Genomic DNA, 288,358 nt, shown 5'->3' with positions numbered 1-288,358 from the left:
AAAAAAACACAAAAAATTGATATTCAGAATAAGATTTTGCTTCATTCTTTATTTTATTTTTTAATTAAAAATTTTTTTAAAGATTTTATTTTCAAGTAATCTCTACACCCAATGTGGGGCTCGAACTTCCAACTCACTTGGACATCAAGAGTCGCATGCTCTACCAGCTGAGCCAGCCAAGGGTCCCTCATTCTTTGTTTTAAATTTCAGTTTCTTGGCTTTGGTTTGATATTTGTTGTAACTTCGATGGACATAAGTTAATATGTAGACACCAGAAAGTGCATGGCTTGGTACCAGCAGAGGCTTCAGGACAATTACAAAGCAATGGGATTGGCACCTTGGGGGAAAGAGGGATTTAATACATAGCAGTTAAAGTGGACCAATGAAATGACTTGAACCAAGGAGCTGAAAACATGCAGAAAAGTTACATGAACGGACACGTATGACGGATTTAGTAGCAGAGGATACATATGCTACCGAAGCAAAGAGTGAGAGCCTCATAGCTGGAGGTGTTACTCCACTCAGGACAAGCAATTTCCCTAAAAGCAACCACAGGGAATAGACAAAAATCTCTCTCTCTGTCTCTGTCTGTCTGTCTGTCTGTCTCTCTCTCTCTCTCTCACACACACACACACACACACACAGATGATTTTTTGAAAATAAGAAAAATCAAGGTAAAGTTGGTAATTGTTGTTCTGCTAAAACTTTCTAAAAATCAGGTAATATTATTGATTTGGGGCAACAAGATGAATTCTAGAAAATTCTGTTTATTCACTGAATTTATTGATACAAATTCTACCTGCAAAAACAAGGCAAACAACAATAGACGGCAAACATTGATTCTATAAAAAAAACTTCCACTTTCAACCAAAATGGAGCGACAGGGAACAGATTTACCCTCTGCCTTAAACGATCTTTATAAAACTGGACAGAATGTATGGCAGCACAATTTTTAGACTAGAACAATAAGCAGCACAGGACAGTGATCCCAAAGAGAAAGCAGCCAAGTGACTGAGCCCTGCAATTGTCCTCCTTATTTTCTGGAAAAAGTCTTCAGAACATAGAGCAGAGAGGGGTAACCCAACAGACCCCAGAATCCTTCTGAGTTGAGGGGTCAGAGTTCAGGTGTTGAATTCACTGCCTGGAACACAGGAGGGGAGGAACCTCGGGGACAGTAGGCTCCCACAGAATCCCTAACTGAGGGTTTTAGCAATGTGAGAGAAGAAATCACCAAGGCCAGAAACAGAGCCCTCAGAGGGGGGCAGGAGGGACGATTTTAGAAGCTCACGCAGGGCTGAGAATAGTTTCTGTACCTTCAACCAAGGAGAAGAATCTGTATGCAGGTGGCGGTAAGTCCCGCAGGGAGAAGAAAAAGGGACGTCTCTGAGCTGCAGGCGAAAGATATCCCTAGATTAAAGGTTGCTCTGCATCCACTTAACAAAGCCTAAAAGCAAATCTCAAAATGATCAAACTGTTTTCAAGTAGCTTAATCACATCCCAGAACAAAGCCCCCATCTAGTTAGAGGAATTAAAAACTAATATCGAGCATCCAACAAAGTAAAAGTCACAATGTCTGGAATGTGATACAAAATGGACAGGTATGCAAAAAGCAACAATAAAAAAAAAGAGACAGGGCAAGGCCACACGTAGGGAGAAAACAAAATGACACAGGTCGTAGAATTCATAGGCAAGGCCTTTAAGTCAGTGATTTTAAAGCAAAGCCATTGACAGGTTTTGAGGAGGGGAATGTTTGAAAAAAAAAAAAACAAAACCTGTCTGCTGCCTGACAAGAGATGGAAAGGCAGGAAAAGTGGGTGCAGGGAAGCAATTAGGAAGTAACTTCTATAAATCTGAGCAAAAGCGGGTGTTAATTCCCAGTGAAGCGATGAGGAGAAGAAACCAAACGGTGGGTGTGTTTTGAAGGTAAAAATGGCAGAATTTCTGACTCACAGTGAGAGGTTAGGGACATAACAAAGTAAAGACCATTACTGATACATGTTTGCATTTTTGCAGAGTTAAGAATAGAATCTCCCTTTGCTGATATGGGGAAGTCTGTGGCAAGAGGGTTTGCTGGCTGTGGAGAAGCAGGGATGGTGTGGCAGGGAACATTCTGGCTTGGGCACCGTGGATTTGAGATGCCTGTTAAGTATCTAAACAGATGTGGACTAGGCAATCCGATATATGGATATTGAGTAGAGGCAAGAGGTCCCCACTAGAGGTACACATTTGTTAGTAATTACCATATAAACTGCAATTTAATATGCAAAATTCCCTAGACACAGTATCATTGCATTTCGAAAATGTACACCAAGGTCTATGATTCATGACTATGAGAAAACGTGAGCAATTTAGAGACAATTTCGGGGAACCATTAAAAATAATGACAGGATTGGAAATCAAACTAACAAAGTGAAGTTCAAAGAATGGGCTCTTAGCCGAGGGAATGAATGAAGAAAGTGTTCAAAGTGACTGAAAATGCGATAAAAAAAGTTCCTAAGGAATACAGGGAATTCAGTGATGAAACTTACAAGGAGGGATATTTATAAATTTAAAAAAGCAAACCTCTACTGAACAGAGACCTCCTTAGATATAGAAAGGACTAGTATTACATGAATTCAAACTTCATAGGCATCGGACTGAGAGATGTGGTTTAAGTAACAATCCTAAAAACCCACCTGTCAGTTCTAAAATTTCCACTGTTAAGGATTCTTTCCTTTGGGTAAAGAGACATTTCTTGCAATACTTTTTTAAATTGTAAATAATCTTAAGAGAATGAATTATTCAAGCAGCAACATTTTATCTTCATGAGATTGACAGAGATTAAGAAAGCAATTACTTTCCAGGCCATGAGGGAAATATCCCTTGAAAAGCTAAGTTATGTTTGAGGAGTAGGAGAAGAGTATGTTTGGAGTCATATTCCCGGAGCAAAGTGGCAATGGATCAAGAATTGGGGAAGATAATGGCCCTGAGAAAAGAAACATAAGAAGGGTCTATGAATCAATTGCTTTATAAATTTGCTTACCAGGAGAGAAATACAAACATCTCTGCACATCTGAGCCATATTAGAATATTTTTCTGAGGGTGCATATATATGTATATATATATATATATAAACATATATAAATTTGAGACTTTTTTTATAGAACGCTTAAGACCGTAAGTGCTCAAAACTATAAAAAAAAATTGGTTGCTTAATTTAGGGAAAAAAGAAACTGTTCCTTTCAAACAAAACATTTTTTTAAATTTTTTTTTAAAGATTTTTATTTATTTATTTGACAGAGAGAGAGATAGCGAGAGCAGGAACACAAGCAGGGGGTGTGGGAGAGGGAGAAGCAGGCTTCCTGCCGAGCAGGGAGCCCAATGTGGGACTCGATCCCAGGACCCTGGGATCATGACCTGAGCCGAAGGCAGACGCTTAACGACTGAGCCACCCAGGCGCCCCAAACAAAACATTTTTTAATGAATGGAAATTCAAATAGAAATATAAATTTGAAAGCTATCTTGAGTATTCAAATGGCAACATCATGGAAAACTTACAAATAATTAGAATTAGAGGTTGTTCAAGAGCCACATGGATCATTTATAGCCCAGACCAATTTCTCCAGTCCTATTTTTTCCTTACCATGGCAGCTAAAATGGCTTTAGTCTGCCCTGTTTGTAAGAATGGCATCAAGTATATTGGTATGTTATTTATTATCAAAACATTCTCTTCTGACTTTAATGCAGAAATAAATGTCCTCTGGATTTAGGGCATCTAGAAAATGTAACTTAAACAGAAAATGCTATTCATAGTTTCTGTTATTTTATCTTTGAATTAACTTTTGATCAGAGCACGACAAATGACCACAAATTTAGCGCCTTAAAACAACACACATTTATTATTTCAGTTTCTACATGGCATGGATGTGGGCACCGATTAACTGGGTCGTCTGCCCAGTGGTGCACGAGGCTGAAATCAAAGCTGGACTGCTTTGCCATATAGAAGCTTGGCTAGGGAGCAGTCAGCTTCCAAGTTTGTACAGACTGTGGGCAGGGATCACTTCCTTGTGACGCTAAAATCCATGGCGGCTTGCTTCTTCAGGGCCAGCAACAGAGTCTGTGCTGCTTTCAATCCTGCCTCTTTAAGAAGAGCTGAGTCCCTCCTGTGTTTTTACCTGATTACACCAGGCCCACCCAGGGAAATCTCCCTTTGGATTAACTCAAATCAACTGATTTGAGACCTTTATGATGTCTGCTTTGCCATATAAGGAGTGACCTCATCACAAGAGTGACAGCCCATCAATCACAGGTCCTATCCACCTGAAGATGGAGAGGATTATACAGGATGTGCATGCCAGGAAGTGAGGATTTTAGAGACCATCTTAGAATTCTGCCCACCATCATCTTCAGGCCTTTCAACAGCCATTGTGCCAACCATACATCCCTAAAGACTGCTAGTAGAAATTTGACTAAGTTGCTAATGACAATTAGCCTTTTGTATATTATTCAGAATAATGCTAGCATTATGAAAGGCTAAGAACACAGAGTCAAGAAAATATTTCCCAAAGAATTACACAAAATATGTTGGACATGGATGACAAAACATGCACGTGTAAGTTCATAATCTATTAACTTTTTAAAATTTAATAGTTCGTTTTTTTAAAAAAATACAACCAATGAAAATTGAGTGTTTTTTTAGCACATTCAACTTTTTCTCTGATTTCTCAGCTGTGTTTTCAGAAAGTAAATTTGACTTACTGCTTTTAACATATATTTGAAAATGTAATGTATCAGCTATAAAAATGTGATTTGTACCTTTAGTTCTAATTATTTTGGAACAACCTGCAGATTTTCATTATTAGTATGCTCATATAATAATGCTATAAAAACAAGACTGAACATTATTTTTAAACTAAGATATAATTATAGGATGCAATGAAGTCATGTTAAAGTACCAAGGACACATCACTGCAAATGTGGGAGCAAATAAAACTCTTTCTATGTTGTTGTGCCCAAGTTGTTCTATAATAAAATTATATTTTCCTGACTTTATTATAATTTGCAACAATTCATTTATCTAGCAAATACTGTTTATCTGAAGAGGAGTAATATACTGGCTTTTGTGATTTACCTAAGTGTTCTTTGTTGTGGTAACAAAATCCAGTTCTGTTTGATGAATGACTCCTTTCTACTCAGTGCACAAGTTATGAAGAAGAGGCAAAGCCTGCATTCTGGCCTCAGGGGTGGGCAGAAACTCAAGCCAGGCCAATAAATATACTTTTTCCCCCTGGCCACTATGATTGATTCATGGCTACATTTTTGACCCAAACAGGTTAGGCAGCAAATGACATGCATCTCCTGCACGTTTTTGGAACCACTGAGATAAAAAAGCACTTCTGTCTTACTATGTAATAGGTTGAATAGTGTCCTACAAAAAGATGCCTAAATTCTAAGTCCTGTACCTGTTCATGTGCTCCTACTTGAAGACAGAGTCTTTGCAGATGTGATTAAGGATCTTGAGATGACATCATCCTGAATTTAGAGTGGGCCCTAAATCCAATGGCTGGCCTCCTTAGAAGAGAAAGGAGGGGGGAATTTGAGATACACACACAGAGGAGGATATATGGAGATAGGTAGAGATGGATGTGATGCAGCTACAAGCCAAGAATCCCAAGGATTTCCAGTAGTCACTGGAAGTTAGAACAGAGGTTCAGAGCAGATTCTCCTCCAGAGCCTTCAAAAGGAACCAACTCAGCTTCACCTTGTTTTCAGACTCCCATCCTGCAGAACCATAAGATAATAAATTTCTATTGTTTTAAGGTTTTGAATGCGTGGTAATTTGTTGTGGCAGTTCAAGGAAACTAATACACACTGGCTTGTCAGCCTGGTTGAATGAGATGACCAGTGGTCCTCTGTGCTCATTTTGCTACCAGATGAAACATGCGTGAAAACACAACGAAGATGGAGGCAAGTGGGGCTCTAAGATGCAGACAGATTGTTAATATTTCAAGAGCAACGATGTTTCATAATGCCAAAGTCAATCTACTCTGGGCTATTTTGATTAAAGCGTGAAAAAGGCCCCTTTCTAACATATGTCAGCATAGTAAAGGCCTTCTATGAAAAACCCACAGCAAACATTAAATTTTAGTTTTCCCCCTAAGATCAGGAACAAGACAAGGATATCCACTCTTGTCAACTTTTATTCAACATAGTGCTGAAGCTCTCTACCCACAGCAATCAGACAACAAAAAGAAATAAAGGCATCCAAATTGGCAAGGAAGAAGTCAAACTTTCACTATTTGCAGAGGACATGATAGTATATATAGAAAACCCTAAAGAGTCCACCAAAAAACTATTAGAAACGATAAATGAATTCAGTAAAATCATAGGATATAAAATCAAGGTACAGAAATCTGTTGCATTTCTATACACTAATAATGAAGCAGCAGAAAGAGAAATTAAGGAAACAATCTTATTTACAGCTGCACCAAAAATAATAAAAAACCTAGCAATAAACTTGACCGAAGAGGTGAAATACCTGTACTCTGAAAACTATAAAACACTGATAAAAGTAATTGAAGATGACATAAAGAAATGGAAAGACATTCCATGCTCATGGGTTGGAAGAATAAATATTGTTAAAACATCTATATGACTCAAAGCAATCTACAGATTTAATGCAATCCCTATCAAAATACCAATAGTATTTTTCACAGAATTAGAACAACCACTCCTAAAAGTTGAATGGAACCACAAAAGACATTGATAGCCAGAGAATCTTGAGAAAGAAAAACAAAACTGGAGGTATCACAATTCTAGACTTCTAGTTTTATTACAAACCTGTAGTAATTGAGACAGTATGGTAGGAGCACAAAAATAGACACATGGATCAATAGAACAGAATAGAAAACCAAGAAATAAACCCACCCACAACTATATGGTCGATTAATCTTCGACAAAGGAAGAAAGAATATACAGTGAGAAAAAGTCTCTTCAACAAATGGTGTTGGAAAAACTGGACAGCTACATGCCAGAAAATGAACAGGGACCATTTTCTTACACCATACCCAAAAATAAACTCAAAATGGATTAAAGACCTATATGTGAGACCTGAAACCATAAAAATCCTAGAAAAGGGGGCGCCTGGGTGGCTCAGTCGTTGAGCGTCTGCCTTCGGCTCGGGTCATGATCCCGGGGTCCTGGGATCGAGCCCCGCATCGGGCTCCCCGCTCCACGGGGAGCCTGCCTCTCCCTCTCCCACTCCCCCTGCCTGTGTTCCCTCTCTCACTGTCGGATAAATAAAATCTTAAAAAAAAAAAAAAAAGTTTAAAAATCCTAGGAAAGAACAAAGGCAGTAATTTCTCTGACATCTACCATAGGAACATTTTTCTAGATATGTCTCCTGAGGCAAGGGAAATGAAAGCAAAAGTAAACTATTGGGACTACATTAAAGATAAAAATAAAAATAAATGCTTCTGCAGAGCAAAGGAATCAATCAACAAAACTAAAAGGCAACCTGCAGAATGGGAGAAGATATGTGCAAGTGACATATCCAATAAAGGGTTAGTATCCAAAATATATAAAAAAAACTGATACAAATTCAGCACCCAAAAAACAAATTCAATTGAAAAATGGGAAAAGACATAGACATTCTCCAAAGAAGACACACAGATGGCCAACAGACACAAGAAGAAATGCTCAACATCACTCATCACCAGGGAAACGTAAATCAAACCATGATGAGATACCACCTCACACTTGTCAGAATAGCTAAATCAAAAACACAAGAAACGACAAGTGTTGGCAAGGATGTGGAGAAAAAGGAACCCTCAAGCACTGATGGTGGGAATGCAAGCTGGTGCAGCCATTGTGGGAAACAGTATGAAAGTTCCTCAAAAAGTTAAAAATAAGACTATCCTATGATCCAGTAATCGTACTACTGGGTATTTACCCCCCCCCAAATACAAAAACATTAATTCAAAGGGTCATATGCACCCCTAATGTTTATTGAAGCATTATTTACAATGGCCAAATTACGGAAGCAGCCTGTGTCCATTGATTGATGAATGGATAAAGAAAGGGTGGTGTGTATGTGTGTGTACATAAATATATACATATACAAAATGGAACATTATTCAACCATAAGGAATGAAATCTCACCATGTGCAAAATCATGGATGGAACTAGAGAGTATAATGCTAAGTGAAGTAAGTCAGTCAGAGAAAGACAAATACCATATGATTTCATTTGTGGAATTTAAGAAATAACACAAAGGAACAAAGGAATAAAAAGAAAGAAAGACAGAGACAAACCAAGAAATAGACTCAACTGTAGAGAAGAAACTGATAGTTATCAGAGGAGAGGTGGGTGGGGACATGGGTGAAACATGTGATGGGGATTAAAGAGTACTTTTAGCATGATGAATGCTGAATGATGTATAGAATTATTGGATCACTATATTGTACACCTGAAACTAATATAACACTCTAAGTTAACTATTCTGGAATTAAAATAAAAAACTTAAAAAAAGTGCATTATCAACTCAGCATCCAGCTCAATGCCATATACATAATAGATGAATGAATCATTTAATAAATGAATGGCTGTTGGATTTGCTATGAATTTATATTAACTTAGTGTGCTAATTCTCCTAGACAACAATTTTTTGTTACCTTTAGTAAGCAAATAAATAAACAGACACAAAATAGTGGGGTTTTTTGGTGAGAATTCCAGCAATCATGCAAGGTCAATAATGGTTATTTTAAGTCCTTTATGTTTCAAAGGAAGCTATGTATTATCTACTTTGTTGGCAAGCATTTTAATCTGTTTTATAAAGCAAGAGTTTTTCCAGATTCTGTACTCCTTTGATAAGAGCCATCAGAAAAATAAAATTTAGCAAAATATCCAATAATTTACAAAGATTTTTCTTGAATAAAAATCGTAGACCCTGATATTTCAGATTATTCTGGCTTCTTCCAGATTATTATAGCTTCTTCTTTCCATTGCATAAATATCTAAACAACATCAGAATACAGTGGAAATATTTTTTTTTAATTTTTTTAAAAAGAGAGAGTGAGAGAGAGAGGGAGAGAGAGAATCCCAAGCAGGTTCCATGCTTAGGGTGGAGCCTGACTCAGGGCTCTATCCCACAACCCTGAGATCATGACCTGAGCTGAAATCAAGAGTCAGACACTTAACCAACTGAGCCATCCAGGTGCCCCTATAGTGGAAAGATTTCTTTAAAAAGTACTTTAATAAAAGTAGAGTTTTTTGAATCTTTAAATGAAATCACACCCTAGTTTTTTAGAATAATTATCACCTAATTTTTTTCTCAGTTCATTTACATACAAAACTTCAAAGAAAGGAATTCTATGCTAAATTGACATGACAAAGGGCTTCTCTTGCACCTGCACACAAACAGATTAAAACTACAGGGTTTTATAGCAGATGGTTTTCAGTTTAAAAAATATACCATTTCTACACAGTTCCTCCGCATTGTTTGGATGATATTTGTAAAACGCATCTTTTGTAATTAGTAATTTTGCTGCTTCCAATTGCTCATAAATATCCTTATAGTCACCTAAAATGATTGCCTTTGGTCTTTGAACTTCATTAAATATTAAGTTGGAGACGAAAGTTGATATGTTTGCTTAATAGTGTTTAAGGCATATTACAATTTGCTCTTGATCCATTTTTATAAATGGTTAGAAGTAGTCTTGCTAAATTATCCAGGTATTCAATATCAATAAACATCTGATATTTCACAGATCATTTTGAAAACACATAAATTATTTTTTCACTTAAAACTATTACTCTTCTTAAAATGAGAGACAAACAGAAGATTTAATTTAGCTACTTTTTGTTTGTTTGTTTTTGTTTGTTTAAAGAGGGAGGCGGGATGGGGGGCAGACAGAGAGGGAGAGAGAGAATTCTAAGCAAGCTCCATACCCAGTGCAGACTCCAGCATGGGGCTTGATCTCACAACCCCAGAGATCGTGACCTGAGCCAAAATCGAGTTAGACGTTTAACCTACTGAGCCACCAAGGCACCCTCAATTTAGCTACTTATAATTTGTATTTTCTGAATAGCCTCTTTTCTCTTGTTACCTGTATTCATGGTTTTCTCTTCCATGAATATTCAATACCTTGTATGCACTTTTAAAAGTTAAAAAGAGTCTGATTAGTTAAAAAGAGTCTGATTATTTGACTTCAGTGAAAATACTTACTGCTTCATAAATGAAGCATTAGGAATTTTTTTAAATATTTTATTTATTTATTTGACAGAGAGAGACACAGTGAGAGAGGGAACATAAGCAGAGGAGTGGGAGAGGGAGAAGCAGGCTTCCCACTGAGCAGGGAGCCTGATGCGGGGCTCGAACCCAGGACTCTGGGATCATGACCTGAGCTGAAGGCAGACGCTCAACAACTGAGCCACTCAAGTACCCCAGGAATTTATTTTTTAACAGACAGTATTATCTGGTATATTCTACTTGTGTGTGCATGCAGGAAAATTAATGCTGTTGCCTTATAGTTAATACATATTTTCATGTGAATTTTTCATGATACTGGTTAATGTGCAATTGTTGAAGTGATCTTCTCTAGATTCTACTCATTTGATAAGTATTACCCTATCACAATTACTATTTAGATGTTCTATGTAAAGTTATCACTTCTTCATTTCCCTAGTCTTTAAAAATATATATGTATATATTTTCCATTTGTGGTTAAATGAACACATCTACACAGGTGTTTCCAGATCAACTGACAAACCATTCTCAGATCTTTACTAGTTCTACCAAATGGCTGGCTCTTTCCTTTGTTTAAATATACACAGTCCTTCTAAAGTAAGCAGACCCGGGCTGTTCAGTGTTTTCATTCTTATTAACATTTTGGTGGAGCTTTCAATTTTAATATATGAATGGATTTAAATTCTATCTGCTATCATCTGAGAGCATATGTGAAAGCAATTTTTCGGTACATAGATTGTCTTACCTTTGAAATTACATTATTATAATGAAAAGCAGAAAGAGAGGAGGAGGTCCACTTTTGAGAAGGAGATCAGACAGTTGCTACAGGCCAACATCTCCACTATATTAACTTAACCAGGACAAATTATAAAGAGCATGTGTTGAAAAGCAATGGAGAGTTATCAAAACAATGAGGACTATATAGATTTAGAGTGGGGAAACTATTTTAAGATAAAGTTCTGCTGCTATTCTCCTCTAGGAAGCAGTGATTCCGAGCTCTAGTAAGGTGGAGGGCTAAGTTGGAGAGAAGGGAAATGAGCAAAATGTCCAGGTGTCTTGTGTACAAGGAGTTTCAAACCGGAGATTAAAAGACCTCCAATGTACTGATGTTTTTCTCCAAGAGACAGCCATTCACTGAGTTCTGAGACCTTACCCGAGTTTATAAAAGGTACAGTGAGATCTCTTTCAGGCTTTGGGTACTCAGGGGACAGAACCCGATCCGGAGTGCCAATGTCCTGCGCAAGACCTGTCTCACCGTGAAGTCAGGTGGACAAACACCAAAACTCCAACTCTACAAAGCCTAAAAGCTAAGCTGAAAACTGAATGGCAGAATTAAACTGCCTGCATTCTCCTGTGGCTAAAGAGTCAAAGAACTGCCAGGCTCTCAATCAGCCCCAGGGAGCACCATGCCTGTTGTTAGAATAAGTAAGTGGATGACCATTATTTAATTCATAAGCTAGATGACAAATGCAGAACAGTTGCTTTAAAAACAATGGGAAGGGTAAACAGAAAGTAAAGTTGAACTATCAGGCCCTGGAAATGTACCCTGCAGACTTCAGTCAAGTTAAAGAGAAATGGACCACAGCTAGTCATGGAGTTAAAGTGAAATGTTAGTTATTGGGCAGAATTTTGATTTAGGCAGGGATTTTTTACATCTCATTTCACAAATTTATGTGGTGGCCTAAGAAATACGTAAAATGTAGAACAATAATGTTTTTTTATGAAGAAGGTTAGTGTTCTCTTTGTGTTTGTCATGCAGCTAACAGAATTTACAGTTGCAAAAGGAATTCCGTGTCCGGGCTCACCTCCTAGCCCAGCTTCCTGATGTCATCGGGTACCTGTTGAGAAATCCCCCTGCTGCTGGACTCAAGATTGCCTTTGATGGCTCACATTCAATTTTACTTCAAGTACACACGTGTTTGAACATTTGGTAGCCAATTTGCAACCTCCCCTTGTTCCCCACTTTAGTAAATGTATACATGAAGGGTTAATTTGTTTTTAGATTTACTCAAATCCAAGAGAGACCTAAAGTTGTTTTGTCATTAACTCAGGCCTCTGAGACTCAACAAACCAAGCAGCTGAATTCAACAAACTCCGCCTAGAAAAATCTAGGTACAAAATATAAATTAAGTTTAAGTTTCTGCTTGAAACAAATAAGTCTTAACATCATCATATCACATATGGCACATCTTATACACAAACATTCATCTTTAGAATTTTCTGTTTGTTTGTTTTTTTAATTTATTTTGGCTCATAAGAACATGTCTTTATACTGCTATCCTGTTCAGAGAGTACTGTTTGACACACTGCATCTTTGGAAAGCTACTTAAAAAAACAATCAAAAAACCATACAAAAACTATATTTAGTTCCCAATTCATGTATATGTAATAAAACTATGACATTTCCACAAGTGGGCATATAGAGCACTATCTATAAGAATATAAGATTTGCAATAGTCTAATCATTTTGGATTATTATGAATAAGTCATAGTCATAATCATGGCAAATAATTAATGAACTATGTACCATTTTTGGGGGAAATCACACTTGCACACACACTTATATCTATATTTGACATATTTGAAATTTTTCAAGATGAAATATTTCTAGAATTGCCACTTTTACTCTCAAAAGTTTTATCTATGTGCATCTGAGCGATCAAAACAACATGAACTAAAGTTTACCAGATCTTTCCTAAATATTGTAACTGGTTTTTCTTTAACAGAAGAATGCTATAAAAGTTTTTTTTAAATGCTTGCAAGTATTTGTAACTAATATTAGTAATGTTAATGAAGAGGGGAAACTATTTTGAAAGGCTAATAGGCTACATAAAATTATATGTACTGTACATCAAGGGTGATGTTTAAAATACCCAGCCATGATAATTTTGTCAATATGTAATTAACTACAACTGTAAATTGAAGCATCTGATTTAATAATGTTAATGATATTTATAATCTCCCCCAAAGTGCCCTGTAAAGATTGCCAAGTACTTTATAAAATTAATGCTTTACTTCTCATTCCCTGCTGATTGGCAAGAATGTCATGCTGCATCCATAAGAGACAGCTGACAAAAATCATAGTGGTTGAATTTCCATGAGAAAAAAACAGGAAACAGGAAACAGGTCCTGCCTCTCGTTTAAAATTCTAGTCATTTAAATATAAAATATTAGAAATGCATCTGAGATCAGAGGTTTTCTAAGTTATACCACTGAATAGCAAACAATTTACCGTGAATCATTATGATTGTCTTAAATTTTGAAAGCTCAAACTTACGTCTTGGACACCCTCCTCCCATTACTGCCATCAGGAGGGACTGGAACAAGGCCAGAGCTTGGGGCTACTTGTGATTCTGGGCACAGTAGATGGAAGACTGCTGGACTTGGGCCACACTCCGCCTAGATAGTGAAGAACGGTGGAAACTTTTTATTTTTCTTTACATTAAGAGAAGGAGGTCAGGGCGAGGGGGCAGAGGGAAAGAGAGAGAGAGAGTCTCAAGCAGAGTGCAGAGACTGACAAGGGGCTCCATCTCAGGATCCTGAGATAATGACCTGAGCCAAAATCTCTAGAAGTCAGCCGCTTAACCGACGGAGCCACCTGGGTACCCCAGAACTGAGGAAACTTGTAGCCAGTATCTACCGAGCACAGAAAATTCATTTTGTTACCCAGTAAATGCTGCCCTTGTATTTTCAGTCAGAAACTAGACTCTTCACATAAACAAAACAAGAATTTTTCAAAAATTCTTGAAAAGTTGATGGTCCCGGGATAGATCTTTGCCTAGACTCTGGTCCTCTACAACTTGATTCTTATTTTCCTTTCAGAGAATTTCAGGCACCCAAGCCTTTTCCCTAAACTCCTGTGTCTATAAACACATCTCTACCAGTTGCTGCTATACAATGGTATGGTGTACAGTGTTAATCTATTCCATTCTCTACTATACTGAACTTGACTATATTATGGTGACATGATATCACCATCTGCTGGAGTCTTTGCTTACACATAAATTTCAGCTCCTCTCTCCTGTCTTTACACATTCATCTAACTTCAGAACCACGAAAAAATTTTGGTCTGACCTGATTTCATTAAAACTTTATTAGTTGGTTCATTTATATTATTTAGCCAGTTTAGGGTGGGTTTTCTTTTTTTTTCACTTTTTCTCCTCTTAAACACTACAATGAGTTACTAATCTCAGGCTGAATTAAGTTTCTGATGAGATGTCACAAGTTTCTTCACTCACAAACAAGAAAAAATTGGTCCCGACCTAAAGGAAAATAAATAATTTCTATTTATTGGTGTCAAATAATTATATAAGTGATTTCTTTGAAATGTTAATAAATCATGAGAAACAATGGATACTGTAAAAGTTTTCAGGAATAAAGAATACTTGATACCATTCATGAAGGGGAAATATATTTGTATGAATCAATAAATGTTAACATATTGTAAATAGGTTGGGGAGGCTTTATTTTAAACAGGGAATCGTAAACCTAATGCAGTTTCAGTGCCCTCGGTTTTGTGCGTTTTAGGGAAGCTTTTTAAAAAACTTCTTTCATGAAATGCAAATCTCCATATCAAAACATCTTAGGCAAAATATGGTGTATCATCTTCTAAGGTGAAGGTTAATTTAAATTACATTATAGTAGAACAGAAAAAGACCAGACAAGCACAGAGGGTCATGTTTGACACATTAAAAATAAGTAAATAAAGTCTAATCTGCATGTGTGTCAAGCATTGGAGCAGTAAAAATATTATTGCAATTGCGTCAGCTAGAAAGTAAGTCTTGGGGTAGATTGGTATGTTGGGAGTAGTGACAGGTAGTTAAATTCCAGGTATGGTTTAAAGGAAGTATGCCAAGATTTGCTGTTGTGTCAGATGAAGTGTTAGAGAATTGGAATAACTTCTAAAAATTTGGGTCAGAATTAACTAGAAGAATGGAGTTGGCTCAGTCTACGCCTACCTTATTACTACACCAACCACCTAAATAATGACGTATTAAATTATTAAAACTCCCAGACACACTGGTATTATAATTCTATATGAAAAGTCCGCTGTCTCCCCAGTACAGCAGGTTTCTGCACTTTCCTGCCAGGTCAGCAGGATTAGGCTGTTTTTATTTGTCACTAGCTCTCTCGGTCCTCCCAGCTCTATAGCAGCTTAGGTGCTGGGTCTGGACGCTTGCAGGAGCCTGGGACTGGAGTCCTGCTCTTTACAAGGGGAGGTGTAATTCTCTCTAAACCCTCTCTACAACGCCAGGCTTGGAGAGTCATGGCCATGACACAGGGTGCTCTGCGGAGAGAAAAAAAAACAACAAAAACAAATGGAGGGGGGGAAAAAAAGGTGTAAAAATTCTAGCTATGAGCCAAAGGTTTAATGAGGCAGTGTTCCCAGACTAGACTATTTTAGGGTAGTACAAAAATCACATCTGTAAGTATTTTTCCATTATCAAAAAGCTTGTTCCAAAACTTAACTATATAGTCTATGATATGAGCAAATCCACTTCTGTTTTCTTAAACTGGTTGAAAGTCTGCTGATCTTCTACTGTTACATAATATTTCATATCCCATATTTTGGATGAGCACAGGAATTGCTCTTTTAAAAGAAATTTCTCAGAATTCTGGTAGTATGCATAAAGAGCAAAATTAAGAAATTGGTACAAAATGGACTTTACTATGAACTTATACTCAACCATTCCTCAGTTCTTTAGGTTGGGAGGTTGATGGTGGGGAGGGGCCAATTAAATGTGATACCAGAAGGTAATTAATGTAAATCTTGGAGAAATATAGGAACACTTGATATGGTGGAGCATGGTGGAATGTAGTTTGCACAAATAAAGCTATGTTACTAGCAAATAGCTGTTACTAACTTGTTGTATGACTCTGGGTCAGTTACCGGACATAACAGAGCTTCTCTTTTCTTCTTGGTAAGATTTGGTGTCCAACATACATCTTGCTCATAGAATAGCTAGGTTGATTAAATAAAATATACAGTGAGGGACAAACTACTTAACTTACTTTGAAGTTATTCAATAAATACCATTTATTTCTCCAAATAATTTTCTCTCCAACTGTTGTCCTCCTCACCCTCTCTGTCTCCCCTGCGCATAACCACCCACCTTCAGCTCAAGATAAGCAATAGGAATAAAGTATCTAAGAGTGTGTTTGCTTTAGCATGGCACAGCTAAACTTTACAAGGTCCAAATGTTGATTTTTGGGCTTCATAAAATAAAGCTGATGTTCCATGAGTAAAGAGTCAGTAGCACTTTGGGGGAAAGTGTCCAGAAGGAATAAACAGGAAAAAATTGTTCTAAGGGTGATGTACACTGTACGTCATGAGTGATTTAAGAAATACAAAATGGCATATAAACTGTGAGGAATAAGGAACCCTAACATGATGCACACAGATGGTGGCAGGCAGCTTGAAATAGATACATGGTCAATGATCACTAGGTTCTCCCGTTCTTCAGATTGTGCATTTGTAAGCGTTCATAACAGATGCTCTACAAAGCACCCACTCAGATCCCTACCCAGCCTGATGACTTTTCTCTAAAAAAAAGTAAATTTATTACCAGAGTTTTGCTGTTTGCAATGCCTACTAACAGTAGAAATTCAGTGTCACAAACTGAATTTTGGTAGAAAATATTTTTTTTTTCTCCTCTGTGGACAGAATGAATATATACATGCTTTCCGCAGGTTTGACTCTGTCTCTGAAATAGAAGGAAAAAACCTTGTCAGAACTAATAATCCTCTAGTGGAAAGCCTCCTAATGAGAATGACATAGGGTTCTGCATGATGGAGCAGCCTTAGAAAGGAGAGAATAGTTCCACCCGTTTTTGCCAAGCTTTCTGTTATATAATTTCTTTCTTTCCTGTCCTTTACTGGGGTGCAACATTTTTGTTTGGTTAAATTTAACAGCAGAATGCTTTTCAGACACCATCATTGTGACTTTCTACAATTATGACTTCCTACAACCGTGGAAGATAATTATAAAATGAAGAGCGGGAAAGGGCCAATGGTACTCATTTCCTCTCATTTTTCATGTCTCTAAAATAAGGGAAAACAAATAACATTGCATTCTGTCTTTTACCAGAAAATGAGATAAGCAAAAGGCAGTCATTGCCTAGCCAAGATGATGTTGTGATTGCCATGGAACCCTCCTGACTTCTCTGATGAGAGACCCCACAGTATAAGGAGAAAATATTAAATTGAGCTAAGTAATATTAAAAGCAGAGCTATTCATAACTAACTAGGTGAAAATTCTGGAAGGAAATTAGGATAGCTTGTCCCCCCTAATATCCGAATCAATAGAAAAAAAAAAAAAGAAAAAATGTCAAGAAAAGATGGTCACATGCTTCAGAGTCTTACAGAGCACGCACCTGTTACTTTTCCCAATGTTTACTGATATCAGTGTAGGGAAAAAAGCCTGTGGCTGTTTGTCTGTTTTCCCCTCATAATTTCTGGCGTTGCTGCCTGAAAGGGAAACTGGGAATGAGCTACTGTGGATGGTCATAATCCTTGTCCTTTTGTGAATCGCCTTGGTGATTGAGCAATTCTGCTGGACTGCTACTAAATTGTTCTTCCTTCATCCTTACTTTTCCCAGACTTATGGATTTGCCCAGAGTGGGAATAACCGAATTAAAAGAGAATCGAGGGAGCCATCACTCATAACAGGATAACCTTGTCGCTTTGGGGACACAACAATCACTTATACTCTGTGTACTAGTTAGAGCTAACATCCTTCCTCCTTACTCTAAAAAAACCTGAAAAACAAAAAACAAAAAAAGTATCCCCCAAGTGCAGTGTTGCAAATGTAACAGAGCTTACAGTTGATCCCTCTACACAGGCTTGAACTGTGCTGGTCCACTTATACACAGATGTTTTCTGATAAATACAGTACAGTACTGTAAATGTATTTTCTCTTAAAAATAATTTTCTATAATTTTCTTAATAATATTTTATTTTCTCTAGCTTATCTTATTTTGAGAATGCAGCATATAATACATACAATATATAAAATATGTGTTACTTGACTATGTTATCAGTAAAGGCTTGTGGCAGAAATGTAAATTGTTACACCAATTTGGAAAACATTTTTTAGTTTCTTAGAAAAGACAAGACCATCTACCATACGATCTGGCAATTCCACTCCTAGGTCTATACTCAAGGGAAATAAAATATTTCCATACAAAGTTTTGCAAACAAATGTTCATAACAGTTTCATTTGTTATACTGCAAAAATGGAATGACTCTGAAATTCAAATGAATGGATGAAAAATGTATGGCATATTCATACAATGGAATGCTATTCAGATTTTGAAAAATGAACTATTGGTATAGGCCACAATATGGATAAATCTCAAAATAATTTTACTTTGTGAAAGACTCCAGGTAAAAAGAGTATATAGTCTATTTTTCCATTTATAGAAAATTCAAGAAAATACAAACTAATTTATAGTTATAAAGTGCATCATTGGTTTCCTGTGGGGAGATTTTGAATCTCAGGGAGAGATACAAAGTGGCATTAAGAAACTTTGGGCATTGATTACTAAATTCATTATCTTGATTGTCATGATGGTTTTCAGGTGCATACATATGTAAAATTTATCAGCTTGTTTACTTTAAAAAAGTATATAGTTTATTATATGTCAATTATTCATCAATAAAGCTGTTTAAAAGTGGTAGTTTGCACAATAGGGTGGTCTGACACAATTTGTTTCACCAGTTTTTACTCATATTTCATAGTACAGTTCACCCTTGAACAACATGGATTTGGACTGCATGTACCCGTTTATCTGTGGATTTTTTTTTAGTAAATACAGTACTGTAAATATATTTTCTCTTGAAAATGATTTTCTTGACATTTTTCTCTAGCTTACTTTCTTTTAAGAATAGAGTGTGTAATGCATGTAACACAAAATATGTGTTAATCTACTCTGGTATTGGTAAGGCTTCCGTCAATTGTAGGTTATTAGTGGTTAAGTTTCTGGGAGAGTCAAAAGTTGTACTCATATTTTTTTACTGCTTGGGGGTGGCACCCCTAAACTCCCATGTTGTTCAAGGATCAAATGTATGTATAAGAAGGTATTTGATAATTCATGACTAAGAGATAGTCTGGGTAATAGATAAAACTGCGGTTCCACTGACTTAGATCAAAATCAGATCCAATAATACATTATATAGTTGAATAACCAGTGTTTTTTCTTTTCCATTCCAGTGGTTAATAACAGATGTTCACTATCCTATTAAACACCACCTAAGTTAGAAAATACAAAATTAAAGTTTAGATTATCAATAATTAAAATAAATATTAAATTATCCAATTTAATATTGTTGATTAATACATATGTGTATTGTAGACAATCAACCCCCACCTTCCTATAAGGCCTTTGAACCCATTTTGAAATCATTCTTGCTTAACCTGCCTGGCTAATTCATGTGAATTTTTGCTTCCACTGACTCAGAAAAAATTTTGAAGGCATGTGAGATCTTTCTGGATTGGAAAGAGGAAAGTTCGGAATGGTGATGTGACAGGATTCAGTACAGAGCAGGAGTAGGTGAAATGGGCTTACAGAGCTGTATCAGTAACATATTTGTGGTAAAGGAAATTTGTCTCACGAAACAGACGGCCAGTTCTTGAACTTTGTGAAAGACAAAAAGGAAATCCATTTTGAACCAAAAACATGCCATGCCTGTGACATGGAGACATAATTATTGGGCAACCTTTGGTCTTTTCTCAGCTTTCACATTTTTTAAATTGACAATATCCCAAGGATCCAGGAAACGCAGCCTGAGGCGAAGATAAATCACTGATGCTTTATTTGAGGGATGAAAATTCAGGTCAATGAGAGTGAGGACAAAACAAAATGAGGCAGGGAATGATGGAATAAATGCAAGGTGATTTGTTACCATGGAGTCTACCGCTTCTCAAGATGTGAGCAGATCCACAGGCGTGTCTTTTTACCCCAAAGGATGTCTTCAGACAAGCTCCATCCATATACTGCCTCTCAGCAGAGCGAAAAGAAGGAGAAAGGGGACGGAATTTATCTGCCGCGCAACCCACCATCTTTAATTTTTCATGGGTCAAAGACGACCCCATGGAGTGTTAACCCCCCCGGACTTAGGTTGCGCTGTCTAACCTCTCCTGTATTTCACTTAAGCATGGAAATGGCATGAAAAGGCCAAACTTTCCGTGGTCCACCCACCTACCTCTGCAGAAAACAAATGGACGATGGCAGATGAGGGACTCTCTTGGAGCAGAAGAATAGCCTTGGTGTGTGGCAATGATTTGGCGAACGTTTTCTTTCGTCAGTCGGGAGGACTAATACCCAATAAATACTTCTTAAGTGGATGATTTGTTTTTAATCTTGAATGAAATGGGAGGGAAAGGTAGTTTAGTTTTGTTTTATTTTGCTTAGTTCTGAATTAATATGTTTTACTTTCTGTTATAAAAACAGAAATATATAGCTTATAGACATGTTTATAGTAGGTTTTATATATTTCTAACATATTTCAAAAATATGTTCTATAAGTTTTTTCATAAATTCATCAGGAATTATTTTTTTAAACAAAGTCTTTATCTTTTTAAAACATTTTGAGGTTTAAAGTATGATTGAGAGACTTCCCATATAGCCCTGCCCCCCCCAATACATGCATAGTCTCTCCCATTAACAACATCATTCACTAGATGGTACTTTTCTTTTAAAGATTTTTATTTATTTATTTGAGAGAGAGAGCACAAGTAGGCAGAGCGGCAGGCAGAAGGAGAGGGAGAAGCAGGCTCCTCACTGAGCAGAGAGCCTGACGCACGCTCAATCCCAAGACCCTGAGATCATGACCCGAGCCTAAGGCAGACGTTTAACCAACTGACCCACCCAGGTGCCCCTAAATGGTCCTTTTTTTTTCTTTTTTTTAATTACCAAAGATGAACTTACCTTGACACAACATAATCACCCAAAGTCCATATGTTACCTTAGGGTTCACTCTTGGTGTTGTATATTCTATAGATTTGGAAGAATGTATAAATGACATATAACCATCGTTCATCAGGAATTTGCCTAGGCCAATTAACTTCAAGTTTACCATCCTCGTGAATCTATCCCACATACTACCTCGAAATTAGTTTTGATTCTCTCCCCTCACCTCCACATATAACTAAGGGCACAAATGGACTTATTTTTAAAATAATAGTTTTAACTTACTTTTTACATAATTTTTTTTCTAATGGAAACAGACATTTCTTTAAAATCAGCTTTTTACTCTATTCCAATTAAAGAAAGATTAGAGCAGGTCAATTCTATTCATAGGTTTTGCAATCTAAAGTTTAGATTTAATTTCCATTTATAATACCCTCATATTTTGTATAAAATCAAATGATTAAATTTCTAGATTTCCTCATCTAATAAATGTGCCATATGTATACCCACCTCACTATGTTGTCCTGAAGACAATACAAAGAATGTAAAGCACTTAGCGTGGAATTTTATCTGTAACAGACATCGAATAAAAGTTGTTTCCCCAATTTGCATAATTTAGTATCAAACAACCACATCTTCCTTATTTTTTTTATTTTTTTTATTTTTAAAGATCTATGTATTTATTTTAGAGAGAAAAAGAGCATGTGTGAGCTGAGAAGGGGCAGAAGGAGAGGGAAAGGGAGAATCTCAAGCAGACTCCCCACTGAGTGCAGAGCCCCAAGCAGGGCTCCATCTCAGGACCCTGAGATCATATACCTGAGCTGAAACAAGAGTCGGTGGCCTAACCCACTGAGCCACCTACCTGTGCCCCACAACAACATCTTCTATTAAGACTATTTTCTTACAGATTATATGAATTAAATAACAGTGTTTGAGGTTATGGATGTGTTATTAGCGCTCCAAAATTGTGTCTTTTTATAAAAATCAAATTATAAAAAGCCTTCAAAATGATTGATAATCTACTGTCAAAACCCAAAGTCTTTAAATATTGGAAAGATACAGTAGCTTTCTCAGCTTTACAATGGATACATACTTCCGGGATTATTTTAGTCCAACCCCATAAATATATAGATTTATAAAATGAGGTTCAGAAAGGTTGGCTGTTATTTTGGATTCTGTACCCAATTCCAGTATAAACAGGGGTCCCCCTTACACACACACACACACCCATACACACACACTACCACCACCAAAAATGCTAGAAACACCAGCTGGGTGTCTTAAAATTCAAGTCAATTCTGACACTATCTACCCAGAGGTAGCATGCGATTCCACAGGTAAAGTGCTCAGTCCCTCAAGACCGCCCTCTCCTCCATCTAAGGCGCCAAAATCTACTGTTGACCCACTGGCTGTAAATCGGAAGTTTCCACAAACCCCTCCTTGGGTTTAATTAATTTTCCAGAGCAGATCACAAAAATCAGGAAACCTACTTACTCATTAGATTACCAGTCTATTACAAAGGGTATTAAAGGAAAGGAATGAATGGCCAGATGAAGCAATACATAGGGTAAGGTACTGAACAAAGGAGCTTCTGTCCTATGGAGTTTAGGACCCAGCACAGTGGCCTGTGGAAGGGTATGGGTCCCTAACACAGAAGCTATTTGGAAAACACAGCTTTTGGGTTTTTTATGGAGGTTTCATTAAATAAGTATGATGGTTTAACTCATTAGCCATTGGTGATTAATTGGATTTCTAATCCCCTTCGCATCCCCAGAAATCAGACGGCAGCCTTGAAAGTTCCAACCCTCTATTCTTGGTTGATTCCCCTGGCAACCAGCCCCTATCTTTATCCCAAAGTCACTTTATTGTCATATAACCAGTTATGATAGAAAGGGCATGTTGTGAATAACAAGACACCCATTTCATTGTTGTAGCTCTGAAGCAACTTCAGGAACTGAGCACAAGAGACTAAATATTATGACAAAAGAAACTCCCATTGCTCTTCTCGCTCAGGAAATTCTAAGGGTTTGGGAACTGTGAGCCAGGAACTATGGATGAAGACTATATACATATTTCTATAAATCACATATTGTAGTTGTATATTTAATTTAGTATGTTTATTGTGTAATTCTTCCAAGAGGTGGAAGGAATCCTAGACATATATAGCCTGAACTTTTCACTTTACAAAGCAAGATTATGAATTCCATGAAAGTTAATTTTTCATGGTCTTACACTAAAAAATAAAATCATGACTAGAAACTTACTGTCTTAATTCCCATCTTTACATCTTTCTACTATCTTCTTATTTTAATTGAATGTAGTGTAATTTTATGAAAAGTTTAGCAGATTAGAATAAAATGTGTATATTTTATAAATGAAGATAGAAGCCATTTTAGCAAGAAAAAACTATTTAGCCCTGTTGCTATTTTGCTTTTGGATCATTGGGTAACAGTATGTACACTGCTCATTTTTTTTTTTTTAACTTGTATCTGAGAGTGCTCAAATAGCTATTTCAGAAAACATCTATGGTGAGTCGCTATTCATTTTTATTATACTGTTAAATATTTTCTCACACTTGAAAATTATAATCACATTAGTGTTATTTATAACAATTTCACTGTAATGCTTAAACAGACATTTTTACTGTATATTCTGAGACTTGATCATGATTTTTACACTTTATTCTTAGCTATAGGCCTTTTTGTCCTAAAGAATCTTAAGGTTTGAAAGCTCAGGTAGATCTGTGCGTGAAGCCCTTTGAAATATGTCAAATAAATGACTTTTCAAACAATTTCAGGGAAAAAGGATAGTAACTCTCTTAAAGCAATTCTTTCCATTTCCAAAAAACTCTAACACTCTAAAGATTTCTCTTTGTATTATGGCAAAACAAACACTGTAAACATTTCTACCTAACTTCTACAATTTTGACCTCTAACCAACTATAATAATTTAATGACTGTCATATTTCTAGTCAATAAGTTCTTAAAAGGAGGTATAATATATGTCTTCTGCCAAATCAGATCTCAAATATAAACAGAATTATTTCTTTCAGTCATTCATTATGTAATATTTCCAGATTGTTCACTTTTTTTGGCTTATACTAAGTTTATGAATGTCTTACTTTAATGGCAAATGCAACCAAACACTTAATTTTTAAATTAATCCATTCTTTATCACTCAGTTAATATTTACTTTACTTCTACTATGTGCCTGTCAATGTAAGCAAAAAGACAAATTTCTGCACTAATGAAATATGTTCTGATTTGTTGATGTGAGTGCAGGTGGGTGATAAAAATGATTAATATAAGAACTTCATAATTTTTTAGAAGGTGATAAACTTAATGAAAAAAAATTATCCAGATTAGATGGATAGAAACTTGTATTGGAATGGAGAAAGAAACATTTGTGATTTTATGAAGGGTAGTCAGGTAATGCCCTGAGAGTCGTTCAGAAAAACTTAAAGATGGCTGGGGTGCCTGGGTGGCTCAGTTGTTAAGCGTCTGCCTTCGGCTCAGGTCATGGTCCTAGGGTCCTGGGATCGAGCCCTGCATTGGGCTCCTTCTTCGAGGGGGAAGCCCGCTTCTCCCTCTCCCGCTCCCGCTGCTTGTGTTCCCTCTCTCGCTGTGTCTCTCTCTGTCAAATAAATAAAATCTTAAAAAAAGAGAAAAGAAAAGAAAAACTTGAAGGTGGTAAAGCAGTGAACCATATGGAAACCTAGCAAAAATTTTCATAATTTTCAACAAGTCAAAAATAATTCAATTTGCATATGTTCTTTTTATACTCTTGTTGTGAATTTACTATTTTCTCAACCACAGTACTGGAATTTACGCTTATCCCCATTAACATAGTTTAGTAGATTGAGACCATAAATGTAATTTGTCTATATAACTTTAATTAGAACCCTGCCATCAAGGGGCACCTGGGTGGCTCAGTCCGTTGAGCACCTGATTCTTGATTTCCGCTTAGGTCATGATCTCGGGGTCCTGGATAGGGCTCCACGCTCAGCAGGGCAGGGAGAAGAGGAGGGGGAGAGTCTGTTTGAGGATTCTCTTTCCCTCTGCCCCTACCCTAACTCACGCACATGCTTTCTCTCTCTCTAAAATAAATAAAAATCTTCAAAAAATAAAAGAACCTGTTATCAAAAACGTTCATTATATAATAACTATATTTATCATAACTAATCAATACTATTGCTACTTTAAAGTTAAGGGTAAACTATAATACTTCAGAATGCTGAGAGAATTTTCTTTTGAACTTACAGTTTATGTTTAAGTAGATCTAATGGCTAACACTCTGTTTCAGCTGCCCAAGCAATTCCATATACCAGTTATATCTTTTTGTAACAAACATGTTTTGAGTTGCTCACAATAATACTATGAGTGTATTTTCTAAATGCTTGGATCAATTTCAGCATTTGCCCATACCTGACAGTCTGGGGATCATAGTTTGAAAAAAAAAGTCAGTTGTCATCATCTATTAGTTTTTACTGTCGTTTTTGTGGTCGGAATATATGTTAAGTATTTAAAAATAGTAAACGTCTTTGTCCATGAATTTTTTTGCACATTGACTTCAAGTTCAGATATGTAAATTGAGGTGTATAAGCTCTTCTGCTTTTAAAGCAATCAATTTATTTGCTCATTCTACTCTGGTACCATTTCCATTCTTCATGACTATGATATCATGATTTATAATAAAAGATGTATTTTGGTCTCCGTCCCAGTTCCTGGCTGAGATCCTAAAACCCTTGGAATTTTATAAGTGATAAGACCTACAAAAGTGTCTTTTGTTATGGCAATGAGGTCACTTTTGGATGGGGGCTGGTTGCCAAAGCCAACCACTTTCAGTCCCTCTCTTCTGACCTCTAGGGAGGGGAGAGGGGCTGGTTGAATCAATCAATCACCAGTGGCTAATAATTTAATAAATAATGCCTATGCAATGGCACCTCCATAAGCACCCAAAGGATGGGGTTCAGAGAGCTCTGGGTTGGTGAACACATGGAGATATGGAGGCTGGCATGCTCAGAGTTGATGAAGGCTTTGTGTCCTTCCCCCGTCCTGTGCCCCGTGCATCTCTTCTCTTGGCTGTTCCTGAGTGATAACCTTTTGTAATAAACCAGTAATCTAGTAAGTAAAACATTTCTCTGAGTTCTCAAGCCTCTTTAGAAAATTAAGCCCAAGAAGGGCTCATTAGAACCTCTGATCTATAGCTAATCAGTCAGAAGCACAGGTGACAAGCTGAACTTAAAATGGCATCTGAAGTGGGAGGGAGAGCACTCTGGTAGCACCTTAACCTGTGAGGTCTGGTGTTATCTCCAGCTGGACAGTGTCTGACTGGATTGAATTGCAGGACACTCAGCTGGTATGTCAGAATTGCTTTGGTGGTGTGGAAAAAACCCATACGTTGTAATTGGAATTATTAATGATTAATGAATTTCTTATTCACTCATGTTCTTGCTAGCTTAATCTATTCATTTATTGATTAATTCATTTTTGTTTATTGATTAATTCATACATTTGCCAATACTATATCACATATACATGTTTTCAGTGTCCTGCAAAGTGGTATGCTTTCTTTTTTTTTAAAGATTTTATTTATTTATTTGAGAGAGAGAGAGAATGAGAGAGAGAGCACGAGAGGGAAGAGGGTCAGAGGGAGAAGCAGACTCCCCGCCGAGCAGGGAGCCCGATGCGGGACTGGATCCAGGGACTCCAGGATCACGACCTGAGCCGAAGGCAGACGCTTAACCAACTGAGCCACCCAGGCGCCCAAAGTGGTACCCTTTCTTAATGTTTAATTCCCTTAGAGTGACTGGCTGCTTTGATTATTTTAAACCAATGTTTTGTTCTGTTTATATTAATTCAATCTTTCAAAACTTGATTAGAAGAGATAAAACAGACTGAGCGCTTTTCCTCTTTGATCTCCTTAAGCTTGACGTTATTCACCAACAAAAGCAGAGTTGTTTTAGGGGCGCCTGGGTGGCTCAGTTGGTTAAGTGTCGGCCTTCGGCTCAGGTCATGATCCCGGGGTCCTGGCATCGAGCCCCACATCCGGCTCCCTGCTCCGTGGAGAGCCCGTTTCTCCTTCCGCGTCTCCCACCACTGGTGTGTGCTCACTCTCCCTCTCTCCCTCGCTGTTTCTAATAAATAAAAAAATTTTTTTTTTCTCTTAAAGCAGAGTTGTTTTAGACCCTTCATCTTTGATAGTCTCTCTCATCGATCTGTGCTTGCAGTTGAAGTTCATCTGCCGATTAACCTGAACCATGGTATAAAGTATGGAGAGCCCTCAAGAGTTGTTCACTTCTTTCTAGATTTAGGTTTGACTTTTGTCTCTCCACAGCCTAATCAGCCCTGCTGCGCAAGTTCTGAGGGATGCTCAACAAGGGACTCACAACTATTCAAATACACTTGCAAAGCTAGTCTTTTAATCTTCGCACTTCCTATGTTTCCCACGTGCATTAAGCAGAATTTTAAGATGACCCCCGTGACTTTTACTTGAGGTGTAATGCCCATGATTATGAAACATGGCTAAAAGGATTCGAAGATGTAATTAAAGCTATCCATCATTTGACATTGAATTGATCAAAGAGGGATTGTTGGGTGGACTTAATCTAAATGCATATGTTCTTCAAAAGCAGAGAATTTTTTTCCCCCCAACTGGCCATAGTAAGGAAAGTCAGAGATATTCAAAGCATCAAAAAAAAAAAAAAAAAAAAAAAAAAAAAAAACCAGAGCAGCACAGCTGGCTTGAAGATGGAGAAAACATGTGAAGAACTAAAGTATGGCCTCTAGTAGGAGTTGTGAGCAATCTCAGCCTTATAATCACAAGGAGCTAGGTACTGCCAATAATAGTACATTTTTGTATTGCTATGTGGGTAGGGTCCCATTCATTACATTGTTTAAAAATAAGATTCTAAAAAGCCCGAGAAATAGTCCCCAAAAATTGGGTCTATGTTTCATGGTGAAAATATATTGTATTTTGTTAAGTATTCAAATTTCACATTCTTTAATTAATTATAATTTTGTGGTCTATAAGTGACTGAGGTAAAAACACAGAAAACTCCTTCAGTCCTTATTTCTATAAATGTTACCTTGAAATATGAATATTTTTCAACTAGCAAGCTGGATAAATACTAATATCAATCATGGCATATAAGAATTAATAAGAGTTAATACTCTATTTCATCATTCTCTTGACCTTAATATATTGGGTTGGTGTTAGTGGTTGGCATAATTTTTTTTAGGAAGTTTCTACAAAGCTTTAAATTCCTTACCACGAGAAGTCATTTAGGGGTGCCTGTGTGGCTTGGTGGGTTAAGAAGAGGTTTCTTGATTTCGGCTCAGGTCATGATCTCAGGGTCCGGGATTGAGCAGGTGGCTTCTGTCCTCAGCATGGAATCTGCTTGAGATTCTTTCCACTTCTTTCTCCTCCCCTTCTGCCTCTTTCCCTACTTATAGGCACACACATGAGTGTGCACATGCACACGCTCTCTCTCACTGAAATAAATAAATAAATAATCTTTAAAAGAAAATTATTTAAAACATTTATAATGGAAATCTTATGCCATGGTGTGGAATGCTTAGAATCATTTTGTAAATTCTATGTAATAAAGAATTCTATATAATATACAATGTAATATAAATATATGTAAAATATTATAAATTATTGATTTGTATAGATTTACCATAGTTCTAGCATAGTTTAAAGCTAGCATTGAAAATAATCAAGCTCATCTTTTTTTTTTAAGATTTTGTTTATTTATTTGTCAGAGACAGACAGAGACAGCACAAGCAGGGGAAGCTGCAGGCAGAGGTCAAAGCAGGCTCCCCGCTGAGCAAGGACCCAGTTGTAGGACTCGACCCCAGGACCCTGGGATCATGACCTGAGCCCAAGGCAGATGCTTAACTGACTGAGCCACCCAGACGTCCCTCAAGCCCATCTTTGAAACAAAAATTCTGTCACTCTTCTCCAGTTTAAGTGTGCCTACCCAATTGATACCAATTGTCTAAGATCTAGCCATAGACTCTCCCATGATAACAAAAAAATTCTCACTGACATATAATAGACTTGGGAAATGTAAATCCCTTTATCCCCTGAAGCTTGACTAAATAAGTAACCTGGATTTATTAGTTTTTAATAGTGCACCCAGTAAAGACTTTAAGAGATTTAAACTAGGAAGATTTAAAAATGAATGGGAGAAGGGCATTTTTAATGAGTCAGAGAAGAGATAGGAAGCGACACTATTTTTCCTTAATGATGATGAAATTTTCTTTTCTTACATTTCTTTGCTACATTTACTCAGGAAAAAATATCTCTAACTGGCCAAGATATGACACTGAACAGAAATTAGCTTCACAGTTATATACATCTTTATGGCCTTTACTGCCAAAAAGAAAAAAGAAAAAAAACCCTCCTCGATAGCATTCATTTAACTTTTTAATCATCCTTGAAAGCAAATGATATTAAACTACATGATTATAGAAATTTAACAAGAAGAATCCATATCCAAGGAAGCAAATGAGAGAGTAAACAGTTATAGTGAGGAAAAAATAATAAAACCATTAACTGCTTAAACAACCAGCTTTGTATATTTTGGGAGAAATTCTATATTATTATTGATCTTAGAGCAGTAACTTAAAAACATGCTCTTGCCTCTGTCACTAATAATGGTTCAAATATTATTTCCAAATTAAAGAGGAAGAAATACATCTGTTAATGCATCCTAAATAATGATCCTCCCAAAAGGAAAATCACGTGGAATAATTATCCTGAATACTTTCTACAAGTAAGAACATTTCTTTTTTCCTAATTGCAAAAAGTCAAACAGATGGTAGAGTTACACCTTCATGCCCAGATGGAAGGCTAAGCCATATCTGTGTTAAGGTAAACCATTATGATCCCTAGTGGAGGGTAGAGCCCAGGGAATGAGGGCTTTTCTTCTCAAGCTGTGCTAGTATTAGATCAAGCTAAGACTGAGAAGTTTTATTTTAATTACAAAGGTAAACCAAAAATAAATTAGATAAACCTGGCTGCAAAGATAGTGCTCTTTGCAACCACTAAGCTGTCTCTCTCCTGCATGAAACTAAATCATCACCAAAGTCATCAATGTAAACTGCAGCCACATTGGATGGCAAGTGTAACCAGACCTGACTCTGGTAACACTGGAGTTATTGTTAACATTTGAAAGTCCTTGTAGTTGTATGCCTACCTAAAGATTATTTCCTTTAAGTTACAGCTTCCTAGGATTGCAATGAGCATGCCCCACCAGACTTACTATAACCCAGCAGCTTCTATTGATGTGAAACACAGTGCTCCTGGCTCTGGTTTGGGGCTGTCTGTGACATTTCTCAAACTCCTTCAACTCTTCAACCAATGTTAACAGACCCTTTTAATCCCTTACAAAAAAGAAGTGAGAGAAACATTTTCAGAGTCATTGCTTCATAGGGGAGAAGATACATAATTATCTTTTTTTCTCAACATAAGTTAACATGCTATCAATTAGGAAAAAAGAAGCAAATTAATAAAGGAAAAATGACTGGTGTTTGATTTCCCAGCAAAATAAGGCTAAATAAATTGTAATCTCATATTTCAAAGGGAATGCCCTTTTAAAATCATTTATCTGCAAGAATATTTATGGAACACCATTAAATGAGATGGAAGTTGACGGTCTTTGAAACTATAAGGATACCTTTTCTGATTTCTCAAGTATCTTTTCAATACTGTTTCTATATTAAAGAATAAAAGTCTCAAGTCATTCAGGTGGTGAAACTACGTGTTTATCTTCTTGGCAACGAAGCAAAATGAAACTGTGTAAAATGAACACAAATTTAATAAAATCTTTGACTGATTCAAAAATTAAACATCAAGTGTAAGAACAAAAACGGTAAAAGTTTGAGCAATGCTTTTTATTTCTTAGAGCAGATGAAATAATTTATAATTTACCATAAGGCTACATTTAAGCTACATTTCAATATATCTAACTTAAAAGATATCACTACAACTTCTAAGTCCTTGAATTTACTTTTCATTATTCTCTGTATGTTTGAGGTTCAAAAATATATCTAAGACACATTGGCAGGGATAGAGTGGAATGAGAAGTTAGGGTAAAAGTGAAGAAGATTGTGGACTCTTTTTCAAAGTGACCAAACCATTTGAATATACTGAGAACCCAAAAGGTATCCACAGGGAACTGTGGGTGAACTGCAAAGTTTCATATAGTTCAAAGAAAGAGGACATGAAAGGCTCCTAGACAAAACAGAGTTGGATATACAAGTATTATAGTTTGAGTTATTTATATAAAGAAATTTGGGAGAGATATTCAAGGAACAGGAAATAGCACAAACAAGTTTAAAAGGTTATAAATAGAATAATGTACAGAAGAAACTAACTGGTTTTAGTTTTGAGAAAAATGATGATATCGAGCAGAGAGTCACAAGATAAAAAGGAAGATGTCAAGTGGTCAAATCATGGAAAGTTTCCCCATCCCACATTTAACCTTGCCTTCAATGTATCATTTATAAAAAAGACCCAAATGTCTCTGTATATCATGGCCAACCTAGTTATGGCATAAGAAGTGATTGTTTCAGTTCCTATGTATGAATGAATATTTATGTAATTTCTTCATCTAATTTTAAATACAACTAAAGACTGTCAATGAGCTGTTAAAGCACAATATTAAAATTAGATATTCAAAATGAAGCTTACTAAATCATGTAGGTTTACTGAGGGCTTTTTCATACAAAGATAACTCACTGCCATGCAATATCTAGCCATATCAAAAAACCACATCAAAACTATGTATGGGCACAAACACAAACATAGGAAGAATAACAATAATTCTCATAAACTTGGGAAAGATTTTCTCTTAGTGTTGCATAACTTTTCTCTTGGGTTTGCCATAGTTTTGAATCTTTGTGATTTTTTTTCCCTTGGATAATAATATACTGATAATTTCATTAAAATTAAGTTGATTCATTTAAATTTGCTTAACCCTATGCACTGATAAGTGTTTAAACTATTATTTTTAGAACATTTTTTCTAATTAATCTGATTTAAAATTCAAACAGAAATTAAAGCAGATACATTCAGAACTCAACAATATTGCTTATTCCACAATACTTAATTTTCACTTATTTCCACCAATAGACAATGAAACTGGATTGGACCTCTGGATGTTTGGCATCAAGTGGACTATTATCAAAAAGTTTGGAAACCATGAATCCTTGATGGGTGGTAGAAATAAATGCAAAAAGCCTTAATCGGGAGTAGAGCCTGATGCATTTTGTTGTGGATTTTTTTTTTAATTTTTAAAATTAACATATAAAGTATTATTTGTTTCAGGGGTACAGGTCTGTGATTCATCAGTCTTACACAATTCACAGCGCTCACCATAGCACATACCCTCCCCAATGTCCATCACCCAGCCACCCCATCCCTCACACCCCCCCACCACTCCAGCAACACTCAGTTTGCTTCCTGAGATTAAGAGTCTCTTATGGTTTGTCTCCCTCTCTGGTATCATCTTGTTTCATTCCCCACCCCCCGCCCCCCTTCCCCTATGATCTTCTATCTTGTTTCTCAAATCCCTCATAGAGCCTGATGCATTTTGATGTATTATCCTCAGGTTTCCGTGTTTATAAGCAGTCACAGGTAACAGTAGATGAACACATGCACTACAATATAAAGGATCAGATATTTTAAGATGTGAAAGGTTAAAAAAGGGAGGAATACTGATTACTTGGAAATCTATTTGCTTTTACAGGAACAGGATATTTTATTTATTTATTTTTTAGAGAAGGAAGAAGGGACAGAGGGAGGGAGAGAAAGAGAGAGGCAGAGAGAGAGGAGAAAAGCATTAATATGGGGAGAAGATAAAGACAGGTCTTGAACAAAGACACATCAGTAGCGTGGAAACCCCCCAGAAGGACTGTAATTGTTGAACATTTAAGGGAAAGGTGAGGGTAGCTATGGCTCTCACATTCACCTCAGGCTTAACACAAATATTCCAAAAGCATTTCTGGGTCACGTACATGTTTCTAATCTTTGGTTTCTCTTAGGATTTATTAGAGACAGTACTTCACATTTGACAAAATCGACTGTCATTATAATGCATATTGTAGGTGTTAATTATTGTTCAGTAAATTATCTCAGTTTCACATGTATGTGGACATTGATAAGCTTCTCATCTCATGGCAAACACTTCTTTGGTGTCCCCTATATACCTTGAAGAGTGTTAAGATACATTAAGTTATAAAAGATATATTTTTTTATTGTTTCAGGGATACTTTGCTTATAGCTTTGCTTAAAAAATCTGATTATTATTTAGGGCCATCCAGTCATCAGGAATCCTAGCGTGAGCTCTGTGACCTATCCCTCCCCATCCTCTTTGTCACAACCCGACTATCTAGATATGGCAAACAGGAAAGTTACTGCCTAGGTGTCATAATAAAAACTTAGGAATCAAGTAAATATTAATAATAGTAATGACCAATAAGCTAAAAACCATTAATCAAGGCATCCTAAAATACTATGCAAATAATACTGATGTCATGATAATGAAGATTTTGTTCTGCAAAGTGTGGCATTTGCTTGAAAAAAAAGTAATTTTAGATAAGACAAGCAAAATCTTTACTTAAAAGGTGAAATTAAATTGTGAGAAGTTGATATTATTGCTCCATTCCTAATAAGTAGCTATGGGCTCAAGGAGCTCTAATACTTGTAAAGTGCCCTTGATTACTTCGAGGAAAAAAAGAACAATGAAAAGATAACCCCCAGCATTTTTATGTATTTAAAAGCATAAAAATATTGACAATTAAATGATATGTAGTACATTCATACTACACATTTACATATAGTGTGCTCTGAGATTGACAACATTTTGTATACCAACTTGCATGCGGGCCAAAATATTATTTTCCTTATAGACACTTTAAGTAATATTTCACTGTCTATGCCCAGAGACAGATTATGTCGGTGATTTAAGTCCTCATTCCCACAGTGAAGGGCAACCATGCAAGTCTACATATTCATTTCATATTTTTATTAATAGGCTTTTTAAAAGCAGTTTTAGGCTTTTAGTTTTAGAAAAGTTGACCAGGAATAGTATAGACAGTTCTCATATTTATCTCTCTACCAGTTTTCTCTATCTTCCATTAGCATGATACATTTATTGCAATTGAGTAACCAATATTAAAGTGTTATTGACAAAAGTCCATAATTTACAGGAGAGTTCAGTCTTTGTGTTATAAAGTTCTATGGGTTCTGACAGATGCATAATGTCATGTTTCCACCACTACGATGTCATAAAAATAGTTTTACTGCCTTAAAAATTCCCAGTGCTCATCCCTCCCCACCTTCCCCTGAGCCTCCAGCAACCATTGACCTTTTACTAGCTTTTTAGTTTTGCCACACTGTTGGAGTCGTATAGTATGTAGTCTATTCGGACCTGCTTATTTCACTTTGTAATATGCATTTAAGGTGCCCCCGTGTTTTTCATGCCTTGAGAGCTAATTTTTTTTGATCACTGAAAATTATTCCATTGCATAGCTCTACCACAGTTTGTTTATCAGTTCACCTATTCACAAACACCATACATACTTTTAGTTCTTGGCAATTATGAATAAAGCTGCTATAAACATTCATGTTCAGGTTTATGTATGGATATAAGTTTTCATATCATTTGAGTAAAAAACTAGAAGTGTGATTGCTGGATTATTTCATAAGACTATGTTTAGCTTTATAAGAGATAATCGTTTGATTTTTAATAAAATTATTCTTGCAGATTATGAATTCCACAAATAAATGTAGAATAACATTATTTTGGTATGGTACCTACAAGCTATTCTTGGAAACCCCAGAACACTTAATACTTAGAACTTTTATTTTAGAAACCTCCAAAGTAAGCCGAAAAAGAAGGAAAAAAGTAAGGTATTTATTGACAGTATATTATTTTTAAGCACTGTGTAGAAGTGTGTGTGCGTGTGCGCATGTGTGTGTATGTGCACACATACATAATACAATATAGAATAAACCATATAGCCATTACACAGGTTGTGCACTGAATTTCAAAGCCTCATTTGACTATGTTCTTACCCATTGTAAGTAATATTCATGGGTAATCATAGCTAAAATCAGAAAGCAACTCAAATGTCCATAAAATAGAATATGGATTAAAAAACAAAAAAAATTAGAATATGAATCTTTATTTTTTTTTAAAGATTTTATTTATTTATTTGAGAGAGAGAGAATGAGAGATAGCACGAGAGGGAAGAGGGTCAGAGGGAGAAGCAGACTCCCTGCAGAGCAGGGAGCCCGATGTGGGACTCGATCCCGGGACTCCAGGATCATGACCTGAGTCGAAGGCAGTCGCTTAACCGACTGAGCCACCCAGGCGCCCAGAATATGAATCTTTAAATCACTTCATATTCTTACAATAGATAACTACTCAGATAAAAAGAATTGTCAGCATGAGCAAAAATATGGATTAATCTGCATGTATCAGGTTGAGTGAAACAAACAAGGCACAACTAGTATAAATTGTATGATTTCATTTATATACATTTATAAAACTTCCGGTAGAGTCAGAATAAAGACACTTTTGTGGGAGTAGGTATAGAACAAAAGGGGCATGAGGAAACATGGATTCTACATTTGTCTTGATCTAGCTGAAGTTACATTGGTGTACACACAAACACAAAAAATAATCAAGCCAAAAAAGGTTACTTCCCTCTATTTACTTAATTTACATTTATTATAGCTCAATGAGCAAATAAATATAAAAACATAATATTTTATTATAATACCTTCCAATAGGAGAGGAAGATAGTTACTCTTTAAACTACATAGATTAAATAGTAAATCAGGAGGATTTCTGGAACTACTAGAAAGCAGCTTTCTAAAAATATGGGTTGGATCCTATGAACTTCTAGAACTTAATGAACAAAGACCCAGTTGTAAATTACTATCTTATTGTTATCCCTTCTGTTATCCTTATATTTTATTATATAACTGGTTAAACACAACCTTGCTGTAGTGAATTAAAAGACAATTCCTTGTGCTACCCTGATAAGTAAACTGATGTATGCGTTCCACTCCTGGGTCAGTTTGGGATGCAACATTGAATTTAGTGAGATGCTCAAGGAAAAATATTGAAATAAATGGTTAAGGAATTAAATCTGATGTTTCTAGACTCATAAAATGTTGCTCCTTTTTCTATGTTGTTTTCCCTCGCTTTATAGAGGATATTGGCATAATTTTAAGAAGGGTGCTAGTGGGCTACCTATCTATTCATATTTTATTATTTTTTTCTTTAAATTTTTATTGTTATGTTAATCACCATACATTACATCATTAGTTTTTGATGTAGTGTTCCATGATTCATTGTTTGTGCATAACACCCAGTGCTCCATGCAGAACGTGCCCTCTTTAATACCCATCACCAGGCTAACCCATCCCCCCACCCCCTCCCCTCTAGAACCCTCAGTTTGTTTTTCATAGTTCATCATCTTTCATGGTTCGTCTCCCCCTCTGGTTTACCCCCCTTCTTTCTTCCCCTCCTGCTATCTTCTTCTTTTTCTTTTTTCTTAACATATATTGCATTATTTGTTTCAGAGGTATAGATCTGTGATTCAACAGTCTTGCACAATTCACAGCGCTCACCATAGCACATACCCTCCCCAATGTCTATCACCCAACCACCCCATCCCTCCCACCCCCGACCACTCCAGCAACCCTCAATTTGTTTTCTGAGATTAAGAATTCCTCATATCAGTGAGGTCATATGAGACATGTCTTTCTCTGATTGACTTATTTCACTCAGCCTAACACCCTCCAGTTCCATCCATGTCGTTGCAAATGTCAAGATCACATTCCTTTTGATGGCTGCATAATATTCCATTGTGTATATATACCCCACCATCTTTATCCATTCATCTGTCGATGGCCATCTTGGCTCTTTCCACAGTTTGGCTATTGTGGACATTGCTGCTATAAACATCGGGGTGCATGTACCCCTTCGGATCCCGACATTTGTATCTTTGTGGTAAATACCCAGTAGTGCAATTGCTGGATCGTATGGTAGCTCTATTTTCAACTTTTTGAGTAACCTCCATAATGTTTTCCAGAGTGGTTACACCAGCTTGCATTCCCACCAACAGTGTAGGAGGGTTCCCCTTTCTCCGCATCCCCGCCAACATCTGTCGTTTCCTGACTTGTTAATTTTAGCCATTCTGACTGGTGTGAAGTGGTATTTTAAATCTTGTAAAAATAGAGCTTTTTTGATCCAGACACGATGCCTCATTGAGCACAGTTATAAACCTTTCCTCACAAAGAGGAAGGAGACTCTATCCTGCTATTTCCTGAATCTCAATTTAGCAAAAGAAGGCTGTCCAAGTAAGTTCATTTCTTTTCCAGGATAAATGAAAGTCTAGCCAACACCATCAGCTGGGTGCTTTAGAACAGGAAAGGGAAAGAAATGGGAAACACTAGCGACAATCAGATGCCAGAGGGCGCATGGCTTCCCATCCAGACTGAGGCCCCAACCCCTCCAGTTCCCCTTAAGAGGCATCGCAGGGCGGGGAGCATCAGCAAAGGGCATCCCACTGCAAAAATTACTTGGCCAGGAAGGTGTCTTTCATCACCATGTTTGGAGTACTGAGTACTGAGAGTGCTCTCCTCCACCCAGGGATACTGTGTGGCTTAGCACAGTGGAAAAGGGGATTTTAATACAATTAGCCCTCAGGGGCAGAAGCCCCTTAGTTGCTGTAGGCCTGAGATTTGCCTCTCCAAGACAGAGATACAGGCAGTGGATGGCAATGCCAAGGAGAACCCCATCACAGCAAGAACCAGCCTGGGAAGCATGCTTCATCTCTATGGCCCAGAGCTTCTTCAGACACTTGGAGGCACCAGGTGGTCTGGCCTGGGGAAAATTTTCTTCCCTCTACAACATCACCAGGAGGGGACAGAGATTCCAGGCAACATGAGAAGAGTCAAACAGAAAAATCAAACCAAAATACCACCACAAATGCTGTTAAAATTAAATTGCCATTGGAACTATAGCACCAAAGAGTAGGTCAGGATCTGCGTGCCAAACCTAAACAGTGTGATTACCTGTTAAATAAAAGACAGGAATAACCAGTGATATTACAGCTTGAACAAGAAAAGACAATCAACTAATATCAACACTGAAATGAATCAGATGTTGGAATTATCTGAACAGGATTTTAAAGCAACTACCATGGAAATAATTTCTATTAACAATGAAAATACCAAATATTCAGCAAAGAAATAGAAGTGATAAGAAAAACTTAATGGAAATTGTAAAACTCTAAAACACAATAACAGGAATCAAGAACTCACTGGGATGGGCTCAATAGTAGAGTGGAGATAATAGAGGATGGAAGCAGTAAATTTGAAGATAAATCAATGTACTCTATCCAATCTGAGCAGAGAGAAAACAGAATGGAAAAAAAAAAAAGAAAGAAAATGGACAAAGCCTGAGAGACCTGTGAGAAGTAGCAAGATATCCAACATTTTTAAGATTCCCAGAAAGAATCCTAGTTCCCCTGAGAAACGACTAGAACAAGACACTGGCAGTAATTAAACTTTCCCCCAAAAGCTTCAGCATGGGTATTAAAAAGGCAAGAGGACAAAGAAGACTCTAAAGATTTTGTTGTGTTAGCAACAACAACAAAATATTTGTAGGCATTTTTTAAAGCCTTAAATATAATTTGTCCTTCTCTCTAATCAATGTGAATTTTCAAACAAATTTTCTTTCTTAAGACAATATACAGGTTTAAACTCTAAATTGTGAAAATCCAAATCCTAAATAAAATAACAGAGTCCCTATTGTGCAAAATTTCTACTTGCCATTAACATTTCTGACAAAGGAGACAAAGTTGGCAGGTAGCTCTCAAAACAAGGAAGTGTCTAATGAGAACATCCATCTCTTGTCATTCTAATGAGGCATCTTTTGCTGGAGAAATAACTGTCCTCAATAATTAACTGCTTAGGGACATTTTAGTGGTTGATAAATAGCTTTAAAACCCTGCAAGTACCTCTTAGTCATTATATATAGCTGTTTAAGGAAAATTCCTGATACTCAATGCTTGTTTATTTGCTCTCATATTTTGATTTCAGAAACTAAATGGGAAACAGAACTGATAAGCCATATCTCATTTGTGATTAAAATGCTTATGCTTATTATGGAAACCAAAATAATACAATGTTCAATTAGTTGCATATTGGCTATGAAATAGATATAAAAAATGTAAATAAACAATAGAAAGAAAAGATTAGGCTAATGCATGAGACACTCAAAATTATTAATAATCAAATAATAATGGGGGTGCCTGGGTGGCTCAGTCAGTTAAGCATCTGACTCTTGATTTTGGCTCAGATCATGATCTCAGGGCCATGAGCTTAAGCCCCGCATCAGGCTCTATGCTCAGTGGGGAGTCCGCTTGGGATTCTCTTTCTCTCTCCCTCTGCCTCTGCCCCTCCCCCCACTCTCACACACTCTCTCTCAAATAAATAAATAAATAAATAAATCTTTAAAAAATAATCAAATAATAATATTAATTATTAGGAGGAGTTATTAGCACTAAGTTGTTAGCACCAAGCATTTACATATATTAGCTTCTAATTCACTTAACTGTGAGGAAGGAAACACACTTTCTACATTCTAAACTTGTATTTATGTGTTTTCTTTGAAAATATTAAATTATCTTTTTATTTTTTAAAAGATTTTATTTATTTATGAGAGAGAGAGAATGAGCAGGGGGAAAGACAGAGGGAGAGGGAGAAACATGGGACTCAATCCCAGGACCCTGAGATGATGACCTAGGATGAAGGCAGCCACTTAACTGACTGAGCCGCCCAAGCACCCCAGAAATATTAATAATTTAAACATGTTATATAAAACATGCTGGATCGAAATTGTTCATCTATGTACAAATGTTAGGTAAACTAAAATGCTGAATGCACGTATCTGTTATAATGATATATAAACAATTAGGAAAAAATAAGTTATGCCCAGATTCTAAGTTCTATTTAAAAAAAAAAACCTTCAAAAATATACTTTATTTCTAGGCACTTAAAAGGTACTTAGTTTCAATATTACTGACAAATTTGGGAAAATGATGGGAAGTTATAAATAAACAATTGAACAGATAAATAAATCTCTGATTTAATAAACCCAAAAATAAATGTGTCAAAAACTTCACTTTGTTACATGAAACCATCAGGGAAGAAGCAAAGTCCTCCCGTATCACTAAAGGAGAGACTACATGGTTGCAGCTCTGTATTGTTGTTCGCATTTTTTTGCATCTTGGCAACTTTATCAGTTTGTCAGGAATTATGTGTAGTCATAACTGTTCCCTGCATCCTTAGACATTCAATTATTTAAGACTTTTTTTTTTTTACAGGACTCCAAATATTCAAGGTAATTTTAAGTAGGTCCAAATTAAAGAATTGGCACTGTAGCAGGGATATGCATGCATAAAATATTATAGCTAGAAGGCACCCTAAAGTTCCTTCAAACCATATCAGTTATAAAAAATTTACATGAGCAAACTAAGGTCTAAAAAAGGCAAATGACATATCCAAAGTCACAGGGATGGAAGACCAGACTCCCCCTACAGAGATTCTTGCTGGCAGGTTATCACAGACTTCACTGCTTGTGATGTATCAGGGTGAACAGTTAAATGCATGCCTTGGCTGAGGGTATTATATCAGGTGAAATAAGTCAGAGAAAGACAAATACTGGATGATTTTACTTCTATGTAGAATCTGAAACACAAAACAAACGAATAAACAAAGAAACAAACAAAAAGCAGAAACAGACCCGTAAATAGTGAGCAGAACTGATGGTTGTCAGAGGGGAGGTGGGTGATGGGCAACATGGGTGCAGGGGGAGAGGGAGAAACAGGCTTCCAGTTATGGAATGAGTCAGGAGGATAAAGGGTACAGCACAAGGAATGTAGTCATTGATATGATACTGGCATTGTATGGCGACAGGTGGTAGCTACACTTGCGGCGAGCATCATAGAATGTGCAGAGATGTTGAACCACTGGGTTATATCCCTAAAACTAATACAACATTATGTGTCAACTACACTTCAATTTCAAAAAAAAAAAAAGGAAAAACAAAACAAAAACTGCTTTCGAGCCTTGCCTGGGTTTGGATTCCACACCTGCCGTTTCCTAAGAGCACACGCATGAAAAGTGTGCTTAGTTTTCTGTGCTGTGGTGTCTTCATCTGCAAATTGGAGATGCTAAGGTCGCTACCTCATGGGTTGTTGTGTTGGCTTACCAAATGCATGTAAACCACTTATGACAAGTCCTGGGAAGTAACCAGTGCTCTGCTGTGGCTATTACCATCATGACTACCATTATTAGCTTGCATTTCTCCAACTCGGTGGGATCTATAATGAAACAATAATTAAGAGAAGGAATATACTCACTTAAGCATGAAAGTAAAATATACAATGAAAATAGGATGAAGTGTGTGTTGAAGGCAATGAAAATACCCTTTTGTAAATGATTTAATTTATATACAAAGTGGCATAATACTGCTTGAGAGAGAAAGTAATGTATTGTTTCATAACTATGTCTATGTTTCTATTACTTGTCTATTATCTATCTAACTACTTGTCTATTATCCACCCGCATTATTCACAGACTCCCTATTTTTACTTGTTAAAAGTTATTTGTAATCCCAAAATTAATACTTAGAGCACTTTCATGAATATTCCTGGAAATGCTCCAAGTGGCAAAAAAGTTTGATGTGCTCAGTGTGCATGAGCAGATGACGCTCTGCCTTCCGGTTGCAGCCATCATACGTGTAATACAGAGATGACCAGAGAATGGGCATGGCAGGGGCCCCGCAGTGTAATGCAAGAAATTTCAGCTCGGAGCCAGTTAGTTGGGGTTTGAATCTGAGCTCTGGCACCCATTTGGGGGGCTGGCCCTGGCAAGTCACTTAACACGTCTGAACCCTCTGTTTTCTTTTGAAAAAAAAATAGAAGTTCATGCCTTGAGTTTACGGTTACCATTTTTTCCCAATATATTCCAGGTTACAATAATGTAAACTTATGTGCTTAACAAGATTCTATTATTTTAAAAGATAGGCTCTTTTGGACTATACCAATACCACAAATCACTTTTACTTACACTGAACTTAAAACTAAGTAAATTTTTGAGTGTCATTTCTATGATGAAATTCTAATATCAACAGAAATTGTGATGATCTGGAATGTCAACTAAATAGTCTTTATAAGATCTTTTATTGACTAATTTAATACTGAGTGAATTAATGGAAATTTTGGTTACCTAGATTATTTGTAAGTAGATTATACTTAATAAAAATATATTGTGCAAAAACACCAGGTCACCAAATACTGGTTTTTATTCATACATTCTTTTCTATAGAATGTAGATTAGCATTTAGTAAAACAGAAATTAGGACGGCAAGTTCAATGCGATATATGAAATGCTCGTAATATGCTAATAAGATTAATTAATGTTTTAATGCTGACATTATAAATGATATAGTCACCTGCTATAAATTTGCAAATGTGTTTTTGTTTTTTAAAGATTTAATTATTTATTTTAGGGGGGATGGGGGCAGGGGAAGAGGGAAAGGAAATTTCAGGCAAACTCCGCTTGGAGTACAGAACCCAATGTGGAGCTCCATCTCAAGACCCTGAGATCACGACCTGAGCCAAAACCAAGAGTCAGATGCTTAACCGACTTCGCCAGCCAAGTGTCCCACAAGTGTGTTTTTAAACATGCATAAGGGCATATTAAATTTATTAAATCAAAGAATCTGAGAAATGGCAAAAAGGAAAGAATTACTACTTTGGATAAAAACTGTTCTAAGGCTATACAGTCTGCACTAATAAGAGGCAGTAAAATATGTCTTCTGTTTATTCTGCCCAATAGCAGAGGCTCTTTCCCAAGGGAGCCCATTAACAACCTGTGCTTTTTTTTTCTGTTACTTGAATCAATAAAAAAAGTGAAAGAAAACCAGAACAATAAGAGAACTGTCATTTCTGAATAAGCTAAATTTTCTAGTATTTATTATTGAGTGACCTAGTACAACTGTTTGAAAGTATATTTAGTTTGGGTAATAATATAGTCAAAGCTATGGTACTCATGTTTTTCAAAGCCTCGGTCCTTATTTTTAAAACTCTTATCAAGGTTCAAAGTCTTTGAAATTAGTACCTAAATTCAGAAAAATAAATCCTTTGAAGTGTTTTCTAGCCTCACACCATCTTTTGCATTTCCTGGACCACTGGCTAACACCAAAGCTCACTTTCTCACTCAAGAATCTATACATTAAATGTAACTTCTGGTAATGGATACTAGAAATAATTAGGCAAGTCCAGTAGTCCACACACTTTAAAGTCGTTCAACTTTCTTGGGAAAACATCTCCACTTATCAAGCCCATAATATAATACCCCTGGGGAGTGGTGGGGGGTGGGAGGGATGGGGTGGCTGGGTGATAGACACTGGGGAATGTATGTGCTATGGTGAGCGCTGTGAATTGTGTAAGACTGTTGAATCACAGACCTGTACCTCTGAGACAAATATTATGTTATATGTTAAAAAAAAAAAAGAAGATATCGGGAAGGAAAGAATGAAGGGGAGGAAATTGGAGGGGGAGATGAACCATGAGAGACTATGGACTCTGAGAAAGAAACTGAGGGTTCTAGAGGGGAGGGGAGGGGGATGGGTTAGCCTGGTGATGGGTATTAAAGAGGGCACGTACTGCATGGAGCACTGGGTGTCATACGCAAACAGTGAATCATGGAACACTACATCACGAACTAATGATGTAATGTATGGTGATTAACATAACATAATAAAAAAATTTTTAAAAATACTACTGGGAGTATATGCATAGAACTAGCGCTAGACACTCATGAATCTTTGGCTTCATTTTGTAAGTCAAAGATTCCCTGACAAAAAAAAACAACTTTGTATCTGACTTTTGCAATGGCGATCCCTACGACTATATAATAACTTTCCTAGATATGGTAAATTTGTGAGGAAACCTGCTAGTTTATAACCAAAAAATACTAGAAAAATAGCACTAAGAATAGGGGAACCCTTATTCACCAGTACTAATCCCTGTCACATATGGCTGACCAATGTGCAAACAGCAGTTGAAACAGAAACACTTGTCTTCATTTTTTGTTTTTGTTTGTTTTGTTTTTAAGTAAGCTCCACTCCCAACAAGGGGCTTGAACTCACAACCCTGAGATTAAGGGTTGAATACTCTACTGACTGAACCAGCCACACAGCCCCCTCTTCATTTTACATTTGAATTCATAAATAAACACAAAGGTTTCACACTAAGCCTTATGAACTCTAGAAAATAACAAACAGAATATTACTTCCAGGGTAAACCCACTGTCTAGAAGAAAATCTGAGAATGGATTCCAAATTTAGCAGGACAAAGAAAATAAATGCAACGAAAAAGGAAAGCCCAGATAAACTTGGTGTCTTTGTCTGCTTGGGCTTCCATCGCAAAATACCATAGACTGGTGGGCTTTAACAACAGAAATTTATTTTCTCATAGTTTTGGAGTCTGAGATCAGAGTGCCAATATGGTCACCTTCTGGTGACAGCTGTCTTCCTGGCTTGCCAACGGCCATTTCTTACTGTGTCTTCCCATGCGCTTTCCTGGTGACCTCTCTCTTTTCCTCCTGCTCTGATTGCACTTGTCCTATCATGATGGCCACACCTTTCTGACTCCATCTAAATAAACCTAATCATCTCCCAGTACTGTCCCATTGGAGGTTAGGATTTCAACATGAATTTTGAGAGGACCAACTTGGCATCTAGCAGGTGAGGACAGCAAAAGACCAGGTGGATATCAAAGAGAAGGTGGGCATTAAAAAAAAATCATTTCACAGATACTAAAAAAGAGAAAGTGAGTTCTAGAGCCATAATATTAGAAAAGCTATTGTGACCACCCACCAATTAGTTCAGTATAACCTAAAAGTGAACAAAACATTTGTATATAAGACCCAGTGCTCATCACTAAATTCGACTCCTGAAACTGATATTACACTGTATACTAACTAACTAGAATTTAAATAAAATGTAAAAAAAGTGAACAAAACAAATATAAGGGAAAACAATAATTATAAACAAGAACATAAATCAGGGTCAGAAAAATGGATAAATGATAGAAGAGAAGTAAAAAAAAAGAAGCAAAACAAACTATTTTAGAAACAAAGACTACACTACATTTTGGGGTGGAGGGCACCTGGGTGGCTCTGTTGGTTAAGCGACTGCCTTCGGCTCAGGTCATGATCCTGGAGCCTGGGATCGAGTCCCGCATCGGGCTCCCTGCTCAGTGGGGAGTCTGCTTCTCCCTCCAAACCTCCCCACTCTTGTGCTCTCTCTCTTTCATTCTCTCTCTCTCAAATAAATAAATAAAATCTTAAAAAAAATAAACTACATGGAAGGAGAGGAAATAAGCATCACATATGCTGACTTCAAATAAATAGAAGGTAAATGGGAGGTAATTTAAAAATTAGGGGGAAAATGACAATCAGTTAAAAATGCTCAAAAGGACATAACAGATGTAGAACCTGAACAATATATGTAAGGAAAAACAATATATGTAAGATAAAAGTTTCTAAAGAAGGAAACCAAAAGAATGGAAAAGAGCAAATTATATACATTTTAATTTAATAAAACATTCAGAAAAAAAGCAACTTGAAACTACTTGTTCAAAGAGTCACACAGCATAGATCGGGGAAAATGACCCAAACCAGACAATATAAATACATATCTTTTGTAAATATCCTGGAATTTAAGAAAAAAAATCATAATTCCTTGAGGCATTCAGATAGAATGATTAATTCACCACAAAAGAAATAAAAATTAGATTGTCATCAGACTTTCAACAACACTTAGTGTCAGGAGACTAAGTAATGAAGTAATAGTTAAAGGACACTCAAGGAGAGACAATATGTTACGTGTTTTAGAAATTATTTCCAGTTGTAAAGGCTACAGTTGAACGATTATGTTGACACAAAAACTCTAAGAATCTTGTTTGTATGATCCTGTCCAGAGGAAGCTACTAGAGATTGAACACCAAACAAGAATGAATAGAAAAACATTAACATCAGGGTTGTTTGTGAAAATTAAATGGAAGTGACTAGGGCATGAAGTGATGGTTTTTAAGGAGAAAATATTAGTACTTTATGGCTACATACGACAATATGGATATAGAACAACTTCCCAGAAACCATGGGGACCATAGGTGGAATATCCGAAAAGTCAAACATGTTTGCGGATTGTTAGTCACCAGATGTAAAAAGGTTGTATTTCAAATTACAAGTAGGAAAAGAGGGAAAGTAATATGAAAAAGAAGTTACTAACTAAGTTCCCTATTGCTCATCATAGGAAGCCAACAGAAAACAACTGAGAAGGATACAAACACACACACACACACACACAACACAACACACAGTCTAAGAAAGAGCAACATAACTTCAGTATTTTTCAAACTGCAACAGGAAAAAAAGAAAAGAAGTCATAATTCAAGAAGAAGACACTCATGGAAGTGATCAGAGGCTCCCCTGTGTGTTATGGGTTGAAATGTGCCCCCCACCAAATTCATATGTTGAAGCCCTATACCTCTTATACCTCAGAATGTGGCTGCATTAGAGATAGGACCTTTCAAGTGGCGATTAATTTAAAATGAGACCCATAGGGTGGACCCTAATCCAATCTGACTGGTGTCTAAGGAAGAAGAGGAGATTAGGAACACCGAGAGGCACAGGGTGCCCAGACACAGAGGGACAGATGGCCACGTGAAGGGGCAGCAAGAAGGTGACCATTTGCAAGCCCGTAGAGAGATGCCAGAGGAAATCAACCCTGCTGGAACTCTTGATTTTGCATTTCAAGTCTCCAGAACTGTGAGAAAATAAATTTTTGTTGCTTAAATGACCCAGTCTGTGGAATTTTATGTCAGCCCTAGCAAATGGACAGCGTATGCTTCAAACTTTCTCCCAAAATTTACTATAGCAATTTATGCAGATATGGCTTCTGCTATTCCATTTTGCCTCTAATGAATTCGTTTTTTCCTCAAACACAAGTTTTTACCTTTTTTTTAAATCAAAAAAGGTCATCCCTGATTTTTCTCAGGCTCCATTACTTAATTAGTAAGTGGCCACTAGATATGTTCCTATAAATATCAAATTTTCTCCTCCCTAAAAATTTCTATACCAGGACCATTTTATAGGTGAAAATCATGACATGTGAAGGAGACTTGTAAAAACTGAAATGATTTTTACAAACAATACAAAACAAAATGTTCCATTTATATATTCAATATTAAAGATACAATGGCACTAATCTATGCCTATTTATTTAAGAAATACTGGAGGATGGGGTTGTAAATTCATCTTTGTTTAGACAAGTTAGAAAATGATTGAAAATTGAGAAGATAATTACATTTTTCCAGTTGTGGGCCTATGCAATTCAATGAGACAGCAAATCTGGACCATTAGTGCCAAACTCTGTCACTGATGCAGGGAGGTAGAGCATAAATGGATAACCTAAGAATGAAGAAAAACCTTTGTATGATAGGAGAGGGTGGGAAAAAACTGTTTTCAAAACAATGCTAAGACCAAAGATGAAAACACTCCTGCACAAAATACCAAGCAAAATCCGAGACAGTTCGAATTAGTGACTATTAAGACAAGGGAAAGGTGGTGCCAAACATTAAAAAAAAGTGTTTACTTGTTCTACTTAGCTGAAATTGGAGGAATCATCACTGATCCAGAATTGCCAAGGGATTAATAATGATATTCCCTAATGGATAAATGCACAAAATCAGCAAAAGACAAACACAAAGGTAAGAATTCCCATTCCAGCCCTTGAATGTCTCTTCTCTGATGAGAATTTTGGTTTTCAGATATATTTGTAAATAGAATAAAACCTTAAATGTCCACCGCAAAATATGTAACCTTGAAGGGAATGTGGCTGATGTAATATTTATTCATGCCATCTGTTGTCTTTTTTTTATTAACACGGTTTGCAGTGTGACATGGTAACTCTCCTCCAGCCCATCTAATAGGTCGTCACAGAACTGCATGCAAAGAGAGGGATATTGTCTTAAAATATACGGACCATTCTTCTAAAAAAGTGTGATTCAAATGAAATTTACTCAATGTTTTCTACTAATATACCTTCATGGATCATAGAAGAATTCCAATCAAAGACAATATACTGAAGATATTCAATCTATGGTAAATAAATTGAATTTCAAGACAATTAATGCCTATGAATCTTTCTTAAAATGAATTAGTATAACACATCATGATTAACTTCAAATTTTATATATGCTGCTGAGAAAACAACCCTCTGGCATTAAACCCATTATAAAATCATTCCCAGATAGTTGTACTTACAATTAAAAAAATTCACAAATTATATCTGTATTATATATCAGTTAATTGATATAATTGAAAGTACATAGAATATTATTATGTTTTTCTTAGTTAAAAGCTATTAAATAGTAAATGTTTAATAATTTAGTATAATTAAATATTCAAAATATGTGCATACTTTAATTTTCCTTGATGCAATCAATATTTACTTTAAAATGTCAAAAAAAATGATTAGCACATACCAGGATAATGGAATATGTTTGCAAATCTTTATCAAATGCTTATTTACTGCAAGACTGAACAATGAATGTATCTATAAGTATTTGTATTACATAAGGTACTATAGTCTCCTTACTATTGATTACACTTTTATTAACCAAATTCATTCTAAACATCTTAACTGGAATCATCGTTCATTAATGTATGAACTTATTCAACAGATATTAGGATAACTACTATGTTTCAAGTAACATTTGAGACATTTGAAACACATTAGCAAACTAAAGAAACTAAAATTACCTATCTTGAAGCTTACATTCCAATAAGAAGACAGATAATTAAATCAATGTAATAAATAAGCTACTTAGTAGGTTACGGGAAAATAAGTGGGAGGTACTAAAGGGTTTTGATCAGTGAAGTGTCTTTCAACTTGACTCTGTGCCCCCTGGACTGGGAATATGAGAGAGGGACCAAAGCATGAATGGTGTGGATGATTAGATCACTATTGTGAATTTAGTGAGATATTTACATGTAAATTTCCTGGTTCAGATTTGATATCTGACATGTATTCTGATCAGTGCTTGGAAGCAAATCATCACCAAGCTTCTGTGGGCATTTCTCTGTAAAAGTTCCAGCTATTAACAGAATATTTTGAGGGTTTTGTGTTTTGTTTTGATTTCCTTTTATTTATTTTAGTTAATTAGCCATTACACTCACATGCTTAATCTTTCAGGTAATCAGTGATCTCAATTGACCCACTTTGTGATTTCATATACTGTCTTCCAAGGTGGCTAAGGAAACATGAGACTTCTTTCCATTAACCAAGAAAACATGTCTTATTTCTTCTATCTCTCATTACCCCAACTTTATCTTCAGAAACTGAATTTCAATCTTTTACCGGGGCTGCTAGCAACAGACAGAGGATATGATTTTTTGCTCACTTTCCATGTGCTCTACATTCCGTGTCAATCCAGATAGACACTTCTCAGGGGCAAATTCACTTTTTTCCAAATTCCTTGGGTAGGCCTTGGCTCCTTTCAGCATCTTACACCAAGAATGGGTAGGGACCATCCAGGCATCAATTTCTCATCATGTTTTTCCATCCTCTGTATTTTCTTATAAAAAAAATTAACAATTAAGGATCATGAGTTGAAAAGACACTCATGTACATGGTGCCAATTTTTGGTAACAAATAAATGTTCAATGATCGAATCAGACTCACACAAATTGGAAGTTGTATTCAGTCACAAATTTTATTAGTGATTTCAAGGATACAGGCAATTGGATGGCAAAGACTAAGTATTTTCCCTTAGAGTGATCTGAGACCATGAAATCTTTCTTCTCTCACGTTAAGATTAACCATATTGGGTTTATTTTGAGCAATGCCTGAGGATATATGGCAAAGAATGAGTAATTTTATAGAACATCCTTTTATATGTCATTAATTACAGAGGAAACTGAATATTCTTCAACAAGCTATGCCTGCAGAAATCTGCATGTATAACTAAGATCATGTGACTGATAAAGACTCTCCATTGCCATTCTGGTTGGAAATAACATTTATGTGCTTACCAAAGGCCTGGTTACAAGAATGTGATTGAGAGAATTTGCCTAGGTCATTCCTTCTTTCCCTAGTGAAGAGGATGGACAGATTACAGGTGTATCCCCAATGCTGTCCTCTGCAAAAGGAATAGAAACAGCTATTGAAAATCATATAACATGTCCAATAATATGTCTTCTGTTTATTGAATGAAGAGTTCTCTAAATCTTTTTATTATTTTGTAATTCCAGTTCAGTTATATTAGAAAGTGATATGATTTTGAAAGACTAACTTCCAATTGATGGAAGTCAAAATTTTTTTCTCTCTGTGTTTTAATATTCAGTAATAGTTCAGAGAAAAAAATATGCCTCTTGAAGGAAATTTTTTACATAGAAAATAATGTATTTCTATGTACACAATACCACATGGAGATACTCAAATCTACACAACTTCATGCTCTCTCTCTTTCATTCTCTCTTTCTCACACACACACAAACACATGTGCACATGCACACACACACACACACACACACACACACACAGTCTTACAAATTTACGTTTAATATTGTCTAAGCTTGACTCATACATTCATGCATTCATACACCATTCTTTTTACCTCAAATCTCTTTGCCAGTGTATGGGTTTGAACATTTATTCTTGTTATTTTTTTATGGCCGTGAAAGCAAGCAATCATAATTCAACTATATGCCACTTCTTCGACTCTGCTGGTTAATCAGCTGAGTCAGTACCCAGCTGGATTCTGTTGCATGCTTTGATTTCACAATGTCATTAATCTCATTCCCAACTGAGTCAAAACATTTCCAAAGTCAGTGAAATCCTGTGCATTTCCATTTCCTACTCAGAGATGTACATGTTTTCTTCACGACACCCAGAGTGAGAGCCTTTAACATAAACAGCTGATGTTTTTGTCACTTAGTTTAAAACTCTTTCTTTCTTATCTCTGAGTTTACTTATTCTGCAGCCTTGATCTTTGAGGAAAAATTTTACTTCTTGCCTTTCATCATTTCTTTAGGTTACATGTTCCTTAGATGTCCAAAAATATTAACTCTAATGATGTCAAAATAAAAAAAAGTTAAAACTTTTAGCAATTTGTATTAAAATATATAAAATATATTTTGAAGTGGATATAACTATATGCTTGGCTATATACAAGTGCACACATATATTCATACATCTAACACAAAAGACAAATACATGCACACACGCTTGCAATCATACAAACATACATATATGGAAATTTTGAAAATAAATTTATAAAAAACTAATGTTTTTTCTAGATGTGGCCTTTATAGAATTACTTTTCTTTATAACTTTTGGAATATTCTAAATGGTCCACAAGGTATTTATATCGCATTTATAATAGAAATGATACCTATGTAAAGTATGCTATTATTCATATATATTGATAACAATATGATTATGGAATCTTTTGATTTGATGTCTGAACACTGATAGTTGAATATGAATTGAAAATTTGCATTCTATATACACATTTACAATTTCTCTGATTATCACAGACATTTCTTTACAAGATAACTGATGTGTAACACTTAAAATGTATTTTGTATCATTTTATTCTAAGGTGGAGAAATAAATTTTAATGTTTACTGATAGATGACAAACTTTTTAATATGAAAAATAGTAACTATCTGTATTAACAATTAAAACATATTTGAAACAAATATAGTGATAATATATTTTATTAACCCTTTAGATGGAGCAAAGTATCACATTTATTGAATGAATAATGCAGAAAATAAATTTTACAGAATAATTTGTTATAAACAACAATCCTCCAAGGTAGATTAACCTCCAATGTATAGGGAATTTGAGGCTTAGAGAACTTAAGTAACATGAAGGAACTACAGAGCTTGGATTGAACCTAAGTTTGTGTATTTGCCTATTTATTTGTTTCAAATATCAAAATCCATTTTGTCTCAAATTACCAAGTTTGCCTTTCTACATATCTTGATATTGCCAGACAATACTTTTTAATTTCACTTTTCTATGTAAAGATACTATAAGAAAATATCATTATGCACATACATGAATTAGAACCAGAAAAAGAGTAACAACACTGTATAGAAGTTGACCAACTATGGCCATCAGGTCAAATTTACTCAAAACCAGAGTCTTTTTCTATATTGGATATTTAAGGACTAAGTTAATTCCTTCGTGTGTTGTCTATGGCTGCTTTCTCACCACAGTTGCAGGGTACTTGTGACATAGACCATCTGGCAAGCTAATGTTAAAAGATTTACTATTTGACCCTTTACGGTAAGAGTTTCCCAATACCTACGTGATTGGAAGTCATTTGTTTTGGAATTAGTCAACTCAAGTTTAGATCAAACATCTGACACTTAGCTTTACAACCACAAACAACCCTAATGAGGAAATTAGGCATGATTATAGCACCCTCTTCATTGGGATGCTGGGAGAACGGAATAAAAAATTTTTGAAGGCATGGTGCCATGACTGATAATAAGAAAATATTTATTTATTATTAATATTCACTGACATGTTCCAGGCAATTTCAATTCTATTTGGTTGAGATTATTATAAATACCTAGAGCATCAGAGTCTGTTTCTATAGAGAAAAACATATTTCTTTAATATTTTCATTATATACTTCAGCAGGGTACTAATCTCCTTTCCCCAGAAACCATTTTATATTCTTATATGGTCTAGTGAATCCAGAATCTTGCTTTATTGAATATAAGTAGCATAAAATAATCTACAAACACAATGTGACCATATGCCTTTTACTTTTTAAAATAATCTCTCCAGAGCCCTATTTCTTATATGTGGAGATTCAGTTACCACACTGTCAAAATTACGCTGCTGAAAATTGTTCAGAATCTCTAGGGAGCTGTTAAAATAGATCCATTTTGTGCCTACAACAGGGTTTACCTGGTCAGCCCTGATGATTTTTGGTACCTACCTATACCTTGAAGCCATTGCTAAATTCTCTCTGGGTAAAGAGGAGGAAATAACACACAAAACGAATGTAGTCTGGTGTGGTCCACTTGTGATAGTTGAATTTTTAATATGTAAATCATAACAAAGAGCAACTTCAAACTCATCTATTATTACCAACAGCTATGTAGTAAATAGTAGAGTTTAAGCCCTGACGTGCTTCTTATACACACCGGATATGTTATTTTCCTCTTGGCACACATACTCATTTAATTTCCTATATCATAGATTTAGCCATTAGTACTCCTCTCATTCTGTGAGCTTCCTCTCTGCAAATAAAATTCTTATTTAATTACTCTTTAACCTGATAATTGTGCAATTTCTCTACCAGATAGGGAAGTCAAGCTTTATGTCCCCAAAATGTAAATCTGTTGTTTTATAAAAATCCAGGGAAATGTAATTGTTTTCATCAAATTTTTGTTTACAGACATATAATTTAAGTTTTATTTGGTCTGAATATGCAATCTATTCAAAGATGTCAGTTTTGAAAATAATTTGAAGGCACATATTTCACATCCAAAATAATTTTAAAATGTGAAACTGACACCATTGTTTCACTTTCTTAGCAATTTACCAACTCCTGTTTGAGCAGTGATTTTTAAATCTTATTTATATTTATTTATTTATTTATTGGTAAAGAGGAGCTTAACTAGTTAAATATCATATTCACCAGACTATATGGTCTCTCTCTGTCTTTATATTGATTTTTCTCAACTCTCAGGCATGGTTTCTTCCTAGTTTTCACATTTTGGTTCTGTTTTTTATTAGTATTTTGAGAAATACAAATAATTTTGAAGAACATTGCATCACTCTCTATGGATTTTCTAATGCATTATTAGTTTCTATATTCCTGAAACTTCCCAAAGGACACAGTCTACTAACTTTTAAAAAATCATTTCTCCTAAAATCTCATCATCTGATACTGGCATAGAAATATGTATTTCTATTACTCTATGCAACTTTTTCTAAGCAGTGGTTTGGGGAATTCTTTAAGGTTTTCCTCCCGATTGCTTATGGATTGGTAACAAAGCAAAGAGAAAGGACTTGGAAAATTGTGATAATCTCTAAAACCAGTAATTGTCTAAATGTTTATTATAACACTGCCTTCTCTTAACATTCAAAATGTACGACAGTCTCTCATGTCTTGCTATTTTGGGGCAACACAAATATATTTGTAGACCAAAATAAGTATATTTTAGTTAAATTTAATGAAAAGAATACATGTACATATATGGATATCTCTGAAGTTCTATGAAAACAATAACAGAAAATAAAAGGGTAGAAATCCAATAAGAAATGGCACATGTACACACTTCCACATCAGTTAGTTATTCAGATTGTTTTGTCATATTTCACCCAGCCATAGAACTCATACTTTTTCATCACAAAATAAGATTGGAAGAAAATCAATGCTTAAACAATTAGGATGTAAATTCTGAACACTCAACACAAAAGCTTGAAAGGTTGTCTACTGAAAATGGAAGGGTTAACCCAAACCATGTTTCCTGGCTGGGGGAGACCACGAAACTTTCTTCAACACGGTTTCCAAAATCATAGTAGCCAGGTTATAACCACCAATGTAGGATATTGGAAAGTTTCCTTTGGGAAAATTGATGACTCAGAAGAAAGGACTAACTGATAATGACATACACAATACTCTAAGTATCTAGATCAATACCATATAGCAAACACTAAATGAAGATCATTAGATGTCAAACATGCATAAAGTGTATCATAAAGAGGATTTTGGTATTCTCTCTTATGCATTAAGTGGAAGCCACAGATCATCTACCATTGCCGGTGGCCATTGGTGAAAAATGCAAGCCAAAATAAATGGAGAAAGAAAAGAGGATTTACAAAAGACCAAGGCAATTAAGAAAACAAAGAACAATTTCTGAAAGAAAAATGAACAAGTTGCAATGTATATTCTTTAAAAAATAAGACAATGACTCCATGAAATAAAAGCAAGATATGTAAAAAAAACACTCAACAGGAAGTAGTATAAATGGAAAGCTGATAGCAAAAATATTAAAATTCATCAGAAGGTGTTATTTAAAGTGAAAAGTTGGAAACTAGAGAAAAAGTCAATATGGGAAATAAGAGGAAAAATAATTAGTCTAGACTATTCAATATCTTATTGTAGAATTTCCAGAATGCAAAAAGGGATTGAAGAAAATCATCACAAAAATAATACAAGAAAAAATTCTAGGCAAGAAGGACATGATTTTTAGATAAAAAGACAAACAAACATAGCAATGAGTGACTAAAAAAGCAAAAGAGGCAGGGAATTATGGGTGTTCATTGCAGGAAATACCCTGAAAAAAATACATGGAGAAAAAAATGTGTTTTTCAATGATGTCTCTTTCAGTGTTATCTACATTAGCGATTATAAAAATTGTGGAAATAGTCCTAACTGTAAAAAGATATAGCATTTTGATTTAAATATTGTGCTAAATTTTAAAATATTTTAATTCTATGTGTTAAGAATGGAAAACAAATGTAGAATTCTGAGGGAAGAAATGTAGATCTTCTCAACGTTCTCTCTTTCATGTATATATTTTAATCAAAATAACACATTGAGAAACCTAAGACATTAGTTTTACACTAACACTTATGACATAACTACATTTATTTTCTCACTTTGTAATGCCCAGGGTAAGTTATTGGCAGAAATTAAATTATAGTTTAAAATAATTTTTACTTTTACTAGAAATATATAAAAATTACCATGGGAAAATTAAAAAACAACAAATTTTTATTAAAAATAATAAATTAGAGAACAAATTTAAATAGCTGATTATTAAAGCATCAGTGTTAGTGAGAGTATAGCAAGATTAAAAGACCAAAAGAAATTTAAGAAAAAGTAGACCCAGTCTAACTTCTCAGAACAAATTGAGGGGCACCTGGGTGGCTCAGTCATTAAGCATCTGCCTTCGGCTCAGGTCATGGTCCCAGGGTCCTGGGATCAAGCCCCACATCGGGCTCCCTGCTCAGCAGGAAGCCTGCTTCTCCCTCTCCCACTCCCCCTGCTTGTGTTCCCTCTCTTGCTGTGTCTCTCTCTGTCAAATAAATAAAATCTTTAAAAAATTTAAAAAAAAACTAAAAAAAAAAAAATTGAAAAGTATGTTATGCTTTTCTTTTTACTTTGAATTTGTGTGTGTGTATCTTTTGTTTAAAGAAAATTCATTTCGTCATATGTTATTTGTAAGTGTGTGTGAGCTGTATACATGCTATTGTGAATAAATCCCTTTGAATATGTTTTCTTCATCCCATTTCACAAAGCATCTAATTACCTTATTGCAAAAGTATTCAGAGGGAAAAGAAATAGAAATGAAGTTGCTATATAAGCCTGGGTCCTAGACCTTTGATAACACTTCTTTTTGTATTCATTAATTTAAAAAAATGTTTGCTGATTATCTACTGAATGATAGGCATTTTTCTACTCATTGGGTACAGTGGTAAAACAGATTTAGAAGAATCTTTACTTTTACATTATTCTCAGGCATAACTCCAGATAAACTTCTCTCATAAATTGATTAATTTGTTTCTTCTCAACTGAAATGGAACATTACTTTTACTTTGATATTTGCTTGTGTAGGCAGAGCACAAGTAATTATTAAAGTCAGATGAATGTATTTGACATTTTATTATGTTTTCATTTTTATTGTCTCCTACACACAGTTAAAGATAATTGTGTATCATCTGTAGAATGCTTGAAACATAACAAGCCTTGCTTAAAATAAAAAAGAATCAAAAGCATGACAAATTCACAGCATAGTCATGAATATCAAAGCCTCTTTTTGCTATGGCAACTAAAGTGGAAATCTCCCCTGAATGGGCAGTAAGTGTCTGATTGTCATAACTTGTTATTAAGGTCTTGTAAGCAACATAAAAGATTATTAGAGATGTCAAAATCTATGTTTCAAAAATAATGTTTTTATCAGGAAGAATGGCGTGATGTCACAGTGTGTATTTCTTCCAGCATCACAGCTGAGAAAAAATATATATATAGAAGTAAATAGCTGAAATAATAAGCAGGTTGTGTTGTGGGTTAGCCAAGATGCATGGAGGAGGCCACTGTGATGCCAACATGGGTGGTATGGTCTGGAAAAATCTGCATTGACTTGAAGGCAACATCTTTTAGCCAGTGAGGCACTTACAGCTTTTTCAATATTGAATTTTGCTTAAATTCCTTAAATAAAGTAAGAATGAATCTTTTATTTCAATGGGCTTTTCTTCTGTGATATGTCCTCTTTGTATTTTTGCTTTCAATAACCTTCTAGGAAGTTCGTTTCTCAAAGAACTATCAAAGGAAGACTTCAGTCAAATGTGCTAGTGCTTGTGTAAAGGGATATAACACAGAAGTCCACTCATCAGCACACAGGATAATATAAAAACTTTGTGAGAAAAATATAAAATGTGATTATGTGCATACCAAAACCAATTTGCCAAGAAATGCAATTAAAAACATTTTTTATTTGATTGCTATCAGGAGACAATTCTCCACAAGTCTGTCATGTTTCCACATGTCTTAAAAACAGAGAAACTGACAACTACATCTTTTTCTCCAGAGGATCTTTTGATAATGTTTGTAGAGTAGTCAGCCAGGAAAGACAGAAATTGTGCCTTCTTCTAAAGCAGAGAGAGAGTCATTTTGCTTTCCAGGATAATAAAGATCTCCCATCCTGAAGAGGGTCTAGGTAAGTTGTAGCCCATTATAAATGATTGGAATTCCCCAAGCTTGGGGACCTTCAGCTGTAATACAAACCCATTTTGTACACATATCCCCCTGGGGAATCCGCAGTGCTCCATGGAACTTGAGGGGCAAAGAGGGCCAGCAAAAGCAACGTTCTGTGCTATAAAATGAAGTCCTTTGTTTCTGACCCAAGAATCTCGTGTTTTCTGCCAGCATCCATGAAACTGTGTCAGGTTAACTTCATAGTTCACAAGTAAGCCAAATATCTGAGACCTACCATAGTTATTTACAAGTGATATTTTAGGATTTGGCCCAACGATTCTCATGTGCATTGGAAAACAATTTAGAATGTCTTCCTAGAGAACAAATAAGAAATAATTAAGCCTTTATTAATTACAGCACTTTTCCCCCTCAGTTATAATAATTCTTTATAGCAAGGATTGACAACTTTTTTCTATAAAGGACAGATATTAAATATTTTAAGCATTATGGGCCATATGGTCTCTGTTGCAACTACTTAACTCTATCACTGTAGTGTATAAACAGCCATATATAATGTAGGAATGAATATAAAGGAACACATCTTCCAGGTCATTCATTTTGTTGGTGTATGATAGTATTTCTGTGGCACCAGTTGTAATGTTTCTTCTTTCATTTCTAAGTGTATTTGAATTTTCCCTCTTTCTCTTAGTTTATCTAAGATGTATCAATTTTGCTTATCTTTCCAAGCCCCTGTCATGCAGCCCACACTACTGATATTGATAAGTGCTATTTTATCTCTAACGCCCCTCTCCCCATTTGACCTGCCCATCACTTCCACTATTGACTTTCTAATACACAAATCACAGTGTTTAAATCTTGAACTACCTCCAGTGCAGTCACAAGATGCCATTTGCACTCAACCCTTGTCACACCATTCTCTGTTCCACAGCCAAACCATACACTTTTAAATCTTTTTGGAAACTAGTTCATGCTGTTCTTTTTAAGTGGAATATCATCCCAAATCCTCTTGCCTATTTCATGTCTTCCTATTCAATGTTTCCTCCATTCTGTGGCTTTGCACGTCATCTTACCGATTCTGATCAAATGAATTCTACCTTATTTGTAATTCTGTAGCATTTTAAATTCACCATGGCAACAGCTATGTTGTATCATACTCATACATTTCTTGTTTGTCTTCCCTAGTAGAAAGTAAGCCTTTATGGACCTTTCCTTCTCCTAATCCAAAGCACTGGGTGCAATGCCAGACACATAACAAGTATTGACTAAATGTTTGTTCGACTGAATGGAACTTTATACCACATGTCTGCCACTGCTAAAATACTTGATTCATTTACCGTGTTTTCCAGAGCTCCTTTTATCTGTTAAAGGTGCATTGTTTTTGTCCTCATCCTAACTCAAACATATTCACCATATTAAACTAGCTCCTAAAGCCTAAGGCCCATTCAAAAAAATTTCAAATGTTAGATACATTGAACAAATATGTATTTAGCAATGACTGTGTACTTAGCATTCTGCTAGGCCTTGCAAATAAAATCATAGTTTAGAGAGGTTCCTGAAGTATGTATTTTTCTGGAAGATACTACCTTGACATACAGAAGAAAATAGTTAAGATTTGCTACTCGTTGTGAAATCTTGGGAAATTTACTGTATTTGCATAACTCTTCTTGTTCTGTAAAGCCAAGTCAATAATAGCACTTATTTTCTTTGGTTTCAATGATGATTTGATGGATTAACATATGTTAAGTACATTAATTGAGCAAATGCTGAATGAATATTAGTTGTTATGACTGTTATTTTTGTATTGATGTTGGTGATAGTGAATAGTAAATAATTGAAAGAGAAAACAATGGCACTCACATTATAATAATATAATATAATAAGTAACAGTTTTCGGGGGGCAAATTTATGTTAACACATTTATAAGGGAAGTTCTAATTTAAAGTGTTTAGTTAAATGTCTTCGAGCTGCTTTTCTGGACATAACAAGTCACTTTGGGGCAATTTGGGTTTTGTCCCATTGTCCAGCTCCTCTTCTTAATATGTACGTAAGTAGGAATCAACATCAAGTGATTTTGAATTGAATTAACCAGATGAATTAATCAATATCAAATGGGAAGTTTTGTTTGTTTGTTTTTACTTTCCCAAAGAGACGACTGTGACTTGGACAAGACTCTGGCACTTCACTTTTATAAGCAAAGTTTACTGCTTAGAAAGTATAGCAAAAGTTCACATAATGTGTGGAAGCACATTGATAGGAAAAGAAGGAATGTTAATGTATTGCAAAACTTAGTTTTCTTAGAAAAAGCTTGTGTTTGAATTGAGGTCTCCAGGTCTTTAACCTAAGGAGAAGAAAACATGTTCTTTTATCTAATAAGAAAATAATAGTGGGAGATTTAGAGAACTGGAAAAATTTCTGGAGAAATAAGAAGTTTCAGATAATATGTAGTATAACTAAAATTTGTTTTGTAATGCAAAAATTTTAAAATATATCTGTTTCATAAAGTTTAGGTTGAGACTGAATCTATAAATCATTTTAACAAATATTTATTCTTAGGTGCAATCCAGTTCATTTAGTTCAATAAATATTTGTTAAACTTTACTATGTCCAAGATACTATAAGGGGCCCTGTGAATAAAGCCATGAATTACATTGGTCTGTCCTTACAAAGTTTTCACTGTGTAAGAGGGAGACAGACAATGCACCAGGTACACACAGATATGGTAATATATAGTTAGGCACCTAACAAAAAAAAAAGAAGTCATGTTAACCTTGCTGGAAGTGTTAGAATATAATCTGAGTTCTAAAGAATGACCAGAAGATGCAAATGACAGGAAAAGGTGCCAGAGTCAGGCATTCCTGGCTCCCTGGGGAACACAAGCAAAGTTGAGAATGAAGATTGAACTCTGTGTATTGTATTCAAGAAGTCTGGTAGTGTTGGAATACATATACAGCAGTCTTGTGATCACAAGTGGACAAGGACCAGCCCTTTGTGTGGCTTACATGCTCTGCTGTGGAATATGGCTTTTCACATAGAAATATGAGAGCAAGGAGCACAGTGTTGTCAGACTTAGAGTTCATCATGCACCCTGAGTAAAAGGTGGACTGAAAGGGTCTAAGACAAGGGGCTAGGAAGCCCACAGAGTCATTACTGAGGTATACTGCATGAGGGACCATGATGGCAAATTAGAATCAGGATAAAGAAGAAAGAACTGCCTTGAGAAATTCCTGAGAACTTTGCACAAGTTAATGATTGATGGAATGCAGGAGCTGACTGACAGGCAGGTTTCAAAGTTGATTGCCAAGTTTATAACTTGGGTAAATTGGAGAATGATGGTTCCAACATTAAAAGAGAAACTAGTCAATGGAAAATAGGTTTCACTATTTGAGATGAGTGTGTGGGTATCCATTTTCAAAGTAAAAATCGCAATCACAAAAATCACTCATTTTTAGGAATTCATGTCAGAGAAACTTTGAGGACTTTTTAGTGTCTTCACTATATCCTCAACATCCAGACTTTGACGTAAAAATTGCAATATTATCCCAAGGAAAATAATTTAATTCTTCTCATTAATAAACTGTATTGCAAAATGTAGTATTCAAGTATTATTTTCTATTTTTTTCTTTTTAAAAATATTTTATTTATTTATTTGAGAGAGAGAGACAGCACAACCAGGCGGGGCAGAGGTTGAGGGAGAGAGAATCTCAAGCAAACTCCCCGGGGCTCAGTCTCAGGACCCAGAGATCATGACCTGAGCCGAAACCAAGAGTCAGATGCTTAATCCACTAAGCCACCTAGGTGCCCCTCAATTATTATTTCCTATATTTAAATTCATCAACAGAAACTTTGGGAACTGTTGTTTTCAATCTTTAAGTACCCACATATTATTCTTGATTTTGTCTTTTGGCCACAAAGCCTAAAAGATTTTCTGTTTGGACCTTTACAGAAAAAAGTTGCTGACTGAGAAGTTCCTACTCATATTATGTGAAGGATTTCATTAATTGGTCTGAAAAAGCCAGGAAGCTCTAGAAAATTGTTTGAAATACTTTATTAGGAACATCACAAAATAAGGTAACTAAATGACCACTAAAACATATACAAATATTCTCACCCTAATTAGTAATCAGGAAAATGTAAATTAAAATTGCAAGTAATAATGCTGCACACATATCAAGTGTGACAAAAAAACCCTGAAAAACCTTGTCAAAATAAGTAATGGTCAGAGTTTGGAGGCAAATAATTCTTATGTTATTCACACACTCTTCTAGTAGAATTCAGGTGTGTACACAGAATTCAGAAACAGTTTTCCATTATGTAGTAGATTTGAAGAAGTGCTTTCCTATCGTAGTATTTCTGCTCTCACACAAATACCCTAGGGAAATTTAGAAGACACATAATAAATGTTCTTAGTAGCATTGTTTGAAATAGAATAACTGGAGACGATGAAATCAAATAAAATGGATCATTGTATTTTCATACCATGGAATAGTACCTCAGTGAAAATGAAAGATTAGTTACATGCCGCAACATAATGAACAGGACACATGAACATAAAATTATACACATAAACACACAAAATGTTGGGAGTAAAAGTCATGGCACCCCATTGTTTTTAAAGTTCAAAATCAGACAAAACTTAGATATACTACTTTAGGTTAAAAAGTATAAAGAAAAAGTAATGCTAAAGGGAAGAAAGCTAGTTACCCTGAGTTGGCACATGTGGGAATCTGGGTACACACTAGACTGGAGATTGCCCAGGTGATAACTTCAGGATTATTGAAGTTATCATTTATTGATTGATTGATATCATCATATTATTGATTGAACTGCTCATGTACGTTTATTTTCTTTTTTTTTAAAGATTTTATTTATTTATTCATGAGAGACAGAGAGAGAGAGAGAGAAGCAGGCTCCCAAGGAAGAGGGAGCCCGATGTGGGACTCGATCCCAGGACCCTGGGATCATGACCTGAGCTGAAGGCAGACGCTTAACCATCTGAGCCACGCAGGCACCATGTACGTTTATTTTCTATATCTACCCATTGAAAAATAACTTAGTCAACGCTTTCATTTATGCATTTGGGTTTTCATTTCATGTCTCATATAAAGGTTGCTGTTGAGAGTTTATATTCTCATTGAAAAAATCCCAATTAACTGTCACAGTGTTTTCCTTTTGGGCCTGTGAGTTTCCCTCCAAAGGAATCAGCCATATTTCTTCCTGGAGTGCTGGACGGATTATTTTAAAACCAGATGGCAATATTCTGAGAGCAAGAAACAGTAGAGGGCCAGAGAATCTCACCATTGAGTCTATGCATTTTTACTTAACACTCTTACTTTTAATAGATACCTTATCTGACCCTCAGCTGCTTTCTTAAATCCCAAGCCATTGGCTTCGTCTTATCCAAAAAGCAAATTTAACTTTGTTTTCTGCTAGGAAGAAAAGTATGTGTTATCGGCTGTGCAATGAAGGTGAAGTGATGTTGTTATTACCATTTTTGAACCTATTTATTTACTCATTCCTTCACATGTTCAATCTTACAGACCATAAAATAGAGAAGTCTGTTGTTAATTCCTGAAATACTTCAGGGATCTGAAGTGGAGAGATTTCTTTCCTAAAACTTCTCTATTGGCTTATATTTTTATCTTCCTCCCTCTATCAAATCAGATATCATACACCCATCTCCTTCTTGGCTTCAAAAATGTGTTTGCATTTACTTGACTTCTGTCTTTTCTTTCTTTTATTTTTAAAATTTTGGGAGTTCCTGCCTTTTGATTTTAATTTTTTCTGTCATTTTGTTGGGATTTACTGAAGAAAGAAAGACGAACATGCATTATTCACTTTGAATTGTTAAAATTCACTGCATTACTCATTTTTCAAAATCAGTCTATTTTAATAATGCTCATTTGTTGATATGCTGCATTGTCTCATTTGGATATGGTGGTGAACATTTTTCTTTTCTTTTTCTTTCCTTTTTTTTTTTTTTAGAGAGAGAGAGAGTATGCATGGTGTTGGGGGGAGAAAGGGTAGAGGAAGAGGAAGAGAGAGAATCTCGAGAAGACTCTATGCTCAACATGGAGCCCAACAAGGGGCTGGATCTCACAGCCCTAAGATCATAACCTGAGCCGAAATCAAGAGTTGGCCTCTTAACCGACTGAGCCACCCAGGTGTCCATGATTATTTTTCTTTAGACATCCTAATCCTTAGATACTTCAGATATTTGTCTGGATAGGTCCACTTTTTAATACATCACTTACTCTTGTTCTTTTTGTAACAAGTTCTATTGATCATACATTAATGATTTAAATGTTTGGTTCTCTTCTCTGAATGTGCTAAAATTAAATGACTGAGTGGGGATAGGCACATGAATATTTATGTCACTGAAACAGTTAATTGATGCCCTTTATTTTCTACGTTAATGCTGGAAATAAGACACTGCCATTAGGGCTTTTTTGCCTTTTATTTATGCCATACTGTTCTGCCTTAGGTAAAAGGATACTGATAATTAGAATACACATTAGATTTTTGTACTTTATTTTAAACTCCAATAAGTGATACAATCTTTTATTTAGCTAACATAAGTTTAAAGGGGCTGCGTCTGTTAGATTAAATTTTCTTAGTGATGGATATAAGCATTTCATTACTCCTCATAAATTTGGTCTTTTTTTGTACATTATTTCATATTTGGGGGGCTTAGTTCAGATCTAGATATTTCAAGAAGTATACTGGCTTTAATTCAAGAGACTGTATTCATTTGTAGATGAATAATAAGTAAGTGGGCCAGCTCCATTCTGTGCTATATTATCTTTTTAATTGCTAGCTATTACCACAAATTACCATCATCATTTTGATAAATACCTATAATTCCTTAAATTTTTCCAAGCTAAAGTGATTATTTGCATAAGGAACAAATTATTCAAAATAGCTTTAGTACAGGGCATTGATACAAAAATCCTCGCTCGTGGCGCCTGGGCGGCTCAGTCGTTAGACGTCTGCCTTCGGCTCAGGTCATGATCCCAAGGTCCTGGGATTGAGCCCCGCGTCGGGCTCCCTGCTCAGCGGGAGGCCTGCTTCTCCCTCTCCTGCTCCCCCTGCTTGTGTTCCTGCTCTTGCTGTCTCTCTCTCTCTGTCAAAAAAATAAATAAAATCTTTAAAAAAATAAACAAAAATCCTCACTAATGATGTGATAGCGAATGAGAGTACAACTACATAATTCAAGAATAGTAATGTAAAACAAGAGTTTTCAGGGAGATTATATAGATAAAGTCATAAATAAATAAACAGATAAATGCAACTCTGAAAACGAGCATGCAATGAATATTTTTCCCAAATGTATATAAATTGGGAAGCAGAAAATTATCCCTGTATAAAACAAACTGCATTAAAACAATGATCACTGTACTTGGAAACTTTATTAGGTAGACTATTTTATTTTTATTATTTTCTGCACGGTTATATGTAATGGCTGTTTTCTTTATATTTTCTGGCAAACAAGGTCACCTCATACTATAATCCTAGACATAATTGTCAAAAAACTAGGCTTTATTGCTTTGGTGGTTGGACTAAAAGTATGAGAAAGTATGAACCAGAGCTTTACACATAATAATGAGTCTGGCAACATTTATTAGGTTTTTTAAGATTTTATTTATTTATTTGACAGAGAGAGACACAGTGAGAGAGGGAACACAAGCAGGGGGAGTGGGAGAGGAAGAAGCAGGCTTCCCCCGGAGCAGGGAGCCCGATGCGGGTCTCCATCCCAGGATCCTGGGATCATGACCTGAGCCGAAGGCAGACGCTTAACGACTGAGCCACCCAGGCGTCCGGAGTCCGGCAACATTTAGATTTAACTGGCAATACAACATGCTGACAATACAAGAATATGGCTCACTTCTAAGTTATTTTTGTTGCCAGGGTGTTAAAAGATGACCAAAGTTTAGCTTATTGTCTCCAAAGTACTCTTTTTGTTTGTTTGTTTGTTTGTTTTCCTATTTAATATTTATTGTTTACATTTTCTCTTAATATTGCAATTTAATGGAAATTTCCAGAAATAAATTAAGCAATATGCTAAAAGTAATTGTAGGGTTTCTAAGCTAGTTACTTGATTTCACTTATGCTGAATTTTAAAACAAGTAAGAATCATCTGGAAGAGACACCAAAAAGGCCAGCAATAGTAAAGAACAGTCATAGCATTTGTAACAGAGGTGATGTCAGTGCAGTTAATGAGTATGACAATCAAGTCAATTTTTTTGCCTCTAGTTTTCATTCGATATGGACACACACGCTTGAGAGTGGAAATAGAAAAGTAGAACTTTCTAATAGACTTATTTCTGGAGGGTTTGGCATTTGCCCAAAAGCTCCTAATGTTTCAAAGTGCTAAAAACTGAAAGCTGTATTTTTTATCCATTTTCACGTAAAATTTAGCCTACTGGTCTCACTGAACATAGTAACAGTTACTCAAAGTGAACAATGTGGGTCGTTGGAATTGATACCACCTGAAAGGTGGTCTAAAGCTTTAAATGCTTAGGATATCATTGTTTTATCCCACGGTTGCTATTCTGTACATGCACTGAGAAAAAAAAAAAGGAGTCTACTTTCACATGTTTCATTATGGCTATCATAAACAAACATTTATAGAGAACCTAATATTTGCAAGGTACTGGAGACTTCATTATAACAGGAGGAAAATATGTCACAATTAATTACACATAATTTGATGAAAGTCATTATACTTAAGTAAATAAAATAAGGGGAACACAAAGCTAGCAACCAAATCTCACTGGGGAGATAAACACAGGACTGTCAGATAGTCTCACTAAAGGTAGCGCTTAACCTCGGTGTTTACAGATTGGAGTTTTTCAGTGAGAAACGGACTCAGAGCAAAGGAAAGAACACAGATAAGTGTACAGTTCCAACGACCCCTGGACTGCTTTCTACAATACCTGGCAAATGAATTCAGAGAAAAGTAATTGAGTTTATTTTTTTTAACTCAATAGACTAAGAATATTTAATAAGGAGAAGAAAGTATAAATGTCTCCAAATACTTGAAAGACATTAATATGAAAAGGAAATTAGATTTGGGGAGGTAGCAAAGTTCAGAACTGAATATGGGCGCAAAGGGGAATTTGTTAGTGGTCAGATTTCACTGAAATGGGAAAAGCCTGGCTGGGAGGGGTCCGAGCTGCATGACACTGGAAACACTCACGCTTAGGTATTGTAGGAAAGATGGACATGTAATTGCTACAATGAAATACACACTGTTACTATACAAAATCCTCCCTCATGTTCTTAGATTTGGGTAAGGCAGGTGAGAGAAAGCAACCACTCCTTTCAAACTTACATTCCCAAAAGCCCAGTGGGCAGTTACTGTGGTGGTTAGAAGGCCAAAATGGAATTACTCAAAAGTAGTGAGAATATTGTACATTTTCTTGGAACATTCTGAATTTCCTTGTGTTTTTTAGCAAATTTCCCCAGCCTCGTTTAATATTTCTTAGCTACTTTCTCTGCCTCCCAAAGCTGTCTTCTGACCATCATCATCTGGGATAATGATATCTTACAAATAAATGTATTATTTTCCCCTAAAACTGCTATATCTTTATTTGCCTTAGAAGATGTCAACTCATGGCCTTCAATGAATTTATCATGATTTAAGGAGTTTAAATAATGGCTTAATAGATTATTTAATGATAAAATTAAAATAATCAAAAAATCAAATAATGTCAGTTTTTCAAAACATACATAGAGGGAAATAAACAAGACCTAAGTATAGACACATTTTCAGTTTCAGTTTTTTTGCCACTCTGTATACATCTGAGTAACTAGATTCCAAATCAAGAAATGGAATGTTATCCTTGTCTTAGATACTCATCTTCAACTGTTTCCCAAGTGGAACCACAATCCCGACTCTTGTTTTCAGTGTATATTTATATATATATATATGGAATTATAAAGTATTTTCTCTTTTGTTTCTGCATTGTTTCCCTCAATATTTTTATAACAAAATTTTAACATGTTGTTTCAATTTATTTTCACTGCTCTAATAGTATTCCACTACAATATTATTTTTTTAATTTAGCCTAGGGTGAAAGGATATTAGAAGAGAATTTGTCATTTTACTTACTACAAATATTCATCTTATGAACAATTTCTTATATATCTTTGTTGAATATTTGTACACATTTCTGTTGTGTATCTTTCCAACTTTTCCCTGGCAAGCCAATCTATGTTTGGAGTTTGTTGCGATTTTATGTGTAAAAATAAAAACACATTCTTCAAACTGAGACACTGAGATAAAATAGCATTGAATCACCTTTCTTTCTGGATAAATTTAAATTTTAGAAAGATCAGGAAGTTCAATTGGGAACAAATAAATTGGCTTCCCCATGATGTAAATCCAATGTACAAATTAAAGATAATCTGAAAAACCTTAAAGATCCATTCCATAAATTTTCACTCTTTGCTTTTTTTTCTAAAAAGTGTTCATTATGAATGTTTGCAACACAATAATACAGGGAGCCCCTCTTTATGTAATTACTTTATTACAGAGGAGATTGGAGCTAAACTCTAAGATGAAGCAAAAAAATGAACAAGTAGGTTGTACTTTCATAATATTATCATCATCCACTTATTGAACAGATCAAATAAATTCTTTGAAAAGCTTTCCTTGTGTACAAATGTTGACTTGGGCCTAAAGGAATTACTTTTTTTTTTTAATTAAGTTCACAGTTGAGAATATCTGAATGTTGTAGAAAAGTGTGTCTATACTTCTTATGAATAATGTTTCAATATTTGGGGTTTTATTTTTGTTTTTGTTCCACTGTTCTTATAGTTGATGCAAAGGAGTGGTGTTAATAATTTGTAACACTTAGTCTGCCCTGTAATTGATTACTTTATTAGCCTCCTAGCAAAGATGATTAACTGATTTCCAAATAAAATTTTTTTTGTTTGTTTTTTGTTTTTAGAGAGAGATAGAGAGAGCACATGAGTGGAGGGGAGGGGCAGAGGAAGAGAGAGAATCTTAAGCACGCATCACACTCTGTAGAGCCCTAGGCGGGGCTTGATCTCACAACCCTGAGATCATGACCTGAACTGAAATCAAGGATCAGCCCCTTAACCAACTGAGCCACCCAGGAGCCCTAAAATTGTTTTTTAGATAATACTGGGCCCATAGAGAAAAACAGTTTTAGCTTTCAGCTGTTGTTTATTATTAAACTTTAACATATAGAGTGATTGAAAAATGTAGATTCTTAACTTGGAAATGGTAATTGTTGTTGGCTTTTAAAGTGTGTTTTATCCAAAAGCGTTTTGCAGAAACTAATACAATGATCGTGTGCAATTTCAAAGTCCCGGTGACTAGCAGGGGGCAAGTCTCCTCTTGTTTCAGTTCTCAGTGATAGAGTCTTTCCTTTTATCACGATGGCAAATTTAACTTGATTTGGGGACAAATGAGTAAAATAGACTTTCTTTGCATTTGGGCTAAGTCAGTCAAACAAACCTTACGGGGCATAGAGTTGAAGCACGTTATTGGCATTCCTACTAGGGATTGGAACAAAGCATCTTATGGAAATAATGTGTTAATTTGCCTCACTTTACTATTGTTTTCTGTACATATATTTCCATCAAGAACTTCTCATGTATCTGTAACTATGAGATGCATGAGGTTTATGAACATGAATCTAGAGCTCTTCTGCCTGGTACCAAATATTGAGTCTATCACTTAATGTCATCCTTGTGATTTTATACCTTTTACCTCTGTTTTGTTTTGTTTTTCATTACAAAAGTACAAAAAATAGAACAAAGTCATGGGTTCTCATGAGATGGAGAGAAAAGTTATACAGTGCTATAAAGGTATTTAAAATAATAATTATTACCGTGGTGGGCGGTGGTAGTGGTGACGGTTCTCCAAAGATTCAAATATCCCTGAGGCTTTCGCTCCAGACCACCCGAATAACAGCTTCATCTCCACAGCATTCTAGTATGATTTTGAGGCAATTCTTTAAGACTGGGCTGGCCTTCAAGTTCTGATGATTTCCCTGCACAATTCAGACTCCATTCTATTTCATCACAGTGGTTTCTCCTTGCCACAACTTTGGAATCTGCCTTTGTTTTTTCACTTGTGTACTCTCTGTCATTGTTCCTTCGTTTCTACATAATACCAGAATAGTTTAGTTCTCTAAATGCACAGTAGAGAGAATTTAGGAAAACCTAATATCTTACCGGAATGTTCTAGTCTATTAGAATATATCTCCTTCAGTAATCATTTACTTATTTTTATTCAGAGATGAAGTATCAAATGTTCTGAGATTAGAAAAGCACTTCTCCGTACGTATTTCTACATTTAAAACTGCCAGCACTCTGGGCGCCCGGGTGGCTCAGTCGGTTAAGGGTCTGCCTTCAGCTCAGGTCATGATTCCAGAGTCCACAGATTGAGCCCCACATCGGGCTCCCTGCTTAGTGTGGAGTCTGCTTCTCCCTCTCCCTCTGCCTCAGCCCCAGCTTGCACTCTTTCTCTCTCAAATAAATAAATAAAATCTTAAAAAAAGAAAAACTACCAGTACTCCTTTCCCTAAAAAATTAGTAGAAAAATAATTAAAATTTCATTTTGGATAACAGAAATTTAATATATGCAAGACATAAATAATTTACTCTCCACTCTGCTTGGTTTGTCCACATAGTCTTAACATGAAGCTTTGAGCAAGGTGATATTTTTTTATTGTCTATATTTGCCAAAAATTATGTTTTAGCACATTTTACCATCTGAAAGATAATTCTCGTCAGCATTAATATAAGCATTTTGAAATGCTGTCTAAATATTATATTTCAGCTCTGATTAATTCTTCAGCTTTTAAAAGTTCACATAAATATTCAAGTGTTACTAAATTGTATTTAAATATCAATGAAAGATAATAGAAATGATTCTGAGTTATCATAAGTTATATTGTGCAGTGAAAAAATAAAGCTATTATTTTGATGGTGACATATTAAAATGATTTCCATATATAAACTTTCAATAGAAAAATATATAGGGAATGAAATAATTTCAGAAACAGAATTTTGATTGTTAGGTTTAGAATATGCTCAATTTAAAACCAATAAAATAAACAACATATAATAGAATCAGAAAAAAGCAAACATACACTTTTAAGGCATTATTTGGGCCAGGGGGATGTATAGTATCATGATCAATTATTCTCCATCTAATTTTCAAAGATTTTCAAAGGAGAATATTGTGCTTTAGAAGTCAGCTCGAATGGGCAATTCTAGTTAAATAGGGCATTCTTTATAACCAATCATATAAACCACATAAATTTGATAAAATGTAAATCCTTGAAGAAAATAAGGAACTTAGTGCACACACACTAATACTATTTCATACACGCAAGCACAACAAATGAACTTAATGAACTTACTGGCTCATCAAACTTCCTTTTTTTTGAGATAACAAGATCAACAAACCATTCTGGGTCTATGAGCAACACATAGCACACAAAGTAACTAAAGTGGATTCTTTACCCTTATGTATCCAAAGTATGATGAATTGTTTATTTGCTCATATATGTTTTGTTAAGTTCAAAGAAAAAAATGTTATCATGTTACTCAGTAAGCTTAATTTGGGAAATTCACCATCATTTCCCATCATTCTATCCTTGGCAACTTATATAAATGCTTTACATATTTCTAGGATAGTGCATTAGGCATCCTCAAAATAAATGCATTGCCTAAATTCAAGCTGAGAAAAGCATCAAAATTAATTTACAATATGAAATTGCAAAGGGAGCAATTGTGGTTCCAGACTACAATTTAACTCCCCACTAGAATATATTGTTCATTATCACAAGACCACACTTTTCCAGAACTCCTATTACTATTGATGATCTCATACAATGAACGAGGCATTCTATTTAAAAATAATGATAATAAGCCTTTTTTTTTTTTTATTTTGAAATAACAACCTATTTCAACAAAGTTGTCTCCTGGAAAAGAAGTAAGTTGAAAATATAACAAATACACAAATTGTTTCTGAAAGAATAGGCCCAATGAATCAAAATACTGTTTTCTCTTTTTCTCTTCTTTTTCTATACCTTTACCAAAAGTAAGCTTGAAAAAAGAAATAGAAGCATTTTTCATGATTACCCTCCCACTCTTGATATTATCCTAGGTTACTGATGATAAGACCAGGTACTCTAACTCTGGCTCATTGCTTAGAAAGAGAAAGGAAAGGATCTTAAACCATTTTATTAGTGGAGAGAATGATGCAATTTCTTCTCTAGTATATTCTTTAATTTAAATTTCATTCCTTAAAAAGCCCGCAAATACCGTGTAGTGAAATATAGATAGTAATAAAAAGTACAAAATGAAGGAAAGCTACACTTTTGGAAGAATTCAAGCATTATGCTAATGTGCCAAGAGGTTTTATATAGACGGCCAAATGCTTATGTGCCAACAGAGAGAATTCACTTGCCAATCAACACGCGCAGGCCTGTGATTTTCCTTTTCACCTCAGTAAATCTTTTATGTCAGGCTATCGAATATTATTTTTAGGACCATACCAAATGTAATCATCTCTTTTTCTTTTTTTTTTTTTTAAGATTATTTATTTATTTATTTGACAGAGAGAGAGACACAGCGAGAGAGGGAACACAAGCAGGGGGAGTGGGAGAGGGAGAAGCAGGCTTCCTGCCGAGCAGGGAGCCCGATGCAGGGCTCGATCTCAGGACCCTGGGATCATGACCTGAGCCACAGGCAGACGCTTAACGACTGAGCCACCCAGGCGCCCCGTAATCAACTCTTTTTCTAATCAGAATGTTCTTTTAGCACACCTCAATACATACGCTCCAATAATTCATTGAAGAGGAAATAGCCCGCTTCAATGAACAAATTCTTTCCTTCTGCATATCTGATCATGCTGTTTTCTTGCTCTTTTTGTGCTCTCCTTCCCTTCTTTTCTTCCTTCCTCTCACTCTTCCTTCTCCTGTCTTCTCTTTGCTTCTTCATTTTTCTCAAACCTTCTAGAACATAATTTTCCCCTATGAATATTGAACAATGACATGAAAACAAGGCCCCTTATCATCTTGAGAGTAACCTGGATCTAGAATTCCTCCTTTCCACCTTAGGGTGTTCTGATCTAGTCTGTGGGACAGAAACATTTCCTTGTTTTATTTCTTTGGTTTGTGTAGCTGCAACAGGAGAGAAATCTGTTCTGACGCCAAAGGCAGCTTTTTGCTCTTAAGAGCAGTCCCTCACAGAAACAAGTTAAGGTTACTTCAGCATCATCCTTTAGTGACAAGCAAACATATTCCACAAACATCTGCTAAATACTAAGTCACGAATTTAGTGGTCAGAAAGCAAGGAATCATTTTTTCTTATGGGACATTATACCTTCTATAAAGGAAGAATTCAAAGGATTAGTAATAATTTCTGCTCTGCCCAAAAGAGTAATGGATGAGAAAAAATACAGAAAGTACATAATCTAATGTTTTTTCCCAAGGAGTAAAAAGCATTAAAAAGTACAAAGGAAGCAATATAGTTTATTGGCCCACAATCTAATTTATCCCCCAAATTCCTGAAGCTCTCAGAAAGTATATCAATTGCCATGGGCCAAATAGTTAGAAAATGACACAGTCAGAAGTGGAATTCAGATCTTTTGATTTCTGTTCCAAAATACATTCAGCAATACTATATTATGTCCTTTGTTATATCCATCATCAAAATATTCCCAGGGTCAAAGAAAAAATTACCCCAGACCAAATTAAACAGGCAAAGAAGACTCTCTTCTTCAAGGCTGTTACCATCGGCAGAAAGGCCAGAACTGAGTCTCAGCTCAATTCTGTGGAAATGAGAGGCAGTAAGTGTTTAAGAAATCAGGGTAAGGGGGCCATGGTAAGCTGTTTGTGTTAGCTAATTGGTTTTACAACCTGGAGCAGGTACTGGCAGAGGTCAGGCTCCTACCAGCCCACAGAGACTGGCAGTTGGGGGAATTCTTTCCCTTGGTGATTTACATTTCAAAGAGAAAGAGGCTTAAAAATTTTCATCTCAGAGGTGCACTGAGAGAATGTACAATTAGGAGTTTTCTATAGTAAGTAATCCAAGAAAAGGGAGATTGAAGGCCCAGAGTGAGGATGAAGCCTGGCTAATGCTTAGTCCAGCTAAGAGGACACTTCCCACCATCTTTGTCATTAGTCATAGTTGGGAATAACAATATGACTGTATTAAAAACATAACTCAAATTTATTCACCTATTTCACTCATCTGCATATTTCTGTATATCAAGTTCCCCTCAATACAGCCAACTTGCAAGTGTTTTTTGTTTGTTTTTTAAATAATTTCTAAATGTGTCTTAGTCCATTCAGACTGCTATAACAAAATGCCACAGGCTCAGTAGCTTATAAACAGAAATTTGTTTCTCCAATTCTGGAGGCTGGAAGTCCAAGATCAGGGTGTCAGCATGGCCAGTTTCTGTGAAGGCCTTCTTCTGGGTTGCAGACTACTAAATTCTCACTGGGTCCTCACAGGGTGGCAGGGATGAGGGAGATCTCTAGGGTCTCTCTTATACAAGCACTGATTCCATTCATGAAGGCTCCATGCTCACGACCTAAGTACCTCCCAAAGGCCCAGCTCTGAAAACCATCACATTGGGCATTAGAATCTCAGCATGTGAACTTGAGGTGGGTGGCGGGGGTGGGGGACAACACACACAAGCATTCAGACCATAGCACCGCCCTGTAAGTGCTCAGATGTTCCTAAGTATCCTTTCGGGTCTTTCCACTCCAAAATCATCCATCTCCCCACATGGTGCTGCCTGTCTGCTGAATTCCCGCTGTTGCCCTTCACAAGCGTGTCAGCTCCTTCTCCAAAGTGTCGTCTCCCAGTGGCACCCCCTCATTGTGAACCCTGAAGCTTGCAAGTAGCCTCCTGTCCCCATCAACCTTTAATTTGCTGGACTCACACCTTTTTGCCAACCCCATGTCACATGACATTGCCAATACCCATATGGCTCAGCCTCTCCTCTTAAAAGAAAATGTCCTGAAGCATCTATAGGATTGAGAAATAGAAAAGTAAATTTACCATCAACGAGTTTTCCAGGAAAAGTCCTAAAGGGGTGGGTTTCCAAAAACTGAAGCTTATTCAAGTCGTTTACATTTTGAAATTCACTGAGACTGATATTTACTCTGAATTTTACATCCTGCCTTGTGATTATGGAACGCCATCATCATGATGCAGCTATAGGGACTACCATCTGGTAGAGTAATTTTAGTCCCTTTAATAATTATAATTGCTACCACATATTGCTCATTTACTCTGGGTGAGGCCCTATATCAAGAGCTTTACATGCATGATGTTAATGACAGTGTTTATAAGAAAGAAATACTTACAGCATTTATGGGAAAGTGAGACTCAACTGAGTGGAAAGAAAACAGTGACGGGTTGGGAAGGAGCTCGATCGCTGCTGTGTGGTTGTGGTGTTTCTCTTCATGACACAGCACTCAGTTTCTTTTTTGTTGTTTTGCTATCTTCCTGAAGACTTTGGAATCTTGACTCTGTTACAGAAAAATTAGAACCATGGCATATGCATCAAAATGTACACTGTTGATTTTACATATCTGTAGAGATATATCATGGTTGTTCCTTGCTTTTTTGTACATTTAAAAATATTTTATTTTAAAATAGTTTTAGATTATAAAATCTCTGCAAAAACATTGCAGAGTTTCATATGCCCCTTGCAGATAGCCCTATTGTTAAACTTTTACATTACTATGGTACACTTTCTTTTTTTCCCTTTTTTTTTTTTTTTTTACAATTCATAAACCAATTTTGGTACATTTGTATTAACTGAAGTTCATACTTTATTCAGATTTCCCTAGTTTTTAACCTAATGCTCTTTTTCTGTTCCAAAATCCCATCTAAGACAATATATTATAATTAGTTATCATGTCTCCTTAGGATCCTCCTGGTTGTGACAATTGGTCTGTCTTTCCTTGTTTCAGTGACCTTGTCAGCTTTTAGTAGTGCTGGTGAATTATGTTTTAGAATGTCTCACTATTGAGATTTGTCTGATAGTTTTCTCAAGATTACACTGGAGTTTGTTTGTTTTTTTTTTTATTATGTTATGTTAATCACCATACATTACATCATTAGTTTTTGATGTAGTGTTCCATGATTCATTGTTTGTGCATAACACCCAGTGCTCCATGCAGTACGTGCCCTCTTTAATACCCATCACCAGGATAACCCATCCCCACACCCCCTCCCCTCTAGAACCCTCAGTTTGTTTCTCAGAGTCCATCGTCTCTCATGGAGTTTGGGTTTTTGATAGAAAGACCAGACAGAAAGTGCCATTCTCATCACATCAAACCAAGAAGATAAACTATCAACATGATTCATCACTGTTAATATTGACCTTGATCACCTGCCTGAGGTAGTGTTAGCCAGGTTTCTCTACTGGAAAGTTGACCTTCCCTACAGCCCCCTTTCCATACTATGCTTTTTGAAAGGAAGTCACAGTATGCATATATTTATTTATTTATTTCAGTCATTTATTTATTTATGACTGATTCTAGAATCTGTCAAGGCTCTATTATTTTGCAAGAGGTATTAGATATTCTCTAATGATATTAGAAACCAAAATGTAGGCTTGGAAATTTGGTTGCTATTAAAGTGCCATTGTTTCTGGCTCTCTTACCTGACAGAGCAAGAAAATATAGATGTGTATATACCATCCCAAGTATAAAATATAAACATATATTTCTATAAGAAAATATTCATAGCTTTATTAAGCAAAACATGAGCTCAAACTCAAATCCATTACCCATGTGGATTATTCTAGCCTCTTCCCCTTACATGTGTGTACTTCCTGCTCTAACAGTGAGAAACTTGGCTCCTACCATTTGCCATCCAATCCAATTCCATGTGCATGAATAACACTAGCAATTAGACTTTGTTAACCAGTATGGTCTTAGGAAACAACTTTACAAACTAGAGTATGGTGTTAAAGTACAGATTTTTGTTTGTTTTCCTTTAGTCTTACTGACTTAACTTATTTTAAAGTTACTTAGGTTAGCAGCTCCCCGTCCACCTTCCTTCAGTGAGATGGTTTCATATATTCATAACAGAGTCAGATTATCTTATCACATTTTGCACTCTATCTTGAGATTCTCCTGACATCTTAAATGATTTCTTTTATTTGTCAATATTATATTTCATACTTGGTGATAAAAAGTTCAAAGGGTTTTGACAAATGCATACTGTCATATACCCACAATTACAGTATCATACTGAATAGTTTCACTACCCTAAAAAAATCTCTTATGCTTTGCCTATTTATCCTTCCCTCCATCTCTGAAATTCTGATCTGTCTTACTGTCTCTGTAGATTTGCCTTTTCCAGAATGTCTTGTAATTGGAATCAGACAGTATTCAAGCTTTTCAGACTGGATTCTTCACTTACCAATGTGCACTTAAGATTCAAACTTAGCTTTTCATGGCTTGATAGCTCATTTATTTTTATCACTGAATAATATTCCATTGTATGGACGTACTATTGTTTGTTTCTCAATTCACATATTGAAGGGCAACTTGGTTACTTCCAGTGTCGTTGAAAAGACTGTATCCTTTCTTCATTGAATTGCTATTGCTCCTTTGTTAAAGATCAGTTGACCATACTGGTGTGGATCTATTTGTAGGCCTTCTGTGCTGTCCCATTGATCTATATGGTTATATTTTTGCCCACACTGTATGGCTTGGAATCTCAGAAATTGGGTAGCGTGGGCCTTCCAAATTTGTTCTTTTTTCAGTATTAGGCCGGCTATCCTCACTCTTTGCTTTTGCACATGAACACAGAATCAGTATCTACAAAATAGCTTGCTGTGATTTTGGGTGGATTGTACTAGATCTGTAAATCAAGATAGGAAGAGTTGATAATTTTATAATATTGTATCTTCCAATTCATAAACATAGACTCTCCCTTCCATTTATTTAGTTTATTTTCTATTTTTCAGATGCACATAGATCCTACATATTCTTCTAATATTTAACATCTATATATTTCATTTTTGGTGTTGCTGTAAATTGTATTTTTAATTTCAAATTTTTCATTGCTGGCATTGGAAAACAATGAATTTGAATGTTAACTTTGTGTCAGGAGTTGAACTGTGTTCCTCCAAAATACCCCCAGTACCTCAGAAAGTGACCTTATTTGGAAACAGGGTCTTTACAGAGTTAATTAGGTTAAAATAAGATTAGGTCTGCCTTAATCCTACATGACTGGTGTCCTTATAAAAAGGAGGAATTTGATTACACAGTCACAAACAGATAGAAGAAAATAATAACACACACAGAAGACAGCCATATGAGTGCCGTGTTGCCTCCACAAGCCAAGGAAGGCCAACGTCAGGAGCTAGAAGAGGCAAGGAATGATTCTTCCCCAGGCTGTCAGAAGGAGCATGGCTCTACTGGCACATCGATTTCAGACTTTTAGCCTCCAGACTTATGGGATAATAAATGTGTGTTGTTTCAAGCCATCCAATGTTTGATATTTTGCTATGGCAGCTAATACATCTTTCATCTGTTCCAGTTTTTTTTCCAGTTCTTTTTGATGTTGTACATAAACATCTGTGAACAAAGATAATTGTATTTATTCCTTCCAAAACTCTACACGTTTTCTTTTCTTGTCCACCTGCATTAAGACTTCCCATATGATATTCAATAATTGTAGAGACAGTCTTCTTATTTTATTCCTAAACTTAGGGGTGAGTGTTTGGTTTCTCAGTCTTAACCATGATTTCAACTGTAACTTTTTATATAGGTTTTTTTTTTCTCAAGATGAGGATGTTCCCCTCTATTCCTAGTTTGCTGAGAGTTTTTATTATAAATGGGTGTTGCATTTTACCAACTGCCTTTATTGTGACAATTTATGTGATCATATGATTTGTGTTATTTGATTTATTGATATGATGCATTAACTGAATTTTCAATGTCTAACCAGTTTTGCATACCTGGAATAAATTCCACTTGACCATGCTGTACAGTTTTTTTATACATCCTTGAAATTGATTTGCTAATATTTTGTTGAGGATTTTTGCAACTGTGTTTGTGAAAGATACCAGACTGTGGTCTTCCTATTTTGTAATATCTTTGTCTAGTGTGGTATTAGGGTGATGCTTGCTTCATTGAATAAGTTAGGAAGTATGATCTCAGCTTCTATTTTCTAGAAGAAATTGTGGAAACTCGGTATCATTCCTTCATGAAATATTTGGCACAATTCACTAGTAAATTCATCTAGGCTTGGAACTTTCCTTGTTGGAAGGCCCTTAATTTTTAAATAAATATAGGACTATTCAGTTTATGTATGTCTCCTTTTGTGAATTCTGGTCTTTTGTATCTTTGGATATTCCAGGATAATCTTTCCATCTCAAGATTGTTAATTTAACCACATCTACAAAGTATCTTTTTTCCACATAAGATAACATATTCACAGGTTTCAGGCATTGGATCTTAGACCTTGTAAGGCAGTCATTATTCTGCCTACCACAGTCTGCCTTCTCTCCTCCAAAAATTTATGTCAGTTTCCCATGCAAAATGTATTTATTCCACCCCAATATCCCCAAAGTCTCCACCCATTAAACTTGTCAACAAACATGTGAACTTAAAAAGAATATATATTTCCCTGGTGTTGGATGGAGTGATCTCTAAATGTCAATTATATTAAGTTGATTGATATTGTTGTTCAGGTCAACTATATCCTTACTGATTTTCTGCCTTTTTGATTTATAAATAGCTGACAGGGGGTATGGAAGTCTTGAACTAGAACATTGCATTTGTTTATTTCTCCTTTCAGTTCTATATTTCCCCCATTTATTTTTATATTCATTTTTTTATTATTTTGATATTTATATGAGTTTCACATACATTTAGGATTGTTATGTCTTCTTGGAAAACTGACACCTTTATTCATGTAGTGCTCCTCATTATCTAGGATAATCCTCCTAGTTCTGAAGTCTGCTTTGTCTGAAATTAGTATTGATATTCAATCTTTCATTTCATTAGTGTTAGCATGGCATACCTTTCTCCATTCCTTCACTTTGAACCTGTGTCTTTATATTTAAAATGTATTTTGTAGACAACAAAGATTGGATATCATCTTTTTCCCGCACTTCGACAATCTGTCTTTTATTTGGTATACTAGATTATCCACATTTAAAGTGGTTATTGATACGGTCAGATAAATATCATATCCGAAACTGCTTTCTATTTCTTGAATTTGTTTTTTGGGTTTTTTCCCCTTTTCTTGAATCCTCTGGTTTCTGTTGAGCATTATATGATTTCATTCTGTCTCTTCTCTTAAGGTATCAGTTATACGTTTTAAAAAAAAATTAGTGGTTGCCTTAAGCATTTACAACACACTTTTTAAACCAATCTAAATCTACCTTCAGGTAACAATCTACTGCTTTGCACGTAATGCAGGTCACTTATAACAAAGAATTTCCAATTCCTACCTCTTGTTTCTCGGGATATTGCTGTCATTCATTTCACTTATCCATATGCTACAATCACCCAATACATTGTTGCTATTATTATTTTGCTAGCTATTTGTCAAGAGTTCTGAGCGTCCAGGTATTATGGTGGTCAATTAAGACAATGAGCCAAACTGTAAGTGAATTTTTTATTCACTGACTGCAATAGTGTAAAGAAAAGGTTAAGGAGGAGAGGGACATGGCTCCAGAATGGCAACAAGGGAGGATCAGATGGATCAGCACAGAGACGAGGGGGACTTTCATGTTGCCAAGAGAGCTCCAAGCAGAAGGCTTCCGCAACTTATGGGCCTGGGGGTCAGGGAAGGTGGGGGGGGGGCGGATTAGGAGAGGAAAAGTAATGAGTACTGAGTCAGAATGGAGGAAAATGTCTTGAAGGCCCCAGACAAGAAAGTTTCAGCAGAGATGACTGGGAAAGGCTTCAGGTGAGAGCCCTCCCCATAAAGAGGCCTCTGCGTGGAGACACCTGGGCTAGAAATGCAGGTATGTGTCCGCGCCTGGACCCCCAGGGCAGGCTGATCCTCTGCCCCAGAGCCTGCAGTGCCCGGACGTGCATTGAGTACGTTGGCAAAGTCAGCTTCCCCCATAAAGTCAGGGAGAGCCTCGTAATTGCCCATGGTCAGACTTGAAACATCGCTTCTAAGATTATGGCACAGAGCTGGACTCTTCATAATCTTTGTAGATCAATTAAAAATAAGAAAAATAACATATTTTATTTTGTTTCTTTTTATTTCTTCTCTGGAGGACTCCCCTTCTGTACATAGATTGGAGTTTCTAACTTACATTTCTGTCTATAGGAACAAGCTCAATTTTTAGAACATATTTATTAAAGTATATCAAACAAACTGAAATGTGCACAAATCTTCAAGGTAAACCTCCGTGAAATATGAAGTGAACACAACCCAGTTCAGAAACAGAATATAACCAGGAGCCCCGACGTCTTCCACCTATATGCTTTGAAACATAAATATTTATCCAGACCACTCACTATACACGTACTAAGGAAATAAAACAACTATTTTTAAGGGAAATAAAGCAAGCAACATGGTGGCAATGAGACATGATATAGATATAAATACAGATATGGATGAAAGTATACATAAAACACATATCTAGAGATAACACGTATGTATAAATAAATATACATAAAACATATCTAGAGATAACACGTATGTATATATAAATATACATAAAACACATATCTAGAGATAGCACGTATGTATAAATAAATATGCATGTATGTCTATACACACACATTCCCCTGTAATGGGAAAGAGTTTCCTCATTGTTTCCACCACACTCCAAAATCTTAATAGATAAAAAGAAACGTTATTCTATGTGAGAAAATACACCTTCCTTGATGAGAAAATGCAGAATCCTCTACTTTCTGTGACTAAAGCAATCTGTGTTTTTCAGCATCTCAATCATTAAGTAAATTAAACATACCTTTTACTTAGTAGTATTAAGAATACATGTTCAAAACTAAGGATTTTGGCTAAACATATGGAAGAGGTTGTGTTAGGTGATGGGTACAGAGCAGGGATTAAAATAGATATAGAGTCTGGTCTCATGTAGTTGAAAATACCAAGATTAATTGACATACATAATGGCCAGAGGATGGAATTACAATTATGAGCCCATGACAAAATAAATAAATAACATTTTGAAAATAAATAAAATAAAATAAAATAAAACAACAAATCATTTAAAAAGTGGCAGATAGTTTAGAGGAAATTTATTGTGTTTTGAAAGTCACAGATGTTTCTCTTTGTTTTCTTACACAATACAAATACTAATAAATTCACTTCCTTTCTTAAACATTTTAACATATTGTCTCAATGACTATAACTTTATAGTTAATCTTGGTATTTGTCAGGGTAAGTCATTCTGCTTTGTTCCCATACAAAACTGTCTTTAATGTTCTTCTTGACCATTCGGTCTCTTATATGAGTTTCATAATAGGTTTGTCAATTTTCATACAAAGTCCTAGAGGAAATTTTTACTAGATATCGTTGAATTGACAGGTCAGTTTGGAGGGAATTCACAACTTTTTTTTTTTTATTGAGTTTTCCTATTTATACACGTGGTACATCTCTTCACTAATTTAGATATTTATGTTTTTCAGTGTATTAATTGAAGCGTTGGACAAGATTTTGCCTGTGTCTTATTCAAATATAGGATATATTTAGTCCTCAGTGCACTTGAGATGATGACTAAGTGCAATATTCTTGAGTTAGGAAGTACATAGATGGGGTAAAATTTACCACTCTCGGCAATTGAGAGTGCACAGAAAAAAAAAAAGAAAAAGGAAACTTCTGGTGTCCTTCCATTTCCCCTCTTTTCTACTTAAATATTATAAATGTTGTAAGCCATTAGAAACATAATTGTGGCTTCTTATTTTCTTAGTAACATAATCATCTTTTAAGAGTGACTGGTCTTTTTTATAGAACATATTTATTTATTTCACATCTTAGTACAACACTATATAAAACCCAGAAGAATATATACCATCATGGAAGAAGTTAATAAAATTAGTGCCATAAATCTTACATTGTGCTTTACAATATAAAAAAATCAGATTCATAATGCTGGATGTTCTAAATAGATACTCTAATGGCTTAAAGAGTAGTTTCAAAACTTGAGGTTCTAGAGTCAAAGATATATCTGGAGAATAGAGAAAGGTTTATAGACAGTATACCACCTACAAATCTATCCTAAAGAATAAGAAATCTAAGACCAGTAGGTATCTGGTTCAGGTTCCTAAAGACTGATTAGCTTCTGGAAGTCAAATTTATTTGTTTTATCCTTTCGTTCTTTAATAAAAAAAAGTATCATCAAACTTGTAAGCACTTGCATTTTAAAGTAAAACAAAACCAATGGAGGGCTTAATGATCTGACCTGACAAATCTCAGGGAATGGAATTCTATAATAGCCGTTGTTTTGTTTTTCAGCTCTTACCAATAAAAGGATATGAAATTTAAGCTCATGTGATCCTGTGCTCTATTCCTGGTTTCACGCCCCATTATTTATATTAATACCTCAATCAAATAATTCATCATAGTTTATTTACATATTTCCCCCATATGAAAAAAGAAAAATCATAACTCCTTCACATATTGTCATTCCTAAATAATATTGATACTTTTGTAAAGGTCTTAAATGTAAAGAATCCTAAGAATATCTTAGTTGTCTACTCACTTCTACAGTTCAGTATATGTTATTTAAATTATAAGAGATAATTTATGAGCGCAAAAAGATATCTATTTAAAAGATAAACTTTTCCTTAACTACAGGGAACCCACTATGATACCAGACAATGCTTTCCTTGGTGTTAGAACTCCAATTTTTAAAAGTACACAGACTTCTTCATATTTTACTCACATTCACATGTCAGATTTTGTGATCCTAATCCCTTTCCTGATTGGGCAACTGATATCGCTGGATCATTCAACCCTTAAACGGTTTTCTTTGGCAAGAATTGTTAAATATCATATTTAAGCTCTGTGGAAATTTAAATTTGAAAATAGTAAACATTTGGAGTAAAGATTTGGCTTAAAAAATAATCAGGTGTTGGAACACTACATCAAAAACTAACGACGTAATGTATAGTGATTAACATAACAATAAAAAAGAACACAGGAAAAAAAAAGATTTTATTTATTTGTCAGAGACAGAGCACAAGCAGGGGGAGCGGTGGAGGGAGAGGGAGAGACGTGGGGCTCGATCCCAGGACCCTGGGATCATGACCTGAGCCGAAGGCAGACGCTTAACCCACTGAGCCACCCAGGCGTCCCCCTATTGCATCTTATTCTAAGAGTTCTATTGTAGGTTCTCAGTAGAAGTCATGCATAAGATATATGTTTTGCAAATATTTTAAGAGCATGTAATGCTCTGTTTTAGCTATATCCCAAAATTTTTAATATTAAAGTTAAAATTAAAAAAAATAATTAGGTGTTTACAGTCCTTTGCTATGCTCTAGGAGCAAACCAGAAAGTACATTTACTGCTTTTATTACTATCATGCTGGCAATAGACTGAAAAAGGAATCAAATTTCTTAGTGAGACCAATCATACACATTTTTTATTATAGGTTTGCATAACTTAAGGCTTATGCTTTATGTTTGATTGTATTTGGTGCCTATTCTCTTGAAAACATATAATCATATAATAGAAATACACTCATAACATCAGAAGGAAAACACACATTTATCTCATCGAACTATTATGAGCCATCTGTTTCTGTTCAACTATAAAAAGAAAATAAACTTATTTGTCAAGAGTCACATGCTTAAGAGATTCAATATTGATATTTTATATTATTTTTGGAATTATGTTAAAAAGATAAACAGCACTGCCTGCCATTTGGTCTTCAAATGGTCTAATCTGCACTCATCCTTATTCTGAAAGTGATCTCCCATATCAGAGATACAGTGAGGAACTGAGGCACATATATCCCTGCATATTCCGCAAGATTGGCATCTCATTCATTCTAGATGTGCAATATATATTTAAAGAAACCAATTGTGTATATAATACAAGCAGGTTTGACCTACATTTTTCTTTTCCAAGGGTGAGCTTTGTAGTGACAGATACAACTGCAGTGAATTGACTAGAATGATATATAATGCATGACACTGTGACATCTCTTAAAATGACCAAGAATGATGTTTAACTGCAATCTTCCACGGTTTTGTAGACTGACAAGAAGAAAAAATTGCTGTTTAAGGAGACCTGTTGACTTTTATAGCTCAGAATTGATTTCAGTCACAGCAGTCTCTTCATCTTTATATCCTAAAAAGGGCTGGCTCTGCAGGACAAATAGAAACAGGAAATTTCGCAGCATCCCATCTCTGAGATAACACTGTGATGACAATAGGAGATCGTAAGTGAGCAAAGCTCATTCATTGTTACGTAAAATAGAGAATTCATGAAATTCTTGCATATACAATGTAATTTTATTGATATAACAATTTTTCACAGATCCTTTGTGCCCTAGTTGAGAAAATCCCCATGTTAACAATGAGTATTAGATCAGCAAATAAAGAGTCATTTAGTCATCCAAATATATCAAGAATGCTTTTATCTCTCAAAATATAAGTTACATGTTAAATCAGTAACTTAAAACAAAAAGTCTACATTTTAAATATCTTAGAATCAGGTGAAAAATGAACAGGTTGGTGATCACTATCATCAATATTTTTCTTGTCTCCCAAGTAATAAAAAGTGATATAGGGCCACCCACGCATGTCAGGAAGTTGGCTGAAACTCCTTGGAAGAAGAGCAATAGTTAAGATTGAGCAACCAGCAGCAAGGTGGCCAGTACGCTGCCAAGGGCTTCATCTGCCTCATCTGCCTCACAGCTTCCTTCCGCTGGGTACCAGTCATGGGCTAGGCATTGCGCCAGGCCCTTCACCTTTGTAGAGTATTTTTATACACATTTAAACATTACATCAAATCCACCGTGTGAAGAAGAGACAGATCCAGAGCTCCCACCCATGTTTGAGCAATCTGAAACTCTATTCTTTTCTAAAATATCACACTGCTTCTTTTAATTTTAATTATTTAAGCCTAACATGAACCATGTATCAGAAAGAGTGAAGATGGCTGTTTTGTTTTTATTTCAGCAATTTTTATAAGCCCCTCCTTCAAACCCCAAGTACACAAGGGCTTCTTAGAGAGTCCCTTTAGACACCAGAATAATTTCTGCTGCCATTTTTAATGTTCAAGTTGGCCGATTCTACTGTGGTTATTTCCACCCTCTTAGCTCACCCACATTCCCTGGTATAGAAACTTATGGTTAAAGTGACTGTAATAAGTCAAGACAGATAATAAACTCATCTTATGAATGAAAGATAAGCCTGACATCATTCTCTTAGATACTACCGTCAGACTAACATGCAAGTTGCCCAGATGAAGTCATGTTTTCCCTGACACGTTCATGTCACAGAAAGGGGATCACAGCAGCACTCAGTGGGAAGTCAGACAACACCCACGGCCTCTTGACTCTGGGCCACGGTGTCCTGTATGGAATGCATATTGTACAATTCTTTCCAATATTCATGTTTTGTTTCGATTCCCATTCAGCCTAAATCCTTCCTTTGGCCCCATTCCATCAAACTACCTTAAATATATACTAATATAATATAATATGTAATGTCTTCAAGTACAACACATAAAAAATGCAGAACTTGGCTTGATGAATTTTTGTAATGTGAACATACCTGTGTACCTAGACCCCAGGTGGATAAAATAGAATATTGCCAGTGCTAGAGAAGGTTCTTCCAGTCACTGCCTTCTTCCAAGATTACTCATGGTCCATACTTCTGACAACAAATTGAAGTTGTGCCGTTCATTCATTTTATAAAAAAGTAATCACACAGAGCTTTGCTTTTTGTGTCTGATTTCTTTCTTTCCACATTATGATTCTGAGTTTCATCTATATTGTTCCGTGAATCAGTACTTCATTCCTGCATAGGCTGTACCATATTTCTCTGTACTAAACTACTCTCATTTATTTCCCATTCTATTGTTAATGGGCATTCTTGCACATGTCACTGGTGAAAATCTATAAGCATTTTTTCCTGGGTAAGTGCTCAGGAGTGGCATTATTGGTCATAGGACATAGATTTGTTAAACATTAGTAGATACTGCTAAATAGTTTTCCAAAATCATTATACTCTACCAGCCATGTATGTAAGATCCAATTGTTTAAGATCCCTGTTGATACTTTGTACTTTATGTATTTTCTTGTTAGTTAAAGTCATGTTGTTATAATTTCTCTAATGAGTCATGAAACTGAGTAGCTTTATATTTATTTACTTATTGGCTATTTCTATACCTTCTTTTTTTATATACCTTATTTTGGGAGGTAACTTTTCAAGCTTTTTGCCATTTTTCTGAGTTGTCTACTGGATAAATGTAATGTAGAAGATTTTACATATTATGGATATGAATACTTTGTCAGATATATATATTAAAATTCCTTTACCTACTATGTCACCTCCCTTTTCATCCTTTTAATAAACATCTTTGGATGTCGTTTTACTGGGCTGGACACAAAGGAACCTAAGGCTTGAATGGTCTATTGCAATAACGTCATTTCTTGTCACACTTTTGCAGAATGAGAAGCTATCAATAGTGTATGTATCACAACCTTCATGGATTGTCAGGAAAAGCCGGTCACTGATAATGTGTCAGCAGATCGATTCATAGATTACATTTATGATAACACGATGGGTGCTGGTTGGTATTTCCTCCTTTCCATCAAAGCAGTAATTTTTGTCTGTGTCTGTGTTATTATATAGACATTAAAATGATAGACACAAAGGTATTTCACAACATGTTGATAAATAACTTACAGTTCTGTATATTGATTTCTAAACGTAATGACACAGTCATCTCTTCACATTTCATTATAACAACTTCCTAAGATATTTGTTTCCATGACTCCAGAATAAAAATAGTGTTTGCCTTAGACTTCCGATGAACGTATAAGAAAAAATTTAGTAGAGAGAAAATCCAACAAAGTGCTCACAAACTTATTTAATAAAAAATGAATGATACTTTTGCAATATTTAGTTTATCAACAAACAAAACAAACTAATAAAGACAGACCCATACATGGAAATTAGAGGAAGGGCAACTTTCATTCAATGTAAAGATGATAAAACAGCTTGAGAAAAGCTGTCCAAGATCGGATGGACAGTGATGGGGCAGCTGGGAGGCAAAGAGTGGATAACTATATAAGAATAAGCTGATCAATTCATTAGCCATGATGTCATACATATAGATCTGGTATTTAACAGTGTTTGTTCTAATATAAGTTTTAAGTTTCTTTTCTGCACTGAGATTGTGTGATTCAGTGACTATTAAAAAAAATCCCTCACTTTGGTAGGCGAACACTTTCAGAATAATTATGTGTCAAATAATTTTCTAAAAGGCAAATCTTGGGGGCCTGGGTGGCTCAGCTGGTGAAGCGTCAGATTTTTAATTTTGGCTCAGGTCATGATCTCAGGGTCCTACATCGGGCTCTGTGCTATGTGTGGAGCCTGCATAAGATTCTGTCTGGTCCCCAACGCCCCCTTCCCGCGACTGTGCACATGCATGCTTTCTCGTTCTCTTAAAAAATAATCAGTCAATAAAAGACAAATTTTATCTAGTCACTAATTTACATTTTATAGTGGTGTTACAGGGCACTGGTATAATTGGTGTTATATGGTCCTGGTAAAAACCATTAAATCAAGAAGTTTTAGTGAAGACAAAAGTGGGCAACAATAGACCTCATGAGATGTTGAAGACCCTTGTAAATTACCATTACTGTAAGTATTTAAAGCTATACCTCCAAAGCTAGTAATTTATTTTTTTTTTCTATTTATGTGTTCAAGTAGAGTTCCTATAGCATCATCTGGCTACCATTCAGAGAACACTGAGAATTCAGAGTATTCCATACTTGGGAATTTTCTTGAGTCCATGTCCACCTCTCCCAGAATTGTGCTTCTTTTTCCAACACTATTTTACTTGTCTAATTCATAAATAGTGTGACTTTAATTCTATTTATACTAAAAGATCCTAGAATTAAGTACTATATGAAAGTTGTTCTTTAAAAAGTACTAGTAAGAGTGCCTGGGTGGCTCAGTTGTTCAAGCCTCTGCCTTTGGCTCAGGTCATGATCCCGGGGACCTCGGATGGAGTCCCACATCAGGCTCTGGGCTCAGTGGGGAGTCTGCTTCTCCCTCAGCCTCTGCCCCTCCCTTGTGCTCATGCGCATGTGCACACACTCTCTCTCTCTCAAATAAATGAAAATCTTTAAAATAAATAAATAAAAAGTACTAGTAATAATAGTATATCTTGAAATTAGAAATGTAATAAGAAGTTGAATATTTATAAAATTTGAAAGAAAGTAGATCTATTTATAATAATCAAAGTTATATCCATTTCTTTCTTAAAAGATATTATATCTTACTTTGTACCTATAGTTTGTATTTATGCTCTAAGGATTCCATGCTTTAGTCACACACACACATGTGCACACACATACACACACAATTTTGGAAGTACTTTGGCATTTATTATAGCATGTGTAAGGCTAGGAAAATGAGTGTGAAAGACATTAATTAAGATATATTATTATTTTGGAAGGCATAATATAAATGTATTTTTCATAATTTTGCGACATAATTTATAAGTACAAACATGCATGTGTATATATTACATGTATCAGAAAGCAATTGTCCACTGATTTCCTGCCGAATTTTACAGCATTGCTATGACACATGGCATTGCAGAGACAATTCTGCTACCGTGTCTTAAATAGATCATACACAGTACTAAACTTGCAAGGAGCATACGATGCTAATTTTTCTAAGAGAGCAGAGAGGTCTACTATCTTTTATATTTTTATTTTATTTTAAATTTTTTAAAGATTTTATTTATTTATTTGACAGACAGAGAGAGAGAGCACGAGCAGGGGGAGTGGCAGAGGAAGAGGGAGAGGGAGAAGCAGACTCCCCACTGAGCAGGGAGCTTGATTTTGTGGGGCTCTATCCCAGGACCCTGGGATCATGACCTGAGCTGAAGGCAGAAACTTAACTGAGTGAGCTACCCAGGTGCCCCTATCTTTTATATTTTTAAACAATATAATGATTATTATAAAGTTTCTTGTGAGGTATAAATAATAACTCCTAGAAATTAGAAAAACAGAGAAAACGTCAACTTCATGAGGAAAACACATTCTAAAGCAGAAATGTATTCCTGTACACCTGTGGGAATATATCTTATTTTCTTGGGTCTCCATGGCTTTTTGATATTACTTAAACTGTGCCATGCCTATATTCCTGGAAACTGATATTTGTCTTTTTTTCACTGTTAGATTATAAGGCTTTCAAGACGAGAAACAAAATGCTAAGTGTTGAAAGTCTATACAGTGCCTGAAAGAATCTCTTATGTATAATAGTTGCTCAATAAATATTAATTGAAATTGCATTTTATTGGCTTTTAATGTATCCAAGAATACATGAAGTAGTTTTATTTAATTTTTATTTTTTCTTTGTATTTTTAGATTGGCAAGATACATTAGGCAGACTAAAAACATCTTTAATAAAGTAATTTTTAATATGCTTTTCTAGCCCCAGAGAATCTTTTAATAAAGAGATTAAAGTGTTGAATTTTTATGCCCTGCACTCAAGGGGACAAAGTGTGACCCTGGTGACTAATTTACAACAGCGTTTTATTGTAGTACACTGGGCATTGGATGCTAATTACATCAGTTAGAACATTTTCTTAACATTACCTATTCATGAGGAAGTCAAATACATAGGGGACAGAATTTAAAATAACCTTTAAAATAAAAAAGAAAAGAGAATAAAATATTTAATTGGGAACATACATTTCAAGTTAAGAATTTTCACTTAATATTTATTCATTAGAGTTAAGCATTATCAATTTCCCCTTCTGAACTGTAAGTTACCATAGAAACATACAGATGTGTATGTCTCTATATACTACACATAGGTGTTTGTGTATCTTGAAGGCTACAGTAATTTACCTATACAGTTCCCATTAAAGGAAACACAGTGTTATTTTACCACTGTGGAATATTTCTTTTCACTGTGAACAATTATGATTGCAACAATTTTGTTTCCATATATTGCACTAGTTTATTAAATGTGTCCCAGTTTTAGGAGGTCATTTTAGAGTGACCATGAAAATTAGAATGGTCTCAAGTTAACAGACCTGAACGAATAGAACATGTCAGTTAAAAACCAGGACACAATCTTAATAAGTATCACATATAATGTAAGGAAAGTTGTGCTGATAGTTCTAGTCTTTGCCTTTTAAATCAGTTGTTGACACAGGCAATAAGTCAACTTACAGAGAATGAACTGTCTGTAATAAAAGAAGTTTTAGTGGGTGGGGGATGGGGTAACTGGGTGATGGAGGGCATGTGATGTGATGAGCACTAGGTGTTATATGCAACTGATGAATAACTGAACTCTATATCTGAAACTAATGATGTACTATATGTTGGCTAAATGAATTTAAATAAAAAATTAAATTAAGAAAGGAGATTTCTCCTATAGCTGATCGATATGGAGGAATGAAAAATGGCCTCTGAGACCCTCACAACTTACAACTCCCTACATCATTTAGAACCTCCTCAGATGTTAAGACAAGTTATTTAATATTTCACTGATTTAGTAATTTTTTTTAACTTGGAGAGACAAAGTCTTTCCAGTTTATTTTAGTTGTGTTTAATTTTATTTTAAATGGTGGAAGAATATAACAGAGAGAAAGAGCATCTATTACTGACATTTGTTTTCTAAAATGTAACATACTAAAGGGAATGGAAAGACATAAAAAGAATAGATCAGAATGGCAATTTCTACTCATCTCTGAGATCAGAGAGAAAGTTAAGATTCCCTGCTGCTCTCAGGGAAAGAAAAGAAGGGGAGAAGAAAGAGTTTGATTGTAGAGAAATGGTCTAGGAGCTCTGTTCTCCAGTGCCTCGGATGCCTGTTTCTAGTCTACTCCTGTCTCAAAACCAGTGACCCAGTAAGTTCTGAGTGTACCTTAACAAGAAACTAGAGAGCAAAGGGCAGAGTGAGCCCAAGCATGAAGTGCTACATATCCTGAGAGTTAGAGCCATGCTTTGGCCTGGAAACAAAGTAACAAATGATTCTGATTCTCCAAGCCTGGTTTTGAAGGAGCAGAGCAGCTAGAGGGAAGGATCCAGATGGTCAACATTGATGCACCTTTTTGTGTCTGTCTTTGTGGATCACTGACTAAAAAGACTAGGTTTATTAGAACACAGTGGATACCCAAGGAGAAAAAAATAACTGTTTCTTCCTAAGATGTTTTGGAACCATGCATTCCTTCCAGAACTAAAATGCAACCCTAGGAAATATGGGTAGAATAGTTGGGTTACAAGGAACGTTATGAGTTGGATTATGAGGTTCTGCGCCTGATTTTGAAAAATAAAATAAAGTAATTGGATTAAGTAAAAGATAATATAGAAAAGATACAGTTCTTACATGTCTAAATTGTGGACAGAGAGTGCTCTATTAAAGGCACCATACTAGGCATGGGGAAGACAATGGTGACACAAGAGATGTAGATGCCATTATCAGAGTTTACCTTTGGCGAGGGAGAAAAATGTTCAATCATGAATTCTTTAACATACATGAAAATAAAAGTCCAATGTGTTGTTACACAGTATATTGGAATGATTTTTTGTATGTGTATTTGTTAGTTTTGTACTTGGGACCAGAGAAAACTTTTCTGAAAATGTTACATTTTACTGGGAGAGGATGAATGGATATGAGTCGTTCGGCTAAAACCAGAGGAGAAGATTGTTCTAAGAAGGGACACACACACACACACACACACACACACACACATCCTGATGTGGGAAATAGTTTTATACTTGCAAGGCATAGGGATGAAAGCCACTAAGGAAGGAAAATGATGAGGCTGGATTAGAGAAGGGAGTGGAGAGGCGGGCAGGTGCCAAATCCAGTAGGAAGTCAAAGGCCATATTGTGAACTGTTCACATGAGCATAAGAGCAATGGGTTGTCATTGGAATATTCTGATCTGGAGGAGACACTGATATACATTTGAAGAAATGTATATCAGTGATATACATTTATATACATATGTACATATATACAATGTATATATATATGTATACATTGTATACATATATACAATGATATACACTGATATACATTTGAAGAAAACCATTGTGATTAATGTGCACAGAGGAAGTTGAGAGAGTGGGAATCCTGGAATTAAGAAAACCAGTAGGAACATGTTTATCTGGCAAGTGTGATCTGTCTTCCATTAGGATTATGGCGTGGAGATGAAAAGTGAAGAAGGGCAGAGAAGAGATTTTTGTCAGTTTCGGAGAAGAAAGTAAGATAATGGATTTAATATGTAGAGTTAAGAGAATGAGGTGATTGGTAGGACAAAGTGGGAAAGCAGGAGGGACTGTCAAAGACCAAACAGACCTAAGTTTCTGGCTTTTATAGCTGGATGATGTTCCTGTCATTCATTTAGATATACATTGTTGATTCTCAGTTTGGGGGTTATCTTGCTAAAATACAGACTCTGATTCGTTAGACCTGCGGCAGGCCTAATCTGCATTTCTAAGAAGCACTCAGGTGATGCTGGTGATGCTGGTCCTCATTGTACACTTTGATCATGGTGGATACAGAAAACAGGAAGAAGAGGTAGGATGCCATGGACCCAACAGCAAGCTCAAACTGGGACATACCAGGGCCTGAGGAACAATGGCACAGACAAGTGGAAATTACCCCAAGAAAATCGGTTTTAGGTTGATCAATTAATCAGTGGCCTCGAAACAATATATCAATACCAAGGACATGCTAACTGCAGATTAAATGCTTAGTAGACAGGATGTGGTTCCACCACCAAGCTTGTGATTGAATTAAATGGGTTATTTGATCCTTTCTCCCCTGCCTATACATGACATCATCCTGGGTACACTCAGATGCACGGATTCATCTAAGCTTACACATTTTTGTTTACTTCTTTCTGTTGTTACAAAAGCATCATATTTTGAAAACTCCAAAGATAATGGCATATAGGTCATTTCACAAAATATAAGTATGTAACCTGTGTCTGTTTTATATTAATTCAATAATCATTTGTTAAGTCAATAAGTGATTTAGTGGGAATTGTATCAATTACTGCTCACTTGGCTCTTGATTTGGGTCTTTTCCTTTTGTTTTGTAATCTGTACATTCTCAGATTTTAAAAAAACAGTGAAAAGGCATTCTTTAAAACAATTTTAACTTGGGCGCCTGGGTGGCTCAGTTGGTTAGGCGACTGCCTTCAGCTCAGGTCATGATCCTGGAGTCCTGGGATCGAGTCCCGCGTCGGGGTCCCTGCTCGACGGGGAGTCTGCTTCTCCCTCTGACCCTCTTCCCTCTCGTGCTCTCTCTCGTTCTCTCTCTCTCAAATAAATAAATAAAATCTTTAAAATAAATAAATAAATAAAACAATTTTAACTTAATTAGCAATTATTTAAACCCTGAGTACCATGGCACAAACTGCTCCTAACACCTAAAGAATACTGATGATATGTGTTTATATAAACTTTGAGACCCTGTGAACAGACAGGAAATCACCCCAACTCCATGAGTCTGACTGGGAGGGAGGTAATTCCCAGTAGGGTGTATTTAGTACCACGAAAAAAGAAATCAGAGGTTGCTAAGATTCAAACTATTTAGTTGCTTCATAGAAGAGTAACTCATTATTTCTTTTTAATGTAGCACATCCAGATAGGAAAATTACCTTCCCATATTAACCAAACCCCTTTAAGTCTCATGGTTCAATAATACCAGGGTCCAAGGGGCATTGAGTAAAGGGAAGCCCTGATTCTTCAGAGAAGTCCTCTGATGGCCTCTCCTTTCCATGCAGTAAACAGAAAATCAGCTTATGTAAGATTTATTGTAAATGAGCATTTTAAAATTCCAAAGGTTTCTCTTCGGTAATCCAGAATGAAAGCATAATTATTCGAATCACCTTAAATGATTTTCTTAGCTTTGGAACTAAAATTTATTCATTTCTAATAAATTTATTGTGACATTTATTCATCTGGCATTTTTTATCTGAGGTTAACACACTTAAATATCTGTTATTATCAAACAGCTTGAAGATAACTGCTGTTTTTAGATAATACCAAGCAAAGTTAAAATAAACAGATCAAAACAACTAGAACAAATTCATCTTCTATCAAAGCATCTTAATGTTAATATTTCTTATTTTAATTAGTTTTCTTCTCAAACTGTAGGTAGGCCATTGCAAGTTAAATTACCTCTAATTAGACTTTTTAATCTTTAAATTTCAATCATTTTGATCCATGATAATCCACTTAGATTGAAAATTATCTTCTCTGGTTTACTTAATTTTGAAAATGCTACATATATCACTTGCAATTTTTTTTTTGCTAATTATAATTTGACACTAATATGTTTGTGAAGAATGACATATCACTACAATAAAAATAAATATATTTCAATATAATTTTGAAATACCATAAATACAGTTGAATGAAATTACCTAGGATAATGAGGGAGACAAAGGAAGTCTTTGGTCTATCATTTTTTTAACAAAATAACATCCACTTTCTAAAAGAACTCTTTGCTAATATCAAGAATAGAAATTTGTCTAACCTCAGAGACTTATTTTTCCTACAAGTGCTCAGTTGTCTTCACATTCCTTTACTGCAAAATTGACATGTAGAAATATGTATGGAGGAAAAGATGAGAAAATAAAAATCAAAAAATAGGAAAATTCCAAGAAAACATAGGTACATGAGTGACTTGTCTATGATAATCACCAAATATTGAGATATCTCTATGACAATTTATAATTGCTATGTATTAGGCTGGAATTAGACATCCACGTTTCTTCCAAAATGCTGAATCATTAGTGACTGAGGGAGCTCACTCTTTTGACATAGTCAATCTCAAGGAACAAGGGAAGAAAAAATATGAAAATAAAGGGAAAGTTGTGTGTAAATCTCAGGGAGACTAAGACTGATGTGAACTAATGTGGTGGTATGAACCATGCCTTTCTCAAGGCTTTGCCATAGCCCTCTTTTTTTGAAAGAGAGTGAGAGAGAGTGAGAGAGCTCACAAGTGGTGTGTGGTGGGGAGAGGCAGGGGGAGAGAGAGAATCTTAAGCAGGCTCCATACCCAGCATGGAACCCTACACAGGCTTGATTTCATGACCCTGAGATCACGATCTGAGCTGGTCGAGTCAGAAGCTTACCCCGCTGAGCCACCAAGGCGCCCACACCACAGCCATCCTGATCAGAGTTGTAGGGTGAAAGCCCTTAATAGTAAGAGCAAGGAAGTGGTGGACAGCCTAGAGGAGAGGTAAAAGGAAAACAAGAAGGTCACCTTCCACCTGTTTCTCCTGATCCCAGAAATGACAGATTATAATGCCATGACTCTAAAGCATGGCTTACAGTGGAGTCACCTGAGGGAACAGTTATAAGTTCCAATGTCCAATGCACACCCCCAACCAATTAAATCAGAATCTCTGATTATTGGATTTTCTTCCTGTATTGCACGTCCTAGGATATCTAATACCAACTTGAAAAAAAAATGGTATTGATTTTATAGAGAAGATTGTCATACTTCATCCTTAAGTATGATATTTCTTATACATTAGTTTTGTAGACACCATTTGTTAAATAAGTATTTATCAAGAATTAACATTTAGGGGCACCTGGGTGGCTCAGTCATTAATTGTTTGCCTTCGGCTCAAGTCTTGATCCCAGGGTCCTGGGATCGAGCCCCGCATCGGGCTCTCTGCTCGGCGGGAAGCCTGCTTCTCCCTCTCCCACTCCCCCTGCTTGTGTTTCTTCTCTTGCTGTGTCTCTCTCTGTCAAGTAAATAAATAAAATCTTAAAAAAAAAATTTACATTTAATTCTATCAAATGCCTTTTTTTGCATCTATTGTGATGCTCAAAAGTGTTCCCTCTAGTCTATCAATGTAGTGAATTTTCTTTGTTAATTTTCAAAGGTCATACTAATTTAGGATTTCTGTAACACAAATTAACCAATAAGTTTTACTTATTTAATGTATTGACTAGATAAGCTAATATTTCCTTTAGGGTTTTTCAAATGTTATTTATTAGCTCATTTGCTTATATGTTTAATGTAAAATCTTCAATTTTGTTATCAAGAACATTATAACCTCATAAAATAAATTGAGAATTACTCCCATTTTCTCTTTTCTCTGGAAGAATTTTATATGAGATAAATGTTAAGTCTTACTTAAGTATTTGAAAGAAATCAGCAGTATGACATGAAGATGACTTTCTGGGAAGATTTTTAAATACATATTCAATTTGTATAATAATTTTACATGTACATTTTTTGGAAGAGTTTGGTGGCTTGTGTTTTTCTATGAATTTAGGTGTTTCATCTAAATTTTAAATGTATTGAGCGTTTTTATTTTTTATGAGTGTTGAAAGGTTAATTTGCTTTCTCCTTTTTTTCTGAGCTTTATTGAGCTACAGTTGATAAACTAAAATTTCATATATTTAATGTATACATTTTAATGAGCTTGGATATATACATATACCTATGATACCATCTACCACAGTTAGGGTACTAAACATACCTATTATCTCCAAAAATTCCTTGTGTTCTTTTGTGTATGTATTTGTGTGTGTGTGTGTGTGTGTGTGTGTGTGTGTGTGTGTGTGTGTGTGTGTGAAGGTAATAACACTTGGTGGGGAGGGGCGTGGAGGGATGGGGAAACTGGGTGATAGACATTAAGGACAGCACATGATGTAATGGACACTGTGTGTTATATAAGACTGATGAATTGGTGACTTCCACTTCTGAAACTAATAATATATGTTAATTAATTGAATTTAAAGTTTAAAAATTAAAAAACAAAATTCTTATAAAAATATTCAAAAAAAGAACATGATATGAGGACTATCTTCTTAACATATTTTAAAGAGTACAGTATTGTGTTGATAACTATATGTACTATGTTGTACAGCAGCTCTCTAGAAATCATTCATCTTGTACGACTGAGACTTTATACATATTGAGCAACAATTCCTCATTTTAAAAAATCTCTATATAGGATACATGCTATGGACTAAATGTTTGTGTCCCCCTGCAAATTCATGTGTTGAAATGTATTCTTCAATGCAATGGTTGTTAGGGTTGGTGGCAATCATGAGGATGGAATTAGTCCCCTTATCAGAGAGACTGTAGAGAGCTCTTTGCCCTTTCTCCTATGTGAGGAACAGTGAGAAAAATGGCCATCTATAAACTAGGAGGCAGAGCCTCACCATACATCAGATCTGTTAATACTTTTGTCTTGGACTTCCCAGACTCCAGAACTGTGAAAAATAAATTTATTTTCTTTATAAGGCACCCAGTTTAGCATATTTTGCTATAGCAGCCTGAAGACACTAAGACACTCTGTATTTGACCCCCCTTTTTTTCTTGACACTTACTCCTTGTCATGTTGTCTTCTAGTCTTGATCAATCTTGCCACAATCTTCTTATAATTTTGTGAAATTATGTCTCATAATTAATGTCAATCAATATTTTTAAGCAACACAATTTTAGATTTCTTGATCTTTTGGGTTTGGTGAGTATTTCATTGACTTGTGTTCTCATTTTCATTATTTTTTTTTACTGGTATTTTCTTTGGATTTGTTTATTTGTTTATGCATACTAACTTATGGGGATATTTTTTAGTTAATTGATTTCTAGCATTTCTTTTGCAATATATGCATTTAGTACTATTAATTTGCCTCTAATCATGACTTTAATACTTCTTATGAGTTTTGCTATGTTGCATTTTCAATATTATTGAGTACAAAATTTTTTTCTAATTTTCATTGTGACTTCTCTGTTATTTAGTGGATTATTTTGAAATATAAGTTAATGCATAATTTCTGCATTTTGTTTTTCTGTTTTTTTTATGCCATCCTGTGAGTTACTTGAACTTTTTTAAAAGTCTCATTTGATTTCTCTATAGTTTTGAGTGTATCTCTTTGTATAGTTTTTTTTAACTGATTGCTCCACATATTATATGCACATAATTTATAACAGTCTACCGATGTCATCCTCTTACCAGCTGAATGAAATCTAGAAATCTTAAGTCTTTTTGATTCCTTTACCTTCCCTCATTTATAATATAACTGTCTTCAAAAAATTTCCTCCACATACAAGTAGAAACATACCAGAAAGTCTTAACAGTTTTTCTTACCATCAAAAGTAATTTAGAAATCTCAATGGGAAGAGAAATGCCATATTTTTGGTTACCTAGTTCTTTCTTCCTTTCAACTATTCCAAAAAGAATGAATGAATGAATGAATCGGTGAATGAATGAATGGTTTCCTTTCCATTCAGAGAACTTCCTTTGGTTGTTTTTTAGGCTAAATCTGATGATTACAAATTCTCTTACTTTTCCTTTATCTGAGAATATTTTGGTTTCCCCCTCACTGTTCAATAATATTTTTGATGGATATAAGGTTCTGGGTTGACATTTCTTTTATTGTAGCATTTAATAAATACTGTGACCACTCTGTTTCTTTGTTAAAAATCCTCTGTCATTCACATTTTTTTAAACTCTTCTATAGGCAAGAGGTTACTTTTCACTGACAGTTTTCAGGGTATTTTCTTTTTCTATCATTTTCAAATATTTTATTTTGATATGTCCTGACATGAATTTGAATTTATACTGTTTGAAGCACACTAAGCCTCTTGAATCTATAGGTCTATGTCTTATGACAAATTTGGGGTTCTTTTTCAGCCATTATTTCTTCAAGTAACTTTTCAGCCCTAATTTCTTTCTGGTGTTTTGCTGAGACATTGAGGGCATGAACACTGAATCTTTTGCTGTGGTTCCACATGTCCTTGAGACTCTCTTCAGATTCCTTATTCTACTTTCTTTCCGTGGATCACATCAGGTAATTTCTGTTGCTACATCTTCAGTTCATTGATTCTTTTCTCTATCAATTCTGTCACACAGCCCATCCACTCAGCTTTTTACGTAGGTTATTACATTTTTTCATTTCTCATACTTAATTTGGTTTTGCTTTATAACTTCTATTTCTTTGCTGAGAATTCTAAATCTTTGCTGAAGCTTTCTATTTTTTTTTCAATTTTCCCAAGTGTGTTTATAAATGCTCAGTGAAGTATCCTGAGTAAGGTTTCATCTAAAGGGGTTTGTGGGACACCTGGCTGTCTTAGCTGGTGGAGCATGCAACTCTTGCTCTTGGGGCTATAAATTCAAACCCCATGTTGGGTGTTGAGATTAAAGACAAATAAAGTCTTTAAAAAAATAATAATTAAATAAAGGGGCTTGAGCCTAGATTCCCAGTCCTTTTTTGCTTCAGGGAGTCTTTAGTGTCTCAGTAATTTTTTCATGTTTTTTCTAGGTCAAAAGATATGCCTAATGATGCCATTCATTTGGCATTAGAGCCAAAAGATTCAATTACGAATTATGTCATAATGACACTATTCATTTGATAACATAAGGCACATACTTGGAAATAAAATTAACATTTTATAGAAAATAATTTAATTTACCTATAGAATTATTTATTTTGTTTAATTCATTGTGCATATATTTTATTAAAATAATACCATTACCATTCTTCAAGAAGCAATATTACATACTAATATTATATAATAATAGTATGGTGTGCCTTTGGGGCAGAGCTCATTTTTTAAAATCTGAAATCTGTTTGAACACCATCTTGCTCTTTTTTTGTTTTTCGAATGTTTGTACAATACATTTTTTTTTTCACAGCAACTACCAAAAGCTTAGCCCCACAAAACTATCATTAAAACTATTGTGTGAGGTTTAATGTTTAAGCTACAAACTATTTTAAATTAGTAATTTGTGCATCATCTGTCAGAAGTTGCTGTGTGACAAATATTTAAAATAATTATGACAGCACTCAGCTTGCTTCAGTTTGTCTCAGCTCACAGTTTAGGAACCATGGATCCAGGGACATAAAATCATTCTACGTCTCAAATGATTCTCAAAATCATTATTTTTTCAATATCTGTTACCCAAGCAAAAATAACGAGGTATACAAAGAGACCAGAAATGTGATCGAACGCTAAGACATGATATAATGTAAGTCATCCATAGAGGTTTCAGATTATAGGGAACAGTCTTACTATGTTTTAAAAAAAGACACTATGTAATATAGATTTATAAAATATGGGAATTCCAGAAATAAGGATACAATAGTTGCCTGAGGAAGGTGAGGATTTATATGATTTATAGTAGGATGAACCTCAATATTTGTTCTAGACATGAAGGTAATTCTAGCATAATATCTACGGAGGAGGAGTGTTTAGTAAAAGGGCTAAAAATCTGTCTCCATAATAAGAAATCTTAGAACCTTAAATGAATATGACTTTTGTTTTACAACCTTTAATAAACCTAATATTTTTTTACCTCTACACTGTAAATATTGATCTTGATGAGCCTCATGTGAGAATTTGTGCTCTTTCTTATATTTCTATGAGAAAAGATGAATTTTGTGGAGCTTTCTCTTTCTGTAGTTTGCAATACAGAACATAATACTTTTTCCTGTTTTTTTTTCTTTAATATAGAATTACATGGCTTATTGAATATGTTCTTTCAAATTTTGTTTATCCCTTTTGGTTTACCATTTTGATGTGTCATATACTCCTATAACCTCCTCACCCCCTCAACTGGGCACTGCTTTAAATAAAAGGTAAATTATTTCCCCGGTGCTGGAAAAAATACAAAAATAATCATGAAAAAACCAACAAGTCCAGGGTACTTACAGAAATAATGGATATTGGGGAGAAAAGCTCCCAAGACATAATACAAAAATGTCTCACTTTTTAAAGTCCCATTTTAGAAACTTAGATTGGGTAAGTAAGTAGGTTAGAAAAAGCATCAGTAATTAAATGATGGCCATATATTAGTAGACCATTAAACATCAATAATTAAATGGTGATGCTATATCAGTGGCTGTTTCAATGATTAAGCCATGTGTAACAAAAATAATGTTGCTTTTTTTAAGGTTGAAATACTAAAATCAGCCTCACATTCTCAATCTTGACTTCTGAAAACATTAATAAAATAACTCCTAATATTTTTATGGATGAGACGAAGAACTGTAGTTAAATGAAATTGCAGCAGGCTTTTCTCTACCTATTGAAATATGAAATGGTTTTGCTTGAGTCATAGCTTTCTTTTTCCTAAAATAGTATGTCTGCGGAGCTCTGAGATCTCCCCCCCTCCGAATAGATGACACCTTCAACTGAATTTTTCAATTTACTTATTTTCAACTGAACAATTTTTCAACATTTTAAATTAGAGTGAACTTTGAAGCACTTTTGTTTTTTGGTTTTGGGGTTTTTTTGAGAGAGAGAGGGCAAAGAGGGCATGTAGGGGCAGAATGAGAGGGAGAGGAAGAGCTCCAAGAAGGCTCTACACCCAGCGTGGAGCCAGACCTGGGGCTCGATCTCACCACCCTGAGATCATGACCTGAGCCTAAATCGAGTTGGACACTTAACCGACTGAGCCACCCAGGCGCCTCTGAACCACTTTTAAGTCACTTGCATATATCATTAGTAATATCTGAAGGTATGTATTACATGTATGAATTAAAACATTTTGAACAGGAACCAAACATATTCTGCTTTTTAACTTTTTACAATTTAATTAACTCTTAGGTTGATAAAACATGTTTTTAAAACTTGAAAAAGCATTACTTACAGGAACAAAATAAACCTGGAAGAAGACTTGTGATGGCATGATATGAATTTTGAGTTTCACATACTTAGCTCACCATTTAATGGATCGTGGGTACACTAATTTTATATAAAAAATTATACACTAATTTTACATATATTTAACACTAAGCATGTTTGTTAGATGGGCTTTATTAGTTTTTATTTGTAGTAATGCTTTCTTTATTGTTAGTTTCAAACTATTCTATAATTATATTTTTGTTTTCTCTTTGATCCAAAATAATGATTTAAAAATTCTTTCATGATTGAGGTATTTCTTGGTATTTTTGTTGCTCTTATTTGTTCTTTGTACATTGTAGTTGGGATCAAGCTTCACTGAATTTTTATAAGAACATTGCAGCTTGGTTATTCCTAGTTTGCAGAAGGTCAAGTTTTCTTCATTATCTTTTTTATTTTAAAAAGTGGTACTCAAAAACAAGGCATGGAGGACACAGATTATGATAAATGTTTCCCTTATCTGCAAACAATTCATTTTCTTTGAGTACATTTTATCATTTCTTTCCTGTTTGCTCTGTCAAAGACCAAAGATATGTAAAATTGTCTCATAGTTATTTTAAGCCCGTGTCTATTTTTCTAACAGTACCTCTCTATATGTCGAAGCCACGTCACATGGTTAATAAGTGAATGTAAAAACTGTAGCACTATTATGAGTAAACTCCTTCTGCATTGGAAATAAAGGCCAGAGAGTACCTCTTCTCATATATTCCTTTTTTTACTTAAAATACACTCTGTTTAAAATGAACTTTAGTTTGACTTTGTATCTGTCTACTATATTGTTTTATCATTTAACTTTATCCTTTCTATATCAGTTTGTTTTAGTTCTGTCTCTTGTATATCTCAGGTTGGATTTGTTTTTTCCCTACAATCTGTATTTTAATATATTTACTCAAATTTCAAATTAATTACTATTCATTAACTTAAAATCACACAATGATTAAACAGTAGAGCCAGAGTTTCAACATGTAACTGCAATTTTTTTTTAAAGATTTTATTTCTTTTTTTGACAGAGAGAGACACGGCGAGAGAGGGAACACGAGCAGGGGGAGTGGGAGAGGGAGAAGCAGGCTTCCCGCTGAGCAGGGAGCCCGATGCGGGGCTCGATCCCAGGACCCTGAAATCATGACCTGAGCCGAAGGCAGACGCTTAATGACTGAGCCACCCAGGCGCCCCATGTAACTGCAATTTTTAAGCCGTATGTTACCAAAAACATAGATTTTGAGTATTACACAACAAAAATAATAGTTTTCTTTGTCAACTTTAAAAAATTGAGCTACAGTATCGTCAGTTTGGGGTGACTGAAAGTTGAGTTTTCAAAATTAATTTCTCACTACTTATTCCTATTCATGGTTAGTGTTAACTGCAGATCATCAATGTTTAGGTTTTGGTCTTTGTACATGATATGAATTATTTTTTAGCTTAAGAAACTTTTAATATAATTTCAATTCAACATTATCCATGTGCAATTAGTTCTATGAAACTGTTTTTTCTTTCACATATATTGATTTGGGTTCATACATAAGATATCTTCATTCCATGCCTTTAACAAACACAAAACATGTGATGAGATTATTGAAAAAAATCTTAAGAGATAATAAATAATACCCTGTCCCTACCTTTCACCATGATCTTTTATGGAGTATGTAGACCAACAATAAGTGTTATCTACTTGGCAGTCACATATGAAATATTGAAATAAATTATGTCAAAAAGGCTAACTGTTAACACTAAGCCTACTTATTGATAGAATGATACATCACAGAATTTATCACAATCATTAATACATGTTGTTTCTGTATAGTTGTCAACAATTCAACTTGAAAGAAATTCTAGTCAATATTTTCCAGTAACTTAAGCAATACAAAGTATACAAAAGTAGTCACGTGTGGCCCCTTGCCTGGGAGACCTCACAGCCTAACGGTAATGCTTCTCGAAGTGGCATGTCAGAGTGATGTTTCATAAAGGGACCAGAAGAGGACAAAGGTATGTGCATGGAAATAGCAAGACAAAACCTCCTATTTAATATTGTAACTTATTTTTCTTTTTTCTTTTCTTTTTTTTTCTTCTTTTGCTCTTGAGAAGTGAATAAGTTCTGAATTGCTTTTATATTTTGAAGCTACTATTTTATAATGAAAAGTGTTATTCACTATAAAAGGACTTTCTTCCCTCCTAAATTATAAGCTTCATAAGGAAGGAAACATATCTGTTTTTGCTTAATCATTACATAGCACAGTGTTTGATGCAAATAAATGCCCAACAAATCCCTGTATAAATGAATACACAGACTAAAGTTCAACAAAAATCTTCTTGAGTAGTAGAGCGTGGATTAAAACTATTGAGAACTGTAGCAAAAAAATGGGTCTGTATCTGTTCTGGGTGCTGTTTCCTGCTTTATGGTGATAGGAATTCTGGGTAAGGGGTTGTACTGTCATGTTAATAAGAGGGAGAAGCTCCAACAGATGGACAGAAAGGTGTGGGAAGCCTGGAATCATGTCAAGGTACAGAGAGGACTGTTTGGCAATTCAAAATCTTCAGGTTGACTGAAAAGCCTGTGGTGTAGGCAATGTGTGTCTTGCAGAGAGATGGAACAGGCAAGCCAACCTTGGCTTGATGCCTCGAGGCAGGAGAGAGAAGCAGAATTGGGTGTCGCATCTTCTCTGACATTTTCTGTCTTGTAATGAAGTTAACATTAATAATGACACAGCTCTTAACCATTTGGAGTGATATTGCTTCAGGAATGTTCAAACTTAGAGGGAAAGTTATTTAAATGAACATCATATAGTTTATCTGAAAAATATAAAAATCACAGTCTGTCTCAGTGGGTTGTTATGAGGTTGCAGTGAGATCGTGAAGGAGAAGATTTAGCGGAGTATTTACTGAGGCAGATTTCAGTAAATTTTTGCCAAGCAACCAGTGACAAAGCCAAAATATAACTTTTAACTATGGGCATTGTTACAAATAGCTTCCCTGCTTTTAAAATATTACTCCAATAATTTTAAAACTTAAACCAAGAACTCTATGAAGACGATCAAGTAGGTAAAACAATGGCAGTGCTAAGCAAAGTATGAAGTATAGAGGTATGGTTTATTTTTTTCAGGACTGACAATCACATTTTATTTGCATGCATGACAACAATAGTTTAAGCTTAACAATCAAACCAGTATTATCAGATAACTGCATTCATTCCGGTTCCATTTTTTTTCTAGATTAATAATTTATTCCTATTATTTTGCCACATGAGATGTCCATCCTTGTAGGAGTTAAGTATTTATTGCTCTTGTATCATATCCAGGTTTGATGCCAGAGTGTCAACCCACAAGCAACATACCTACCTCAAACTTTTGCTTATCTTATTGTAAATCAGAAAGTTTCCAAGCTGTCAATCAAGATTTTTCCCATTTGAGATGGAATCTAGACATGAGCCATCTTGATGTACAAGACTATTCAGCTATTTTCTATTCACCAAGAAATACAGAAACAACAAAAAGAAGGTTATAATATGACTGAACTCCATTTTTCAGTCTAGATAGACATAAAAATAATAATTTCATCAATCTATTTTGGAAAATAGAGACAACATTAGGCATGGATTATATAAGATTACCTCTATATGAAAAATGGTGGTAAGTAATAATATAATACTGAGGCAAAAAAAAGAGAAAGGAATTAAAAGAGAATATAATTATTTATGTTAAATCTAAGTTGTCAAATTTAGCAAACTATGATTCCATAGTGAAAAGTGTTGTGGCCTCTTTAGGAGCCACAAATAATCAAGATCTTGATATTTTGTCTCATAAAGGTATAGTTCCCCATTAACAGAACTCTATGAGGCCTGGGAAAAGGCAATTGTTTGATCTGACCCATTGGTAAAATGCTAACCCCCTGGTGAGCTCCTACTTAGTTACTTGTAAAATACTTACCAAATTTTATTCACAGGAAGGAACAAAGAACTATATACATATATATGTGTGTTATTATAATATAAACAAACGTAAATGAAAGATTTAAGAGAATGATCAACCAAGATGTGCAAAGTAACCTCAGTATCAAAATGCAAACTTTATTTTACATAACAAAACATCATCTAAATAGAATTAATCTATTTTTAAATCTTCCTGTAAATCTATTTTTGGAGAAAGAATCACTTTATTGTGTTAGGAATAATGCTATTCCTAAGTGAATTCTTAAACTGAGAAATATTATTTTAAAATATTTTCTTTTTTTTCTTCAAAGATAAAATTCATTTTCTTTTAAACAACAAAAGAATAAAATCGTATTGTATGCTGTGCTCTTAGCATTTGACATTTAGAGGCATGAATGATTGATAACTCTACTTTACTTAGCAGGGAGATTAATCTGTATGTAGATTCAAAAGTAGGAAGAAAGAGACATTCACATTTCTCTTTTATACAAGGACTGCTGTAAATTAGAGGTGCCAAAAAGTAATTTGTCAATTTATATGCACAGAAGTAACTCTATTTTTGTTTAAATGTCTGAACATTAATGTTTCCCAAAGAAGGTAACCAGTACTTATTTGAAATATCATAAATTTATAATTTATGTCCATGAAGTTACCTTCTATCCTTTTATTGGTGATTCACTGAGCAATTTAGAAAGCTATTCAAGAACCACTGGACATTAGGTTCAAAAATGAGTCGTGAGTAATGGAAACACTGTGCTTGCATCTACAAAGTTTACACGTGAGATTACTACACACTCACAGCACCTATTAATCATAAACTAAGTTTACCATATACTGGAAGAATGTTTTTAAAAAGTTGTTTTAATATCAAGAGCAATATGATTATTAAAATAGTTTGACTTAATTACTCTTTTTTGTCAAAATTTCAATCTAACTGTATTTATGTAATACCCCTCACATCTCATAATTTTTTTCTTATGTACAGTTCTCATATACGTTTTTTCTTATATACATCTCATACTTCCATAAATCTAATTTTACAGTAAGTAGTGAGTTAGCTCACTGGAATCTGATGAATGCAGGATTAATTAACAACAAGAGAAGTCTACATTCTAGTGATGCATTGATCAGAAATGTTTAAAGGGTTTCACTGAATGGAAAGGAATATGATGGTTAAAAGAGGAAACGGAGGAAATGAATACGGCAATGGGAATTCTTGTATGAGGCCCTGGACACATCGTGGGCAGCTGTTACGCCCCCACGAGGAAAGATGGAATTCAAGGTCGTGGGACTGGCTGATACAGCCACGAGCAAATCATATGGGAGAAAAGAAAGAAAAACTTCTGGAAGGTGGAAGATCTTACAATGAGGACTGAAGAGAAGGGAGAAACAAGACAGACAGAATCAGGAGGATGCGGTGTCATAGAAACAAAGTAGAGAAACTACTTCAGGAAAGAGGTCAGCTTTATCAACTTCAGGTTAGAACAACGTGAAGACGGAGGGTCGGCTACTGGGTATGACAATGTGGTCATCCGTGACCTCGATTAGGGAATTTTCGTTGAAGTGTTGGGGAGAAGCCTGATTTAAATTCATTTAAGGGAGAATGGAAAGACGGAGACAGCCGGTATGGAACAAAACTGCGAAAATTTCCTAGAAGGAGGGAGAGAGAAATTGAGTGGATGGAGGTTGATGTGGTCAAGAAAAGTTTTGGGGCTTTTTTAAATCATTGCTTATTTATTTGTGTGTTTGGTTGGTTTACTGGTATTTGTTTTGTGTTTGTTTTGACATGGGAGATATTATGACATGCTGAAAAGAATAATCCGATTTATAGTGTAAGTCGGCAGGGCTGATGTAGCCGCATCCCTTGTCAGAAATAATTTTCTAAATATTTTTCATTATGCTTATTTTTCTACCTTTAGAGAATAAAGGGCATTCTGCATCATGCCAGGTGCCCTCTTAGAAAGTAGAGAGGCAAATACTGTCCTCTGTACATTTTGCATGGCATGAAACCTTTATTTACTAAGTTGTCTTCTGCTCTTGGACCAGGAGCTAAAATGTGCTCCAACATGCACTTTTCTCTAAACTCCTACATGATCCTGTAGTGCTTCTGAGTTTCCCTGCTTCGAATGTACAAGTTAGATCTAAAGAGCTGCCTTTCTTGCCAAGAAGGATCTTGACTCTCATAGAGAATAGTGTTCTTTGCTTTCCTGACTAAAGAATTCTCCTCGATCTGGTAACATTCTCTCTTACACCAACTTTTTATTAAAAATTCACTATTTGGATGAAAGGAGGGTCTATTCAATGAATTTGGAGATCAAACAAATTAATACTGAGGCTCACCTGTAATTCTCCTTGACGACAATTTTGGTTTTTACCATCTATGTGACCTTCAAGCAAATGTTTCATTTTCTACCGGACACCAAGATTCCATAATCTTAGTGTTGCCGCAAGAGAGAAGAGTGTAATTAGAAGATAAACAAATTGAACATTGCAACAGCTTGGAGAGTACAGAAACAGACCAATATGTAAGTGGAAATTTGATATATGAAACAGGGGACCACTTATTCTAGGATAGTAGAATAGCTAATTTTCCCTATGAAAAATAATTTGCTTTTTGTTCCCACTTTAAACCATACCAAAAAAATTTTTTCTAGGTCACTAAATATGAAAGCAAAACTTTAAAGCATTTAGAAGCACATACAGGAGACTGCTGTTCTCAAATCTGAATAGAGGGAGCTTTCTCAAGATAGAAAACCAAAACTATAACAGAAAAGATAAATAAAATAATAAATATATTATAATTTGAGGCTTCTGTTCATCAAAATTTACCATAAGACAATTAAAGGTAAGCTAGGAACTGAGATACTATGTTTGCAGCAAGACAGTATTAGTATCCAGAATATAGAAAGAAATTCTAAGAAAATGATAGGGATTTCTAATAGAAATATAGTAAAAAAATGATCATCAAACCTAAATGGCAATCAGGGAAGCACAGCATAAACCTGAAATGCACAAAATATTTTCATATGGGGAGGTAGAATTTAACATCTGACAATGAAAAGATTAAGATCAAAAATATTTCCTCTGAAATCCTGTTTCTCAAATACTTTTAGGAAAATTGACAAGAATGCACTAAGACTCCATTCAGACCATCCAGCTCTTAGCCCTTGTTTCTTCCATGTTAAACTTTAAAGTTACATATTTCTTCTCCTATATTTTGCTTTAAAATAAAGTCATTTTATACTTCTAAGGCCAAAAGCTCTTGGTATACCAAAAATATTCATATGGACTGACCTAGACTCGGTTGGGCACTGTAAATGACAATGTAATGACTCAGGGCTGTGGACAACTTTGTTACCCTGCTAGATCCAGCAAAGTTTTCAATACTCACTTCAACAAAAACGCCTCATCTCTGCATTCCTATTCCGCAGTTGGTTGTGTTCTCTAATGTACCTGTTCACACGTCCCATCTCTAGTCCTCTCTCTTTCTACTTAGAGATTTGTTAATGCTTTGATTGCCTTTGCATTTTTGAAGCGCATCCTCATGCATATTTATGAGAATTATGCATAGTGAACAAAACTGTTTTTTTTTTTTTGCTTTTGTTTTTAGTTGGTTTTTTTAAAGTATAATACTATTAGAAAGGATGACATTCTGTTCTATTTCTTAGCAGCACTGTCTTACATGCAGCCTGATGATCTTCTTTGGGAAATTTAAAAAGCTATCCTCTGGTTGTCAGCTTTGATATAAAATCATAAAATAGAAATCAGATAGGATTTTTGTTTAAACTTTCAATGATGAATTAAACAAAGATAATTTTTAAGCTCAAGGTGATGCTCTTATAATCACAAAAGCTCATAACATTCTCCCAAATGAAGTTTTCAAGGATACCGATGAGGGACACATCTGTTTACTAAGACAGAATGACTCATTCAACTATTGTGTGCCGTGAAGTGTATCCTGTCACTTTTTTCTCTAACATTTAATATTAAGGCTCTGGCTACAGCCTTTACTCACAAAATAATGTTTTATATACTTCATTATATTGACTAATTTACAGTAAGAAGGATATAGCATTGACCTCTAAAATGTATTTTCTATAGGTTTTTTGTTTGAATGCAAGAGTAAAGAGCAAAAGTAATAATGATTGTATAAAGAAAATTATCATATCTCCCTCAACTAGAAATTATCATTGCTAATGTTGATTTTCTATAAAAATAAATGTATTTTTTAAAGAGTTTATTTAGAGACAGTTGGAGCATGAGGGAAGGGGGCAGAGGGAGAGGGAGATAGAGAATCTTAAGCATACTATGTGCTGAGCACAGAGCCCAAGGAGCCTGAAGCAGGGCTCGATCTCATGACCCTGAAATCATGACCTGAGCCAAAACCAAGAGTCTGGTGCTTAACCGACTGAGGCACCCAGGCGCCAATATAAAAATAAATTTATTGGGGTGCCTGGGTAGTTCAGTAGGTTAAGCAGCTGACTCTTGATTTTGGCTCCTGTCATGATCTCAAGGTCCTGGGATCCGGCCCCATGTCAGGCTCAGAGCTCAGTGGGCAGTCTGCTTGAGGATTCTCTCTCTCCCTCTGCCCCTCCCCCCACATGTGCTCACTCTCAAATAATCAATCTTCAAAATTAAATAAATAAATAAATTTATTAAAAATATAAAAGATGTATATGTTATGATATACCACTATATTTTATGCAAATTTTAGCTGATTCCCTAAGTAGTAGTATAATGTAGTGAGTATCAGGAAGAAATGTTTACTCCATAGTTTTGCCAATTCTCCTACTGGCTGAAAGAGTAGATGATTTTACCTGAAAAATGAATAGATGACTCTTGATCTGACAGAAGAAAAGCAGGCAAGAGTGAAGTCAAGGAAACAGCATTGCAAGGCTAAAGATCATGGGATTTGAGGTCTGATAAGCACATTAGAAAAACTAATTTTATACATTCCTTTTTCTGTTAATTAAGGAACTACTTCTACAGCCTAATTTAATCAATTATAATTTAAAACAATATTCTATATTCTTAAGGAAATATAGTCATAAATGACAGTAATAATACAACTATAAAATATAATAAAACTAATTTTTTTAATTATATTTCCTTGTAGTTCTATCATTCTTATCACTTTGCTACTAGGATTTCCAGGAGTATTTAAAAGATATAGGGCTATTTGCATTGTTATAAAGCTTTTATAAGTGGGGCATCTGGTGTTTCAGTCAGTTAAGCATCCAAAACTTGATTTTGGCTCGGGTGGTGATCTCAGGGTCCTGGGATCAAGCCCCATGTCAGGCTCCATGCTTAGCACAGAGTCTGCTTAAGATTCTCTCTCCCTCTCTTTCTGCCTCTCCAGCTCATATGCTCTCTCTCAAATAAATAAATAAAATATTTTTGAAAAGTTTTTTTTTTAAAGATTTTATTTATTTATTTGACAGAGAGAGACACAGCGAAAGAGGGAACACAAGCAGGGGGAGTGAGAGAGGGAGAAGCAGGCTTCTTGCTGAGCAGGGAGCCCGATGTGGGGCTGGATCCCAGGACGCCGGGATCATGACCTGAGCCGAAGGCAGACGCTTAACTGACTGAGCCACCCAGGTGCCCCTGAAAAGTTTTTATAAACATACGTGAAAAAAAAATTTTTTTAAAGATATAAAATTAGGTACTAATTTCCTCAATTATTTGCACTACCAATTTTAATATAATATATGTAAGACTTAAGATTTTATTCTATTAGATCAAAATGTGTGCATTGTCACCATTTACAGTAGAGATTGCATCTAGATACATAAGGCAACATGCTACTGGAAAAATATATTCTTTCATTAAGGTAAAGATGTGCTTTCACAGAAAAGAGGCACATAGGATGGTAAACATGTAGATGTTACGATTTGGGGCCTTTCTATTGTTTGAATTAATGTTAAGTTTTACAAACGTAGGGAGGAATAGATGTGCCAACCTATGTCTCAAACCTGAGAGTGCAGAATTTGGAATACTCCACAGAGATTAATTTATAAAGATTTGAAGTCTATTCTTCCCAACACTGACCTCAACTATAAATGCCAACAGAGGATATTCACATATATGACAGGAGATCAATATGATGGTGTTATCACTGTAGGGATTTTTTTCTTTATTCTTTGTCCAAATGAAATGTTATTTTTTTACACATTTTTTTTCTCCCTGAGACATAAGGTGAGCTGAGCATGAGTGAAAAGAATTAAGTCTGACAGCAAGGCAGGCAGAGAGAGCCAAGAGGATCAGGAATATACATACACATTGTTTTCTGACTTTGAATTTGGCTTAACTCAATTACACACGAGTATTGCAGGCATATCCTGAGGGTCATTACAATCTATTAATTTATGGTCCTAAAATGCCTTTTACTGTAGTATGTGAAGACAAAAGCAGGACTTACAAGCTAGGATGACAACTCCCTATAGGTTCAGTTTGCACAATGTGAAATGCTGATTACTGTCAACAAAAACACATTCTCATTATATTTTAGGTACATGTAATAATTTGCTTGTATACATGTCTTTACATCCATTTAAGATCAATTTTATTACATAATAAAATGAGTGCAGTTATCAAAAGGAAGAAAAGGAATGCAGTTTTTATTTTTGGGGTTTTTTTTTTTTTTTGGATGTGTTTGTTTGTTTTTAATCAGCTAAAATGCCCTGGGACCCACAGATCTTCATATTCAATAGACTACAATTAAATTAGGTGGGATAGTTTGATAAGTTAATGTCTAATTAATGTAAAAATCTTGTGTATTTTAGTGGAACTAGCACTAAATTGGGATTAGTAATAACAGAACACCATAGACTGGTGGCTAATAACATAAATTTATTTTTCACAGTTCTCGCTTCTCGGCCTTTTGGCTAAGATCAAGTGTAGTATTTTTCACAGTTCTGAAGGATGAGAAGTCTCAGATTAAGGCATGGGCACAGTGGGTATCTGGTGAGGCCCACTTCTTGGTCCATGGATGTCTTTTGGCTGTGTCCTCATGGTGGAGCTCTCTGGGGTCTTTAGGACACTAATCCCCCTCATGAGGGCCCCAGCTTCATGACCTAGTCACCTCACAAAGGCTCCACCTCCTAATATTATCACATTGAGCATTAGATTTCAACATGTGAAGTTTTGGAGGGACCTAAACATTCAGTCCATAGTAGCACTTTTAAAAGAAGCACAGCATAGGCTGCATAAAGTGATTTCTTTCCAAATTCCCATAGTATATTTAAGAAAGAGGAAAGACAAGAGCTCCTGGGTGGCTCAGTCGGTTAGGTGTCTGCCTTCCGCTCAAGTCACAATCTCAGGGTCCTGAGATTGAGCCCCACATCAGGCTCCCTGCTCAGCGGGGTGTCTGCTTCTCCCTCTCCCTCTGCCGCTCCCCCTGCTTGTGCTCTCTCTCTCTCTTTCTCAAATAAATAAATAACATCTTTAAAAAAAAGAAGAAGAGGAAAGAAGAACTTTGGGAGAAGTTTGTAAAGACATTTTGGAAGTAACAGTTTTCAGGTGGAAGACTATTAGAGCTCATTCTCTGATTCTTTTACATAATAGATTGATTTTTTTTTTGTCATTTTGGCTTTATCCCAGTTTTTAGGAAAGCAAATGGAAAATTGATTCCATATATTCAAATTTATTGTCTATAATTATATCATTTAAAGTATACATTGACAACTTTCAAAAATATTGAAAATAAAGCAATAAAGCTTCTATTCTTTTAAAATGGGTTATTTTAAGTGCTAAGTTAGATGTTTATTCAAAATATTTAATTTTAGTATATTTTAAAAGTTATATTTGCTTTTATGAAGTTCATTCCTGCAATATTGTTGTTTAAATGAGAATAATTGGGGCACCTGGGTGGTTCAGTTGTTAAGCGTCTGCCTTCTGATCGGATCATGATCCCAGGGTCCCAGGATCAAGCCCCGCATGGGGCTTCCTGCTCAGAGGGAAACCTGCTTCTCCCTCTCCCACTCCCCCTGCTTGTGTTCCCTCTCTCGCTGTGTCTCTCTCTGTCAAATAAATAAATAAAATCTTTTAAAAAAAATAAGAATAATCATTGAGAAAACAAAATAGTGCTATGCAAGATGAGTAAATGATCTCCTTATGTCTATGCTAATCTATAATATTTCAAATTAAGTTAGAGAAATGTCAGATTTATAAATCACCAGCAAGTGGTGGTTATTCAATGAGTATTTCCAATGTTGCCTGCATTAACCAGCTTTGGCAGCCTTGCTAAATTTCAACTAAAATTCCTACCCACTAAAGGATTTCTGCTCCATTTTCACATGGAGCTGTGTTAGCATGAAAAATCTCAATGTTTATTAAAAATGAAGAAATGCCACACTTTGGGGATACTGAAGCAGCATCTTTGGTGATAGAGTTACAGTTGGCATTTTTAAACAACTCAGGTATACTTGAGCATTATAAAGTTTGAAAACTCCTGGAGTAATAATAAAGAAAGCAGAGCCTGATATCAAATTACATGTGAGTAAATTTGGAATCTCACCAAAATGTTGGAAATAGGTATGAAGTTTTAACTGAATACTGTATTACTGCAGAAAAGTAAATCTGTTAGTAGATAGGGTGAGTTCCACACTGAAAATTATAGATATACGTAAGAAGAAAACTTGGCATGACTCAAAAAAAAACGGATGTAAATTTAGGAATTTTCTAATATCATGTATAAGCCCGTTTATAATGAAAATATTCTATTGTACTTGCAATGATGAAAATATATAAGACATGATCAAACTCCAGACTCCCCAAAAAACTGAAAATCTGAATGAATGAAAGGTTAATAAACAGAAGTTACATATAACAACTATCTTTAATCATATAAAACATGATATCTCTTGGCCATGGGAGTTCGGTATTCTGAGTATATCTGGCATTTAAAGTAGAATAGCACATGCATAAAAGCTTCGATTATAAACTAATTTAAAATAGAGGTAATGCTACAAACATATGCAGTAAGTGTATAACACAAAATGAACCAGTTGGATGGCAGGCTATATCAGAAACATCACTGTGCTGCATAATCTGGTAGTGTGTGTAACTGAAATCCTGGGTGAGTGTGCTTGTGTGTATGTGTGTGTGTTGCATAATATAAAATAAGCTGAGATTAAAGCAGCAAAAATATCTTAAAAGATATAAACTGAATCTAAATTTAACTATAAAATTTAATATGAAAATTTGAGGAGTGCCTGGGTGGCTCAGTCAGTTAAGCATCTGACTCTTAATTTTGGCTCAGGTCATGATCTCGGGGTCCTGGGATTGAGCCCCAGGTAGTGCTCCTTGCTCAGTGGGGAGTCTGCTTGAGGATTCTCTCTGTCCCTCTCCCTCTCCGTCTGCCCCTCCCCTTGCTCACACACTCTGTCTCTCTCTTTCTCAAAAATAAATAAATAAATATTTTTTTAAAAAGTTGAAAATCACAGATTAGTTGAAAATTAGAACATTATCTGAAGGCAAAATTCATAAAAGAATAAAATAAAATAAATACACACTGGGGAATAATGCCCATTATTTTTTAGAATAGTTAGTTGAAATATAAATTTTGAGTGTTAATGATGTTTGGTATTTCATATTTATTTATCTAAGGAAAAAAGTCTAATATTTAAGTGTAGGATGAATATAATTTTTAGCAATGTGGCCAATAATTTGATATAAATATTCTTCTACAAGACACACAAATGTGGGGAAGATACAAAAATATTTCTCCTAAATGAACAGGGGAGGTTACAATAAAGTATATGAAGTAGCTGAAGTCCAAAAAAATAAGTCAAAACCCACATATAGAGAATATTTTCACTCTCCAACTGCTCTTTGGAAATTTCTTGATCTCTATAACTTACAATTTGAAGTTTAATGTCAGCCAGAAGACAGAAGATGAGGCATTACATTCCCACATTACAATATAATCATAGCCCAGATAATCCAGAAACCTTTAAGGGCTCCCTTTCTAGTAAAAAGACAGACTAAATCTAATCACTAAAAAGAGAATTACTCTGATGAGGTCTGTGCTCTAATAAAAAGGAAAAAAAATCTGTGTCTACCCTCAAGCACATTAAGTTTAAACACACACACACACACACACACACACACACACACACACACACACACACCCCAGTCAGGAAACCTAAAGTTTTATAGTTTCATAAAGTTTTATATGGAATTGAATAATTAATATAGACTTAAAAGTATATTATTCAAAAATAATACATTTTTACAAAGATAGATATTATTTCTGCAAGGACACACCTTAAAACAAGCCCTAGAATATGCCCATAGATAAAGAATAAACTCAGTTACTTTACAATCCAATAAAACCAGCATTCATAAAACCAAAATGAAATTCTTTGAAACAAATATAATTGAAATACCCCTTAAGATTTATCTCTAGAAAAGAGAGCCAGAGTGAAGGCACTAAAATCATTTTAAGGAAGAAAATGCGTACAGGTACAATAATAGTGGAGATGAAAACAATTTTATGATCAAATTTATGGCAAAACGTGCATATCCTATGATGGCATGAAAAACCCTTCATTATTATTATGTATTTATTTGAGAGAGAGAGCGCGTGGGGCCACGGGGAGGGCAGAGAGATAGCGGCAGGGAGTCTGACACGGGGCTCAAGCCCAGGTCCCCAGGATCATGACCCGAGTCAAGGCAGATGTTTAACTGACTAAGCCACCCAGGCACTCCAAAATGAAAAAAATTATTTAAAAAATCTAACTCAATAAAATTAACTCAAAAAGAAAGAAATTGAATCCGAAGTATAAAATCTACCAAAATTAAAATAATCATGTACCACATTAGGTCTGTATAATAAAACAGGAAAATTCTACTAACCATTTAAGGAAAAGATAAATCAAAACTATTACAAATTCTAGAGTTGAATATAAAAAGGGAATGCTTCCTAACTCTTCTATGTCTCAAACAATATTAATAAGAAAACCATACAAAGAGATTCTAATGAAAGAAAGTTAAAGGCTAATTTCATTCAATAACTCAGGAGCCATAATTCTAATAAATAATAATCATAATCATAAATGAACCTTGTAAATCGTATTTTTAAAAATATATAAATAGGGGCACCTGGGTGACTCAGTCAGTTAAGGGTCTGCCTTCAGCTCAGGTCATGATCTCAGGGTCCTGGGATGGAGCCCTGAATCAGGCTCCCTACTCAGCGGGGCGTCTGCTTCTTCCTCTCCCTCTGCCCCTCCCCCCACTTGTGCACTCTCTCTCTCTACCTCTCTATCTCAAATAAATTCTAAAAATCTTAATATATAAAGATATAAGTGAAAAAATCATATAAATTTAAGGATCGCTCATTATTAATAAATCTATTAGCATTATTCAACATAATAGTAAGATAAAGGAGAAACATCCCTGTGACCATGATAATAACTACAGGGAAAAAAATTGAATAAAATCCACTCCAACTCATGATTAAGAAAAAAAGAAACATAAAACATTCATAGCAAAATAGTAACACAAGAACATTATTTAATTGACACAGAGCCTCTACCAAACCATATACAAATATTGTATTTAATTGCATTGTACCATAGCTTATTGTATTGTGTTAGAAACTGACTTTAAAAGTCAGTATTCAGTCCTGAATACCTGATATCACAATTACTCTGCAAAAGTGTGCTCATGTCACAAGGGTCCACAGTGATAATAAACAACAAATTTTGAATGTCAAGATTAGGAAATTACAAATGAGCAATAATTAATGATGTAAAATATGGTCATTGACAGAAAACTAAAGAAGATATACAGACATATAATTGAAAATAATAAGATAGTACAGTGAGGACACTGTATATATGCATATGTAAAAATCAAAATAAAACAAATATAAAAAGAAAATGCAACTACTTAAATTAATAAAGTTCATATGAATAAATATAACAAAAAGATATAAAACTACTGAAACACATTTTTAAGTGTATCTAAGTGCAGACAAAGGTTTAACACAAGCACACAAGCTTCATTGCTTCTCAAGTTAATAGATTTTCAATCAAAACCCTCCTAGGGAGATTTTTTTCTTTTGTTTTGTTGTGTTTTAGTGGAATTCAGTAAGTTGATCTTTAAATTTATATGAGAGAGCAAAGAACTCAAAATACCAAAGACAATTTGAAGAGAATTTAACGCTACATGATATCAAGACTAGATATCAAGACTCATTGTAAAACTATGCTAATCAAAGCATTGATTTGTGCAAGGGTAAGTAAATAGACAAACAGAAACAATAAAGGACATCAAAGTAGACCATTATATGCATGCATAGATACTTGAATGAAATATGAGAAAGAGGCATTGCAGATGGGTGGGGAAAAAAAGGTGAGTCAATTTGTTAGCCATATGGGGAAGCACTGGATTGTTATCTCACACTCCACACAGTCAATTTCAATTATATTATCATATGCTTGTCTTTATGACAAAATAGAGTTTCTTTTTTTAATATTCTTTTTTTTTCCTTTTTTGCAAATTTTTATTCAAATTCTAGTTAGTTAACGTATAGTGTAATATTGGTTTCGGGTGTAGAATTTAATGATTCATCACTCACATACAACATCCAGTGCTCAACACAAGTGCCTTCCTTAATCCCCATCACTCATTTAGCCCATCCCCTGCCTGCCTCCCCTCCAGCAACCCTGTTTGCTCTCTATATTTAAGAGTCTTTTGGAGCGCCTGGGTGGCTCAGTCATTAAGCCTCTGCCTTCAGCTCAGGTCATGATCCCATGGTCCTGGGATCGAGCCCTACATCGAGCCCTGCATTGGGCTCTCTGAATCAAGCCCCGCATCGGGCTCCCTGCATCGGAGCCCCTGCATCGGGCTCCCCACTCGGTGGGAAGTCTGCTTCTCTCTCTCCCACTTCCCCTCCTTGTGTTCCCTCTTCACTGTCTCTCTGTCAAATAAATAATAAAATAAAAAATCTTTAAAAAAAAGTAAAATCTTAAAAAAATATGTTTTATGATTTGCTTCCCTTAGAGAAGGGTTTGTTAATGAGTACATTCAAACTAAAGAAAAATATTGTTAAATTCAATTCCATTATATTAAAACAAAACTCTGTTCATTCAAAAACTCCTTAAAAATAAAGATAATCACAACGAAGTAATACTTAAAACACTACTGAACAAAACACTGCCTGTTCAAAAATATTAAAAACTTCTGGGGCACCTGGATGGCTCTGTCGGTTAAACGTGGGACTCTTGATTTCAGCTCAGGTCATGACCTTAGGGTTGTGAAATGGAGTCCCACACTGGGCTCTGTGCTGGGTGTGGAGCCTGCTTGAGATTCTCTCTCCCTCTCCCTTTATATAGATATAATTTATATATTTATATATACATATATATTTCTTATATATACATGTATTTATGTATGCTTATTATGTATATTTTATATCTATATATATTTATAAAACTTCTATATACAAATATAGAAGATATATAATCCAATACAGAATTAAGGACAATATATAAATGTACAATTTATAGTGGAAGAAACATGATGCCAATAAACACGAAAAAATATCTTCACTGGTAATAAGGATAGGAAGAATTAGAGATACATTTGAAACTCTTCAGATAAGAAAAAATTTTAAAAAGCTTTAAAATAACACTTTTCCCAAGAGTGTAGAGGAACAGAAAATCTATTACATTTTTTATGAAGATGTAAATTGGACAATCAGTTTGGAGAACAACTCAGCAATGTCAAGTATGTGAAAATCCCATCGCTAGATGTATATCCAAGAGAAACTCTTGGGCATACGTTTGGAAAGGATTGGAAAGTAGCAGCATTGTTGTAACAGAGAAAATTGGAAACAATCTAGAAGTCCATTACTATTTCATTATAAAATTAGATAAAATTTGCTACAGGTTTCCCCTGCTATCTGAAAGTAGAGGGTTCCTACAGCACCTTTTATGAACCAAAATGGTGTAAAGCAAAGAAGCACTTACCATTAACTTATATGGAAAAATGTGTGTGTTCCCAGAACCCAAACGTAAACTCTTTTGGACTTTTCTGATACTTTAGGACACATCTTGCCAACAAATGTACAAAATCAATCGAGATAAAGCACAGATGCTCACGGACAGTTTAAAGCTTTGGCAGCTTAAAGCTGAGAGGAGAGTGGAGCTGGACGGCACAGTTCTTGCTGCACGACACTCTGCCTCTGTAACTGCACCCTGCAAAACAAACGCTGGACGTTATTTTCGTTTTTCACCTTTTTATTTTAAAGTGAAAACCTCTGGGTTTCTTTCAGTAAGCAAAAACAGAAATCGATGTAGGTCTCTCATAAAAGCAAACAGCAGAAAGTGAAATGTTGAAAAGTGGGAGATACCTGTAAGTGCATGACCTGGAACTCGAAGCTTTAATAAAAAATGAATGGGTTGCCTGGGTGGCTCAGTCGTTCAGTGTCTGCCTTCGCCTCAGGTCATGATCCCAGGGTCCTGGGATCGAGCCCCACATGAGCTCCCTGCCCAGCAGGAGGCCTGCTTCTCCCTCTCCCACTCCCCCTGCTTGTGTTCCCTCTCTTGCTGTGTCTCTCTCTGTCAAATAAATAAATAAAATCTTTTTAAAAAAATGAATGAAGTACAACTCCATTTATCAATATATAGGAACTTTGACATTTTTGAGCACAAAAACAAAAGCAATTTGAAGTATACATGAAGAGTCTAAAAGAATGTAAAACAATATGGATGAGTAGTTTAGAGATAAATAGGAAGTAAAATTTTTGAGTAGCATGGGAATGAAATGTGCCAAATTCAGAATAATGCTTACATTTTAGGGGTTAGAGAAAGGTTGTGATTGTAAAGGAGTAGGTATAGTACTTCTGTTCTATTTATAAGTTTTGTTTTCTTAAGCTGGGATTTAGATGCATGGAATTTTTTTAATGCTATGCTTCATACCTTTAATGTCTGAAATATTTCATAATGAAGAGAATAGGTTAAAATTCTTAACCACAGCTTTTTAAAATCCCATGTGGTTTCATAAATATTTAAGTGATATTTTTCAAAATAGATTGTAGAGTGCTTTATAACTCAAATATGTCCATTTGGAAATAAGCCTAGCTAACAGGGAAAAAAGAATTGTGCACATGCCTGAACACCCATATGTCTACAAATTTATAATTTCTTTGCACCAAAACACACGATTGTAAAGTTCCAGTATCTGTCATTTAAATGGAAATTGGTCACACAGACTGATTTTGAAAGCATTTAATACATTCATTATCACTGTACTTATATATAGATGGATTTTTTTTTAGGTTAGAGGAGTGATTATAATGCTATCAAATTTTATATTAATTACGGCACTATACATCTGGCATATATTTATTCAGTTGTAAAATGGCAAAAATATATAAATTCATTATAAAAGAAATGTTTGTGATTTCAAGTTTATTTAAAACTATATAGCTTCCAAATCACAAAGTAATCCACATGTATTGGTCCTCTACTCATTCATTCAAGTATTTATTGAACACATACTGTGTGATAAGCTCTGTTGTATGCTTTTGGAAGATCATAATAAAATAGTCAGAAAAGGTCAATGACTTGAATAGGTAGTCAATAAACACATCAATAATATTGCCTTTAGTCACATAAATTCTGTTAAGAGAAATAAAATGGGGTCAAAGGAAAGAGGCTTAAAGGTAGCATGGGTGAAGTTAACTATGTGTTAGACAGGCGTCACCAGAAGGCATCATTTATTTTGTGACTTGAATAATGAAAATGAGCCATGCATGAGATCTGTGGTAAAAGACTTCCTTCCAAAGAGTGGGATCAATTTTTGTAAGAATTGGCAGCATAGCATGCTTAAGGGAGAGAACAAATACCATTACAGAAGATATCAAAAAGGTAAGCCTGAGCCAACTTCATCTCCCATGATATAAGTAATTGCAGAAGGAAGACACTTGAGGATTTTAAGATGTTAATAGTGGGATCTGATATGCACTGTGAAGGTGTTGCCTGGTTTCTAGAACTAGTGAGAGTTCTTAGGAGGGATGTTGAAATGGCCTGTGTAGGTGATGGGTGTTTTATTTTGGTTCTACTGGGTTTTGGAGTTTGGAATTGAAGCGATGTGTTTCAAATGGTCATAAAATGGGTAGTTGCATACAGGTAAGAAGGTTGATAATAGGGGTGACTGGGTGGCTCAGTTGGTTAGGCAACTGCCTTCGGCTCAGGTCATGATCCTAGAGTCCCAGGATCGAGTCCTGCATCGGGCTCCCTGCTCAGCGGGGAGTCTGCTTCTCCCTCTGACCTTCTTCCCTCTCATGCTCTCTCTCTACCATTCTCTCTCTCTCTCAATAAATAAAAATCTTTAAAAAAAATAAAATAAGTAAAAGAAGGTTGATAATACAAGGTGATACACAGTAAATAACTTTGCATAGGGAGAGATACTTTCAGAGTTCAGGCTGTTCTCTTAAATTAAAAAAAAAAAACTATTCAGAAGTATGTATAATCTTGTCTAACGACTTGGGTGGCATTCCTAGTTAAAAGTCAGTTGTAGCAAGTAGAATAAATGGAGGGTAGTAAACCACCACAAGGTTTTACATTGTATTCTGTAACAGTGTACAACCAGAAACATTAGCTAAAGCTATACAGTGAGTGGATAAGGGCTATCAACTTCAAGTATCTTTTTGAACTATAGACAAACTCCACATGTTCTACAGCTACTAAAAATGCCTTAAAACAATTAACTAACTCTTCAGACTCAGGCTGCTGAAGACAGAGAAAGATCAATGAATAATGAAGACCAATAATGGAAGAGAATATAAATATTATCAGGACAGAGATAATACTCTTAGTCACACATAATCAAGTATGTCATTAATTCCTCAGGGAGATGAGACTGGACAAATTAAGAGTGTCATTCTATATGTCATTTGTAGTTCACTGTTTTTCATTCAAGCATAAATTAACTTCTCAAAACATTTTTATTCCATACGAAGTTTGATTATTTTCAAATTTTGATTGTCTTTCTAAAGTTCAAAATTTAAAGAACAACAAGAAGAAGAAAGGTTTAAGGACTGACACATAATGAATTTTGCCAGAATTATATGGGCCCAAACTGATATTTGTAGGGGAAAAAAATGCATGCTGGGAATCGACAAACATGATGTCAGCATGTCTTACAGAATGATGATTCACTAGCTCTGTTCACATCCACCTATCTCCAGTCTTCAAAGACAATGGCCGTAAGTTGTCCTTTTCTCAACAAATCCTACCGTAATTCTAGCAGCCTTCAGTTTGGATCCTGGTTCACCATTTACATCTAGGGTTTTTGGTCCCCTGCTTCTCTTTCCCATCAACTCATTTCAGTGAATGTACCTCATGACCATACCCTGAATTTTCTCTCTCTATGAAATAATTTAATATCGATCACCTTGTCTGACAATTTTGCATATAGAAAGAAATAAATGTCAGCGATGTATATTATTATTTAATATCATTATTGTTACTGTTATCATTTTGTTATTCCTTTTTTTAAGATTTTATTTATTTGAGACAGAGACATACAGAGAGAGAGAGCATGAGAGAGAAGCAGACTCCCCGCAGAGCAGGGTACCTGATGTGGGGCTCAATCGCAGGACCCCAGGTTCATGACCTCACAACCTGAGCCCAAGGCAGACACTTAACCATCTGAGCCACCCAGGTCCCCCTCATTTTGTTATTCTTTTCAGTCCCTTTGTTCTGTTCTTTCAGACTGCTTGTTCAGCCACACTTTCCTTCACTCACTCGGACCAGGATATGCAATCCATTGAACCTTTTTAAAAAAAATTCTTTCTTTCTCCTTTAGCGTCTTTTAGCCTTCATTCTTCCCCTGTGCAGCCTGGACACATAAATCTTGTAAATGTAAATCACATGGTTCCTATTTTCAGCTGCTGTCTTGCCAACAGTCTTAATTTACTGGTCCCATTTTCTTTCCCATTCACCATAGGAATGACAAATAGGATGATCCCCAACTACTGCCCTCCCCATTCTTTTAGCTCAGCCACTCCTAGAAAAAAATAAAATCATATTAAAAATTCATGACCACCAAACTTCCAGTGTGATGTATATGTGTACTTGGGAAGTTCATGTTCCCATTTTTCACCATGTCCACTCTTTTTAAAAATCAGCCTCCATCTCATTCTGTCTGAAAATGGACTTGCTCACTTCACAAGGCAAACAAAGTATCATAAATCACTGTCACACAGATCTTCAAATCAACAAACGTAGAGCTCATTGTCATTGTTGCAAAAATAGATAATAAAGCTGGATTGACCTGGCTTCAAATTCTTTCCTTACACTATACTATTTTACCTCCTCTAGGCCTCAGTTTCTGTATTTAAAAAATACAGGGAGTATTTGAAACCATTATGAAAGATGATATATGAAATGTTAGACCACTGCTGTACAAATGTTCCCATTGTTCTATGTATTATCATTATGGTCATTTGTGCTTATTTCCCTTCCTCTCTTCATTCACCTTATTTCCATGGCTGTTATCTCTACCTGTGGTTAAGAACACATCATCTCCTATAGAACTATTTCAAGAATCTTTCAAAAGAAATTCTCAGCCATTACTTCTGAATATGCACTGTCTTCTCTAATAAATCCTTCCCATGCACCATTTATATATGATTAATCCTCCCCCATTTAAAAAAATTCCCATAAGCTCTTTACCCATTACCCTCCTTAATCAGAGCTAGGATTTTTGAAGAACTGGTTTTCACTTTATTTTCTCAGATCACTCTACTTCAATCTGTTCCAGTAGCTTCTCTCCTATGTAGCCTGAAACAGTTCTCATCCTGGGAAACAGGATGTACCTGAAGTGTACTTTTTGTCCAGATCTTGAACTAACCGTGTAGCACATGAAGCAGTATTCAGCAGTTCAGGTGGTCCGTGGAGGTATTCTCCAGATTTTCTTCTTCTTTTACATCTTCAGAATATACTTTACATTGTTTCTTTTCTCTATCTTAACTTTAAACGATGGAGAGCATCCCTGTGCCTTTGCAATTCTCTATATGTTCTTCTAAGGAATTGGTCTACTATTATGGATTCAATTTTTCTTTTTTGCTGATAACATCTGTCCTGAATCCTAGACCCATAAGACCAATAGCCAATTGTCAAATTAATGCTTCCATTTGATCATCTCAAAGAAATATTAATAACTCTCTCTCCATATACACATACAATGTGTTCTATATGTAGTATATATTAAATATAATTATTTATATGTTATACACATATAAACACATCATGTGCTTTATATGCATACATACATAAAACCAAACTCATTACCATTCCCCCAAAGCAAGTTATTATTCATCATTTTTATCCTATATCATTATGTATGATAAAGAACTATGCTTTATTTCCCCCTTTTTTTATAAAGTTTTTATTTATTTATTTATTTATTTATTTATTTATTTAACAGAGGGAGAGACAGCGAGAGCAGGAACACAAGCAGGGGGAGTGGGAGAGGGAGAAGCAGGCTTCCCGCCGAGCAGGGAGCCCGATACGGGGCTCGATCCCAGGACGCTGGGATCATGACCTGAGCTGAAGGCAGATGCTTAACGACTGAGCCACCCAAGTGTCCCTTTATTTCCCCTCTTAAACCTGCACCCAGATTATTGCAAAATTATGTTTTTATACCTCCTGATATGTCATGTTTCTCTACTCATCCAATCATATGTCTATTCACACCATCGTAATTTAAGCCATAATAATTTTTAGCCAAGATTTCTACAACAGTCTCTGCTTAATCTCTCCGAACTTGAATTTGGCCTATGTTATTTCATTTCACATTTTACATCCAGAAAGATATTTTTTGAAATGAAAAGTCAGAGAGTCTCTTTCTTATTTAAAACTTTCCATAATTGTCCATGGGTTGTTCAAACTCAGGATGGCTTACAAAGACCACTGTTATTTGTGTTTGGAATATCTTTCCAGCATCACAAAGAATTAAGGCAGAGATTTCCTAAATGTTAAATGAATAAAATTTTAGGAGCTCATGATGATATTCAAAAAAAGGAGAAAGTAAAATAAAAACCCCTTCATCATGACCACCATCAACAGCAACATGAATACATAACTATTGGCAGAAATTAATGAACTGATCCTTACAATTAATATTGATAACTATGGGGAAAGATTAAGAACTTAATGTCTTTTTCATATGAGCCATATTGTCCCAAAATATAATGAGTCACAGTTATTCCTCACAGAAGACTTTAACCTAATAAATGCAACTTAAAAAGTAATCAATTCAGATAACTATTATCAATGGACTTAATTTCATTAGGTAAAATGGGAAACTGGATATTTGCCAGTTGCCAAATTATCATCCTACAGGTTACTTGCCAGCCAAAAAAACCAATAAATAAATAAATAAATAAAAATAAAAAGCAACTTTACAAAGGAGGGTATGAGCTATTACTACATGATTTTTGTGACAAATTTGAGCATCATTAGATGTGGAATCATACTATGTGTCTGCTGATATCAAACCATACAAAAGATAAAGCATCAATAATTAAATATTCTAAGAGAAAGTTAAATCTAAATATAATTGAGCCTCTAGTTTGAATCTCCAGTTTACAGAAGACAAAGGGATAGAGGAATAACTCAGATGACAACATAACAGACTAAGCAGACACACCGAGACAAGGAGGCATAATAGAGGCCCATCTGAGTCTTCAACATATTAATGACATGAAAAGTAAAGGGTGGAGACTATTCTAGTTTGAAGGGCATTTAAGAGATCTTAAAAAATTACAAGGTTTACATCTTCTTGGATGCTGATTTGAACAAATCAAATGTAAATGTACTCCATTTAAGACAAACATCATGGACTTTCCATAAGGATGAAGTATTTGATAATATTAAGCGATTGCAATATTTTAGGTGCAGTAATGTTCATTTGCTTATATCAGAAAAATGTTCCAATTTTATAGATCTAAAGCTAAACTCTTCAGGGGTAAAATGATCTGGAATTTTGCTTTCAAATAATTCAGCAGAAGAAAAACACAGATAAAAAATTATAGCCAAATAATAATCGTGATAGCCAAATAGTAGATACTTGGGATTTCTGTATCGGTTGGAGAAGTAAAAAGTAACAGGGGCCACCACTGGACTTTTGACACTGAAGACATCATAGTGGCTGGATCCAGATGTTGGCACTGATGTTGTCCCTACTACCTCTTCTCAGAGCAGCCCACAACCAGAGCACTGATGGTTAGATGGTGGAACATGGCATGCACTGGCTGCAAACATCCTCTTCTCTGTGGCCCTTGCATTAATACTTCAGTCTTGTAAATGTCAATGAGAATACATTGTTAGCAAAAGCTAATGCATATCCAGAATGCTGGCTTCAGTGGAGTCTGAGAACATCTTGTAAACAGCTCAGGCACGCCATGGTACAGGAGGAATTTAGAGGTGAGGGGATGGGCTGGGTATAAATAAGAAATATCTAGCTTTCTGCGTATGGGCTGGGTGACAAGAAAATCAGTCAGAAGAAAGAACTTTGGAAAACAATGATAAGCCAAAGGGTAAAAGCAAATGGAAAAACCAGTCCCACTGGATTAAAACCAACTTTTGTCCTATTTTCTACAATGTACTATTTCCTAACTAGAAAATAAAGTAAGATTCATGTAGGTATGTTCTGTCCCTTCCAAAGATCACCTAATGTATTTGTTCAGTGCTGCTCTTGTTAGAATACTGTTCATTACATATCATAATTCTCATTAAAAAAACAAGAAAAGTTTCCTCAAGACTCCAAGAACACTTAACCTCATTTGAAAATGGCTGTTTACTGGAAAAATTGCTTTACCTAAAAAAAGAACCACAACTAAAATAAACTTTGAACACAGTAGATATTGATTTGAATGGTATAGACTAAAAATGCTTTCTTGGATTTGCTTTTTAAATCACATTTATATATCAAACATACATAAAATAAGATATATATTATAACAATAACATAATACATTGGAAGTTTTATCAACAATCATAACATTCGGGGCGCCTGGGTGGCTCAGTCGTTAAGCGTCTGCCTTCGGCTTGGGTCGTGATCCTGGAGTCCAGGGATCGAGTCCCACATTGGGCTCCCTGCTCAGCCGGGAGCTTGCTTCTCCCTCTCCCACTCCCCCTGCTGGTGTTCCCTCTCTCGCTGTGTCTCTCTCTGTCAAATAAATAAATAAAATCTTTAAAAAAAAATCATAACATTCGATCTAAAATAAACCCTTCACCCCTAACCAAAATGTCTCTTTTACAAATTGGCTTAAATACAGCAGACCCACTTGAGAGAAACCATATCTGACCTTATATGACTTATGACCTAAACTAATAAAGTTAAAAGCAAGGCATCATGTTTTTCTGATGAAGAATACTAGTTTGTAAACTCTTAAATTTATAAAGAAAAAAGTGTTAAATTATTAAAGAATCAATTAAAGAATGATGTATGAATTTCTCAAAACTGTATCATGTAATCCAGGTGAATAATGAACTTAAATCTTTAGTTACTCTGAAATAATACTTGATTATAACATTTTCAAATTTTGGGAAATGTCATTGGTTCACAAATCACAGACTCAAACTAGATTCTGTTAAATAAAACTTTCATAATTTTATGCATAATTCATAAATAAAATCAACATACAAGTTGATTACAAGTATGTCAGTGTTCAGGTTGGGATAATATGCTTGATTTTATCGTTCATGTATTGGTTTTGTGAGAATTCAGTACATTTTGCAGTTTCTCAGCTCTTTCTGAAATGTAATCTATATGTCTAATCAACATAAGACTTTTCCTTAGTGACCTTCCAAAAACCCAAGTGCCCTCCCCAAGATTCCCTTCTCCTTATAAAACTACTCCTAACTCAGAGCCTTCAGGGAGCTTTAGTATTGCCATACCCCAAATCTATTCTAAAACTTATTTGCCTTGTATTTCATTTCTTCCATGTCCAGGGGCTCTGTAAATAATGTGGAAAATGAAAATAATATTGCTGAAAATGCTCCCACGTAACACATATTTAATTCAATTGGGACTTTCCAAAATTCATATTTATTTTTCCTAAATGATTAAAGATTTATTGGAAACTCGGGCATGAGAAACTATTTAGGAAAGTTACCTGCAGGTAGTCTTGATTTTATGTTGATATGCAAACCCCTGGTGCCCACTTCTGTCCTTCGGGTCAGTCTTGCACAAAATATGGTAGTCTTATTAAATTATGCATGTCATCACTGATATATATATGCACTGGGCTCTTAAAATCACAGTGGGGACAAAGAGTCAATAGGTAACCCCCCTATTAAAAATAATTTGATTTATTTATTAGGCAATAAATCTGGTTGAGCATAGTTCTTAGCTACTTAATCAATAAACATTAGGTGCATTAATAGATTTTGGGAGGTTTACAAGTGTTTTAAGCACAACTAGTATACATTTTATGATTCCCTTCAGGTTTCCATACTTCAGAATTAACTGCATATCCTAATCACGATCATGAAATATGTCTCTGAAATGCATCCTCTTGGTTAGCTAAGTCCTAGCTTTACTTGTATGAATTTACATATAATTTAAAAGTTGCTTGGCACAATATATAATACTTAACTGGCCATGGTAGTTAAAATTAATAGTTTTTTGTTGCTGTTCATAATCACTCAATCTGTGAGTTTTGATTAATTGGTAATATGAAGTGGAAGTGAAATGTAACAGGGTAATACAAGAAGACCCTGTACAGCCTCGGGGTCCTCCATCTCTAGAGTAGCTCATATGTCTCCTGCAGTCACCTCCCATTTATAGGTGTGTCATGTGTGGTAATCGATTGTGGAGACGTTGGTGATGTTCTGGGCAAGCACTTTGAAAGATGGGTGTACTGGCAGCTTCCAACAGTGGCTATATTGTCTGAAAATACATCAATATTTTAACAACTTGATATTGTTTAGATTGGCACAAACCTGAAATTCTCTACCTGCATTTGCCATATTTCAACTCTGGTTGGTTAATTTTAAATCTTACCATATTGATGTTGGCTAATTCTTACTCTCTGCATTTATTTTTATATAATTTGATGAAACTTTGCCAATAAGTTTAGAATCCGATATACACTGAGGCTAAATTTTGTGCTAAGTTCTGGTCACTAATATGGTTACTAACTACTAAAATTTAGCATTAAAAAATGTAAAAAATAAACAAATAAAACACATGTAATACGATTTGGACAGGGATGGAAGAGAACATGAATGATGTGATATTAAAACTATGCAGAAAAATATGTTCAGAATAAAAGGAATTTGAGTTAGTGGCTGTGTTCTAATATATATGTCATGCAATACATCTTCATATAGTTACCTCTCCTATTGTCTTTCCTAAAAGAGGCATTTTAAAAACTACTTAATTACCAATTTTATAAACTCAAATATGTAACTTGCCTTTAGCAATTTTTTTCACAATCTTATAACCTTGTCCTTATCTGCACTATTGTAATTCACGCCTACTATCATCCACTTCATAGGTCTTCAGAAGACCGTGTCCTCCTACCATACATAGACTGAAGGGGTAGGGGAACAGGGATAAAGATAAATTAAGGAAAAGGAAAGAGTGAGAGCACCCGTATGATATACTGTGTGTCCAGAAAAGATTTCTAGTGGTTACCCTTTCAGGAAATATGACTAAAGTGCCTAGTACATGATTTTGATGAGTGCTACTTTTCAAGAACTCTCCTCTACCCCCTATTTTTTCAAAAGAGAATGCATAAGAAAGATGAGAAAAGCACTACAAGTTGGGGTACCATCTTAATTTAAGCCTTGGTAGTCTCTGCCTGATATTCCCACAGCTGAGAAAAATTACTTGCATTTCAAAGAGGAAAAATAAAAATACATTACATATCACTGGGAAAGGTATGTATACCTATCTAAAGCTGATATGAGTCTACTGAGGAAAGTCTTTATGAGTGTATTAGTGTAGTTGGGTTATGGAAAACAGAACGACTTCCGAAAGAGACTTACTTGTCTAATAGTGAGGAGCTGACTCAGAACCAGCGAGGAGGGAGCTTATTGCAACATTCTGAACAAACATAGGCATGATTATTACTGCTATGTGTGGTTTAAAATGTAAGCAACTGCCTTCTTGACATTTTAGCTGTATTCTATGTTTTGCCCGAGTAAAATTTATTTTTATGTATCCTGCTAAAGGGTTTGTAAATGTAAATTGTAAATGTAAATTGATACCTTTCATGAATGTCAGTAAGTTCTTGGTTCTTATCTCTTCAAATTTTACCTCTCTTCTTTCTCTGCTTTCCCTGTCTGATAATCCAATTACATGTGTGTTAGTCCTTCTCAGTAGTGGCTCTGAACTTTTGTTATTAAAACAAAATTCTTCTCTTGAGTTGGAGATCTGCACAATGTAAGCAAGAGACCTCTACTAAAAAAAAAAAAGAAAAAAAAAGAAAAAAAAAAGAAAAAATACTAATGGGTTTTCTTCAGCACAGAGAAAAGAACCCCAGGTAGAAACTAGAAGATGAGAAAGGAATGAAGAACAATGGGATGGGGGGAAATGTGTGGGTAAATGTAAATAAGTGTCGATGCTTATCATCCTGGAAAAATCATTGGTGGAGTTTGTTTCAGACCTGGAATAAAGGTACCTTTATGCAGAGAGGATTTTGATTTGATGCTATCAGTTGCTGAGGGCTCTAACAATATAGCATCATTTTAAAATAAGTTCACAATTTGAGATTGAGTCAATTTTCTATTGCTAATTCGTTGAAATTGTCAAGATATGAAAACAGCCTATTTTGCGGACAGGGCTGTTCTTTTTCAAGTTAACATACTATCTATCCAACTTCAACAGATTTTAACCCGGTTTTTCAGATGATTGACTTTCAACAGTCAGTGGTGTCTTCTTCACCTACTAACTCAACTATTATAAAATTATGAAGAAAAATAAAAATATCACTAACATTTCAACTATTGACAACTATTTTTACAAAGAGAATATTTAATATTTGTTTTTTAAAAAGATTTTATTTATTTATTTGACAGAGAGAGACACAGCGAGAGAGGGAACACAAGCAGGGGGAGAGGGAGAGGGAGAAGCAGGCTTCCCGCAGAGCAGGGAGCCCAATGTGGGACTCGATCCCAGGACCCTGGGATCATGACCTGAGCCCAAGGCAGATGCTTAATGACTGAGCCACCCAGGCGCCCCTTAATATTTGTTTTGAAATAAAAGACACTTTATCTTTCTTACCTGGATCCAAGATTTCACATTCTATAGAAGGTACCATCAGTCATAAATGACCACTTAGTTTTTAAGAAAATCATGAAGTATTATAGCAAGACCTGTGTGCAACTATAGGACAAGTGATTTAGCCATGTAGTGCATGGCCAAATTTTCACCATTATTTAAAGAACAAAAATTAAAATGAAATCAATATAGATTTTGACTATAAAGTTAAAACTGCTATAATCCATTATGACTTGAGATTTTTAAATAAGATTATCACTTACCACAAAGAGAAAAAAAATCACACACTATACAATGCTTTCAACAAGATAGACATCATAAAGGAGCTAGTCAGAGAAGAGATGGAGCTTATGAAAATAATGAAACTGTATCATTCTATAATTTAAGATGAAATCAGTATTTCTATTTTATATCATATCAAATACCCCATTTTCAAAACATCTGTGTCATACCATGTACTTCTTATAGGCTATTCTAAAAAGTTATGTGCTCTGTGCAGAATTTTCTATTTTCATTTGCTCCTCTTGATTATAAACACGATACCTTCAATGTGAAAGCCGTAGTTTATTATGTTGCTAAACCACTCCATTTAAGACCATCAGTCTATCAAATAGAAGACTAAGCCCCTTTAGTTCCAGGGTTTTGTGCTGGTACAGAGGACACCCAATTGGAATTCTTTTCTCCTACTTAAAATTAAGTCTGTTTCATGTTCAGCCAATCCACATACCTGGGTCTCTGCTTTGATTTTCAATAAACATTCCAATTGCTCAATTGGATATATGTACTTCTGAAACCTGCCCATGTAGTTCTTTTTTTTTTTTTTCTTTTTAGATTTTATATATTTATTTCACAGAGAGAGATAGCGAGAGCAGGAACCCAAGCAGGGGGAGTGGAAGAGGGAGAAGCAGGCTTCCCGCTGAGCAGGGAGCCCAATGAGGGGCTCGATCCCAGGACCCTGGGATCATGACCTGAGCCGAAGGCAGATGTTTAATGACTGACCCACCTGGGTATCCCTTTGCCCGTTTAGTTCTTTTTTTTCCTTTAAATATTTTATTCTTAGGTTAGTCACCATACACTACATCATTAGTTTTTGATGTAGTGTTCCATGATTCATTGTTTGTGTATAACACCCAGTGCTCCATGCAGAAGGTGCCCTCTTTAATACCCATCACCAGGCTAACCCATCCCCCCACTTCCCTCCCCTCTAGAACCCTCAGTTTGTTTTTCAGTGTCCATCGTCTCTCATGGTTCATCTCCCCCTCCGATTTCCCACCTTAATTCTTCCCCCCCTGCTACCTTCTTTTTTTTTTTCTTAACATATATTGCATTGTTTCAGAAGTACAGATCTGTGATTCAACAGTCTTGCACAATTCACAGCGCTCACCATAGCACATACCCTCCCCAGTGTCTATCACCCAGCCACTCCATCCCTCCTACCCCACCCCCAATCCAGCAACCCTCAGTTTGTTTCCTGAGATTAAGAATTCCTCATATTGGTGAGGTCATCTGATACATGTCTTTCTCTGATTGAATTATTTCATTCGGCATAACACCCTCCAGTTCCATCCACGTGGTTGCAAAAGCCAAGATCTCATTCCTTTTGTTGGCTGCATAATATTCCATTGTGTGTGTGGGGGGGTGTATACCACTTCTTCTTTATCTATTCATCTGTCGAGGGACATCTTGGCTCTTTCCACAGTTTGGCTATTGTGGACATTGCTGCTATAAACATCGGGGTGCACATACCCCTTCAGATCCCTATATTTTTATCTTGGGGGTAAATACCCTGTAGTGCAATTGCTGGATCATATGGCAGCTCTATTTTCCACTTTTTGAGGAACCTCCATACTGTTTTCCAGAGTGGCTGCACCAGCTTGCATTCCCACCAAAAGTGTAGGAGGGTTCCCCTTTCTCCGCATCCCCGCCAACATCTGTCATTTCCTGGCTTATTATTTTTACCATTCTGACGGGTGTGAGGTGGTATCTCATTGAGGTTTTGATTTGGATTTCCCTGATGCCGAGCGATGTTGAGCAACTTTTCATGTGTCTGTTGGCCATTTGGATGTCTTCTTTGCAGAAATGTCTGTTCATGACTTCTGCCCATTTCTTGATTGGATTATTTGTTCTTTAGTTGTTGCGTTTGATAAGTTCTTTATAGATTTTGGATACTAGCCCTTTATCTGATATGTCATTTGCAAATATCTTCTCCCATTCTGTCGGTTTTCATTTGGTTTTGTGGACTGTTTCTTTGGCTGTGCAAAAGCTTTTTATCTTGATGAAATCCCAATAGTTCATTTTTGCCCTTCCTTCCCTTGCCTTTGACGATGTTTCTAGGAAGAAGTTGCTGCGGCTGAGGTCGAAGAGGTTGCTGCCTGTGTTCCCCTTTAGTATGTTGATGGATTCCTGTCTCACACTTAGGTTTTTCAACCATTTGGAGTCTATTTTTGTGTGTGGTGTAAGGAAATGGTCCAGTTTCATTCATCTGCATGTGGCTGTCCAATTTTCCCAACACCATTTTTTGAAAAGACTGTGTTTTTTCCATTGGACATTCTTTCCTGCTTTGTCAAAATGAGTTGACCATAGAGTTGAGGGTCCATTTCTGGGCTCTCGATTCTGTTCCATTGATCTATGTGTCTGTTTTTGGACCAGTACTGTACTGTCTTGATGATGACAACTTTGTAATAGAGCTGGAAGTCTGGAATTGTGATGCCACCAGCTTTGCTTTTCTTTTTCAACATTCCTCTGGCTATTTGGGGTCTTTTCTGATTCCATACAAATTAGGATTATTTGTTCCATTTCTTTGAAAAAAGTGGATGGTATTTTGATGGGGATTGTATTGAATGTGTAGATTGCTCTAGGTAGCATTGACATCTTCACAATATTTGTTCTTCCAATCCATGATCATGGAACGTTTTTCCATTTCTTTGTGTATTCCTCAATTTCTTTCATGAGTATTTTATAGTTTTCTGAGTACAGATTCTTTGCCTCTTTGGTTACATTTATTCCTAGGTATCTTATGGTTTTGGGTGCAATTGTAAATGGGATTGACTCCTTAATTTGTCTCTCTTCTGTCTTATTGTTGGTGTATAGGAATGCCACTGTTTTCTGTGCATTGATTTTTTATCCTGCCACTTTGCTGAATTCCTGTATGAATTCTAGCAGTTTTGGGGTGGAATCTTTTGGGTTTTCCACATAAAGTATCATATCCTCTGCAAAGAGTGAGAGTTTGACTTCTTTGCTGATTTGGATGCCTTTGATTTCTTTTTGTTGTCTGATTGCTGTGGCTAGGACTTCTAATACTATGTTGAATAGCAGTGGGGATAGTGGACATCCCTGCCGCGTTCCTGACCTTAGGGGAAAGCTGTCAGTTTTTCCCCATTGAGAATGACATTCACTGTAAGTTTTTCATAGATGGCTTTTATGATATTGAGGTATGTACTCTCTATCCCTGTACTCTGAAGAGTTTTGATCAAGAAAGGATGTTGTACTTTGTCGAATGCTTTTTCTGCATCTATTGAGAGGATCATATGATTCTTCTTTCTTTTTTTGATGTACTGTATCACGTTGATTGATTTGTGGAGGTTGAACCAACCTTGCAGCCCAGGGATAAATCCCACTTGGTCTGGTGAATAATCCTTTTAATGTACTGTTGGATCCTATTGGCTAGTATTTTCGTGAGAATTTTTGCATCCATGTTCATCAAGGATATTGGTCTGTAATTCTCCTTTTTGATGGGGTCTTTGTCTGGTTTTGGGATCAAGGTAATGGTGGCCTCATAAAACGAGTTTGGAAGTTTTCCTTCCATTTCTATTTTTTGGAACAGTTTCAGGAGAATAGGTATTAATTCTTCTTTAAATGTTTGGTAGAATTCCCCTGGGAAGCCATCTGGCCCTGGGTTTTTGTTTCTTTGGAGATTTTTGATGCCTGCTTCAATTTCCTTAGTGGTTATAGGTCTGTTCAGGTTTTCTATTTCTTCCTGGTTCAGGTTTGGTAGTTGACACAGCTCTAGGAATGCATCCATTTCTTCCAGGTTATCTAATTTGCTGGCATGTAGTTGCTCATAATATGTTCTTATAATTGTTTGTATTTCTTTGGTTTTGATTGTGATCTCTCCTCTTTCATTCATGATTTTGTTGATTTGGTTTTCACTTTTCTTTTTGACAAGTCTGGCCAGGGGTTTATTAATCTTTTTAATTCTTTCAAAGAACCAGCTCCTAGTTTCGTTGATCTGTTCTACTGTTCTTTTGGTTTCTATTTCATTCATTTCTGCTCTAATCTTTATTATTTTTCTTCTCCTGATGGGTTTAGGCTTTATTTGCTGTTTTTTCTCTAGCTCCTTTAGGTGTAGGGTTACATTGTGAATTTGAGACCTTTCTTGTTTCTTGAGAAAGGCTTGTATTGCTATATACTTTCCTCTCAGGATTGCCTTTGCTGCATCCCAAAGATTTTGAACAATTGTGTTTTCATTTTCGTTGGTTTCCATTAATTTTTTTAATTCTTCTTTAATTTCCTGGTGGACCCATTCATTCTTTAGTAGGATGCTCTTTAGCCTCCATGTATTTGAGATCTTTCCGACTTTCCTCTTGTGATTGAGTTCTGACTTCAAAGCACTTTGGTCTGAAAATATGCAGGGAATAATCCCAATCTTTTCGTACTGTTGAGACCTGATTTGTGACCTAGGATGTGATCTTTTCTGGAGAGTGTTCCATGGGCACTAGAGAAGAATGTGTATTCTGTTGCTCTGGGATGGAATGTTCTGAATATGTCTGTGAAGTCCATTTGGTCCATTGTGTCATTTAAAGTCTTTATTTCCTTGTTGATCTTTTGCTTAGATGATCTGTCCATTTCAGTGAGGGAGGTGTTAAGGTCCCCCACTATTATTGTATTGTTGTCAATGTGTTTCTTTGCTTTTGTTATTACTTGCCTTACATAATTGGCTGCTCCCATGTTAGGGGCATAGATATTTACAATTGTTAGATCTTCCTGTTGGATAGACCCTTTAAGTCGTCTATAGTGTCCTTCCTCATCTCTTATTACAGTCTTTGGTTTAAAATCTAATTTGTCTGATATAAGGATTGCTACCCCAGGTTTCTTTTGGTGTCCATTAGCATGGTAAATGGTTTTCCACCCCCTCACTTTCAATCTGGGGGTGTCTTTGGGTCTAAAATGAGTTTCTTACAGACAGCATATCGATGGGTCTTGTTTTTTAATCCAATCTGATAGCCTGTGTCTTTTGATTGGGGTATTTAGCCCATTTACATTCAGGGTAACTATTGAGAGATAGGAATTTAGTGCCATTGTATTCCCTCTAAGGTGACTGTTACTGTATATTGTCTGTGTTCCTTTCTGGTCTATGCTGCTTTTAGGCTCTCTCTTTGCTTAGAGGACCTCTTTCAATATTTCTTCTAGGGCTGGTTTCGTGTTTTCAAATTCCTTTAGTTTTTGTTTGTCCTGGAAACTTTTTATCTCTCCTTCTATTTTCCATGACAGCCTAGCTGGATATAGTATTCTTGGCTGCATATTTTTCTCATTTAGTGCTCTGAATATATCATGCCAGTCCTTTCTGGCCTGCCAGTCTCTGTGGATAGGTCTGTTGCCAATCTAATGTTTCTACCATTGTAGGTTACATATCTCTTCTCCCAAGCTGCTGTCAGGATTTTCTCTTTGTCTCTGAGACTTGTAAGTTTTACTATTAGATGTCGGGGTGTTGACCTATTTTTATTGATTTTGAGAGGGGTTCTCTATGCCTCCTAGATTTTGATGCCTGTTTCCTTCCCCACATTAGGGAAGTTCTCTGTTATAATTTGCTCCAACATACCTTCTGCCCCTCTCTCTCTTTCTTCTTCTTCTGGGATCCCAATTTGTCTAGTGTTGTTTCATCTTATGGTATTGCTTATCCCTCGAATTCTGCCCTCGTGATCCAGTAGTTGTTCATCTCTTTCTCTTGGCTTCTTTATTTTCCATCATTTGTTCTTCTATATCACTGAATTTCTCTTCTGCCTCATTTATCCTAGCAGTTAGTGCCCCCATTTTTTATTGCACCTCATTAATAGTCTTTTTGATTTCTACTTGGTTAGATTTTAGTTCTTTCATTTCTCCTGAAAGGGTTTCTCTAATAACTTCCATGCTTTTTTCAAGCCCAGCTAGTGTCTTTAAAATCATGATTCTGAACTCTAGGTTCGACATTGTACTAATGTCCGTATTGAGTAGGTCCCTGGTAGATGGTACTACCTCTTGTTCTTTTTGTTGAGGTGATTTTTTCCGTCTTGTCATTTTGTCCAGAGGAGACTAGATGAATGAGAGAACAAAATGCTAGCAGGGTAACAATGTCCCCAGGAAATATACTCTAAACAAATCAGAAAAGCCCTGAAACCAGGGGAAAAGAAAGGGAAAGAAAGAAAAAAGAAAGAGGAAAGAAAAAGATAAAAAGAAACAAAAACAGAACAAAACAAAACAAAAAAAAACCAGAATATGATCAAATATGATCAGGCTGGTGCATAGATCAGTGCCACACACTAGATTTTGGGTGTATTTTGGTCTATTAGAAGAAAGTGTGTCCCAAAATTTTAAAGAAAGAAAGACTGATATATGTACAAAATAAGGGTTGATACAATGAATGGATGGAATATGACTGTAAAGATGGAAATTATAAAAAATTTTAAAAAAGGAATTGATTAGATTAGAAGTTGTTTGAAAAAAGAAAGAAGAGGATTTGAAAGAGAGAAAGAAAGAAAAAAAAAGGGGGGAGAGAATGTGATCAGGCAGGGGACTAGATCAAAGCCATGCACTAGAAATTTAAGGTATATTTTGATCTGTTAGAAGAAACTGTATCTTAAAATTTTAAAGAGAGAACAACTTATATATATATGCCAAAAAATAAGGGTAACTACTATGAAGGGATAGAATATGACTCTAAAAATGAAAAATAAAAATTTTTTTAACAAAGGGATTGATAAGATGTTGATTGAAAAAGGGAAAAAGAAAAATTAAAAAAAAGGCATTTAAAAAAATTAACTTTGAAAGACTAAAGAATCATGGTAAAAAGCTATGAATTCTATGTGCAGTATTCCCCTAGTGCCGGAGTTCTGCCGTTCTCATTGATCGGTAAACTTGGTCTTGGCTGGCTGTTCTTGCTATCTTCTCGGGGAGAGGCTTGTTGCCGTGGTTCCCAAATGTCTTTGCCGGAGGCAGAATTGCCCCACCCTTGCCTGTTCCGGGCTAAGTAATCTGCTCAGGTTTGCTCTCGGGAGCTTTTGTTTCCCGTAAGCTTTCGTACAGCTTCGGAGGACAAGAGTGAAGATGGCAGCCTCCCAATCTCTGCCCCGGAGGAGCCGAGAACTTGGGGCCCTGCTCCTCAGTGCGCCCCCAGAGAAAAGCAGTCACTCCCGTGTCCCCGGTCTCCGGCCGCACTCCGTGCTCACCCGGCCTGTGACCGAGCGTTTCTATCTTTCACACCCGACTTGGTGTGGAGTCTCCAAAGGCAGCAGATCCCTGCGGTGCGCTCCTGCGCCACTCCTCCCAGGGGAGGAAGGAAAGTCTCCCTGGATCTGCCGCTTGTTGGGTCCCTGCTGGAGGAGCAGTGGCCCGACTGTGTCACCGATCAATGTTTATGGCAACCCCAAGCTGAGAGCCCGCGCCTCAGCTCCATCTCTGCAGCCAGTTTCCCAGCTCCGATACCTGGGAGCTCTGCCCCACTCAGGCTCCCCCCGTTCTTTCTGTGACCCCGAGGGTCCTGAAACCACACTGTCCCGCGAGGGTTCCACCCCCCACTTAGCCACGGGAGCGACGTCCCTCAGCGGAGCCGACTTCTAAAAGTTCCAATTTTGTGCTCCGCGGCTCTAGCACTTGCCAGAAGCGGCCGACGGAGGCCCCCTCCCCCGCCATCTATCCTCCCAAATATCGCCTCGGATTCACTTCTCTGCACGTCCTAATTCCAGAAAGTGGTCGCTTTTCTGTTCAGAGAGTTGTTGCTCTACTTTTCTTCGATCTCAACAGTAGTTGAGTTGAACATCGTAGGTGCTCAGAATGGTTTGATCCATATCCAGCTCAATTCCTGAGACCAGACGAAATCAAGGTCTCCTACTCCTCCACCATCTTGCTCCACCCACCCCCCCGCCCATTTAGTTCTGATGAGTCATTTTCCCTAGTGATTTGGTAAGGTGCTTTTATCTTTGACCATAATTATCACAATCAATGGACCCCTCAAGTGCCCCCCATCTGAGGTTGAGTATTATCATTTTTCAGAGGCTTCTGCAAAACCTCAACTACTGGATTTGAAATTATAGTATTATGACACTGGTCTAGATAAAAGCTAGTGCCCATTCAGATATTGTGAGTTAGACTGAAGGTTACTAACCTATCTAGGGAAACACATCCATTGCTGAGTGGGTTTCTTTAGTTCTGGTTTATCTCCTCTACCCTCCCAAGATGCCCCCTGACCAAGTCCATATGCATTATGATATGGGCTAAGTGATTACATCAACTATACACATGTTACAGGTTGTTTTGACAATCAGTGAAATCATGTATTTGAATGGTTTTTATGAGCTGGAAGAATACAATAAAAATGTCAGTTACTTACAAAATTACTTCAATGAATATTTATATTTTTATGTCGAAGAGGTATAATTCTTATCTCATGAAGTCTGTTTGCTTTTGATTGACATTTCGTAGTTGAAAATGTGTAGGAGAAGAAATAATGCCACAGGAAAACCCTAAAAAACACTAGGAGGTCCCATGACAACAGAATTGCCTATGTTAGGGGCATTGGCACATATGACTAGAGACCTCCACCACGATGCACATGGCTCCTCTCAGAGTGGAACGGGCAAGACCAGGTGACGAGTCAACAGAATTGTAGAATTTCTTCCCTCAGTAGAATGCAATTTAATAGAGCTTCTTTTTATTGTATGATGAATGAAGATCATTTATTTTGATTGGCTCCCATTTATTTATCTATTTTTTAAAAAGTTGACTGCTTCTTGGTTTTTATGATTTTAAACGGCTTACAAGGTGATGTGAAAAGACATGAAATATCCATGACTATGTAATCACTTCAGCATTCACGACATTGACAAAGAGCCTCATGCCTGTAGGCAAGCATGTGCCATCTGGAGCTGTGTAATTGCCAAAAACTCAAAACTGCACGGGAAGTATTCCAAAGATTCAAGCCAACACCACAAATCCGTGCTCAAAGGCTTACAATAAAAGTTCTGCATGAGCTCTTAAGTCATATTAGACCTGCAGTTGAGGAGGAAAAAAACTTAAAAATGGTCTTTCTGTGTCTTTCTAACTGCTGTAATCAGAAACCCAGAGCACATATTTATCTCCTGAGGGCCATCTAGCTTTGACTATGGCTAAAGGAACAGACCTGGCTGGGGACTATTGTTGGTTCAGCATGGATACAACTGCAGTTTCCACCTCCTGCCCCTTGGACTTTGGAAGCCTGTAGTCTGTTGACTTAAACATTATCGCATATATTTTTACCTTAGGAAATTAAACAGGCTACAAGAAAGAGCTGAATTTAGTAAACTTTGCCTATCATCAAAACAATGTATTTTATAAATTATGATGTGTGAAAGAGCCTGAAAAATTAATAAATCCTTCTCCCATTCTGACAACACGGGCTCTTTAACATTTGTGAAAGGTAACACACCAGAGAATTCCACTCAGTGGGACCATCCCTTCTACTGCAATATCTTTCTCGCCCATTGCTTGCACCCTTTTATTTTCCCACCTCAGTGCTCCCTAAATTCACATCATCCCCAACATGACTAACATCTTTTACCCTGCTGACAGAGATCTTACTACCCACTGTAGGTCAAAATCTTGACGTAGCAGGAGTTGCCATATGGCATATTCAAAATTGTTTTCTATCTGCATAATGCCATTGGAACTTTTGATTAAACACCAAACAGCAAGAACAACTAGGGATGGCTCAGCAAACCTGCTGAGTCTTAACGGATTTAAGTGATACCCACAGGAGTTAAGAAAATAAAAACTTGGTTTCCAACCCTCAGACACACACCCCCACACATATGCATGCACACATGCACAGTCAAATCGTAAACTTGCAGATATGAGAAATTTTGATAAACATGAAATTTCTTTTGAGATAAGAATACGACAATGATGGGAGAAATTTTTAGTATTTCTATAATAAAAAAAAAGAGTAGATCTACTTATCCTCAGAATTTCCACAGTCATACATTAGGTAATGTGAAATTTGGGCATAAACTACCATTTATTATGCTTGGTAAAGGGAATAAATAAAATGATGCTCTCCCCATCCATTTTTCCCTTAATGGACCATATTTGTTGTTTCTGTCTTTAAACAGTTTATTCTTCATCCTCACCCGGGAAAACTAATAGGCAACATCTGTACGGCCAGCCCCTCCCAGCCTGTTCCCCCTTTCCCAGCACCAGCCCCCGCCCCAGCATGGCCGAAGATACTGGTTACTCACAGTGCCAAATCATAACGTCTTGCCCAGCACAGGCCTCTGGAGGATTAGCTATTGTCCACCAAATGGATCTGGCACATGAAACAACTTATTTTTCATCTTTCTTAAATTACCCAGATGATTTCTGACCTCAAAGATGCTATCCTCACATTGTCTTTAGCTTTTTAGAAAATCAAATTCTAAATCACAGGAATTACTCCTTAATGTATATGGTTCAATTCTATAATATTAGATTAGGGAGAAAACTAAGTGTTCCTCTGATTAACTCTTAATTTTATAGAAAACAAAATGAAGGACTAGAATTATTAACTAACTTGTACATGTTTCTCACTACCACTTAGCTGTAAATTCCATGGTGCAACACAGACATCTGCGCTATATGCCCGGGCATCATTCCATGATGACACATTGTCATTCTGCATAATTTTAAAGAACAGACAAAAGTTTTATATTTTTAAGTGTTTAGAATATCCTATCAGAGACAAACTATAATTTGCTCATTGTCAATGCTTTTTTATTCAAAAGGTTTAAATTACAGGGGTGCCTGAGTGGCTCAGTCGGTTAAGTGTCTGCTTTCAGCTCAGGTCATGATCTTGGGGTCCTGGGAGCGAGCCCCGCCATGGGCTCCTTGCTCAGGGGCAACGTGCTTCTCCCTCTGCCCCTCCCTGCTGCTTGTGCACTCTCTCTCTCTGACAAATAAATAAATAAAATCTTTTTTAAAAAGTTTTAAATTACAGTAGCAATTCAACATTAATTGTATATTTACTATAAGAGATACTCTACTTATCATTTTCCACGGAACTAATATTTATGACAACTTTCAGTGACAGGTGCCTGTTCACACGCAGATTTATCTTACTCGAGTTGGTCTTCCCATTTTACACTGGCTCTTCTACCGCATTTGTTAAGTTTTAGTTTAACCGAGGGAAAATTCACATAACATAAGATTAACCATTTTATGGTTAAGTGTACAACTCCATGGCATTTAGTGCAACTACAGTGTTGTGCAACCATCTATCTACTTCCAAAACATTTTCACTGCCCCAAAAGGAAACCCCACACCCATCATGGAGTTACTCCCTATTTCTCCCTCCTCCTAGTCTCTGGCAACCACTAATTTGACTTCTATCTCTATAGATGTACTTATTCTGCATATTTCATATAAATAGCATCATACAATATGTGGTCTTTTGCTGCTGGCTTTTTCCACATAGAATAATGTTTCAAAGTTCCTCCACATTGAGGTGTGTATTAGTACTTAATGTCTAGATTCTCAATCTCCCATGTTGATATATTCCATGATCTATATGTTCTTTGGATTTTAACATAATTGGGTTCAAACACACACACACACACACACACACACACACACGAAATGAAGCCCAATAAAATGAAGAAAGAGAGGAAGCTTTCTTTTACACAAATTGTTTCAGATTTCATATCTGCCAAAGGAAAAGGTGCCTTTATAGTTCCCCCACCTTCTGCATAATTAGGGACATCTTTGGGGGTCTCTGAAACTCTCCTAGTTAGGTGAACTCTTCTAGCCCAGTCCACCCCACCCTCCTTTCTAGAAGCACCTTTCACTCCGTGTTTCTTCATTTTTTGCAGATCCTGGGACTAAGTACGGTTTCCCCCTGTGGTCTTCCATAAAGACAATCCTTTCCTGACCCTGGCATTGTTTTTCTACTTCACAGTTTCCTCTACTTCAGAGGAAAGGGGAGAAATTGCATCTGCATTCCTTCAGAGAATGTTTTGTAGGTCTCCCTCACAAGCATTTATAAGTCTAATCCAAGAAGTATCTCTCACAACCACAGCTTCTCCACTACTAAAATCATATAAATACACTTAGAGTAATTTGTCAGGAGTAATCCCCTGGACTGGATTAATTGCATTTATCCCTGGCTTAGAATTCACCCAGAGGATAGCACAAAATTTGTTTAAACACTCGTTTATCGAATGTTTGCTGGGCCAGCCCTATAATCAACATCGCTGTTGGGGAACATAAATAATTAACAAATCTTTCATGTCCAAAAGGGGTTCAACCTTGGGTTATTCTCAGAAGAGGTAATGTGGTTAATTCTATGGAAAGACCCAAAGTAAAAGTTTAAGTTCTAAAATAAAATGTCAAGTTCTGTGTACCCAAATTTCCTTGAAATTTCTGGTGTCAGAGTTGGTAATAATGTCTCACACATACCAAGAGGGCAGGAAAAGATTAACATCTACGTAATTGAGGTTTGTGGGGGGAGCAGGACAATCCTCTCAAACAGGTCTGCAACGGCTGGAGAGAGCAAGCAAGGGAAACTGGCCTGGATGGTTATTGTTAATTAAGGGTGGGGTGAAGGTGACGAGTCTCACAGTTTTCATAGAGACCTGCAAGGACCTGTTTGGGTTCCTCCTGCAATGCCAAAGTAGGGAGCACCCAGACTTTCCCTTCACCTTGCACGCACGTGAGGCAGAAGAGATAGGCATAAGGCGTAAACGTTGTCAGCATTCAGACATCAAAAAGTGGGGTTAGACATTGGATTACAACTCATCCTGATGTTTGATGACTGAAATGTGACATTTGATTTCATTGTATTTGAATTTAAGCCAGTCATTATGGTGCTCTATGGGACCTGCAACCTGAGGCGATAGGGAGGTGAAAGTTCTATTGAATGAGAACGCTTCCATTCACAACATTTTCAGGAATCTGACTGGAGGAAAGGGACTTGCTCTATGTGTGGAGCAATGGTTCTATCCCTCTTTGGAGGCTCTTTTGTGAGTATCTGCATGTCCTTAAGAAGTGTGTCCAAGTGGCTCTCCCTAAAGGAGGATGTGATCCATGTCATGTCCCATCCATGTCCCTGGAGAGAGATAGATGTAGTTCAAGCCTTTCCTGAAGAGTTCGTGCATGATGGCAAAGCTATTTAGATATGCCACTGGCAGCCAGGTTAAGGTGTGTTGTGTCTCTGTGGAGAGGAAAGCAACTTGCTGCTAAGAGGTTACTAAAATAGGCACTGAAGAGAACCTATTAGGCAGATATAGAATTGCAAAACATTTACTGGTTGCTAATTGGAAGGAGTCCATAATTTGAATAATATTGGGTGTGGGGACCTTCATGAATTCTACGATGTTCAATTTGAGGTAATCCACCTGGAAGTACCATTCAGTTTTTGCCAGGTTTAAAAATAGGCTGAATTAGTTTGTTAAATGCAGAAGTAGAGATATTCACCCCTTCACAAATTAGCTTTTATATGTATACACACACACACACACACACACACACACACACACACACACACACACATATATATATATATTCATTCTTACATTAGTTTCAAACCCTGACAACTCTGTGTAACTTATATTAGACCATATAAACTATTTTAACAGGGAGGTAAGTTCCATGGGGTCCCATTTTGTCAAACCAATTTGTAAGGGCCAAAATCCTAATTTAATTTTAATTTATTATTCATTAGGTCATAGTATCTATACCCTCTATGAAATATTTTAGGGCAGTGGATGCTATGACTGTGGGAAATTTAAGTGAGGCGATAGTACCAAAGAGGCATATCTATTTGTCCTCTATTTTATATCCAGTGACTCCTTTAAGTTAATTGATGCTATCCTGTTTAAATATAGTGCAGTCTCTAGGTCTAACTATTTTTTTAAAAGATTTTATTTATTTATTTGACAGAGAGACATAGCGAGAGAGGGAACACAAGCAGGGCGTAGTGGGAGAGGGAGAAGCAGGCTTCCCGCCGAGCAGGGAGCCCGACGTGGGCCTCGATCCCAGGACCCTGGGACCATGACCTGAGCCAAAGGCAGACACTTAATGTTTGAGCCACCCAGGTGCCCCTCCAGGTCTAACTTTAATATGAGTCCCAGTATTGACCATGAAGGTTTGCAGTTGGTGCATTTTCTGCAGATGTTAAAGTTCATTCAAAACTTATATGACAGAACCGTAAAACCCATTCAGCACTCTTTCATCTTTTGGTTGTGTATAATTTTTTTAAATTTTGAATTTCCAATTGGGTCAAATTGTGGACATTTGTTTCAGCTTTTTTGTTGTTCTTTTCTGTTTCCTTTCCCAGTATCCAGGTGTCTTTCTTTTTTTTTTTTTTAAGAGAGAATCTTTTATTTTTTTTAAAGATTTTATTTCTTTATTTGAGAGAGAGAGTGAGAGCGCGCACACATGAGGGGGGGAGGGTCAGAGGGAGAAGCAGACTCCCCACTGAGCAGGGAGCCCGATGTGGAACTCGATCCCAGGACTCCAGGATCATTACCTGAGCCGAAGGCAGTCGCTTAACCAACTGAGCCACCCAGGCGCCCCTCCAGGTGTCTTTCTATTTTCTATTCATTTCTCTCTGTCTCTCTCTCTCTTTTTTAATCACTAGATAAACTCCAGGGTGATCCTCTTTACCCTGCTCAGGTTTATAATTTTCTTCCTCCAGGAAGCCACAAATCAGTATTGTTAGGTTAGGGACCTTTCCTAGGGCAGTGAGTGCTTTATAGGGTTTAAAGCCCCAGGCCTGAGTTGGGTTGGAATTAGCCTCTTTGCTGTACCACAGGTGGGCTAATCCTGGTTTTCTGCATAACTCTCAAGACTGGGGCCTTTGCAGCAACAGAAGTCTAGGCAATGGTGGCAGCAGCAGCAAGGATATCTAAGGATATTTATATGATTGAAAGTATGGGTCTGAAAATGCCACCTAATAGCCATTTTTCTCCCTTTTCTCGCTTCTCTCTTCACTTTGTGTCTACATACACTCTAAAGACTGCTCTTTCATGAGCAACCACCCAACGAGCCTTTGTCTCCCACCTGGCATAGTTTTTTCCTCCGAGTGCTCTATAGAGAGACCAGGGGCCAACACCTGATTGACTCAAACAGATAATCTGTCATAGGTAGAGTTTTCCCCTGAGCCTAGCTAACTAGTATCAGTCACCACTTCATTCAAAAACACAGGAGGCAGGTTTTGGCTGAGATGTACAACCAGGGTCACCTTAAGGAAGGCTCCGATCCCATACTCCGATACCTAAGTCCCAGTAATTTTCAAAACTATGGCTTTAGGTTTATCATTTATCTAAATCTATAACAGACCTTGGTGGAACTCAACAACACAACACACAAAACACAGCTCAAAGCACAAGCTGCAGTGCATCATGACTCTCAAGCAGAGTAACAAATCCAAGCAAGAGAAGAAAAACCCATCGCGATGGTGGTTGTTGTCTAGACATCCCGATCACATGGCCAATTTGTTATGGCCCACTTGCCTCTGCAGGTAAAAGCATCTTCTCAAATAAATGACATAATCCAAAACCTGATCCCAGGGTCTGCTTCTGAGGTATCCAGTTTAAAACATAACCCTTTTATTCTAACCAAATTGCTCACCTGGATTAGGCGACCATTTTTTTTTAACTTATGCTACGCATGGTTGCTAATCATGTTAGGCAGTTAGTTAGACATGAGCAAAGAGGGACAAAGCAGGTGCCAGCCACATTCTTGGAGCCACCTCTGAGGATTAACAGAACAAGAAAGGCCTAGCTACAGAGCTGACTCAAAAGCCACAAGGGGACTCCTAAGAGCCAAGCATGCACACAAGGGGTGCAAGGTGCCCTTAACTACCTTTAAAGTCACAACAAAGCTTGTTAAAAGCCCATAAATATTCAATGCATAAATAAATAAAATTGTAACAGAATGCATCATGGCTAGGCGCATGCACAGAGGCCAAAATGTTATAGAACCACCAGCTGTCAGTCAAAAATGTCAATCAAAGCCAAATTTACATGTACACAAAGCAATGTTAAAAGGATGCAGCTAGACCTTCTTGGGGCTTTTGCCACTCTCTCCCCAGCAGCGGCCGGCTTTCACTCTTGAAAATGTACTACACTTATCTACTCTATAAACTCTATCTCTCCATTTTGGTCTTGGGTTTATAATTCTTTGGTGTCTCTGGGACAAGAACCAAGTGACTCAATAACAATCACACTACCCCCATTCTCTTTGGGCACAAGAAATTGTGCACAGTTCATGGTTAACCAGTCAATGTCCCAGGTAACTGACCAAGGTCCAAGGATTGAGCATGTAACTCAGTCTAGGTCAATACTAAGTCTTTCTCTGAGATTTTATTCTTTTTTTTTTTTAAAGATTTATTTATTTATTTATTTGAAAGAGAGAGAGAAAATGAGAGAGAGAGAGAGCACATGAGACGGGGGAGGGTCAGAGGGAGAAGCAGACTCCCCGCTGAGCGGGGAGCCCGATGTGGGACTCGATCCCGGGACTCCAGGATCATGACCTGAGCTGGAGGCAGTCGCTTAACCAACTGAGCCACCCAGGCGCCCTCTGAGATTTTATTCTTTAACTGTTTAGCGGAAAAAATAATTTCTCTTCATTGAGGCCTTAAGGTGGACTAACATAAGCCTGCAAGCATGTTTGTTGACACATGAAGAAGGTTTATCTGCATAAAGAGAGAATATAACCGTTATGCAGAAAGGAACAGGTACAGATTCTAGGTTGGGGGTGGAGAGCAAGAGTGAGAGTCCAAGAGAGAACCAAAGCCAGAGAACAAAAGAATGCAGTGAACAATATGATAAATGTCCATGGATCCATGACCAAATATTTAAAATAAATATTTAAAATATTTAATGATCAAATATTTAAAACTAAAACAAAGTGCTTGTGCATGCATGCACGTGTGCACACACACTCACACACATACACACACACACACATTTGCTTAAGCTAGGTTGTTTTCTGATTTGCCAGTCAAAGATTCCAGATAATCAATATTGTATCCATATTGTTTGTTTTTGTTGAATATGGAGGAGCACAAGCTACTCCCCCTTTAGTTGGGGAGGACAAAAGATTTTTTTTTTTCTGATAACATTTCAAAAAAAATGAGTTTATTGCCTTGAAAGAATGAGCCCGGCAATCATAGATAAGATGGATAAGTTTAAGGAAGGGTTTGTTCTGTTCTGTGCTTATCCCTTTAGAGTGAATGTTATGTATATTGTTGCACGTCCTCTCTTTCTTATGAGACGTAAGTAATGTAAACACAAGATCCACCGTCAATAATGTTCTTACTACCAATTGCATACTCCATAAATACTTGTTGAATGAATGGATATAAGGATAGAGCTGCGATAACCTTTAAAACATAAAAAAGTAACATAAAACTAGGATTCTCTGAAATATCAGTTGTCTCACCCCATTTCTGAAAGCGCTTGAGGGATGAACTATTTGATCCATTCAGAATATTTCAAAGAGCACCATCCCATATGGCATAAAAGTAAAACTCTTAAACTCCAAACCTGAAACTTCAAAGGAAAATGAAGTCCATGTATAAATGTTAGATTTTTTGTCGTTGTTTCCCTATAAATCAATGACTTTGTATGTTTTGCATTTGTTTCTAGACACCTAGTCTTATGGAAAAAAAGCACTAATGTTACAGCTGAACATAAATCTGAGATATGATGATACTGGTGATGAAAGAAAATAAATATAAATGTGTATATTCTGAACATCTGACTACCTTAAGTAATTTTATTATTCAGCCAAATAAAAATTTTAAATTTACTGGCAACTTTCTTTAATATTCTTTTTTGTTTGGACCTAATTCATTTTATTGCATTACAAATAGATTTCCAGATATAAGATAAATAATGGTTAAAATGATCAAAATATTGAAGATTCCATTTTTAAAATTCTGACAAGTCATAAAATTTCTATTTAAATTTTCTAAATAACTCATACCTGTACTTTCTAGGTTACATTTTCTCAAAGACTGAAGCTGGAGCATAATGATATTGCTACTGTTCTATAGTCTACATTCCTTTATTGTCTATATTCCGTAATGTTTATTCATTACTTTGAATATGGCTTTAAAGTCATGCATAGAAATACCTGGTATTAAAGGAGGTCTTTATTACATTCAAAGCCATTTTAATCTGAGCTGAACGTAAAAAGAAATCATTTAGCTCTTGCTCTTGACATACGTTTTTAAATGAATTCTATGTTTTCTGAAAAGCAATTACAGGTGCAAGTAGTACTTTTCTGTCACTCAGATCTCACGGTTTGTTTTGGATCTACTAAACACAATGGGGGAACTGAGTACCATAATATGCTGGGTTTGGACCAAAGTTAAAACACTTTGTTTAAATTACGTTTTTGCGAAAAGCTTTGTGACAGAGAGATTTATGCTGACAGCTAATGATATTATTTTTATAAATACACAGAACGGTAATGTTGGCTCTTACGGGTCTTTCGGTAATACAATGAGGATTCTCAGCAGAGAAAAAAAGAGAATTATTGAATTCCCACGATTTTCTCCTTGCTGTTATATGAGGTATCTCCCTCTCCTTTACTAAATTCTAGCAGTTCAAATGCAAGGTTTTCACAGTCTTCTTTACATTCCTCATGAAACCATGAAAATATTTTACATACGGTCGTCCCTAAAAACCCTGATATCTTATGGACACAACTCAAAAGGCTCTGGATCCTACCAATGATCCAGAAAGAAATCTTGTGTATGAAGCAATCACCTAAAGCAACAAGCAAACACGTAATAAAAAGAAGGAAACAATCACTTCAAGGCACTGATTGAAAGGATGAAAATCCTGAGCTGAATGTCCATGGTTTGGGTTCTCTGGCACTCTGAACTTCTCCACAGCCCCCTTCTACATTTTAGTTGCTCTGCACTCCGTGTTCTGGAACCAAAGTATACACTTTAAACAAAACTAGTTTTGTTAAACTGAGTACAAGGAAAGAGAGAAGAAAAGAAGGAGGGAAGGAAGGAAGGAAGGAAGGAAGGAAGGAAGGAAGGAAGGAAGGAAGGAAGGAAGGAAGGAAGGAAGAAAGGAAAGAAGGGCTTCCCTACCTGACTTCAGCTCAATTAAATCAAGACATTTTGCTATGTAATGTAGTTGGTATAGAATATCCCACCATGGACTAAATTAAGCTAGGGGAACTCTAGATAATTTTAGGGAAGATTTGTTTATCCATAGAGCCTTAATATGTATATATCTACCACAAAATGAGGGGGGCACTGGTAATTTTCAGTAAATTTCATCACCAAATCCTGGGAGATTGGGTCTTTTGCTCCATAATGACGTTTCCTTTTTTTTCTTGGATTCTGAGCTGTGTTTTCTCCTCCCACAATCCTTTCCGATCCAGCCTCCATACTTTGCACATTTTGAATCTCTCCCATATCTAGTTATTGCCATTCTGTATTGTTTCCAGTCTGTGCCCTCTTTCAAAACTGTGTCTATACAAAATTTTAGGAAATTAAAATTCAAAGCATAATTCTCCTTTATTTTCCTAGAGGTTTTTTTTTTTTTTTATAGGTTTTGAATCAGGAAAAATAAAAGTGAAGTAAAAATTATTCTTAATTAATCTTATATCATTCTCTAAGGTCTAATCTTTTTTATTATCAAAAAAGAATAGCTAGGTTAAGTTTGGACAAACTGGGTCAGATCTCAAGGAGGTTCTTATGTGATACTGCTATGGAATTTTCTCTCCCACCCCACCTCCAGTGTTCCTGTTCCCAGCAAGAGATGATCAGGATTCTTTTGAAGTTAATACATTTCTAGCTTCTATAATAGAACACTCTCTGCTATTTATATTCTTTTTTTTAAATTTCCAGAACTAATTTATTTTATTTTATTATTTTCTCAGCATTCACATTCTTAATAAAGCCTAAATTTTATTTCTTTTCCGAAGTTTTTATCTAAATTCAAGTTAGTTAAGATATAGTGTAGTATCGGTTTTAGAGGTAGAATTTAGTGATTCATCACTTACATATAACACCCAGTGCTCATCACAACAAGTGCCCTCCTTAATGTCCAGCACCCATTTAGCCCATCCTCCCCCCACCCACTTCCCCTCCAGCAACCCTCATTTTGTTCTCTATAGTCAAGAATCTCCTATGGTTTGCCCCTCTTTGTTTTTATCTTATTTTATTTTTCTTTCCCTTCCCCTATGTTCATCTATTTTATTTCTTAAATTCCACATATGAGTGAAATCACTTGGTATTTGTTTTTCTCTGACTGACTTATTTCGCTTAGATAATACACCTAGTTCCATCCACATCCTTGCAAATGGCAAGACTTCATTCTTTTTGATTGTTGAGTAATATTCCATTGTGTAATATTCCATTTCTTCATCCATTCATCATTTGATGAACACTTGGGCTCTTTCCATAGTTTGGCTATTGTTGATAATGTTGCTGTAAACATCGGGGTGCAGGTACCCCTTCAAACCTATATTTTTGTATCCTTTGTGTAAATACCTAGTAGTGCAATTATTGTATCATAGGGTAGTTCTATTTTTAAGTTTTTGAGGAACCGCCACACTGTTTTCTAGGGTGGCTACACCAATTTGTATTCCCACCAACAGTTCATGAGGGTTCCCCTTTCTCTGCATCCTCATCATCTGTTATTTCCCGTGTTGTTAATTTTAGCCATTCTGAAAGGTGTGAGTTGGTATCTCATCATGGTTTTGATTTGTATTTACCTGATGAGTATTGTTGAACATCTTTTCATGTATCTGTTAGCCATCTGGATGTCTCCTTTGGAAAAATGGCTATTGATGTCTTCTGACCACTTCTTAACTGGATTTGATTTTTGGGTGTTGAATTTGATAAGTTCTTTATAGATTTTGGGTACTAAATCTTTATCAGATATGTCGTTTGCAAATATCTTCTCCCATTCTGTAGGCTGCTTTTTAGTTTTGTTGATCGTTTCCTTCACTGTGTGGATTTGTATCTTGATGAAGTCCCAATAGTTCATTTTTGCTTTTGTTTCTCTTGCCTCTGGCAATGTTTCTAGTAAGAAGTTGCTATGACTGAGGTCAAAGAGGATATTGCCTGTGTTCTCCTCAAGGATTTTAATGGATTCTTGTCTCACATTTAGGTCCTTCATCCATTTTGAATTTATTTTTGTGTATGGTGTAAGAAAGTAGTCCAGTTTCATTCTTCTGCATGTGGCTGTCCAATTTACCCAACACCACTTGTTGAAGAGACTGTCTTTTTTCCATTGGATATTCTTTCCTGCTTTGTCAAAGATTAGTTGACCATTTAGCTGTGGGTCCATTTCTGGGTTCCCTATTCTGTTCCATTGATCTATGTGTCTGTTTTTGTGCCAGTGCCATACTGTCTTGATGATTACAGCTTTGTGATACAGCTTGAAGTCCAGAACTGTGATGCCTCCTGCTTTGCTTTTCTTTTTCAACATTACTTTGGCTATTCGGGGTCTTTTCTGGTTCCATACAACTTTTAAAATTGTTTGTTCTAGCTCTGTGAAAAATGGTGGTATTTTGATAGGGATTGCACTGAATGTGTAGATTGCTTTGGGTAGTATAGACATTTTAACAGTATTTGCTCTTCCAAATGGTTTATATTCTTAAACCAGGCTTTGTCTAAAATATTGCTATTAGCAAACTCTACTGTGCAATTTCAAAATTATTCTCAGAATTAATATGTATTTCCTGAGTAAAATTTCTCCTTGTATGCTCATGGCTTATAAACAAATGATTTATTTATACATAACCATCAGACACATAATTATATGTATCAACAAATATAAGTAAATAGAAAAAAAGTTAAGTAGTCTTTGTTAATATGGGGGAACATTTCATCACATACAATGAGTAAATAGAAAGCATCTCACTGGAGGCATTGCTCTTAGAATATATGCTCCTTATTCCATTCCATGCACATTTATTTAGAACTTCCTATGTCAGGCCCTGTGCCTGTATCAGAAGATGTCACAATAAAGCTTCTCATTTATTTTAAAAGGAAAAAAAATCCAGGCCAATAAGTGTGTGTAAGGTGCTTCACCATGATTAAGTTCCAGGAAAAAATTTGAGTCTTGAAGCTAAGTGAGCATCAGCAGGAAACCTATGTGACCCGAGAAAAAGTGGACAGACACTTCAAATTATGCTATTTTTCAACTCTGAAATTGTCTTATGAAAACAAAAGAATGGGAAATTTCAGAAAGTAATTTATTTGCATCTATAATTTCCTGTAGTTGAGAATAATGCATATTATTTGAGGAAACTTTTACATAGAAATCATTTATCCTGCCATCAGATAGAGAAGAATTGTTCAGTTCAAAGGGAACCAACAAAAAGGATTTCAGAATCATTTGGTGATGAATTTTAATAAGATTTATAATTATAGAGATTCATGTGCTAAGACATTTTGAACTGATCCACAATAAAAAATGTGCATAGATGTCTAAAGACATTAAATTACACAAGTCCCGTTGCATCTGAATGCCAACTATTTAAAAAGCACTACATTAGCATTCATATGCATATCTACTTTATAATTTCCTATCAACAATCTGATTTTTAATTTACATTCAACAATAACTGATTTACAAATTAAAACTATCTTTGAAAGCCGTGTTCCTGATATTTACAGCTCTGAGGAAACTGCTAGAATTGTTCATCTCACCCCCTCAACCTCCCAGAAAGTGCCTGAAGATGCATCCTACTTACTACAGAAATATTTGGATATACCTTATCATCATTCCCCAAACAATATTATCAGTAATTAGCGGCCAATATATGAAGAAGTAGCTATACATTAAGCCCTCTTGCCAGTGAGTCTTGGCATGTGTCAGCAGTATTGAGATGGCTAGGATATGGGAGGAAAACAAAGGAAAGACAATGATGACAGATTTCTGCACATGGGCATCTTTGAGAAAAGATACAAAGAATGCATCAGAGGAGTGGTGGTTTTCACAGAATTTCCCTTCCTGATGTTGTATGCACTGAGGAATGCCCAAAGGACTGAGTCACCTCACTATTTACAATAATAATATTAAAATAATAATTATTTCTATTATTGTTTCATGTCTATGGTTATTTAAGATGAATAATGTCACTTGCCTATTAACATATATCAAACTCCAAGCCAAATTTATGCATGTTTTGTAATCTGGTTCAAGAGAAAAATGATTCATCAGGAACTTTGTATCTTGCATGAATAAATTCTGCAGTACACCCAAGAAAAAACATTTGGAAAGTCATGGGGGATATTTTTTTCTAAAAGTCAACATTGAGCATAGAAAAGAAACAGACTTATATCTATAAATGCTTAGATTGTGATACAGAGATGTACATTGAGCACTTAGCATGAAAAATGACAGAGATCATGTTGTTCCTGTTGAGTTTTATTAACTTTTCTGTTAAAACCACAACCTTTTGGTATTTACAGATTCTCCAGAAGAGATTGACTTCCTCTGACAGATTCAATGAGAAGAAGCTAATAGCCAATAAATTAAGTAAGTGTAATAATAAAGAATGCCTTCAATATCTGGTATGGGAATTGCTACTTCAATCTGAACTTGAAAAGTACTTTTAATTCATAGAATGTTTATATTTACTATAGGAGAAATTGAATAAAGGGCTAATCATATGTCTTATAAAGTGTTAAACAGGAAGCAAGAATACTTTCATATTGGAGTAACAAAATGGTGAAGCCAAGAAGTAATAGACCAATTCTCAGGGGGGGAAAAATGGGTCATAGGAAATGTAAAGTCAAGTTAAAACAATGTAATAGACATATAAATATTTGTGGAGTCAGAAAATATCATTATTCAGGTAACAGATATTCAGAGTAGCCTGAGAACCGAAAACAGAAGATATAAATGGGAATGATTAGAGAGCAAACCTTAAAGTGACAGTTATTAACTCGGTGCCAAATTATAGAGATCTGCAAAGGAAAAGCAGGTGTTCAGAAAGTCCACAGTGTCACCAAACCTCCCAAATAGGAGGAGAGTTAGTATTAGAAGTCTACACACACACACACACACACACACGCACACACACACACAAATGTTTTCTTAAGTCCAAAGTAATCAGGAGGTTAGTTGCAGGAAATTCTGGACATGAAATATGGTCACTGAAGGTGGAACTCCAATTGATTGCCAGTCCTTGGAATTTTAAGGAGGCAAAACATAATCCTAGTCCTGAAGTGAATAGGACAAAAAGGAGAGCCAGACCTAAGTCTTTTCAGACCAAGATACATTTTCTAAAACTGTGTTTCAAAGCAAGTATTTGGCCACAGGAAAATAAAGCAAGAACCAAACCACTAAATTAGGAACTTGAGTGGAGTTGATTGGCAGCCACTGCTCCCTTGACCTGTGCTGTTCCCCATTGCTAGCATTCTATGATGGGCTGGAATCCTGAGTCTGATATGGGTCTGATAAACAAAGACCACCCAAATGAGAACAAGCAAAGACTATTAGGAGCCTGCTGCAGAGAGGGAGTCAGCCACCATCAATTACATTTGGCAAGGTCCTAAAGGCAGTAGGAAAGTGGGAAAGTTTTAAAGTGGAAAAAAAAAAAAAACAAAGAAAAGAAAGAGAGAGAGAAGATGACACTTCTATCCTGATTAAAGGTCGCTGGCATGGGGAAGCAGGAAATAGGCTAACTAGAAGCAACACATCTTATGTGATTGATTAGTGGTGCATATTGCATTTTCTCTAATCCTAAATTGGAATTGGGGGCAAAAATTATGGAAGCCAGCAGTTTTTTGTTTTGTTTTGTTTTGTTTTTGTTTTATCAAGTCCTAGTAGTTTGGGTACCTGGAAATCCTGGTTTGGCTTCCCAGGCTAGCTGTGGCAGAGACTGTGGGTCATAGTTCAGTTGTTATACAGGATCTGACCTTGAGTGTTGGTAAAGCCATTCTCTCAATGAGTTAATGGCTTTAAATATAAGATGAGCAAAGCAAAGGAGAAAACTATAAGAAGTGGGTAATACCTTTGTCATAAGGAGAACTGTTCGTACATGGCAAATATCAATCTGGGATTTCCTAAGCAATAATCAGTAATTCTCATCCCCAGGAACAATGATGAAAAACAGGTAGAACCCAATGCCCAGAAGACAGGGCCATAGGACAGAAGAAATGGAACTAGTTCCATGGAAAATGTGAAGGAAAAAATCTACATTTTCTCATTTTTTATTGAGTTATAATTGACATATATCATGTATGAGTTTAAGGTGTACAATATGTTGATTTGACACATTTATGTAGGGCAATATGATTACCTCCCTACTTTTAGCTAAAACGTCCATCCCATCACATAATTACCATTTCTTGTTTGTGGTGAGAACATTTAAGATCTAGTTGTGTCAGCATTTAAGATTATATTGTTACTAAAGCACTGACCTATGGATTCCTAGAAATAAAATGATTGGGGATGTATCTTAACTTGTATAGTAAGGGAAGTTTGCACAAAAGATTGACCTAATCCTGGGGGTATTGACCAGAGGTGCTGCAGACCCAGAGAAGATTTCAGAAGGCATGGATTTACACTCAACAGCTGTTTACACTGTCAATTCAAGATTATTGACTGGGTTTCCCCACCTCATAAACTCTGGAATTAATTCAGAGAAGGGAATAGTGTAGATAAAATTCTAATCTACTGCATTAAACTGTAAGTAATTTTAAAAAAGAAGGAAAGGAAGGAAGGAAGGAAAGAAGGAAGGAAGGAAGAAAGAAAGGAAGGAAGGAAAGAAGGAAGGAAGGAAGGAAGGAAAGAAGGAAGGAAGGAAGGAAGGAAGGAAGGAAGGAAGGGAAAAGTATGAATTGACTAGATTTTACCCTGAAGTGTCCATATTTATTTTCTGTTTTCTGGGATAAATGAGGCTTTTGAAATAACTAAGATTTATTAAATAATTGTTTTTAAGTTACATTGTGTATAGTTCAGGTCATGGATTGTGGATTTAACTATGTCTGATTAGCTTCAGTGCTCCTGGTGGAAGGAGGGTATCAGGCATACATCTCTACTCTCAAGTTTACTGGAAAATATGAAATTCTTCAAAGTGAAAAAAAAAATCCAACACAGAAATACAAAAGAATGTTCCCTTAGAGCATTTTTTTAGGCTCTTAGAGTAAATTTACTTTTTTATGATTTTAAAATTAATAGACTTTTCACAGGAAATGTTAAAAACACAATAATGAAGAAAGAATGAAAATATAGTTACTAGAAGATGACCAACAAACAAAAGAAGCTTTGTAAGTGATCATTTGTTTTAGATTTCAGCAAATTTTTGCAAAGATTAGCTTTAGGAGAAGGCCTAGTCCAGGGAAACACCTAGATCTCCCTTTCTCAGAGTGTAATCTGGTGAGCATTATACCTGATCGGCTTCCCTCAGAAAGAGCTATTCTTCTACTATATTGGGAATGCCGTGGTACAGTCTCTCTCCCTTTTGCACACTGAGGGATCAGAGTCTCTCCAAAATCCTGTAGTAAGGAAATCTAGTTAATTTACTGGGATCATCGGGCCATTTAAAGGTCATGAGAGAATGGGACATCATGGCAGAGTTCACAGAGAGAAGGGAATGTGTGCTCTTTAACGGTGCACCAGGCAAGCTTGTGCCCACCTAACTTGAGTGTAGACTTAAGACTATGCAATGAGGAGCAAACATAGGACACCAGTCTCCAGGAATCAAAATGCTTACATCCCAAAGAAAAAAAACTACAGGGCGCCTGGGTGGCTCAGTTGGTTAAGCATCTGCCTTGGGCTCAGGTCATAATCCTGGGGTCCTGAGATCAAGCTCTGTGTGGGGCTCCCTGTTCAGTGGGAGTCTGCTTCTCCCTCTGCCCTTCCCTTTGCTCTCTCCCTCTCTCTCCCTCCAAAAAATAAATTAATAAATAAAATCTTAAAAAAAAGAAGACAAATTATATATTATAGCGATGATTCTTTGAAGAAGGATTTATAGAAGACAGGAAAGAGAATACAAGACCTCTCCAGATATTACATTTAGAAAAGTGGTATCAAAAATTTCAGACAACAAATGAGAATGATTCTACGGTCAGATTTCTTAAAACAAATGAAGGGTCAGAAAATACAACTGCAAATAGAGTAAAAAGTAAAATTCAGAAAATACAAGCCAAAGTGACCTCTGTCATAAAGGAAGGCAGTAAAGGTAGGAAACTCTCAGTGAGGGCACTCAAGCAGCTCTAGGAATTTAAAAGGACTTGACCAAAATACAGGAAGAAGAATGAAGAATAAAATCAAATAATTAAAAATACAATCAAAAGCAAAGCACAAAGATTCAGGGATAATTTTTCAAAGTTTAACTACTGGTATGAAATTTATGAAAAGTAAACAGGAAATTTAAAGAAGAAACTTTAAATAACAAGAAAAAAGTGGAAAAAACAAACCCCTACTATTTGGTGTGAATATGGGAACAGGGCCAATAATCTCTCCTATGTAGCTTCTGTCTCCTGAAGAAAGTATAATTACCTCCAAATTTCAAAGAACAAAGTTAGTTAGAATGTAATTGATGGCCAAGTGGGTTGAACAGTAGAAAGAGAGCCTTTTAAATGAGGTCATTGCTTTAATTATTTAAGCCCCCATTATTAAATGAAATGGAAGATATTTTCAAAACTTGAAGGATTACAGGAAATATTTCAGAGGGGTAAAATTTCTTATGGGAAACAAGGAATGAAAGACACATTTCATAGAAGGCAAATATCAGATAATACACACTGGTTGAATTCAAATCAGCCTTCTGATATATCCTAAGCAGAATTATCAAATTGCTGCTAGATAAACACTGAAAAATAAAATGATAAACACTAGGTGTAAGCAGTTTTTCAGATTTAGTAGCTCTAGTCTGAGTGCTGCTAGAGAAAATCTGAAAATCTGTATAGCTCTGAGTACTTTTATCTTCAACCAAACTTTTCAAGTGCTGGAACGTTCTCTGTCTCAGGTGATCTCCACCTTCACCATGGGATGGAACACTGTTGAAAGCCTACATCTCTGACCTTAGCTCCCCTACTTTACCAGCTCCTCCTCATTCTCAAACCATGATTTCATAACTTCATTTATGGGAAAAATATGATATGTGTTTATTATCTCTATATATTTACATTATTCTCAACATAGGACAATTTGGGCAGGGACAGAAAAAAGTATTACTCATCATTAATACACTGGTTCTCCTTGACCCAAACCCTTCCCTGTTCTGTGGCAATATGATCAAAACCAGATTTTATCTGGTACCTCTGTACTGTATAGGTGATGAGCCTTGAAGTCAAAACTCTGAGAGCTTATAAAGGACAGTGACAACTGTAATGGAATGAAATGGGAAAAAAAAGAGAAAGAGAATAATCATGGGATGTTACTTTATGGAATGAAAATAAATGCTTCCAGGGTGGAAATAGGAGCAATATCTCAGGATTTGTAATCCCTGGAATGTTTCCATGGCTCTGAGACTCATCTTTCCTTGAAACATAAACACATACCTCTGGGAAGACACATTTCTTCAGAGATCTCTGATCATTGAATCACCCTTTTACTTAAAAGGTTTGTTCATTAACCGAATTGTAACAAAGTTTGCTCAGAAAACTCTGTGAAGAAACATAAAAATATGTTCTCTACAATTCCATGGGTTGGATACTCAAACTCCAACTCTTCTCCAAACCGTAGCGGAAGTACCACCATGTTTTTCCTTGTCTCATTGTATTCATCTCTTGCCCAGTGTGTGTTGACTAAGGTAGTTCTTCTCCTGGACAATTGGTTAGATTCCATCCCGAGGCAGTTATCAGATTCAACTCTTCACTCATGTCTTTCCAACATCCCCGTCTTTCTGAGTCTCTCTTATTTATATTTAATAATATTCTAATGTCTTGAGATTTTTATCCCCAGCCTGTGTTACTACTTTTACTTGTCTTTTATTTCTCAGAAAGAAACTTTCTCATTTAAACATTCAAACCAAGCAAACATATGTTAATAATATCCAGCTTGGTACATCCTCCCTGTCCTCTATGGAGAAATAAGATTTAGCTTTTGTCAAGGAATTTAGTTTTTGACTCTAAAGCTCCAGTAAGGGGGTGCCTGGGTGGCTCAGTTGTTAAACGTTTGCCTATTTCTCAGGTCATGATCCCAGGGTGCTGGTATTGAGTCCCACATCGGGCTCCCTGCTCGGCAGGAAGCCATTTCTCCCTCTCCCACTCCCCCTGCTGTGTTCCCTCTCTCGCTGTCTCTCTGTCAAATAAATAAATAAAATCTTAAAAAATAATTATAATAAATAAATTTCCAGTAAGACTATGTCAGAGAATCTTCTTGTATCACTGTTTTGAATGCTTTTTCCTACATGGAATGATAGAGAGAGTATGTTCTCCATTGAGAGAAGAGCTTCATCGGAAATCCCATTGGTGATATCAAGTCAAATTTAGTATATATTTTCTAACTTTTCTATCTTTTCTCAAGACATGTTTATAGCAACATGAAGAAATTTAAAATAATAAATAATTCATTATTTTTTAGTAGATTCATTTCATTGTTCTAAATACAAAGTTTTTCACAAGGTTCACTTAAGATAAAAATCTCAAGTCTCCAGGACATAAAGAAAGGCAAAGTGGGGGTAAATATGACACATACTACATATATTTTAAACATTATAATCCCACCCTCCACAACACATACCCAAAGGACTTCATTAGCAAAGGTCACTTAAAAAAATAAACTGAGGAACTTAAGATAAATACCTTGTCACATAGAGACAAATATTCAATCTACATCAGAATGTAAATTTTACAAACCGATATAAAATATAACAATTTGACAAGATTTTTGTCAATACACTACAATTTACAAAATTCAATTTACAAAAATTCAATTTACATCAGAATGTAAATTTTACAAACCGATATAAAATATAAACAATTTGACAAGATTTTTGTCAATACACTACTGCATGGTAATTTAACCCTGGTTGTCTGTGTTGTTGTTGATGTGCTAGTATGCAATAATGATTTAGAAAGGTGATAGGCACACTCTTTTAATAAGAGGAAAGATAGTAAATATTTTAGACATAGCAGCAATATTGTCTCCATTACAACAATTCAGTTCTGCACGATAGCATGAAAGCAGCCATACATAACACATAAGCAGACAATCATGGCTGTGTTCCAATAAAACTTTATTTACAGAACCTGATAACAAGCTGGATTTGACACAGTGTCCATAGTTTTCCAACCACTGATTTAGAAAACAGGGTCTATAAAATGCTTTGGCTCTATAAAGAACAATTTGTTACTCCACGTCCATTATTGGAACAGTGGAATTGTTTTCTTGTAAATATTGTATTTGCAAATCAAGGTAGTTTGAACTTGGATTTTTAGTAATTATCCCATTCCTAAAATATCATTCCTATTGTAAGATTAGTATATACTGTATGGTTGTCTATGCTTTACAATGAATGTGTTAGAAAGTTGGCAATCTTGGGGCACCTGGGTGGCTCAGTCGTTAAGCATCTGCCTTCGGCTCAGGTCATGATTCCAGGGTCCTGGGATCGAGCCCCGCATCGGGCTCCCTGCTCAGCAGGAAGCCTGCTTCTCCCTCTCCCGCTCTCCCTGTTTGTGTTCCTTCTCTCACTGTGTCTCTCTCTGTCAAATAAATAAAATCTTAAAAAAAAAAAAAGAAAGTTGGCAATCTTTAGGCTAGTTATACCATTAAACAATATTTTTTCCCTTAGATATTTAATATTATTTAAAGAATATAGTAGATTCAGATAAAAGTGATAAGGCTCAATAACAAGATTGCTAGTTTTTTGAACAAAGGACGGAGTGTATTTTATAATTGTTCAGATATTATGCCCAATAACCACCATGCAGAAATTCCTGATTGAATAATCATTGATTTCAATGTGACTTTCCCTTTTATTTCTCTAAAAAGAGCTAAAATATCCTATTTTGGGATAAGGTTTTATTTTTATATTACAATAAGAAGAAAAAAATCTATGTTCAAAATGTAAAGATTTCTCAATGTAATATCTACAAAATAGTCAACAACATAATTCTGAGGTAACTTTTTAAAATGAGAAGAAAATATTCCATTGTGTTATGATACATGTTAAGTTTATCTTTAATATTCCATCTTTTATTTTTGGTAGGTATTAATAAAATAACAATATCAACACAACATTCCTAGCATTTACTGTAAATCATCTCACCAAGAGAAATACTCATGTATTTTAATCTAAGTTATGGCAGAGTAGAGATTGCATTGTTTTCCTCATCTAAGTTCAGCCTTACAGTTGTAATAGCCCTGCTCACTTTGAAATGCTGAATTGTCATGATTATTTCTATTCTGGGGTCTAACATATGTAATGTTCATCCATTAAGAGCCTCACCCTTCAGGCAACTTCTTATTTACTTTGTTTCCAGTCATCCTATGAAATATTGCTATACAATCTTTTTGACAAGCTTTTGCAATGACTAAAAATATAATGTCCGAATACATCTTTAAGGGAATTTGATGCCTATGCAAAGAACATCATTAAGGACCTTTTAGACTGAGAATAGCTCGCTGTTGATATCATTTATCTTGCATTTATATACTGCTGTATCCATATGCTGCATAGAAGCATCTCTGCCTATATTTCCTGTGGTTAATTTAAGATTACATAAATTGCTATCCTATTGAAATCTCTTTTGAAACAAATGATAATAAATTCAAAGCAACTGAGAAATTTCTACTTAGTATTTCCAAAAGAATAATGTCTCATCTTTGCTTATTTTATAGCAAATGTGCAACAAAAACAATATTTACCTTTTTAAATTGAGTCTATTTCCAATTACATGACTCATTAGGGGAGTTTAAGCAATTTCCATTTTTCCCATTATTACAATATAGATGTCAAACAACACTAAACATATCATTGAAACAGTATTTCAAAGCTCTTAAGCAGATTCTTAGTTTCTATGTACAGGAGTCCGTGCAAAAAGGCAAATTATGCCAGAGAGAGAAGCAAAGACTAACAAAATTATGAAGTGGTTTGGAATTGAAACACTCTTACTTCGTGTCTAGCTTGCTTACTTCACAGGAGTAGTCAGCTCTGGCAATTAGAAGTCATGCCCTATTAAAAGGGAAGGATTGAGGAAAGTTTGAAAAAGTAAAACCTTTTAAGAGCAGAAACTAAATTAAAAGGAACACAACAAGCAAACTGACACCACAGAAAGTGCAGTCTGTGAAATAAAGAATAGAAACGAGAAAAGTGAAGAAAATACACATAAATAAGAAACAGAATAAAAAGGCTTTAGGAAGAAAGGAATGATAATAGAAGATGGGTAAAGAAGGTCATATTAGGATAGGCTACAGGATTTATGGGGCCCAATACAAAATGAAAATATTGGGGCTCTTGTCCAAAAAGTAGGGAAAAATTTCTGTTAAAAGTACTGAATATTTAGGCAGCTTAAAATTTCTTCTGTAGTCTCTCTCTCCACCTCTGATGCTTTTTATTTGCTGTCTAATGTCATAGTCCTTTGGGCAGGGGGGTGTTCCCCAAGTGAGTATAGAGCCTCATGGTTCCTACATCCCACCTTATACCTGCTTTGTGTGGTCCATCATTGCTGATCCCCCTTTTCCCAGTTGCTGGACCAGCAAGCTGCCCATGGTAGGTCAACAAAATCCAACCAGACATCACCTCTTCCCCTGACTAGCTGTTTTACCTTATAGCAGAGAGGTGAACCCAAGGGAATGCAGCCTCCCTGCCATTCTCACCAGTTAATTGGAAGGGATGGACCAGAGGCTCCCAGGCAGCCAGCCACTGGCCCAACATGCTATGCAGTCTCCAGCCTGGGTAGGAATGGCCACTGTTCTGCCATGCTCCGAGATACAGAACTGTGCGTGTACCTGCCATTGACTTTTCTTGATCCCGCTTAGTGCAGGGAGGCAGCAACAACTGCGTGAGTGTGGGAAGGGGAAGCTATGCTGTGCTGGGCAGTGCCACGGTGGAGGATCTGTGGTCAAGAACCCATCCAGAGGAGGCAGGGAGGTTGGGAGCCTGCCCCAAATAGGACTGGTAAAATAAGGCCCCATGCTTCAGGCACCTACTGCATTGTCCCATAGGCCTTCACTTATAAAATACAAATTTAAGGATAAAATTATTGAAACATTCAAGACAGCCACCTCTGAGCATGAAACTCCCAACTACAAGTTCCTTCTGAGCTTGAGTCTCTATGCAATTGCATGGGTCGCACGCAGATTGAGAGAGATGGCCCTAGATCTGATATTAATATCATTGGAGTTCTCTAAGCAGAAAACCAAAGGAACAAAACAGAAGAAGTATTTGAAAGAATAATTACCTAAAACTTTTCTGAAAATAAAAATTGAGCCTACACACTGGAAGGTACACTTTGTAAATAAGCATCCAACCCATAATATTCTGCAGTAGACTATTTCCTTAGTTCCTCCTAAGAGCAAGAAAATCAGATTGTTTGTTATCAGACTTCTGGGAAGCAATGTATCATGCTAGAAAGCAAAAGAGTAATATTTACAAACTCTTCAAGAAAATACTCAAGAAAAAACAAATGTAAGTGAAGGATTTTAGATTCAGTTAGGCTGTCCTTCAATTATAAAGGGCACAGTAAAATCAGTTATAAATATGCAAAACTTCAAGACATATTGTACCCATGAGCCTTCCTGAGGAATGGATTAGAAAATTAATTTATGGCAATGAAAAAGATTTAGAGAAACTATGGCATGCCTATTTTGTGACTCAAGGAAATTCGAAAGAGCTTGATGGAACTTTTATTATTTGCCTGGAGGCAGTACAAATCAATTTTCCCCACATTCAGTTATCAAGAACTTCATCACATGGCTTCAATATCCTGCAAAAAGGGAGAGGTCCTGTGTCCAGCTACAATTCTATTACTTTGGAAGAAATGGGAATAAATACTTCATAAGTGGCCAAAATGCTAGGGCACACAGGATTTGTCAATTTTCCTTGTAATCTTGTCAATGTTCGGTTTACATATTTTGAGGTTATGCTATTAGGCACATACAAATTTAGTACTGCATCTTATTTGTAAATTTAACATTTTATATCATTTATCATTTTATCTATTTGGAAAATTATATCAATTACTAAAATATAAACATTATGGTAAAACATTTTTGTTAGAATATTTATGGACCTCTGAGAATTTATACTGTGCTACATTGTCACATAGTATGTGGTGTTAGCCTAAAAGAGATTTCTCTAAATAACTGAGAACTATATTTTTTAATGCCCTCTACTGCAAAGACTTTGTATTTTATTATATTGTCTAAGAGACATGTAAAAATGCATAAGATTTAAACTCAGTTTCTGGAATTTACCTTGTAGAAAAAGCATCAAGCCAGTAAAATATAAGGTTTAAGTCATAAGTAAAGGGCTAATAAATTACATTTATATCCTTAACATGAAAGAGACTTCATATTCCACTAATTATCCAAATGCATGTACACTCTTTCTGTATACAGATTTAAAACCTAAAGATACACCATATGTAGATACATACTTTTTAACTTGTATTTATTTTGGAAAGAATAATTCTGATTAATTCATAATCTTCAAATACATGATTCAGTTTTTTAAAGAAGATTTTAAAATCAATTACTCTCTAATCATACTTTTAATGATTTTTTCATGTAATGTCATTTATAGAAAATGTCAAAACTACTAATTTGTCAAAATAAAAATTTGTCATGTTTCTTAATTATACACTCAATCTAAGTCAAACTGTTTTATGTTAATAAGAAAATACCATGTAAATTAAAATATATTGGAATGTGAGCTGCTCCTTAAGTAGATGAGAATAGTTCTTCTGAGTAAGAAGAATAAAAACAAAAGTATCAACCTCATAATGTTAATAGCTATTTAATAGTATATATAAAAACCTCCATCTTTCATTATACTCTGAAATTGGATTTAACAATTCAAATTTGTTTCAATTAAAAATAATACATATCAATAAGCCAATATTTAAAAATTGTTTATTATAAAAATAATATAAGAAAGTACAGAAGAGGGTATGTGCTATGGTGAGTGCTGTGAATTGTGTAAGACTGTTGAATCACAGATCTGTACCTCTGAAACAAATAATATATTATATGTTAAAAAAAAAAAAGAAGAAGAAGAAGATAGCAGGAAGGGAAAAATGAAGGGGGGGGAATCAGAGGGGGAGATGAACCATGAGAGACGATGGACTCTGAGAAACAAACTGAGGGTTCTAGAGGGGAGGGGGTGGGGGGAGGGCTTAGCCTGGTGATGGGTATTAAAGAGGGCACGTTCTGCGTGGAGCACTGGGTGTTATGCACAAACAATGAATCATGGAACACTACATCAAAAACTAATGATGTAATGTATGGTGATTAACATAACATAATAAAAAAAAGTGCAGAAAAATAGTTTTATAGGTTGAATTGTGTCCCCAGAAAGATGGATTTTGAAGGGCTAACCTCCAATTCTGTGAGAGGAATGTTATTGGAAATAGGGTCTTTGCAGACGTAATCAGGTTAAGAGGAGGTCCTACTGAATAGGTCGGCCCTAATCCAATATGGCTGATGTCCTTATAAGGAGTGGAACAGAGACAAAGGCACAGAGGGAAGATGGCCTGTGATGAGGGACACAGAGTTTGGAGTTACACTGCCAGAGCCCAGGAATGCCTGGGGCTCCCAGAAGCCAGAAGACAAAAGTAAGTATCTTCTCCCAGAGCCTTCAGAAGGAGCATGCCTCTGACATCTTGATTTCAGACTTCTAGTCTCCAAAACGATGAAAGAACATATTTGAACTGTGAACTACAGAATCATAAGAAAATGCATACTTTCTTTGTCAATAGTTTTTTGAGCTCCAAGTTTGATTTGAGCACCATGTTAGTGCTAGAGATTCAGAAATAAGTTTGCCTATTTCCTGATGGGCATCACAGTCTAATGTGTGATAAATATGCACCAATGTGTAATTGTATAAGATTTCGTAGCTAAACTAGAAACTAATCACAGGGGAATAGCTCCTAACACACAAGAGAGTATTATAAGTGAGTCTAAGAAGCATACTTTGCAGATTAGAAAACTGATATCTGAGGACATTAGGTTGCTACAATAAAGATCGAGAAACCACATAGAAGTACCTGGACCTCAAATTTCTACACTCCTATTAAACCCACACTCAATACAAAGTGCAGACAACATGCTATGTCTTAACAGTAGAAGACCTACAATATATTTTTTTAATCTTTCTTTCTCCTATCTGACAAGAGAGAAATGTGCAATGAATGAATGAATGAATTGTACTCTATATTTGAATTACATAGCTGTATTCTGTAGGAAGATATTCCAAAATTACCAGAATAATCAGAATTAAAGGATATAGCTGTAAAGAATTAACCAAATTTATCTAGAAGAGTCATTAATACAGTTATGAAAAAAATAAAATGATAAGCAAAACTGTTGGAAAAGGAGAAGGAGGGCATTCCCAATGAAGAAAAAACAAAGTATGACTCTATACCTTATCATATATGCATGTTTGTGTTCTATCTAATGACCTGGCTGCTCTTTACCTGCCCTCCTTCCCCTACCATCACCCTACCAATATAGCAAAGCATTCTAGCAGGCAAAACAAGGACACTTGGATCAATTTCTACCTACTTAGCATAAGGAGAAGGTAGGAGTAATTAACTACAATTTGGGTCTTGCCAATTTGGGTCTACTTTAACTGTGAAACCTCTACACCATCATTTTAATTACCTCATTGATCATCACCTCCTTGTATGCATACACCATGTCAGTAGTGAATGGACAGCTGTTAAAACTATTAGGTAAAATGTACTTGAAAAATTAGCCTTATTTAATGTTTTAAAGGACAACATGTACAGAGTCTATCAAAGTGTACAAAGTGCCTCAGATAAAGGTCTTCTCTGAATAAATGTTCAAAATAAATTAAGAAGATAAAAGTCATGTTCTCAGTCTTATTGGGAATGTTGCTAAGTGTAACAGAACTGTCGCCTAGCTCCCAATGGACAACTGACAAGTCCCCAAAGTGTCATAAATCTAACCACAGTCCTCTAGAAATCTTGTACCTATTTCAAGTCAAAGACAGATGTGGCCATGCCAACTTTTTAAATAGGCCAGAATACCACCTCACGCCAGTCAGAATGGCTAAAATTAATAAGTCAGGAAATGACAGATGTTGGTGAGGATGTGGAGAAAGGGGAACCCTCCTACACTGTTGGTGGGAATGCAAGCTGGTGCAGCCAATCTGGAAAACAGTATGGAGGTTCCTCAAAAAGTTGAAAATAGAGCTATCCTATGACCCAGCAACTGCACTACTGGGTATTTACTCCAAAGATACAAATGTAGTGATCTGAAGGGGCACTTTCACCCCAATGTTTATAGCAGCAATATCCACAATAGCCAAACTACGGAAAGAGCCCAGATGTCCATCAACAGATGAATGGATAAAGAAAATGTGGTATATATATATACAATGGAATACTACTCAGTCATCAAAAAAAAATGTAATCTTGCCATTTGCAATGACATGGATGGAACTAGAGGGTATTACACTAAGTGAAATAGGTCAATCAGAGAAAGACAATTATCATATGATTTCACTGATATGTGGAATTTAAGAAACAAAACAGAGCATCATAGGGGAAGAGAGGAACAAATAAAAGAAGACGAAATCAGAGAAGGAGACAAACCATAAGAGACTCTTAATCATAGGAAAAAAATGGAGGGTTACTGGATGAGAAGGGGGTGAGGAGATGGGGTAACTGGGTGATGGGCATTAAGGAGGGCATGTGATGTAATGAGCACTGGGTATTATATAAGACTGATGAATCACTGACCTCTACCTCTGAAACTAATAATACATCATATGTTAATTAATTGAATTTAAATTTAAAAATGTTTAAAAATGAAAAAAAAGAAAAAAGAGGTAGAGAAGATTTTTTAAATGAATTAAAAACAGTTATATCAACAAAGAAATGGGATATAAAAGACAAGTAAATTAATTTAAAAATTTTTTAAAAGGCCCAAAATAGTAGGCAAGATTTTTCCAAAAATGGACAAAATGGAGGGCTTTGTATTCTACCCCCAAGATCCATAGACATTAAGCCAAGCATTCAGTAAGATTTCTTTAGATGCTAAGAAATAATCTTAACATTTTATGACAGAAATTCTCAAAGCTTTCCTTATAATAGTGATAATTCCTGCACCTGTGTGTACACACACACACACACACACACACACACACACACACACACACACACTCTATGGCCCACGCTATCCCAGATCAATTATCTTGTATTTTCAGTCAGGGGAATTTACACATGAGTATTTACAAAGTTTCAGTTTGTTTTAATGTGCACCCAGGACTATGGACACTTCTTCAGATTGATTAAAGCTATATAATTACCAACTTTTAGCTAAAATCGGAGGCCCCCAGTGCATTTCCTAATGGAAGTCAGAATAAATACTCCATTGACATTATAAGCTTTTACTTTCTATCTACTGACAGTTTTAAATGGTAGAAGATGGTAAGATACTATCGAGAAAAAACCAGAATCTCCATACCACAGAGTGAGTTTTATTTCACTTCCAGCCAGTAGAACAGATGGAAGAACTAGAGGTTTCAATAGAGGTGAAAGAAAATGAAGAAGCAGTAGATTTAGTATCCCAGATACTAACTGACATTCATCTCCACTCTTCTGCATAGACTTAAGTACACACTAATCAAAATCCTATAAACAACAGCCTCAACAGAGCCAGTGTAGAAGACTAGCTTCTGAAGACAGAGGCAGAACAACTGAAGACAGAAATGAGATTGGAATCATTTCCTTTTTAATTTAAGGGAGCCCTTGTTCATCTTAATGAAGAGGAATCACCCAAAGATTAGTTAAGTGACCACCATATTCATGGCTTTCTGGCTGTCATTTATGTTTCACTTATAAAGAAATTAATTAAAATAATTTGATAAAATGAAAGTCACCATCTGTTCACAATGTTTAGCATTTCGAAAAAAATTCCCACCTTTGGTTGACATACTTTAACACTAAGCAATGTTTTCTAAAAACCTTATGAACATTTTCCAATTTTCAGCACCATGGAAATAAAAAGTAAATTACAACAAAAGCACAATGTTAATTTCAAGCTCCATTAGAAACACAGGGTGGGGAAAAGCTACTGTTTTCCAATTGAAAGGGATAAAATTAGTAGGGAACCAAATCCCATTTAAAGTCTTAAAAGGGGATTGCAAACAAAAGGCGGTAAAAAAAAATTACACTATGAAAAACCGTTTGACAGTATGTATTTAAGGCACATTATCTCACTTAATGGAAATACATCGCACTCACTTAATTTCATCAGTTTCCATACAATGAGGTAATGTGCTGTAAAAGTCAAGCACTTGTAAGGGGGAAGATTACAATTTAAAGTTTCATGCTAACTGCTAAAACCCTTTACTGTACCTTTTATGTATGTTGATGTATTCAATGCTATGTTCCACTCTAAGCCTGAAGTAATCAGGAGATAAGGTTTTATTAAAATTAGTTTAATTTCTCTATTCAAATATATCAAAAATATTTCTTTAGGTTACTTAAACAATTGACTAGATATAGTGGATGATAAAACTCAGTATGAAAGGAAAAAATTAAACACGAATAACTCTAGTGTAAAGGAATGATAACTTATGTTCAACTGGCATTAACAACGAACATCCATGAATCTTTGGTGAAATTCCCATCAAATGCCTCAATGTGCATTTCAAAAATTCACATTCTCTGTGTCAAAAGGCATTCTCAATATACTGTTATATTTAAAATAAAATTGACAATACTTCACTAACAATATTAAAAAGAATGGTGTTGGGAAATCTTAGGCTTCCTGAGCTGACTAGATAACCATCTAAGTGACCTTTATAATCAACATAATTGGTGTAGTCTCTTTGACAGTGTAAATATGCTATTGTATATCAATGTCTTTAGTACTAGGAAAACTGCTTTCCCATGCAGATTGCAAATATAACCTTTGTTCAAGACAGTATGCTAATTTAAAATGCTTACAACTAGAAATGGCTCAAAAATAAAAAGTTACTATGATGTTTAATCCCAACCAAAATAAAAATATTCAGTTAAAAAAAAGAATCCTAGCTTGGAAAATAAAGAAGATAGCAACCACTATTAGGTAACATTGGCCTTTTTTTATAGATTGACTTCCTGAAAGGAAATAGGGCTGAAGTAAATTTCATACCTGTTCCCTGATACACAAGCTTCATAAAAACAGTTTATTTCGTATTTGTTACCTATTCCATTGATGGATGTGAGCTTCCAGCGATGATAAGAAAAGCACTCTTTGATCACCTGTGAAGGAAAAACATGCAGGATAGTTAGAAGACATAATTTCCTTTTATAGGTCAAAATATTTTCATAGTATTTTCAATTAAAGAACTTATGGATCCCTTATTTCCTGAGGATTTTATCTTTTTTAAAAAAAAATTCCCTAGTGATCTGATTTCGTTGTTAAGTCTCAATATCACTGGGGAGTGGGGAAAGAAAAGCAAAAAGGAATTTATTTCAATTAGTGAATCTGGTCCGATCCATATTTTTAATGGTCTCTGAAGGCATCTCAGTGTTTTTGGAAACACTTGCATGCATTCTTACTTTTTCGGGATCTCAGGTGCCTGATGTCTGTTTTCAAAGTGGTGTTCCAGGACACAGTAGACTCGTGGTAAGGGATGAGAGTGTGTCCTCAGCGCCTGATTCCATCAGCTCTTCTCTCCTTGGCTCCATGGCCAGGTCACCAGTAAGGTTGAACTGGTTATATCTGGAGACACCAGCTGGGGGCATTCACTACTACAGTTTGTGGTCTCATCATTTGCTACTGATCCTGAAATGTACAAACATTATAGACTCTTCCTTCCAATTCCAAGACTCAATGAGAAGGCCAGCCTCTCAGCACCAAATGCATTAGTGCACAAATTTATTACATCTTTATATAAGAATTGGCTTCAGGGAACCAGGAAATTCCACAAATTTTAATCTATTCCATTTCTGCTAACACTTTTATAATACCATTTCCATGCATTTTTGAAAGGGGCTTCAGTTTTGTTTCTCCTGATAGGTACAGGGGAGCAAGCCACTATTGTGGACTTCCAACAGCTCCCCCATACATCATGTTTCTGAAGCCCATTCTCCCACAGGCAGGCTGAGAGTTGTGGGTCGGTAGAGATTATAGGAAGAACAGGAAATTTCTTGCCTGTTTGTCTTTTGGATTCTCTTCAGTATGTTTATGTTACCTTCAACTGGGATGGTAAAAAAGCAGGCCATCTGGAAGAGCATAACATTGCCAGTTCTTTACTGACCAATGTAGCTAGAAGTTGCACCTGCAAATTGCTTTCTAGTCACATAATTCTGAACCATGGGATAAAAGCCTGATTGGATTATAATTGCATTAGGTGGAGTCAATTTTTCATTACATCAATTTTGTAAAACTTGACATTCAAATAATATTGAGCCTTTTGATCTATGAACATGGTAAATATCTCTAATTTCTTCTGTAAATATTTTGGGTTTTTTAAAAGTTTTATTTAAATTCCAGTTAACATACAGTGTAATATTAGTTTCAGGTGTAGAATTTAGTGACTCAACACTTCCATACCTCTCCCCGGTGCTCATCACCAGGTGCCCTTCTTCATTCCTATCACCTGTTTCACCCATCCCCCGCCCACCTCCCCTCTGGTAACCATCAGTTTGTTCTCTATAGTTGAGAGTCTGTTTCTTGGTTTGCCTCTCTCTCTTTTTTCTCCCTTTGCTCATTTGTTTTGTTTCTTAAATTCCACATATGAGTGAAATCCTATGGTATTTGTCTTTCTCTGACTGACTTATTTCACTTAGCATTATCCTCTCTAGCTCTATCCATGTCCTTGAAAATGGCAAGATTTCATTCCTTTTTATGGCTGAGTAATATTCTACTGTCATCTATATACACCACATTTTTTTCATCCATTCATTCGTCAGTGGACACTTGGGCTGTTTCCATAATTTGGCTATTGTAGATAATGCTGTTATAAACATCGGTGTACATGTAGCCCTTCAGATTAGTATTTTGTTTTTTTGAGTAAATATCTAATATTTTAAAAATATTTTGAAGTTTTCATCATAGGGATATTGTATAAGCTATTTACCCAATACCCCAAGCTATTTACCCAAGTTAAATTAAAATCAGATTTGATCATTTCTTATAAATTTAAACATAAATTATAGCATGATCCAGTATTCCAACTGTTAAGTATTACTCAAGAAAAATAAAAATATATAGCCACACAAAGACTGGTATGAAAATGTTTATAGCACCATTATTGATAATAGCACACACTCAAAAGATGAAATATAATCTAAATGCATTCAATTTTAAATTTATTTTCAAAAAGTGATCCACTATTTCAATAAAATAACATTCATTTGTGTTTCTGATATTGAAGGTAAGATTGAATTGACCCACATACAAAATAAAAGTTTTTTTTATTTTTAATTTTATTTATTTGTTTGTCAGAGAGAAAGAGCACAAGCAGGCTCCCAGCTGGGCAAGGAGCCCGATGCAGGACTCCATCCCAGGACCCCGGGATCATGACCTGAGCTGAAGGCAGACGCTTAATGACTGAGCCACCCAGGTGCCCCTATTCTGTTGATTTGGTTACTAATAGTAAAGCCAGAAGTGAGCAGTTGGTTTAAATAATTAGTATTCTATCTATTGTTAAATATTGTCCTGCTGTGCTCAGAGCAATTTTTTTTAAGTACATTGGACATATATCAAAATATTTCCCTCTAAAATATTTAAAATTTACTCTAGTGATCCCATCAACTTTTTTCAGGAAGAATGAAAAGAACGGAAAGTGAGTTTTCAGATAAACTGTATTAGTTATACATTGCCATTCAATAAATTACCCCAAAACTTAGTAGATTAAAAAGACAAACATTTATTATTTCAGTTTTGGGGGTCAAGAATCTGGACTTGACTTATACAAAATGGGCAAATTTCTTGAAAGACATAAACTATATAAGCCTGTCTAGTGGGAACAGATAGCCTGCATAGACCCATAGCAATATAGAAATTAAATTTGTGGTTAGAATCATTCATACAAAGAAAACTCCAAGTCCAGATGGCATTAATGGTATATTTTATAAAACATTTAAAGAAGAATAAAGGGGCACCTGAGTGACTCAGTCGGTTAAGCATCCAATTCTTGATTTCAGCTCAGGTAATGATCTCAGGGTTCTGGGACTGAGCCCTGAATTGGGCTCCATGCTGGATGTGGAGACTGCTTGAGATTCTCTCTCTCCCCCTTCCTCTGCCCCTCCCCCACTTCTTAAAAAAAAAGAAGAAATAGGAACAATTCTATATAAACTCTAAACAATTGATGCATACAGCATGGATGAATATCAAAATTATTATGTGGAATGAAGGTAGCCAGGCAAAGGAGAGTGCACACATTATGATTCCATTTATATAAATTATAGAAAATGCAAGCCAACCTACAGAAGCACAGATCAGTCAGTGGTTGCCTGCAGGTATCCACAGGGCAGTAAGGGAAGAAGTGATTACGGAGGAATTACAGGCAAATTGGGCAGATGGATATGCTAACCATCACTAATGTTTTTTGTTTTCTTTTTTAAAGATTTTATTTATTTGATAAAGAGACACACAGCGAGAGAGGGAACACAGGCAGGGGGAGTGAGAGAGGGAGAAGCTAATGTTTGAGGGTACTATAGGTCATTCCTATTTAACACGTACCAAATTGTAAATGGTAAATACATGCACTTTCTAATGTCAATTATACCTCAAAAAACTGTTTAAAAATATATATATTTTATTGCTATATAATTGCTAATATATATATATACATATATATATCTCTCAAACTAAAATCAATCAATCAGATCATGTTTAATAAGGCTCTTACTCCCAGGGAGTGTTTTCTATTTCTAAGAGCAAGGACTTCTAGACTCCCACAGTCTGACATGGCAAAGACAGGATGCACAGTCTCCCCAAGTGGGTTATTGAGAGTGATGATAAATAAGGCCAGCATGTCCACTCCTTATTTCCCAGACCCATGTGTTCTGTTTCGGTAGCCTAGCATGAAATAATGGTCAGTGAATTATGGTGCATGCTGTGCTCTGAAGGATGAAACTGTGTACAGGTAAGGAATCCTCCCCAATCGGGCACCTCAGTAGGCCTTCAAGAGGCCATTCTGCTTACTCTATCATGTGGCAACTCATGCATGGTGTTGTATGTGCGAGGGCCAGTGGATTCCACAGTGATGTAATCACCGCTGCACTTTCTTTGTAAGTGCTACTGTGAAGTGTAGTTTCTTTCGTCCATGGGAAGTTGTACTGTATATCCTGCTGGTATTGTCAACACTCTGTAATCCACTGGTACTGGTGTTGGCTGAGTCCGGGTTCGTAGGAAAGGCCAATCAACTCTTGGTATATGAACAATCACAATCAAGATGAATTATTGCCATGTTTAGGATGGAAGGAGCCCATTGTGACTGAATTGCCCTTAAGGTGTTAGTTGGGCTCCTCCTGAGAAGTTGCCATGTGAAGGGCTCAGCATTAGATTGTGCTACCAGCAGTCTGTATAGGTGTACTGATGAAGCATAGTTGGAAGGCAGGCAGGGACCAGGGGCCCCCACCCTAAGAGAAAACCACCCTTAAAAAGGTTTTATACCACCCTGGAAGGAGTCCTCCACCCTTTTCCATGTGACAAAATCCTGATTGGATGACAAGTGCAGGGAGGGATAATCAGATTAAAATGAGCCCATAAAAACCCCTAGACTTAGACATTCCGGAGCAACCCTCTCGGGTCCCCTCCCTCCCCAGGAGCTTCGTACTCTCACTTTGCTATCACTCAATAAGCCTTGCTTTGCTGCCCACCACTCTCTCCAGTCTCCCTCTTCATTCTTTGGAAGCGGCGTGACCAAGAACCGTGGGCACCTATGGAGAAAAATGTCCTGTAACAGTACCAGCTGCAGCTAGATCAGCCTTGGTGAATGGGAGCCCATGCTGTTTGACTCATGCTTAGCCTCCATTCTTGTCCCCATGGAACTCCATTTCTCTATTTCTCATCCCTGAGTGGGATTTAGTTTAGTCATATGATATTTTTAACTTGTAACTGTATAGCAGACTGATCTATCAGCTAGCCTCAGAATGTCTTCTCCTCCAGCAGCTGGGAACCCCACAAGGACATCCATAGTAGGAGCTGGAGGAGTGGTGGACAAAGGTGGGTGAACATGGCAGTCTGGTTTACTGGAACTTCTGCCACTTTCCTGCCCAATCCCAGCTAGATTATGTCCCTCTTAGAAAGCGTGGAGGCCAAGCCTACCTTACCGCAGGACGCAGCACTCGGGTCACGTGGTATCTCCCTGTCAGAAGTGCCATCTCTACTGGGGCCAGAAGCAAAGACCTTGGTGTTTAACAGTGCATGCTCTTCCTGTGCATACATTTTCACACAAATATAGGATTGTCACTTCGCTGATTGTCACCATGTTATCTATGGCCACACAAATGAGAAGGTAATGGATTGACCTTGCTATATATAAAATCTCAATGATTAGGGAAAAAAAAGGTATTTATTTCTTTTTTGTGTGCTTAAATAATCAATTTAAGCTACATTATGGTCAAATAAGTTCTTAACTACTTTTTAGCAAATCTATTCACTTTTGAATAATTAATAGTGAAAAGAGGCAATTTAAAATTTTACTTAAGACTACTTTAGAGTGCAGTCACCTTCTCCAGGAATAATTCCCTAGTAATCCAAGGAAGCATTAGAGATCCTGCTGGGGTCCTCCCATCCCATCCTGTGCTCTCTCCCGATTCAGAGCCCTATCACAGTACACTGTCACTTGCTACAACTAACGTTCTGAACAATAGAAGTCCTGGGAAATAACTCCGTGGTAAAATAAGTTTGGAAAATTGTGCATAGGCATCTCCCTCTTGGAATTGTATTAATATATTAAAAATTTGGTCAGGGGGAACCTGGGTGGCTCAGTCAGTTAAGCGTCTGCCTTTGGCTCAGGTCGTGATCCCAGGGTCCTGGGATCGAGCCCCACATTGGGCTCCTTGCTCAGCGGGGAGTCTGCTTCTCCTTCTCCATCTGCCCCTCCCCCTGCTTGTACTCTCTCTCTCTCTCTTTTTCTCAAATAAATAAATAAATAAAACAAATAAAATATTAAAAAAAATTTAATACCCCTAAAGATGTTACAGAAATCCTTCCAATGTTCCAAATTTATTTCATCACTGAAAGCTTTACATCCTTTCTCTAAACACAATTGTTTCTTTTTTTAATATGCCAGAGACTTTTATGAAAAACTAGATTAAGTAATTTTAAATGCAGTTCCATAATGCAGGGCAATCAGACTTTCATCCAGGGTAATTACTTGATTACTTGTCTGTTGCTAATACTAGTATTTAATGACTTTAAGTGTAGAAACTATCAGTTTTTCTTTTCTAAATGCCATTGACACAAATAGCATATAGTAAGTCATCACTCAACATCAATGTATATTCCTTTTAACAAGTTAAACTTTTCGACAGAACTTATATATGATAAAAGAAAAACCTTTTGGGGGGATTTGTTCTAGTCAGTTGCCAATGTTCTCTGCAGTATATAAGAAATACTACAATTATAAAGAAAAATCAAACTCAAAATGTAGTTAAAATTATTTAAACACTCATTTTGTTGTTTTACCTTAACATAAATTAATTCCATTGAAAAATCGTATAAATATTCTATAGGTAATGTTAGTTAAAAAATAGAATAAAACCACGAGCTGAAAGTATTGAATTCATAAGTACTGTGTTTGTTTGTTTGTTTTAAGATTTCATTTATTTGACAAAGAGAGAAAGACAGCTAGAGAGGGAACACAGCAGGGGGAGCCGTAGATGGAGAAGCAGGCTCCTGGCTGAGCAGGGAGCCCGATGTGGGGTTTGATCCCAGGACCCTGGGATCATGACTTGAGCCGAAAGCAGACACTTAATGACTGAGCCACCCAGGCACCCCTGTACTGTGTTTTTTTTATAAGATGTAAACTCCAGTAGATAATGGGTGATGTCTAATTCATATTTGTTTGCCCTGATTTTAGTACATTTCTTGGACCGCATGAGGTTCCAATGAATATTAGAAGAATTAATTGTTCACAAATATCATTTTGTATTAAAAATATTTTTTTAACTTTAAACTTGTTTAATATTGTTCTTGAGGTATTTGATTATATATCAATCGTTTTTATGTATCCTTAACATTTAAAAGTGTCCACAAGTGCTTTGAAGACGCTTAGCCTATGTTTGTGGACTAAATGATTTAAACAGTGACTACATTGGGGCACCTGGGTGACTCATTTGTTGAGCATCCAACTCTTGGTTTCTGCTGGGGCGGTGATCTCAGGGTCGTGGGATCGGGCTTGTATCAGGCTCTAAGCTCCTCTGGGAGTCGGCTGGAAATTCTCTCCCTCTCCCCCTGCTTTCTCTCTCTCTCTCTTGCTCTCTCTCTAAACTAAAGGAATAAATCTTTATGAACATTTAAAAAAAAACAAAAACCAGTAACTACATTGGGAAATCATCATTAGTAATATAGTGTGTTAGAAAGCCAGGCTAAATAAATGTCAACAGTGGCGCACCTGGGTGGCACAGTTGGTTGAGCGACTGCCTTCGGGTCAGGTCATGATCCTGGAGTCCTGGGATCGAGTCCTGCATCGGGCTACCCGCTCAGCGGGGGGTCTGCTTCTCCTCCTGAACCTCCCCCCTCTCATGCTCTCTCTCTATCTCATTCTCTCTCACATAAATAAATAAAATCTTTTAAAAAATAAATAAATGTCAACAGTTGTCCTAAATTATTGTGAAAAAGAAAAAGAAAAAAAACCTTCACAGCTGAGCGTATACAGTAAGATTAGAGAAAAGAGAATATTTCAAGATTAAAGACACTCTTAGGAGCTCTCAATGAATTTTCATAAGAGACTTGTCATGGCAAAGTTCAGGAAGTAGAGGGAGGAAGCAAGATACCAGAGTCAAGAGGAGTAAAATGTTGAGTAGTCATAGGGTATAGATCTTAAGAGGCAATATATTATGAGAAAAGGTCAAGAGGCAAGTTTTGGTAACATGAAGCAGAGGACTGGAGAAATATCAGCAGTACCCCAAGCACAAAGTGTAAGGGACGTAAAAATTCAGGACTATAATCAAGAGATGAGTTTTCTCGGTGATTTTCTCTGACTGGCTTCTTGGAAAAGCAATGACCAACTTAAAGCTGGTAAACACATGTTAATCTAGAAAATCCTGCCAAGTTGAGAGACTGTTTCTCTCACAATTTATAATGTTAACACATGGAGAAAACAGTGGTGGAGGGCGTTATTCACTGTCATTTATTCTCTAGTTTATAGAAAAAACTTAGTTTTGAGCAAATGAGAAGAAAACATACATAGTGTGAATTTTTAAATTGCAAAGTGATGGAGTAAAATGTTAAGTAAGGAAGTTGGTTTTCCAACTGTTAAAAGTTTCCACAGGAAAATAGAAAAGCTGAGTTTGGGTCAAACCTTTATTAAAAGTAGAAGAGTCAGCGAAACTGCACACCTTCTGTATATAAATTATGCATTAATGTATCTTTTATATTCATATATCTGGCTAAGTTCTGTTGAATTTACCTCAGCTACATATATCATTCTACTTTCATAACTCACTTTCAGATTCTTTCAAAACTAATTTATTTTCCAAAATGTTGTCAGATTAATTTTCCAAAGAACAGTATTTTTTAAATCACTTTTCTGCTGAAAAACATTTGTGGCTCTTCAGTGAGTGATATTTAAGGCCTTCCATGACCTGTTCCTCTCTAATTTATCACAGGCTCCTCTTTTATTCGTTTCTTCAGGCTTCTTGCTCAAGTCAATGCAAATTATAAGCTCTCCCTTATTTATCTTGGCTTCTCAGTCCATGTTAACCTTTCACTGTTCCCATTGATCGATTTATTACATACAACTCCCATTACCTTCAAATCCCATCTGAAAACCACACTCTCCATGAAATAGCCTGTGATTATAGAAGTAACATTTCTTTTTTTTTAAGATTTTATTTTATTTAGTTGAAACAGAGAGAGAGAGAGCACAAGAGGGGGTTGGGGGGAGGGAGAAGCAGACTCGGGAGCCTGATGCGGGACTTGATCCCAGGACTCCGGGATCATGATCTGAGCTGAAGGTAGTCGCTTAACCAACTGAGCCACCCAGGCGCCCTAGAAGTAACATTTCTACAGCATTTACTTTGTGCTTAAGTCTTGCCAACTTTAAGGAAACCATATCATGTTTCCCTAAATCTGAAATATCTGTGAGTGCTTTATATTTTGCATCTGCCACAGAGCCTGTCACAGTACCTGGCAAATACTATATTAATCTGTAAAATTATGACAAATGAATCAGTGCTTGATTCAAACAATATGACTTTTAGTTTGGCATAGCTCTCCGTCTTATCCTGCTTAATTATTGTTCTTCTGTTAATAATAAAGAGCAATATATTTCAAAATACCTTTTCTTGAATTATCAGTTAGTGAATCTCAGAAAACATTGTTGAGTACTTTGAGATCAAGGGCGAAGACTTTTATAGGACTAATACCCCCAGGGCCTATCACAGTCTATCCCATTATGTAAAACAATATAGGCACTCAGTAGATGTTGTTGATGACTGCATGAATAAATCTACCGTCTACCATGTCTAACAAAACACCGTATCTCATAGTATCTAATTTTTAAAAATTAATTTTCAAATTATTATCTTGTGGAACACTGGTCATATATATATATATAAATGATATATATATTTATATATATTATATATAAATATATAATAAATAATGTATTTAATAATATAAATAATATATAAATATATAAATAATATATATTTATATATAATTATATAAATAATATATATTTATATATAAATCATCTTTGTATATAATTATATTTATAAATATAAATTATATATAAATAAATATATTATATATAAATGTATATTTATATATAATATATAATTATATATAAATATATATTTAATTTTTATATATAATTTATATATATAAATATATATAAATATATAATATTTATATAGTAGTGTTCCATTTCTAACCTAGTATAGTGTTAATCATTTATACATTTTCAAAAAATTATCTTAATGTAGATATTCTCATATAATTTCCTTATAACTTTTGTAAACTACTCATGCATCTGATAATTAGTGCTACCATATGACAAAATGATTAAAAAACCACATTTGTTATATTATACTATTATTATATAATAAATATAATGAAAAAGCTATAAAATAACCAATCAATTTAAGTTGGAAAATTTTCTTCCCTACTTGCATTGGTTAGAAATTGCCTATTCTATGACTTTTTCCATAAAAATAGTAGTCATTTTTAAATTGTAATAATGTTATAAAACTTTGTGATAGGATTTCATGCATATTCTCTACTGGCATGGCATTCAGCATTGATTATGGTATTTTACAAATGATTGAGATTTCAAGGTCAATTTATTCAAACAGGTTTGAGACTCACTGACATACAGGAATTTTTATATAATACCCCCTTTCTTTTAAATCTTCCCCCCTCTTTCTTTTTGATACTACCATCCCCTGGTTTTGAAGACTCTCTCCCTTTCTCCTTCTTCTCATTTAAAATTCATCAAACCTCATAGAATTGTCCTAACTCTTTAACTCCAACGACACCAACTTAATCCAAACCTTTGGATTTCTATTTACAGGACACTGCCCATCAGTGAGTCACTCTGCCACACAAGTGAAGCTGGGGTAGGTGTCCAGCTAAATATAAGATCAATTAGTAGAAAAGAAAAGTCATTTTGATGTTGGGATGAATTAGAAATCTTAGCAATGCAAGCAAGAAAAGAAATCTCCACCCTTTTAGGGTCTCGGGCTGAACCTAAGAATTAAACTAACAAAAAAAGATTAACAGGAGAAATGAATACAAGTTATATTAAAACTTTTGCATGTACATGGGAGCCCTCCCAAAGGAACGAAGGCTTCAGGCAGTGACCAGAGAAGAAAGCTTGTATACATTTTAGTCAAGGAAACAATAAACTTGAGAAGGATTGACTAGACAGAGGGGTTTGGGCTAGGGGCAGTAAATTGTGATGAAGGCACCAGAAGATAAGTGCTAGTTTAACAAGGTTTATTTATACAGATTTTTCGGCCTCTATTCCCTGTGTCTGGTGATAAGAATGTCTTTTCTCCTTCTGGCACAGAGAAGGTACTTTTCAGGGGGAAGTTTTATCTCCTGCTTTTGAAACTAAAAAGAAAGGTCAAGAGTGCCCTTCTTCCATCTGCTGTTTCTCAGATGCCTTTAACTGAACATAATCAATATGCCCAAATGGCATATTTTGGAGTAAGATGCTCTCAATTCCTTTAGCAACATATTTTTCTTTCCTCATAAAATCTTTACTCTTGTTCAAAGTTCCATAATTCTCTGATGGGGACAAATGAGTATAGAAGTTAGCAATAGAATTGAGTTAAATCAATATCAGAAATTTGCCAAAATAGTTTGGCCTAAAACACTTCATTTCAAAAATGAGGTTATTTGGCTAGATAATCCTGAAATAGCCATTTCTAAAATGCTTCAACAGCGTCACCTTTGCTATATTAACCAGACTTAACTCTGGTTTCTCTGAACCCCTAAATATTTGCATCCTTACACATATCATTTACTTAGACATTATATCTTTTTTAAAGCTCCAGTATCATTTAATAAATGACCATCTTATTCTTATGAAAAAAAAGGTGCTCTTAAGTCAGGGAATTCTACTTTTTATGTCTTCTAAATAACCTACTAAACTAAATAATAGTGTTTGTTCATTCACAAATGCATATCAACCACTCAGTCAGTTCCAGTCACTTTCTAAAAATACAGAAGTAAAAATAAAGCACAGTAGTCCTTGCTTTCACAGAAATTATTTTCTAGTTTTGAGAGGTGACATTAGACGACCCTGAGGGAGAGCAAGTAATAGAGAGGTTCCATAATTGTTCAGTATAAAGATGCTCTGAGAAGGCGATTGTTGAACATTGTCATGAATTAATCAGGAAATTATTGAAGTAGAGATTGAAAGGAAGATGCATCAATCTAGGCTAAGAGAACAGCAGATATAAAAGCACTGAGTCAAGAATGGGCTTTATGTGAATATTAGGAGTAGAGATGAAACAGATGGTGATTTACGTGTCCGGGATGAGGAGCCATTGCAAGTTTTTGAGGAGGTGGGCAAAATATTTTGAAATAATCTATCTATAACAGGGTTTCTCTACCTTGGCACTATTGACATTTCAGGTAGATAATTTCTGTTGTGGGCAGTTGTCCTGTGTTTTGTGGTATGTTTAGTGGCATCTCTGGCCTCTACCCACTAGATGCCTGTAGCACCTCTAACCCCTCATTGTGACAACTAAAACATGTCCCTAGGCCAAATGTCCCCTAGGCCAAATGTCCCTAGGCCAAATGTCCCCTAGGGCCCCCTACTGAGAACCACTGGGCTAGATCATGTGAAGAAAATAAACTGTGGCAATCAAATTATGGGAGTAGATTTCTAGTAAATTGCCAGAAAATTAGAAAAGCCTTATGATAAGAAAGAGAGAAGGAAAAGAAAATTAAAGTGGCACTAAGAGCAAGGAAAATGTCATTTCCATTTGCAGGTGTTTGGAATCTGAATTATGAGAGAGAAATAGCATCACTGGAGATGTTTACAGTAATAGCTGTGTCCTTGAGCTGACCCAGGATAGTAGTTAGGAAAAGAAGATGAAGGAAGAGAAAGGGTAATTGACTTTCCTGCAGATTTAGTGGAATGCTTGGGGATTTAGTGATGTGTTATGAAGGTGGCTCATTTGGGAAGGAAGCACAGAGTTCCATGGGGATAAATGTCTGCAGGGAAAAGGGATTACCTGGGAGTCTAGGGCTTCTTGAAATGTATTAGAGGGATCTTTTAGGCAAATTATGGTTGTGAAGCTAAAACTGTGGGGTGAGGTGGGATAAGTGGAGAGAAGGTAGAATCTTGCCAGTAATTTATAAAGTTTGAAGGACCTCCTCCTGGTCCTGGTAGTATGAACACTTTGGTGTTAGGCTGGTAAAGTACAGTGTCACCAAGAAACATGGCGGACTCCTTGGGTGCCACTGGCAGATCCTTTCCTGACAGATTTTCTTCCTAGTGTATGTTAAACCAACTAGCTAACTGTGACTCATCAACAGGAAAAGAATTGATACAATTATTTTTTGATTCTTAAGTAAAATACTATTTTTTAATAACTAAGAGAAGGGGGTACAGTTAGTTGTAAAAAGTCTTCTGTTAACAATGCAGATTCGATTAATTACAACCACTTATAAGTGCATTCAGCATTATAAGCCACAATAGTTCACATTATTAATATTTAACATGACAACTACAAAGTTATCAAATATAATGCAATTTTTTCTTTGATTTTATAAGCATAGGAGGTCAAGGTTTAAACGAGCAGAATAAATTGATTTTAAGCTCCATCTCTTCCAATAAAAGTGCAACCCAATTAAGAACAACAGCTACAGCTTTAGACAAATGTAAAACATTCTGTAGAAATTTTGACAAAAATGTATTTGCCACAAATGGGATGTAGCTATGATGTGTGGAGTTGGAAAGAAATGTAATGAGCTGTTAACAGACATTTTTAACCAAGGAAATAGGAATTGAATTTGACCACATTTTCCATCTGTTACAGTGAGTTACATAAGAGCTGATAAAGCAGATGAAGTACAGTTGTCTGGCAGAAAATTAACATTAAATTATGTGTACCAGTGAGAAATGCTACTCTTAAACTCCAGTGAACTGATTCAAAGATTATTTCTTTTCTTTTTGCATATTAAAGAGAAATGGCTTTCTAGAGCAGAAATCAAGAAAGGCTGCCCCAGAGCAAGCCAAGGCAATTGCTGTTGGCTTGAGGACTGGACTGATTTGCCAGCCTTGTCCTGCCCAAAGCAGGACAGAAGAAAGTGGCAGCCATGAGGCATTTCCAGCCTCGTGGATTCTCCTGCATTTACTGGTTTATTCCTATCAAAAGCAAATTTGGCTAACCCTGGCTTTCTTCAGATTTAATTTTAGTAATAAGTATGCTCCAAGTGAGCAGCATGAGAAACCTTTCTAAGCCAGTTTTTTTTTTTTTTAAGATTTTATTTATTTATTTGATAGAGAGAGACACAGCGAGAGAGGGAACACAAGCAGGTGCAGTGGGAGAGGGAGAAGCAGGCTTCCCGCCGAGCAGGGAGCCCGATGTGGGGCTCGATCCCAGGACCCTGGGACCATGACCTGAGCCGAAGGCAGACGCTTAACGACTGAGCCACCCAGGCGCCCCTCTACGCCAGTTTTTATGTTCAACTGAGATTTCAGCTTTGTTTTCAGAAAGGAAATTTATTAATATGTACTTAAAGAGCTCTATAAGTTAATATATTTTAACTTTTTATTTTGAAATAATAATAATAATTTTGAAATAATAAATTGAGACTTATGGAAACCATAAAAACAGTGCAGGGATTTTCTATGTACCATTCACTGACTTTCCCCTGATATTGGCCACTTATAAAACCATATGCAATTATCAAAACTAAAAAATTAATATTGAGTAATATTAAGTAAACTACAGACTTCAGTAATATTTCTGTTTTTTCTACTTTTTTGCCTTTCCTGTTCCAAGATCTGATCCAGGATCCCATATTGCTCTTAGTCCTCACTTCTCATCTTCTCCTGTCGTTATTCTTTCCTTGTCTTCCATGACCTTGATATCTCTGAAGAGTACGGAGCAGGTATTTTGTTGTTACCCCTTAGCTTGAGTTTGTCTGACATATTCTCATTAACTGATCAGGGTATGGATTTGAAAGAGCACCATAGGGTTATTGTACCCTGTTCCACATACCGTATCTGATGGTATGTGATGCCCATACCTCACGATTACTGAGATGTTAATCTTGCTCATTTGGTTAAGGTGGTGTCTGCCAAGTGTTTCCACTCTAATTAATAAATCTTTTGAGAATATGTAAATATCTTATTTCTCCTCAATCTTTGAAATGAATCATAGACGAAAACCTAGGTACAACCGTGTTAGAGGATGAATTCACTGGTGTAAAATCATACCTTAAAGATACATTTTGAATAGCATGGATACAAATCAATGCATCTAACATTGACTCTATGTAACTGAGAGTTAGTGGTCTACAAAAATTTAGTTTAAAAATTCTTAATTTCTAGCTTACTGTTTTCTTGATGTAGAGTTACAATTATTTAAGGAAAATATGGGTATACTCTTAGTTAAAAACTTAATCTATAAAAAGCTAAATCCCTCTGTAACAAACCATTATAGGTTCAAAATCACAGAGATAATCAATTTTGTCAGTTTCTGTGTGTGTGTGTGAAAAATAGAGTTCTGTTTGTAAGTTTCTTTTAAACTAGCCGTTATGACAGTGTTTGTATTGCTTTGTAACTTTTTATACTTAATAATTTATTATGTCAAATTTTTCTTAGTTCTACATCCAGATCTATTTCATTAACGTGAGTACTTTTTTTTTTTTTTAACGTGAGTACTTTTAAAACCTGTAAATGAGGGCGCCTGGGTGGCTCAGTTGGTTGGGTGGCTGCCTTCGGCTCGGGTCATGATCCTGGAGTCCCGGGATCGAGTCCCGCATCGGGCTCCCTGCTCAGCGGGGAGTCTGCTTCTCCCTCTGACCCTCCCCCCTCTCATGTGCTCTCTCTCTCTCTGTCTCATTCTCTCTGTCTCAAATAAATAAATAAAATCTTTAAAAAAAAAAAAACCTGTAAATGATATGCTGTATTGTTAATGTCCTCTAGTTGTCTAAAGCCCTAAAATGGGTATCTCTAAAAAGGACATTTGGTTACATATCTAAGAATTGTTCTTGAGTGCCCATCAATACGAGCACAGTTATTTCTGATTCATAGGCTTGGCACGTTATTAATTTAAATAGATGGTGTCCAAATACTGTGTCAAACTGTACCAGTTTCTACCCACACCTGTTATCATATGGGAGTGCCTAGTTCTCAATCTGTTGTTAGTCCTGGATGTTAGAAAATGATCTGAATTTCAGCTAATTTAATTGGAAAAATATTAGCTAATTATTGCTTAATTTGCTTTCCAGTGATGACTTAGATTAAGCATTTGTCCTAGGTATATTTGTCATTTTTAATTCTTCTTCACTGGATTGCTTATTTATATTTTTGTGTATTTTTATTTCTCTTATTTTTAGAAGTGATTTTTGCTATAGGTGTCTATTATCAATCTACTCTATATAATGTAAATATATTCTCCTAGTTTGTCACTTGACTTTCAACTTTTTATGCTATACGTTTTTGTTTACAGGATTTTTTTGTTACTGTCTTTGGTGTTGATGTAACAGGTTTATTTCTTGTTTCCCTATTGACTGTCTCCTTTTAAACAAATTTGTCCCAATACTAAGCACATATATGTACAAAACCTTCTTTAATCTTTCTAATACCACTAATACTAACATTGTGGGGTTTTTTATACTTGTGAATTTAATTCATCTGATATACATTTTTTATAAATGCTCTTAGAGAGCCTAATTCAGTTTTTAATGTAGAACAATGATTTAGTGATTTCTCTTTGCTCTACCAACTTGAAATGTCATTTTCTTATTATTTGTTTATTTATTTGTTTCTTTATTTATTATTTATTTATTCTTTGAGTAGAAAGGGTGGGGAGGGAGAAAGAGAAGCAGGCTCCACACCCAGCACGGAGTCGGACATGGGGTTCGATCACAGACCTGAGCCAAAATCAAGAGTCAGACACTTAACCAACTGAGCCACCCAGTGCCCCTGAAATGCCATTTTTCAAAGATATTCATATGCCTGTTCGTGTAATCTAATATCATGATCAGTTTATTAAAAGATTGATCCATTTATTAATCCCCATGTGAATATAATTATGCTTACTTTTTAACTATATAAACAGTATTAATTAACTAATGATCAATCTTCTTCTCTTTTCATTTATTCCAAAATATACTTGGCTATTCTAGTGTCTTTTCCTTTCCTCATGAATTTTCATATTTGTGTTCCATAAAATAGTCCTCTCAGAATTTTTATTAGAACTATAGTGATTTTAGAGACCAAATGAGATAGGAAATGTCACTTTACAAAATGAATATTCCAATTCTTCAGTTGTATTTTATATTTTGCTTATAAAGTCATATATACAGTTTATATACATTTATGAAATGTTATTTCTAGCATAAACGAATTTTTCTTTTATATAGTAATTATCTATATAATTTTTAATGTTGATTTTGCATGTCACCCTTGTGAGCTCTCTTTTTGGTTTTAATAGCTAGTTTTATTAGTAGATTCACTTAAGTGGTCTGTTGTCGTCAGAAATTAGCTTTGCATAGCAAATACACATTGGTCCCTCAGGAATATTGATAATTTTTATTCCTTTTCTTTTTAATGGTATTGACTATAGGCATAAGAACAGTGGCACTTGTTGGTAATGGAAAAAACTGGGCCCCAGCTCTTCACCCAAACGGATCCCAATTCTTCCCAAGCAATTCTCACTCTCTTTTTTCCCTATTCACCTGCCAAGCGCAGAGGATGATGAGACTCTAGAATATGTTGAAATCATGGGACAAAAAGAATTGACAGGTTTCCTTAATGACTACCTGGAGCAAATATCTTCAAAACGTGCACTGGCCTGGGATAAAGAATGTAAATTCTCCAATTGTATAAAGTCACTAAGATTTGAGATTTATCTGTTTTAGCACGTAACTCTACTAGCAATGATAAAAAACAGATTTGCCCCTAACTTTATTTAAAAGTCTTCTAAGACTTTACCATAAATGATGAATTTGCTTCAGGTTTCTGTCATATTTTTGCATGAATTTATGCAACCCTTAGTTATCAAAGAATTTTTAATATGAATGTTTGCTAAATTTTATTCAAAGCTATTTTGAAGTCTCCTGAAATGATTTTAGGTTCATACCAACTCTGGAAATCTCTATTCTTGATGAGTGAATCTAATTCACTTACATGTATGATTGCTGATGGTTTTCAATTTTCTCACGTCCTCTCATTTTCCTTTCAGTGATTTTTCTAGGTTTTTGGGTGGCGGGCAAGAAGGTGGGTAGAGAAAGAGCCCAGGAAGGAAGTATAGTAAATAACTTTTAGTTTAGACAGTACTGGCAAACGTATTGTTAAAAATTAAAGTAATTGTCACGTGGTCCTCATTTAGATTAACTAGTTGATCAATACGATGCTGGTGATGTTTAGAACATCAAAATTTGGGCTGATATGAAAATATGCAGTAATGTGCTGACCACTAACAAATTTGCAGCTTGAACATTATTTACTGTTTATTGCTATGTATCAAGCAATTGTCTTTATCTAGAAATGTGCCTTTATCTGAAATACAGAAACTTATTGATCACTAGGATGAGTGTTATTCCTAATAACATTTGAGGAAGATAAAATCAGCAAGAATGACACAATATGTACTTTAAAAAGCAGATGATTTAACTGAAGGAAGTTCTTGTGAAATTTGAGAAAAGACTTCAATTATAATGTCTTGCAAAATTTTTCATAAAAAGTGATGACATTCCTATAACTCTTTCCTACAATTCTGTTACAAGTATGTCAAAATATCATAATTTACTTTTCCTTTATCATTTTTAGTTTTTTGTGTTCTTTGATATTATCTTAGTAAAGAGTTGTAAATATTATACAAATATAACTAAAATATATATTTACTAAAATATGAGACAAATTACACGTAAAAATAATTCCATGTTCAAGCTCACATTACCAAGACTTGTGCTCCCCTACAGACGATTTTTATTTTCTATTTAAGTGAATCAGTTTAGATAGCACTTATATAAATCAGCAATTGACAATGGGAACCTATTAAATTTATGAATTATTTCTCACCCAAAATCCAGAGTTCAAGTTAAATTTGAAGAAATGAAAAGATCTGATCATCCTGGGACCATATCTCGATATTTACAATAATTTGCTGTAATTGAGTTCTGGCTTTCATTCTACATTTTGCCACAAATCTCACCAACTTCTACTGCATTTACAAACTGGCTCATGTATTAAAGTTTTCTTTTTGAAATCTCTAAACATTCACTCACATTTCTGATCCTTGATGCAGAGTGTGCAAGAGAGTAACTGTTAGGGCATCATTTAAGGACACCACACAATACAGCCACTTGGCTTTTTTTGTTTGTCTTATTTTGCTTTTTTTTTTTTTCCCCTTTTTAGAGAGAGAGAGAGCACTAGCATGGGGGAAGGAGGGGCAAGAATAGAGATTTCTTAAGCAGGCTCCATGCTTAGTGCAGAGCCAGATGTGGGGCTCAATCTCACAACCGCAAGATCATAACCTGAGCCAAAATCAAGAGTCGAACCTTAACTGACTAGGCCACCCTGGCGCCCCTTATTTTGCTTTGTTCTTAGCACTACCCAGTGCAAAATGAAGACAGAAGCTATTTTTTAACTATCATATATTACAGTCATCATAAGTGGTAAATTTCATACACTAATTTCTGGTAAAATCCCATTAAAATAGCTGGCTTTTTATTTTTAAGCAATTTATAAAATTGTCTCGTGACAGAAGACAACCAGCTGAGGATGAAACTAAAATGGGAACAACAGCTGAGTAGAAATTAAATGGACCCTTCCATCAGCCAACCCTAGTAAGGTTCTGCCTCTTACAAAAGACTATTCTAAAGATCAAAGACACTGATTGAGACCTCTAATTAAAAAGAAGTATAGTGCTATGGAAGACAAGTTTAACTTTGCAAAGTAATCTATCTAAAAATCTCATTTGTAATTAATGAGGCAAATGCCCAACATCCCGAGGTTCATCACCTTAAGGTTTTATAGATGACACCATGCGAAATGCTTTGTAAAAGCACACAGAGATATTTTGAGAAACATATTAAAAAAACTCTGAAAAAATCTTCATGTAATAATAAACATTATATATATAGCAGCAGAGGAAATCAAGATATACTTTTAAACCATAAAAGGCTTACAGAAAATCATTAAATCATTTTTGTAGTCATCTTTAATACTATTGTCCCTTAATGACACTTCACTCATTTTCTCACTGATGAAATGCAGATCCCAAGAGGGTCTACCTCATAGTATTGTTCTGAGGATTGGATGAGTTAATGTTTTGTTTTAAAATAAAAAATGTTTTATTTCAGGGCACCTGGGTGGCTCAGTTGGTTAAGCAACTGCCTTCGGCTCAGGTCATGATCCTGGAGTCCCAGGATCGAGTCCCGCATCGTGCTCCCTGCTGAGCAGGGAGTGTGCTTCTCCCTCTGACCCTCCCCCCTCTCATGCTCGATCTCATTTTTTCTCTCAAATAAATAAATAAATAAAATATTAAAACATTTTAAACAAGATCAGAGTTAATATAAGTCTAGACAAATAAATACATAACTGAATTCAATCAACAATAGTTGAGCAGTTTTTTAGGCACTGGAGATAAACAGTGAATAAAACAAAGTCATAAAGACAATAGATAAAGTAGCAGATGCATGGATATAAATATTAATTTAAAAAACAGTGAAGTTGTGGAAAAGGACAGAGGTATTATGAAATTGGGCATTGCCCTTTTATCCAGGGCAACAAGGGGATGCTTGACTCATAGCACAGTACTGGAAAAGTGACACAAGGGACATGAAAGTCACACAAATATCTGTTACATGAGCTTACCAGGTAGAGGGAAGAGCTCACACACAGGGAAGAGCTCACATACAGGGAAGCTGGAACATGGTTAAAGGAAGGGACAAGGGATAGCCAGGAGGCCAATGTGACCAGAAAATAGCAAGATGGGGCAAAGCAGAGGAAGATGAGTTAAAAATTGGCCAGATCATGTAGTGACTTTATTTATAGAGACGCTAGTTTGTAGTCAGAGTAAGACAAGAAGACCATCTTTCTAGTTGTAATGTAAATATTGTGCAAAACTGAGAAGTATCAGTTAAATTCTCATGGAAATTTGAGATTCAGTATTTAGTTTAAATAAAATTAGCCACTGTAGGTAACTTTCTGCTTTCTAGGATCAAACATGATCATGCTCTAGTAACTACTTAAAAATAGAAAGTGAAGGAAACTGACCTTGAGCCCTTTCCTCCAGCCTAAGGCACACCTGAGGATTGGCCCTTGTTGTTTCCTCCTTGCAATAATAACGTAAGGACTTTGTAAACATCCGACAGTTGTTCAATAGTTATCCATGAACTAGCAAGCACAGATGAATCAACACAAAAATAATTTAGAGGAATTCTCAACAAGAGCCAATAAATAATAAATGAATTTCTATATATAATAGCCTTATAAATATTTATTACCAGACATTTCAAAAACTGCTCTTTTCTGATATTTATTAGAACAGACTTTTGATTAAAAATTGAGCAATCAATATGCATTTGATAAAGTTAGTTATAGAACACCCTAACTATTGCAGTTGTGATGGGGTAAGTAATGACCACCCAAAGTTGTCCACATCCTGATTCCTGAGTCTCTGCTGAATATGGTACTTCATATGGCAAAGGAACTTTGCAGGAGGATAAAGTTAAGATTATTGAGATGTGAAGAATATCCTGGATTATCCTGATGGGCCCAATGTAAGCAGAAGGGTCCTTAAGGAAGGGAAACAGGAGAGTTAGAGTCAGACACAAGGCTTGGAAGAGCCTATACTGTGGGCTGTGAGGCCATGAGCTAAGGAAATGAGAGTAGCCTCTAGAAGCTAAAAAAGATAAGGAAATGGATTGTCCTCTAGAACCTGAAGAAGGAACACAGCCTTCAGGATTTCTAACTTCCAAAACTGTAAGATAATAATGTTGTTTTAAACCACTACATTTTTCGTAATTCATCACAGCAGCAATAAAAGCTAATACAGCAGGTTAAATAAAAATGCCTAATTGGATTTTTTCTGTTTAAAGTTTTTTCTTCTATTTTAATCTAATGAGAGAACTATGAATATTTGTACAAAAAACTTAAAACAAAGAAAACAAAAGCATTAATCTACTTCCTTAATTTAAATAATGAGGGTTGAAAAATTAATCTCTACTAATTCAAAAATTCTACTATTCTTTTTTTTTTAAGTTGGCTCCAGTGCGGGGCTTGAACTCACAACCCTGAGATCAAGACCTGAGCTGAGGTTGAGGGCTTAACAAACTGAGCCACCCAGGTGCCCCCAAAATTCTACTATTCTATTTCCTTTTTATTATAAGAATTTCGACTAGTCTGCTTCTTCTAATTTTGCTCCAATTTCCCAAATTGGCAATACAATTATAAGGACTTTGATAAAATATTTTGCTTTAATTATTCTACCATCAGCTGCTCACTATTATACAGGCATTCAATGAACATTTCTGGAGTAAGCTGATGCATTAAAATATACCAAAATCAAAGCCAACATTCCCAAAACCAAACCCATCTTTTGCTCAAAATCATTTGTTCTATCTGCCTTTCTTAATTTCTCTCTCTCTCTCTTTTTAAATTCCAGTGTAGTTAACATATAGTGTTATTAGTTTCAGGTATACAACTTAAGTGATTTGACAAGTTTATAAATTATGCCATGCTCACAAGTGCAGCATAATATCATTGACTGTATTCCCTGTGCTGTGCTTTTTACTCCTGTAACCTATTCATTCTGTAGCCGGAAACTTCTATCTTTAACCTCTTCGTTTTCAAGAAATTATTTATTACCAAGCGCCTATTTTGTATAGATAGGTTATTTTTCGAGTCAAACAATACAAGGCTATAGTTAATTAGAATTACCATATATCTATACTTTAAAAGGAGCAGAGAATTAAACAGCATAAATAAATGAAAAAGTGAAATGGATTAAATTCTCACAGAGAGAGAAATGTGATCTCTTCAAGCTCTAGTTTTATGATAAGATAGTAAAAATAATGTCATTAAGATGATTAATGCTTTAATATCATCTTTTATCATAAAATAATTTGGCTACACAGTATTTGAGCATGAAATTAAAGGGGTAGAGAAATTTTAGGCAAATCATATGAAATATATGATGAAAACTATAGTAGGTTATACTTTGTTTTCTATGAAGAGGGACATATTTAATATTTTTGAACCATTTTGATGATGTATAATATCATCAAATTGGCTTCAAAAATATATACAATATGTATGATTTATAATATATCAGTATATTACATATATGAAAATTTGAAGCCAATCTGAATATATGTATATATGTACATAACCCAATATATGTGATTTAAAATATATCTTAATGTACTACATATATGAAAAATCTGAAGCTAATTTGTATATATATATATTTGAATAAATGTACATACACATATTAAACCAAGCTAGGTCATGAACAGAAGTTTCCAAAATATAGAGCCTACCCAGAGAATAATTATCTGTACTCCAGGCTTCCTAAAAGTGGTTGACTACAATTAATTACAATTGATTACTGATATTGAAACAAATCTACTTTTGTTGTATAACAATTAAAAATGTATATTAATCAGTTGTCAGTTCAATGATTTATGCATAATTCCATAGAATTATGGGATATAACATATATGAGTTGAATGAGAACTTGGCAGATATTTATTACAACCCCTTATAATTTAGGCATTTCATCTGCTGCCCTGAGATCCTGTGGATTGTCCATTTCCCAAGGGGCTTATCTTGGGATAAGTACAACATAAAATTTATTATGAAGTATAATTTAATAAACTTGGCATAGTGCATATTCAAGGATATGGAATAATTATTGCTGATTAACCTGGGAAATGCAAATTTGTTTTTCAGAAAGTGGAAATAAATAGAAAATTATAAATAGAAACATAATAATAAACAAAAAGTAATCAATTACTAATTCATTTGTTAATGATGTTTTATAATACTTATTCATTAAGGTAATATCTAGAGAATTACTACAATATACCAACAATAAAGATATTATTGTATTATAAAAAATCAAGTATTTTCACCTGGTTTTGTTCATTAAAAGTCATTATAAACATTTGTTTTGAATTTCTCACTAAAGAAAGTAGAAATACAAAGACTTGGGGACTAATATCAGACTCTGTGGCACAGGAAATTATACTGTTTTTAGAATAAGCAAGAATAATACTCCATTTTTTTGTATGGACTTTAGTTTCATATTAGTGAAATTTATAAGACTAATAGAAGTACATATTAAGATAAATTCCCTTTGGTTTTCTGAGGTGACATAACGCATTATTGGTAGGATCAAATAGATGAAAGAAAATTGGATTAATATGAAGGCAATTATACTAAGATCATTTTACTTGGATGAGATACACTGTGAACACACTACTCAAAAGATACTTGAAAGCTAAATAAATTAATTTACGTATAAATTCTGATGATGAAAACCTACTAGTAGGGATTCATATTCTGATATGACATTCCAATTAAGTATGCACATAACTGTGACCCAGCAATTACACTCCACCATGTAGATCTCAAGAAAATTTTAATAGGTCCAAAAAGTGATATGGATAAAATTATTTATTGCAACATTACTTTTTGTTGTGATTAATTAGAGGCAAGCTATGCATCTATCTGAATGACTGGATATGTTTTAGATGGAATATCATTTAGCAAGAAAGAATAATGGATTAAATATTCACATAGCAACATGGCTGGATCCACTACAAGGCAGTACTTTGTGGGAAAAAAGAAGAAATACACGACAAATGTATATATACATATATACGTGTGTATGATTTGCCTAAATTAAAAATATGTAGATATAACATTGTATGTCAACTATACTTCAATGATTAAAAAAATGTTTCTGTAAGAATACATAAAAACAATAGATATATATTAAACAATATGTGTGATGATTGGATTGATTACAGATGTATGGGGACACATAAAAATAGGAGAGGGGCATGGGATAAATAAGGTTATTAAATAAAAATAGAAGTCAGCTTCTCGGAGGTTGATAAAAATATACCAAGAATTTAGGAATGTCATTAACTCAACCTCTTACCTGCCTACTGCAGTTTCGTTTTTTGTAAAAAGAAATTCTCTTTTATAAACAGATAACATCGATTCATCTAATAAGTGTATGTTTATTAAACTCTCAGTATGTATTGTATCTCAGTTTAGATCCTAGCATGACAGCAGTGAACGACAGACAAAAAGACCTTCCCTGATAGAATTCACACACTAAGATTTAATATAAATCAATATTTGAAAGTTATATTTTATATAAAATCATTGGAACATGAAAATGGAAAATGTAAGATTTTTCCTTATTTATAAATTTATTTTTAAAGACCAGATCACAACCATTATGAAAGTAAAGATTCTGGCCAACAGAGAATATTAAGATAGACCCAGAATATGAGCCCTTAGAAACAGGCAATCAATAAATATTTTTTTGAATGTTTGACTGATTTAAGCAATCCATTTTTAAATTTTAAATGCAAAAGACACATTTGAAAAGGACAAATTGGTAAAGCTTTGTTAAACTGTGAAGATTTCAATGCACTAAACTGAATTGAATCCAGTGAATTGAGAGGCAAACTTAATTTTACCTATAGAATTTAACTCCATAAAAAAAAAAAAAAAAGTCAGTCCAAGATATCCAAAAGCTAAAGTCAATTCAAAGAGGATTATTTCTCATTAAGAGTTTTGAGCTATTGAATTGCAGCTTCAGAGAGAAGACAGTGGGCATTTATAATAGAGAGTAAGAGCAATGACAGTGTAGAATGAAGTGTATTAGTTGCAGATACTCTTCTTTTTGACTACCCTTTTAATCTACATAAATTTTATAGTAAATGAAATGTTTTTCTCTGTATTCTTTATAATACGAATAATATGAATAAAGGTAAAGTTCAGAAGTAGCTTTGTGCTTTGCTATAAAGTTTTGCTGAACTCACAGATTTTGACTAAAAAAATGCGAAGGTTAACTTCAGTGCATCTTGAAATTGACAAAAATCACTGATCAATTCAATCATAATTAAAAAGGGATGAGTTTGTATATCATACACAACTGCATCCCAGCAAATCTTTAGGTAAGCTAGAGCTTAAGTGACCTGACCAATGACCCAACATTAAGAAAGCATAATCGATTAGAGATCATACAAAGAAACCTGATTCTCTAAAAACTGAACTTTTCTTTGTGATTTTTATTTATGTGATTGATGCAATTGTGTGTATTTTAAATAAGAATCACTGTTTTATTTTGTTAGTTTGGGTTGTAATAACAAATATATGATTGACTGGGAGGCTATTAAGCAACAAATATTTATTTCTTCCAGTTCTGGATGCTGGGAAGTCCAAGAGCACGGTGGCTACACACCAGGCACCTCATGAGGGCATGTTTCCTGTTTTTACAATAGGCCGTCTCCTCGTTGTACTCACACTTGGGCTCATGCAAGTTCTCTTGTCTCTTATAAGGGAACTAACCACCTACATGGGGACTCCACCTTCATGACCTACTTACCTCCCAAAGATGCCACCTCCTAATACCTTCATGTTGGGGTTTAAGATTTCAACGTATGAATTCTGAAGGGACACAAACATTCAGTCCGTAGCAGGTTCCATCCTGTAAACAGAGACCAAAGCAAGGATTTGGGTACAAGTAGTGTATTTGAGAAGTGATCCTAAGAGGCCAGAGAGAAGCAGGGACAGTGAATCAGTAAGGCAGAGAAAACTAGTAACGTGTCCGTGACTGAGCTGCCACCCGTGTGCGATCTGTCAGTTATGAAGACATTGTCTCTCAGCTCAAAAATCCGCCATTGCCTGCCACTCAGCTCAAAATCGGCCACTGAATGCCACAGCTGGACCCAGCACTCTGCATTTCTGTCTTGCCAGCTTTCTCACTGTTAGGCTCTGCCAACAGGCCTGCCAAAGAGAGACTATAGGCTTGGAGGCAAAAGAAGACACTTGCTCTTCCACATGGCCTCTGATTTCTCTCCCGTCCCCCTGGGCATCCTCTTCTCAGGCTGTGGTTACACCTGGGCAGCAGTTCCTCTTGGTGACAAGAGCTAACTGTAGTTTTTCTACACCTGGCAGAGCCAATCTAATTAAATTCCCCTCAGACACCAGTACCAGAATGTGTCCTTCTGGAAGATCCGGGCTACTTGCCACTTCCTGTTCAGCAGGTACCCTGAGCCAGATTTCCCACTGTTCTTCAAAGTTTCCAGACAATCAGAGCTCTGTGGACTATGCCGTGACAAGAGCAGAGGGGTCTGAATAGGCTTGCTATCCTTCCCATGTAAAAGCAAATAACCATTTACTCCATTATGAAAAGAACACACTGTCTACGTTAACTTGCTGATCTGACTTAAGAAAGACCTATCTGGCATCACAATTGCAATCATAGCAACATCTTGGTTAGGATTACAGCAGTCTGTGGTTTTGTGCCAAAATCTATTTGGTAGTTGCAGAGGCCATGGAATAGATTTGACAAGAGCAATCTATCTTGGAGAGTTGCACTGTCTACAGTTCCCCTGGTATGAGGAATCACTATGCTTTATCATCATGGCTGGGGTTGGGAGGGCAGTTTCTGGGATTTCTGACTGGCTTTCTCTACTGTGACAGTTCTTACTCACAGGAAAGGAGGTTAATTTAAGAGCTCTGCTAGCTGCTAAGTAGATTCAGCCCAATTATGTAGTTGAGGACCAGGGTAATGATGACAGAGGACCCACGGTGAGACAGATTCAAGCCAGTGTTCTGTTTACACATGAGCTCCATATGTCTGTACTCTAACGGCACGGCCATGTTGGTGTTGGGGCCCCCTCCTATCTGTATCAGCTGCTCTCCCAAAGCCTGACATTCTTTACCCCCCAGGGTACAGTCAAGCTGATAAATGGCACCAATCAATTTAGGTAAGATTTAGGAGAGCACTTAGTGTTTATATTTTTAGCAGTCTTTCAGGGTCCTTTCTCAGAGGGAACCAGCCAATCTACAGTCAATGAGTCACGGACTTGAGAACTGCCTCAGTCTAGAAACTGGGCAAGGAATCACAATTTCCCATTTTAGTGGATGACATAAGTCTTCCATTTAATGGTACTTAATTTTTTTCTGGCTGCACAAGGTAATAAATACTCTATATGGCTGCTCATCTACATGATCCATAGGAACACCAAGCAAGGTCTATTAGACATTACCATAAATCTCCACAGGCCATGCTCATTGCCATTCCAATTTTGCTGATAATGACAGTAATTATGTCAACCATGTCCCTGACAGGTAAATGCCACCACCTGGATTCTGCTCATTTAGAATCCTGTTAATCTCCCTGACCTTAGGGAACCCAGTTCTCTATCAGCATCTGTTACAGTGAAACCCTGACTTACAGAGGACAGTGACTGGGCTTCTCAGAGATGCAGGTGCCACTTTCTAGTGGTCCCTTAAAATTCCCATACTGCCATATTAGGACTTGTTCCACATGTCCTTCCAAGGACTTTAAATCACCGGTCACAGGAAAGGGCATAGGAGAGCAATAAATTCTTCTCCAGCCAGCCTCGTAATGCACTCCACCCTCAACTCATCCCAACAACTTGGTCTAAAACCCTCATGTTCCGTTGGTACATCTGTAACCAGACAAGTGCTCATACATATGCGCTGAATCTTGCAAATCTATCTGTAAATAACTATTTCCTTTCATGTATTTTCTGGATGGGACTATGCATGAACCTGACCCTATGTATTGATCTGGAAGTACTGATGATATTCAGACATGAATCTTCAGGGAAATAATCATTATTTTGTGAGGTTAATGTCCAGGCAATGGAAGACCTTCTCAGTGCTAGCAGTTGGAAAGGGTCTATTTTAGCTTTCTTAGGGGGGGAAGAGGAGGTTTAGGAGAATCTGAGTTCAACTTCCCGAAATTCATTTACTCATCTTTCTCCATCCCAACTCTGTGTTCTTATTTTATATGAGGGTCCTAACTTTATTGTGAAGATTTTTTGAGACTGCACATTTATTTGCCTTTGAAGTTCTTCTAAGATCGTAATTAAATCCTAGGCCTAATCCTTAACACTGTTTGCCTTCCATCTGCAAGAGTTAAATGTCTCTATAATTGTGTCTTTGGAGAGCTTCTGGTTTCACAGCGTGCCCTCAGTTGATAGTTATCAGCTTTAGCTTGACATTCATGTTTTTCAAGGCTCTTAAGGCAGTTAATAAAAAAGCCACCTCCACAATCTTAATTACTATTACCTCCATACCACTCAAGGACTAGAGCTACTACATGAACCAAAGCTTCCCCCTTCTCCCTGTACCTATTTCCATTCAGCACAGGGGAAAGTCAGAATAACTGTGAGGCTACCACATACCAGAGCTCATATCATCTTTGCTTCTACCAGTAAATTGTCTTTTTGTCCAGGATCCTCTGAGTGATAGAGGTCACATCCCATCCTGAGCAACTGTTTTCTTGGGCCCCTTCTGTTACACCTTTCTTATTTTGGGTTCCACTGAAGCAGATCCTGAAATGAGAATTTAGCTGCAAGCATATTATTTTGGAGATAATTTCAGGAACTGGAGGGAACAGTGGGGAGAATGAAAGAGGGAAAAAGAAAGATGATAAAGCATGCATTATTGGTCAGGCCACCACTGTGGGAAATGGTGCCCATTCCTGTGGGGCATCCCCTGAGGATCCATGCAACATGCACATCAGCATTCTCCCTCTGATCTAAGAAGCAATTCATCCACTAATCCCCATTCCATTTGATTGATTGTTGCCTCTGGGGCCTTAATTTTCCAAGATTTTCAGGCTGCCCCTTGTTGCTACTTGGATGGCTTTCCTTGGCTACAGGACAAAAAAAAAAAAAAAAAAAAAAGAAGCACAATGAGGCTACCAGAGATTGTTTGTGGCAGGTCAGTAGCATTAGACACCACCAGGGCTGCACTGCTATCTGATGAGCAGAGGGGAATCTGAAATGGGGAATGAAATCAATAGATTGAAAATAAAAAACTGGTTGTGCAAGTTGATAGATTAATGCAGAGCCCAGAGATAGATTTAAAACCATGTAAAAATATATCCTGTGATGAAAACAACATTTCAACTTAGTGGACTAATATGTACTTTTTACAATATGATTTTAGAATTAGAGAATCATCAGTCGTCTGACTCAACTATTTAGGCCATCCCATCATCTGAGGAAAAATAATGAAATTTATTGTAGTGGTTCCTGATATATTAATGATAATTGAATTCATATGATGGTGTGATTTAATGTCACAGCCTTTGCCCATACAGAAAGTGTAACAATCACTAAGTATCATCTTCAGTTCTCCCAAAGAGGAACACTTCAGAACAGATATAAAGAAACCTGAGTCCTGGGATCGAGTCCCACATCGGGCTCCCTGCTCCTTGGGAGCCTGCTTCTCCCTCTGCCTCTCTCTCTCTCTCTCTCTCTCATGAATAAATAAATTTAAAAAAAAAAAGAAACCTGATGACATTATTAGGTATCATTGTAAATAAACAGAATTCAAAGATTTTATTTTCCTGTATATTATAATATATGAAAGAGATCGAAAGCATTTTTTTCATAAAGCTAAATTTTTTTTAAAAAGGCATAATATTCCTGAACAAAATATGGGTGCCTAATTTGTTTTTTATAGGTAAAACTTTACAAGTAAAATTAGATGTAATTATTGTAAAGCAATGAACCTACAAGCCATAGTAGAAATGCAGAGAAGAAAAAGGAAACATCAAGCAAAGGATGAGGAAATTTGCCCAAGATTAAGAGCCTTAGAAGTTGACCTAATATTTCTAATCTAAACACCATTTCTGACCCCCAAGAAAACTGGGGGCCTGTGAAAGAAAAATACAGTCAGAAAGAACATAGCAGGGAACGGATAAATCTTTTAGAAAAAAGGACATAGGCAATATTTGGAAAGATTTTTGTCTGAACTCCACAGGACAAAGAATGTGCAAACTGAGGATTAAGAGATATTTGTAAAGCAAAAAAACGGAGGGAAACAAGATTGACAGCCTACTATCAATGGATTTCAAATCCTAGAAGAAGTGGGAGAAGAAAGGAGTCAAAGTATGTCAGTTCGACAAAATAGAACTCCATATAGGCTGTATTTTAAAACCAATGAGAAATAATACCAGTATAGACCTTTCATAAAGGAAAAAAGTGTCATAAGGAATTTATATTTTAAGTATGATTTAAATATACTTGTAGAAGTCTTTGAGCATAGCCATGAGTAAATAAAATGCAGTTGCTTTGAATTTCAGTCTAAAAGTATTTTAATCAATGACATAAAAAAAAAAAAAAAAAACTTTACCTGCTCAAAGAACAGATCAAGAAATAACATAATAAACAGAGACAGGATCCATACACTGGAGTCAAGAGAGAGATATGAGATGTGTTTCTCCAGTATGGAAAGTTCCAGAATTATAAAAACAACATAAAAAAATTCTTCTTTAATCCATAATTAAATGCATTCCCAGTACAATTCCTATTTTAAATTTAAAAGAATGCCTCTAAAGTTTACCCCCTCCCCTCCAACCGAATGTATAAAAATGGCTAGAAATGTTCTAAAAATGAGTAATAAGGTAAGACTTGCTCTGCCATAAAAATAAATTACAAAAATAATTGTTGTCTAGGTAGACAGTCAGATTAACGAGGAGCCTACAAATAAGCACAAGTCCATAAAAAATTATATTACACAATGAAGACCTATTTTCAATGTAATGGACAAAATATATTGTCTTTATAATATGATGTTGAGGCAGTTTTTCTGGTGCAAAAATTCATATGTACTTATTTTGGTTATGATGTTTGAGAAATTTCGAGTCCTGGGCCTATAAACAAATATGATCTCCTTTGCTTATCAGATTATTCACTAAATTTCTTGGAGCCTATAAATCTTGGTTGTAAGTAAGGTGATGCAACTTTGCTCAAGTGAAATAGGCTGACGTTAGTTTGGAATGCTGGGTTGAATTTAAGAGTGCAATTGATTTTCGTGACAAACTTAAATAATAGCCACCTACTTTTTCCTTCAAATGCCAGTTTGTAAATATTTGGATGCTATTGATATGTTGATATTTACATTCTGCCCAATTTTTAAGATTCCTCTAGCTTTGCTACTTTGGCATACAGTCACAGATGGTGTGTAGTAAGGAAGCTGTAACATTTAGTTGCCACTTGTTTAGGGTCCACTTGGATAGAAGTAACAAGAACCCACTCTTAGTGCTACAATTGAAATCAAAACATTAGACTTTTTAAACAGGCTAAAATATCGGGTATACCAGCTTAGACTGGGTGGCTAGCCTACCATGAAGTACAACTTCAGCAAGAGGCTACGGGGATTTCAGGTCACAGTTCAGAGATGTAAAGAGCTTGGAAATTGTCAGTTGCATAAAATCTGGATAAACTGAAAATCAATGACATTTGTTAGACCACCAGAGAACTGGGTTTGCAGAACAAACTACTATTAGGAATCTAGAAGGACAGTCAGATTCTGAAAGAGCCAAAAGGTGACTCACTGGAAAAGGAGCCGTGGAGTCACAATTTGGTAACAACATTTAAATGGTAATTCTGACAATTGTTGGTGGACGAATGTGAACTAACATGGAAGGGAGAAACTTCTGGGGCCCACAGTCTTTGGGGGACCCCACATATTCATTGGCTTTACTTCCAGGAACCCCAATATTATGAAAGAAATGCATACACATAGGATGAATGAATTTGAGAAAAAAATTGCAAAGACAATTCAATGGACAAAAGGCAGGTTTTTCAAGTGGTTTTGGAAAAATTGAACATCAGATGGAAAACAATGAAACTTGAGATATTCCTCACACCTTATTTAAATAGCTAACTCAAATAAATGATAGAATTAAATATAAAGTAAAAATATAAAATATTTAGACTAGATAGGAGAAAATCTTCACGGTCTTGGTTTAGGCAAAGAGCTTTTAAAGATGACATTAAGCATGATCTATAAGAGATATAAAACTATAAATTTGACTTTAGCACAATTAAAATGTTTGCTCTGTGTAAGACACTGTTAATAGAATTAAAACCATGCTACAAGTGGGACAATATATATGCAAATCATATATCTTACAAAGGACTTGTGTCCAGAATCCATAAATCATGTTTTATTCACAAAAATAAGAAAGTATACAACTCAGTTACAAAAAAAAAAAAATTAGTGAATGTTTTATAAGACACTTCACAAAAAGAGTATACATGAATGGCAAATAAGCACATGAAAAGATGCCAAATATAATTTGTCTTTAGGGAAAATAAAATTAATACTAAAATACAATGCCATTGCACACCTATTTGAATGTCTAAATTATAAAATTCTAATAATACCAAGTACTGGAAGCACATTTGGATCTTCAGCTCACCTGGAATGTATTTTTATGTATGCTATAAATTAGGGGTCAAGACACTTTTAGGGGCACCTGGGTGGCTCAGTTGGTTAAGCAACTGCCTTCGGCTCAGGTCATGATCCTGGAGTCCCGAGATCGAGTCCCACATCGGGCTCCCTGCTCAGCGGGGAGTCTGCTTCTCCCTCTGACCCTCCCCCTCTCATGCTCTCTCTCTCTCTATCTCATTCTCTCTCTCAAATAAATAAATAAAATCTTAAAAAAAAGATACTTTTAGAAAATTGATCCATCAACAATTATTGAAGTTCTCACACTTTCCCCACTACACCACTGAGTCACCTTTGACATAAATCATCTAATGGAATATGTGTGTTGTTAGAGTCTCTTTTACTTTCTATTGATTTCTTAGCCTGTCTTTGTGCCAAATCTGCACAATAGGTATTAATAGTGATAGGGCCTAGGAATGTAATTTGAATATTCTGGTTTTCTTCTTCAAAATTGCCACATGTCTGGGATGTAAGCTTTTCCATAAGTATTTTGAAGTTATTTTTTAAATATGTGCCCTCTCCCCCCAAAGAACTCAGAAGATTTTGATTGAGATTGCTTTGATTTACTGAGTAATTTCTGGAGAATTTGCATCTTTAAAACACAGCCTCCCAATTTTTGAATATATTTTTCCCCATTCAACTGGGTCTTCCTTAATTTTTCAATACCCTCCTGTGACATTTCAGTATGGAGGTTTTGCACATCTTTCATGAAATTTATGCCTATGTTTGATATTGGTATGTTCTACTGTAAGTGGGATATTAATGATTTGGTTTTTATTTGTTTGTAACTGGTATATAGAAATATGATGAAATTTTGTATGTTGATTTGGTATTTAGAAAGATGAATACATTTATTTATTATTTCTAAAGATTTGCCCACTTTTGAACTTTCCATGTAGGCACTCATGGCATCAGTGAGTAATGACAGTTTTATTTCTTTTCCAATTTTATCATCCATTCCATTTCTTTTCTTGTCTTATTGTACTGGCCAGGGCATCTGGTACAAAGATAAATAAAAATCATCCTTGTTTCATTCTGTAACAATCGAATGGAAGTAGAATAAATGTTTACAAATGAAAGAATTTCAATTTTTTTAAAGATTTTATTTACTTATTTGATAGAAAGAGACACAGTGAGAGAGGGAACACAAGCAGGGGGAGTGGGAGAGGGAGAAGCAGGCTTCCCGTGGAGCAGGGACCCTGATGTGGGGCTCGAGCCCAGGACCCTGGGATCATGACCTGAGCCGAAGGCAGACGCTTAACCAACTGAGCCATCCAGGTGCCCCCAAAAGAATTTCATTTTGAAATACACTGAAAATAACCAAAATCTCTCAAAAGAAAAGTGCAGTTGAAGTTCTGAAACATTCATAACTGAATTTTTAATGTTACTACCTCATTTACGTAAGACAACCATGCATGCATTTGACAATAATTACAGCTGATATAAAACTGAGTGTATTTGTGAACTATTAGATTAATTTGTATCACTCTTCAGACAAAACAACAGTGATGGCAAGTAATAAAATATATTTATCCCTTCTCAAATAGTTTACTTTCAGCTTTCTGACTTTGCCAGTTGGCTCCTAACAATGATTAGCAAGTACAAGAACTTTTATCCACAGCACAAAAAAGCAGCATGCCATTTATATACAACAGAATAGACATGTTCTGAAGCATAAGTCCCAGAGTTGTGCAGGAATGAAGAGAAAACTTGATGAATAATTCCACTCTATTTAACTAAGAGAGAATGATTCAACATCTACAAACAGGAAAAAAAAAATCAATCTCTCCATGCAACACAAATTCTCCAAATTATTTCACTTGTGAAGAATAAGCTTCAAAGCACAATACCGCGAAGAAAAATTGCATTGTTTGGAGAGTATATTACTTACTTTGACTTCCAGAAAAGTAAAACAAAGACGATGCACTGAAATTCAATTTAAATGTAATTTCAACTTGGCTTCAGAGGCTTTTACCCTTTATCTCCACATAGTCCAATCTGGAACTTTAGCAGCCACACATAGAGAACTGGCTTAATCTGTATAAATGCTTTATATTCTCTGAAACATTTTGCATGCTATACTGCAACAGCTTGAAAATGCTAGTAAGAGGGGCACTTGGGTGGCTCAGTGGGTTAAGTGCCTGCCTTCAGTTCAGGTCATGATCCCAGGGTCCTGGGATCGAGCCCCATATCGAGCCCTGCATCGGGCTCCCTGTTCCATGGGAGCCTGCTTCTCCCTCTCCCTCTGTCTGTTGCTCCCCCTCCTTGTGTTCTCTCTTTCTCTCTCTGTGTCAAATAAATAGATAAAATCTTTTTTAAAAAAATGCTAGTATGGGGACTCAGTCAGTTAAGTGTCTGCTTTTGGCTCAGGTCATGATCCCAGGGTCCTGGGATCAAGCCCCACATTTGGCTCCTGGCTTGGCTGGGAGCCTCCTTCACCCTCTCCCTCTGCTTCTCCCCTGCTCATGCTTTCTCTCTCTCTCTATCTCTCTTCTCAAATGAATAAGTAAAATCTTTAAAAAAAAAAAAAAGAATAACGATGCAGAAATCAGTTCCTTTCAAAAATGGAATCTGACCACTTGACATGAAATTGTCAAGCATGTTATAAAAATTTTATTCAGCATTAAATTGTATTGTTTGTTATACAAGTATTTCAATACATCCCTTTACACTGCACATTTGACCCTTGAATAACACTGTTTTGAACTATGATTGTCCACTTACATGCAGATTTTTTTCAATAAATATGGTACAGCACTCTAAATGTCTTTTCCTTATGGTTTTCTTAATAATATTGTCTTTTCTCTAGCTTGCTTTCTTGTAAGAATACAGTATAGGATACATATAACACACAAAATATGTGTTAACTGACTGTTTATGTTTTCAGCAAGGCTTCTGGTCAACATTAGGCTATTAAGTTTTGGGGGAGTCAAAAGTTATAGGTGGATTTTTAACTGTGTGAGGGATTGGTGCCCCTAACCCTTGTATTTTTCAAGATTCAACTGCATTTGGTTTCTATTCCTGCCATAAAAAAATGTATACAAATGTGTTGGTTTATAACCACACAAATCTGTTATCTCAGTCTGTAGGTCAGAATTCCGACTTAGGTCTTACCAAATCATAATGAAGGCGTTAGCAGATCTGCATTTGCTTTAAGGCTGTGGGGGAGAGTTAATCTGTTGGATCATTAAAATCGTTGGCAGAGCTCCGTTCTTTGTGGTTGTAGGACTGAGGTCTCCATCTCCTCTTTGGCTGTCAGCTGAAGATCCTCTGAAGCTTCCAAAAGTTCCTGCATCCCCTGATTCATGGCCACCATCTCCAGTCAGCCAGCAGTAGCTGGGTAAAGTCCCTCTTAAGTTTCTCCCACCTTTCCTTCTGTCTCATCTCTCTGACCTACTCTTTTACTTTCCTCTTCTACTTTTAGGAACTCATGGGATTACCCAGATAATCCAGGATAATGTCCTCATTTCAATGCCTTTAATCTTAATCACGTCTGCAAAAACACTTTTGCCGTATAATGTAACATAATTACAAATTCTGGGGATTAGGGCATGACCATCTTCGGGGGCTGTTATTCTGTCTATCACATAACCATTGCGACCTTCTGTAATTTTAACTTATTTCTAACAGTAAGATGTTTATTCCCTTCTTATTCCGGGAGGCTAATCTCTAGCATGGCATTTATCTCTCAAAGCACTGAAAACTAATATACTGACAAAGTAATAAAAAGGTAACTTACAGATCAGCTAAATCATCCTGCACATATTCAGACATGGAGTTTCAAGGTACTACAGGATAGCAAGTTTGAACCATGCCCTCCATTTACTTGCACATCTGTATATGGAAGAATTAGAGAGTGTAAGGTCTCCATAATGCCATAAAACATGATTGCCTGAATGACTTTGCACGATTGAAATAGAGTTGCATTTGGAGCTTTGGGGCAAAGGCAAAAATGATAGGCTTCAGGTATTTACACAGTAGCACATTAAACCATCCACATATCTATGATCCTGATAATTTATTAAAAATACAAAATCCTGGCTTCACTCAAGACCTAGACAATCAGAATCTCGGAGAATGTTCAAGGGATTTTTATGTTAGGAAGTGCCCCATGTGACTCTTAGGTATTAAGCTTTGCAACAGACCGTACACTTTATATGTAAAGGTTTCTCAGGGTAGTTGCTTAAATATCATGTGGAATATGGGCAGATTTGTTCTGAATCATTTATTGAATAGTTCAGATCTGGTGAAATATGAATATATAAATGACTACATACAGAATCCAGGCTTTTGACTTAAAAATCATGCTAATTACAGAAAACCTAGAAGGCACTTGACAAATATTAGTTCTTCTTTGCTCATGAAAATGTAGATGTATAGGAACAGGGACTGCATTCTCTCCTAAGAGAAAACTGGATGAGCTCAAATGGAGACAATAACCAGAGGAAGTATAGGAAATAGGTCGTGAGAAATGAGTACACACTGAGCTATGAATAAAAAGAAGATTAATGTGCAAGATCAGGGCCAGCAAACAAGTGAGAGGCAGAAGCAGGGAAAACCTGCTTGAGACATGTAGACCACCAAGAGAGATGTAAGAACAAAGCAAAAGCAGGAAAATTGACCAAAAAGATTACATGTGGATTTTGGAAAATGATGACTCTACCATACCATTGGAAGAAAAAAACATATTCAATCTACAAAACTGCTAAAGCCAATTAAAAGTTTTAAGGGAAGGGGTGCCTGGGTGGCTCAGTCAGTCAAGCACCTGACTCCTGGTTTCAGCAAAGGTCCACGATCTTGTGGTTGTGGGAGTTAGCCCCGTATGGGGTTCCAGCTCAGGGCAGAGTCTGCCTCAGATTCTCTCTCTCTCCCTCTCCTTCTGCTCTTCCCCCTACTCACACGGCCCCCAAGGAAACAAATAAATAAAATCTTTACAAAAGTTTTAAGGCAAATACAGTTTTCTTGTTTTATATATTCAAAATCAAATCGTGTTGTGAAAAACTGGTAAAAGACAATTGCCCAAACTCGACTGTCCTGTACTCTTCCAGGATAAAAGTAGGGGGCCTGTGTATGAGGAGGATTTGGGAACCATGGCAGCTCTGCTTCAACACTTAGAACATGTAGGGCAAAAAGGAGGAAAGGTAAATAGATCTAACGAAGCCTGACTAGATACTATGTGTCTCAGAATAAAGATACATACAGTTCTGCAAAGCTGAAGCTATTCTGTTTTAAAAAGAAAGGGAAAGAAGCCTTTAGAGAAGACGTATGTTTTGACAAATGCCTAGAATGACCTTACCCAGAGGTAACCAAGGATGCTTCAGTTGCTAAGTACTCCCCTGTGAAGCTCACAGGAAAATGAGTGTTGCTGACACCTCAGGGTGTCTACCTGGGAGAGGCAAGCCCACTCTGAGGGATCTCTCAGCTTTCTCACCAAACAAACTCATCCACCAAATCCTCTCCAGCGAGAAAGAGCACATCACACTTGCATCATGGATGGCTAGAGTTATCACCACGTTCTGAAAAGGTCTCAGACGTTCAGCCCTCATCATCCGAAAGGAAATGGTGTTTAGACACTGCCTCTCCTTTCTGACCCCTTAGACTCTGACACAGAGATTATCACTAAGGGTTTACACACTTCCTAGTTCCTTGGATGCAGAAACAGCAACACATGTCATTGAACTCTTCTTGGACACATTTTAACTGCCTCGTCACGCTTGAGTATCCAAGTGTAAGGAAATGTCCAAGCCAAGAAAACAGAAAAATTAACTCTGAGTGAAATGTGTATTTGCCTGAGAGAGAAGAAGCAGAGCTGGATGACAGCTGGATGAGGCAGGGAGAAAGGCAAAGAGAGAAAACAGGGCAAAATCGAGGCTAGAAAAGTGACCTGTGAAAGTTCCAACAGCAAGCTGGAGAAGACAATGAAATACTGGAAAGGAAAACAATATTGGAGATAGTAAGAAATAGATCATAATTAAGAGTGGTATTAATTATATGATTGTATTTTTATTTGAGCTCATTGATATATGAATTTATCTTTACCCAGGTATTTATTTGACTTTTCCTAGATTCTACTTCCTTAGCTCTTTGTGTTGGAAAGATGATTCATTAGCATGCTCCTATCAAGATGCTGTGCTTGGCACCACGAAGGAGACATGAGATCTGTTCTCACAGAGTTTACAGTCATGGAGTATATTGCCTAACACATAATTTATGGTATTCATAGAGCCATTTTCAAAGCAATAAACTTTAACACATGACTGACCCCGAATGACTGCAATATTCATTGGGTTCATCTTAGAGCACATTACAAATATGTCAATTTCATGGTCAATTATTATTTTTGAGTCTCGTATGTGACTTTTATTCCCACTTCCAAACCTGTTCTTAAGGAATGAGTGGTGGCATTTACCCTCTTGCTTAGGTTCAACACTAGAATTCATTCTTCACTTACTCCACAAAGCCAGTCTGCCAAGCCTTGCCTTTTCAATCTCCAAATATGTATCTTAGAGTTATTCTACAGCCAATGGCAAAATTTGTATACAAGTCATCAAATTCTGTTGCCTTTGCCCTGGACTACTGGCAGCTTTTATTTTTCTACTTAAAATTCATTTTTGTATACAACCACCACAGTTATATATTCAAAATATAAATCAGGTCATGCCAATTCTATATCTAAACATCTTTGAATTGCTGTATAGTGCAATTAAAGGATAAATACCAAAATATTAACCATGTGCACAAAGACCTTCATGTTTTAGTCCTGCCAAACTCTCTCAACCCTCATCACTTGCTTGTAGCTCATTCTGCTACAGCCTGGGTCTTTTGTCCCACCCCTTGGGCTATTTTTCTGTATTGTCTTTCTCTACTAGAGGATTTTCTTATCAAGCTACCACTCACTTTTTTCTTTCTTCCTATTTGCTTCTCTTTATCTTTCAGATTTCAGCACAAAACCTCACAGGTGTCTGTGACCTGGTGTCATAGAGAATCATCACAGGGTATGTTTACCCTGAAAAAGAAGAAAAATTGGATAGAGAAAGCATAATGAAAGAGATAAAAGAGTAATCATAGCATGGATATGGCTATAGGAAGGATACAGATAGAATTGTGAATTTAAACCTGGTAAGTAGCCAAATAAACAGTTGAAGGCGTAATTAGCTGTGTGAACATCTCAATATCTAGTGAATTAAAATAACAACCATTTATTAAACTCACAGGTCTATGGGTTGGAAATCTGGAACTGAGCTTTGGTAGATGGTTCTGGTCTGAGCTAGATTTAGTCACCTCAGCTTGGCTTGCACGTGCGTCTAGAGCCAGGTTCTTGTCACCAGGAGCTGGGTGATCTAGAATGGTGTTCTCTGGGATAACTTGCCTCCCCTTTTCCAATAGGCATGGCTGGGGCTTGTTCACAGAGCAGCTCAGGAAGCTTTCAAGAAAATGAGTAGGGTATTTAAGGCCTCTAGAAACCTAGGCCTGGAACTAGCACGGTATTACTTCTGAGGAGTTCTGTCTGTCAGAGGAAGTCACAAGGCCGATCCAGAGTCAAGGAGTTGGGGAACTGACTTTACTTACTGCTAGAAGAGCTTCAGAGTCATGTTTCAACAGGGCATGAGTATAAGGAAGGGAGTAATTATGGTCATGCTTTGTAACTTGCTGCAAAATTGGAAGAAAGAAAAACAGAAATAGGGTGTTATTTACCATGCCCTCACGTTCCCTAATGTCCATGACTTTTGGTTAAAACTTTTGTGGTTGTAATTAAGAAGTTTGAAATGACTTATATAGGTTAAAATGATCATTATATAAGTAAATTCTTACTTAAATGGGAGCATCATACAGCCCAGGGGACAAGATGTAACTGTTTTCTGGTTATTTTATGGATTTTTATAGGAATAAATAATGTTATTTCAGTAAGTACTTTACTTTGTAATCTCTAGTGCATTTTTATAGGTATCACCTGCTGGTAGTATTATAATTTTTCAAATATATATTCCCTACCATTGACTTAATGGATCTGAGGCCTTAGTTTGTAAGTGTAATTGCCACAATTACTTAAAAAAATATTATTTGAAAGAGCGACCAGCTCTTTTCATGACTACTTCACTCACAAATTTTTATTTCAACTCAACTATTTCCTGGACCATGGATTCAAGTGAAATTTTCAAGTAATGAATACTATAATTTCTTAGTGCTTGCATGTATACAGTCAGTATTCTGCTCCTTTTAACTTTATGGTATCCTGACTAGTTAGAGGATTTTAAACACATCCATTTGCTTTTAAAACTCTAAAAAGATTTTCCATTATCTTCTGGCATCTAGGGTTAGTGGAACTCTGAGGCCAGTCTCAATTTTCCCCCAGTTTTAGAGACTGTATTTTTTTATGCCTCAACACTTGTAAGACATAATCATTTTTCAAGAAGTTTAGACCTTTTTAGTTATTAGAAACTCAGTTTTATTGGGAGAATGAACAATATAGCTCTGTGTTCATGATTTTTTTTTTAATGTACAAAGTAAACACCCTAGCTCATGATGAATTTTCATTGCATTTTCCCCTATAGGATAGATATTGTATACCATGTTTGTGTAACTTACATTTAATTTCTTTATTACTTTTATTTCCTTATGTAGTCCATTGTGTTCCACACTTGTATTTATTCATTTTCATGCTTTTTTCTATTTATTGATTCCCATTTTTTCAGAAAGCATTGATCTTACATATTCCTTTTCATAAAGTGTTTTACATCTCTGAAATAATTTCACTCTTTTCCCATTCCATCTCTTTAATGCCCTGTAGTTTTAGATCATTTTTACATAAAGTTTACATTTCAAAAGAAATTCTTTTTCTTGCACTTAAAAAAAATTCCAACTCTAACTCCTACTCAAATTTTATATTTGCTACATTCTTCAGTTGGGTTTATTAAGAAACATTTAACTAGTGTTAGCATATCTTTTCACTACCCACATTACAGAAACAAAAGCCCGATAATTTTTTCTAAATGTCCTTAAAAATCCTCAGCCATTAACAAGTAAAGAACTTTGCTAAGTGAAATAAGTCAGGCAGAGAAAGACAATACCATATGACTTCACTTACGTGTGGAATTTCAGAAACAAAACAAACAAACAAAGAAAAAAAGACAAACAAAAAACAGACTCTTAAACACAGAGAACAAACCAGTGATTCCCAGAGAGGAGGTGGTTGGAGGGGGGGGGGGCAGTATGTGTGAAATAGATGAAGGGGATTAAGAGTACTCTTATCCTGGGGCGCCTGGGTGGCTCAGTCGGTTAAGTGACTGCCTTCGGCTCAGGTCATGATCCTGGAGTCCAGGGATCGAGTTCCACATTGGGCTCCTTGCTCGGCGGGGAGTCTGCTTCTCCCTCTGACCTTCTTCCCTCTCATGCTCTCTCTCTACCATTCTCTCTCTCTCTCTCAATAAATAAATAAAAATCTTTAAAAAAAAAAAAGAGTACTCTTATCCTGATGAGTACTGAGTAGTGTATAGAATTGTTGAATCATTTTAGGGTACATGTAACACCGTTAAATATACTTTAATTAAAAAAAGTAAAAAATTAAAAAAATAAAACTGCAGGAAAAAACAAACAAAAAACCTTGTGTCAGACCCATCTGGGAGGATTAAGTTGAAGGAATATGGAGCAAAATTTAAAATACAATGAGAAAATGATGAGTGTTGAGTGTTCAAAACAACTGAAGCTATATGCTGGAGTGAGGGAGATTGAGAAGACACCAAAGAAAATGTCCTTATACATGGTAGAAAACCTTGTCCTACTTTCATGCATCATCCCAGGTGGAGAATTGCAAGAGGAATCCTCTAGAGCAGGGCTACTGAAAATGTGGCCCATGCATCTTCAGCACTGGTGTTACTTGGGAGATCGTTAGAAACCAAAGTCAGAAATGCAAAGTATCTTGTCTCATTGTATTGATTTTGAATCTTTGGGACTGACTGGATGGTAGGTTTGCATGTTAGTTTGAAAAGAGGATGCACCCTGGGCGCCACGAAATGGATGTCAATGCTTTTGCAAGAAGGATGCATCTGAGATTTTGGTGACATAGTTGCACTATGTGGATGGACCACCAAGGGGGTACTTGAGTTCTCTCAGTCGAGGTGTGTCTGGACATGCAGAGCACAATTATTCCACGGTAGCATCTGAATGCTAAAGGAGCAACAATGAGGATGACAATCTCATATAGACCAAGAGCTAAACCCATTCAATGGTTTCCTGACTTCATTTAAGAATTGAAATTTTTAATGTGTCCATGAAGTTGGAGCCTACACCCAATAAAATCAATCCTGAATGTCCTTCCACCTAATTATGCAAGTGTAGATGTCTGAAGGTCAAAAAATTTTCTGGTTTAGGGAAAATTTTTAAACATATTATTAATGAATACTAAATATTGTTATATAAGGTCCAGATAGAGTACACGACTATTTTGCATTTTTTCTGTAAATGTGTTTTCCTTTGTTAAAGGCAGGCTTATCCAGTACTGCTATAAACTTATAAAGATTATGTGGCTTATCTTTTGACAATTATCTCTTTATATCTGAGCTCTGCTTAGTGGTACCTTTCGGACTTGATCAGGGCTCCAATTAAAGATCCACAGACTGTGTAAGGTTGAGGTATGAGCAGACAGAAGGAGGAGAGTTTGGCCAGAAAGCAAACTGCAAACATATGTCTGGGGCTGTGTAGGTCAGATTAACTGCAAATACATTTCTTCCAAATGTCCTAGGAGCATTGTGTTTATTAGGACTACCTATTTGTCAAGACCCTTAGGCCTACCTTTAACAATAATCTGAAGCAATACACTTTTTCCGTCTTTAGCGCCTCTAGACAATGAATTCATACAGACCTCTTTGAATGGGGTCTATTCTACTCTAGGTAATAACCATCCAACCCAAATATCTAATCTAGTAGTTTCCAAACTTCATTTCATCCCTCTCCAGGATTTGGTTAAAATGTACCCTTCCCCATCCTGGGGCTGCTATGGAACAAAAAAAAGAAAATTGATGCAGCTCATGCATGGTTTCTTCCATTAATCAAATTGGTGTATGTCTAATTGCATCTGTTATGCAAAATGTTACTTTTTAAAATTTCTGTTTAAGTTTTCTTTGGATGTTGAATAAGTTTCTGCTTATTAACTAATTTCAAAGTTTGAGTAATACTCAGATGTATAATAATACTCATGGAAATATGTTAACAAATGATACAGCATTAATGGTGAATTCCAATAAAGCACTTAACATTTGCTAGGGGTTCTCTGGGGTAATGTCTCAACCAATGTTATTCTAGCAAAGGGGGATTGAAGTAAGCTTGATAGACTGCTCTGGGACATTTATAGACCAATGATAACTGTATAATCACACTGACTAGGAAAAGGCTTAGATTTCTCCAATAATATAAAGGATAGGTCATAGAAGGACTTAGAAACGTGGTAAGGATAAAGTAATGTCCTTACTCTTTCACATGTGATTTCTTATTTCCTACATTATCCAACTTATCAGCATAAAATTTAACTAATGTAGATATTTGCATGTCTTCTTATATACTAACTTTTCCAAATATATATGCTTAAAAGTGGCAATTTCAGAATAAATTGAATATCCTTTGAAACGTACTTATTTCAACTCATCCTATTTATTTAATTTCTTTCTCTAATATTGATTTTTTAAATGTATGAAGTAGGTAGACCAGAGCTAGAACAATTCTTTTTGTTCATGAAAATGAGAGAAATAAAATACTGCCATATAGATAAACAAATAAACATACCGTGGGTGCCTGGGTGGCTCAGTCGTTAAGCGTCTGCCTTCGGCTTGGGTCATGATCCCTGTGTCCTGGGATGGAGCCCCACATCAGGCTCCCTGCTCCGCGGGAAGCCTGCTTCTCCCTCTCCCACTCCCCCTGCTTGTGTTCCCTCTCTCGCTGTGTCTCTCTCTGCCAAATGAATAAATAACATCTTTAAAAAAAAAAGAAAACAAAACAAAAACAAATAAACACACCGAAAAAGCAACCTCTCAATTTGTTTGGCAACCAGATGCTGGTAGTTGGGGAAAAAAAAAAAAAAATTAGTTCTAGAACTTACGAACAGATTTAGAGAGATACTTTATGCTTATTTATTATGATTTTATTCCTTGTCAAGCATTTGCTTGACTCTAGAAAATAGTATTCTGTCATAGGTTGATGTTTAGCTGTTTCACAAAAATTGAAGTCATTCCCAAGAGTGTTAAATTGTCAAGGGTTGTTCTGTTCTTGATTAGTATTTTAAAAGACAAAGTCACATGTGATAGTATGTGGGTATTCTGTAAGTATAGCCCTGATGAAAACTCTCTTAAACACCACAGTGTATTGATTATTAGAAGCGGCGTTTACTTAGCCCTGGCAACGGGAATGGAAGAAAGTTCTTTCTCTCCGTAAATACGGCTCTCATTTAAACATAGCTGCAGGCTCTTGCACTTTGAATCACCTCACAACAAATTTTAAACATAATGTGGAATAGTAGAGAAGGGAGTGATTAAACTTAGAATAATCAAGTCAGAGCTACCTCAGAGTAGACTTTTTAAAATTAAAGGATGGGAGACTATGGACTTCATTAAAAATGTAAAATTTTCTAGTCGGTAAGTAACTGATTGAATAAATAGATATTTTGCTGCCTCAGATGAAAGGGTACATAAAAATTTGGAAGATCTGTGATGTGTTAGATATATATATATATATATATATATGCAAAATCAGAGGTATATATCAATATTATATTATATATTGATATATAGTATATATAATCTATCAATATCAAATGACATGTATCATATATCATAGATACGTATTATATATATAATATATCAACATTAAATATCTATATTTGTCAACATATACTATATATATATCAGTAACCTCCTCTGTTTCAACGTATCCTTGAATATTCATATTATGTATTTATAGTGTATATATTGGAAATCCAAAATTTTATTTTCCTTGAAATGATTAACATTTTGTTTTCTCCAAATATTAAGATTATTATATAATGCATAAGTGTGAGCAACTATTAAGAAATCAAATAGTCTTTTTATCATGATGTTTCTCAGAATGCTCCCTACCTTCTTGCTCTAATTGCATTTTGAATTTTCCCTGAGCGTGCTGCTTTCCCAGCAGCGTTTTCAAGTTTTTATATGTTTTTCTCCCCCACTCCTCATACACCTTGGCTTGACCATGAAATGTGGCTTCCTTGTTCCCTACTACTTCTTCTAGAGCATTCTCCCCCTCTCCTTAAAATTGCTCAGCTTTGATGCTTATACCAGAAGATAACCCCTTCTTACTTGAAATCTTATCTCCTTGCTCACTGGATAGCTCTAGTAGTTTTAATTCTTGATTATTTCAATATGTATTTGTGTGATGTGTCTGAGTCCTGGCATATAAGTTATTTGGTCTTAGTCATCCTTTCCCAGTCATTTCCATAACTCTAGCCATTTATTAGCATTAACTTTAAAAAAATTACAATCCCAACTACCAAAATCTTCCTCAAATAGTGCTTACATGGAGTAGTAGAAGGATTGAAGAATATGTCACAAGCTCCCAATGTCAAAATTACACCCAGTGTTGGTACCCATGTATTTGCTTTTCTCTTGTTACTGTTAATGAACAGTGAGCACCCCTGTAAAAGCTAATCCCTCCATGTATGTATTCTGGAGTTTTTCCTCATATTATCAAGGACAATTCTTAGTAATTACCATCCCTTTCTCCACCTCTAAATATTTGTCCCTTAAGCCAACACACATCTTATGTTTCCCCCGTACAAAAATGATAATAATTTCAGTCTCCTCCTCCCTTTATCACAATCTTATTGCCCCATTTCCCTTTACAGAAAAATTTCTCAAAAATTTTTTTCCTTCACTGTCTCCAAATTCCCTCCTGTCTCTCCTCATCTTCATATCTTGAAACCCAAAGGTCAACCCTCAATTCTCCTTTACTCAATCTTTCAGCAATGGGTGATACAGCTGATCACATTTTTTTAAAATATTTTCTTTTATTTGAGTATCCAACAAATCACACTTTCTGGGCCGTCTGCATCAGTTTCCTTTTCTGGTTCCTGTGAACAAATGGCTCTTAAATGTATATATCCTTTCTAGCCCTATCTCTGATCTCCAGACTAGAACATTCAATTTCTACTTGGATGTCAAAAAGCATCTCAGACCTAACTTGGGGAATCTCCACTGTGATGTGGGAAACCCTGCAACTGATGAAGGCATTCTGGAAATGACTTGGACAGAGTGATAGGGAACTAAGGACTAAAAGATGATGGTTCCTTATCTTGCTATTTTTGGTTTGGCTTCCATACCTCCATTATGATTGATACCCACCCAGTTCAGAAACCTTCTTTTTTATCCCCTCCCAAGAATAAATCTCCAGATTTCCAGAACGAAGCTGGAACAGCAATCTCCCACAAGTTTGGTATAATAAGGAAAGGCATGTGGGGATCTAACTGGTCCTAAATAATTTTCCCCTCCTCCTTATTTGAGCCAGGCCTCCTTACCTCCTTTTCATAGAGGTCAAAGTTGCCACCAATTCTCGTGATTTTTTTAGGTTTTTGCCAGGAAAATACATTCGATTCTTGGTGTTCCATCTTTCTTCACTGTATGTTTGAGATTGAGCTGTGATTTACCAGTTATCCATTGTTTACCTATTCCCGAAACTCTGTTGCTGATTTTTCCTCTCTGACTTCTCTGCCTTGGCAAATTCATCTCTTAAAAGAGCAAAAACAATAAGAAGAAAAATAAAAAATAGCTTTTACTGGAGTTTCTGGAAAGAATAAAATGAGATGTATGCATTCAATCCACACTTCAACTGAGATTGGAGTGGTCATTTCTACAGCCCGAAGGATAAGAATATGATGAAGCCACGTTTAAGACCTAAAAATCACCTTTCTCTACAATGTATTCGTTGCAATTCTCCCTGTTAATTATTTCTTAATGCCATGTAATTAAATATTAACATATTCATTTAAGGAATTCACATAATAGTTTGCATGGTAAAATGATTTAATTTATTCATTAGGTAATATAATTTCACAGTGTTATTCAATGTTTCTTTAAAGACTGAATTTAAATTTTGAGAAAACAGGAATTGGAGGAAACAGTCTTGTGACACAAGTAAATTTTAAGTGACAATGTATTGTACATCCTAAAAGCTAGAGGTGAGTTTTAGACAAATGGGATATTTATCGTTTGAAATATAGAAAGAATTGAAAAACAATATTTTGCTAATTTACTTACGGAATAAATTAATATGTTCTTTTTGATGACATGTTTTTATTTTTCATGATTTGAATTAGTATGCATAAAATAAGTAATATTAATTGTGTAACAAATTTTTCATGTAATTTTCTAACAGTCATAATTTTTAAAGTTGATAACATTAACCACATTTCATATATGAGAAACTCAAGGCTTATGTAATTCAGAAAACTTGCCTCATATACTTAACTGGAAAATCTGGAATTCAAACACAAACTTATCGAATTCCAAAGCCTGTTCATACCACTGTGTCCTCTTTTGGCTTGAAAACATTATGATTCTAAATGTAGAATATATTTGGTGGTTAATAAGTATACAGGTCTCCATTATACGAGCCATTCCATAGCACTATTATTGGGCCTTTAATGGATAAACTGGCCAAACTAATTTATTTCACAATGAAATATTCTTCATTACAAATGCAGTCAAAATGTTTATATTTAATTATAATTTCATGCTGAGGGGAAAATTAATTTTTAATCTACCAAGAGATTTATTTAATACCTACTACATATAGAGTACGTACAAACACAATATCTATTTTGTTAAATACGAAAGACACAGTACTACCCAAAACAGTTAGTATGCTCCCCTGCCGAGCTCATAACCTGAACTAGAAAGACAGAATGATAAACAAAGAGTTAATTAAATAATATCAGAGTGGAAATATGATGTGCTACCAGAAATGCGACAGGACAACTCCCCTTGGTTGAAGGTTAGAGATGCTCCCCTGAAAGTTATATTAAGCCAAGTTCAGAAAAAGAAGTTGAAGATACATAAGGGATGGGTAGAAGTGTGAGAAAGAGGGAGCATGACATGAAGAGCCCAGGTGGATTGCCTAGATAACCAGTGAAGGAATACAGATGTAAAGCCATTCCAGAAATGTCCCATTGCCCTGTTAACACTTTATGCCCTGCCTGGAGAAGCAAAGGGCGTACAATTTAATCTGATCATTGAGATTAGTCTCATCTTGATAAGATCTTCATTTTGAGACCATCCCTCTGTAGGTATAAGAAAATAGTTTGACTTCCCAAATCACTGCCATACAAAAGTACTCTATTTGAGCCCTTCTGTAACTGATTTCCAGGCAACTTTCTTTGACTTTAGGGAATCAAGTTACAATCAACATGAACTGTCTATTCAATCCCTAAAAATTCCTCCCCTCACTTTCTAGTTTCCAATAGAGTACTTATCCTCAGGGATAAAAGACAAAATAATTTTAATAAAGGACATCTAATAATAGATTAAAAAAACAAAAATTCAGAGAAAAATATTTAACACCATAGTGGTGGAAAGGCATATCACTCCAACAAAGTGGGGATGTTGGGAATTTGAATGTCCTTATGAAAACACGCTACGAGACACGTGAATCGTGGGTGTACTTATTTCATATGCTGAAACAAATTTCTACATAATACATATTATATATAAACTCCACCAGTGACATCCTGACAGTAAAGTCAGGGAGTGAAGCTCAGCAACCTGTGTACTAACAACCCTTTCGGTAATTCTCATGCACAGTAAAAATGTTAGGATCCACTGCCTTCTCTAAGTTGACTAGGCAGCTGGCTTTATTCCAGGGCTACAGTCTTCATTTCTCTTCCTTCCTTCCTAAACTGCTTGCAAATATACCTTAAGAAACCTTGTAGATAACAATAACAATATTTTTGTGTTAGAAGTTTTCTAAGTAGCAATTCTGAATCGGCGAATCCTCCTCAACTAGTAGTCACTTGCTGATGTGTGTCTCTATTTCATCTGTAATTCATTTGCCTAAAGCTAGGATGTTTTCCTACGAGAACAGTACAGTAAAGAATGGTATGCTTCCCAAACTAGATCACCAGAATGTTTCTTCACCAGTATTAAATGATACACATGTTTAAATGAAATGTGGTGAAAAAGAAAGTTACAATAAAAATGCAGATCATGTAATAGTATTAGAAATTATGCTTTTAGTATTACAAGTTATAGCTTAAAGAAGACCAAAGGGATTTAGATTATAAAGAGGTAAATAAAAAATAGGCTGATTTCAAAGTAGAGTTCTGTGACCCATCAAGGACTGTACTGGTTGGTGGTAATAATACTTTATTGAATCTAATTTCACATCAAAATATGCACTTTTTTTGTAAATTCAGATATGTCTTTAGCACTTTTTTTGTGCTTTGTCATAGTTTGGTAAACTTTTGCCCATACATAGAATGAAGGTAGATAGTGAAAATTAGATAGTTTTGTGAAATAGGATAAGCTTGGGAAGAAGGGTGGGGTATGAACATAATTTTTATAAATGAGATCCAGGTAAGATGGGGGATGAAACGTAATAGATCATCTGGAAATGAAGAAAAGAAGTGGTAAGTAAATATTAGTTCAGAAAACTGTCTGCACTACCCATTTGGAACTGTAAAACTCTTGCTGATTAGCCTGCAGGGTGGAAGATCAGCTGGAAGGAGAAAACGTGGAGGCAATTGTCAGCCTGGTTGAGCTGAAGAAAAGAGAGGCAAAACAGGCGTATTTGTATGCATGAGATATTTTTAATCCTGGTGTTCTTAACTCGGGCTGAACGTAGATTTAGTAGACTTATCAGAGGATAAGCATCTTTTTATGCTAAGAAGTTGTTTTCATTTCTTTAAGATGATTATCTTCATTTCAGTTGTAGATAAAGTACATTATACCTGCTTTTGGCATTGATAACCTGAAGAATTGGATGAATTCTAATAGTGAGGAAACTCTACCTTAGGGTAAATTATGCATGAATTATATCCTAAATTGCTTATTCTGCTTTTAGGGATAAAAATAAGTTTCTAGGAAGCCAGTAGCATTTTTTTTTTCTATCATCATATACTGACATTGCCTGTTACTGTTTATAATGACTTTTTAAAATTCCACAATGCTATGATAGTTCTCCAATTATCAACTCAAAAGTGACTAGATTTATAATAAAATATTGATATAACTTCAAGCATATCCACCTACTTAGGGACACTCTATACAATATTGGGTAGCTTTCTCTCCACACAGTTGGTATTTGATATTCAGACTCAGTCAAGTTCTAAGACAGTGCTATATACTCTTCCCCGTTGCACATTCCTAGACCTTATTATTCCTTGGGTGGGTTATTTCAAATTGAAACTCACCTTTGTAGTGAAATTAATTCATTCAGTTTTTCAAATACTTATATAAATACCAATATTCTAGTCTGGTAATCAGTGATAAATGTAACAAAATTCTAAATTCTCCCTTCTTGGATGTTATAGTCTAAATAAATTCCAAAAAACGCTAAGATCTAAACAAAAATCATATCTAGCTTTTAAAAGAAGTGCTATTTTTAAAGGATGAATTTAGATAAACAAAAATTTAATGAGCATCTCTTCATGTGTCTGTTAGCCATCTGGATGTCTTCTTTGGAAAAATGTTCAGGTCTTCTGCCCACTTCTTAACTGGATTATTTATTTTGAGGGTGTTGAGTTTGATAAGTTCTTTATAGATTTTTGGATACTAACCCTTTATCAGCTATGTCATTTGCAAATATCTTCACCCATTCTGTAGGTGGCCTCTTTGGTCGTGTTATTTTCTTCACTGTGCAGAAGCTTTTATCTTGATCAAGTCCAGTAGTTCATTTTTGCTCTTGCATTCCTTGCCTCTGGAGTCATGTCTAGTAAGAAGCTGCACTATGGCTGAGGTCAAAGAGGTTGCTGCCTGTGTTCTCTAGGATTTTGATGGTTTCCTGTCTCACAGGTCTCTCATCCATTTTGAATTTATTTTTGTGTAGTATGGTGTAAGAAAGTGGTCGGGTTTCTTTCTTCTTGTTGCTGTCCAGTTCTCCCAACACCATGAAATTAAAAATGTATGTATATAAATACATTTTAATTTAGGGGACTGAAGAACCATACATGATGGTTTAGGACAGCTCTATCTTTTTTGTAATTTAGGGAAGGCATATTATATTCTGTAGAAATTAATTAATAGTACAAGTTCTTAAAGAAAAGTCACATTTATTTGACATCTTAAACATTAAATAGAAGGTAGGGACCCATTAAATGGTTTTAAGAAATTCTCCTTAATGGAAACTTATCTTCCAAAGACTTTATCTAAAGTGGAGTTAAGCAAATGATCAAGGAGTCTAGTTCTTTTTATCCGGAGCAGCAAACATCTCTTCTGTGCTTAATAAGTAAGTATATGACAGCTGTGGCAGGAGCTCATTACAGCTATGTTGCCGCTAGGAACTTCAATTATTACTGTCACTGTACTTTACATTCAAAAGGACATTTTGATTCATGTTGCTCTAAACATTTTTTTTCCTCACTATAGAAATGGGTTTAGTGGATAATTCTATTCTGTTTCCAATGAAAGGCATTAACTTTGAAATGTACAGATAAATACTATGAAATGTCAATATGATTAACAATCTGAGGCATAAAAATTGCTTTAGTGAAATTATTTTTTCTAAAATTATATGTTTAATTCAACATCCCCCCCCCCCCGCCACCCGACAAAAAGAAAGTATTGAGTGGCCACTATGTACAAGGCAAATTTATTATTTGTAGGTACTGGGGATGGATGGATGCCTAACAATATATTACCCTGTCCCAAAAGAGTGCATATCAATAGAAGAGATAAAACGTGTACCTAAGTATCTTCAGTATGAGTTAGACACTGAAAATAAGGTGTGTGTTGGATTGAATATATAAAGTCCTTCATGATCTCACAAAGCAACTACTCCCTAAAGTGACACCACAGTCTATGGGGGTGGGGGTTGCAGAAGGTAAATAGAAGGGACAAAGTAAGAACATGAACTTTAGTGTTACTGGCTAAGCCTCAAAGACAAATTCATTTCTGCTTTGCGACCATGGTGAATTATAATTGGACCAGGAGAGATGCCAAGGACTTCTCTTTCTCTGCCTAAAAGTAGAGAAAAAGCTAGTTCTTTCTGGAGTAGTAGTTCTCAAACCTTAATACCCATCACAATTCCTAGAGGGCGTATTAAAAACAGATTTCTGGACATGAGAATTTGCATTCTTACTAATGTCCTAGGCGATGCTCATGGTCCAGGGACCAAACTTAGGGAATAGTTCTCTAAGAGCTCATTGTGGAATTGGTTCTCTGAATCTTGCCACATCAAATTCAACTAAAAGAGAGAAAAGGGGAATATTCCCTGTGGCCTTCAGATCCACATGTGGTCAGCCAAACTACATACTTTTTCTCTCCTATGCTTCAGAAATGTCGAACATACTATTTTGATGTGCTATACCCATATCAGAACATTTCGCACTGAAATTAGTGTGAAGATGGTTTGTGTGTGTATGTCTGGGTTAGCTGTTTGGTGTTGGGAACAAAGAGCTTTGAGTGGCCTTGAGCTCTTCAAAGCATGTAAAATGCATATCTACCATCAAGGTGAAAGCAGATGATTACTATACTTATAATTTTTTATTTACAGTGTAGAGGATTGAATAGTGTCCACTAAGAGCCTGTGAATGTGACATTTGGAAATAGGGTCTTTGCAGATGTAATCAAGGTAAGATGAGATCATATTTGCGATACTGTGATTTATAGGAAACATATATTTGATTTTCATCCATGGTTCCTGGCTCACAGTTCCCCAAACCCTTGAAATTTCCCAAGTGTTGAGAGAGTTACAACTGTCCTGTTAGGTGAATAAAGTGCCCCCTGGAAAGCACCTAATGATCAGGGCTGGTTACCAATGGAGCCAACCATGTGATGAACTTTCAGTCCCACCTCCAGACCTCTGGGGCTGGAGGACATTGTCATGTTTATGTAATGAAGCCTTCACAAAAACCTAGAAGGATGGGATCTGGGGAAATTTTGCGTTGGTAAACATACGGATATATGGGAAGAGCCATGTGCTTAGGGAGGATATGGAAGCTCTTCCCCCCATTCTTACGTACCTTATCTATGTATCTCTTCCATCTAGCTGCTCCTGAGTTATATCCTTTTTAAAATAAACTATTGATCTCATAAGTAAAGTGTTTTTCTGAGTCCTATGAGCCACTCTAGCAAATTAATTGAACCAAAGAAGGGGGTTGTGGGAACCTGAGATTTGTAGTCAGCTGATCAGAAATACAGGTAACAAAAGCCAGGGCTTGCAACTGGTATCTGCAGTCAAGGAAAGTCAGTGGGTTAAAAGGACAAGTAATAACCTGGGCTTGTGATTGGCATCTGAAGTGGGGGCTCAGGACAGTCTTTTAGGACTGAACCCTGAACCTGTGGAATCTGATGCTATCTCTGGGTAGATGGTATCAGAACTGACTGGGTGGCTCAGTCAATTAAGCATCTGCCTCTTGATTTCAGCTCAGGTCATCATCTCAGGGTCCTGGGAACAAGCCCCACATTGGGCTTTGTGATCGGTAGAGAGTCAGCTTGAGATTCTCTCTCTCCCTCTCCCTCTGCCCCTCCCCCCACTCCCGCATGTGCACACACTCTTTCTCTCAAATAACTAAATCTAAAAAAAACCGTGCTGGGGTCTGAGAATTTGTTGGTGTGGAGGACCCCTCCCCCAAATTGGAACTAGTCTCAGAGCCAGTTTATACTTGATTAGCCTGGGACGCAAATCCAATAAAACTGATATCTTCATATGAAGAGGAGAAGAGACGCAGATACATTGTGTAAGAGCCCCATGACATCACAGGTAGAGAATAGAGTGCTACAAATCTAAGCCAGGGAAAGCCAAGGATTACAGGCAACCACCAGAAGCTGGAAGATGCAAGGAACTGATTCTGTAGGAATAAATCCTGTAGACACTCTGATTTCTGTGTAGGGTAACTCTTTTTTTCCCCTCTGGGCCCATCTGAAATGATTCTGAATGAATCCATAATTTTAGCAAATTAATCCATTCTTTTCCCTACATACAATGTAGTTCTCTACTCATTTACACCTTGTTGTTCAAGACCCAAGTGAAATTGAATTTTGAAAAGAAAATGTCATCAGGGTGAATATAATAAGCTATTTTGTCATACTTTAAATAAATTTCTTCTCATTCTGTAGCTTTATACTCCATACATTCTCACTCCGTAGATGAAATAAATATCTTATTCCAACTTAACTTTCTGTTTTGTCATTTCTAACAAGAGAGTCTGGATGAGTAGGAGAGGCAGGTCTTATGTCTTAAGCATCTAACAAAATGCCCTCGGTGAATACTTGCTTATTCATAAATACTATGTGTTTCTTGAAAGTTCTCACCCTTCACCTAAACATTTACCTCTTAAATATTTTTTTTTCTAACTTAGCTTCTGTGTAGTTGGCTCTAAAAGAAAAAAAATGATATTTTACTGGGAAAAAATTAATTGTATTTAAGTAGACACAAAAAGCTGATTTAATGTGAATGATATTCCCCAATATGCTGACTTTAAAGGAACTCTCAAGGTTACAGTATTACATTCCCCTAAAATTGTCAGGTCTTGTTGTTAGAGCCCAGAAAGTCCAAACAGAGAAGGTATCCTTTGTTACAAAGGGTCACAAGCTTTTAGGGAAGGAGTCAGTCCAGTGAATGCAAACATTCACAAACGGGACTAAGCACCGGAAACATACAAAATACAGTGTCAGAGAAAACATGAGGGTTATGGGCAGCCAAAATCAATCTTTTCAAGCAGAAAGAAAAGTCTTTCCAAAAAGACTTATATTCTGTGTGACCATAATTGTAGGCCTGAATAGAATGTTCTTTCGATTTTGGGGCTGCAATCATTCACTGAAGCATGTATTGATTGAAAAAGCCTCATGAGAATTCTGATTACCCTAACATTTTAAACTTGGAGTGAAAGAGGCAGCTTTTTTATTTCATTTTATGCAAAATTACAGTAATTGCTGTCTGACCTTTTTGATATGGACTGTTAAGCATTACACTGCTGGAATTTTTCACAAAATCAATTATTTTAATTATGACTATCTGACAAGAAGAATCCAGGACATAAACAAGAAAAGAATATTTAAATAAAATGGAAAACAGATTTTTTGACACATAATACAAAGTGCTGTTAATTATAAACTTGACCATTGTAAGCTTTTAGCACTTATGTTTTAAATTCAATTTTCATTTCCAAATTACACTTTCATAGACAAAGACGATTTACGTAATGAATACACTGGGAACAATAACATAAGTTCTCTCAAAGAAGAGGCAAGGACTAAGGAAAAAATAACCAACAATGAAAATCTAAGATTTAACAATACCATAGAGATATCAATGTGTTTTAGAGTGGTAAACTAAAAAGGTAATGAAACAATTTAAAGGAATATGTCCTGTACACCAATGCAAACCCATGTCTAAAATCTATCTAAAAAAATAAAGATATGGCAATAAAAACTCTGAGGTTTTTTGCATTTATATTTTTTATATATTTTTAAGCTCTAATGTAATAAATATATGGGTTTTCATTTTTAACTGATGTGAATGACTAGAAGCTATTTCTATCACATGGCCAAACCTTTGTCCCACAAAAAAACCAAAAAACAAAAAGAAAAAAAAAAAAAAAAGACAAAAGAAACAGCCTGTGAGTTCCTTTGGCAGAGTTAGCATAGTATAACCGGTTTGATATTCTTAATCTATGTCTCCTCATATTTATGTTTAAATCCATCATCTGCAAAACTATACTTGGACACATACAGATAATTCAAACAGATTTCATTTTTTCTAGTGGCCCTGATTCTAGATAAATACTGAAATGATTTACAAGTGAATCGTGCTTGCTAACATGTACAGATGGGGGGGCAGGAAATGATTTTGTTTTTTCAAAGTGATACCCATTAGTTTGTTTAATCACTTCACCTTGGAAAGTACCCAGTAAGAGAAGAGGGTAAACATTTTGATTTCAGAGACTCCTGCGTGGCTCAGTCGGTTAAGCATCTGCCTCCAGCTCAAGTTATAACTCCAGGGTCCTGGGACTTAGTCCCACATCGGGCTCCTTCCTTAGCGGGGAGCCTGCTTCTCCCTCTCCCTGCTGCTCCCCACTGCTTGTGCTCTCTCTCTGACAAATAAATAATAAAATCTTTAAAGAAGAAACCTTTTTATTTCACTAATCAAAAAATGGTTTTCTGAAGAGACCTGGACTCTCAGGATACTCTGAAGGAAGTAAGGGATGATGGTGGTGAGCATGACAGAAGAGTAAGGGCTAGCAACAGAAGACCGTGAGTCCTGTGAGGGGTGAAGGAGAGCAATGAGAGGTCAGACAAATAGTTTCCTTTGTGTAGAGAATAAAAGCTCTGTAAGAAAGGAGTACTTTGGCTTCTCTGGGAGTGGCTACTGCAGGGGAGCCTCTGCAGGATGATAATCTCTAATTTGATTGTAGTAAAGTTCACATAGCCATATACAAAGATTAAAATTCTTCCAACAATACTCCTAAAGTAATTTACAAAATTTGCATATTATAAATTTTGCAAGTATTTGAAGCTATTAAACATAAAACCCAAGCATTTATTTTTAAAAAATTAAACAGTTAATTGAAGAATTTGTTTTAAAAAAAATTAACAAAGCCTCACAGACCTGCAGGACAACACCAAGCCATCTAACCGCCATGTAAATGGAATTGCAAAACAGGAGAGAGAAAAAGGGTAGAAGAAATATTTGAAGAAATAAGGTCTGAACCTTTCCATTAGGAGGAAGACAAAATTATTGATTGATATGAGACGAACAATAAACCCCAAGGAGGATATACAAATGATAACCACACTAGATAAATCAGAGTCGAACTGTTGAAAACCAAAGATACACCCTATAGGCGGCAGCCTGGCCAAAACAGGGCATAAGAAATCTGTCACACATTTGGGTTACTTTTTATAGATGTTTCCCATGTCCTTTTTGCACCTGATTTTGTGGCTGTGAATTGGGAAGTAATAGGAAGAGGTAAAATTATTACCAATAGAATGTGTTCCCTGATGTTCTGGTGGTGGAGGGAGAGAAATCCGCCCCCCCACCCCGCCATGTCTATAGAGGGAGCACCTTCCACCCTGGGAAGCACAGCGAAGAAGTGGACATTAGTAATCTTTTCTCTTTCAGAGTCTGTCTGTGCAGCCTTGATAAGGAAGGAAAGCACCCTGGTGCAGCATTCCCAACCGATTGTCAAAGCCTGAAATTTACCTGACACTGAATCTGCCAACCTGGTCAAATCTTGGGCTCAGACCACCTTGTGATCACCATTTTTTCTAGTTTAATCAGGACCTCTGTCTATCTGAAACAGCCAAGGATGGCACCGTTCCTGCACATCCCTGCAAAACATCCTGACCATACCGCCAGACGTCTCCCATTGCCCTAGCCTTCATTTGGTCATTCACAGGGGTGAATGAATCCTGCCTGGTTAGTGGTGTAGACAGACAAGACAGATTGGATTGTCTTCAGGAAATCCATCTCAAAAGGAGAAACCAGCTTGATTACTGAAACTGACTTGGGAACCCCAAGGCTTATTAGTCTGCTGAGAGGGCCCAGTGGAGCCCCTAACAACCTGGGCACTTACAGGAGCCCTCCCCCCCGACTAAAAACAAAACAACAACAACAAAAAACCCTTGTGAACACTTTCCAGGGAATACTTTAAATACTTTAAAGGTAAATACTTTCAAGGACAATACTTTAAAGGTAAAACTCAGGTATTAGCTTACCTCCCTCCCTAAAACATAGCGAATTGCATCTTATATAAGACCACAAGTTACCTTTAATTGTTATGGAAATACCACTGGTGGATCATGTGGCCCTCGGATGACTGCAGAGATCTCCCCAAAGTGAAACCCCTCTTGGTTACTGTGGAGAGCTACCGTGTGTATAGTTATCCCTATAATGGGAGTCATCGATCATAAAAGGTGGTATGAGTTATGTCTCTGATTTTATCTCCAATGATCAATGACATCATCTCTAAAAGGGAAAAGGACCAGCCTTAATTCACTGGCCAGTATCATTATGGTTGATATAATGGCCTAGACTTCCTCCTTCTGAGGCAAGGAGGAGCTCTGTAGTCACAAATACTCCCTGCTGGACCTGCTGTAAAAGGTCAGTTCAGAAGGCTGAGAAAGCTATCTGACTTTCTAAGATAGACCCTAGTGGTTAATGAGATTTGTTCAGTTGGCAGGGTCCAGGACCCTGGCGGTCACGGTTGAAATCAATACCATAGGTTGACCTCATCCTGCTGCTCGGCATTGTGTTGATAGTAGCCTTAATTAAGTTTTGTATGAAACGCAATGAATAGGTCTGGTTCTGGCCTCGTTCAAATTAATCAGAGAGGCTGGCAGAGTGGTACTCTTAAGGGAAATTCACCAGAATACAAAGCAATGTACAAATAAGGGATCTGTATTTGGGGAGACAAACTGTCCATGGTGCTCTCACATTTCTGCATGTCTTGGAAGCTGGCCTCTGTTCCAGACTATCTTTTCAGGTATACCAGGAAGCTGGTATACAAAATACTTAAAAGACAGAGTGGTTCCCTCCAAACAAACTGCAGGTTTGCAGAGAGTGATGGAAGAGAGAGAAAGTGCCTTTCTTAACATCAGGCACATGGACTGTCCATCATAAAAGATTTGGGTTCCTCAAGCTCTAGATTCCTCTCCCATCATGTCATCCACTGTGTGTGTGGATTTCCACTTGCCCTCTTCTTGTTACACTGTGGTAATTGGAGCTCAGGGAACCAGCCTAAGGAAGTGCTGATACCCTATTATTCCTGTGAGTGATCAAGTCCTTTGTCTCTGATCAAGAGTCTCATGTCTTCTGTCAGCATCCATGAAACTGTGACAGGCTAATTTCTTGGTTTGCAATTAAGGTTAAATTTTATACTCACAATAGTTCTGGGCAAGAACACTTTCTCTAACCAGATCCAAACATAACTCAAGCTGCCTATTTAAATTTCTTTTTACGTTTATATGGAAGATGACATTAACCCTGTCCTTTTACGCACTTTCAAATACCATTTAATCCAATACGTATAAACTTATCTAATACTTTCTTTGTCTTTATTACCTGTTTTTTTTTTCTACAAAGAATAGTATACATACTTCATGTAAATGTCATACTAAGTCACCTGAAACTGGAAGGTCTGCTACGCAAACATTTTTAGAAACCAAAAGAAGGTGGCACAATTAACATAGATGGACTATTATAATAACTGTACACAACTGTGAGTCTACCTATTGCTACATATTAAAATATTTTGCAGTATGTTACAAATTTTAATTTATTACAAACAGAAAAAGAAAAAGGGGAAAAAAGGGAAGAAAAATTAGCTATGTTCTTTCATCTATTACATTCTCACCACTTAACTATACAAAGACAAGATCCTTATTTAAAGGTAACGTTTGCTCGATACACAAAAGTATACACATTAGATCACTCAGAAACAGATGGGACTAACCTACGGTGTCAGAAGTGAGGAGTGATTCTCTTTGTTGGAGCTGACGAAGGTGCAGTGAAGTAGGCTTCGAGGATGCAGGTTAGGTCCCATTTCTTATCCTGAGTGCTGGTTACATGGGTTCATGTTGTCAAACTATGCACGTACTAGTGCTTACCTTTCTCTGTGCGTGTGTCATACTTCCATAAAAAGGTGACTTTTAAATGTGGTATTATGAGGGCACAGAAAAGGGACACCTAACCAAACTTTGGTGGCCAAAAATGCTTCCTGGAGAAACTAATGCCTGAAAGGAGTTTTCAGGAGTGGGGTTAGCTGCATGGAGTTAGAATGTGGAGAAGTGCCTGTAAGTAGAGAAGATTCCATCTAGATGGAAAGAACAACAAACAGTTGTTTCCAGCAAGGTGTTGAACAAAACTTGCAAATAACAGCGTGAAGAGATGACATTGGAGAAGACATAAGGGCAGATTACAGAAGATTTTTTTTTATCACATCAAGGAATAAGTTTTATAAGCCAATAAAGACTTGAGAAAAGTCTTAATATGTTGAATTTCAGATACATTCCTATGGAACCCTTATTGAGAACTGATTTAAAAGGGGGTAGGCAGTAAAGGAAGTGATCAAAGACTCAGGCTTTTTTAGTATCTTTGTAGAAAACTGCAAAAGAAAAAAAATAAAATTTACCTAAGTAAATATGCTAGTAACGTAAGGGCAAAGGGGAGCCTGGCAATGGACCTGTCCTGATAGACAATTTCACATTGTCTTCTGCTTTCTCTTAAGGACCAGGTGGAGGGGCTCTCTGGTTTTATTTCAATTCACTCATAAGATTCTGTCATTTTATTTGTACAATTGGTATCCAAAGTTTCCACTAATTATCCAATACAAATACTTTTTATCTTGCACATTTTAATTTTGCTAGGATTATCATAACAAAACAATACCCTGGGAGGTTAAAAATAGATTTCATTCAGCTCAGTTGATTTTTGCATACTGATTACATTTTATCCCAGCAGTTAATCATCAAGTTTCATGTCATTTCAGATTTCTTAATTTATACTTATCTCAGACCCCAGGCACAGAAAAAAATGTGAATGAAAAAAATGTGAAAGCTGACAATGATTTCAATTTCCAAGGCTCTCATTCCTGCCCATCACAGCTGTTACAACCATGAATGTTCCTTTTGACACTGAACTCTTCCACTTCTATTTTCCTAATGACAAAACTGTAATTAAAAGGGAAATATTTTTTATTAAAGGGCTCACGACATGTAACATATGAATTATTACATAACTTGTAACACAATGCAAGACTGGCAGACATTGTTATATTATGTGTATGTACACATCTATCTACCCATCTAGCTATTTATACACATACACACAAAACACCTATTAACACACATATGTATTTATACACATACACACCCAGATATACATACTGACTTGAGGGGAAGAAAGATTCTGCCTCAAGGGTCACAAAGAGATTTTCATATGTATAAGTCCATTAAAAATCATACTATTTGGCCTTTAATTGTATGCTTTTTTCATAAGAAGATATGAACATACTTTGGCACAAATTATATACCATACATTCATTTCAATGGGTTGCATCTTATAACAAGTAATAGGCATAGCTTAACGTTGAATATAACTTATTTTTGATATGGTCTTTAAATTTCTATTTTCTTTTTTCTCTGATTATTTTTTGTGTTCTTTTTCTCAAAAAAATAACAAAAACATTCATTGAATATATATTATGTTCGATATAAGTGTTCTTTTCTTAAAATATCCAAGAGGTAAAAAATGATAAAATTCTGATATTTCAAAATGCTATTTAAGGGACACAGTATTGTAAAGACATAAAATATAAACACAAAACTGTGTTTATGTCCAAGGAAGGAAATAGTATTACCTAGAAGAAATAAGAAAGATTCCTGTATGTGGTAACCATTAAGGAAACTTTGAAATAAAAAATGCAATTAAAACTGGTTGGTCAGCTATTGTGGGCCATTGTACTGAGAAACAGAAAGAAGAAAGTTTCAGAGATAGGAAAATAAGAGGTAGACTGACAAACATTGAGTAATCTAACAGATTGGAGAGGTGGAGAAAAAGTAAGAGAGAGACAGAGTTGAAAAAGTCTGTTACAATAAACGTCAAGCACAGTTCCTAGTCCTAGGTGCCTATTTTAATCAAAGAAAACTTCCAAAATCTTCAGGTTCATAGGGGTCATAAATTCTGATTCAGCGTCAGTGATAGCCAGTTAGAAATCTTTAAAGGTATTTGAATATTGAAATGAATTTATGTGTGATGTGTCTGAAAAGAAACTTGCTTTCATTTTGGAGTGAAACAATGATCATGGAGGGATGTGCAAAAGGAAAACAATAGACTCATCAGCTCACACAGTTGGAAGATAGATTAGTGATTTTGTAATGCCACATTCTCGATCCAAAAACCATTCTAAAACATTCATAATCATTTAGTCTGCAATCTATGTTTAACCATTTTCAAGAACTACTTGTGATAACAATCCAATTTTATTCTTTTATTTGCTGTGATTCCATGGTCTCATATATATATATATGTATATATATATATATGTAAATATACATATATATATATAAAACTTACATATATATATTTAATTTTTGGCAGTGGAGACTGATAATTGCTTTTCCAAGTTCTACTCTCCTTTCTTACTAAGTGAGGCATAATTTTATTGATGTGGCAATATGCATAGCTAGAACTAATTAACTTTACAGACACTATTTCACCTAAGGATAGTCAAACGACAAAGTTGTAGTCAAGGAAGCATAAGTGAAAGTCTGTTAGCAATTTCTGTACATGTTTTGCTCACTACATCTTCTTCCTCTCTCCCTCTTCGTCTTTCCCCAAAGAAAGTGGGCAAAGGTAATCCTGAGATAGAGAGCCATCTTGTGGCCATGAGGGTGAAGTCACCTGCTGAGAGTTCCTTAGATATGAAAGATAAAGGGAAGCTGGATCCTTGAGAACTCTGAAGCAGATCTGGAAACGTTTGCTTTCTGATTTCTTCTCATGTGGGGTCAATAGAAAACCTTGATCTAGTTTAACCATGTTACTTGCAGCCAAATGCAACCCTAACCGATATACTTACCCTGACCAAAAGACTGAAATTCGTGTAGAAAATCTAAAGATTCACTTGCAATTTCTTGACTAAATTTAGATATAAAAATCTCAGTTTTTTAACCATTTTGGAAGTATGGCTTTTTTCCCATAAAGAAGAGAAAAATAATTTAGGGATTTCTTAGATCTATGTTATAACACTGAGATGACACAAAATATTGAATCATCAAGTGAGTCTCACAGGACTCACAGACTTTACTCCATAACCAAGTTTTCATTCACCTTAGCAGTGAATCAACGGATACAAGCAATCATAAGACATAAAGCATTATTCTCTTGGAGACACTCAGACTGTCTGAAACAGCTGCTCAGGATGGTCATTTATCTCTGGCTTCAAGAGGCACTCTGGTTTGGCATCTACCTGTGGGGGTTGCTCTGAACGATGAATGCTCAATGATCCTGAGATGTTGAGGAACATCATATTTTATCACATTAATTACGTGGCATATGTGACAATACCCCATTTCCCAGCCAGTCATAAAAATCCATAAACCCCAGATTTCTTTATAGTAAATACCCTAAACAGACCCACCATATTCTGATAAAAGTATTTCATGTACAATGACTGTTAGCTTTCCACTGGTAAATACAATTTATGAGTTTATTTGAAGATCAGCCTACTAAAATGATCGTAACAAGATTTGACTGGTGTCACGCCTGCTATTCAGATTTCTCAGGAAGAGAGAAGGAATGAGTTACAGTCTTCTGACCCTTTCTTTGCCAACCACTCACCAACAAGCTGAACTTGCTATGACCTCACTAATCTTCCTGCTCTGGGAAAACTTGAAATAAGTCCTTGCTTCTCAACTTATTCCCGGTCTGAGGCCCATCAGTTATGGACTGGCAATCCTGTGAGTAAGAGACAAACTTTTATTATGGTAAGTACTAAGCTTTGTAGACTTTGCAATTCAGCAGTTAAGTATCCTTACTAAAACAGTGCTTTTAAAACATTTGTTAATTCCTGGGGTGCCTGGGTGGCTCAGTCTGAAGCATCTACCTTTGGCTCAGGTCATGATCCCAGAGTCCTGGAGCCCAACATCTAGCTCCCTGCTTGGCAGGAAGCCTGCTTCTCCCTCTCCCAATACCCCCTGCTTGTGTTCTTGCTCTCTCTCTCTCTGTGTCAAATAAATAAATAAAATCTTTAAAAAAAATTGTTAATTCCTTTCCAAAACCAAATCAACAAGGCAACATCTTAACACTGGAAAACATATTTTTCAAATAGACCCAATCCTCAATCCATTTCTGCCAAATTCCATCATTTTAAAATACAACTGTAACAGCCATATTCAACCACAACAAACCTGTGAGGTTTTATTTACCTCTGTATATAAAGACCACATCAATATTATTCTTTGTTGTATGAAAGCATAAGGAATGTACTAAATTTACGAACCATGATTTCTTACATGAATTATTTATCACTGCCTTTTCTGTTTTACTTCTATATTGTCTTTATTTACTACTATAAAATAATTTTTAATTTCCCAGAAAATTTTCTTTTACACTCTCTACCCTACCTTCATTCAAACTCTCTGCTATTTAGGCCAGTGATTCTCTAGGCAAAACACATCCTTAGCCTCTGTTTTTCAAATTACAATTCTTGATTAGACAAAATAATTTTTTTAAAAAAGCATTTAAAAGCCATAAACCAGAAAGATGTTTAACACTTCTATATACCATCTGTATCAGTTACATAGATACACTTCTAGATTCTATTTGTATTATTTACCACAATACTAGCTGGTTTAACAAGTAAAATTCCAACTGAATAATGGTTTAAACACACAAGATATTTAATTTTCACTCACGTAAAACTGTTAAAACAATTCAAGGCAGTTCAAGGCTCCTCTAGGCTTTGACTGATTCAAACTGACGAACACTTTGCCATCTTATACATATGATTTCAAAGGTTGTTCTGGACATCTATATCCAGCCAGGAACAGAGGGAGGAGCATGGAAAAACATGGGTGGGAAAGTTCTGAATGCAGGTATGGATGTGATGGAAGTCAATCCTGTTCTACTCTGTTGTCAACATCAAGTTGACAAGGAGAATAAGAAATGCTGTCTGGCTGTATATTCTAGAAGAAAAGGAAATGGGTCCTGATGATCGTGATCAATTCATACTTAAAGCCAATTCTGAGATTCTCCATTTTTTGCTTCAGTCCTCAATTCTGATTCAAAACAGAAGAAAAGGAGTCATTATTTGACCTCCTGCCTAGACATTTTCTAAGGGTGCTAATTACACCCAGTGATAATTAGGGCACGGTAGTTAGCAAGCTTGATAAGACAGAGATTTTTCTTCATCATAAGGTGTCACACACACACACACACAAAAGAGAGTTATTCCTCATTGGCTAAGTCAGATCTACATTTTTCCAAGCGAATACACATTAGCAAGGAGTCATCTAGCATCACAACACATTCTTTACTTAGCATGCTAATGAAGAGTTCCTGTATACCTTTCCTGAAGATCCTTCTTATTTTTCCATGATAAAGAAGAAAGTTTCAGAGGATCCAGCAAACTCTTTTATCTCTATAAAGACATCCATGGAACAGGGTCACCAATTCACATTTTTCTCCTTTCTGTTCTTTTCCTTCTATTTTCTCAGGGTCATATTTCCTCTCTATCCATATTGACTTGATTGTATTCACCCTATTTAGAACACTTTATTTCATTTCGTACAATTTTTTTCCGCCTTGAACAGAAAGTCCTTGTTCTTTCTCTTACGAGAGAATATAGAACTATTGTAGAGATGGTGTATTACCCTCAGTTCAATCATGAAGATCAACCTGAATTTGTACACACATGGCTGTGCATTAGGAAGCTCCATCCAGAAGAGAAATAATGGGAAAAAACTGAAGGCTAGAACTATGGAGATAGCTGTGGAAATAGAAAAAAAAGGATTAAAATGAGCCAAATTTCTGAGGTATAAACCGAAGAATGAAATAACACTGGTTGATGGGAAGAAGGGCAGACAAAAAAGAGTTTAAAGTAATCTTGAATTTTAACTTTGAGTTGATAAAACAAGTGGGGAAATCCGAAGAAGGAAATAACTTAGAAATAAATATGTCCACTCAATTTTAGGTGTATGAATCCATACTGAGAGAGAGAAAGAGAGAGAGAGAGTAATCACACTGACATTTTAGAAGGTAATTTTCTTTAAGAGCACGTTTTTGCTCTCAAATGCCTCCTGGAACACAATGTCACCATCAGATACTATGAGTGGCTACCCTACATAATTTGTTTATACTAAGGAAATAACTTTATTCTGCTGTAACTCCCCAAAACACAGACACAATGTACACATATATTACACGATGTTTGGGCTTCGGTGGAAGAATTTTCATCAGCAATGCCAGGCTTATGAGAAGCATCACACATCACGATGGGACAGCCAGCTGGGGCTGTAGACCCGTCTACGCAACACTGGAAACACGCTCCCCAAGGTTTCTGTGCTTCTTCATCTTATTTACCAAAAAATGGAAGTAACAATGAATGTTAATATTTCGTTCATCTCTACAATCCTAAGAAATTGTGAAGTACAAGTTAACCAGACAATAGCCTTGGAAACTTCTTAGAAGAAAGAGTGGAGCACAGCAAGAAGTAATAAGTCCCCCCCCCGCCCCCGTGCCCTCCCTGGTAAAATCCAACAGTCATAAAAAATATATTCAATTGCTCACCCTTAAAAAGTCATGTCAATGATATATTAACAATGTCAGTATCCCAAAACTGTTCAAAGGGGTTCATCTTGGTGAAAATCCTTTGATTAGTGTGCTGTCTATACTCTATGCCCATAATGATTATTCAGGAACTATCAATCCAGCACATGGTAACTGTGGCCAGGACACACTATAACGATCTGACAGTTATTATTATTGTAACTTTCCAAAGCCATGTATTCATGCACCTCTGATGTACAGGGAAAATAAGACAGATCCAAAGAAGAAGAAAGAAGAGAAAAAGAAAGAAAGGAAAGAAGTGATTAAAAAAAAAAAAAAACAGCTATTTTTGTCATTGTATTTTAAAACTTTTAGAAGAAAAAAATTTCAGGGATGCCTGGGTGGCTCAGTTGGTTAAGCATCTGCCTTAGGCTCAGGTCATGGTCCCAGGGTCCTGGGATTGAGCCCCGAATCTGGCTCCCTGCTCCGCAGAGAATGTGCTTCTCCCTCTTCCTGGCACTCTCCCTACTTGTGCACTCTCTCTCTCTGTTAGATAAATAAATAAAATCTTTAAAAAAGAAAAGAAAAGAAAATTTTATTTATTTATTTACTTATTTACTTATTTGACACAGAGAGAGGGAGAGAGAGCACAAGTAGTCAGAGTGGCAGGCAGAGGGAGAGGGAGAAACAGGCTCCCCACTGAGCAGAGAGCCCAACGTGGGGCTCAATCCCAGGACCCTGGAATCATGATCTGAGCCAAAGGCAGATGCTTAACCAATTGACCCACCCAGGTACCCCAAGAAAAAAATCTTAATAGAAGAAGTAAAGGAAAGGGAGAGAAAGGAAGAAAAGAAAGGAAAGAAAAGAGAATGAGAAATGAGAATGAGAATGAGAATGAGAAAGTTGCTGCCAAACCCTGACCCGCTGGTTGCCCCTCAGCACAGGATAAAAAGCATGCAGATCAGAACAAACTTCTTCGACCCTCACCCTACCAACCAACCAGATTGTTTTCACTGACACAACAGAAGAAGATGGAAACTGAGGGTTGCTTATTACTGTTTATTGCTTCTCTTCTTATTAGGGGGAAAATGTGCCTCCAAAAAATAAACAATATGTAGATCTTCAAGATTTAGCTCGTAATGAAATCCTGAAAGCAGATTTACATCTGCAAAATATAAACTCTTGTTTTAGAGGGGTTTCTTCTTCTGCTATTGGAGTTTCCCTATATAATGAACATCCACTAATAATGGGAATGCTGTTCTCATTAAGACATAGTAGTGAGGGATTAAAAGAGCCATACGTCCACACGGATCTCTGAAAGTATCAGTACTTGATGTGTTTTAAAACTATCGAGTTATTTCTTTTAAATCTCTGCCTTTCTCCCATTGGCCAGGGAGTAGAAAGAAATCTCTTCTTCATGATTACCCCTCAAATGTATCCAATACATTTGATCTCTAGTAAAGTCCTTTCTGTTGTATAGACCTGTTCACTCGGAGAGTTACCTGTGTAAGCTTGTTTGAATCATGTTCATGTTAGCACTGGTTGATCTTTTAACAAAGAGAAAGATCCTAAAAGGATGGAGGTCTGTCCAAGGAGAGAGGCAGAGAAAGCTGGGGCCAACTCAGATGCCGAGTATCTAGAAGTAGAGGGACGACCGCGAGAGAAAGGGCTATGAAGGGGTTGGGGTGGGATGACCAGCAACACATCTGATTCTTTATTAATATCCTATTTATAATGTGCTCATCCCATAGACTTTTTCCATAGACGGTAAGTTGTTCTTCATCTAGTCTATTCCTTTAGTCTGTGTCTGGTCTCAGTAGTGTTGGCTTTTAACTTAATTCCCCTTCTAGAACTTGCATATATGAGTCTAGATATTTAATTGAGGTTTCTTCCCAATTTTTTTGTCCACTTATTTAAAGATAATGCTATTGACCTTTGGTTCTGTTTTCAAGTGGGAGTGGACTGACCTAATTTTGATTTTGCATTTTGCATTCATATTCAAGTTGAAGAAATGTTTAATTTGGGTTTCAGCCCAAAGTCTCCCAAGGGTGTTCAGAGCCTGTCTGCCTTCCTGAGTCTCCACCCAGTGATGCTCCAGTCTCTCATGGCTTAGCCAGGTCTTAGAATGTTAAGGGACAGTGTGGGTTTTTGAGTTTTCTAATTTGTATCATTGATTCCTGAAACTGTTACCTGGACCCCAGAAAGGAGAAGCCAGTTCTACCCCATAGATGTATCTATGCTTTCGAAGAAATTTCCTGTGAGACTCGCATTTTGGTGCCAGCCCATCAGTGTACTCCTAGCGTGTAACCTAATACCTCAGAAATAATTGATCTCAAGTAACACAAATATTTCTGGTAAGTATCAGTGTTTTGAACTAAAGTCAATAGCAACTTTTAATATACTTAACCTATGTCAGAGGTCAAATGGAGGTACTCACCTATGTGATTTTAATTGTCGTACGCAAAAAATGGAAGTAACAATGAATGTTAATATTTCTTTCATCTCTACAATCCTAAGAAATTGTGATTTAAATATATAAATATCATTTATAGACGTCTTAGTTAAACTTTAACGCTAAGAATTAATATCTCTCTGGGAGGCACATCACTTCCTAAATAAACATTGTCCAAAAAGAAAAAAAAAAAGCAACCCAGCTATTTAAATATATTTGGTATTTTCTTATGCATGTTTTTAAAGACACTTAGAAGAAAAAAATTGTGTTACCTTTTTTTTTTTTTTTTTTAGGCACAATTTCCTTCATGGAGCATGTTTTAAGAAGTTCTCTCAGACACTTTATCAGACTCAGTTTAAAAACAAACAAACAAAAAAACCCAAAAACTAGCACCAGGTGCTGTATGTAAGTGAGGAATCACTAAATTCTACTCCTGAAACCAATATTACACTATATGTCAACTAACTAGAATTTAAATAAAAATTTGAAAAAATTTTTTTTAATTAAAAAACCTACAAGGACGTGCCTGGAAAGAAAAGTGCCCAAGTTTCAGTACCGACGTCCCATAGATTTAACAGGACCAGTGCAATTATCCCAGTGAGAAGACACCCATTATTACTCCAATGGAGTCTTTCCCCTTTCCGTTCTCTCACTGACGGACACTCTTGGTAGCATGGCCAATCGCAGCTGTCTAGCAACAGTTCATCGCCTTTGTCTTCGTACTTTCACTTCACAGAGTAACCGACACTTCCTTCAGCTTCTGATTGTGCAAGAAACCTGCTGCTGTTGTGTCTTCCTACTACACTCTTCTCACGCAAGTCCTCATTTTATGCAACTTTAAATCTAAAGCCTGTGCCGCATGTTCCAGGTCGTCTTCTCTGGTTTCTCCTATATGAGACTGCCACGAGCCTGACTATTAAAATACATTCGGCTCTTGTGTGGCATTAGCACTTACTCGTGTATATGATTGACTTAGCTTACTTGACTGCAAATTCTTTCTGTGTGAAAACCAGGTCTAACTCATCCCATTATCTCCTGAACTGCTGAGAACTCAGCAGTTCAATCATTACAGTAATATGAAAATATGCTGAATGAATGAAGAAAAAATAACCTCTTGAAAAAACTAATTTCTGGGCTGAATGACTAAGAGAATGTGCAATGGATACAGGTAGATAGAGATACAGATAGAGTAAAAGAGATTGACTATACTTTCCTAGATGGAAGAAGGATGTGTGAATGTACACCAGCAAATCAATTATAGATGGAACAGTTCACAATGCCTAGCTGTGGTGTGTTTAATTTTAGTTTAAGATATTTGCAGACATTCGACAGCCTGAGCTAATTTAAACAGGCTTGGGTTTTGAAGTGGTATAACTCGGCAGCGGTAAGATGAGCAATAGACAAAACAGTGTGCTGTGATAACTGGGTGATCTGGTGACATTTATTTATGCATCTCTCCTGGCTGGTGGCAGAATCTCGTTTTGAGTTTCCTAGCAACAGTAATGTACACATGTGAATATGTCCATGTAAATAGCAGACGCAACGAATAAAGTTTCCATTCGCTTATAGAGAGGACAGCTTGAATTTCCAGACCTCGTTGATACTAAACCAATATGTTTCAAAATTGCTTCAAAAGAGCCTTGGTCCAGTGGACAACAGCATATAAAATTTCGAAAAAGTAGTCATTAAATTGCCCTGAGCTACTTTGACATGAGCACAGGTGTGAAAGTGGAAGTGTTACTGTAGTCAATGTATTTTGAAGAGGCAGAATTCGCAAGACTTTAAGGAAGCAAACTATTTTTCTCCAAATATCTAAGATAGGGAACATATAGACCAACAAATAAGAAGTGAGTTTTTTTTCTCTTTTCATTTTGAAAGAAATTACTGAAATTTTATCCTAAAATTATTTTTTTTTCCCCCTGGAAGTGTTCATAGTCTATCCTGCAGCATTCGCTCTATATGAGTCATGCAACAATTATGCCTCTGAAGACCCCTGGGTCCTTTTATTGGCATTGGTTTGGCACTTGGGCTCAATAATGATTATTAACTATTCCAGCCAAGTTTGATTTATACATGTGTGCCAATGCAGTATTGATTAACCTTTAAATATGCAAAAACATCTACATCTTCATAGTAAAATATGCATCTACCTAAACACATTTAGATAAAAAGGGGGAAAAAAGGAGCAATGTAAAGTGATACCCCACCCCATGCCCAAAAAGTCATTTTGAATAATGAGTCATATTATGATGCTCATTTTGAATAGTAATCATACTATGATGATGCTCCTGAGAAATTATTTTCAAGATATGGTCCTGTGAGGTGCCCAAACCACTGTGGCACTAGTGAGACTTGGTAGAGTCTAATAATTTAGTAACACATGGCAACTTTTTAACCTTTTATGTGTCAAATGATTAAAGTAAACAATATGAAAATGATATAGCACAGAGTAGGGTTTCAACCAATGTTAGATTGCTGATTCTCATTCCCTCCTCTCACCCTTATTGAATGTTATGCAAAGTCATGCAATTTTCTACAAAATATAAAACTCTAATGGAGGTAGGGTTATCTTCAGTGGTTAACACCTGCCTTTTATTATAATAAATATATACATTATGTACATAATTATATATATAATTTGTTAACCATCCACACGGCATCATTGATGTCACAAAAAACTGTTTCCGATATAAAGTGTGTGTGTCTCAAAAATAGTCCTAGAAAATGTGGTATGATCCCTATATTTTAAGATTTGCTGGTGGGGGGAGTCAGTAGTGTAATACATTAGCACCTTTATGTTTTCTCACAGATTTTGTTAAAATGCCCCTTATGTCATCTGACAAACACTTGTTTGTGTGATTATTTTCAATGTCATTAGGTGCAACCCTCTGCTCAGAAGCACACACAGTGAAACATCTGTGTAGGGTAGTGTTGGGCTCTGGGGTGACCTTGCCTGGCTTAGGGCTCCATCACTTCCTGTTAAGCAAGCAATGTCCTCCTGGAGGCACCAGATGCTTCCCCAACTCTGCACCTAGGAAATGCCTAGTAGGGTAAGTTATCTTAACAAGAAAAATCTCAGCCTTGAAAGAAAAGCACAGAGTCTGGTGGGTAGGAGAAAAAAAAGTTACTCTTAAATTTGGCACAGCACGAACATTCCCTTGAGAGAAATCATGCTCTAGGATCACAAGGGAATTCACACGTATAATGTAGGTCCCTTAAATTTTTTCCTCAGGTTTTAGGGTTGGTTTTCTAAGAAGAGAACAGAGAGGAAAAAAAGAGAGAAATAGTTTACAAAACCAGAGACTGCACAAAATACAAATAAATGAGGAAAACCAAACTAGAGGACATGTTTGAATTTAAAAGTAGATTACACTTAATGTCAAAAAATGAAGGTAGTATATCATGATTGTTCTTTTTGCATATGAAATCAAAGTAGTTGAGCCCCATTGAGAAGTTGTAGTTAAAATCAGCGGATAAATAATTTAATAAATACCTGGCTTGGACTTTTAAACATGCTCTGGCAACATATTTTCAAAGTTTACTGTGAGAATTGCATCGATCCCATTCAAAAGCAGATTCTGGGGTTATGGTACTAAATCGGATTTTCAAAAGGAGGACCCTGGGAACTCATATTTTTAACACATTTTTCTTCTGTTTAAGTTTGAGAATGCTATTCAAACACAAAAGGAAATGCATCTTTCAGAATTATCTTATTTAATGATCAGGAGTAGCTGTAGAGAGGCAGAGACGGAGATTCAGACTCAGTACAGAATGCTGCTCCTCGTCTGGAGAGTAGTCCCTTATCTGAAAATGCCCAAATCTGTTCCAGGGAACAGGGAAGTAAATTTCAGTCATTTCAAATTACTTGCCTCTTCATCAAATTACAGCTGGGGCTCTCTCCTCCCCTGAAGCAGCATGCAGTTTGCCATACTCAGAACTAGGGTACCACAGTACTCGCCAAATCATCCACTGCCAAACTGAGACAACAGACCTCTCAAGATGGTAAATTGCCACATTGTTTCTTCAAAAATGAATAAAACCCTTTCCAGAAACAAAGACTTTGTAAAATTGTGTTGAACCACTAGAGCAAATGGCTCTCTTCACAAGGAGGATTGGTTTTTGTTTTTGTTTTTTTTCTCCTAGAATGAGATATTTTTTCCTGTACCTACTAACAGGAAGCTTACTCTCCAGAAGGGAGTATGGTGGGGGGATGGGTGAAAGAGGTAATGGGGTATCACTCGCTGTGATGAGCACTAGGCGTTGTATGGAAGTGTTGAATCACCATATTGCACACTTGAAACTAATATTACACTGTATGTTAACTAACTGGAATTTAAATAAAAATTAAAAAAATATATAGTTAATTTAGTGCTCCTCTGTTGGACATTGTAGTTTTCCTGTTTCGTTTTTTATAAATGGTATGATTAATTTCCTTGAGTATATGAGTTTATGCACATATACACTTATACACATAGATATGTGTTTGTGAATGAAATATATATGTGTATATACAATAAATAAAATTTTTCATCTTAAAAATAAAATTACTGGGCTAAAGGTTATAAATATTTATGGGCTGATATTAAATGGTCTCAAATTGCATTTTAGAAAGGTTGTGCCACTTTACTTTTCTAAGAGCAATATGCAAGAATGCATATTTAACCATAAGCTAGTCTGTTGCAAATTTCCTTATAGGATGAGAACATCCTGAAGATTCAGTCAAGTGCTATGTATCAAGGAGTCTCAGTCAGAGATTCTTAACACCATAGAACCACACAAGTGTTGTTTTTATGAGCACTTCCAGATGGGGAAAACACAAAATCCAAACTCACATGGTCTATAGATTTTTGTCTTGCTCCAAATTATACTCTCCTATCTCTGCCTCTGATCATCATCTTTGTTTGTTGTTAAAGGTCAGGCAACCAGCACTGACCACTTTTGACAGTAAGACCAATGGACCTCAGAAATACCTGTGACAAATATTTAAAGGTAACAAAAACCCCTGATTTAATTTCCACATTGTTTTAGTGACTATGCTAAGGTAAACGTCTTGAATAAAAATATTGTTTAACAAAATCAGTAACGCTATCTTGTAAAATTTTTGATAAAAATTAATACAATCATTTTTAAAGATGCTACAGAATTTTCACTGGGAACAAATTCACATTAGTTTGCACCACATATTTGCTAACATCATAAGAGCTTGTGCATAATTTATAAGAAACTAATTTAGTCTTGAACATAAATTTTCTGGTGGTGGAGGAAAGTTCTTGATTATGCATGCTTTATGGCTTACCTTTTTCTCCTTCCCCTGATAAACTGTAAGAGTGTTGCACTTCTATACATTAACTTTTGACTGTATGGATTATAGACCAGTAGGGACCACTGTGATAGTCTCTGGACACATGCTTGTTACAGTCGTGGATAAGAACATTCCATTTATGATCTAATGACAAATTGGATTAACATTTTAGACTTTGCTCTTAGGCACCTCACTTTACAATCTAATAAAATTCCATTTACTCAATAGATAACATTTTGGGGATCGAGCCTACAGGAAATGTTTTTGTCTTTTAGATTAAAAATATGCATTTCTAACAGCAAAACTAAATATTTTGAGCCGTATAAAATTCCTTCTCTCTGGTCTCACTGAGAGCTACATTCTCAGTTGTGCAGACACTGATATTTTTGCATGCATTAGGTGGAAATGCTACTTAGCATGCCCCTATTTCTGGCACCCTAAATCTCCTTCGATCAAGGTACCCAGTATATTCCAAGCATACCTGCATGGCATTGTAGAATAGATCTGACATGAAATAAAAATTTCTGTATCTCAGGGAACATTTTCAGTCTCCTATCCCCCTAAACCCACTCCCCTCATTTACCCAACCTTGATAGATCGATCCATTATATAATTTAAATATACATCTTAAAAGCAATTCTCTCATGAAAAAGAAAACAAACTAATATAATTCATTTTTCTTGGTGGTAAGACAGTGTGGATCTTGAGTCCATGAAGCAAGGGGTTTTGGGGGGACATGGGGCCTTCCCTGAAATGGGGAGAGAGCTAAGTGGATATATACGGAAAGCAAAAAGATGTTCAAAGCTGAGGGAAAGAGGTAAGCAAGCAGCTGCGGTGTGCTGGGTAGGTCTAGGGTATCTTGACTGTGGTTCTTCCTAGCTGTTTCATCTTGGATGAAAACAATTGTTTCCATGATCCCAACTGGAAGGTTGAAAATACCTAACTTGGGGGTTTGTTGGTATCATTATATCAAACAATATAGATGAAAATCTTTTTGTAAACTACAGAGCAAGATATATACATACAAATATTATTTTGCTAGGTAGGGAGAAGGAAATGTATAATGTAATTCAAAGAGAAAGCCTGACACGCTTTGTCTTTTTCACAATATTACCCGGTTTTCTGTTTTAATTTTTGTTTTACAAAATAACTGTATTTGAAATATAGTTCCTGTCATCCTGGACTCAATATATTTAAAGACTCCATACAAGTAGAGAGACAAACAGGTTTTTGGCAAAAATTAAAGTTCTAACTTCAGTTATGGCCCATGATTTATTTTTCATTGAAGTCGGTTAGACCCAATAATTGTTCAGTTAGACAGAAAGATCAATGCCTCACATTGTTTGAAATGCATTTTTTGGCACCTTTGCAGTGATTTAACGGAGAAGGGAGTGGAGGACGCTGGAAATGATACACGCATTTTACTGCAAAGCAATGTCTGCACACTGTAGGTGCTTAATAAATACATGCGTGCTGCCTGATTTGTAATTTAAGGCACCCAGGTACTAAAAGATAACTGTGTGCTTATTCTAAAAAACTGTGTAACTCATAATCAGGTACAATTTAAATTAATTTATCTTAAGTAAGGAGGGTTGGATGGGACCATGTCCACTTTGCCGTGATACTGTTTATTGTTCCCTGTTAAATAACTGAACCTGCCACAGCGCAGAACCACATAAAACCTGCTGCAGGTTTGTCCCAGGAGAGGCTGAGGAGACCAGGAATCTGCTGCGGGTGTAATGTGTATTTACATCAGTTTTTAGAAGCTTCCCTAAGCTGAGTGCTTTTCAGTAGCCTGTGGGAGTCAGAGGACACGCCCAAGTGGAGCGGACTGTGAGACCCTGCTGAAGATTCTCAGATCCTGTTCATGAAAAATCGAAGCAGGCGCCTGAAGCTGCATGTCAGGTCGACGGCAACCGTCCGCTGATTTGTTCTCGCCAAGCAGCTCTAAGGACATGCTGGATGGGTTGTTAACACTGATGATTTCACTTAAATCAACAGGTGATACCTCTGACTAGAATATGCTGGACAATTAGCATTCTTGTAAAGAATACGGAACAAATGAGAAAGAGAACTCACACCGGAGTTATTCTCATTCCTGATGCAGGATGTGGGCTGCGTAAAAACATGCTATTCATTAAAGCAAAAGCAGAACAGACTATCAAAGTTACCCCAAAAAAGAGAGTGCACTGTCCTGCTTGGGTTGTAGCCATACTGGGACTTGGATTTAACCATTGGCTCCATTCAGGGACATCAGGCAGAACAACCTTTTGACTCTTTTATCACCTGTCTGCGAAGATTGTCATTTCTTTGTCTCTGGTAGCTCCCTAAAATGTTCTCCATATCTTACAAATCTAATTTGTGATGAGAAGAGCCTTGTAATATTTCAAAATAGGATGTGCTATTTGCACTTCATTTATTGTTTTGTTTTCCCTTTCCCGATGGTTGATTTTGGAAGAAGAATTTTGGTAAAAGGACTCCAGGAACAGAAAGTCAATACCAGGAGGATGTTATCCAAAAGACCCAGTGTTATATCCCAGAGCTCTATGCTAAGTTTGAGTGACTTTACAATTTTTTCTTCAGCTTCAGTGAAAAAAGAAATGTAATTGTGCCATTTCCTAGTTCTCTCTGTGTGACAAACATGTAAGCAATTACGCTTTAAAACTGGTGATCTTAACACTATTCTAAAAATGCTCTTTCAAAGGTACATTCAAAACATTAGAACACTTATTTATTCTCTGTAGCTCCTCTCCTTTCAAAATCATCTCCTATAAAATAAAAATAGAATCGAACTTTATTTTTTTTAAGATTTTATTTATTTATTTGAGAGAGAGAGAATGAGAGATAGAGAGCACGAGAGGGAAGAGGGTCAGAGAGAGAAGCAGACTCCCTGCTGAGCAGGGAGCCCGATATGGGACTCGATCCCAGGACTCCAGGATCATGACCTGAGCCGAAGGCAGTCGCTTAACCAACTGAGCCACCCAGGCGCCCCTAGAATCGAACTTTAATTAAAGTGATGAAAAATGTATGATATATCTGCATTAGTGATGATTCATGAAAAAAAAAGTAAAGAAGAATCTAGGATAAAGAAAAAAATGAAAAAAAAGGACTGATTTAAAAATTAATATTTCTGGAAACAAATTGCCAGCAAGATTTCACTTAGAGGGGCACGTGGGTGGCTCAGTCATTAAGCGTCTGCCTTCGGCTCAGCTCATGATCCCGGGGTCCTGGGATCGAGCCCCACATTGGGCTCTCTGCTCCATGGGAAGCCTGCTTCTCCCTCTCCCGCTCCCCCTGCTTGTGTTCCCCCTCTCTCTCTGTGTCTCTCTCTGTCAAATAAACAAAATCTTAAAAAAAAAAGATTTCACTTAGAAATCTTCTCTTTTGACTGATAGAGAAACAAGCACCTTTAATAAAATAATTTTATCTTCTTTTTTAGAGCTAGTGATCCTTTACTTTGCAATGTTTCGCTATTGAAAATAGTAATTTTATGTAGTCACAAGCAAATAATTCATGGTTTTGACTGAAATAAACTGCCCAAATTATTCATTGCACCAGTAACTTAAATCTTCCATACAGTGTGTCTCTATGCAAAATACAAACTTTTTAGTGAACATTTAAAAATCCATCCTTCTTCCTTCCCCCAACTCCTCTCCCCTGCTACACACACACCTCATAAAATTCACCCTCAAGGATCAGGCAGATCATGTTGGTGGAGTCAGGATCTAAAAAATTAACATGTGCATAGTAGCTCCATATGTTGAATTTTAATGCCAAAAATATATATTATATATATAACGGTTATCATAGAATATTTTCACGGCTTTTTGTAAGCATATGTCATTTGCATCTTAGAGTTAAACATTTAGAACATTTATATTTTGAAACACAGCATGAAATCAAAATGAAATAAGTGGAGAATCTGCCACAGTGTTGTTTTTCTGTGCTCATAATACTCTACTATTTATGACTTGGCTGTCTGGAAGGCCTCCTTCACAAGACAAGCACATGGCTACTCCTTCTAACAGAAATTCTGTGTTCTCTGTCAGCGTACGGCGTCATTGCTAAGATTATTTATAGTGTTTACATCTAAAAGTCACAACCTCTGACACTAGCGGGAAGGAAGCCAGAGGCCGGTTTGAAGGACAGAACTTCTACCCCACAAATCAGTGCGCAAGTGTGGCAGTCATCTCGGCTGGTGGTAGGAATTGTACCAATCCGACAGCCCAGTTTGAGGACCCCCACACGGAGAGTGAGAATTTTATGAGTGAATGAACAGAGACAGAAAGGGAGAGGCCAGGAGAAGGCCTGTCTTTTTAATGAACTGTACCTGTTATAGAAGCCAGAAGATAGAAGGCTCTGTTGGAGATACAATTCTTGTTTCTTTTCTCTAATGTGATGTTACTGTACTTGCCACTGTTTCAAACTAGCAATTATTTTACAAGGAGTGAAAAGAGGGGGGAAAATGATATCATTTAATAAAATGCTTAACCTTCAGCAGATGAAATAAGGTGAATACAATTTAAAAGTAAAAGCAGAGGCTTTTTTTTTTTGGCTTAAAATCAACATAAGCATGAGAATGGAGCCTATACTAATTATGCATGCATTTTTTTCCATAATGCACTAATCAGTTCTATGCTTTTCTGTGTTGCAGTGTTTTAAGAGAAGATGGTGCTATGAGATGGGTAAAGGAGGAACTAATAAAAAAAGGTATTGACTGTCAGAACCCTGGGTGAAAATCAGAAAAGTGCTTATTGGGTACAATTTTTAAGAACAAAAATATTGAGCCAGGAGACTGAAGATAAATTTCACCTAATAATGGTGAAAGTAATTTCACAAAGGGACTTAATCACAGATCTGTACCTCTGAAACAAATAATGCAATATATGTTAAGAAAAAAAAAAGAATAAGATAGCAGGAGGGGAAGAATGAAGGGGAGTACGTCGGAGGGGGAGAGGAACCATGAGAGATGATGGACTCTGAAAAACAAACTGAGGGTTCTAGAGGGGAGGGGGGTGGGGGGATGGGTTAGGCTGGTGATGAGTATTAAAGAGGGCACATTCTGTGTGAGGCACTGGGTGTTATGCACAAACAATGACTCATGGAACACTACATCAAAAACTAATGACGTAATGTATGGTGATTAACATAACAATAAAAATTTAAAGAAAAAAATATAATATTCAAATTAAAGTAATTCAAGGAATTCAAATTAAAGTAATTCAAGGAAAAAAAGTGATCTACTTCCAAAACGTGTCTGTAATGATCAAATGCAGTGAAATACTAAAATAGTTGTATAGCTTTTTTTGTATCTGTTATATGAAAAAAAAAAAGAAAACAAATGTAAAGAAAGGCAGACTGCCACATGCAGAGCCTCATTTGGATATGTCTGGAGTCTTGGAAGCTTTACTAGCTTACGTTCTCATACAAATGAACCCCGAGAGCTTATCTGGAGATTTCAGCAGGGTGGTGAAGTTCCTTGAAGACACTTGGCAGAAGAAATGTCCTGGGTCCTCCTTTGGGGAAGGTCATCTTCTTGGTCAGACTGTGTAGCTCAGGAAGGGACACACATGGAACCTTTGGAGGATGGGACTAACCTGTCAGATCAGCCAAATCAACCCTGGCAATCGACAGGGTGACAGATGCCGCAATCAGATGGCCCTCACATCCCCAAAATAATCTTAATGTGTGCCTCTCTTCCTCTTTAATCTTGCGAATGATAGAGATCAAATATAATTTATAGTTTTGTATTCACCCCATATAGAGATGATGGGATATTTGAAACATCCTAAATGCCAAAAATTACACCTGGTTCTTAATAAATTATCTCTTTTAATCAGACTACAATTCTGGGTGCAATGTGCTCTTTTGTAGATAAACTAAGGTCAATGAAAGAAGATAGCTTGTCCAAATCCCATACCTGGGAATAAGTTAGACCAATCTCATTCAGAAAATGGTGGTTTTCCCATCATAACTTACTTATGAAGTATATTGCTCACTTCATTTTCCACGACTTGCCCAACAAATGCTTATTCTATGGAATTTCCTTTAGATGTTAAAACTTATTTTTGTGAGACTTATTAAGAGCATTCAAAAGACCTTTGCTCTGTCTTCATATTTTGCATTTTGTTTTATTTGATTTTATATATAACATTATTCTGTATTTTTGTCCATTGTCATTTATAAAATTATACATATAATAGATAGTATACATTTATTTTATGTATGTGTGTAATATTATAGATAATATATATTTACTTTATATATATGTGTGTGTGTGTATAATACACAAGATCAAATCAGGGAGGCCTGGAGTTAAATAGGCCTATAGTAACTGGAATGAAGTTTATTTTACAATTGTGAAAGAGCTTCATAGATAATTTTTATAATTTTTGTTTTATTTTATTTTATTTTTTATTTTTCCTAGAACCCCAGATACTCAGAGATGAATACAAAACCTTTTCTCCCCCATAACTTGTTCTAAAGTTCTCCTTCCTCCTCTGCTAAATAATGGTTTTTATTTTTATATTATTAGATTTTTATACACATGAATTATAACTTGCATCTCTTGTTTTTATAAAAGAATGGAATACAGTTACATGTTTTCAAAGAGAAGCTCTAAGGTTCATTTGCTACATGATCTAAGCTAGGTTTCTTTACCTTTCCTCCTTACATAATCGTCTTTGACTTATGGCTATATTCATGAGAAAAATAAATAATTATTCAACAATTTTCAACCCCCTGAAACCTTCAGGCATGTTCCCACCAGGAAGGAAGACTTTACCGTTCTAAACCATTCTCTCATGGGCACAAAACCAAGAAGATGGTGAACTAGAATGGGCAACTAGCTCTTATCATAATGCAATTTTGGAGGGTCAAGGTCTAGTAAATGCCCTAAAGAAATGCTGGGGAGACAGAAGACACTAGTACTTGTTGTTTGGGAGATGAGTGCAAATAACATCCCAAATGAAAAAGGCCACAATCCCACTGAGATAGGTTGCATTGTCGATTTTGATTTGTACACTTTTTCTTCCTTGCCTTACCCCCTGGCAAAGCCCCTGCCTGCACAGTCATGATCCCAAAGCAGAAGAAGGGCAGCACAAGTCAGGCTCAGAAGGCTAACACTGGGGCGCCGTCCACACGTGGGTGCAGCTGACATGCCAGCCAGGCCAAAAGCAGTCCTCCCTGCGCACACCCTCTTCACAACTACCGACCATGGCCTTATAGTCGGGGAAGAGTCGACTTCAAAGAGGAGTGCAGCGCTGGCCAAAGGAAGGCGCCGCCCTGGCCGAATCACCTGGTGGAGGCCCAGCACATTTCCTGATCTAGCTCAGAGGCTGACATCGGTGGTCTTCCATCCTGAAAAACATTCCTCCATCACCTTAAACTGACCAGACAGTATACAAATCAGGCGCCGAATCCTGCTGGTGCTAATTCATCCATTCATCTCCCAGCAATGCACCGAGACCAACTACGGCATCAAATAACCTCAAGGAAACATTAGGTATCTAAGGAGTAACACTAAAAGAAAAAGAAAGAAAGGAAGGGAGGAAGATTCACAAAAGGTGAATCCGAATTAATGGAACAGTAGAATAAGAATTTAAAAGAATCATAATAATTATTTCCAAAGTGATAAAAGAGAAATATTAGTTGTCAAAAAAGAACATTCATAATAAAATAACAACAAGACAGGGTATGAAAAATAAAGCATTTGATGGAAGTACAATGAAAACAGAGAAGATTCTATTCTATTGCAAATTATTTAGGCATTACATTTATTATTTATTAAAATTTATTAAAATTATGTTAATACATATTTATATATTGTGTAGGCATTAATTTCCAGTAATGAAATCTGTTCTATCTTAATAATCTTAAATAATACATTGATATTATATATTACTTATATAAAAATATATTTATATATTATTTGAGATTATTAACATGTAATATGTACCATAATAGGTAATACATTACATATGTATTCTTTTGGATACATTTGTATATTTACATAATTCATTCAGCGAACTTACTCTACCTATTAAATATTTATGTAAACAAACCAAAATTATGTTGAGCAAACATTTCCTTTACTAATTTAATAGCCACAATGGTATACACTGAGAGTTTTGGATGGTACATATTATGCCTCCAAATATTGAAGTACTGTGCCTAACCTTGTAAGTACACCAAAGATAAAAACTCATTTTCAGTTTTTCTGATACTAAGAAGAAATATAGACTTAACTTATATTTTATGGTATCTATTGCATAACAATCACCTTTACATTGTCAAACCAAACATAAAAGCTAACCAAGGGTTTAACATTGTTAAAGGCACCTGCACTAGCAACTTTTCTCAGTCATTTTGAGATCTATAGTTGAAATACAATTTAATTAAAGTGAAGTAAAGTATCTCAAGCTTGTGATAATTTTGTTTTATATTATGAATGGAGCCAGCCGTGCATTAAAAATATGTAACTCATCATGAACAAGTAGGATTGCTCAAAGGATTGAAAGAATAGCCCAACTAGAAGAATCTGTAAATGAAATGACCACATTAGCAAACTAAAGGGAAAAAGTTCATCAGAAGATGGAAATGTTAAATTTATGTTGCCTATTTTTTATTAAAACTCAGAAAATTAGAAATAGGAATATTTTCGGGCGCCTGGGTGGCTCAGTTGGTTAAGCGACTGCCTTCGGCTCAGGTCATGATCCTGGAGTCCCTGGATCGAGACCCGCATCGGGCTCCCTGCTCAGCAGGGAGTCTGCTTCTCCCTCTGACCCTTCCCCCCCTCATGTGCTTTCTCTCTCTCTCATTCTCTCTCTCTCAAATAAATAAATAAAATCTTAAAAAAAAAAGAAATAGGAATACTTTCTAAACTTGATAAACCTTGTTCATAATTTTTTTAAACTTTAGATACATTCTCTTTAATTTGAATATAAATCAAAGCACCAGTTTAAACACTTGTAGCTTTTTAACATAGGCCCGGAGGTCATTTCTAACATGGTAACGTCTGGGGAAAAAAATACTCAAATGAAAAAGTTAAATAATCTCATTACTCATCTACATAAGAAAAAAATCAAGAGATTCACATGAAAAATTTGTAAGACTGTAAGAAAGTTTAGCAAATTTAACACAAGCAATGTCAAATTTTAAAACAAATGACATGTCTGTACACCATCCATCAACAGGAAAATAATAAAATCACTCAAAGGATATGCAATTTTATCAGTTTGATAATGTTATTAATTTTATTACTAAATAATAAAGATAACAGCATATATTAGAATAATATGAAAAATCCCTACAAATTATGTGTTCTGAATATACAGTCCTTTTGATATCTTGTTCTTTTGTTGTTTTTACTTAAATGAACCCATTTATATTATGGGCCAGCAATGTTTCAAATGGTGGAGCCTCTGAGGATCTTCTGGCGGCCAACTTCACTGTGACTCAGGAGGGGTGGTGTAGGTCGGCTACTATTTTCATGTGGGGACTACAATGCCAGATCCCTGCAGCTCATCTCGTCTGGGTTTCAGAAGGAGCACATGTGCTTGGCATGCTGGCTTATTTAATTTTCCTCACGATTTTCCTGAAGGAGGTCTGGTATTTACACAGATTTCGACCCTCTCAGTGCCTTTATTTTTTATATTACCTCTGGTGATAATCCCTATATGCATTTACTTCCTCTTTAAAAATATGAAATTTTAAACACTTCTCTGTTCAAGTAACTGGGCTGTGTTCCCAATTACCAAGTGCTGTTATCTCTTGCCTGCCTCTCCTATTCTCCATTAACGGTGAGGAGTGAGTACTCCTCCGCATTAGCACTACCTTGACACCTGTCCGTGGAGGGGAAAAGAGCTGCGATGTTAATATAACACTTATATTTCTGTTTTTCTATGCATGGAGAACACTGGAGTAGAAGATCGCAATATTTGGCTTTAAGTGTAGAGGACATTTCAGTTCCGTGTGTGTGTGTGTGGGAGAGAGAGAGACAGAGTTGAGAAGGCAAGAAATGATGGTAGATCAGGTACTGAGATGTATCCTATTAAGTGTCCTTCTGCAAGTTCAGATACTTGAGCCTGGGAATTATTTTAGGATTTGGGCAAACCGAGTCTCTGTTCTCCAGAGTTAGAATTTTTCTAACACTAAATCTTCATGTTACTAAATTCACTTGTGATAAATACATACATATGAAATCTCTTATTACCTGCTGCCTGTCAAATTTAGTTTTGGGTCTTTTGTTTGTAATAGAAGCCACAGCCACCCTGAAGGAGAGCTCTTCTCATGATGATGGCAGGGGTGCCATAGGGCAAACAGAGGGAATGGAATTTAAACTGAGGGATGAGAATGAGCCAGCAAGGGAAGACAGCATTGCTTACAAAACACATTCACATGTTGCATGTAATTCTTATGAAAGTCCTATGAAGTAAGGGTATGTATGATTAGTCTAATTTTACAAATGCAGAAAAAGTCATTCAGAAAGAATGAATGGCATTCAATATCACAAAAGAAAATAGCAGTATATATAGGAATAGTTCTGGGTTCTTTCCTGGAGGGTGAACGACGGAGTGGGATGAATTTTTTCCAAGTTTTTATAGTATGTCTTCATTTAACTTCAAACTCTTTCACACACACACAAAAAAAACCCCCCACAAAAAAAAAAAACAAACAAAAAACACTAAATAGTATACAACTATGAAATAATCTGCTTTTCTTTAAGCTTCCTAAATGTTTCCAGTAAAAAGAAGATGTTCCACCCGGTATGACAGACAGAAAAGTGTGTATAAATTTTCAAGTTAACAGAATACATTACAGAAAAAATCCTGAATGTAATCCCGAACTCTGAGGGGTTATAGCACAATGTCTACCATAGCCCCCGCCATTGGTAGACTGCATATCTGAAACAAAGAGCTCCTTCCTTTAGCAGATACATTTGCTTGGAATTGTTACCTCCTTCTATCATGAAACCTAAGTTGAATTTATTTTCAGAAAACAGATCCTGAGTTGATTCCTCCTATTTCGTTTAAAGAAAAGAGTTAGAAGATTTTATTTCCTTCATCCAAGATGACCTGAATCTGGATGATGTAACATTTGTTACAATATCAAGCATAGAGTAATAGTTCAAAGTCATCTAAAGAACTGATATCGTCTATCTAAAAATGTTAAGGATGCTAAAGAACAGGAAAAATTAGGAAATCATCTTTTTATGAAACACTTGAATTTCAAAGAAAAAGCATTTATTCTGTGCAACTCTTAAAACACTATTAAAATATTACCTTCAAGTGTGGGTTGTCACTTTCCATTGCTTTGCTATTAGTATTCCAATTTAAGGTAATTGTGCCTGACAAAATCCTATTTCAATCAATTTTTGAAGCAAGGTTTTATAATTTTCTTTATTCTCACCCTATCCTACTTGATTTTTGCTCTTCCCTACCTCAGCTTTGTGTTTTGGACAGTCAACCAAGTACAAAAGAATGCTAAAATACCATAATTCCTTTCATCAACCTTAAAAAAACAAGCAGTCAGGTCTTTTAATTTTTCTTACTTTCAGTCTTATCATTAATAACCTGGTATTTAATGTTTTATGTGTTCCCCTCCCCTTCATGCCAAAAAATAAAAGGTAGGGATACTAGAGAAGACTGTTTTTTACAGATGGTCTAAACTTTTCCTTATGTTTTATGTGGATATGTACATATAAATTTTATGTGTGCTATACTAGAAAAAAGCAAAATTTCCTGCAAACAGACATAGCTTACAACTACTTTTTTATGAAAACTTACACATCTTATGAGTTTCAGGAATTCAATCACTCTCCCTCAGTAAAATGCAATGCCTTTATTTCTAAAATGAGGATAATAATCCCTAAACACATCATCAAATGTTCGCACTTGAATGCCTTGACATACACATCAAAACGCTTAGTAATATAAAAGTCCTCTATCTAGCTACCCATTAAAATAATCCCACTATATTATTTGCCTTGAGCATAGTGTCTTATTTTCTTGTGTATTTTTCCATTGTTTTGTATAGTGCCTAACACCGAGCAGAGTCATGGTAAATAGCTTTGTCCTCGACAATATCATCTTTGAATGGGTCTCTGCATTTGCCTGGGACGCTCCTTCTCTCCACCTCTTCACTTGGATATACTCTTACTTATCTCAGGTCTCAGCTTGAACATCAATCGTTTGGGCCTCCTCCCTGGGTTCACAGACCAGATTTAGGGCTCACTGAAATGCAGTGTCTAATACTCTGTAATCATCCTCGTAATACTTATCAGAGTTAGAATCAAAAAATTGCTTGTGTAATCATGTATTAACACCTTCTTGCAGGGCACCTGGGTGGCTCAGTCAGTTAAGCATCCAACTCTTGGTTTCTGCTCAGGTCGTGGTCTCATGGTTGTGAGATTGAGCCCTGCACTGGGCTCCATAATCAGCAGGGAGTATGCTTGAAGATTCTCTCCCTCTGCTCCTCCCCCTGCATGCACACACACTCTCTCTTTCTCAAATAAATAAATCTTAAAACACACACACACACACACACACACACACACACACCTTCTTGCACTACACCTGTACAATTCATAAAGGCTTTGTAAGCGCTGTCTCCAGTTTCTAAAAATAGAAGTATTCACTAGAGATTTAGTTTGTTGAATGAGTAAATGAATAAATAAGTAAAGGTCATTCAGCAAAACTAGAAAGAAAAATGCTGTATTGGGGGGCGCCTGGGTGGCTCAGTTGTTAAGTGTCTGCCTTCGGCTCAGGTCATGATCCCAGGGTCCTGGGATCCAGCTCCACATCGGGCTGCCTGCTCCATGGGAAGCCTGCTTCTCCCTCTCCCACTCCCCCTGATTGTGTTCCCTCTCTCGCTGCGTCTCTGTCAAATAAATAAATAAAATATTTAAAAATAAATAAATAAAAATGCTCTATTGGTTTCAGACAACTTAATCCACTCTAATTAATTTAAGAACAGATTATTAAGAGATATCAAATAGCTGACCAAAGATGTGCACTCACTTGAGAATGGAGCCAGAACTAAATTTTGAGGAACAGCTTCAAAATCTAAATATGTAGAACCAGCTGGAACCCCTTCCAGGTCCACAGGTTGGACCTTCCAGGTCCACTCTGTTGGACTGTCTTCATCAGATATCTGTCCCACTGGAGAACCACAATGTCTCCATCATACCCATTTCAGCTTTGTGGAAGATGGTTCCTTCATGTGGTATTCTTCAAGACTCCTATCAAAGCAGCATATATTCTCCATTGGAAAGAGCTCTGCTCATACCTAATGTCTCATGTAACACTTTCATCTTACAGCTGAGTGTTGCTGAACCCATCAGTCTTTAGGATATTGTGGATTTGATAAATCCATGATGAGAGGCTCTGACCACATGACCCATAGTCAGTAGCTCATTTCTAAAGGGCCCAAGTAGCATGTCATATGGTATTGCCTTAATTTAGAATCCAAAGGTTCTAAATTATGGTTGCCCTTTGAGGGAATTACCCAAACTTCACACAGCAAATTTTTCTACCACAGATACCTCTAAAGCCCTATAGTGTAATTCCATAAGCTGGGTTATGTGTGTGAGCAGCAGACCATGTAACCCTATCTTGGAACTACAGCAGAGACTTTCTTGCTCTGAGAGTCCCTTGTCTTCCATTAAATGGGTTGTAGCAGAAGTCTGGAATACGATGCTCTTGAGTTCCTGAAGGGACCCAAAGGCACTATGTTCCTTCTTAGTGGTGGGAAGTGTAAGATTGAATAATTCATTTTTACTTCCAAGATGTTCTGTCATGGCCCAGAAATGGGACTTTACTAAAGTTGATGACTCCTGAGTCTTCATTGGGTTAATCCTCCACTATACGGATTGCATGTTTCTAACAAAAACCCCCAACTTACTTGCCACTTCATGTTCATCTAGTCCTCTAAATGTGATGCCATCCATATAGTGGGCATTGTGATATTTTCTGGAATGTATAGGTGATCCACGTCTCCTTGGACTATGTTATGACCAGGCAGAAGAGTTATAGTCTTTGGGCCTGACCATAAATATATACTACTGTCCATGTTCATCTCATGTGAAAGAGAATTGTTTCTTTTCCTCCTTCCTAATAAAGATGGAAAAATAAACATATTTGCCAGATGAATGATCTAATACTATGTACTTGAGGCGGTGTTCATCAGCTCTAGAAAAGATATCACATCTGGGAGCACAGATGAAACTGGGGTAAATTTGCATTAGTTCATTGTCAACTTAAAGGATCTGTTTTTTGTTTTGTTTTGTTTTGCAGGGGCAAGACTGGTGTTTTAATAGGATGAGGTGGATCATTCCCTGCATTTGGTCTTTAAGTGTGGCACTAACCTTAGTCAATTCACTCTAGGATGTGAAACTGGTTTTGGCTGATTCTTGATTGTAGGTTGGGGCAAGGATTTTGAGCCTTCCACCAGACTTTTCCCACTACAATAACTATAAATCCAACTCCCTGGTATGCCTATTCCAATTAGATACCCAAGCACCTGGGAAACAACCACTGTGATTTGGACCCAGGCTAGAACTTCATTTGTTTCCTACCAGCAATATGCCTTACTTCAAGGACAAGGCCTCAGTAAAGCTTTGGGTCCCCAAGTAGCAACTTGAACCGTGTATCAGAGAGCTCCTGATATTCCCTTTTTCCAGTGTACTGTCATCTATGTAAACAGTAGAGAATCATTTGTGGAAGAACTGGAGAATTCATTACCATATTAAACTGCCAAAGTGTTGCTGAGTTATGACCCCGAGGAACTCAGTTTCCCCTTAAGTTAGTAGATTCCAGGTCTCAGTCATTAGATCTTTCACAATAAACAACTGATATATTTAGAGTTGGTGAGTCTATTGGGGAAAAAAAAATGATCACTTTCCTACAGAGTTGTAGGCATTTAAATTGGAACAACAGAGTAAAAGATAATCTATCTCAAAGAATGACTTCCAAAATGTGAAAATGTAAATTTTCAAAATTTTAAAGTATGATCATTGCAGCATTATTTCAAATTGCAAATAAATAAATAGTTTTAAAAAAGAAAGAGAACCAAAAAAAAAAAAAAAAGAAAGAAAGAAAACAATGCAAATACCTATCCACAGGTGGATGGCCATATAACTTATCCATACAAATGAATATGGTGTGGCCATTAAAAAGAATTATGGATCTATATGTACTGACACTGAAATATCTAAAATATATTGTTAAATGTGAAAATCTCACTTATTTTTTATTAGAGGCATAATTTACATATATGAAAATGGACAGATTTTAGATGTACTCTTTGATTTTTTTTTACAAAGGCAATAACCCATGCAAAGCCACACACTTATCAAGGTATAAGAAAGGGTTGTTGGGCCCCTTCCCAGTCAATCCTCCCATCCCAGAAGAAGCCAATGATTTTTAAGGCAATAAGTTGGTCTGGCTTCTTCTAGAACTTCATATAAATAGAATCATGTGGGATGTAATATCTCAACTGGCTATTTCGCTCACGATATTGTTTTGAGTTTCATCTGTGTCAGTGCATGTATCAGTAGGACACATCTTTTTATTTCTGAATACTAGGATATTCATTTTCTTATTTATTTTTGTAATGTAGCTTTAATACAGACTTGCTCAATGAAACTTCCCACAAATCCCCACATTATAATTGTTTATTTCTAGCTTCTTTCATATTCTCCAAATTATCGTTTCAGACATTAACTTATTCATAATACACTTTTCATGAGGTCTCCCTTCAATATCTACCAAACTTCAATAAACCCACATTTAGCACTGTCTACTTAGCGGCCCTCAAGTCTACTGCACCCTCAGGTTTGACTTCGTACTTGACTTACATTTTCCATTCAGATCACCAGCCACAGTTTACAAATATATTTTTTAATGTTTGATTTTGAATTTTGAATTTTATTTGGATAATAACAGGAGGTAAAACAAACACATTATTTCTTCAAAAGGTTAATAAGGATCACAACTGAACATGGTAATCTCCCAATATCTCCATTTGAGGATGCAGCTTGTGAAAATGATAAGCACACAACCACATTACAAAACATAGGCATGAGATTCAGAAGGAAGTGAAAATAAACCTTCATGGCATATAGCACCTTCTGTTAGAGCTGCATACATTATATTCATGGAAGTGCAAAACATTCCTTTTTGCTCTTTCTAAATCAATCATCTTTCAAAATAAATGACTGGAGCTCTTTGAAACATTATCTGCATTGTCTGTGGTAGATTTGTAGCAAAGAAGAATAGCAATGGCAAATGACAGATTTAAAACAAAAACTAAAATTGTTTATATTAGAAAACCGTAAGTGAATCCTTGCAAAATGACTTTAGGGACAAACTACAGATTCAGATCCTAATGACTAGCAGATTTCTACTACCAAAATCAAAAACAAGGATGGCGACAAAACTCTCAATATTCTAAGACAAAATCACTAAGTTCTCATAGGTCTTTTATCTTTAAAAGATCAAATTGTCTGAATGGATCTGAATATGAGAATGAGTGAAAAACACCAAATGTTATCATGGAGGAAAAAAAATCTAAGAAATACCACATTTTGCTAAAAAAACTATTTTAATGTTCTAAGCTGTGTATTGATAGTTACATTTTAATAAACTCATAAAATATATCAAAATCAAAAAGGGAAAAAGTACAATAACTGAAGTAATATTCAAAGTAATGTAATCCCTAAAAGTAAAAAAAGTAAAAAAACTAAACTGCTTGTAGAGTTTAGACAACACTGTGTGGGATTCTGAAAACATCAGACAAGACAACAATCTGAATTGTAAGCTTTTCTATTTCTTATAAAATAGTGTATATGCAATGTTTTCCCTTAGTGAAATAGAGATTCCCTAAACTAATTGTGTTAGCTAGGATTATGTCAGGAAAACAGAAACCATTATGGATATCCTTGTAAAAAAGGACTTTCATACAGGAATTGGAGTCTTATGAAACCACTGGAAGTCTCAGAAGTAAATGTCAGGTTGGGGTCCCATGACTGTTTTAGCTGCTGATAGCAACAGAGATACCGCTACCTGAATCATGCTTTCTGCCTCTATTTCTCCTAAATTTTGTGCAAATGTACCTTATTGGCAGAATCTAATCTAAGCCATATAGGAAAAGGATTTTGGGGGATCCAAAAAAGAAGTATAGGATGTAGTAGCATCAATTTTGGATTGGTAAGAGACAATATAATAAAATAGTATTTGGCTACATTGTCATGTATACATTAACAGACAATGATATTAATATGCAATAGGAGGTATATATTTTTTATTCATTTAGCATCTGCCACATGTAAGTTCTGGGCTTGATGCTGGGACTCAGTACTAAAAATACACAAAGTCATTGCAATGATAGTTTCCAGTTCAGAGAGGAATCTATTATTCGACAATCACACAAGTAAATGCAAACTCCTAGCTGTGATAAATGGTACCATCCTGCCATAAGAACATAAGAAATGGGGGCCAAGCTTTACCTAAAGTGTCAGGAAAGACACATTATTCAACTATGAAGATCAGCAGTCAGTTAGTAATGTTATAGCATTGAAAGAAGTTTAAAGAATAAAAATTTAAACCCAGAAGTGAAAATATAGGAGATAAAAGCCATTGCCTAAGAATATCATAGAATGATTTGATGAATAAAGAACATTCATAAGGAAACATACACTATAATAAGCAAACTGGTAGAACTAGTAAAAATGTAGAATTCTACATTTAACACCTTCCCATCCTTCTGACCATAAAGACTGTGTTACAGAATCTTATCCTCAGAATTATCAGTTCTAAGTTCTGCACATATATGTCCTTGAGATGTCTACTTCATGGATGCAAAGGCCTTTGACTTGACATTTCAGGTTGTTTCAACAGGATCACTTTTAAGGTTCTTTAGCTTCTCTCTTTCTTTCTACTCTTGACAAAAAAATGCTCTTAGTGTAGCAGTAGAAATGGTAATGGCTAATATTTACTGACTACTAGCAACGTGTCAGGCCATCTAAGTGCATCAGTTCACAAAATCTTTGCAACCACATTTTGAGGTATGAATGAAGAGGACAGATAGAATCTAAAAACAGGCAGCCTGCCTCTGGAGCCCAGATTGAGCCCTCATTCAGTTCCTAAAGCCTCACTAAGAGAGAAACTTATGAGGACAGTTATTTTATGCATCAGAAAACTGAGGGTCAATGATGTTAAGTCAGCCATCTAAGATCAATGGCAGATATGGAATTTAAAATCATGAGTATTTGGTCAAATAGATGTTTCCTAAAGGTCAAGAGGAAAGGAAGGTATCTATATAGAAATGGCCACCAAAAATATTGGTGAAATAATCTCAAGATACCAAATCCTATGTATGAGAATGTAAAATTTGCTACGAAACATTCAAGTAGTACCTTCTCCACAGAGCAGTTCCGTGGCACAGGTGAAAGTCAAGAGGTCAGTGACCACCCATCGTTTTCCTGTTGCCTAATTTATCATAAGAGATAAGCTTGGTGGGAGGCAGGAAGATTTGGTCTCCACAGGGTGAGGCTATGCACATTGTGAGAGACTCAACAGGGGGTTTGTAATACTTTCCTCTTGCTGCTGCAATAAAATATGATAGGCTTATTATCTTAAAACAATCCAAATTATTTTTTTTATAGATGTAGAGCTTGAAGTCCAAAATCAGTCTCACTGGGTTAAAGGTGTGGGCAGGGCTCGTTCCTTGTGGAGGTTCTAGGGGAGAATTCCTTGCCTTGCCTTTTCCACCTTCTACAGGTGCACTTGCATTCTTAGGCTCATGGCCCCATTCCCACATCACCCCAACATCTTGCCTCTTTCATAATATCTCCCAACACTGACTCTGATCTCCTGCTTCCTCTTTGTAAAGGTTCTTGTGATTGACTCAGGCCTGCCAGGACAATCCAAGATGATCTCCCCATCTCAAGATCCTCAACGTTATCATGTCTGCAGAGTCCCTTTTGCTCTATAAGGTATCACTCACAGGTTGTAGGAATTAGAATGTGGGAATCGTCAGGGGGCTATACTTCAGCCTACCATCAGTAGGTAAATATTTTAAATCCCCAACCTTGTCAATTCAGGTACATCCAGATTTGATTTCTTACTAGACCTCAAGGGCCACATTCTTCTGAGGGTTCTTGGTAATTATGAAACATCACACATTCATGTAGCATTGCAGCTGTAAAACAATAATCATTTGAGAGCTTGTAATAATGGCTATCTACAAGACCTGGCCAGAATACTTCAAGGATTATTCGAAGTCTTTTTTGCATCTTCTTTATCATAAACTCCAAGGAATCTCTTTCTGTTCACTGATTCAGTTTCCACAAGCTCTGGGTTTCCTGAAGTCTAAGGTAAGGGATTTCTCTCAGGAACCTGTCAGTGGTAGCTGTCAAGGGCCATTGTTTTTAAGTGAAGTGTTCATTCATACAAAGAATAAATGCATAGACAGATTGATAGTTACATAAGAGATAGACCTAAAAATAATAACTAATTTTTACCAATATTGTTGAGCCTGCTGTGTCCCTCTCCTGGGTTATCGGACCATTTTAAGTCCTAAAAATATATTGGCTGACTACTCAAAACCTTTGAACTCACCCTCACTGTATTAGTTCAGGGTTCTCCAGAGAAACAGAACCAACAGGATATAAAAGTAAATACATTATGAAAAATTGGCTCATGTGTTTATGAAGGCTGAGAAGTCCCACAGTCTTAACATTTGCAAACCGGAGACCCAGGAAAGTCGGTATGATTCAGTCAGTCTGAAGGCCTGAGAACCATGGAAGCCAATGAGGTAAATCTCAAATTTGAGGGCAGGAGGAGATGAGATGAGATGTTGCAGGTCATGCAGTCAGGCAGAGAGAAAAGAACTTCACCCATCCTCTACATTTTTGTTCTATTCAGATCCTCAACAGATTGGATGATGCCCACTCACTGGGGAGGAACAATCCCCGAGTCCACCAACTGCAATGCTAATCTCATCAGAAAACACCCTCACAGACGCACCCAGAAATAATGTTTGACCAGATATCTGGGCATCCCCTAATCCAGTTCAGTCGACACCTAAAATTAACTACCGCACTCACTTATTATTCTGGTAAGGCCTGCCCTGTTTTTGCCAATTTACAGTCAGGTAAAAGTGTATTTGTGTTGTTGTAATAATTCTTTTCAATTTTTATTTACTTTGTGGATTAAAGATGTATTGGGGTCTTGACTGGGTTAGAATAAGATTGGTTCAAATTTGTCATGATGAATTATATGTAAGACAGGGAACCTGAATGAATATTTTGCCTGTGCTTAGGAGCCTTGTGTCGGGTGGGAGCAATGGACCTTTCCCACACTTAGATTTAAACATATATGGAAGAGTGTCTAGGATAGCAGGGTGGAACCACAGTTGGCAAGTTCTTACAGGGCAAGATGCCAGAAACCCTGACACAGAATTTACCCACGAGAAAGAAGTGTTGCCAGGAAAACCAGACTCAGCAACAGAGGCTAAAAGTTGGAGGAGAGTGGTTGTTTGGTGCTTCCTAGCCCCTAGGTTTTGAGCCAGTCCTCAGGATACTCTGGTGACACCCATTTTCCCTGGGGTGGGGGGGGAGGCATGTCTGTGTGAAATAAAAAGGCACTTCTCTTTAGTTGGAACGTTAAGAGGTAAAACCCACCCCATTCTGGGAACCGCCTCAGAGCAACTATCCAGGGGCAAAAATTGCAGCGATTCTTCCTTTGCAAGAAATAATCACAGCAACACAAAGATTGGAAGTATCTTTGGGGAAATTGGCAAGAATTCGCCCCTTGGTAGAGGCAGGGACGTGTGGAGGAATCAGGCTTCTGTTGTGCTGCCCCTCACCAGGGTGAGGGACCTGAGAAGCAGTGTGGCCCAAGCTGCCCATGTGAACTCAGGTTCCACAGACAATGGGGGTTTCCAGAGGGGCATGGGGCCCGGGGGGGAATGACAGACAGCCACATGCCTGAGTGAAAAGGTAAGGGTTTTCATCCATCACAACGCAGATTAAAATGAATGTGACCTAAATCTTACCTCCAATGTATCTGCTGCCCAGACGTTAGGCAGACATTACTTAATGATTTGCAAAGCCACAAATGGAGGATTATTTTCATTTCCGTCTATTTCATCAAGAGTGAAGCAGGAGAGGCTTCTTTTTTTAACAGAGTGTATTTGCTCATAAGCACAGAGAAACAAAGTAAACAATTAGAAAATACATTGGGGAGAAAGAATCGCTACCACAATGTTTAAAAACCTCTGTAAATTGACATATATTATGCATTTATTAACACAGAAAATAAAGTTCTTGGCATGGATCTTATTTATTCTTTCAGGTTCCAAAAATCCATCAATTGCCAGACCCTGGAATTATTCCTTTGAGGCCACGGCTCCTCAACAGCTGCACTACTGACATTTTGCACCAGATAACTCTTTGCTGTGGGATGTGTCCTGTGTATGTGCTAGCATGTTTAGCAGCATCCCCGGTCTCAACCCTCTAGATGCCTGTAGCACTCCTTGTGGCGACAACTGAAAATGCCCCTGGACATTTAACTCATTGCCAGATGTCCCTGGAGGGAAGATAATTAATTAGCCCCACCTCCTCCTTGAGACCCAACGCTTTCAAGCGATGAGCACTGAGCTCAAATTCAGCTCGTGGATTTACCTCAGAATTGTGTAACATAAGTGATACATGTAAAGACCTTATGTTTCCTAATGTTTTGTAACTATATAAAGTACCTTATGTCCCTCCAGAGATAAACCCAGATTAATATTTGTTAAAATCAACATTGATTGAATTAAATTGTTTCAAGATGAATGTTACAAATGACATTTAGAAAATTTTATGCAAAGCAGAGGGCTCATTAAAGCATCCTTATGAGCCAAACATAAAAAAATGTGACTTTTATTCTATACAATGTATGTTGTTTTGTGTTTTGTTTTGTTTTGTTTTGTTTTAATCCCAGAAAAGGAGCAAATGAGCTTGACAGGAAAATCACATTCAGTGTTTTTTTCTTAATCTTGTGTATCGTGGTAATAAGCAGTTTTCCTGTCATTTGTGGTTCTTTGTTCCAAGAAATTGTAGATGATGTGAAAAAGCAATCTGATTAAAATGAAAAGAAGAATCTTTTTATTTTAAATGACATTTTTAGAAAAGAAAAGCAGTTTTTTTCTACTAACAGACTATGTACTTCAAATTACCCACAGTGAATTATACATAGAAACATTTTAAAACAGATGAAACTACAAAAATTGAGACATTGTAAATGATAAACTGGTAAGTCTTTCTCTGTTGAATTATGAAAGAAACTTACCAGAGAACAGTACAAAATTTAATGCAGAGACACATGATTTTATTTCTTCTGCAGAAAAAGAAGGCACAAAAGTGAACTAACCTCTATGGCTGTAAAGATGAATTTTAAAACCAATAAAACCCATGGGTACAATCTTCACAACTGAAGGGAAACATGGCTAGTGTGGTTTCATTCAACATTTACCAATATATCTATATATTAGTTTTTTTTTTTTTTTCATTTATTCACACAAGACATTTCTCTATAACAGTAAACCTTAGAGAATAATCCATGAAAACACTGCCTGGAAGAAACACGCATTAAAAGTTTAAAGCAGTGATTTTATACCATTGCTCAGATTAACTTTTTATCTCCAGTATTACTGCATGATAAAGAAAATCAAATAAATTTCACTCATGAGGCTTTTCCCCAGAGTTCCTGATTGACAGTGAAAATGTCAAGAAAAGATAAGTGCACATATCCTGCAGTTGCTTTGCATCTCATAACTAAGCATTTAGCTCCTACAGCAATGGGAGGGAAGGTAGCACAAGCTGGGGTAAGAACACAGGGCAACACCCCAGAAATACACAAGTCTCAGCTGGTCACCCACACAATACCCACTGCAGAGCCGATGACAGTGTCGTGGAGTTCAGTTAAGCTAGTGATCATGAAATGGCAAGCAATAAAATATATTTTAATGAATGCAGATGCAAAATTTAAAAAGGATATTTTGATCCAGACAAGACGATCTACACACATTTTTTATCCCCTTTCCTCCCACCAGGCACAGCTAAAAATCTGGGACCTGACATGAAAAATTCAGAAAGGTAGAGAGAAGACAGATTGGCCAGGGATGTCCAGATCCAAGAAACCATATGACTGAGTTGTCAGGTTTTCTTTTAGCCTCTTGTATATCCTGGGCAGGGTGCTGGAGAAGCTAGCAACTGATAAAACAACAGTCCAAGAAAAGACTACTTTTTCTAGCCGAAGGATTGGGAAAGGACAGTTTAGGAAAACAACTTGTTTAGCAATAACTTCTCTACTCAAGTCAAACACAATGGTAGAAAAACAGAGCCTCTCCCACCATCATCACCAAACGGTGAGTGGGAACCTGAATGTCCACTCTGGCTGGCCTTCAAGAGCCTGCCAATTCCAGGCCTAGTGATTTCCCTCCTAGACATTAGAAAGGACTTTCTGCATTATTAAACAAGTAAATAAGATGCAATCCCATTTCATAAATTTTACACTTCTTTGTCACTTCAGAGTTTAAGTGTTTTAAGTCTTATAACTACCTAGGGGGTAGATAAATATTTATTTCAGTTTTTTTTCCACCTCACTCTACAAATCAGGACATTAAATGTGTCTACTGCTTATTCCTTAATCTACCTTAAAAACAACAACTCATCTTTGAAATCTTAGATAAAGATATCATTTCCAAAAAGCCAAGTTCCCCGAAACCCATGGTTGCATCTGGACTTCTGTGAACTCCAGAACATGGTGAACTATTTTTATTTCCCATTAATGTAACGTGGAAATGACCCTATGCTTTGTCACTGGGCAGGAGCAGGTTCAATAGTGAAAGTAATGAAAACATAATTTTCTCCTTTGCATTCTTGGGTGTAGGGCTTCATGCTACAAAAAAATCCACAGGTCCCTCCATGTGTTTCAGTAACCTCCCTAAAGACAATCCACACCACAGCGTTTGTTGGCAGTGGGTGGGGTTGGGGTGGAATTGGTGGTCCATAATGAGGGAAGGGATGCACTGGAGTCATCCCAGCAGGAAGAAAAAATTAGACCCACTGGACTTTGAGGTTGAAAGATGGGTAAGGAGACAGCGGGGGGAGGGAACGCACAGGCAGGAGTCCCGCTCCCATGTAGAACCTGGTGGTTAAGCCTGGCCTCCTGCCAGAGCCTTAGCAACAGAAGAGGGACTGGTCAACAGAGAACTGTCTCCTCTGTATCATTACTACCAGAAGAAGAAGATGATGCACTGGTTCCAGAATCTCTAATAGAGGGAGGAATGAGAGCCACCATGGCATAGGACCAGAAATTCCTTAAATTAAAACTGTAACAAATGGCCTCAGAGTTCTTGTATAATCTAATGAAAGAAACAGAGAGAGGAGGGGGCGGGGGAGAAAAAGGAATCTCTCAACTAGTTGGGACCTGATTTTTTTATATTCTAAAATAAAGAAAAGTGGCATATCCCACTCCTCTTGGATCACAGAGCAATGTATGCTTGATATATCTGTTTATTCCTTTCTGTATGTCACTAGATACTAAGCTCTGTGTGCAAGGACACATCTGTTTGGTTCACAAATTTATTCCGAATGCCTGGCTATGCCTTCCCTTTTTCACATCTAGGTTAAGAAGACATTAAAAATAACACTACAAAAATAAAATAGGAAGAAAATTATGTTTTTAGTCCTTACATCACATATGACAAGCCACATATCAAAAAAAAGATATTTTATAAATAAAAAAAGTTTTAATTTGGTCAACTAAATTGGTTTTTGTATGTTTTTTGTTTGTTTTGCACAGGCTCTATGCCCAAAGTGGGGTTTGAACTCAGGACCCTGAGACTGAGAATCGCATGCTCTACCACCTGAGCCAGCCAGGTGCCCCTCAAGTAAATTGTTTTAAATGACATCAGAAAATAAACCAATGTGACTAAGACATTTTCCTTTCAACTTTGGTTTTCTTTCAGATTAAAATCATGTATTTTTCATACATGGAGAGAGCGGAATCTGGCTCTGTGTTACTTACATAATAAAAGCCAACTTCTTTACTAGAATTAGAGAGTCACCAGGATGCTGGGCAGAACAACAGAATCTACTAATTCATTTCTTAAATTATATATGCAAATGTACCTAACACATATAAATATATATTTAGTCCCCTGTACCAACAACTTTTAGCTAAATTTCTAAATCAAGAAAAGTGTAAAACATCTGTCAAATGACATCCGACTCTAACTTTACGTTATTTAGGAAAAATCAGATAGCAACTCCAGCCTCTCCAAAGAATTCTTCTGACCGTAATTATACACATTGTTCTAGATCAAGCACAGTGTACCAGAGAAGAATAGATCAAGCAAGCACGACCACACAGGGCATGGAGAATGCTAAGGTTAATCTGCCCTGAGAAATGGGGAAAGAGTACGTTGCTTAGGCAACCAAAGCAGAGGTGTCAGCAGAGATGCAGCTGGAAAAGCAGCTCCCCGTCCATTTTGTAGGACCTCATGTTCATGCCTTTTGGACACAAAGTAATAATCTATTCTTTGCAGGCATACTCACTCTTCTAGGAAACAATTTTTATAAAAAGTAAAGTTGATAAAACAAAAGACAAATTATGTAGACCCCAAGAAGAGATAATGTCTAAGTCAATTTCTGAAAAGTTCCAAGTGAAGAGGGATTTAATATGCATCCCAAACAAAGGAGCCCGCATTTGCAAAACTGTTAGTGGAAAAGGTATAAGATATTCAGAGGTCAGCAAGTATTTTCTTCTAGAATTTCTTCGTAGAGTAAGGCCACAGACCTGTGCAATTCCTTACACTCTTAAGTGCTGCTCATAAGCTTTCTGTGCTTCATCCTGAGATACAAGTGGGTTCCATTAATGGTCCCTGGCCTCAGAATGAAACTCCACGTCTCTCAGGAGGGCCTGTCTTCATTTCTGCAGTATGAAGCATGCCTTCTTCTTCATAAAGCGTGCCCCATTGATCCTAGGGGACTTGGTGATAGCCCAAAATCTGTTACATTTCATGTCCAGATAGTATGGGATGTATATGCAAATCATACCCCAGGAACAATCCTGATATGTATACAGTCTCCAGGGTGTATAAATTCTGCTGTGTTAAAGCTTTAGACAAAATCCTTAATTGATTTTCATGAGGCAAAGTAATAATCTATTCTTTGCAGGCATGCTCACTCTTTTAGAAAACAAATGCAGTTCTTGATAGGCAATGGGTAGACAGGGAAAACCCATCACAAAGAGCCTTGCATTCTCAAGATAAAAATATAGCAGCTTTAGTATCATTTGAGAGTTTGTAGATAATTTAGCGGTTATTACTAACTCTATACATCTCAATAGGGAATTCTGTTTCTGCATTTCTCTGACAGAATATACACAGCCTTCAGGAACATTTTATCCAGAAAACGTTCTCTTTTCAAATTGCTTTTGTCCTTTTTTCAAACCACTCATCTCAGTAAAGTATATTACATTTATTCACACATTGTATACATTTATTTTTAGAAGTGAAGAAAAAGTCTTAATTTTTTCTGCACTTAAAAGCAACCATATAGTCTATATGGATTAAATAAAATATGCTCTTTTTTTAAAAACTATTCCTATAGTAGAAAAAAGAATGATGTCAAGCTGTCTGCCCCTCACTAAAGCAAAATAATAGAATGGAGAGGGTTATGACCGTACGTCTAAGACCTCAAACCACATAAATTTTGCCTTTTTACCCTCATTATCTCTGTATTACTTGGGTAAGGATAAGGTGTAACAACTAGAGACCCAACAGTCTGCTGCCCTTCCTTCACCTTGGCCTAAAACCAAGGGCAAAGGCTTAAACACTAACTGGAAAATAATTACCACATGTGAGTACCACGCTTCTACCACAGGAAAAATGACTTCTTTTTTTCCTCTCTTGTCCCACAAGCATATACCTCTTTTCAATAAAGCTAAAAAATGTCACTAAAGAAAGGAGAAAAAAGTAGATAACTAGACATAAATATCAAATTTACAGTAACTACAAGTATTTCATTATGACCTACTATCTCTTATGAAAGGTCTTAGGGAACAAAAATTAATAAACTTTTATTTTATTTTCTCATTTTATTGTGTCAGGATCCTAGGAAATAAGTGGGCATGTTCGGGGATAAATATAAGCCATGCAATTTTATATTTGCTTAAATAGATTTTGCTACACATTAACATTCTTGAAAAATGCTATAATTTAAAAATAAGTTGTGTATTCAACGAAGAAATAAAAATAAAATGTGTTTTTCTTAAACTGTACATGCAACTGTATGTAACATACACAGATATGGTTTTTCACCTGTGGACCCATCACTCTTAATTTCTAATTGTCTCCAGAGGAGATTACTACTTTACTTGCTTCTAGTACAGCACTGGTATTTTTATCAGTAATAGAAGTAGCAAGAAAAGGAAAAGGAGTAAGAAGAGAAGTACCAGAGGAATAGTAACAGTACTACTAGTAACAGTCGCCGTAGGAGTACTAATAGTAAAGAAACCATTCATTGTCTGAGTATAACACATCCAAAAAAATGTGTTAGTGGATTTTTAGATAGCAGGAGTCTATATCCCATTATTTTAAGTGAGAAAAATAGTAACACATTCTAAGTTTACCTTAAATCTCAATAGAAATTTTCCATTATGATCAAAACTCTTAAACTCTTATACAATATTCCATCATTTTTTGCAAAATGTAAATCATTAAAAAATACAAGTTACTCAGTTATTTAACAATTAAAAATATGTTAGTGAATATATTTGCTTGCAGTAATTAAAATATATATAAGAATGGTAACAAAATACACTTTCTTCTACACTGCAACAAACATATACTATAGAGTAAATAAGAAAGTGGTAAGTTAAAAGTATGTTTGAAAAATGTACAGGGCGCCTGGGTGGCTCAGTCATTAAGTGACTGTCTTCGGCTCAGGTCATGATCCGGGAGTCCTGGGATCGAGTCCCACATCGGGCTCCCGGCTCAGCGGGGAGTCTGCTTCTCCCTCTGACCCTCTCCCCTCTCATGCTGTTTCTCTTTCTCTCCATCTATCTCTATCTCAAATAAATAAATAAAATCTTTTTAAAAAATGTACATAATACTTAATAAAGTAAAATAAAGAAATTAGAAAGATGTAATGATTCAACAACAGAAGAGTTGCTTGTCTTAGTTCAGGCTGCTTTGTCAAATACTATGGACTGGTTGTCTTAACAAATATTTAGTTCTCACTGTTTTGCAGGCTGGAAGTTCAAGATCAAGGTGCTGGCAGATTCGGTGTCTGGTGACAGCCCTTTTCCTCATTTACAGATGGGCATCTTCTTGTGTATCCTCACAAAGCAGAGAACAGAGAGAGAGAGATAGAACAAATTCTCTCATATATTTTCTTACAAGTGCAGGACTCCACCATCATGATTTAATTACCTCCCAAAGACCCCATCTCCAAATACCATCATGTTGGAGACAGATTCCAACATGTGAATTTTGAGGGATATGAACATTCAGTCCATAGCAGTTGCCTAAGTGTTTCGATGTGGAGAGGAAGAAAATGAATCAGTGACTCTGGACTCTGGAAACCAAACTGAAGCTTACAGAAGGGAGGGGGGCAGGGGGATGGGGTAATGGGTGATGGGTATTATGAAGGGCATGTGTGGTAATGAGCACTGGGTGTTATACCCAACTGATGAATTTTTGAACACTACATCAAAAACTAATGCTGTACTATATGCTGGCTAATTGAACATAATAATAATAATAATAATAATAATAATAATAATAATAATAATAAAGAAAACAAATCAGTAGCTCTTTCACTGGTGATTTCTAATTATGTGGACTTGCCTGGGACTTCAATCTCATGGACCCCACCAATCCTGAACATAAATTGTTTATTCATTTTACACAACACAGAGTTGATATGGAGCTCTACTTCATTACAGATTTCCCACCTCTCTCAAATTTTTCAGAGCTTGGAGAATGTCCGGGACCCTGTGCTGTTTCAGCGTGACATCTAACACCATTTGAAACTGATGGTGTCTCTCCATCCCTGCACAAGAAACTTGGATATGATACTATTCTGAGTAATATAGTGGAGTTTCCCCAAACTAACCATACTTTTATATTTTCCCTCATTTTTATACACATAAAAATTGTTGTATGGATGACAGCTTGGGCACCCAGGAGGGTCAGACTTATAACTGATGTTGAATTTACCTCTTTAAGTATTTCACCATTTTTAACTTTTCCTTGAATATATGGGCTTCTCTAGGCTTCTTATCCCCACCCCCTTATTTTCAAAACAGGCACCTCTACTTTCTTCAAAGATATTGAAACTAATAATACAGAGGAGATGATAGCAATGCAAGTACCATTTCATAGTGTAGCCTGAAAGATTTTTAGTGCAGAAAAAGTAATGAAAAATCAAATGTTTTATTTAAAAATAAGCAAATATAACAAACAGAGGAACTCTGAAAAAGATGCATTCATGTTTAGGGTTAGATGGATAGACAGACTATGGTATTAAATGTCATGTATAATGGTAGATATTGTGTCTAATAATAAAGACTAGTCCTATAATATATATCATAGTCAATGTATCATATATAATAAAGCCACATGAGTCCAACCACTAGAAAAGAGGTTAACTTTTCAATAATATTACAGGGAAACTTGACTAGTACAAATACATATCACACTGGGTCTTGTATCATGATCCAACGAACTGAGATGGACTAAGAATTAAATGAAGAAAATAAAACCAAAGGAATAAACACTAGAAGCAAAATCAGTGACTATTTTCTGATGTAGGGCATTGAAAGTTTCCTGAATTTCCTAATTCTTTAAATATCACAATCATTTTCTGTGTAAGATAAACTCAAAAAATTCAAAGTCATCTTTGATCATTTTGTCCCTTCTGTTACCATGTTCATTGTATTCTCTTTATTTCTATATTGTACATTCCATAAATGGCTGAGATTATTCTTTTTGAAGCAGAGCTCCAGTTACATCAAGACACAATTTTTAAAAAAATATATTTTTTCAGTTTCCACTGAGCTTTACTTTAGTGTGGTCTCTATTCCAGCATTAAAATCCATCCTTAATATGTTTTCAAATTCATAAAATTTCCAATTTTATGTCATACCAAAGGTATATCTTACTCTTTTCTACTCTGTGTCTTTGGGCAATTCCATCACCTGAAATGTTATATCCTTCTTCACCTGTACCATTTAGAATCCTATCCATGTCTAAGAGGCTAATCTCAATGCCACCTTGCCATACTAGTTCTCCTACTCCCTACATAAGTGGAGGTTATCTTTTTTCCTTTTGAACCTCACGTGATGTTGTAGAACACAGGTATGCTCACCTGAAGCCATCTTGTGAGCAGTGAATAGTCATTGGTTTGCAGTGCCGCTGCATGAGCCATGCATTAAATATTCAAATATTAGCACCTGGAAAGAGAGAGGAGCATAACAGTGGGCAAAATAGAAAGATGCAAACAAATAAAAACAAAAATAAAATACAGAGAAACAGAGAGGCAGATAATTATTTAAATAGGCCAATAAGTGAGTACAGACCCAACTAGTATATGAGAGGGACAGCAAGTATCTTCTTTTCAGAATACTTTTTTTTTCTAGAATGTTTATCATAGCAGAAGCTCATCACTCTAAGCATGATTCAACCAGAGAAATAGCTTTTTATTACAATGCTGGGGCATTGCTTTAAGTTTAGGTTTACACAATTTTGATATTTTTCTTAGGGATTTTCAGGGGTCATTCTGCTTATATGTTGTTTTGGACTTGTACACTGAGTCTACAACTTAACTTGTTTGCCAGATGCTACAGTAGTGTAATTTTCAAATGCTCTTGTAATGGTTGTAAATTCCTTGACAAGAATTATTCACTCCCACAGTTTTTAGCACATACTTTGTATTAAATGATCTGAACTATGGAACTGCTTAAGCGAAACCTCAGATTAATTGTTTTCACTGAAGTTCCATCTGCACTCCTGAGTATGAACAATCTGACAGACAAGTTCAAAAAAACAAACAGGAGAAAAAATCCTAATTTATATTTTAGCAGCTGAGGCCCATAGTCATATGGAAAACACAGCAATGAATATGGGACCCTAAAAATACTCACCTAAGATTTTGAAAGTTCTTTCTTTCTGGTCAAAAAATTTAGTGATATTTATTACTTAGAAGACCTACATTACAATTAAAACTATGTCACATCTTTGAAAATAATAGTCATATAATTTCTTCCCTGGCATTTGTCAATCCAGGTAGAATTAAGAGCACATATTCTCACTTCAGATGAAGAACACAACATTTAACAAAGATGAATTGTCTTTGGATCTCATTTTATAGTAACAGATTAATGAAAATATTTTTATAGAGGTGTTGTCCATATACCTACGTACAAGAGACTATAGAGCTTGTGTTGGTGAATCAATATAAAGAAAAAATTCAAATGTATGCACACACAGTCACACAAATAAGTACACATTGCATCATTTCTGCCACTAAGCCTGATTTTGTGAAATAACCTCTAGTTGCAGTTTCTAAAAACTGTTACCTCACTGGAGAGTCCTTTCAAATGTAGAACTCAGTTTTTAACCTTCTTTTCACAAATGTATCATCAGTAATTGATTATTTATTAAAAGATCAGTGTTATGAAGCAGACAGCTTCTTGTTCGCAAATGCTTCCTACACCTGGAGTCTACCTTATTAGTAAGCTTCCTGATATGGGAATAAACATTCTTATTGTCTAAGCAAGTGTGATTCTCTTTTCTTTTACAACCTGTTACAGCACATAGAACAGATTCCTGTATTCACAAGAGTACAATAGTTTCTGGGTGGCATACATGTAGTAAGATGACATGAAATGATATAAAATAAATATCTTAAAGCCAATATTGGTCCTAAGTAGTTATCCCCATTGACTGTTGGTGCTCTAAGTAAATGTGTGTTTCAAAAAAGAGAGAGCAGTGGCGAAAACTTACAGGGACCCAATGAGGTAGGGAAGCTCATAAAAGAGGAATTATTTGTTTAATGCTGTAGAACAAATGCACATCTGTCATTAAAAAGAGGTTCTTGGTTTGGAAATTATTTAGGTCTGAGAATAAAGGCACGCAACAGAATACAAATCCATACAGTACAGCGTTGGGTTCCTTAGGTTTCTGGCTCTCTATGTCTTCTAAGGCAACTAAGAAAGTTTCAGAAAGAGCTAACTTAAAAAATAGTTCTAGGTAACTTCATATAATGTTTTGTTCATAGTTTTGTTTTTGTGCGACTTGAGACTATAAAAGCTCTTTTATGAGCAATTAAGAGAAACAACTTGCACCTTGAATATAAAGGAACTTTGGAACAGCACTTTTGAAATTGCTACTGTCTCCTTGATCCTGGAATATTTTGACAGGCACTTTCATGGTCTTTATTAAGTGAACCTTAGCATTTTTCTTTCCTTTCATAATGTTAAACATGTGTATCTGTAAAGTAGATATTTTTTATGCCTGCTTTTTTTCCCACAGGACATAAAATAACTTAAAAAGCAAAACATTAAAAATATGTACATTGAGAAATCAAGCATATAATTTATTATAAACAAAAGTATATATAATGAAGACAAGTTTTCATACTGAAACATAAACTCAAAATTATCTGAATTATATTCAAATAAAAATGGGATTTCTGCAAATATCTATCTTCTCCTTTAATAACTACAATAAAAATTTGAGGAACTATCAAATACAAATTAACAGAATTTAATGGTCAATAATTTTTTTAGCTTATCCACACATTTTCCTGAAGTTCCTGAAGAATGAATCCAATGAACTACTGCATCTTCTTTAGAGTAAAAAGTTTTAAAAGTACATTTTTATTTACACTTTTAATAAGCACATGCCTACAAGCAAGTTTTACATGTTAGGTCTTTTTTTCTATCCATTTAAGAAGTTGAAATTTTGCACATAAAATTGCCAAAATGTGGTTTTCTGCGTTGACCAAATCTGGAAAATCAGGCTGAGGAACTGTCCTGGTCAACAGTGAAGATTTGCTGTTCACATACATCCCACCAAATATGACACTGAATCAACATAATTGTATAAAGGCTGGTTACCATTTATTTTATTTTATTTTTATTTTTTTAAATTTTTTATTGTTATGTTAATCACCATACATTACATCATTAGTTCTTGATGTAGTGTTCCATGATTCATTGTTTTAATAAAAACTTGGGAGTTTTAGGACCTTGCCAAGAGCAAAGTAAATCAATGAAAAATTATGGTAGATAATTTTTATCTATAATGCATGCCTGTGCAAGACTTAGTGAGATTTCAAAGGAGAACATTTTGGTCTGATTATTAAGTTACTTGAATTCTAAATTGGAGCTTTATGAATTTTTTGGACATTTTCTCTTAATTTGGGTGGGGTTCCACTTAAATCGAATGTTCATGCAATGGATATGAATGTTACACGCATGAAGGTGTAGACAGCTGTACAGCCCCCCAAAATTGATAAATTAATCTCTCCTTGATTGCTTCAACTAGAATTCTAATCTGCCTCTGGTGAACTTTTGTAGCATTATTTGTAATACCTTTATAATACTTCTACCCCAATATTGTGTACTTGTCTTACTGCCTCAAGATTATAGTAAATTCATTGAAGATAGAAAGCACATCTTATTTATCTTTGAATTCTAGACAGCGCCCAGAAAATCTTTGAGCAAAGACATGACTCTGAGTACAATTGTCCCACGGATGAACACACTCTAATTGGCGATATGAAAAATATAAGTATGAGGTGGCCCTATCTTTGTTTTAGCATAGATAGAAACTATAGAGGGAAAAGGATGAGATGTTCTCAGATGAGAACACTTTTTCTAATGCATAAAGTGACTAGTCACTATAAAATTTGGAATTTAAAAAACAAATTGGGAATTCAAAAAGTAAAAACCAAGATCAAAAGTGTAAAGGTTTGCTTACTTATCATCCTTAGAGGAGAGCTATGCTTTTCCATTTTACCACTGTTATGCATTCTGTAAAAGAATGACCTTGATGTTAATTTTGTGTTAGTACTGAAAAAAAAAAATACCTGTAGAACGTTATAATTCCAACCAACAGTCTTTTTTTTTCACTTCCAAAACTGTCTAGCTTCTTAGAAAATAATAGGGTTTGACAGTTTCAGGGGTAAGAATAATATCTTGTTGTCATATGTCCCCAAAGACACCTGCTGAGAAATTCATCACAGTTCAAAGAACATGGATATACCATCTCATATTAAATGTGAGAGTCTTATCTAAAGTGTGATCTCCTGTGTGCTTACTGAATTTGGCTTGAAAAACCACATATTTATTCAGATCTTTGTTCTAGTGTTAATCCCTCATCTGACAGCATCTCACATCTCTTGGTTAAACATTCCTCCACAAATGCTACCTCATACTAATTAAAGTGAAATATTTCAGCTACTGTTTATTTATTAATTCAACCAAGACTTCCTGTAAATAAAAAAGGATCCAAGAGGGAAAAAGCATGTATTTGCCTTGCAAATTACATCTGCAGAGTGTCAACTTTGTCCATGAAAATTAATGGTTTGTAACGCAGCTAGTTATTTCCTCTGAGTTTGTGTTGTATTATGGCCCAATTATAAACAAATAGTAACTTCAATGTAATTACAAATATAATCCAGATAAAATAGAAAATTCCATTTGGATTAAAGAAAAAACTTTTCACTCATTCATTCAAACCATGTTTCATTCAGGACATTAAATGTAGCAAATCTGTAATGAAGTTGTTGCTTTCATTTGGGTGTGATATGAAGTCACCTCTATGAGCAAAGTAGAAAGAAAAGGATCGGTGTACCACGCAGCATATCTCTAGCAATTCTTGGGCTCTTTTATTAAAATGAAGGGCAATAATTTTGGGGTTCTTGACTACATTCCTACCCCCTGCTGCAAGGAACCATTTTGGACTAATCTATTAAGTTTATAAATATAAGTAATGGATATCTATCCCTTTTTATAAAATCATAATAATATTGTTCTTTTCTACTATGCTTTATTATAAAAAAAATTATACTCCTGTTATGTCACAGGAACAGGGATAGAGAATACTGATAAAAAGAGTGAGTAACAAGTACTTCCAAAGCCAGAGACTTAACACATTCTCTATATCTTGTTTGGGAATTTCTAGTTTTAAAGTATCTCACTTGGGGCGCCTGGGTGGCTCAGTTGGTGAAGCGACTGCCTACGGCTCAGGTCATGATCCTGGAGTCCCGGGATCGAGTCCCGCATCGGGCTCCCTGCTCAGCAGGGGGTCTGCTTCTCCCTCTGCCCCTCCCCCCTCTCATGTGCTCTCTCTCACTCTCTCTCTTAAATAAATAAATAAAATCTTTAAAAATAAATAAATAAAGTATCTCGCTTGGCTCCACTATGCTGAGATTGGCAGTTAAAGGATTTGCAAACCTGTATTTACATTTATGTCCTTTCACTTAGGTAACATTGCTCACTCTCTAGCTGTTTATTGGAAATTTAACAAATTGTCTCAAAATAAATAATCCATAATAAAAGTTCTACTCTGGAAGCCCCTTTCCCTTTTCAGAGAACTACCAAATGTTTGTTTAGAACTTAGTAACATCTTGCTTTTGTTTTTGTGTTAATTTCAAAGATCAAATAACAGCCAATTCCTCTTAAATTTTCATTAAAATGTATGATAACTTTGTTACACGAATAGACTTTCAGAACTATAAAAAGCCTTAGTTATATCTGGTAATGGTCCCACACAGTGAAGGAGGAAACATCTTAGAAATAGATGGAGGGGATAAGATCATCCTTATGATAATTATTTCAATATCTCTTTTTATCTTAAGTCTTCCTCAAATATTGTTTAGAATTGTTTGCTTGCAAACAAAGTAGCTACCCAAGGTTCTGGACATTAATCCAATTATAAAATTTTTCTTTTCCATATTTTGCTAAACCCAAAGGCCTAGAATATATGGGCATAATGACTCCAATGTTATTACAGTACCTGCATTAGTTAAAATTTATACCTAGCAAATGAGATGTGTCTTTGTTGCTTTATGAGTCCTAAATAGTAAAGACCATGTTCCATTTTAATTTGACTTCAAGATGTATTTTTAACTTATCTGATAATTGAGAGAATTGCTTGAGAATTTGAAGACACTTTTGTTTCTCTGTGCACATATTTATAAAGAATAGGGGTGCCCTGCTGTGTTTGTTTATTCCATTTTACAACTCCTACAATTCAGGGAACAAAGGTATATTCATAAATCAGTAAATTCTGGGAAATAAAAAATAAATGAGTCCAAGTTTGACCTCATAAATGACATGTGTGAACTGTGTTCAACTGCTTCGTCCCTCTGTGTATGTTTTACATTAAAACTTATGTAACACTAAAAAAGGCAAAATATGGTTTTGAAAATATTTTGGTTTATACAAACCATATTAAGGTTTTCCTTAATTTCTAAAATATTTGTGGTATGCCTCAGTTCCAACTGTTTGAGTATGAATCCATTTTAGGGAAAATAAACAGCAATATACCCGTGATGAATTTGTTTGATGCTACTTAACATTGCCATTTCTTCTAACTGAGCCAACATCCGCTCTTCTGAAGATCCAGGTGTGTAGTAACTCATTTGGTATCTACTTTTTCTGTTACTATAGCAGCACTTTTTAATGAGGTCAACAAATCCAAATGTCAAATTCTAGATGAAACTGCAAAAGGTAACACTGCCTCAAAATAGTTGCATTTTTGTTCTGTAAGAGAAGTAGAGGAAAATTTATAATTCTTTATGGGAAAACCCAAAACAAAGCCCAATTATGGAAGCTATATATTTGCTAAATAATTGATAGCGTAAGAGTTTTAAAATTCTATCAGGATAAGTAAGTTTCCTTGTTAAACTAATTAATTAGAGTTGCACGTAGAACAATACATTTTGATTAAAAAAAAGACAAACGAGAATGCACATGATAGCTATGTGATTAGAAATGATCCATATTGATTAAGTTACATATATATAATTTCTATGATGTTTTATATGCAATAATAGTTGATATGCTTATTCTTATCCACACCCCCACCATGATTACCTACTGACTATGTTACAGCCTCTTGTACCCTCTCCTGCCATGCCCCACCCTCCAGCCAAACTGTTTCATTTTGGGATCAAACACACTAAGCTTTTGTTGACCCTAACACCTTTACTTGGGCATTTCCTTTTGTATGACTGACCTCTTCTTTCACTCAAATCTCACTTTTAAATGTCATGTCTCTGAAGGCCTTCCTTGACCTTCCAGGAATTTCACTGAGTCTTTCACTGTCTGACATTCTTCTTGATTTCTTATTCTTATATTCTTATTCTTAGTTTATTTCTAACTTCCCAATAGAATATAAGTACTGCAATGACTCAACTTCTCTGTCTTATTTGCAGCTGTATCACCATATTTTAGATACTTTCTGACACATTTATGGTATATATGCTTGGCAGATGCCAATTCGTGCAGGAACTCAAGAGTCATTATAAGGAAATTAACGTTTACAATAAGAAGACAATGAAGTTTACAATACAAAAGTGAGACATGCCCTTCCTCAGAACATTTTTTTAGGGCTAATTTGGTCTCATCATTCAGCTCTCAGTTCAAAAGTGTCCTTTCTTAGCCACCATATTAAAAGATTAACTCATTATGCTTGATCATGGCATACAATTTATTTCCTGCATGACAACATATTTTGAAATTACTGTATTTAGCTTATTTACTTCAGCATTTTCTTCTTTCTTTCACCATAATAGTACAGAGTCCATGAAAGCAAGGATGTTGTTTGTTTTGTTCATAGTTGTATACTTTGGTGTGTAATCCAGTGCCTGGTACATGATGCTCAAAAATATTGGCTGAATGAGTGAATAATGGAGTTAAGATATATTTTACAGACTATATATACAGGTTACATAAAATAGGTTTGGTGACAATTCCAACAGATGGGAAGGAAAAAGAGAGAAAATAAAAGGTGATTTTTGTTTTCTGCGTTGGGCAATTGGGGGGAACTTGTTGAAGGAAGGCACTACTGGTTGAAGAAAGGCACCAAGAAAAATGGATGGTGGTGGATGGGTAGTGAGACAGAGGTAAAAATGCATGTGAAGGGAATAGACACTTATGCCATATACTTCTGAAGTTCATAAGGCACTCTTGTAGATTACCCAAGTAGGTTGTTGGATATATAGGGTAGAAGTTCAGTAAAAAGGCCTAGACTAAGATTTTGTGCATTATAAACATACAGTGGATAATTAAAGGCATGAGAAGGTATGGACCCACCTAAAGAAATCTAGGTAATGTTTATAAAGAGGAAAAAAGTTCCAGGATTCTGTTCCAGGGCAGAATACAGAAAGGGAATGTAGAAGTCTAATAGATATAAGTAAGAAAATAATAGCCAGTTACAATAACGTGTTTTGTAGGATCACTTACCCAAAGCCTAGAAAGAGCCAAAAGCAATCACAGGGCTGTTTTATAAATATTTGAAAGGGCATCTGGATCCCTGGTTACAATTGATTGTTATAAATTTTTCTTTCCCTGGGCAGTCAGTGGGGTCTCCATGAAGGGTATACATTATTTCCAAGCTTCACTAAAAAACTACAAGACTTCTATCCAAGCAGATCTTGGGAATCACTATAAAACTTAAATAACTAGAGTTGAATGGAGAGATAAGTTCCAGATTCTCTAATTACTACAATTATGATTACATTGTTCAGCTCCACTGACTCTTAGATACACAACAGGCCTCCCTCAAGTTTTCTAAGCATATAAAATTCAGAAACCATTCCATGTACACTAGAGGAGCATAGATGAATGAATAATAAAAACATTCATTTTCATATAATAAAAGCATTCACTTAGTAATCAGGGGAAATTATTTAAGGACAAATTAGAAAATAGAAATCAAGTATTCTTATACCACAGATGTCATTTTTTTCAAAGTATCTTCCACATATGTTCCATGTTTTTAAATAACTCTCACTTTTAAAACTTATATGTCCAAATTCTGTTCTCTTCACTTTCAATTTTATAAACTACTTGTATGTTAATGTATGTTATACATTAAATTAATGAAGAAAAGTCGTGATTTACATAATTCTCAGAAACGAAGTCACTTTAGTAAGATTTATGCAGATAAATTTTCAGTAGATTTATTGGGAAAAACATTCACTCTTAAACCAAGGGAAGAAAAAATGATGAATTACATTTTCCTAAAATTTCACCAAAATAAAATTCAATTTTATATCAAGATAATTTGTAAAACAGGTCAAACAAAATAGATGCTAAGCAAGAATTATCTGAGACCAGGCACCTACATTGGTTCTTGTAATGCAATGATGGCATGGCTTGGGTAGGTCATTTAATTTTCTAAAATTCAGCTTCCTCATCTCTCTGAAA

This window comes from Eumetopias jubatus, unplaced genomic scaffold, assembly GCF_037043125.1.
Source record: "Eumetopias jubatus isolate StellerSeaLion01/CBP00866 unplaced genomic scaffold, mEumJub1_p1.0 scaffold_16, whole genome shotgun sequence".
In the NCBI taxonomy this organism is placed as follows: Eukaryota; Metazoa; Chordata; class Mammalia; order Carnivora; family Otariidae; genus Eumetopias; species Eumetopias jubatus.
The sequence above is the reverse complement of the archived record's forward strand: the minus strand, read 5'-3'. Positions refer to the sequence as shown.